At 36.2% G+C, this 288,358-nt stretch overlaps 1 protein-coding gene and 1 non-coding gene across 9 annotated transcripts; one reads left to right on the top strand and one right to left on the bottom strand.

Moving 5' to 3' along the window:
• Positions 1 to 49,889: 49,889 nt before the first annotated feature.
• LOC149298801 (CUGBP Elav-like family member 2) lies at positions 49,890 to 280,596 on the bottom strand. 8 transcript variants are annotated; one of them, XM_089487181.1, is made up of 15 exons: positions 255,946 to 256,019; positions 174,974 to 175,170; positions 129,524 to 129,606; positions 111,066 to 111,114; positions 98,606 to 98,740; positions 92,863 to 92,892; positions 89,656 to 89,735; positions 83,958 to 84,116; positions 83,524 to 83,580; positions 82,984 to 83,047; positions 71,682 to 71,816; positions 54,496 to 54,615; positions 53,217 to 53,414; positions 52,686 to 52,829; positions 49,890 to 50,017 (listed from the first exon to the last, which is right to left on the bottom strand). In XM_089487181.1, exons 1-15 carry the CDS (start codon positions 256,017 to 256,019, stop codon positions 49,890 to 49,892), a joined length of 1,653 nt encoding a protein of 550 aa, XP_089343307.1. The 8 variants fall into 8 exon arrangements, with proteins under 8 accessions (XP_089343307.1, XP_089343308.1, XP_089343309.1 ...); XM_089487182.1 differs by lacking the exons at positions 83,524 to 83,580; positions 92,863 to 92,892; positions 255,946 to 256,019 and adding an exon at positions 280,490 to 280,596 and having other exon boundaries at positions 54,484 to 54,615; XM_089487183.1 differs by lacking the exons at positions 83,524 to 83,580; positions 92,863 to 92,892; positions 255,946 to 256,019 and adding an exon at positions 280,490 to 280,596.
• On the top strand, positions 161,439 to 161,568 carry LOC149298802 (small nucleolar RNA SNORA35). The gene has a single exon (XR_016272407.1). It is a non-coding gene; the product is annotated as a small nucleolar RNA SNORA35 (small nucleolar RNA).
• Positions 280,597 to 288,358: the final 7,762 nt, after the last annotated feature.

Here is a 288,358-nt window from a genome sequence, read left to right as displayed (position 1 = left end):
ATCTTTCTTTTCATGATCCCAGACTGTATCCAGTGCCATCATCAGGAAGGTCTTGCAAAAGGTCATACAAAAATGTAAAAAAAAAAATTTAAGTAAAACAATTAAGTAACGTGGTTTATTCTGGCTTTCTCGGAAGGTAGAGTTTGGTTAGAGCACAGAGACAGAAACTGGATTAATATATAGTTTAATCTGACGAGTGTCACAGTGCTTATGTAAAAGGTTATCAAAGGTGATAACAAGTTAGACACAGAGTATACAATACAGCTTGTAAAAAAATAAACATGGAGAAACACAGAAAAACCTTATTATACAAAACCTACACAGGTCATCTGTGGGAACCTGGATGTCCTCAAACAGTCAATTTTATCCCCTGGTGAGATGTTCCGCCCCTCCAGTGTCACAGGGAGACACCCCGGGCCAAGCCCTTAGTATCACAACACACATATCAAACTACATCTTAACATACATCTATTAAGATTGAAAGATCCTATTGTGTCCTCAAGATGACCCAAACACAACATAGAAGACATCACCATAAATTCCGTATCATATGGGAGTTACTACTAATGGTCACTGATGAGAGCAGCTGGGCTCGACCCTCTCCTGCAGCCACTCTGTCCTGTTGTCCTGGGCCAATGCCCTGATCCACGCCATCAGCCCCTCCAGTATGGTGTCTCCCATCTTCGTCTAAATAAATCTCTCTCTCCTCGCTGATGATCCTCTTCCCTTTGTACTGCCCCCTTGTCCCCATCGTCGTCTGAATAAATCTCTCTCTCCTTGCTGATGATCTTCTTCCATTTATACTGCCCCCTTGTCCCCAACACACCCAGTCATGCTGCCCCTTTCTCTATTTATCATGGGGCTCTCTATCTTGCAGCAGTTAGTTTGTCCACCATGTGCCACCAATGTATTCCAAGCCTGGGTATCCAGTAATCTGTTCCTTAGCATTCAGGTGTGTGTTAACACAATGCCAAGAAGGAAAGACATCATCAATGATCTTAGAGAAGCAATTGTTGCTCTCCATCAATCTGGGGAGGGTTACAAGGCAGTTTCCAAACAATTTGGAGTCCATCATTCTACAGTGAGAAAGATTCAGAAGTGGAAACCATTCAAGACAGTTGCCAGTCTTCCCAGGAGTGGATGTCCCAGCAAATTCACCCCAAGGTCAGACTGTGCAATTCTCAGAGATTTTGCAAAAAGAGTTACATTTTTAGACTCTACAAACCTCAGTTTGCATGTTAAATGTTAAAGTGCATGACCCTACAAAAAAGTATGGTTTGTTTGGGAGGGTTACCAGGAGAAAGCCTCTTCTGCCTAAAAAGAACATGGCAACACGACTTAGTTTTACAAATTTGCATCTGAACAAACCACAAGACCTCTGGAACCTTTGGACTGATGAGACAAATGTAGAGATCTTTGCCCATAATGCACATCACCACATGTGGCAAAAAACCAAACACAGCTTTGCACAAACATCTCATAGCAACTGCCAAGCACAGTGGTGGAGGGGTGATGTTCTGGGATAGTTTTGCAGCCACAGGACCTAGTAACCTTGCGATGATTGAACTGACCATGACCTCCTCTTCATATCAGTTTGGCTGAAATTGGGTCATGCAACAGGACAATGAATTGCTGAAAAAGGAAAGACTGATAAAGTCATACAGAAAATTACTTCAATTTATTGTTGCTAAATATGGCTCTAAAAGCTATTAAATCATAAGATGTACTTAATTTTTCACATATAGCTTCTCCATTTAGGCTTTATTTTTGTTGAATAAATCATGACACAGTGTAATATGTCAAATGTTGTGGTTCATCTGAGGTTGTGTTAACCTAATTTTTATAGCTGTCAATGATCAGATGATTATTATTATGCCCTAATATGTCAAACCATAGAATTCAGAAGAGGGTATACTGTCTTTTTCACATGACTATATTTTAACTATGATTATTTTAATTCCCAAATAGCAAAGCATACTTACTGTAGCTATTTGGGTGTACCTCAAAGCACACCTCTCTTCTCTATCTCTCTTTGGGCCAGCAATCTAGTGTCCTGTAAGCCTTATCCTCCACAGTTTGTATTCTGGTGGTGTAGCCAGTCTTTACCTCCATTTGCAACCCACACTGCCTGGTGTAGTGGAAGATACTTTTAGTAGCTTTGAATAATTGAGGCTCATAAGATGTAGTTAATCCTGGTAGGACTTTGACACAGGCAGGAGGAACTGAGAAACAAATATATGTTTATATATATATATATTTACCTAGGTGGGATTATACCCTATGAATTTGGACTGTACATGCTGTGCAGATTGTGTTTACGGCAACTATACAGTATTTTAGGGGCAATAGCAGGACACTTGTGATTCTCATGTATAAAAGTGGAACAACTTCTTACTAAGGGCTAGTAACACTAGCATCCGTTTAATAATGGTCTGTCTCTCCTGCGTAGCATTCCAGATTTGTTCCCTATGTATGTATGTTCCAGTAGAGACTGATTTTTATTTTGAAATTTCAAGAATACACTTTGCTTTCAAATTAATTTTCCTCCAAGTTTTTTTTGTTTTGTTTACGTGTTCATTAAAGAGAGTACATCTTGCAATGTTACTATAACGAAAGCTTTCCAAGGTGAAATAGTACAACATAAGGGCATCCTAAGCCATCTCATTATTACCTTAAGGTAAACTTCCACTCTGTTATTTTACAAATTTCTCCTTAGAGTACTGTATGAAAATGGTAAAAATGTATTCCATTAGCTTTATACAGAACCTTTGTGGATTTCTATGTGAAAAAACTTTTGCTATTTTGACCTATTTCTTTTTAACATTTGTTCAGAACTACTTTATTTTTATACTTTATTGGTTTCGGTGTGGGTTTAGATTTAACAAAAGAAAAATAACAAAAGAAACCCGTAGTTGCTTATCCTGACATGATGCCTAATTAAAAAGTACCGTAATTAGTAATTATTTTCAAATTTGCAGTCAAATTTTGAATGTAGAGTAAAAATGGTCCGAAATTCAGCATCAAATTCCTGAGCACTAGCAAAGAGCTCAGTGTTATCAACAGGAGTATATAAATAAGGGCCAGAGCTGCCATGTTGACCATTTTTCCTAGGACACATAATTCCCAGTGCCAACATGATGCTGACCAACAGTTATTTATGGAGGGCTTCCCTGCAGCTTGTGGAATCTATAAGCACACAGAATGAAATTAATCACTCAAGAAGGGAATTGCTTTATAGATGGTGGTCATCAACATGTAAAATTTGAATGCTAAATACCTGTTAGTCAAGCATGCTGATTAGATGCCAATCATCTGTCATCACTGGTGGTCTCTTTGCTTGCCCTTCTATTTGAATCACCTTTTTTATATACTTGGCATGTAAGGCCCGACGACATCATCAGATGTACCCTGGTACTTTAAGGTCAATGGCCCATAGATTACTACCCTTTTACATTAGCCTAGATGCATAAGTGTATTGTGTTGCATCATGTATCCAACATGAGGCAGCACACAACTTTATTCCATCTGCTTCTTCGACTGCCTTGATGGCAGTTGGTAAGGGTCATTGGGTACCTGAACATGTTGTGTTTTTGATTGTTAGTTTGTAGCCTTAGACTTTTCTTAGCCCTATGACTATATTCACATTACCAATAATGTATATGTCCCCATAGGAATCAGATGGTGACTTGTAATTTTATTATACTATATCACAATTAACAAAATGTTGCTGGAACTCTGTACATTTTACCAAGGTGCTAAAAAATATTATAATATTATATTTATAAGTAATATTCATATTTTGAATTGAATAGATGTAATCATTTCCAAAGCATTTAGTCATGGCTTTTAGACATGTCGCTAAAAAAAATTCAGGCCCATAATTATCCAAACATATATCATTACTTTTTGTAAATATCTCCCTTAACACACACATTGTCATTTTATACACAGTTTGGTTGCCCCTTTTCTATATTTTTTTGTGTTTCCTTTATGACATTAACTATTTTGTACTAATGTAGGATACAATGATATCATTTTAATCATGTTGAATATAAGTACAAGTGAAATGCACTTTAAATTGCATATTGATTTCCTGCTAACACTTTGTTCCGGGGCATTGAATTTTGTGAAAAGGAAGGGTAGAATCCAGACCCTGCATGTTATAAAAATTCCAGTTCCATCCACGCATTTCTGAATACAACCTTACAATTATCAAGAACAAGCACTTAAAAAGTAATTACTGTACAAGGTTTTTATGTTGCTATGAAATAAACAATACAAATCACATTATAATTATAGTTTGAATGACCTGGCAACTCTGGAGTGTAATTATTATGTATGCTGTGCCTTCAAAAGCATGTAACACTGGAAACTAAGGGTAATTTAACCATAGTAAGTCATGTTGTAATTACACGATTCCTTGACTGTAGGGTTACAAATTAAATGGCCGTATTTTATGTTGTTCCCCACCCCAAACTTGTGGAATATGATTTTCATTTTGAAGGCTAAGACAGGAACTTACCCTACTCTAGACATACTGTTATATTCATCTCAAGGCAGGTGCTGTGTCAACATCCTTCCTAAACACAGCTGTGTTTCCATTGTTGTGCAGAAATTGTCCCTTCTACTAGTCGTATGAGAAAAGAAGCATGTGTCGCAATGATGCGTCTCAGTTCTTTGAGCAGATAAGGACTCACTCTTTTGAAGGGCTTATTAACGTTGACATAGTACAGAATGTTGACGTTTCTCTCTCTCTCTCTCAATCTGCTCCAGAGGGTGTTGTGTATCAAAGGGAGCGTTCACAGTAATTTTGAATTGTTTAATTGCTAGGCAAAACTGAAATGAAATTCTGTTCTGGGAGCTTCAGAGGGAGCTTGAAATAATATTTCGGTTTTGGAATGATCCAATTAGGTGGATTTTTTTTATCCAAATAATATTAATAATAAAATCAAATTAATATTATTAATTATTATTAATTTCTTTAAAAATTCTCAAGAATGGTGCAAGTGAGAAAGAAAGAGAAAGAAAGAGGGCCATTTCCAGAAACAAGCAAAATACTTGCTTATCACACCATTTAATATTCAGGTCCTTTCTTTTAACCCCCATAGGTAACAGATCCTTTTTGCCATATCACTGTTGAATTATGATTCTTATTGTCTATGTTTAATGTACCCATTCAAATGATATACTGTTTTTTTCCAGGAAAGACAGGAAAGTATACATCCATGCTTACACACAAGTACACATCCATGCTCACATCCATACATACATATATACAAACACATATACATATTTCCCACCTCCGGCCCCCTCTTATCTCTCACCGCTCCTGCAGCTTTATCTCTGACAGTCTTGGTTTCAACGTGGGGTCACGTGATGAAACGTGACCCTCGATACACTCCTGTCCCCCAGTGCCAGTTCAACATAGTCTAGAAAGGGCCCTTCTGACCTGGATTGTTGTGGTCCAGGTCGGATACGAAAAAATTACTCCAGTTTTTCTGAAGTAATACTGCAGTTTTTTGGACATGAAAAAACTGCAATACTGCACTTTTACTGCAGTATTACTACACATTTACTGCAGTGTTACTGCATTTGTACTTCACTGTACTGCAGTATTACTGCACATTTACTGCACTTTTTTATATTGCAAACCTACAGTTGTACTTCAATGTACTGTAGCTTTATTGCATTTGTACTTTCGTACAAAAATAACTGCAGTAAAACTGCAGTACAGTGAAGTACAAATGCAGTAAAACGTAAATGTGGAGTAATACTTCAGTATTACTTCAGAAAAACTGCAATAATTTTTTCGTAAGGGGAAGGTCCCTTTCTAAACAATTCTGAACTGGTATGAGGAGACAGGAAGGAGGGGCTGAAGGGGTCACACTGGTCCCCCTAGAGGCACAGGCGACCGCTGTGACCCCTGTAGTTACACCAGTGTACATCTGGTAATAACAGGGTCAATATTTGAATGTGTAGTTTTTGATATATAGCTGTGCATTCGGATTCGCACAAACGTTGCCTGTTTCACGCATTTGAACAAATCTCCAATAACGAGGGAAATCCCTGATGTAATGTAGCCACCATCATTACAAGCCTTTTTTTGGCACCATTACAAGCTGTTTTCGTGCTCCTTGAAGGATGAAGGAGAAATTGAAAGAACTACATCATTTTAATGCTGAATTGTCCCTTTTGTTTTGTATTATTATCAAATCTTTTGTATGTTATATGTTTTATAACATATAGCAGTGACCTGGAAGATGATCACAATTTCTTATACTATCACCACTACCATCACAACTATACAATTATAGACCTGGCAAAATTTTTGTGCCATCTATGTCCCCAAACAGCTTAACAGTGCCATTTTTGTGTCCAAACTGCTTAACAGTAGTATCTTGTGCCCAAACAGCTTATCTTTACCATATTTGTCTCAAAACAGATTATCTCTGCCATGTTTGGCCTCAAACAGCTTTCCATTGCCACCTAGTTCCCTGTACTAATACATACAAATTCATGCTACTACAGACACGCATACATACATCCTCACTTCCAAATATTTATACACTCTTATGTACATACTGTCGGAAATGGATACCTATTTTGGTTAAATAAGGGGTTTCCAGGTGCCGACACACCACGTAGCTCAAATAATATTAAGAAAATCATAATGTGATGAAGTCTAGGAAAGGCTAACATACGCAGGGTTACATTGGAAATTAAGATGTATGGTAACAAAGACATAACAGAGATGTAACTAACTGCAACAAGACTGTAAAAGATTGTAACAAGGTATTGGAGGAGACATACAATTCTTAAACGTAATGACGTTTACAGAGACAAAAGCCTCACATTAAACAAACAGTTGTTATCGCACATTATTTACAAACAGGCACTACTGTTTTCACAGACAATGCAATACACTATTTACAGCTGTACATTTGCCTTTTGATGAGGGCTTCAGGAGACTACATTTGTATTTAAATAAAAGTCTCCTCTTGTCCTTTATGTGAGCATGTGAAATAAACTGGTGAAATGTTGTTTAGTTAGGTCAGATCACTTTAACTCCTTTTACACCTATAATGACTGTAATATATATATTTTAATATAAATATTTTATCATGCTCCCTAAGTTGTCTGACACCAGGCCTGTTCTCATCAATGCTTTCTCAAATATGGAAACAAAAACTGCTACGTCTTATTGTATTAAGCGGCGAATATACTTCCCTTCACAATCGGAAGATGTCCAGCAGTGCCATCAGCTCAGCGTTTACAGAAAAGAGTGGGACCCTGGTACATCCATCTACTGTCTGGAGAAGGCTCCTCAAAAGTGGTCTTCATGGAACACTTGAGCCAAAAGTCCATACCTCCAACGTGGAAACAACTACAAGCGACTCAACTATTCACGAGAAACTGGAGATAGCAGCAAGCAGTTTGTTCACTGAAGGGTTGGAGAGCAGTACAAGGTTTGCAGTTTACCATGGTGGAGGTTTCTTGCAAGTTTGGGGCTGCATTTCTGAAAATGGAGTTGGGGTTTTGGTCAGAATTATAGCTCTCTTCAATGCTGAGAAGCACAGAGAGATACTTATCCGCCATGCAGTACAATCAGGGATGTATCTGATTGGCCCCTGATGCAGCATGACAACAACCTCAAAACAAAATTAAATCACTACACCCCTGTAAATAACATTTTATTAATGTTGAAAAAAAGGGAGCACACCCCATACCGCTACCTTGGCTCAGCTTCTCTCCACTAATTCTTTACTGCTTAATTGAAATTCTGCAATGCTGCTCTGCTCAGGCTGACTGCCTATCCTTGACTAACTTTCCGACGCAGGCAACGGTATGGTGTATCTTATATGAAGCCGATGAAGACAGATACATGAGAAAATGAGTGTTGCTATCTGGTCCGTGCGTGATTTGTCCTGCCTGAAGCCTGCCTGCTCAACTCAAAGCTGTGAATCAACAGAATCCTTCATTCTCTTTAGGAGGACCCAGTTTCTCTGTAGTTGGCAAAGTTGCTGAAGTGCCCTTTCATAGGTATTCCTCCTTCTAGTCTGCTGGAATCTCTTCTTCTTCCCATATCAAGAGGGGGAACAGCATCTAGGTGTGCCTTCGGGGCCACTGCTGGAATACCATCAGGTTGAGCCCCCTTTCTGTTCTTCATTAGGGAAATGACTTTCTTGATCTGATCTCTGGTTGGTTTGTCGCAATTGATTGGGAGGTCCTCATTGGCTGTGTGTATATTAGGTAGTGCTGATCTTAACCTGTTGTATTCCTCTTATGGTCTTCCCTTGCTTGTCTTCCCTTGCTTGTCTTTGACGGAATATTCTTGCTTGCTGAGCTTTCCAATCACTTGGTGGTGTCATACAGCGGTTTCATAGAACAATAGAAACATAGAAAGTGATAAAAGAACCAGTCGCCCCTTTTAGTCTTCCCAACCTCTAGATACTTTCCTTAGTTCCTGGCCTTATCTTATATCTAGCTCAGCTACATGCTTGCTTCAACTCCTTCATTGTCTCCATAAGTCTTCTATCACTGAATGTGTTAGAGGAACACTTGTTTTCCGGATATTTACTACAATAGATAGATTTAAAAAGCAGTGATAATGCATCATTGGGGATATTTATGTACACAATAATAATCGCCTTTATCCTCCATCCTCTCCTAGGAATATAAAATTATTATTTTTATTCACATCCTGTTTTATTAACGTGAAGCTTTACTCTTTGATCCACTAATTGGCTTTGCATTCTTTGATCTCTCTTTTTTTTTTCACCCAACCTGATCATCACCTCTGCCCCAATTTTATATGTCTCCTTTCACTTCCCTCCTCTGCTTTTATCTTTCTCTGGATACTAGCATCCACACAATCTCCAGAAAAGCCATATTTTGCATTCAGTATCTCAGGATTCAGGAACCAGTATGACCTTGCCTTTGATGGGTATTTAACCTTTGATTTTATTTCTATGAAGCCTTTTTTTAAATAGGCCGCCTGCAGATGGCTGCTCATCGTTTTTTTCGTTCTATGAGTTAAGTTTTCAGTTTGATTTTTGATTTGCCATGCTAAGGATGCTTAGGATTGCAATAGTCCTTCCACATAAACAAAGTCACTGTAGATGAAACATAAAAATACTTCTTTATAAGGCTAGTGTGTGTATGTATGTATGTGTGTATGTATGTATGTGTGTATATATATATATATCAAAAAACAGATGGAATAAGTATCTTGTGATAATACCTTTTTTATTTGGACTAACAGAATTTTGGAATGACAAGCTTTCGGGAGCTCTTCTCCCTTTCTCAAGTCTAAAACATTTCTGAGCAAAACGACACATAGAATTCAATGTTGTGTGGCAGGGGAGGGGGGCTTACTACCCAGATCTGATAAGAGAGGGTGAGATGTTGTAAAAGTATGTGTCCCTCAAGAGGGTCATAAATGTTCTGAGTGGGGAATTTTGAAGGGGGGGTTTAGCACTGCTGAAGATAAATTGACAAAAAAAAAAAAAAAAAAAATAATAATAATAATAATAAAAAAAAAAAAAATACCATAAGATGCTAGTGCTCACATACAGGGAATAGGAGTGCAGTGATGAATATAGGGATGGGAATGTATATGTCTACACATGTTGTCATATATACAGGTACATATAGATGAACATGGTGCACTAAAAGTACAGTACATATAGCAGGTGGGGGGTTATGTAAAACCTGTGTAGTGGGATAGGAAACCCAAATCGACATTGAGTCCTCTATTCTTGCTGTTGAATAGTTGAATCATTCTGACTTCAAATGTTTGTCTTTCTTTGGTATTACTGAAGTCCCCTTTCAGTACTTTGATTTTTAGGTCCTTGATAGAATGGTCATTTTGGGTGAAGTGGTGTCCCACAGGGGTGCAGTAGGAATTTTCCTTGTGATGTTTAATGGAATGTCTGTGCATGTTCATTCTGCCATTTAGTTGCTGGCTGGTTTCTCCAATGTAGCATCCTAGGTCACATTTCGTGCATTGTATCATATACACTACATTGCTCTTATCAGATCTGGGTAGTAAGCCCCCCTCCCCTGCCACACAACATTGAATTCTATGTGTCGTTTTGCTCAGAAATGTTTTAGACTTGAGAAAGGGAGAAGAGCTCCCGAAAGCTTGTCATTCCAAAATTCTGTTAGTCCAAATAAAAAAGGTATTATCACAAGATACTTATTCCATCTGTTTTTTGATATTGACACTACTGGACTAATACGGCTACAACCTCTACTCTCTCTCTCTCTCTATATATATATATATATATATATATATATATATATATTGTGACAGGCCTCCCTTTTCCTTGGGATTTTTGTCAAGGATCTTGGCTGTAACCACAGTCTTCTAGGGTAAATGAAGTCCAGGACACATCCAGCTCAGCTTCAATGTTTATTTTAAAGGAATAAACAGCAGCAGTTATAAGTAGAATAACAGTCTTTGCTTTAGCACTTGCTTAGGACAAAACAGGTCACAAGTTACCATCAATATGGCTTTGCAGAGAGAAACCACCCCTCAGTTTATCAGCTCTCCTAGCTGGCATAACAGTGGCCTGCTCCTCCTCTGAATCAGGCTCAAACCCTTTAACCTTCTGCCTGCTAATACAGGTAGTGCACTCAACCATGCAAGTCAATGTGATTAGTAAAATATTAAAAAAATAATAATAAAAAAAAAAAAATGGGAAAAAAAAATAAATGTGCTAACATTTAAAAATAATTATGCAGTGATGTCACTAGATGAACCATCCAGTACCAGCAAAATGTGTAAAAAAATATAAAAAAAAGTATTAAAAAAATAAAATAAAATAAAAAAAATAAAGTTTATTATTTTGAGCAAGTGCTAAGATTTCTCAAAAATATCAACAAAGAGTTAAAATAAAAGCACTTCAAATACCCAAGGGGTGTCTAATATAAAAAAAAAATGGCTGATGGGGTAAATTGGAGTGGCCGAGCTCAAAGATAGGGCATAGGTACAGACTGACCAAAATGGAGAAAAAAAGCGCACTTCCCAAATGTGGCATTTTAAATCTCAAACAACACGACAAACCCATGCATGTCGGGTATCACTGCACTCAGGAGATGTTCCTGAACACACATTGGGGTGTTGTTTGACAGTGACATATACCAGAACCTGTATATCTATAACTAAAGTACAATTTGTGTGAAAAAAATTAAAAAAAATTACTATTACAAAGTTTGACAAAGTGTAGTTGTATAATTGGTTCATGGAAAAGGTTAAAATAACAGCATTTGGAATACCCTGGGATGTCTAGTTTTCAAAAATATATGGTTTGAATGGGTTAAATTGAGTTAACCGGCTTCAAAGATGTTCCAAAGAGGAGATGGAGGCAGACTGACCAGATTTGTTAAAAAAGATTTGGAAATCATAAAACGCTGCTTGTACTTATTGCCCTATAACTTACAAAAAACAGCAAAAAAACATAAAAACATTGGGTATTTCTAAACTCAGGACAAGTAGTAGAATCTATTTAGCTAGTTTTTTTACTTGCTTTTTTAGGTGAGTAAAAGATTTTTCAAATAAAAGTCATAAAATGTGGGTTTTTTTCAATTTTTCACCATGTTTTGTTTTTTTTATAGTAAATAAGATGATACGATCAAAATAATGGTATCTGAAGAAAGCCCATCTTGTCCTGAAAAAAACAATATATAACTTATGTGGGTACACTAAATGGGTGAGGAGAAAATTACAGCTGAACACAAGCACCACAAAAGTATTAAAACAGCCTCGGTCCCACAGGGTACAAAAAGAAAAACCGAGCCCGGTCCTTAAGGGGTTAAAGCAGGCTACTATTGACCAAGGCTGGTCTAATATACCTGCCATCTATCACTTTACCACACCTTTTGTCACAATATATATATATATATATATATATATATATATATATATATATACATACACACACACACACTATGTTTATATATATATCTATGTTGTATAAAGTATTAAATGTTGAACAGTGGAATTTCTATAGGTGTGTCATTTTAAGGTTTAAATGGATAAAACATTTAAAAAAACTTAAATGTAAATGCCGCAAACCCCTCCAACCTATATTGTGTTCCAACTTGGAAAGTCAAGAATTCAAGGTCCAAGGAACATCAAAGGGCACTTCCTGCAACATAGTCACATTATTCAGTATTATAATGTATTCAAAATGGAGATGCTTTCTGGTAATGCATCAAACATCTATGTGTCAATATCATGTGCAGAAGAAAAGAAACAGCAGAAAAGGAGCTGTAATTAGAATGATAAGTAGGTTTCTTGTAATTGGGTATAATTATCACATTTAGAAGGAAATGTGACGGTGCCAGTAATAGATTCTATTGCTGTTACAAATGCAGAAAGGGAACTTTCAAATATTCTGCCACCTGACTATGGACAAACATAACAATTAGAGCATAGTAATGTTTTTTTTGTACATCATAGTCATTCTTTTGGCAACTTTTATCTCACTATGTCAGATAGTTATTTTACTTCTGTTCTTTAACCCCTTCGTGACAAAGGCTGATTTTACTTTTTGTACCCTTCGTGACAATGGCCTTTTTAACATTTCTGCGCTGCTCGTGTTTAGCTGTAATTTTCTTCTTTCCCGTTTACTGAACCCACACACATTAGATATTGTTTTTTTCAGGACAAGAAGGGCTTTCTTTAGATGACATTGTTTTGATTGTATCTTATTATTTACTACTAAAAAAAGTATAAAATATGGTGAAAAACTTAGAAAAGAATGACTGTTTCTAACTTTTAGTTGAAAAATCTTTTACTCATCTATAAAAGGTAATGAAAAAACCTGCTAAATAGATTCTACTATTTGTCCTGAGTTTAGAAATACCCAATGTTTTTATGTTTTTTTGCTTTTTTCTACCCATTATGGGGCAATAAGTACAGGTAGCGTTTTGCTATTTCAAAGCCATTTTTTCCAAATCTGGTAATTCTTCCCCCCATGTGCCATTTCGGGTATCTTTGAACCCGGCCAATGCAATTTACCCCATCAAGTCATATATTTTTGAAAACTAGACACCCCAGGGTATTTCAAATGCTAGTATTTTAACTCTTTCCATGCACCATATCTACCACCAGTCTTTGTCAAACTTTGTGGTAGTCATTTTTTTGCATTTGTTTTGCCACACACATTTTACTTCAGGTATGAATTAAAATGTTCTCGTTTATGTCACTATCACAAAACACCCCAATATGTGTTCAGCAACATCTCCTGAGCGCAGTGATACCCCACATGAATGATTTTGCCTGGCTGTTTGGGGGCAAAAGGGCCACATTTGGGGCATGCGCATTTTTCAATGTTGAACTTTGGCATTTGGGGATCCACTGCCCATGCCCTATTTGGTACATCTTTGAGCCGGGCCATTTCAGTGTGCCCAACAAAACCATATATTTTTGAAAACTAGACACCCCAGGGTATTTTAAATGCTGGTATTTTAACTCTTTGCATGCACACATTTTACCACCAGCATTGTTTCAAAGTTTGCAGTAGTATTTTTGTGTGTGTATTTTTCCCACACACACCTACTTTATGTATGAATTTACAGCTCCTGGTATATGCCGCTGTCACACGACACCCCAATATGTGTTCAGCAACATCTCCTGAGTACAGTGATACCCCACATGCATGAATTTGTCATTTTTTGGGGGAACTAAAAGGCCACATTTGGTACGTGTGCATTTTTCTAATTGGAAATTAGATGTGTGGCCATCCTTCCCCCGGTGTTAATTGGGACCTTGTTGAACCCGGCCAATTCAATTTACCCCATCAAATCATACCTTTTTTAAAAGTAGACACCCCACGGGCATTTAATATGCCAGTATTTTAACTCTTTCCATGCGAGAATTGTTTTAAGCTAATATGCTAATTTTAGGACTTGCTCACAAAAATATATTTTTTATATATATATTTTATATTTTGTTGCCTTTTTTAAAAAAAAATTTTAAACATTTTTTTTTCAACTTGGAGGTTCCCCTGATAGTGACATCAGTTGGAAATGATTTTTACATTTTACTGTTTTTTTACTATTTTTTTCTAATTATTAATTTTATTTTATTTTTTAATTTTTTTTTTACTAATCACAATGTGATTAGAAAGCTGGGCTCCATTGACTTGCATGGTGAATGCAGTACCTGTATTCAACCTGCAAGTGGAGCCAGAGTTCTCTAGATGGTCTGGAGACCGTCTAGCGAGCTTTTAAAACTTGCTTGTTTCTCTTGCAGGGCGGCGGCCATCTTCCTTGATGGCGAAGATCACCGGCAGCTGCGGCTGTGACCGCTCTCCGGAGCGGTCACAGCCCACCGAAAGGTAAGTGTTTGGTGTCGCTGGATGCCTCCTGATCGAGGCATTCCAGCGACACCATTTAAGTTTAGGAGGCGATCGTTGATCGCCTCCTAAACGCTTTTAAAACGGGCGTCCGCCGCCATACAAAGTATGGCGGATGTTGACGCCCCGTGGAGGGGCCAGAGATGGCCCCTTCGTGCCGATCGCGGCGTTGCTGAATGCCTCGAGGTCGAGGCATTCAGCAACGCTTTTTGGGTGCAGAAAGCGAAAGTAGATCGCTTTCTGCACCCGTTTAAAGACGTGCCGGTCCTGGCACGTCAATTGTCGTAAAGCACATGCTTTTCCGTGTCGTGCCAGGACCGGCAATTGTCGTTAAGGGGTTAAATAATTTTGATGTAACCTCAAAGTTAGACCAGGCCATTCATTTAATTGTTGTTGTTCCTACCTGTCTGTTTTGCGTTATAGCAAATAAATGATAAACTACTAAAAGGTATTTAGCCCAAAGATCACACAGCATATAGACACCTCAGGGGAAAGTTTTGAAGCTCCCTAAGAAATTAGGAAACTCCCTGTGTTTGAACCAGAGTTTCCAGGTGAGGCACTGGTTCCCCAGGTCTCCAGGTGGTGGTAGTGTTTGGACACACCCACTCCTCACTCAATCCCCACCCAACTCCCTAATCTAAGGCTAATTGGGCTAGCCCTGCCCCTTGTGTAGATAAGCCCACCCCATGCAAAGCCACTTCCTCACAGTGGAGAGCTCTACTGTTGGCCCACCCTGGAAAATTGTCAAGTATGGTCATCAGGCTTTCATGAATAAGTGGGTTACCTATTTCCAGAGGAATGTTCCACTGGTTTCCATGGTGACTACTCCACATTGAGCAATTTCTTAATTGGTATTACTTACCACAAACTGGTATGACTTACCATAAACTCTCTGTTTATCGTTAAATGCCTTGACACATTTCATTCATTATTGTAATCTGCATGTATACATAAATATATATTTAAAAACATTATACTGTAAGTCAGTGATGTGTGCATTTCAATTCATTTATTTCATGGTGGGAGTTTGTTTTTTGATACTCAACATAGGAAGAAGTTGATTCCTGGTGATTACAAAAGTATAATAATTGAATAGATCTACTTCTGTGAAGAATCTTAATTTTAGGTGGTGGAGCAAAACGTGTGTTTAATAATTTTATATAGTGCAATCATATTCTACTGCACTATACAATGAGATTTTAAGACAAAATTAAAAAATAACAAAATACAGATACAGTTAGCCATTAGGAACACAATAAGTTGCAGTCATAATGAAACAGTCAAAAGTACATCCCAATCCTGTCACATGGATTAATGAGCCATCTTGATCCCTTTTCCCTTAGTGAAAGGAGATAATCTTCGTGTTCCTTTTGTTTGCAGTGAAAGGTACAATTAGACACTGATTAGCAGGGAACAACCTAATGATAATCTTTTGATTTCTCTTATAGATTTAGCAGTTGTAGTGTTCAGAGCTGTTTGAGATTCCAGAATGTAACAGGAAGCAACTGTTAGCATAAATACATGTTAATATGTACTGTATAAAACGCTAAACACACAGTATCCTTCCCGTAGCTAAATAGAATGGAATGCTATGAAGACAACAATAATACACAGTTATATGATATATATATATATATATATATATATATATATATACGTATTTATATATATATATATATATATATATATATATATATATATATATATATATATATATAAAATAATTAACTTGTCCACAACTTACTGATTTGGCTAGTAGCATAAATGAGCAACTGTATTAATCAACTAAACTCTACTCAGGAATGGGGAAAAATGTCTGCTGCAGTCCCTGTAATACACTACAGTAATAGACTACAGCTTTGCCAATTCACCCTACAACATTAATTAATTAATATCAGCCTCTGCTAAGCTGTGACTGTATCACACTCCAACTTACATCAGTCTGTAACTGCTGCTACTGACAAGCTAAAATGGCGTCATCAGTCTTTGATATGTACCCTTCTACACATAGTACCTCCTACTTAACCTCATCAACAAGGACCAAAATGGCTTGTAAAGGTGCCAAAACAGCTTGTAATGTCAGCTACACGTTGCGACGAATGGACAAATCATGATGAATTTCCTGCACTTTTGCAGTTTAATTGGAGATCACCCTAGTTATTGTTAATTTATACGAAGACACAAAATAGGAAATTTTTGTTAAAAAATAAGGTTTCTACAAATATGAAAGTACTATTGCTTTATATATATATATATATATATATATCGGTCTATCTATAGATAGATAGATAGATAGATAGACCAATAAGCAATTGTGCCCAGTTTAGCTATTGTGCCATGAAAACTGCCATACACCATTGGTTTGAGCATCCAGTGATTTATGCCATATTCTCCTTTGTAATTCAGTTTTACATTGCTCATTGTCGTTTGCAATTATTACTGTTTAATGCCTTTTACTAGAATTGTTCATTATCATTTGTAATATAAATGCAAAACTGAATGAGGCTGAGATATTAAATTCATTTTGTTATCTGTTGTTTTTTTCTTCGTCTTTTGTTACCTTAACAATCTACACCTCCAAAAACAGTACAAAAATCTGATTTCTAATAAAGTTTCCATATCACACTCATATGTTTCCATTGTTTCATTGTTTATTATTATTACTGCAACAAAACTGGTTCTGTGTCTTCTAAAGTGATTTTCTTTAACCCCCCGTGTGCTGAATTGAAGACACTTCATAGCACAAGTTGTGGATAATGTCTTCATTTTCTACTTGTACTTAACCCCGACTGTGCAAAAAATGAGAAGTAATACATTGTCTATTTCTGTGTTGCTGACACTTACCAGATAGGGCATTTGATAAGAGATATGGCCGTCATAAACAAACCTATGAATCCTTGTGCTTGTTTTCTATTGATGTGCAGTGGTGTAGAAGCTAATTAATTATGTTATGTGTGCCATTCTCCTCCTGGCGCTTAAAGGGATTTAACCCGTTTGTGACTGGACTGTTTTTCAAATGTTGTACCCTTCGTGACAATGGTGATTCTTACATTTCTTCTGTGTTTGTGTTCAGCTGTAATTTTCTTGTTTCTCTTTTACTGTACCCACAGAATATTTTTTTTTCAAGTCAAGAAGGGCTTTCTTTAGATACCATTACATTTATCAACACCAGCGAGTTTCTCTTCAATGAAGAGCTAAGCTTCCAATGTTTAACTATGAATTTGGGCCTCTATGATACATCGGGAACCTGGTAGGTGGAAGTGTGCATACTTTTGGTTTAGTAAATATACTCCACTGTCAAATATTTTTGGAACAACATCCAAAGTGCTGAAGCCATTAACTCCATGATGATGCTGGTAATTTTCGATGGCAGAGCCCAGAGGGGTTTAATTATGAAACTGTGCATATGCAAGTAAGTTGTGTTGAGTTGAAAAACTTAATACATAACTATGGTGGCACTTCTAGTAAGAAAAGTTCACTGGAAATTTGGCCTTCATAATGCATAGTTAGGGTGGTAAGTTGAAGTGTTTTAAGTTTTCTGAAACTCCTGCTTTAAAATTAAGAGCTTCAGTGAGGAAGACTAGCTATCCTCTTAAATTAATCCCTTTAAAAGGGGTACACTGAGACTTTATCATGACCATTTTGCCAATGCAAAGAGGGGAACAAACAAAGACATGGCCATGTATATAAACCATGGAAACCAGTGGAATGCTGACTACACATTAGCATTTTGCACAAGCATTGTAACCCCCCCCAAAAAACCCATAATAATAATAATAATAATAATAATAAAAAATATATATATATGGTCATTAAAGCAGCAGAATTAGATAGGGTTCGTTGTTACATAAAAACATGTTTTTCAATTTAACAAAATAACACAGATGCTATATTTTAAGGTGATCTACACTATGTTTATTTCTCTGTTTTAATGGGGTAAAGATTTGTTTCAAAGTCTATAGACTAATGAAACAAACTCCTGTAGTTTAGCACTACACAGTGCATGTGACTGTGTTAGAGATGGATTGTTGTATTGTTGAATTAAATGGTGCAGTCAGGCAATGTGTGCTCTTGTCCTAACTGGGCATCAGCACAATTATACAGAGCTGTGCTGCCTGAAAATATTAGTGAAGGGAATGCATCCATAAACTATGGTTACAAAGCATTGATGATAGAGGACCGTGATCCAAAGACTTGTGCTCACTGAAATGAAAAAATGAATATGTGAATAGTAATAGAGTGGGCATACACATTACTGCTCTCTAGAATACTGATTTATTGGTGTTTAACATGGCAATAATAATTTAGACTGCACTCTGTGCTTTTGGTGATTTTCACTGTCAATCCCATTGTAGAACAAACATCTTTATATTGTTTATGGGCTGCACATTCTTTCCTTGTTAGAAATTTTGCTTGAAATGGCAGTTTACACGGCATTACTTTTACTTATATAGTGCCAGCAGATTCCATAGTGCTGATACAATAAGAGGTAGTAGAAATAAAAAAGGACAATTTGAAATATCACAACATATGTTTACACATACTGGTACAGAAGGAATAAAGGGCCCTGCTCTTGCAAGATTACAATCTACATCAGTGGTTGAGAGGGTGCGATAGTAGGAGAGGTCTTCTTCATGAAATTGAGTTTGTTAAAGCAAGGATGATATGTAGAGGTCTGTTGATCTTGCAGGTGGCTTGATTAAGATGCTGGATGAGAGCATTAGGACAAAAAGGTGTATGCTTCTCACAAAATTTAGAGTTTTAGAGAGCATTTGAAGTTAGCGTATGAGGGTACCCTGACAGAACAGAGAAGTGGTACAGTACATGTTAAATTCTGACTACTTAAGTGGGAAGAGGTAATAAGACTAGAAGAACTGGAAGAACAAAGAGGGCAGTAAGGGGTACATTTGGATATGAGTGTTATGCAGGACCTAGGAAAACACAGGTGGTGCACCCACTATGCAGAGACGGTAGCGTAGTCACAGAACGAAGGGCTAGGCAGTAAGTCCAAGACAAAAAGGCAGTACAGGGTCAGCGGCAGAGAAACGTAATCAGGAATATCCAAGGTCGGGGCAGGCAGCACAGGATCAAAGTCGGGAAACAAAGCCAAGGTCTGGTACACGTATGAAGTCAGTCAGAAGCAGGAATGTACAAATAAGGAGAACCCAGAGCAACATGCAAGTGACTCTTAGAATGGGCACTGAAGGACTGAGGAAGTAGGTTTTAATAGGGCAAAAGGCGGGAAAAACGGACTGCCGGCCAATAGGAAGTGAGATGACGTCATCGCGACCGACGCACACGAATCACATCGGCGCGATACACAAAAACGGCATATGCTTGTGCTACACCTGCGAGTGCCGCGGGTGTGCCACACTGGCAGATGCTGGGGTGGTCGAGTGCCGCGAACGTGTCGTCGCAACTTGCTCATGACCCTGCGAGTGCCGCTGACACGTAGCAGCGGCCCGTTCCGTAAGGTTGGTGCGTCGTGGGCGTGCCACGGCGGGTCGCATTGCGCCATACGACAGCCGTGAGCGTGTCGCGACGCTGCACGTCACTGCGCAAGAGCCGCCCAACAGTGGCTGACACGCTAGGTATCACAATGAGGGTAGAGATGTAGGGAGTACAGAGTTGTTCTCTGTAGGTCATCATTATATTATTGAGAATTTAATTCTGGAGGGTGTGAGAAGCCAATGAAGCGATTGGTACAGGGACACCAGATGAAGATTGGTGACAAAGTTAAATTAGTCTAGGCGCAGTGTTCAGGATGGATTGAAGTGGTGAAAGATGGGAGAGGAGAAGACCAGTTAGTAGGGAGTTGCAGTAATCCAGACGGGATATCGCAAGATATTGGATTGCTATTTCGGTTGTTTCTTGTTTGAGCAAAGGACAGATTCAGGAGATGTTTCTCAGGCAAAGGCAGCAGGATTTGGTGACTGGCTTTGAGGGTTTAAGGAGAAAACAGAGTCAGGAATAGATGGTAGAATAATGATAAACTCAGTAAACAGGAACAGGAATCCGTAGGAGTTAAAGGTCCGTAAGAGCGACTCTATTGGTCGCTGACAGGGAGCTCCTCTGGCATCAACCAATGAAGAGCAGCTGCCCTTCATTGGTTGATGACATATTAATGAATGGAGGAGATCCAGTTTCCCCCTTTGCAAGGGGGCACTCTGCTTTTATATGAATTAGAGTGTTAAAGATTGTTGGAGTGCTCCTTTGAATAAATGTCCACAGCTCATTTAGTAACTCTTTAGTGAGGAACTAGCAGCTGATAACTTGTTATATAAAAAAAGAAATAAAGTAATCATAAACTGATCGTGTAAATTGTTACATTAATCGAAAAGTGCCTCATTCAACAAGAGTGTGTAATTAAGGACCATTCATCATTCCTTCAGGTACACTATTGTGCATACTAAAATTTTGTCAAATCTACTTAAAGGTAGAATAAATATCTGTGTTGTCTGATGCTTATTTATTATTGAATGTTGTGCAAGTTATTAGCTTTCACTGATCCTTTGTACTCAGTACAAATATATACACTCTCAGCCCTGTTTTATAGAGGAAAATGGAGATTTTCAATGATAGACATGAAAAGGTCATAAAATAAATTGCCGAAAATGCATGAAAAAAAGAAATATAAAAATTGAGTGTGAAATTGACATCAGTCTTATTGAAAGTAAGAAGAAAGTCAGGCTGTTGACATAAAGATGATAATGTAATTTTCTTTTCATTTGGTTGCTTTATTGAAAAAAGGGTGTTGTGTGAGGATGTATTGGGAGGATTAACCCACCAAGATGACATTTTGTGCACTTAGGGTGGAAGGGTATGCAAAGCCTTGATATGAGACATTGTTAGCTACAGCATGAAACAAAAGCGAGCCATGTATGAAGGGACCCAGGCAGTGGAGAGAGAGGGGCACCGAGCGGTCGCTCATGAAAAGTTTCCAGCAACTGCTCGACACCCTCTGTCTCCTCCGCTCCAGGCGCCACCCTCCTCAGCACTGCCCTGAGTGCGGTGGTGGGAGCGCAGTGAGTCTGTCTCTGTGTCAGTGCTTCATGCTGAGCGCTGGAATTTGACATCATATTCCGGCGCTCATCAGTGTAGCTGCGCAAACTGCGGCAGAGCAGCGAGACGGAGGCATTGTGCTCCCACCACAGGACTTCAGCAAAGTAAGTGAACTACAAAGGAGCAGAAGGGAGTAGATGCGGTAGATAGTGAGGAGTGAGAAGGGGTAGATAGTGAGAAGGCGGGAGAAGGGGTAGATGGTGAGAAGGGTTAAAAGGGGGTAGATAGTGAGAAAAGGGGACTAAATAGTAAGAAAGGGGGATAGTAAGAATATTGAAATAAAGAGTGAGAATGAGAGAGAATGAATGAATTAATATGTGGATGAATTGTGTGAATGAGTACGAGAATGGATTAATTAAAGTGTGGATGAATTGTGTGAATGAGTAAGAGAATGGATGAAGGAATTAATGTGTGGATGAATTGCTTGAATGATTTGTGAGAATGTATTAATGGATGTGATTTAGGCAAAGGCAAAGATGGCACAAGCAGTGTGTTTGAGCCTTGGGGACCAAGATGGCACAGACAGGGTGTTTATTGGACAAAGATGGCACAGAGCAGGCTGTTTGGGGGACAAACATAGCTCATGCTGGGCTGTTTGGGAACAAAGTTGTCTCATTCTGGACTGTAATCTGTTTGTGTAATATGGGTGCTGGTCAGGTTCTATGAAGGGGATGTGGACGCCAGTGCTGGGCTTTGGGGTGTGCAACCTGTGATCTATGCCTGTAATTTAGGGGTTTTTATCTATAACTTTAATGCTGAGTTTACATGTGATTTCCAGTTGATTTATATATCAGCAAAGCTGGGTTTGGGTGTTATTCTGTTGATCTGTATCTGCTATGCTATGTTTCCATACATTATTTATGTATACCTGCAAATACAGGGTTCTTATTCAGTTGATTTATACTTGCAGTGCTGTTTCCATGTGTTGGTTATTTGATCTATACCCCCACTGCTGAGTTTACATGAGATACCTGCTATGTTTCCATACATTGTTATTGTACAGTATACCTGTGAATACAGGATTTGTATGTCTGATTCTGTTTATTTGATCTATACCTTCCATCCTGAGTTCACATGTGAATTTCAATTGATCTATACATGCAAAGCTGAGCTTGTGTGTTATTCTGTTGATCTATACCTGCTATGATATGTTTCCGTACATTATGTATACCTACAAATATAGAGTTTGTATGTCTGATTCAGTTGATCTATACATGCAAGTGCTGTTTACATGTGTTGTTTATTAGATCTATACCTGAACTACAGAGAGGAAGTGGCTTAGTGAATGAGGGACAAAGGGACTCTGGGGATGATTATGGGGGAGATGATCTCTAAAAGTCAGAAGGAGGGAAGACTGCACTGACACTCACAGTCAACCCTTTTTTTGGTGTGGAAGTGCTTTCCTGAGGTCACGTTTTTCAATATTTAATTTTTTTTTTTTACCAGTGTTTCAAGTTATATATTATTATATTTTGTTGGCAAAAAATAGATGGGGAGAAAGTGGGGTAGGGGATAGTGAGGAAAGAGGTATATAATTGGGAGAAAGAAAGGGGTATCTGATGGGGAAAAATGCTATCCCCCAGATTTTTAGGGGTTCCTACGCCCATGAATGCAGGTAATTCCAAAGGGTTCAATTACTTTTATGCCACTGTTAATGTTATAAATAACTATTGTAGCTGGAATTGGCTGATTTTTTATGGAATAGCTTTAACAGCAACCATCTCTCCTATGTTCCAAGTATCAAAGGTTAAATGATCACTAGTAAACCATTTTGCAATTATTTTAGCACAGCTAGAAATTACCTAGCTAAGTAACCCAAAACTTTTGAATGGTAGTGTGTATATATGCATATATACTATTGTATGTAAAAATGGCTTCATTTAATTATCTGACTGGACCAAGAATTAAGATCATGATAATTGTTATTACATCTTTCTCTGTTAATTGCCTGTATGTATGTATAATATATATATATATAAATATATATATATATATATATACATTTACACACAATTACTGGAGCTTAATAGTTAGACTCAATCTATCACAGTTTGGTTGCAGTGGAAACATCTCTTTTCGAATGAAATAGATGTTGTGACACATTGTTTAGATTTATTGCGGCCAAAGGAAAAATATTGTAGTTTGTCCTGAAAAACAATATTTTATCTTTATAATGAATGCGTCCTGTTGTGATGTCTGTGGTGGAAAAACACAGACAGTGAAGGGAAGTGTACCAGTTAAAATGGTGGAAGCATTATGAGTTTAAGAGGGTAATCTATGTTTAAATACAAATATCTGCTGTATTTGATCCCTACCTCCCTCTGTTTGGCATCAGAAATTTGCCCTTGGAGACCCGATGTCATTTTCTTTGAATAGCAGAACATTAAATTGTCACAGAGCTGATTTTTGCTAAGAATTCCACAACTGGCTTTTTTCTTTATGCTGCCACAATTAAAAATAATTGATAGCAAGATGCTGTGAAAATTCTCTAATAAAATTTTACCCATAATGATGATTCAGACTATAGTTTTCTGCCTCTTTCATTGCCACATTGAATATAATAATATTTATATTATTTATATGGTTAGTTATATAGATAAACCGGTATTCATCCCCACTAGTTATGTATGTCTCCTTTACGGGTATGCTTTTATACACCCAGAAAATATTTACATTCAATTCCAGGTACAAAATGTTATATTAGTGTGTGGGTACTCGATCAGGATGGTTAAATGCTATTCAAACTTCTAACTATTGCCGTTAGAGACTGGTTATATGACAAAGAAAAACATTTTCTTTGACATTTTCTTTGTTTGATATTCACTTACAACCTTAAACAGCCAATTCTGCGTTTCTTGAGGGAAAACTTACAGGAGTTCATTACTGATTCTGTAAAGTTTCAAGAGAGAACTTTTCATGTAAAAGAGCTAAATATTTCAAAATAAATATATATATGAAGCAATTACACTACAAAAAAGACCAAGCACAGGCCACAATCTTGTACTGCAGGGGAGTGTCAAGGGGCCTGATGGGGCCTCTTGACCTTACCTGACCCATGGGCCAAAATGTACCAGTCCTCCTTTGAGCACTCTCTATTAATAAATCACTATAGATTCCATACTATCTTTTAACTCCTGAGGTTACGTTTGTGTACAGGGGGAGGAGGGAGGTACAGCACAACAATCCCAAACTAAAGTTTTCACAAATTAAAATTTAAAAAAAAAACATCAGGGAAGATGGGGATTTTTCAGCCTCCAGTCTTTAAATAAAAAATAAGTTTACATATGTTAGTTGTGACACTATTTACTACTTTGTACTATTACTGACAAATTCACAAAAAGTGTTGTTGCTGCAACAGGAATACAGGGGAAACACATCTTATAGTACAATGTGGTATCATGGGTACACTAAATATCATGTAGTTTTCCAATCCATTTTCTTCAGTTTTTGGTATTTTTGATTTGTCAATTGTGCTATTGCTTCATAATTTTTAGGGTAATTAAGACTGTGTGTGCATAGTACAAGACAGATGCTTATCTTGGGAAGAAATGTACCTTTAACCTACGATGTTCTTTTATCATGTACTCTAGTGCAACATATTGGATATAGTAATACTGTTTATTGGATACTTAACATACTCTAGTGGTACTTGACGGAAGCAATATACTGAAGTTAGAGCTATGGATTGTACCTAATTGTTGTTATGAAAATGCAGATTGTTTGAGAGGGGAAAGACCAAGTAAATAAGAATGACACTTACAAAAGGAAACTAGTCTAAAATGTACAAGTAACGGGCAAAGGAGGTGCCTAGGTTTGCTTTACACAATAAGCTTTGATTCTTTGCTTTATATGCATATTTCAGTGATACCTAATATCTTAAATGTCTACCAAATAAAATTGATGTTAGTGTAGAGTAAACTCTACAATGCTTTAGGGATAACATATTTTGTTTGTAAACAATTCCCTGTGATCTAAATTCTATCAATAAGGATATCTGATGATCTATGTGGTTGTGACTGGTACTCGGAATATCAATATAAATAAAATATTAAGATCTTGGGAAATGATATTTAAGTTCATTCACTGGGAAGTTTTTTTCATTGTTATATTATCTGACAATATATATTATATGTCTTCTGTGTGGAAGCAAATGTCCCTTCATCTGAACAGACTCTGGTGAAGGTGACTAATTACAAATGTGCATGTACCTCATATTAATAATGTGTATTATCAGTCTACCAGTACTATATTCTTCACCACCCCAAGAAACCCCTACAATAGAGGTATAAGTAGAACCAACGTATAGCTGTCATCTTCTTTAAATCACGTTTAAATCACAGCCTCTACAGGAATATCTCTAGTCACATGGCTCAAAGTATGGCATCATCTTTCTGCATATTGTTTGGTTTATAACTGGATCATAAGTAAGTGTTTTTATATGTTATGGTTTGCAACATGCTGACCAAACACCTTTCAAATGTTTAGTCATCTTAGCATTGTGCATATCTCCATTTGATAATACCTCAACCTTTTATCTTTTTCTGGAGATTACAAACACTTCTCACACCAGGACCGGACTGGTGATGACTAGGAGGCGCTGGTACCTTAAGGACAATGGCCACCAAGTTAAGCTGGATCCACCCGTGTACAAAAACAAAGTTTCTACTAATCTCTGATAACAAAGAGGGCCCCCAATGAAGCAAAATGAAATGAAATGAAATGAACTGCAAATTCTCAAAAATGCTGTTTAGGTTTGTTTATTTGTTTGTTTTGGCATTTTTTCATGGTGTAAAATGGGAAGGGACTGTGTGTAGGAGGGTAGATAGAAATGATTGCCAAGTAGAAATAGTCAAAATAAAATTGGAGGATGCTGTCATTGATGGTTACGGCTGTGGTTGATGGCTTCAACAGCCTGCGGGTTTTTTTTCTTACTTTTTTTTCTCAACATTTGCAAGGGAAAGGGACAAGCATATTTGTGCGATGACACCATTTTCACTTGTCGTTAGCAGCTACAGACTGATGGTAGACATCCGGTGACAGTGTTAGATTTAGCTGTGATTGAAGTTCATATATATCTCTCATACTGCAATTTTCAGGAAGTGTACAGCTATAGAACATTTTATTGATTTACTGGGACTGCAGCAGTTTTTTTTTCTGTAATAATTAATGTATTTATTTCAGGGCCAATTCTTAAAATATTTCCTATTAAGTTGTGTTTTGGAAATGTACTTATGTTACAAGTAAAATGTTTTATATTTGCACAACAAAAAATAATAAATCAGTAAATATTAGTGGCAAAGTTAGGCATTGGACTGTGCACGCAGAAAGTGTGTTTTAGTTTGTGAAATAATATTCCTGAATTGTGTTTTTTGGCATCTTTACTAGACTTGTGCATTCGTCTTCAGGCGAACATGAAAACGAACACGAAGAGTGCGTTTTCGTGTTCGATCCGAAGACACGCCGAAGAGAAGACAGCGGCGGTAAAACGTAGGCGAAGACGAAGACACACACCACGAAGATCTTTGTGATCGTCTTCGTCTTCGTCTACCATTCCCCCCCCCTTCTAACTTACCTTGTCTTTGCGGCATCGCGGCAGTTCAAGGAAGTGGAAATCCACAGGTTCGCCGTCACGGGTTACAGGGCAGTGCGAATGAGCCTATTGGTCGCCTACAGGGATGATGCCAGAGGAAGACCCTGCAGGTGACCAATAGGCTCACTCACACGGCTTTTGTAAGTTGTAACCCCTGACAGCGAACCTATGGATTTCCGCTCCCGTTAACCCCTTCGATGCTGCGTTAGATAACGGTCCGTGCAAGCGACCAATAAGCTCACTCGCACGGCCCCTTAACCCTTTAAAAAAAAAAAGTTAACCCCTAATAAAAGTTAAAAAGTTAACCCCAATGCTGCAACTTACCCGGCAGATCCCACTGGTCTCCCTGTTCTATCAGTTAAATGTCCGTACAAGCGACTTTATTGGTCGCTCGTACGGACATTTAACTGATAGAACAGGGAGCCAGTGGGATCTGCAGGGTAAGTTGGAGCATTGGGGTTTTAAAAGTCTGTACGAGTGACCAACAGAGTCGCTCGTACAGACTTTTAAAACCCCAATGCTGCAACTTACCCGGCACATCCCACTGGTCTCCCTCCCTGTTCAATTAGTTAAATGTCTGTACGAGCGGCTTTATTGGTCCCTGTTCAATTAGTTAAATGTCCGTACGAGCGACTTTATTGGTCGCTCGTACGGACATTTAACTAATTGAACAGGGAGGGAGACCAGTGGGATGTGCCGGGTAAATTGCACATTGGGGTTTTAAAAGTCTGCACTTTGGTCGCTCGTACAGACTTTTAAAACCCCAATGCTGCAACTTACCCTGCAGATGCCACTGGTCTCCCTCCCTGTTCAATAAGTTAAATGTCCGTACGAGCGACCAATAAAGTCGCTCGTACGGACATTTAACTAATTGAACAGGGAGGCCAGTGGGATCTGCAGGGTAAGTTACGGCACCAGGAGTTTAACAGTCTGTACGAGCGACCCTATTGGTCGTCAGCAGGGGGCTCGTCTTCCATTGGTTGATGGCAGACGAGCCCCCTGCTGACGACCAATAGAGTTGCTCATACGTACATTTAAACTCCTGGCGCCAGAGCTGCGTTAACCCCGTATTAACCCCTTAACTGGAAAAAACGAAGAAAAACCGAACACGAAGAATGTCCACGAATATTCGCCCGAAGAGAAGACAGGAACGGACGAATATTCGCGGAATACGAAGATTTTTTCCCCCCCGAAGACGAGCACGAACACGAAAAGCCCCCTGGTGCCCAAGTCTAATTTTTACCCTATGTGGTTTTAATCAAGATTCCCTGTTTCAGTGTTTGATGTACCCACACAAATTATACCTTTTTTTGTTTTTAGGGGATAAAAGGACTTTTTGTTTAAAACCATAGAAACAAAAAAGAATGTGAGTGCTAGCATCTAAAAAACTTACAAAACCACCACAAACCTACCACAAATATTTCTTTGCAATATTTCTTAGAATTTCCTTTAGACAGTAGGTGTCCCTGATGAGTAATGACCCAATTAATATTTGGCAACATTCTCTGATGGATATTTTCTTGTGTTCTACAGGGCCAACCTGTATCTGTATAGTATCCTTCTTGCTTAAGTGGTTTGAGGTTAGTGAACTGGGGGGTATTTTTGCATGTAGGGGGGCAAAGGGGTGAGGCTGCCTCCCCTGGGCTGGTCTTTAGGGTCCGCACCAAGGCAGGTGCGAGATTGTGATCTCCCTAACCAGCCCTGATTATCGGGCAGCGACGCCACCCTGCTGGTCTGCGTAGCAGGTGCCCACTGAGCAGGGCCAGTTGGGCCTCTATCCGGCCCAACAGTGAAGGAGTCTGTCACTTGAGAACTCGGCTTCTGTGATCCCTAATTACTATGCTCCAGTAATTGATTCAGAGCGCAAGGATATGATGTCATATCCTGGTGCTCTGCATTAATAGCCACCCCTTAGAATATATCCTTCCTCTGCTTTCCCTTACATGAACACACAAATGCATACTTCTGTTTCTATTTATTGACATCATGTTTTTTTTTTCAGGGGGGGTGGAGGTGCATTGCTTTACCCAGGGCCCACAATGCTGTTAAGGAGGCCTTGCAAGCAGGCCTCCATAGCCTTGCATTGCAATAGCTTCCAGTGGGTATAAGCATTGACACCTACCAGAAAGATATGCGCAATCGGGCATTCATTATGCTCACACAGAGCACCATTACACACATCAGCAGGAAGCACAAATTATAAGCATTGGTGGCGAATTGGGCAGGGTAGGGCAGGGGAGTTTGAATGTGCGCAGTGTGTTTTAGTTTAGTGTGTTCATTTGCATACTCATACCACCAACAAAACCTCTTAATTTTGGACAAAGCAAATAACAAATCAGAAAATATTAGTGGCAAGTTAGGCTGGGCTTTTTTTCAGGCAACTACAATCAATGTGGAGTGCTTGCAGTTTCTGGAGACAACCAGTGCTGGAGACAACCAGTCACGTGCAGCAGCGGTACTAGCAAACATCTTGGCTGTAGTAGTGGTAAGATATTCTCTACCTCACCTACCAATGTAGGACACAATTTTGGTCACTACTAAGGACTCACAGAGGGTTCATGTCCTTGATGGGACCAAAGGTGAAGATTGCTTGTAATCTCTTCTATTGTGAAACACAGAATAAAACAACAAAGCAACAGAGCAGCCACTAGTGCTACCACTACCATAAGCAGTACCATCACTGGAATGTTTCTAACTCCCTTGACTAAAAATGAACAGGCATTGTCAGATGATAGCACCAGATCTATGTTTGGGACAGAAGAAAGTGAGGAAGAAGAGGGAAGGTCAATACTTGAAACAGAAGTGGGTCTTACTCTGCCTTGTGCACAAGTGGAAAATAAAGCGATTATGTTAAAGAGGACACAGAGCTAGCCGACTGCTTAAATAAATACTTCTGTTCTGTTCTGAAACATGAAGGTGAGGCACCCTTGTTAGGGTGACATGTGACACAGCTATGTTTACAGAGAAAGACGTTCTACTTGAACTCTCCAAAGTAAAATCAGACAAATCATGGGTTACACCCAAAATGATTAAAAGAGTTTGGATGTGTCCTGGCAAAACCACTAGCAGGTCTGCTTAACCAGCCACTAATGACAGGAGTAGAAGGAGTCAAAGACCAGTAAGCCTTACACTAGTAGCTGGCAAATTAATGGAAACCATGCTAATGGACAGGATTGTTAAATATCTGGAAGTAAATGGTTTGCATAAGCAGAAACAGCACAGGTTTACTACAGGAAGATCTTGTGAGACTGACAAATGTATTGCTTTGACTGGGTATCTAAGATAATAGACCGGGGAGGAGCTGTTGATATAGCCTATCTAGATTTTAGTAAGGAATTCAACACTTATAAATAAATTGCAGACTTTGGGTATGGATGCCAAAATAGTTAAATGGGGGATGCAATGGTTAAGTGATAGGAGACAGAAGTTTTTAGTTAATGGTGTATATTCAGAGGAAGGACTTGTCACTAGTGGGGTACCTTAGGGATCAGTATTGGGACCTGTACTTTTTATAGTACAGGTCTTAATGGCGAGGTATGTCTTTTTGCAGATGATACAAAGGTCTGAAACAGGGTAGACATTCTGAGTGGAACAACTTAAATGGCGGATGACTAAAGTAAATGATAAGAATATTAATAAATGTAAAATAATGCACTGAAAAAGGACCTTCTCTAACTTTTACATGAAAAACCTTTTACTCATCTAGAAAAGTTAATGAAAAAGCCTGCCAAATATAGTCTAATATTTGTCCTGAGTTTAGAAATACCCAATGTTTTTATGTTTTTTGCACCTTAAAGGACAATAAGTACAAGTTGCATATTGTTATTTCAAAACCATTTGTCTTATAAATCTGATCATACTGCCCCCATGTCCTATTTGGAACATCTTTGAAGCTAGCCACTTCAATTTACCCCCATCAAACTATATATGAGAACAGTGTTATTAGCAAAAATCAGCATGGTTTTATGAAACATAGGTCCTGTCAAACTAATTTAATTGCATTTGACGAAGAAGTAAGTAGAAGTGTAGATCAGGGTGTTGCAGTGGATGTAATCTACTTGGAGTTTGCCAAGGCGTTTGACACCATTCCGCACAATAGGTTAGTATTCAGATTGAAAGAAATTGGGTTGAACATTGGCTTAGTAATAGAGTACAGAGAGTTGTTGTAAATGGTAAACCTTCAAGCTGGACAAAAGTGGTAAGTGGTGTTCCTCAGGGTTCTGTTCTGGGACCAATTTTACTTAACGTATTTATAAATGAACTTGCAATAGGCATTGAAAGTCATGTTTCCGTGTTTGCAGATGACACTAAACTCTGTAAAGTAATACAATGTGAGCAGGATATTACTTTGCTGCAGAGGGATAGACAGGGGGGACTGGGCACACAATGGCAGATGAAATGTAATGTAGATAAATGCAAATTTATGCACTTCGGGGTAAGGAATGCACAAGCAACTTACACCCTAAATGGTAGTGAGGAGGATTTGGGAATTGTTATAGACAACAAACTAGGAAACAATTTGCAATGTCAGTCAGCAGTTGCTAAGGCCAGTAAAGTATTGTCATGTATAAAAAGTTGCATCAATTTGCGGGATATAAATATAATTTTGCCCCTTTATAAATCAATGGTAAGGCCGCACCTTGAATATGCTGTGCAATTTTGGGCACCTATTCTTAAGAAGGATATTATAGCACTGGAAAAGGTGCAGATGTGGGCTACAAAATTAATAAAAGGAATGGAACACTTAAGTTATGCAGAAAGGTTGATTCATTTAAATCTATTTAGTTTAGAAAAATATATTTGTGCCACTCATCAGGGGGGTGCCAACTTGCCGGCACCTGGCACCCCTCCAGAGACGGACAGTAATGTCCGCCGCTGGAGGAGCAGGCTCTCAAGGGAGCTGTATCGGAGGTCTTTAACAGACCTCCGATACCGCTCCCTTGCAATCCGCGCGGCAAATGCTGCTGTGTGCTGGGGTTTGTTGTCAGATCCCAGCGCACAACACTAAAGCCACGCCCACCGCCGCCCGTGAAGACAGAAGAGGAGGAGCGAAGAGCAGGAAAAGGAGCTGAATGCTGTAAGGAGAAAAGAGGAAAGGTAGGAAAGCATTCAGTGAGAGTGACAGTGAGAGTGACAGTGAGAGTGGATTGGTATGTGTGGATTGGTAAGTGTGGATTGATATGTGTGGATTGGTTTGTGTGGATTGGTAAATGTGTGAGAGTGATGGGTGTTATGCTGTACCATTTCCAATGTCTTTTTCATTATATAATTATGCTCTAAAAGTACATCATAACTCCCATCACTCTATACTGTTCCATACAGTGGCAGAGCTGGGAGACAGAGGCCTTGCACCCCCACCACAGGACTCCTGAAAGGTAAGTGAACTTCAAAGGGGGGGGTAGATAGTTAGGAGGGGGTAGATAGGGAGAAGGGGGTGAGAAGGGGTAGATAGGGCAGAAGGGGGTGAGAAGGAGGTAGAGAGGGCAGAAGGGGGTAGATAGGGCAGAAAGGAGTGAGAATGGGTAGATCGAGAGAAGGGAGGAAGGAGGGTAGCAAGAATATTGAAATAAAGATTCAGAATGAGAGAGAGGGAAAATAAATGGATTAATGTGTGGATGAATTGTGTGAATGAGTGAGAGAATGAATTTGTGAGAATGCATCAATGAATATGTGTAAATAATTTGTGTGAAAGAATAAATGATTGTGTGAATGAATTGTGTGAATGAAAGTGAATTAGTGAGTGACTGTAAAAGTGTTTGTGTTAATCATAGGTGTATAATTGATTTGTCAAAAAGGCAAATATGGTATAAGCAGGGTGTTTTTGGGACAAAAATGGCACAGGCAGGGTGTTTATGGGACAAAGATGGCGTACACTCGGCTGTTTGGGAACAATGCTGACTCATGCTGGGCTGTTTGGGAGCAAAGATGGCACGTCCTATGTGTGTGTGTAATTTGGGTGCTGGTCAGGTTCTATGTGGGCAATATGGACGCTGGCTTTGGGGTGTGCAATCTGTGATATATGCCTGTAATTTAGGGCGTTTTATCTATACCTTTATTGCTTAGTTTTTATGTGATTTCTAGTTGATCTATACCTGCAATGCTATGTTTCTGTACATTATTATTGTATACCTGCAAATACGGGATTTGTATGTCTGATTCTATGCCTCCAGTGCTGAGTTCACATGTGAACAATAATAATAACAATATTAATATATATATATATATATATATAATTGCTAACAGCAGTCACACTCCTATCATGCCCAGGTAACCAGTACATGCTAGAACCTGGGTATGCCTGGGCGTGATAGGAGTGTGATTGCTGTTAACAATCATATATATATATATATATATATATATTGCTATTTTATTTTTTTGTCCAATTTTGATGTGTTACTTTTAATAAAAGTGTGATTTTTTTTATGGTGTGGGGGGTCATTTTCGGTTTTGGCCAAGTAAATGCTGAATTTTTGGTTTCGGTCCAGAATTTTAATTTTGATGCATCCCTACTAAGCCAGACACTGGCCTCAGTATATAGTGATAGGTGTTATGCTGTACCCTCATCAATGTCTGCCTCAGTATATAATGATAGGTGTAATGCTGTACCCCGTCAATGTCTGCCTCAATATATAGTGATAGCGGTTATGCTGTACCACCTTCAATGTCTGTGCCAGTATATAACGATAGAAGCTATGGCGTTTTAAAGTGTGTGTGTGTGTGGGGGGTGCCACATACAGGATCCGATGAACTTGATGGACACATGTCTTTTTTAAGCCTATATAACTATGTAACTATGTATTTCAACCTTTTCCAGGCACTAAATCTACCACCAGCCGCAGTCAAAGTTTGTGGTAGTATTTGTTTTGCATTTTTTCCCACACACATTTTACTTCAGGTATGAATTAATCACTCCTGGTATATGCCCCTTCTGTACAGTGCATTGGTTTGTTGGGTTGTTTAGGGACTAAAAGGCCACATTTGGGAGGTGTGCCTTTTTCAAATTGGATATTTGACATAGACAATTCAATGTAACCCATCAAATCATACATTTTTGAAAAATAGACACCCTGGGGTATTTCAAATGCTGGTATTTTAACTCTTTCAGTGTGCACATTTTACCACAAACCATGTATGGGGGCTAAAAGGCCACATTTGGAAAACTGCATGTTTCAAATTGCAATTATTACATGTGGTCATCCTGTCCTCATGTGTTATTTGGAACATCTTTAAAGCTGACTAATTTACCACATCAAATCATATATTTTAACTTTTTCCATGAATACATTTTACCATCAGCTGCAATATTTTTGTGTGTTACACATATTCTACTTTAGGTATGAATTTACAGCTCCTGGTATATGTTACTGTCACCCCAATATGTATTCAGCAACATCTCCTGAGTACAGTGATACCCCCATGCATGTGTGCCAGGTTTTTTGGGAGGTAAAAGGCCACCGAAAGGCCATAACTTGTCAAAAATGAACATTTTTACTAAATGTAAATTTAGTCTGAATCGATTTTGCTTGCTATGTTAAGTCTTAAATGTACTTGTCCCAACCACTTTACTGTTTAAGAATCCTGGATGCTAATTCTGACCCAGGTTTCAAGGCCTCCCGGACATCATACGTCCATGCCAATATCGAAGTACAAAGAAAATGCTGACCATCCACTTACTTAATGCTGCAAAATCAACGATCACCTCCTAAACTTAAATGGTGTCGCTGGAATGCCTCGATCAGGAGGCATCCAGCGACACCAAACACTTACCCCAGGACGGGCTGTGACCGCTCCGGAGAGCGGTCACAGCCGCAGCTGCACGCAATCTTCACCATCCGCAAGATGGCGGCGGCCCGGGAAAAAAAATAATAAAGATGAAAAAGTTCGCTAGATGGTCTCCAGACCCTCTAGAGAACTCTGGCTCCACTTGCAGGTTGAATACAGGTACTGCATTCAACCATGCAAGTCAATGGAGCCCAGCTTTCTAATTACAGTGTGATTAGTAAAAATAAATTAAGAAATAAAATACAATTTATAATAATTAGAAAAAAATTGTTAAAAAAACAGTAACATGTAAAAATAATTTCCCACTGATGTCACTATCAGGGGAACCTTCAAGTTGAAAAAAATGTAAAAAAAATGTAAAAAATATATTTTTGTGAGCAAGTCCTAAAATTAGAACATTAGCTCGCATGGAAAGAGTTAAAACCAATTCTCGCATGGAAAGAGTTAAAATACTGGCATATTAAATGCCCATGGGGTGTCTACTTTAAAAAAATGTATGATCTGATGGGGTAAATTGAATTGGCCGTGTTCAACAATGTCCCATTTAACACCGGGGGAAAGAAGGGCCACACATCTAATTTCCAATTAGAAAAATGCACACGTTCCAAATGTGGCCTTTTAGTTCCCTTAAAAAATGACAAACCCATGCATGTGGGGTATCACTGTACTCAGGAGATGTTGCTGAACACATATTGGGGTGTTGTGTGACAGCGGAATATACCAGGAGCTGTAAATTCATACATAAAGTAGGTGTGTGTGGAAAAATACACACAAAAAAATACTACTGCAACTGAAAAAATGCTGGTTGTAAAATGTGTGCATGCAAAGAGTTAAAATACCAGCATTTAAAATACCCTGGGGTGTCTAGTTTTCAAAAATATATGGTTTTATTGGGCACACTGAAATGGCCCGGCTCAAAGATGTACCAAATAGGGCATGGGCAGTGGATCCCCAAAAGTTCAACATTGAATAATGCGCATACCCCAAATGTGACCCTTTTTCCCCCCAAACAGCCAAGCAAAATCATTCATGTGAGGTATCGCTGTACTCAGGAGATGTTGCTGAACAAATATTGGGGTGTTTTATGATAGTGACATATACCAGAACCTGTTTATTCATACCTGAAGTAAAAGGTGTGTGAAAAAACAAATGCAAAAAAAATGGCTACCACAAAGTTTGACAAAGACTGTAGGTAGATATGGTGCATGGAAAGAGTTAAAATACTAGCAATTGAAATACCCTGGAGTGTCTAGTTTTCAAAAATATATGGCTTTATTGGGCACACTGAAATGGCCCGGCTCAAAGATGTACCAAATAGGGCATGGGCAGTTGATCGCCAAACGCCAAAGTTAAACATTTAAAATGCGCATGCCCCAAACGTGGCCCTTTTGCCTCCAAACAGCCAGCCAAAATCATTCATGTGAGATATTGCTGTACTCAGGAGATATTGCTGAACAAATATTGGGGTGTTTTATGACAGTGACATATATCAGAACCTGTTTATTCATACCTGAATGCGTGTGAAAAAACAAATGCAAAAAAATGACTACCACAAAGTTTGACAAAGACTGGTGGTAGATATGGTGCATGGAAAGAGTTAAAATACTAGCATTTGAAATACCCTGGGGTGTCTAGTTTTCAAAAATATATGATTTGATGGGGTAAATTGCATCGGCCAGCTTCAAAGATACCCGAAATGGCACATGGGGGGAAGAACTACCAGATTTGGAAAAAATGGCTTTGAAATAGCAAAACGCTACCTGTACTTATTGCCCCATAACGTGTAGAAAAAAGCAAAAAAACATAAAAACATTGGGTATTTCTAAACTCAGGACAAATAGTAGAATCTAATTTAGCAGGTTTTTCCATTACCTTTTATAGATGAGTAAAAGATTTTTCAACTAAAAGTTAGAAAAAGTAATTTTTTTCTAAATTTTTCACCATATTTTATACTTTGTTAATAGTAAATAATACGATACAGTCAAAACAATGCCATCTAAAGAAAGCCCTTCTTGTCCTGAAAAAAAACTATATTTAACTTGTGTTAGTTCAGTAAACAGGAAAGAAGAAAATTACAGCTAAACACGAGCAGCGCAGAAATGTTAAAACGGCCATTGTCCCAAAGGGTACAAAAAGTAAAATCAGCCTTTGTCACGAAGGGGTTAAACTGTCTACATGGCTGCAACAAAATTTCTACCTTGCGCTGGATCTGACATGTATGTATGTGTAAAATCATAATAAACATTGAATATATATATATATATATATATATATATACTTCCCTTATCCTTAATGGGTTAAAGCAAACGTAACTTTGAGAGAGTGACCAGAAAAATGGTAACGTTTACAAGAGAAAACCAGTAATGTTGCATGGTGGATTTTTTTCTACATTTATTCTTTTCTCCTTAACTGTGTTGACTCATGGCATCCCTGAAACCATTCCTAATTCAGTTTACATAATAATTTATAGAAAATATTGCTTTAGGTCTGTTTGCAGCACAAAAACAATACAATGGACTGCACTTTAATAGTTAACTCAGCTATGACTTATCTTTAGGTATATCCCCTGTAGTATTGTGGTGAGAAGTAAAATAACATGAAATTTTGTTTTCACAAGGTAATTTATTATTCCGAGGAATATTTCAATATATTGGGGACCATTCATCAAAGCTTTATATTTTTCTCATGTGAGATAATTAAGTCACCTCCCTTGTGTCTTAATTATGTGACTATGGAGCTTACTGATCAATTTGTCTCACATTACTGTTTAATGAATATGTTACATTGTGCATCGCAGGAAATGGTTTCTGATAGAAAACCCAACATGGTACTATTTTAAAACAGTAAGTTGGATGGCTAAAATAAATGAACAGAAATAATACTGAGGTTGCCATCATGCAGTATTAATGGTGAAATTGCATTGTTAGTATCTTGTAGATGATGACGCCACCTAATAAAAGCATCCTGGCATTTTCACCACAGGCAGATTTTTTTTTTTAGTTGAGCAGTGAGATAAACTTTACACAATGAAAAAATAAGGAAAGCTAAATATCTTATCAACCTGTCTTTGGTGTCTGTCAACTATTTACAGAAATAAAATAACTAGAATCAATAACAACCAGCTGGTGGTATTTCCGTTGTGGAGTTCTTTTTTTTTTACAAGAAGGAACTCTGCTTGCACAAAAACAGCTGGGCGTATGATTCTTGCTTTATGGTGTTTACAAAGGTTAAGGTTGAGAAATATTTGTCCTTTTTTAAACCTAATTGACTATATAATCATGAAGCCCCTCAGAAGAACAGTGGTATCTAACAATGAAGTGCAGTAATGTGTTGTAGTTGAACATTCAAAATAACTAGCATTTTTATACAGGACAAAGAGATATCTGATATAAGAATTTGGGCAGTACAATTCTTGTTTGAATTGCATGTCACCAAGTACTGTCCTTATGGAATGGGGTAAGACTTTTAAATACCTTGAAATCTGATGTGCAGTTTTTAATGTCAGGTTTCTATTGAACATCCCAGGTTTGTGCTTAATATATGTTGATATTTTGAAATGTCTCACAACTTGAGCAGATATGAGAAGAGGGCGGGAAGTCAGAACAGAAAAGTTAATTAAAGTATTTTAAGTGCAAATTAAGTTTATTAGGCATGTAGACTTTTTGGATCACACTACAGAGCCTGTGATTTCTTTTTTCAAATGAACATTGTTTTTAGCTATGTTATGACCAATGAAAAGTGCCAACCTGGGAGGGAAAACATGTTATGGTTGCCAACTTACATCTTCTTTGATAGTGTTTGCCTATTGGGCACAATTTACCTTTGTAAAATGGAAACAACGCAAAAAATAAGACATTAGACCAACTGTGTTATCATCTATCTCAAGGGAGGCTGTTAGTTCTTAAATTGTTACTAACATGTGATTATAAGGTCCTTACTGGCCATTGGGCACTCCAGGCAAATTCCTGTTGGACCGGTGCCCAATGATCTCTCTTACCCAGGGCCGGCCCTACAATGGCCCCAGGCGGCACTTCAGAAGGGACGGCACTTTGTGGTTTTCGCTTACCCGCTCGGCGCCCCTCTCTCTCTCCTCTGCGGCGAGTTTCCCTGTTCGGTCTCGGTGCCGGCTTGTAATGCAGAGCGCCGGAAGTGACGTGAATTTCCGGCGCTCAGCATTACAAGCCGGCACCGTGGCAGCACAGGAAGACTCGCCGCAGGACTGTTTAAGGGTAAGTACCGGTGGGGGGGGGTAGATAATGCCGCCCCCCCCGGCGTCGGCGGGGGGCGGCATTTTAAACTTCGCCCCAGGCGGCGTTAAGTCTTCGGCCGGCCCTGCTCTTACCTGTGGTGAGATGTAATACTTGCTTATATATGGCTCCCTACTGTGTACATACTGTACAGTATATTTCATTCGAGCAGGCCTGGAGTGGCAGCTGCTGGCCTTAATGGAGCTGTTCCACCTAGTTGGTTTTCCCCCCAAAGTTCTAAGATTTCTATATTGTTATATACTGCTATGGTATCTATCTTAAGATTATTCCTTTTAAAAACAAAACCTTTAAGGTCTTCTAGTTCATCGCATTTATCGCACAAAACATCTCACATCTATCACACAAAATATATCAATGTGGCAATCACTATGTATTAGGATCTGTAAAGCTTTGCTGTTGGCAGATAGGTGTGGCCTATAGGTCAGGCTGCTGTGATGTAATACACAGAGGAGAGCTTTGGAGGAGTGACAGGACTCTGTTTCTGTTTCTAGGCAGCTGTAGTATTTCAATAAACTTTTAAACACAGTTTTTAAGGAGAAAAACAAAATGACAGCTTTCTTTTACTTTACTTTCTACATAATGTACCACTTATCTGGGGATAAGTTAAGTTAAGTTAGGTGGAACAGCACCTTTAAAGTGACAGGGCCACTTCACCAATCTGACAGAGAGACTGGTTTGTGTCTATTTAGAGATGAGTGAAGAGATGTAAGTAGTGGAACCACTATGAAGAGCTTTAAAAGTAAGAATCAGGATTTTGAAATGAATCGTGAAGCACACAGGCAGCCAGTAAACAGACAGACAGGGCAGGGTGGAAGGGTTAGTAAAGCGATGGGGGAATAAGATAATTCATAGTTCATGGTGGATTATAGAGGGGTGATAGGTATGAACAGTTAAGACAGGGTTACAATAGTGGGGAGATGATGGGGGCATACACAAGAGCTTTAGTAGCAATGTGATGTTTGTAACAGGGAGACGGCAGGTTTTTGAGACAGACTGGATATTTTGGGATAAGCTTGCCAAGTGAGGTACTGTAGAGTGAGAACTAAAGGGGTCCTAGGAGCCTTGGGGATCCCCAACTGAGCGGGGAAGCAAAAGTGTTACTGGAGAGGGAGACACTGAAGGTATTATCAGAAAGGTAGGATATGAATCAGGAGAGAGCAATGTCACAGAGACCAAGATCATGAAGCGTTTTTAGGAGAAGAGGTTGGTCCACAGTGTCAATAGCAGCAGAAAAGTCCAATAGGATTAGCATAGAGTATTGGCCTCAGGATTTTAGTTACATTAGTAACAAAAGCCTCAGTAGAATGTTGAGAGCAGAATCCAGATGACAAGGAGTCAACATGAGGGAGACTGAGTAAGATGAGAAGGGGTTGGATCAAGGAGACATGTGGTTGGACAAGAGGAAAGAAGGAGCGCATGGACCTTATCTTCAGTGACAAGAGAGAGGCGGTTTAATGTACTGTGGAAGAGTTCAGTATATGGAGGTTGTGAAGTCAGAAGGAGGGCAAGTGCAGGATGGGGACTATGCAGATACATCACATATGATTCAATTTTATTGTTGAAGTATGTGGCAAAGTCAGAGGCAATAAGATTACTGGAAGGAGTAGTTATGAAAGGGAGGAGAACAGATTTGCAAGTACTGAAGAGGCATTTATAGTTATGAAACAGGGGTAATGGAAAGAAATGTGGAAGCCAGGCCGTTCAAAGTGGTGTCAGCAGTGTTGGCCCTATGGTTTCTAAAATTGTAGGTGAATTTGGTTTGCAACATTAACATTAGAAATAATTTCATAAAGATTTCTCCTACCTGCGGAGCCCATGACAGTCATCTAGTTTAAAAATTGGAGTAGACTGAGTTTTCCATGATTCTCTTGACCAGGTTGAAGGTTTATAGTCTGAATTCCAATTTCCACAAAAACGTGTTATGTTCATTTTCCTGTAATTTTTCTCTATTAGGCTACTGAACCTTTTGTTATTATTTTTTTAAATAGTAAAGCATTGGAGTTGATGGTTATACAATACTAATTAACTTGTTTTTTTAATACCTGTGATGATTGTGATTATTGATCTGGATACCTATTACCTATTCCTTTGTTCCCTCTTGATAATTACTGACCATTGCAATCACTATTTATAGTATAACACATTCCTACACACTATAAATTTGATGATAATGTGCCTGTCAATAAGTGGCTATGTAGCAAGGTTCAAGAAAATAACAGTTTCAGTCATGTGTAAAATATCCCATCAACCAATTTAGTTCCAAATTTAACATGTGCTGTGTATAATGTAATGAATGACTACGGGCCATAGCTGGAAAATTAGTTTTTTTTCCCATGGTGAACCTATGATGTATTACTACTTGCTAATGGGATGTAATTTTATTGAGCAACATGAGTTAATAACCCAATATAAGCAAACTCATCAAATAAGATCTATACTGGACATCAATATATCCTCTCTAAGTAAATTGGATGCCAATATATCAAACCCTCTGCTGGAATCACACTTTTTCTTATTTTCTCTTATTATTTGGGGGGTGGAAGACATTGAGATATGAAGAGGCTAATGTTTGGCTCATCAAACCAAGCATTTGTGATTTTTGTTGCATTGGAAAGCACTTTAATCCATATTTTGCAGCCATCCCAGGTAGCTGCATGCAAAAGAATTAGATTGGCTGAAAAAGCTGGTGGGAGAGAGCTTGGGGTGCTGTTGAAGCCTGACTAGTCCAGCCCCACTCCTAATAATGGGACATAAATGTCAAAAATTTGATGACTTGAGCATGTACACCTCCTTCTCGTTATAAGGGAGAATTTGGCTTTTTATCTCTTGAATGTACTGAATGTTAGCATAATCTTTTCCCCACTTTCTGTTTGCATGTGTCACCCGATTGTCTTGTTCTCATCTTGGCATGGTAACTCCCATTTCTTTTTTTACATGGCATATGGTTTTCTATCTTAGTGGGTACTTTTATACTATTTTACTTGGATCTTTCAGAATCAAACACTAGTAACGATTTTCAAACCAGTCCATAAGAACCGCCAGCAATATAGGATTTGGGTTTCATGTAGTCATAATGGGATATTCACTAAACTAACCTTTTTATTACAATAGAAGAAAAAGAACAGGACTGGTTCTAGGTTTTTAGAGGTGCTAAGTAAAACAATTTTCAGTAGTCTCATATGTCATTATTAAAAGGATTAATACTACATTAACTCTGGAAAAATATTTATGATAATCTGTTTGATTCCTCATAAAGTTATATCACGACATGGTTTATTTTTTATACAAAGTTCCATAAAACCCCTGAGGGGACCTTAAGCAGCTGCTTACTCTGTTTATATGATAAGGGCACTTCTGTCATCAAGTCCTGCAGTTTAGAAGATACAATTGACTCTTACGGTAGTTATGAGGCAATAAGAAAGATGATGTTTGGTGTCTTTTTGTTTTGCCACAGTAGAGCTTTTACTTCTCACGCAACTTGCTTCGGTGAAAGATAATCTTTCTTACTTAGCAATGCATTATGTTCACATGCTACTGGATGTTAGATTTTGGTTTAGAAACGGCTTGGCCCATCTAGTTTTTACCCAAAATAAGTAATTCAAACCAATATCCTAGTGATTCTGATGCTACGTTAACCATCAAGTTAATATATCAGTGATAAGGAAACATTTTGTGTCTCATCCAATCAATCTTTCATAGGGAGCTAAAAACATACTGAGGCAGATGAACTAACATACTTCATCCTATGTATCAAGATATGTTGTGAGCATTGAATAAAATTGTGCTTATTTTAAGTTTTTAAGTAGCTAATTTGGGTCATATCACTTAACCAAAAGGAAGCCATCAAACTATTACGTTTGCAAGTCATAATTACATCATTCTCTTGTAACCACTGAAGTGGGAGATTTGTCAGCAAGATTTTCTTTTGTATATATATTATGACCCTTTAAACTTGGCAAAGCAGTGTGGTTTGAACAGAATAATACGATGTAAATAAGAGAAGATATTTGACCCATGGCTTAAATCTACTTATTTCACCGGAGAAGAGGTTTCATCTTGACCAACGATAATAAAATAAAATGGTCCAGGTAATTACTAGAATTTATGTAATGTAGGCATTCTGACAGCTTTAGCATTTCCAGCTGCATATAAATGAATCTATTTAAAATACATTTAGAATTGCATAAAGTTTTCTTTGGCTAGCGTACAGTGCACACTGTTACCTGCAAAAGCGTGGTGCTATTTGTAATCCCATTTACCAGAAATAGCTAATGCAGACCATGAAAGAACTTTGAACTACTTTATCAGACTATCATACTAGTCTTTCATATGTTCTGTTTGACACACACCTGTATATGTATGGGCAATAAAACATTATGATTAGTTTTATACTGTATCAATCATTATCCTCACTGACACGTCAAATGTTGTGTGACACTGTTTCTAAATCCTGATGAATATTTTTCACCTTTGTTGTATTGCAAGCTTGCAATATGGTGCTTGGTCTATTAAAAGCATGAGAAAGAGAGAGATAAAACAGACCACAAGAATAGCAGTGAAACTAAAACAGAGATGGAAAACAGAAGAAGTCAGCAGATTTGCAGTACAGTCGATTCCTGATAAGTGAATAATCTCAGTTTTCACAATGTCTTGTATATTCACTTATCAGGAATGAATTCAATGAAAAGGGAAAACACTACTGTGCTTCAGAGGGCTACTGTTGCACACATATGTTTTAGACTAACTATATTTGTTAAGTAAGACTACCTACAACTTGTCAACCTGATGAAAGCTTCATGGTATACACATAATGTTGGTTTTTAGAACATATACTATTTATTAGAATCTGTATAGACAATTACATGGGTTTATTCTGAATCATAGAATGAAAAATCTGGCACAATGTGAAAAAGTGGCACATCCACGTTACTTGTAATGAATGTATTATTTTATTATTGAACTGGAATTCAAAAATGTTTGTTTTCTATTTTACAAAATCCACTGTATTTTACCCCGACTGCAAGTTGTTAAATCTGCTATTCTCACTTTATACCTACAAGATGTGTGTTCGTGGACTATTCAGTGATTTAACACATGACATTGCATTCTTTAAAAAAGTACAGGAGCACAACCTCCTGCACCATATTTAGAAAAAAGTGGGGGGTACCCAACAGGAACCGCATAACACTACTTGTTGCCATTAACAACGTGAGGGTGCTGCTATGAGCCACATCAAGCAATTTATGGCTGCACATAGTTGCTATGGTTCCCCTGTTCCATGAAGTAAATGTAAGAGCACAGGAAGTAGGGTGCTTTAACTGAGAAACAAGGCTTGGCAAAAGAGGAACTATGCAGGGCCTTTGTTGAAATGGGACATTAAACAGGCACGTTTAATGAGCGTAAAAATTAATATATTGCACAGAATACAGATTTTTCAGATTTGGTTGGGAGCAATAAAGAGGGTTTATATTCTAGTGATCCTATGTAATCCAGCATTCATTGTTATTTAAGGTTCAAATATATTAATAATAATGCATAAAGTAATTGCTATTTGACTCACCATGCTACTTCATAACATTGTCATCCCAAGCGCAGAAATGTTGTCTGTGTTATTTTGCCCTGCTACACATTTTGGGCCATTGCAATGGGAAAACCATTTTTTTTTTGTTGCATATAACACAATCGGCAACAGAAATGCATTTACAGGAAGCATTGCTTGGTACATTCTTTGCATCAAAGACACGCTTTGAATGTTGTAAGGCTATGTGATAAGATCAGAAGGCATATATAATATAATATAGCTACCAATCTTGACACTGTTTAAGACCTGACACACAAAATAGGTTTTATTGATAAAAAAAGTGTGAAGAGTATGTTTGTTCCTTTGTGCTGTTCTGGCATTCACTTAAGTGGAATCGACTGTAACTTTTATACACAACAAATATAAACAAAAATGAAAGAAAAAGAACAGACGAACAGTGAAGTGTATAGATGTTTTATCACATGATGACCACTGACATACACAGCACACAAAGAGACAAGTATTAGGAAAATGGTTTAATATTGGAGACAGAAGCAAAAAACTGCATCACACAATAACATACATTACAAAAATAAGTTTGACTGTATTAACTACACAATTATGCTCACAATGAAGACAGGAGAATAGGAAAAACTTTGATCAAAACAGCAAAAAAGCAAACCCTAATGTTTTATGTTTTTTTAACTAGTACATTTATCCACTGAAAGTGACTGTGTACATCTAACTATAATTACCTTTTTGTGTAACTGCACGATACATAAAATGTGAAACTTACCGCTTTTGATTAGACAGAGTTCTAAATGCTCGATTTAAGAAAAAGAAAAAAAAAGCAAGCCAAAGTTTTAATTGTTGAATTATACCAGTCAGAAATCATACTCAAAATCAGTAATGATAGGGCCTTCAAGAGTAAGCCACAACTTTTCCTTTTGTATTTTTAATCTCCAGTATAAAATGTTGCACTGGTACAAAATTCATAAGTACAATCAGTTTTGTAGAAATAGGAAAGCCTGGTAATTTTTTTTTTGTTTTTTCTTTTTGGCTCAAATTCCATCACACAACAGAACCAAAATGCATCAATAGAACAGAAACAATACTTAAATGAGTTTACAGATTCCACTAAAATTGCATGAACTTTGGCTTTTCTCAGACAATACTCAAAAAAACTATTTGTAAATCGAAACAAAATGAGTTATTTAATCTACAAACAACAATTCTCACAGCACAAAAAAGAAACACAAATACATTTCTTTTGTATGATGTAGTTCAAAAATGTCATGAAACTACAGTTTTTTTTTCTTATTTAGCACTTGAGATAATCAAAACAAACAGTTAAAATGACTTCAGAGTTGCACAAGCCAAAAAACTAGAATCCCTTGGTGAAAAAAGTTGAACATGTAAGTCCTTTAAGCACTGCCTGTTTAGTGCGTTACCTTGTGTTTTAACCATGTGAGTGCAGGAGAAGACTTTAAATAACCTTAAGACCTTAAACGAGGAGGATGCCACATACTGAATGTGCTTAGCAGGTTAAAAAAGTGGCCAAGGATTTGTTGACTGTTTATAAAATGTTTTTCTTTTTTTCTTTCTTGCTACACAGAAATTTGATACCCTGATTCTATTAGTAAGACTGGGGCAAAATATCATGAAAAGACATATCATTGAATTAAACCCTTCTAGAAAATCGATGCCGCTATAAAATTATAGCAATATAGATTAATAAATAGACTTTTAACTGTATTTTCTTTCATTACACACTTTTACAAATTTAGAAATTTCTCTCAAATCCATATAAATTTACAGAACAAAAACATTGTGTTATCTGTTTTATATATATATGTATGTATGTATATATCGATTTTTTTTTCACCTTTTGTTCATATGTCTTAAAAAATAGCCCTCGGATAACTGTGGATGGACTCAGGTTCAAGTAGAAAATACATATATGAAGCAAAATATATAACGTAATTATATATATTCAGCAGATGACATTTTTACATACAGTATTATAATGGTTTGTCTCGTACTGGTTTAAGCACATAGCATTGGGTGGGGTCTATAGGTCAGGCACTGTATTGCTCACATTAAGTAATGACAGAACAAAGAAACGGATTCTATTTTATTTACACTTATGCTATAATTAAAGGGTGCCTGATGGTTATATTAAGCCCACAACTAATGAATACTTTTGGGTCCTTTTTATAAATATATAAGTTTCGCTGCTTTGCAGAAAATGTAGACAAATGAACACGTAATACTGATGCTTATTTTATGAGAATCTGTATCTACAGACATAGAAGATTGGAAGGTTTCTAATGTTCTACATATACTGCATGCATGTGCTTCTTGTACCATGTGTGTAATGTATGTGCTTTAGATAGATACCCTGATTCATAAGGACAGTATGCTTAAAAAATTAGCTGTTCAACACTTCCTCACCTTGAGACAGTTACAGACCATGAATTAAACACAATTGTGAGGTTTGCCTTCACAGCTTTGATGTGCAGTGGTTAAAAAAGTGAAACATGGGCACTTAACTGTATACAATGTTTTTTACCAAAAAACATCAAAGAGAAAAAAAAACAAACAAGAACAATTTCAGGCAACAAGACCACAGGATAGCAATTTAACAAACTTTGTAACCTCTTTTTTTAAATAGAAGGGATTTATACAAAACACATAATAAAATACCCATGTTATCAAATTACTTCATACACGAAATACACTGAAGCTTTAGGCAAGAAGTACCTTTGGAATTTGGCACTGTATTTTCACTGAATTTTTTTCCTTAGAAGAAAAAAAACAGGTCACATTTTGCTGAACACAAACACATCTAAGTTTTCCCACAATAGAAAAAAATAACATCAAATGCTTTACAAGCCAACACAAAATCTTTTTTTGTATTTTTTTGTGGAATATTTCTTTCACATGTAATTGTAGCAAACAGACTTTAGTTTTTTCTGAAAATTATTTCTGTTCAAGTAAACCAATTTTGTAAAACTTCTTAAACATAGAACACTGAGGACTTTTAAGACTTAATGAAGCCACGACTAAATTCACAGAAGCACCAACGTGACACAGTATACATTTACCTTCTTTTCTGTACATTTAAACAGTATAAAATATAGGTAATTTCATGTGCATTAAACCATGGATTGTCTAACTGTGAGTCAGTTCAGCAAAAGGTGACAGAACTAGGTAGCATTTGCCCCAAAACAGGGTAAATATTTTCTTATACTAATCTACAAAAAGTGGTTTCTATATATATATAATTTAATGAGAAAGTGAGCCACCTAAAATGGCCTTATCAAAAAACTTTACACTGCCTGAAAAATGTAAAAACTATTACTGAGCTCTAGAGACTTAAAATCAGACAGTTTTTCTCAAACTGTTTTGGAAGTTGTCTGCTTCATTTAGAAACCAACATTCTGCATTACTGGACACATATTGCTTTAGCTAACAGTGACCAGACAGAATGCTAATCCCCGTGTAATACTTTCAAGTCTGTTTATGTTATGAAACAAAAATAAAATAAAAATTCTAACTTTTTTGCCACAGGTTTTTTTGTCTCCTTTTTTACCTATAATTTCTCTGATAGTAAATTTCAGTCTTGCATGAATGCTGCAACACTTTCACATTTGACTATTATTTTTTCCCATAATTCATAGCTAGATGAGATCACATGCAAATTTCAGAGCTCAACCTATGTCATTTGGAGGACCAAATATGATGTGAGGTCAGAAAGACATCAGAAACAATGACGGGACGATGAAACTTTTTTTTTTTTATAGACGCCACAGGGACATGCTAGGCAAACGGTGAACTAACAGGCATGGAGATGTTCTAGGGAAAAAAAAAAGGAAGAGTATAAAGTTACACAGAATCTATGCAGCAGAAATATAATCACGTTTAAGCCTTTCAGTGCTATACTGACCAATAGGGCATTGTTAGGAAACATATTTCTGGCCTTCCCAGCACTGAAGAGGTTAATGAGTGAACATATAATGCAAATCTTATAGTTGTTTGAGATTGTGCACAATTTGTTAATTTGCATGTAAATATATACATATACATATATATATATAGATATATATAAAGCAAAATGAACTGAAACCATCCAGTTACAGTTAGTGCAGATGAATTGCTTTGGGGAGGAGGGATAAAGTAAGAGAAGGTAGGGGCGGCCATCTTGGAGAAATGCCACACAGATAAAAGTCAGACAACAAACTTTTAACTACACAATGGAATCTAGCAAACAAAATAACCACATGAATAAACATAACATACAAGGGAAAGAACGTGATTTGAGCACAATATGGTTTTACACTGAAAATAAAGGCTCATTTTTTAAACAGTTTGTTACTCTAGAGTCTATTTCAAAAGGTATTTAGCTAGCATTGAGAACTTCCTGTAAATTATCCAATAAGTTGACAATAAATAATTCCCATAATTTCTGAGGCAGTACAAATTTTTGTATAAAAATAGAAATGTTTTTGTTTTTTTTTACAAATAAAATTTACAGGCCTGTGGCTTCCTTTATTATTAAATTTATCTCTCAAGAAACATCAAGTATTTTCACTCATTTTGTAATTTTTAAACCCTGTAGTTTTAGAAACAGATCTCTGACTTTTTTACACAAAACCTTTCAATAATAATAATAATAATCATAATAATAAATTACACAATAACATAAATAAACCTACAATAATATCACATGATATTTTTGACAACACCACAAATGCAGACCAGAGTTTTCTGGCCATCATCATAACTCAAAATTCTAACCTAAATGAAAATGAAGCAGTGGAAAGACTCCAATTTTTGCCTAGACGTGAGTGTTCTATAAACCAAAAAAAACGTGCGTATATTGGCAATATTTTCATGGTAGGCCAACACATCACCCTTCTTACTTCTGGTGTTTTTCTCTCTTTTTTTTTACCCAATTTGTTCTACGGCACCAGTGGTTGCAGAGTTTAATTGCACATTGTTTTGATGCTATTGTAAATCTTAACATTTCATACAAAAAATATATAAAGATAAATGAAAAGTGGAGCAAAACATATACACAACTTGCTGGATTCTGGGTAAGAAAATATAGCCAGAGTAATGGCAAGAGCAGGGGGCCAGGGTTGGAGGGAATGGAAGCGTTTAATGTAAAAATAAATGTCTCTCTTGATGAGTGTTGGCAATGTTTTCCTCCTCAGCCCCCAGTGGAGAACAGGCTGGCTCATGGGACTTACCCTAAGAAAGCTAAAATTAGAGCAGAAAAGCTTCTGGGGTTAAGATCAGTACGGTTTGCTGTCATTTTTGGAGCGTTTCAGTTGAACTTTCAAGCGTTTCATGCCAATCTGAAAACCATTCATGGCCTGGATAGCAGCTTGTGCAGATACTGGATTGTCGTAGCTAACAAAGCCTAGAAACAAAGAAAAAAAAACGGAGAACATTACAGTAAAATCTATACAACAAGCTGTGTCTCTCACTATTATGAAATGAACATGTTTTCCTATGGTCATAACGGTATCATGTCGTGTTTTCATTTAACTTGATTATCAGGACTATCTTTAAATCCAATGATTCACAGGCAAAACCTCTGTTGTTGGGCTACATACATTTATTTTATTCAGTTGGAATATCACTCCCATGTGATCTTATAAAAATTAGCTTTTTTTTACGGGTCATCCGATGCAGAAACTTTGAAGTTACAGTTATAAATGCAGTATGTGCATATATTTTAGTACACTTATGTGCCAATATCCCAGTTCATTTTTCCCTACTCTTACATGGTGTTTCTATTTATAAATAATGACATGAATACAACTTACTGTACTCATATGCTTTCTCATGCACACAAAACAGCTTTTACTATTGTATTATAAGTGTTATTTACAAATGAATACATGCATCAGTTAGGGCGTTAAAAGATAATCACTGAAGAAATGGCAAATGTGTTTTGGCCTCTTTTGTCCTGTGGTAAAGACATTTCTGATCATTTTCCTCCAATCAGATACAGAATTGCGATCTCTGCAAATCCTTTTAGTTATATCTTTGATCATCGTGGTCAGGAATATCTCCCTGACATTTGAATTATGAGGTAATTAAAATATAATTAGCTGAATCTCAAACTGTGCCAAACTCAATAATATCAGGAGAAATGCAGGGCCTAGATTGACCATTGGGCAAACCAGGCAAATGCTAAATGACGTCTCTAACATACCTTTATTCTACTCACGTGGCAGATCCTGTCTTTTCATATGCTCGTCACTGACTACAGGTATAAGAGCGTAGAAAACTACTGCATGTATCCAGAAGGTGGCCATGCTAGTCTTAGGGTGGTATGGACAATCTTAGTCCCCCTCTGGCTTTTGAGAGGGTTCTTAAATTTGACTGGGTACTTTTCACATAATACTGTAGGCGCGCTTAGTGATCCTGTTCCTGTATTTCCCTAACTCTTTAATGTACCTGGCTTGTCTGCCTAATTGTGCCGTGAACTGACCTCTGACTATACATTTAGTGTATTGAACCTGGCTATGTCTGACCATCCATTCTGCATTAAACTCTAGCAACCTGTGTCACCCATCTGTGACGGCAACCTGTAGTTTGTCAGGCCTCAAGACACATAGCAATGCAGGTTTTAAATGATACGTTTGCCAGTACATATGTGGATCAGTCTGTTGCTATGTGAACTTTAAAATATCTATATATTAAAGGTTGAAAACCTTTATTGGGAAACAACCTTTGCATTCTTTCATGATACATTAAAAGTGGGGTGAAAATTAATCCAATGCATTTCTCGTGTGTATTTTTGGCCTTTTTTACAAAACAGTTATGCAAGCATGAAAAATATGCATTGAGTCAGGAGTTCTGAAAATTCCTCTTTATTCTTACAAAAAAGAGGCATTTTACAATGAAAGCATGTATTTGAATGAAGAAATGGGGATAAAGGTGGTGCATCTGCCTTAAGTATAAAACAGGGCGATTATCTATTCTCTAAGTGACACTAAGATAGTAGACTAACCGTCTTTGTCTGACACAAAAACTAATTAGTTTCATTTACATGCTACATCTACTTGTCAGGCTGCATTCATGAGCTATTTTGAACTATCGTATGTGCACATCTTTCATTTTAAACAGTCTAAAATTAAGTAAAAACTAACATTGAGCAAATGGAAATTTATTCTCTGGAATTACGGAAATGAAAACTCTTAAAGATGGATGTCTCTGCTGGAGCACTTCTGTACTCACATACCACAAAAAATGGAATGGCCAATGAAGTTTCAACAAATTTCTGAATTTAAATGGCTTTTATGTGATGTCTTATAATTGGCCTGTTGATAAAATCTGCACTACTCATTATTATGTATGTTCTTAGGTTTCATTTTTCTGCATGTATATATGCATTGTATACTATGTAAATACAAATTTAAAAAGTAATCTTTATTATTATTTCGTAACCTTTTTTTTATTAGAAAAAGAACAAACAACCTAATGGGTTTGTTTTTTTCCAAACAAAGATTTTGCTGTTTTATTCTACTTGCAAGGCATTATGTAAAATGTTATCTTTGAATATTCATTCAGAAATAGAATAAGGAAAGCAGTGCTTAGCGCAAGATACTAGTAAGGCAAAGTAATATTTTAATGGGTTGCGATTGATAAAAAATAGAACAATGTGAAGGGATAATGTGGTAAATTTTTTTGAAATTATAACATTGCCCCAAAAAGCCTTTGGTAATATAATATAAATGTAGGCCATAACATAAACCTGCTTATCCTTATATACCTCAATTTCCCTATTAGACAATACGAGATTTAAAGAAAGAAATCAACCTGAAGCAGATTTACATTATGGAGACTTTTTCCTCTTTTTGAGGCACAATTGTCAATCACCTCAGATCAGGGTATTTGCCTTCTGTATTAACAATGGAGATGAACTTGATGCACTTGTGCATTTGTAACATACATTGATGTTATTGTGATGTCCTGTTGTGTGCAAGAGCACAGATTCCAGCATCATGATGGTTACTCAAGAATTCATTTCAAGAATTGATATCAAAATGGCATTTGCTAGTAACTTGTTTACTTACCAAAGCACTTGCTCAGATTGGTCTGTTTGTCAATGAAGACTTTTGCAGAGATAACATTTCCAAAAGGCATGAACATCTGAAGAATGTCCTGGTCTCCAAACTCTTGGGGGAGGTGGTAAATAAATAGGTTTGCACCTTCTGGGCCTTGTGAAGAAAAAAAAGAGAAGCCTGACTTCACTATAGTTAGTCTTCTTTTATAGGTGCATGTCAAAATTTGTAAAGGAATATGATATTTGTTGCCTAATTGAAATTATGTAATAAGCAGCAGTAGAAACTAAAATATACATAGAAATCTACATTTCCCTTGTCTGCCACTGTAAAGCAAAGGTTATCTAGCTGATCCTCAAGCCAGATCAAACTTGAGATCTTTACTTTTCTTGAGCTTTGCATATATGTGATATCACCATAATTTTTCAGATGATCATATTACTGAAATACAACAAAATAGATCTTCTAATATATGAATCCTATACTAGTCTGTGCCATAGTTACCCACATGATGAACATGCTGAACTTCCTATTCACCCTTACCTTCTTTCTGACTGCCGGCAGCACTCTGCTGTTGTAGCAAACTCTGACTGTATAATGTTGGCAGTGCTGCAGCGGCATACTGCTGAATTCCTGAGTATGCTTGCGTAAGGGCATCCATTGTACCAGCAGTTCCATTCGTCAATCCTGTCGCTCCAAGTCCTCCATTCAAAGCTGCCATACCTGAGAGCATTTGAGCAACTTTACAAAAAACCCAACAATAGAAAAAAGAAATTGCACTTGTTCATTAGTGCTTTCTAAAAAATATTGATTATTTACACCAATGATGACTGCACTGCATGCAAATGGTAAGTTCAACGGTCAAAACTGAAAAGAACTAAAAAAACAAAATGAACAACTGGTCACATTTTTTGGTGCATGCATATTTTTGTGAGAAAGTATTTTGCATATAATGTACAATCCTCTTTTTTTGGAACATAAAAAGATCATGCAATGTAACAGTATTGACACTGCACGGGAAGAAACTATATACACTGAACACAAATATGTATTAATGTGCTTTCCTCTGGATTGTATGGGCTTCGTAACTCTCAACTTTAACATCTATCTATATTTCTATATAAACTGTTCAGTTAAATGTAAATACAAATCATAACTATGCAGCTACATAATGCAGATATGCATGTGTATGTATGTGAGATTGTTTTTAAGATATATTGTAAGGACTTTTTTTCTTATTTTTGTAAAAATAATGAGATATTATTAAAAAAAACTATATCAATGTTTTTGCATACCATACCAATAATCCCTAACCTAACACGTTTTGAAAGCATTGTATTCTCTTAAAGCACCAGTTCTATCATTTGTTTGTAACGACTGTCCTGGTATTAATTGGATTTGTGTCACATTTACCTGTAGCTTGTAATTATTTAGCTTCTGACATTGATTTTCTTTCTTTTTACCAATTTACCACATATGTTGGACTGACTGCGGTCACAAGCAATCAATATTGACCACATAACCAATCAATTTATCATTTAAATAATGATGTGTACCTTTCCTACAGGGTGAAACAAGGTGGCTGATGGCTTAAGATCAAATAAATGCTATAGGTGCATATAATTATGAACAGTGACTGGTTGCTTTTCTGGGCCTCTATGAATACATCTAGATGAGGCTTTGAACGCTTTGTAATTATTATGTGTCATCTCTACGAAATAGCTAACATCAGGAACGCTGCCTTTGGAGATACAGTACAGCCACACAAATCAAATGGAAAATGCCATCCACCACAGCACTAAATACTCACTGTTTACGGTACCTGCTAGTGCATTAATATTGTTCAATCCCACGGTAGCCCCAGCCAATCCCTGTAGCGTGCCCAGAGAGGTCAAAGAATTCATAGCTGCTCCAGCAGAGGAATTTGCGGTTGCTCCAGCCACTAGAAAATATATTAAACAATGGAAGGTTTAATTCCTCTGGGGACGCAAATTGCATTGGACAGGCAGACCTGTTGTGTCAATTACGCAGTTACAGTGCGAAGAATACATTCATAACAGAACAAGGCATGCAAAAATTGAATTCGTTTGTATCTGTGTTGGATACAATATAATGCAAGTTGTGCGTAATTCTGGCTTCAAGTTCTAGATTCCTTCATGACATACAGTGTTCTAAAATCAATTATAATGAAGAATAATTCCTCAATTATATTTTAAAGCTAAAATTATATGTACATTACACCCTGTATGTACATAGAACAGGCATTTTGGACTGAGCTACATCTAGGTGAATTCTGCTTGCATTTTATACTGGACAAGACCCAAAAGAACAGCAAGGTTTCACCTGGAAATCAACCAGTTAACTGGTACCTTGGCTGTGGTTTCTGTAATCCTTGCCAGGATTACTTGTACAAAGCATATTGTACAAGGGATCAAACCCACAAAACATTTGAATAAACCAAAATGAATATCTCTGAAAGACAAGAGCTTGCACTGCAGAAAAAAATATAATATAATAAAGCTTTGCTCTTTTCTCACAACACAAAGTCAGAGGTACCATTCAGAAAAAATATAAAGCTGGAACAAGGAACCTCTTTCATCTTCAACATTCTTATCAATTTTCTGCCCTCTAAGCATCATAAAAGGATCACATTGTTAATGTTATCCAGTCCAGTTGAAATATAGGAAAAAAGTTCTTTCCACATCGACACAGGGTCATTTCATTAATAGAGGGTACTTTTGTATGTGAAAAATGTATCCTTAAATATTGTATTTAACATACAGTGTGTATTTCACAGTAGGCCACGACACGTAACCTGGCTTTCATTTGATTTGTTTAATTTCTAAACACAAAACCTACTCTTTTAGCATGGCTCTGTACTGTACAAAACATCAGATTCTATTAGTTATACACAGTATCTGCTTATTATCTAAAATGCCTATATAAAAAAGTGCCAGACTGAGATATTTATGAATAATTATGTAGGAAACTGTCAGTTTAATGCCAATTAATCATAATTAAATTAAATAAGGTTGTTGTAGATTATAAAATCACCATAGAAAACATGTGGTAGTGTTCCAGGAACTTAATGAGGATGAGAACCATGCACTCTTATAGTGTCCAGTTACAGACCTGTAGGTACAAAGACACAAAAGGTATTTTGATACCTAATGAGTTTTTCAAGATGTGCAATGTTAAATGTTTGGTTACTTGGAAAACATCTCCTACAACTCTTACAGGACTGTGGTCCTCTAGGTATGAGCTGGGCATTACTGTACGTTTTAAGGCCTATATCTGTATGGGCACAGGTTTCCCAAAAATGTCACACTCATTTTAACTTGGATCCATACTGACCAATGACCCACTTCCTTTTAGAGAGCCATGCAGGAGTAAGACTTGAAGGGTGTTGACCTCAGTGAGCATGGGTCATCACTACCATTAGTGAAGAGCTGATATGAATGTGACCTGCTACCTTTCCATTTTTTTTTCATAAGGGTCACCATCAAGTGTAACATTATTTATCTTGTGTAGTCTACTTTATTGCTTACTGTCCACCAGAGAATAACATATTTTTTTCATTAATGACTAATTATTTCTATTATGGCAACTACAAGCCAAACACACACTATTTATACATGCTAGTATATCACATTCATTTTAAAGGTTTCGGATTTATGAAAAATTTGCTTCCATAATTAAATTTGCAACATGCTCCATAGTTAAACCATAAACATTTAAAAATCACACTGTACTTAAAAATTAGTAACAAATATAGAATATACATAACAAGATTTTAATCAGCAAGCAATAATTGAAAAACATTATTGTTTTTGTGCTTTGGCACAGATGTGTACTTTTTGTCTATTAAAGAGTCTACATATGTCAGCGCATTCAGGAAAGCTCTTGGGCTCCACAGTTATGAACCTTGATGGTAACATCAGTGTCTTCTCTCTGCATGCTTTTATTTGATAATTATTGTTTTTCCTGTCCCACTGACAAATGCCCATTGGATAAAAGCAGAACTTATAAATTGCATTTCTTCTGCAGCTCCCAAGACACTCATGTAAGTGTAAATAACTATATTGAAATTTGCCTTCTATGAATTGCTGAGCATCATAGCATATTTCAATAAAACCACAGTTGGCCTTGTGTTCCCCACAAAGTGTGGCCACACTGGATCTCATCATTTATTCATAGCAGCTTAACCAATGCCTCTGTTAATGCTGCTGGTGTAATAAAAGACACATAATGAAATATTTCTCTAATGTTTTATCTTCACATGGAGCTGCACCGTAATGTGACAGCTAAATCAATATTATTTATTAAATATGGAATCCTTAGCTTTTCAATAGATGATTGTAATACTTAAAAGCACAATAAATGACCAGAGAAATAGACAAGAAAATACCTAACTGATATGATTTACAGAGCATGCAAAGGTTCATTATGTCAAATGGGTCCATGAGATCCATGTAGGGCATGATGCATTAAATATGGCAACATAGCCTTTCTGTGAGCTCCAAAGAAGAATGTTATATCACTGCTATAATGTACCTAACTGCTTCCCACCCAATTAAAAAAATGGACAACACTAAGGGGCCTTGTCACTAAGACATTTACACAAGCTAAATGTGGCAACTAAACGTACTGGATATTCGTAAAAACTGGGAACATGTCAATTTTATTGCATCACAAAATTGGCCAGAGTTTTAGTTGGAGCTTTCTGTTACAGATCTTGGAGGCTTTACTGGTTTTTTTTAAAGGTAAAGTCTGTGGTCCCTTTTTGAATTCCAACTTCTTTAATACTAATAATGTTACAAGGCAAGGTTGCCCTTTGGCTCCTCTTTTGTATGGATTAAGTACTGAACCACTGGCCAAACTAATCAGAAATAAATCTATTGTTAAGGGTATAGAAATATATGTTTAAACATATAAGATTTTCCTGTACATGGATGGCGTTCTGCTCTCTTTTTTGTAAAGATTTTGTAAAGAATTCAATTTAACTTGAATTACAAATTAAATGTATCAAAATCCCAAGTAATAACGTTTCACCTATCTCAAGCCCAATGTAAGGAGTTATTGAAGTATAGCCATATCAATTGGTCAAATACAGAAATCAATTATTTAAAAATCCAAAATTTGCTCAGTAGCTTAACATTTTGGGAACCAAGTATTGGATTTTAAATATTTGTTTTCAAGTTGGAAAGGACTTGAAACATCTTTGGCTGGGCTGCATTAATATATTAAAGGCTTATGTATTTCCTAAACTTTTATATTAGTTCAGATGTATTTTAACATGTGTCCCCTCACAATATTTAAAACTATTTCCTTTGCTTTTCTCCTCATGTTTGGGAATCAAAAAACAAAAGTGAAAAACAGAATTCCTTCTAAGCTACAATGTTTAAAAGACAAGGGTCTTAGATTCTCAGACATGTATAAACTTCATGAGATTTCTCTATTTGCCATTTCTTGGCTTGACAACATAAGAAAGATTAAAAGCTGCTTGGTATTGCATTGAGAAAATAGATTGTCATCAAATGAATCCTTATTTGTTTTATTGGGCTGATCTAAAATTTGATAAGAAATTCACAATAGAAAAAAACAATAATAACCAACATTATCAAAGCTATGTTTAAGTTTAAAAAACGTTTTTCTATCTCTCACTGTATTACCTTGGTATTTACCTGGACCATAGGAGCTAGTTAAACCCAGTGTGCTTTTGTGTACTTATTGGTCATCATTAATTATGCTTTTTTGGGGCTGTGCATCCATTCTGTATATTTTTTGTTTCTACTTATAATCCACATTAAATAAGGACTCCACCTAGGACAACTCTACAAAATTTAGGACAAGTGGATTATTTACAAGACTACTTAAGTTTAGGACCCTTTGGCAATTGTTGGGCCCTGTCACAAGCCTTTGCAATTATTTCAAGTGTTATGGATACCAAGTCCCCTGATTTAAATTCATTAATGGTGCAAATAGGTGGGTCCTAATTTGGCACCTCATCTTTTTCTTAGTCCATCTTGCCATGGACTGTTAGGAACTGAATAAACAGGGAATTTGCTTTCCCCCAAAACAAACTTGAGTGGTTCTATAGCTAGCTAAATGTTTGGTTTATATTCATCTGTGTGAATGACTTGCAGATTAGCTACAACCAGTAAAGAAGGCACGTGTACCTTACACAAAAGAAACAAATATAATTATTTTCTACACTCGGTGCAGCACTAAAGTTTTGGTATCCGCTGTTTTATCATCACCAGACTGACCTGTCTAAGTGACAGGGACAAGAGTAAAAGAATGTTCTGCATGCCATGGTTGCCTTATACATCTAATATATGCTGGGATAATGGTACAAACTGCAATAATTTGGGATAAGATGCACACAAACCTTGAAGACATGAAGCATATTAGCTGTGTTTACCTGGTACTACAGCAGTAAACATCTCCAGAATCATTAGGATTAAATTGCAGCCTTTTGGTACATATATCTGACATATTAACACCAACGCAACAAAACGTTGAAAAAATGATGTGTTTGAACTGGCAGGTGAAAAAGAACAAGGGCAAAGAAAAAAAATGAAATTGAAAAGAAAGAGTCAGCAAAGGTATCATTAGAACAAAATAGGTTAATAGGAATGAGTGCTGTTAAAAGCATTGCCCAAGGGCCTCTCTTTCAGATACAAAGAGGAAAATATTATCTTATAACTCAAGTGAAAAAAGAAAAGAACAACGTGAAATGGAAATATAGGAAGAGGATATTTTAGTATACTGCTCTAGTTTTATTAACCACTGCATTCCAGACAGTAATGAGCTTGTAATAATAATTTAACAACACGAATTTGAAGCACATGAATGAAATGACATTTTGCAAGTTCTTAAACGTGTTCAACAAGGTGTAATTATTCAATTTTTTATTGTCATATTGCAAATTATTTTTCTTTAGATTTGGACTGGTAAATGCTTGAAATAAACCCAGAGTTTGCAATTCTTATTTCCTTAGCCTGTCTGAGAAAAAAGTTAACTAAATAATTGTATAAATCAGTTGCTATTATATACAAAAATTTCAGAATAATACATTTCATTTTAATTAAATGCACATTATGATTTTATGTTCTATTAAACGGGATTTATTTAGATTACCATACATGGCATTTTACAAAAGATGTTGGTTCATGACCAATATGGCAAACAGGAGACTGGTTAACTTAATAGCCGGATAAAAAGAAAAATAGTGATTTTGTGGACTATTCCAAATCCCCTGAATACCTCCAGTTTTAACCTGGTAAAGATGATTGCTAGCAAAAAATATTTATTCTTTGTTTTGCTTTTTTTTTTATAAAAGCACCCTTTCTAATTTATAATATCTTTAAACTTAAACTTAAACTAAGTCACTATATTCACAGGGATACATTCTGCATGACTAACATTTTCTTACAAATTCTACTTGATGTTATAGCTGACAAAAGATATTCTGATATCACAGAGGGGTAGAAGTGGTATTGTAGATGCCCATGGGATGTAACTAACTGTTCTTCTATTTAATATGCCTTGTAGTTAATAAAACAAGTCACACGGGGAACCCACATATAGAAGAATTTACAAAATGACAGGATATGTGACAAAGCCATAATGTTCATAATAAACTCAGCAGTTTCTTGTACGTAGATGCAGGGAGGAGACAATCAAATTGCTGTGATAGATATTGCTGTTTTATTATGGCCTAAACCATTGGAATTTTCTGAATACACAAATAATGGGAAAAAAACAATTAAGTGATGACAGAAGAATAAAGATTATTATTAGACACTAACCAATGTAATATATCGTGTTTCTTGTCCCATGAGATCCAATTATTTTGCTACAAAAAAATCTACTAGTTTTCACATCTTCCTTTAAGATTTTGTTTTATTCTTGAGCTTTTTGGATATTAGGGTTTGATAAATTATTTTACATGGAGAAAAGAGAAACATAATTTTTACAAAACCTATGAATATTTTATGAGAAAATAGATGTGACTAGCATGCTGTAAGATGTGATTATGTTGGACACCAGTGCAACACTTACTATATATATGTGACAGACAGGGAAGGGCTGGCAAGTGGGCACAGAGACAAATGATCCCTGTGCTGTTGTGAGTTAAGTATTTTCAGTCACTCCCAAAAACGTTTCTGTTCTTTAGTTATGTGTTGTATATGAAATTCTACGTATAGCCACTATGTGTCTGGCAACAAGTCTATATGCCACTTTCACAGTTGTTTCTGTGCATCTTCTAGAAGCTTTACATGTACCAGAACATGCTTGGTGACCCTGTGTTGGACATTACTGGGCAGTGCACATTAAGCATGTTGCCTACCAAATCTGTTACAGACAGCACTTTCATCACTGGGCCACATGGCTGAGCTTGCCGTTGTTGCCAGCCTTCAAATAGTGATAGTATATAACGCATTCAATTCCATGAGACAAAATGGTCTTGTTTCTATTTAGCAAAATTACTCACTCCTCTAACTTGTAGAGCAATATATGAAATATATTATGCATCTGCATACCTACCAAGTGTACCATTTTAAGAGGTCTGGATTTTCAGACATTGTGCCACTTTTGCTGGCAGTGGGGATTATGGGTGGATCAGACGATCTAACCCGACCACCCGCTCAGCCAGGAAATTTATCAAGGTCTGTGTTTTTGCAGCATATTTTAATCACAGTTCCCATCCAGTGCAAGATGGATCTATGGGTAACATAGGTAGATGGTCCTGCCCCTGGTTACACCTCTAACCTCTACCCAAATACCCCCCCCAAAAGGTCACCCACTTTGGACACTTGAAATGTTGGGCAGTTCATATATACATATTTGTAAGTATGTCCACATTGTTGCTGCCTCTTGAAATACATTATGGGGCAATGTGTCAAGGAGTGATTAAAAGATAACAATTTTTGTAATCCTACTTTTCGAGATGTCAGTGAGGTAAGAGAGAAACATGCTGTGGTGTAAATATTTAAGGCTCACGTAGTAACTTGACTCCGTAGCACCTTAGTGCTTAAACATGTACGGTTAATGTAAATCATTTGTTTGTAGTTTGTATTAAACGGACCTGGCAGAGATTTTGATTATTCTAAGCACTTTTGCAGCTCTATGGTACTGGGGGCTGTTTATCAAAGATAGCTGTCTGCATGCCTTGTGCCTCAAAAAAACAGATATATATATATCAAAGGAAAGACTCCCATGCCCAGGCTAGCACTGCTTTATTGTCTCATGCATTTAGTACAGTTTTTCCACTGTTTGGCTGCTGGGGCTTTGATAAATAACAATAAATCCCAATAGAAACATATTCTTCTCAGGGCTGTACAAATCCCTTAATGAAAGCATTCACTATTTTATATTCTGCACTTTTATGAGACTGATCAGATGTAGATTCTATGACCTAAGGGGTCATTCACTGTAAAATATAAACATAAAAAAACATAGTGTAGCCCTGCTGATCTTAATTCTTGCACAATATAAAATATTATGCATCTATAAATTAAAGGCAAACAAATTTCAAGATAACAAGAAAAAAAACTATGTATACTATTTAACCTTGCAGCGGTTATTATTACATTCCTGTTAGCAATACTTATCATTATAGAGTAGATCAGGTAATGATACTTTGTGCTGCCCAATTCCTGCTTAAAATCCCCGAACTCACAGAACAAGAACCCCTGAAAAGATGTAGAATGTGCTACATGAGAGGGCAGGGGACTGTAACAGTCTATTACTGTCCAGATCGCCTTTCTCAGCCTGGGCTCTGCATTATTATATATTTCAAAGCAAAGCACACCAACCACCAATAATTGCAGTGCCACTTTAATGATTTAACTAATTTAATATTTTATTATTTTGGTTATTTAACAGATATTGTTGGTCACTCTTAAACTGAAAAGAAAAAATGGATATTGTTGTTTTAGCCCAAGGGAAAATGGAGTCTAAGCTGAAGTTGATACCTTTTATTGGGTCGACACATAAAAAGAGGGAAAATGACATAAACTTAAACAAACAATGATAAAGAATTATTTATTCCCAGAATATGGAGTGAAACCTATTAAATCGTAACATCTTCATAAAGTTGAGAAATAATAGCTAAATGTAAAGAAAGCCCTACTTCTCATGGAAAAAATTATATATCGTTTGGTTTGACGTGAACAAAGCCTATGTCCTAAAATAATTATTGCTAGGTTTGAGCCTTCAGCAGTAGAACAAATGATGTTTTAAAGGCTACATTTAGGTATGAAAGTCAACAGAGTGGAAGAGTACCTTTAACCCCTTAACGACAATCCACGTACATGTACGGGGTTGCCGTGCAACAAGATAATGTCAATGCCCGTACATGTACGGGCTGCTGTTAAATAGCTGCATCGCTTTGCAGCATCCACAGAAGCCTCACAAGAAGAAAAATGGCCGCCGCCGCACCGCTCATCAAAGATTGATGATGATTATCACCTGGCTAAAACAGCTTAGGAAGCGATCGGAATCGCTTCCTAAGCATAAACGGTGTTGCTGACATGCCTCGATATCGAGGCATGTCAGTAACACTACCCCACTACCCCGATAGCCTTGTGATTGCTCCGAGGAGCAACCATTAATGCCATCCTGTGAATGACGTTGCGTCATTCACTGGATGGCATTAACAATAGATATGAGTTCATAGAGGGTCTATCCAGACCCTCTTGAGAACTCTCGAGCTCCTCCTGCAGGTTAAATGCAGGTACTGCATCCAACCATGCAAGGTCAATGGAGCCCAGCTCACTAATGAGTGATTAGTAAAAAAAAATAAAAAAATAAAAAAAAAATGTTCAATTTTTTTTTAAAAAAATAAAAATAATATGGTAACATGTAAAAATCCCCACTGTCACCAAAAAAAAAATCCAGCATGGAAAGAGTTAAAATATTGGCATTACAAATGCCCATAGGGTGTCTCGTTTTAAAAAATGCATGAGTGGATGGGGTAAATTGAATTGGCCGGGTTCCAAGATGTCCCAAATATGGGACAAATATTTAGACATCAGATGTCTAAATGGCATAAAAATACACACCTCACAAAGGCGGCCTTTTACCTCCCAAATAACCCTACAAACCCATGCATGGGGGGTATCACTGTGCTCAGATGTTACTGAACACATATTGGGGTGTTGTTTGACACGGACATATACCAGGAGCGATAAATCTATACTTGAAGTACAACATGTGTGGAAAAAAATAAAAAAAATGTACTACCATAAAGTTTCACAAAGGCTGGTGGTAAAATTTGTGCATGGAAAGGGTTAAAATACCAGCATTTCAAATACTTTGGGGTGTCTAGTTTTTAAAAATATATGATTTGATGGGGCAAATTGCATTGGCCGGCTTCAAAGATACCCAAATTACCAGATTTGGAAAAAAAGGTTTTCAAATAGCAAAATGCTACCTGTACTTATTGCCCTATAACGTGCAGAAAAAAGCAAAAAAAACATAAAAACATTGGTTATTTCTAAACTCAGGACAAATAGTAGAATCTATTTAGCAGGTTTTTTCATTCGTTTTTGCAGATGAGTAAAAGTTTTTTGTTTAAAAATTGAGAAAGTAATTTTTTAACAAAAAAACCCCCATATTTTATCATTTTTTTAATAGTAAATTAGATGATATGATAAAATTAATGGTATCTAAAGAAAGCCCTGTTTGTCCTGAAAAAAACAATATATAATATGTGTGGGAGCACGAAATGAGAAAGAGGAAAATCATAGCTAAACAGCAACACCGAAAAATGTTAAAATAGCCATTGTCCCACAATACACTATGAGTAATAATCCCTATTGTCCTTAAGAGGTTAATAGAGTTCATGCCCAAAGAAACACTCTCTAGCACTCCTAATGCCTCTCTTTTAAATCCCAACCGTTAAACCTACCTACATGTTTTCTGTATTGATGGCATGAATGGGGTAGAAGTGCACCACATAATTCCATAATAGACTGACCTGAAAGAGGGCAAAGCACTAGAAGTGCATGACCCAGGCAAGGTGTTGTAGGGCACCCAATTATAAGAGAACTTGCAATCTTCTGGTTTGAAATGCCACTTGGATTACTGTTGGGCAGTGAGAGTGTAAGTAAAACAAATGTATTCTGCATTATTATTCCCTGAAAAGATAGAGTTTTGCAGGTCTTAACTAGGGATTTTGGTCAGCCATACTCAAGAAAGTACTAAAATGTGCTGGTGTGGGCAGGAATGATTTTAACAAGATTATTTTCATTTGCTAATGCAGCATATCATCAAGTGTTTATAACTTTTTAAGGGGATGCATTGACCAGTTTCAAATGCATGGTTCAAATGATGAAACCATTAATGAAACATGCAGGCCACACAGAGCACAAAAAATGCTTGAAAGGTGGGAAGTAGACAAAAGAAGAACCCATCGCACAAAGCGGTAATGTTTTAATCCAAATTTACAGTTTATATTTTACACAAGGCTCCCAGCTTAATGGAAGATGCTGACCTCTCTTTAAATACTTCAGTGAAGTACTTTTAAAAGGTTTTTACAAATTGTACCTTTGGAACTGGAAAAGTTATTAGTGTACAATGGCCTTGTTTACTAGAAACACACATGCAAATAATAAAATTATGAATGGGAAGCTAAGGATTTTGCAACCTGGAAATAAGAAGTTTCTGAATCTTCAGATCTGCTTTAAAGGAAGAAAATGAGCATGATCTTGAATAGATGCTAGAAGGCACTAACCATCTTGAAAAAAAAGATTTATCTATAAACATACATGTCACTTTTAATTTAATATTTAAAGTCCTTTCACTAGAGGAAATGTAAGTCATCACTATACTACTTATTCTCCTAAAGTTCATATAAATTCTGCTACAATCTCTCCATGATGTTCCCAGTATTTAACATGTTGAGTGCTAGACTTGGTGCCATTAAAATTTTTCTTTTAAATCCTAGTTTAACTAAATTGGAAGAAGAATGCTGAAAATGAGCCAGATACTTACAATACGGATATTTAGAGCAATGATGATTTTAAGACCAATTATGCAGGGTTGCAATGATCCAAAACTGTTTGCAGATGTAGATTCTTTCATTAAACTGAATAATTTATGGACTTAATAGGGGGATAGCAGAAGGAAGGGGAAATAAGGACAGTTCAGCTAAATTATTACTTTCACTGTTGCAAATGTCTTTTGGGTAATCACCCATAGAGTTTAATGAATTAGGCGTGTGACTGTACATATATCATAATGTGGCAGTATATTGTTTTATAAATAGCCCACAAGTTACAATATAGCTTCATGCAATATAAATTAACTGACCTGGATTATTTTAGACAATAAAACTTTTATGTTGGTCAATAATATAAATATTTACAATATAAATAATAAGCCTGTTAACCTTTTTTAGATTATACTTTCAGTCATAATCCTTATGTTCATATAATAGATAATACATATAGTACATGTATTTATATATGCTAAGTTATTAGTGATGTTTCTGTTAATGGACATTTCTGCATTTTGAATAATAATAATAATAATAATAATAATAATAAATACATAGAACAATACTGCCAGACAGGTAGAGTGGCAGGGAGATAACAGACAAATAGAAGTTCCCTTTAGATTAGTTGTGCAGCCTACAATTGTGGAACATTTCAGAATAGGAAACCTATTGCTGTGCTGCTTTTGACACTTTTCTTCTTAAAGGGACAGTTTATTGACCTGGTTTGCTAGTCCAAAGAATAATACATTTTAAAGTACTCTCTGAGTACTTTATTATGCATTATTGAAAAAGTTTAAAATAAAATGTACTCACCCTAGGTAGAAGCTGCAGCTCCCAGCCTCCTCTGTTAGCTGATGGTTTTTGCTTGATGCCAATCAGGGACAGGAAAATACTCCCATCATAATCAATCTAAAATCTCATTAGAACACCCGCAATGTCCGCCGAGCTAGTGCTGGAGCTTACTGGTGGTAAGTATGTACGTATATCATGAGTCAGGATATGTGTGCAGCTGAACATACCTGCTGCATGGAAAATAGCTGAGGAGACACCGTGTAAATTTAAAAGGATCTCTCAGCTATTAAATAGATTAAAGTGCATACGATGGATGGGATGTCCCTCTAACTCAAATATCTTCGTTAACAATTACACTACTTAAAAAACAGTCCACGCTATAGTAATTTATGTTATTTCTGACAGTTCCCCTCTAACCGTTCTGGTTTTATGGACTACAGTGTACTTTATAATAATATGGTTTCTTGTACTGCATAAGGGTTAAGTAAAAGCTGTGCATGAATAAATGACAGCACTCTGTATAGCTGTACTTGTACTAACTTATTCTAGGAAAGGGGACAGGTATTATTTTTAGCCTCATTTATCGGCACAATTGTGCAGTGCTGCAACAATTCCCATACGGCCCTATTTAATTTACAATAGGAACATTTCACATCATGAAACTGCTAAAGGTTTCCATTCTATATCATTAAAATGTCTGGAACCATTTCAGATGTGAAAAAAGTTGCATGCTTTAGCAGCCATATGCTTTATACATACAATTTACTGGCAGCAACCAAGTAAATAAATTATTTCCCTTCAAAAATGGAATTGTGCTAAAGAGACGCACCCCTGCAGTTACTTGTTATGGGAAAATTGCCATTAATAGATCACCCCAGGGACAAAGTGCCAACACATCGATCTATAATAAATGTCATCAAGACTGTTGTAAACAAGTGATGTCCTTCATAGCTAAAAAATCCAGCAAGGATTCCAGAACGACCTTTGATATCAGAATTGTCGTTCTGTATGTGAAACCGTATGACATCAGTAGATGGTGTACAGATCTATGTAGCAATTAACCATAAATGAGTGAAGCAATTCCGAGTTTCTTTTGCATTCCTTGTCATCGTGGGTAGCCGTAGTGGTTACAGAAAATTCCCTCTACATAAATCGTAGATGATCTGCCATCAAATGCTGCCAACGATTCAATCATAAACTAACAAAGGGCACCTCAGTCAGCTATGAAGCTTTATGTTTCCACATGCTTGCTGTTTCTTCCAGAGCACACTTATAATGTAAGAAATACCACAATGGTTTTTCAATTGCAGAAGACAGATGATGTGTTAAATGCTTCCTGACCACAAAAGGCTTGGGAGTCAGCGGCAGGTCTGGCCTGAAGCCTAATTTAACACCTACCCAGGGCTCTCTGGCAGTGCGTAAAATATGTGTCATAATAGTTTATATATAAAAATAAAAATTATGCTTTCCATAAAACTACTTACTGTTTGAATGTTGCTTTAGTGATTTAAAAATCGATTATTCATTTAAATACCACGTTATTATAGGTTATTTGAACAGAACCATTATATTCAGTGTCTCCCTTGACCAAGCTATAAGGACAACCTAACAAACCTGGGAAGCTAAAACATTATATTAAACAAGCCACAATTCTTATTTACCTGGCTCTTGAAAGAGACAATGTGATTTTAATGCAGCCTTTTTTATGGAATTTCCCACTTCTGCCCTTACGTGTCTACGATAATTAAAGGGGACATTTGCTTTATCCAAAGGCAATTTAGAAAAATTCTACTCTAATTTTTTCAGACTATGAAACAAAGGAAACAGCTTATTGCCCTAGGTGTTCTTTTTCACAAAGGGAATCTCACCTTTTAAGTTATCAACACAAAGTTCCGAAGGATCACTTAAGGGAACGCTATTGGGAGATATTTTCGAAAATGAGCATGCAAAGAAACAAGCGAGGCAATGTTGTCACGATTTCAGTTTAAACGTTTACCAATTTTATTAGTCTCTAGTGAGCAACAAGTTGATATTCCATTTTCATGTGTAATATAACAGAAAATAGGTCAACTCTGTATAAAAGATATTCTCCCTTAAAGGAAAAGAGAATAAAGGGAATTTTTGATGTATGAGTTGCATCTGATACATAAATCAGATGACATATTATATAAAGAATAGTAGCAATAGAGAGTAAGAAATATTGCGCGTGCAATACAATATGGATATATATATAATATATAATATGTATACAGTGCAATGCAATGTATAATAAGAACAGATATAGTGTATGACAGAGTAAATAATTAAACAATACTTAAATATTTTAATGCATTTTCTGTGTATTTTTTTATTGAATAACCAAATGGTTTTACGTATAAATATATTTATTTGTAAAGTACAGATCTGTGTATGCCAGCCCTCTTGCTTTTAGATACTTGCTTCCTTCGAAGAGAGAAACACTCTCCGGTGGTGTAGCTGCAGTACACAGCTAAAGACCGGATCGACGCTGTCTTGGAGGACCACATACTTTTATTGTGCTTCATTGTGAGCTCTTGTATATGCGATCTCACATATATGTTCATAATATATATATATATATATATATATATATATGTAAGCCCCAGTTACTTTTTATAATCCTTATTGCTTCCTTTCTTTTCTTATGTTACATACTGATTGATATTATATTTTAATCCTTTTTTAAAAAATGGCATTTAATGTGTCTTTGAACAAGAATCCTACAAGAAAAATATGGTTTAATTATTTACACTGTTATGGGTACACTATATGTGATCTAATTCTACATTGTATTGAACAGTATACGTATTCTAATTCCACACTGTATACTGTATTGTTTTATAAACTAAGTACAGTTGGTTTTTTTTTACACAAGAATGAGCTGCATTTTATTAAGGGTGATCATTAGAAACTTTAGTTTTTAACATTATATATAAAGGCTAAAGAAAAATATATTAAGACAGTTGGCCTGTGGGTGGTATTAAGGGTCACTAGTGGTATATATTTTTTTGCATCAAAATATATTCACTAATAAAGTACATAGAAGCTTTGTTCTATGTAATAAAATGATACGTACCATTCAACAATGCCAATAACCAAATTCTAATAAAAACATGGTTAGGAATGATACTGCCATTAATGTGTAAGCACATTCATAATACTGTATTCCTTTGTTATTGTTAATTGCTTTTCTTAACATGTTGTATTTTCATTATCACCCCCTGCTGGCCCTTAGTGGAACATATATCCACAAATCAATTACGCTTCATTAAATGTACGCAGTGCCTAGGCTCTGATGCCACTATTGTTTTTCTTAATAAAAACCAAAAGATTGCAAGATAACCAGAGAAAAGCCTTAGAGTAGGGTGATCAAATGCTCCCTTTAACTGGGTACATTTATTAAAGAAGTGAATATTGTAGAGCTACAAGGATTTTAGTGCAATCCTGCAATATACATTTTCCATTACTGCACCACAGGTTAAAAATATCCTCGTTTAACCAGATTTAAGTAACATATACGAATAGTAAAAAATCAAACAGTACCATACAACATACATTACATTAATTAATCCAGATGCTCACTGATTATCGGATAAATACATAAAAAAAAAGTTCCTTACCACTGAAAAAAGCAAGTTCCATTCAAAAGCTATTTTTGAAAGGCCAGACCTTGGTGGTAGCCCAGGATCCTCAAATAATACAAGTGATATCAGAACAAAGATATAGTCAAAACCTGCAAGAATCAGCACACGGAATGCTTTTGATATCGACACTAAGCTTTTACTTTGACAGGGGCCCTGCTAAGCTATAACTTTTTATTTTTAATAGAAGAAAAGTTCTGGCACAATGTTTGCCATCTTTTTTCCCCACTGAAATACCATCTGAAGAGGCCAAAGTGACAGTTTCCCCAACAAAGCCGCACATCTTCAAGAACTAGCCTTATTTTAGCCACAGGAAAGCAAGTTTAAAGCTACTATTGATGAAATCCTAACTGAAGCTCAATGTGAAATTCAGGCAAAGCTACTTTATTTTTGGCACCCAGGATGTGAGCATTGAGTCTAATGGGGAGAAATGGGAGGCTGGAAACGTAAGAGTGGAAACACTTCAATAGATTTTTACTTTGAGGTTTGAAGAGGTGGGTTGCTATAGTAAATTTGGTAAAGCCCAGTATAAGGAAGACACAGTGCTTAGAAAAAACTATACACTCAATTTTACAAAGACAATGTATGTACATTATAGTTTTTGTGTAGCTGTACAATACATGTTTCATTCTCCTAAAGCTTACTGTGCACTGTAATTATCTGTAACTGTAAGACATGTAAGTTGGACAGTCTACATGTTCTATATTTGTAATTCTACAGCCTGTCATATGTAATTTCTGTATGTGGAAGAAAGCATGGTGGCAACCACTGGTATATGCTCATTGTCTAGAAACCGTTGACATCTTTTTCCAGATAGCATCAAATCATCATAACATCTCTCATGTTATGCTGTTACTCCAAAATAATCAACAAAATCTGTTAAAAAAGCCAAAACAACAAAATCTTTAAATGTAACTTAGTTAAAAAAAAAAAAGAAGACGGCAATTATATCACTGAGATGTCACACGCCATGTAGGTACATAAATTGGTCCCTCAGATGTAGACAAAATATATAAGCAGAGTTCTTCAACAGAAAAAAGGAAAAAATAGAAGATAAAAAAATGGAGATGAAGTTTAAAGACCTGGAATAGTATGGAATGGGTATCTGCGTTTTTCAAGTTGCAGGACACAGTTGCTACTTTGGAAAGCTAAAACGTATAGCCAAAACAAAGCCCCTTTTTCTAAGTTGATAGCCCGTTTTGATTTTTAGAAAAAATATTCCACTAAAAAGGAATGTACCAATTATTGCAATTGTGGTAGAAAGAATAAGAATAGTTAAGAGATGAAAAAAAAAATGTGTTGATGACATTGTTGGTAGAAATCCAGAACAGAAGGTAAGAATTATGTGCAGCCATGTCCACCAAATAAACTCCAAAGTATATAGAACAATGGGAGGAAAAAAAGACAACTACAATGGAAGTGAAGAAGTTGATGGTCATGCTCTTTGAATGCTTTTAAATTAAAATAATAAGACAGTTGGCGACACAAATGTTTTCTTTGAACATCCTCTTGGAATGTTCTGTGTGACATACAGAAAACATGTCTCACCCGGGCTTGTTAGCGCTCCCAGTGCGCTAGTCGTTGTGGAGAGAGGATTTGCATTGGTGGTGGTAGCTGAGGTTTGGGCTGCGGCTGCTGCAGCTGCTAAAGTAGCCAAATTCTGTAATTGCAAAGCATTCATGCCTGTGTAGGAGACAAAACAAATCTTCAGCAACAATGTCATGAAAGAAGGAACTTGTCTGGCAGATTTTTTTTAATCCGGTATTTCTGGGTCATGCATTCTTTTTTTTTAATGGTAGGTGGATATAGGTAAACCCTATATAAAGCGAATGGATTTAAGAAATAAAGTCTGTATTAGCCGTAGGAATTCAACTCAGATTTCCGGTTGCTCTTCAAAAAAAGATGATAAAATCATGCACCATGGGAAAACAAACAAAAAAAATGACAGCCATTTTGTATCTTAAATAATGTCTTAAAAGCAGAAGGATAGGCCAAAAAAAACATGTTTTGAATGTAAGCAGAAAAAAGTGGAATAAGCAAAAGGCAAATTCAAAACAAAATTTGAACCCCAATCAGGTATTTAGATTTATATTTAAACTCTATACCATGTATATACCATTTAAATTATTTAGGGCTATCATATAGTTTTGTTATAAGAAACAAATAAAATAACCATAACGATCACATTCTGTCCAGGACAGTTCCTGTGAAGACCTTTTTTGATGACATGACAGTGGGTAAGACATGTCTTGCTGCCACCCTTTTAAAGGTTTTCTCACTTTAACAAAACCTTCATGAAACCTATAGTTGTAATATACATTTAAAATAAATGATCATCAAATGGCTCTGAGAAAGCTGTGTGTAGAGTCTGTGTTATTTACTACACATATCCTGGCAAAACGCCTACCAAGCATTCTGATCACATTGAGCTTACTACGGTAGATCTGCAGCTTAGACTAGCAATGCAAATCAGCTCATTTACATACATTTGTAATGCAACATTTGACCGGACTTTGTTATTGCATTATTTTACGCATTCCTGTTAACATTATGTTTTTTCATTACTGATTTTAATACTCCTATGGCCAGGCCAAAGCCGTGGAGAAGATCTAACCTGCAGAGCGCAGTGTGTAAGAGTTGATCTTTGTAACTACCAATGATAGGGCTGGTCCTAAACCAAACTGCATTCCATCCAAGAACACTCTCTGGCACCTTCCAACTTCAGAGCAGGCTATGGAAAGGTGAAAATTGAGCCAAAATTCACCATGCATGTTTGTTTTTGTACTTAATGTATGTAATAATAGAAATATAATTAGAAATATAGTAGCAAAAAAAATGTAAATGAACCCTTTGGAAGTACCTGGTTTTCTGCATTTGCACCCATTAAACACTCACAGTACTGGTAGAAAAAGTAAGTGGACCGTTGGATTAAATAACAGGTCAAACCTCCTTTGGCATCAATAACCTCAAACAAGCTCTTCCTGTAGCTGCAGATCAGGCCTGCATAACGTTGAGGAGGAATTCTAGACCATTCTTCCTTACAGAACCGCTTAAGCTCAGCCATATGTCTGGTGTAAACAATTCTCTTGAGGTCCTTCTACAATATCTTTAATGGGCTCTCACTTGGTCACGCCAAAAGTCAGATTTTCTTTTTTTAAGCCACTCTGTATTCAATTTACTTTGATGTTTAGGGCCATTGTCCTGGTTCATCACCGATCTTCTGCTAAGCTTCAGCTTTGTGGACAGCCATCATGACATTATCCTGTATGATACCTTGATAAACTTGGGAATTCATTTTCTCAATGACAGAATGGTGTACAAGACCAAAGGCAGTGAAGTAGCCCCAAATCATGATGCTCCCTCCACTGTACGTCGCCACTAGGATGAGGTTTACATGTTGGTATGTGATGCCCTTTTTACACCACACATAGTGCTGTGTGTTCTTCCCAAATAATTCAACTTTAGTTGTATCGGTCTACAAAATATTTTCCCAGTAGCTTTGTGAAGTGTTAATGTGCTCTTTGGCAAATTACAGTCATACAGAAGAGTTTTCTTGGAGAGCAGCACCTTCCTCAGTGGTGTCTTGCCATGGACTCCATGCCTATTCAATGTTTTACATATAGTAGACTCATGAATAGAGATGTTAACCAGTTCATATGACTCTTTCAAGCCTTTAGCTGTTACTCTATGGTTCTTTTTTACCTCATTGAGCATTGTGCTTTGTGCCCTTGGAGTCATCTTGGCTGGGTGCCCACTTCTAGGGAGAGTAGGCGCAGTACTAAATCATCCCCATTTATAAACAATTTGTCTAACTGAGGACTGATGAATATATCTCTTTAAGATTACTTTGTAACCCATCACAGCTTTATGAAAATCAACAATTCTTGATTATATGTCTTCTGGGATTTATTTTTTGTGAGGCATGGTTCACATCAGCAGTTGCTTTTTGAGCACAAACTCAAAATGTTTGAGTGCTTTTTATGACAAATTAGCTCTATACTACACCTCCAATCCCATTTTATTGATTGGACTCCAGGTTTGCTAACTCCTGACTCCAATAAGCTTTTGTTGAAGTGTTTAGACTAGGGGCTCACATACTTTTTCCAACACACACTCTAAGTGTTTGAATGATGTATTCAATATGGACAAGAACACAGATTGTGATTCTTTATTATTGTAACTTAGATGAAGACCATATTGAAGATGAATTTATACATAAATGCTGGTATTTCTAAAGGGTTTACTTTTTCTTGCACTGTATCTAGCGCTATGGGAAACAGCAACAAGGAAGTGGTTGATGCCCTTAGCACTGAATGTATAACTCTGCACAATTGCAGAGGAGCCAGTCTAAATAAATAAATGTGATAAAATATGGAGTCAGCTATGTAAGAGGATGAGGGCAGAACCCAAACAGAAATAAAATGTTATGTTGATGTTCTCAATATGCAAACACCTATTAATTGTATAACTAAATAATAAATTCAACAGCTTATGATTTTTTTACAACTTTGTCTCAGATAATGGATGTGCCTGCACTGGACCTAAAGTTCATTCAGTTTTGTGTTCTGGAAACTATGCCTAGGTTAATTCAATATAATTGTCATCATGGTCATAAGGGGAAGATTGCTCGTTCTGACCAGTCCACACTTTAGGTAATCATTTTTTTTTCTATGACAGGTAATATATACCAGAGGAATCTTGTCCACGGGAATCTTCAAGGATGAATATAGGGACAGGTAATGTACACACACACGCACTCATCTTACGTGGCTCATACATAGGAACACTGCCTCTTACACACATTCGCAATACCGCAGGGTCATCTGATGCCACATTATGAGACTGTTATGTTAACATACTGAGAATGCGACTGGAAAACAGAGCAGTTAAGTCCAGTTTCTTTATTCTGGGACTGGAATAGCTGCAAAACCTTAGGCCCAGCATTCACTGGCCCTCACCACTGATATAAATATAGCAATACATGGATGTAGTGTGTTTAAACATTCTTTTTTTTGTTATCTCAGTAGGATTAAGGCAGTTAGTGAGTCAAATTTGATCTGGGTATCCTCCCTAAGGTTTTGTAAATTTAACTTTTTAAAATTTTGTAGAAACCATAATAAAGGAGCATAAACTTTCACCACTAAAATATTGTTTCAGTTGTTTTATTAAACAAAAAAAGTCTATTAAGGTATATATGGTATACTCTCTGCCACCATCATGTCCTTTATGTTTATAGAAATGTTTAAAGGCATTTTCTTCTTCTTTTCTTTTTATTCGGGTTTTTTTCTAGACCTAGCCATCTTTTGTATTTTGAAAAATATATACGAGATGGCTAAAACATTGGTAAATCTCTGTATATTTGGATGTTTCAATAACGTCACACTCTCCCTTCTCTGCTTCAGGCTATACATTGTTGATGGCAACTTTTATTTGTCCTTGACATGTCATGTTTGTGTAATGCATTTTCTATACAAACGTTCAGCTACTGTTCATCAAAATGAACAGAGCTGAAACATAGAACACACGATACTAACAGAAACCAACATACTGAAAAATACTGAAACAGCACTTTGCAACACTTACTAAACGAACAGTAAAGTCAAATCTCCATTTTTCTAGCAGTGGGGCTAATTTCTATAACCCATCCTCTAGGCTGTCCAGATTTCTCATATAGAGTAGAGAAAATTACTGTTCTTTGAATGTGAAAACCTATTAGTAATACAGATCACATGCAAAAAATATAATAAATAATTAAACTAAAAAAGTTAGGACGGGCACCTGTGCAGGGCTCAGTATAGAAACCCCGGTTAGTGAATTTACTAATTAAGACTAATTGTCAAATTAAACAGCTATCAGTTACCAATAATCATTTTCATTAAAAAAAAGGGAATTTTAACCTTGATGTAAAGTAACTGGATGTACAAAATGAATAATTTAAAATAGTCCTGTATGAATCATAGTTTAATTTCCGAAAGCATAATGAGTAATCAATTTATGTTACATAAGTGGTGACCGAGTTTCTGATTTTTCATGCTTTTCTGATATTATAAATTTACCTTGGTGTTTTTGGCATTGCGCATTTTCAACGTTTCATATTATATTTATATGGTTACATTGAAATTTATATGTGGCTTATGTAATGCTAAAATAAGCAAGTGTCAAGGGGATATATATATATATATATATTGTACATTATGCCTTCAGAGAACAAGGGGAGTATTAACCTCATATTATAATCTTTGTCAGGAACCTTTACAAATCAAATTTAAGCTTTATTACAGTATTTACCCTCAATATTTTGCTTCTAATGAATACTCCTTAAATTAGAGGCTCTTGAGAGGGGGCATCATTAACTTGTATTTTCTGTGTCCCTGTCTCTCTGTACGTAAGCCCCTATAATCATACAGTACTGTTTTCCTGATACCCTTATAGTAGAGACCGATACTACTGATACACAAGTATTAGGGTTGCACACTCCAAATATGTTTCCTTAATAGCTGGTAAGGAAACTACCCTGCAGGGTTATGTGACAATACCACAAAGCCTGAAAATAGAGTCGGAAACAGTCCGAAATGTCATCACTGTTCTTATAGAAACATGGTTCAATACTAGTTAAAGAAAACATAAAAAAAATCTAATACTGACCATTCTCTATTACTCAGAACAACATGACATCCTACCAACACAATACTAAGACCTTTTTCAGTGTTAATAAACTGAGATCTTTTTAAACTAGCCCATTTATATTCTATGATTGCTTCCTGTGCCAACATATTGTAGAGCACTGGAACATGACATTATATGTCAACACTGCACAAAGTAGACCAGAAAATGGTAGCTCTGCAGAACGACTGGAAGCACTGCCTTTGGTAAGGCCTTGGGCTGCAACCCCAATGGATATGTCACTGACTTATATATTACTAAGAGCCAAGACTGGTGGGCTAATCCTGCAAGAAGTTGAGCTGGACCTGTATAATGTATACTATACTCTATACTCTCTATACTCTCTCTATATATGTGTGTGTGTGTGTGTGTGTAAATAGACATACAGACTTAACTCACCTTTTTAACTTTGCAATACCAACTTCATGGCTTTGTTTTAACTTAGAAATGGTACAAAAAAGTAGTTTGGATGGCTAAATCTGTACACGCAACACTTGAAAATTAAGTGCACTACATAATATAGTTTCCTATTATTTTATTTTAAGACTAGGCGCATGAAAATTGAACATTCACCTTAGGTAATCTAGCGTCTTATTGTTCATAGCCATTATCATAAATCTGCATATCAATAAGCAGGAACAGATGTCAGTTGTTACAAGTGCTTGCCAATCAGGCCTGTTAAAAAGTGACAGATGGGTGGTTTTAAAAACATCCTCACAAGGCCTATTAGCACATTCACAGAAAATTTGGGTTGTAAAGCCTTATAGTCACAGATGCCGTCCTGTGAAAATAAGGACCTTTTTGCAAGTACGTTATGTACATTTTCCATGTCGGGTGACACAACCCATGCAGACATGTTCATGCAGATTGGAAAGTAATTATCAATTTGATTAGAATTTCGTTTTTCTCTATGAGCAATAATATCAGTGGTTCTAGTGTGACAGAAGGCTCTAGAGGAAATGTTCCGGTATTTTTTTAAATGAAGGGACAAATACGTTTAATGATTTAATTGCAGTTGGAAGATAATAATATTCCATATATAACATAAATATGGTGATATGCACTGCAAAATTAAACTACTGGTACAATTGTCTATGAAAAAAACCCAACAAATCTAGGAGCTCATAAAAATGATTTTATATTTCACTGGTGGCTTGTAAACACATGCTGTAAATATTGATATGATACTTACTCTGAGATGGAAAAGCTGACTGGAAATTATATTTTAAACAGGGAATGAAGAGTTGGCGTACTAGTGTCAGAGATGTAGTTTTGGGATCAGAAATCAGAAACCATTTTTTTTTTTTTTTTAAACCTTGCAAGCCCAATCCACTCGCATATATTTTTCAGTAATGTAACAAAATACAACTTTATTATGGACTGTTTACATTTTGCAAGTAAACTGGTCCAAGATAAATCTATATAAATGTTGCAAACTAGACTACTGTTAGAGAGAGAGGATGGTGTCATACAAGCCAGTAGAATAGACAAGTTACTTTTATATTAAAGAAAAAAAAAATGGAGTAATTAAAATTATAACTTCAACACAAATTGGTTTGATTACAGTTTCATTTTTAAAGATGATGAAAGCTGCAAAATATTAATGCTACAAGTCGACCAACAGCTGCTAAGTAGAATTAATATATCCATTTAAATCTGAACAGCTACAGTTGTGCTCAAAAGTTTGCATACCCTGGCAAAATTTTAAAATGTTGGCATTGATTTTGAAAATATGACTGATCATTCAAAAAACAGTTTTTTATTTAAGGCTAGTGATCATATGAAGCTATTTATTATCAAACAGTAGTTTCGCTCTTTTTAAAATCATAATGATAACAGATATCACCCAAATGGCCCTGATGAAAAGCTTACTTACCCTTGAATGTGTGGCCTTGTTAAAGACACGCAAAATGACACACACACACATGTTAAAATGACAATTAAACGTTTAGATACTGAGCCATTGGGAGCAGAAAAGAACTGACAAAAGACCTGGGTAACATCCAAAAAGATGGAAAAGGAAATAAAAAGATTTCCAAAGCCTTGAAAATGTCAGTCAGTGCGGTTCAGTCACTTATTAAGAAGTGGGAAATTCAGGGATATATTGATACGAAGCCAAGGTAGACCAAGAAAGATTTCAGCAACAACTGCCAGAACAATTGTTTGGGATACAAAGAAAACCGCACAGGTAACCTCAGGAGAAATACAGGCTGCTCTGGAAAAAGACGGTGTGGTTGTTTCAAGGAGCACAATACAACGATACTTGCACAAAAATGAGCTGCATGGTCGAGTTGCGAGAATTAAGCCTTTACTGCGCCAATGCTACAAAAAAGCCTGGTTACAATATGCCCAACAACACCTTGACACACCTCACAGCTTCTGACACACTCTAATTTGGAGTGAAGAGATCAAACTAGAGCTTTATGGTCACAACTATAAGCGCTATGTTTGAAAAGGGGTGAAAAGAATGCCATCCCCGCTGTGAGGCATGGTGGCTCCCTGATGTCTTTTGGGGGCGTAAGCACTAAAGGCACAGGGAATCTTGTGAAAATTGATAGCAAGATGAATGCAGCATGTTATCTGAACAAATTGGCAGACAATTTGAATTTTTCTGCACAAAATCTGCACTTGGGATGCTCTTGGACTTTCTAGCTCTACAATGACCCTAAACACAAGGTCAAGTTGACCCTCCAGTAGTTACAGCAGAAAAAGATGAAGATTCTGGAGTGGCCATTACAGTCTCCTGACCTTAATATCATTGAGCCACTCTGGGGAGATCTCAAAAGTGCGGTTCATGCAAGATGACCTGGAGGCATTTTGCCATGATGGATGGGCAGCTATACCACCTACAAGAGTGTGAGGCCACATAGACAACAATTACAAAAGACTGCACACTGTGATTGATGCTAAAGGGGGCAATATGCGGTAATAAGAACTAAGGGTATGCAGACTTTTGAACAGGGGTCATTTCATTTTTTTCTTGGTTGCTGTATTATGATTGCAAGACTCATTGGCTTACTGTATAAGCCTAAACAAGTAACTTTCACTGCACAATCTGTAAAATCTAGGTATGAAGAAGAAAAAAAAACAATAGGTGTGATCAATGAGCAGGTTGGGGAGGCCAACAATTTTTCTTGTAACAGGCCCATTTACACTACAGAGAAGAGCACATAGATGGCTCAGCCTCCATAGTATTTCTTCTCCCTAGATGGTATTCTGAGGTAGAGAGTTGTCCCAGCACTCAGCAGACAGGTGGCAAGAGGACGATAAAGGGTATATCCTGAGGGGTAGCATTGGTTTTTGCCCTTAACCAAGCCTAGGCAGTGACTCCCACATAGTGCCAATGAGCTCTCTCTGGTAATAAAAAGGTTATATTAAGTACAGCTACATCTATATATAAGTAAGATAAGTCTCCAAGCTTTTTATTACTTTTTTTTTGGAATAGTTTCTTCATTTCAATTTTATAAAGCCTATTTTTCTTGAAGATCATATTTACTGATTAATATTCCCTATCTAAGGTGGGTTCCACAGACATCTCTCACAATTTTAACCTTTAAAACACCTAACCCTCTGAATGTGGGGTTAGTGATCACTAGTTATATGAAAGTGGTTTTCTACTTCCCTGGTATTACTTCCTATCATTACTTATATATTAAAGAAAAACGAATGCCAAGAAATAACTTAGAAAAAAATATCAACAGCCCGCAGGTGTTACAGTGAGAAAATAATTCAGTGATCCTTATGTCTCCAGGCCAATTCATATTGTCAGGTAGCAGCTTTAGATTACTCAAAGATGCCAGTACAATAATGAGTTGCTGTAACAACTGATCGCAGAATATCTGTGGGGAGAAACTTGTACGAGCAAAAATATTGAAAGTCTTATTGGAACTGAAGTTAGAATCTAGAAAACAATAAAACGCACAGATGAAACCCTCAAGTGATATACTCTCGCTTTCCACAGGAAACTACCATTAAAAACAGTTCTAGACATTTTAAGTCCCAGTTTATTGTGCTGTTCAATGCATTAGCATTCCACATTCTGATGTCTTTTTTATACATTTGAAACACTATATTTTATATAAAAACAATTATAAACAAAATTTTAATGTTAATTGTGCATATTTCGTAATGTAATGTCTTTTAGAAATGTACGATTATAGTTCTAAATCTAAATATATTTGGGTCAACACAATGGAAAGCCCTCTGAATTTTTGTTGACTGTTGAGGAGTACAAAATTTGTTGAGCAGAATATTTAGACTTAAAACTTTTATTTCTTGTTTAGGGGCAGTTTTTGGACCTTGTTCTTATGACTACTTTCTTAAAGACGTATTCAAGAACATCAGTAAACATGCCATATAAAATGTCACTCGATGTCAGGGCTGAGCGTTGTTCTTTTGTCCACCCTAACATTTATATGATTTGAGCTATACAGTTGCCACAAATCCAACCCAGCCTGTGCAAAGGGAGTTGTAGCCCAACACCTTTGTGTGCAGGTTACCCACATCGACGTCTGTGATCAAGGCACATTTGCCTGGTGGGCTGGTTGCTGAGAGGCCCACATACTTACTGATACTGCTGCTCAAGCTGCAGATCAGGTCCCTTAGTGTGCGGCCACATGTATCCCAAAATGGCACAAAATGACCATAGAAAATCACCATGTTCTATGGCCAGTCTAAAAGCATGGCATGAAATTGAGTAAATAAATATTACATAGCAGAGACAGAAAAAACAGCACTGATTTAAGAAGGTCATCTCATCTTATAGTTCTAAACACTGAATGTTTAAGTCGCTAGTATTTTGCAAAACTTCTTGATTTTAGAGCAGAATGCTGCTTCTTCACATCCTAAAAACATCAATATTAAGCTAAATTTTTCACTTTTAAGGGTCATCAAGTCATCTTTTCCTACTGAATGGGTAGTCAGTGCCATCCAGCCTCTGCTCCAATTCCAAGAATGAAATGCATGGTGATTTGTGTTTAGTAAATGTGGCTTTTCCCAAAGGTGTTAGAAGGAGCGTTAATTAAGCAATGAGGAATTTCTAAATAATTAATATTCCTTTCACAGAAAAATGTAGCACCAATAAAATGCAAAAAAATGAAAGAGATGCTTAGCAAGCAAGGGCAAATGAACGTGATACATTTTGCCCAAACCTTTTAACAGCTAAATCCTACAATAATAAAGCAGGCATAACGCTGAATGCCAGTAATGTATGACACAGTCCAGAACCGAAAAGCAGGGACATTTCGTCCTTGTTGCACAGATTACATATTCATTGATGCAGTGGGGGTCATGATTAAAAATAAAATACAGCCACATTAATGCTCCAAATTGTTTTGCTTTTGCATCAAACAAAGAGAAAGCTTTCTGGTGGTTTCTCACGGCAGGCATAATGGGCATCTGAGCTCTGATTTACAGCACGTCCTGCCTTCTGTAGCATCATGTAAAGTTACAAAATCAGCATGGAAGGTCACACAGTAGGAATGACCTTTCACTAATCACTACACATCAGCTACTACAGGCAGAGCTCATTATAGAGAAATTCTTCAACTCACTGCCTTTCAAATACAGCCTCCTTTGATTTTCTTTTTTTTCTGATACTAACAGATTATTTTATTTTGGGGGGAGCATTAAAAAATACACACAAGAGACAAAAAGGCTTTTGTTGGGTAATTTTGCCATCTGGATTTTCTGTGTAACTAGTTCATTTTGCAAGGTTTCAAAGACATTTTACTCCCTTATTGACTCAATGCCTATAATCTAAGCTTGTGCCAAAGAAGGTCAGAACATTTTCCTTCCTAGTATTCGTTGCTATCTGTAAAATGCCTGAGTTGTCACTAAATTGGTTGCCAGGACGTTGCAATCTCCAGAGAAGTTAAAGCCGAGATCCTGTGGTTGTTTTGTCGTCACCTTTATTAGAATATGATGGAGCTGCGGGGACTAAAAGCTCTCCTGCCTTTTACAATTGGTTGCTTAGGACAGATGGCGGGTGACTAATGTTAGATAAACTACTTGTTCAACCTCGGAGCAGTTGGTTCAATTTTCCATTTCTAAGAGAGCAAGTGTTTCAATTGAGTATTTAACAGAGGGGTGTCGCTTTTTAACAGAACATCATTAGTGCAAAAGAATTTAAGAGCCAGAGAAAATAGGACATAATTGGCTAAAATTAAATGTTTTTTTCTCTACTTACCAGCCATTTGCTGAATGCCACTAAATGCGCCCAGGTTACTGGAGGAGGTGGCTTGCTGTAGGAGCTGTGCATAAAAGAACAAGAAATCAAGCCATGAGACAGCCACAATGAGACAAATAGTTCTTTGTGCGCATTGCCACATGTTTTTCCTCCTCGTCATATATCCTGCTGCTCAAAGGTTCCACTTAGACAAAAACATTCTCTGCATTCTTTAGTACGCTCAGTAAATACACCTTTGGAGAATGTCATTTTATGCTTTCCTCTGAAGGTTTAATCATATAAAAACAGCAAAAAAAACTTTTTCGAAACTATTCTAGGTTTTGTGGGGACAAAACATCAGTGCCTGATTTTGTGTCACATGACAATAAAGTGTTGTTGGCAAAAATGATGAATAACTACACATGATTAAACAATTATTTTCTAGGGTTTAGGTATTCAGTCGAATTGGAAATGTTGCTTGAAATTATACGTTTAGTTACAAAAGTGTTAAATTAGGCAAATGAGGTAGAACAGCACCTTTAAATAATTTTTTTTGCCAACTGACAGAACGCACATTCGCTGTAGCCTATGCTGTAAATCTATATCAATGTCTAATCTCTGCAAAGAAAGGAGAACACACTAGAGGGACTCAATAACATGACTGCTTTAAAAAACAATTAATCAATTTAGTCTTTTGAACAGCCAGGTGTTAAATACATTTAAACTGACACAGCATGACTAATTAAAGCTCTCAGTAGTATTGTAGTTACCATAACTCATCTTTTTAGGTTCCTTTTGTTTTTTCTACCATAAAGAGGTTTTTCTTACTTTCATGCAGACACTCATACTTATCCCAAAGAAGGAGTTACATGTTTATACTGCACATATGTTAGATATATTTCTCATTGGCAGTAGCCCCTTGAATATTTACTCAACTCAAATTGTTATACCAACAGAACCTAACAAGTAGCCCATTGGATAACATTATTACTTACTGCCAAATACTGAGGTGTTAGTCCTCCAAGTCCGGTGAGATTGCCCCAAGTGGCAGTGTTAAGCTGTTGCATTTGCTGTGCTAACTGTTGTTGCAGACGTCTTTGCTCTTTATCCTTCTGGGTATCAGCAAACTTCACCACTATTGGTGAAGAGCAGCCCTAGATTGGGGAGATTATAAAATAGGGACATGAAACCAAGTACACAATTGTCTTTATTCTTGCCAGTTTTATTGAGTTGATTCCGCATGAGCTTCTTTTCTTTGTAGCTACAACAATGTGGATACCATGCAGAAGAAATAATATCAAACTCAACAGACCAACGTCTTGAAGTACTATTACTTTTCCAGGGAAAAAATGTCCCAAGATATAACAAGGTAAATCACATTTGATCTCCATGATGAGTAATTTTTACTGAACCATATTGACATTATTTATGAAACCCTTTTTGGTTTGAGTCTAAGTGCCATTACCTAACATTGTAGAATTAAAAACCGTAGTATTAATACAATGATGTACAACAAATTCAAATAAAAACAGCTGCGATTAAAAAGAGGTGATTCCATGAATAAACCCCTTCACTTTGGATTTATAGGTGCAATGTTATTCAAGTATTTACTAAGAAAAAAATAGGAACACTAGCAAAAAATTGTTCACCCATATAGCAATTTAAAACTATGAATTGTGCAGATGCAATGGATGCGAGGGGGGAGGGGGATAGCGTACATTTTGATAAGAGACAGATGGGACCATTCTAGATTGAAACGAAATAAATCATCATCCATATAGTAAATTGAAAAAGAATGCCGTTTGCCATGATAACTTTACTGCTGCCTAACATTCTATTTTTTAAACTGTCTTTTTTATTGGACTGTATAAAAAAACAATTTCTGTATTCTATGGCGGTCTCATTCTTCTTACTGTGCCTTTTCCGTGTCCCGCAAGTTGGTGAATTCAAAAGCAGAAGCCATTATCAAAATAGTAATGATATGAGAAAGTGGTCTCGTATAAGATGGGGTTTTGTTGTTGAATGAAATGTGTTTAGTGGTAAGGAAAAAATAGGAACAGCATGCCTAGCACACACTGCACCTTCATGTTTAAGTATCATAAAAACAGTGGCATTGCATTTTACTTTTCCTATTTTTTAGTCACGCACCTTATTTTAACAAAGATTATAGTAAAATGATCCAGAAGATGTAAATTATGTGCACATTCAACTTGAGCTAAATTCAATAAATGTAGAATTGGGTTTAAACATATTATCATGGCTGTCTTTAATGATTATAGGGCCCAAGCATTCATCACCCAGTGTACCCTTGTGGAACAGACTATTAGGGCTAGAAACAGCGATGTTTTGAGTCCTGAGCTTCACCATTATCTTCAGCAGATAGCGGTGTCTCTTAAGCTATTAAATATTGTTTATTCTAGATGCAACTGGGAACAGAGTGGAGTTGCTGCCTCTGTCATCTGTAATCTGGAGTCACTTCTGCCCACAATCGGTCAGAATTGCGGTTATAAGGGGGTAGTGACAGGGCGAAACATGACATCATGAATAGTGGAGCAGTTTCAACCTTGTGGTTGAACTGAAATAATAGAATCTAGATGAGTAAAAGTTCAATCTCAGCTGAGCGCTCTTTCATCTGAGAAAGTGATTGAGTATTGGGATGGTGATTGGGATACAGAAAAAAGTTATGGTGTACTGAGAAAAGTCACTCCCGAGAGAAAGAGAGAAATGCCACAGTTTTACTCTGGTAAGCTTGATGAGATACACACTACTGTTCAAACATGAAGGGGGTCCAATACCTGTTTTCATGGAAAACAAGGACATTTCCCCAATGTGACCCCAATCTTTTGAACGGTAGTATACATTTTCAAAATGTTTGGATATTTTCATTTGACCTTTGGTTCAACCATAACAGGAACCTGTGATTTAAATCATGGACCTGCTGCTATATCTCTTTTTTAGTCTTTTAGTTTTTTGTTGAAAATGTGTTCAACAATTGTAGTGCCATAAGATTGTACCCCTGCCAACATTACACAAAGCAGGCAGTCTGAAAAATCACATGGCACACTTGTCTCTTGAAACCTTATTTTACTTAAGTGCCCCATATTTAGAACTATGTCCCTTAATTTATTTTTGAAACGTGACACATATCACCAAGATAAATGACGGACCACATGGTGTTCAAATGTGTCTTGGACAGAAAATATTTTTAATAGGAAATGGCTAGCCTCCAAGGGGTTAGTTGTACTGTATTATTCACTGCAATTATCAATACTAATTAGCGCTTCACATTAGAAAATGCCATAAGTAAACACATTTAATTAATTCCCTGTTAGCTAGATGTAATTTCTCATCTCCAATGGATCTTCTGCAGAAAACTGTGTAAACTAAATAAAAAAAAAAATATTGAGCATATATTATTAACCTTTTTTGAAATGATACCTATGAAACAACAATTTTGTCGGGAAATGCTACATTTTGCTTTAATTTAAAATGCTATTTAAGTTAAGAGCACCACTTTAATGGCTATGTCTCAAAATGGTGAAAATTACACTGGAATAAAATGGCATCCTTATGACATTTAATGCTGATGTAACTCTACTTTTATTTGCTTTCTTTTTGCTGGCAACTATGACTGTTGTGTGTCACTACCTGTACACTTCTACCTGTTTTTATTTCTTGTAATCAGAGCACAAATGGCTAATCTGTATGAATGCATCATGTTTTAGACCGTTTCAACATTAAAACACTTAAGCATTTAAACACCAGGACTTCTCGAAATGGTTGTATGGAGAAAAATCTACTTCCATTCCTGGACATTCTAGATAGACTATGACATTTCAGATAAACCAAGTTAAATGTTATTTAGTTAATCTTGACCCGGTTTCTCATATTTTAGTTAATTGTGATCTTGAAAACCTATTGTTTGTGTAAGAAATATTATAGATTGTAGGGACTCAGTATATATCAACATGTCCTGGATGTTGTCCTGGAAGGAAAACATTTTGATTATAAGTTCAAGAATATCAACCAAAGTTCAAAAGTGCTGCTTACAAAAAGAAGATAGATTTACGATGCCAATTTGATTACATCTGGAGAACGGAAAACAATTAAGTTATGACATTTTTCATGCACTGCGCTTTTCACCTCTCATTTAACAAAGCTACAGATTAATGGGTCACAACATGATGCCATAATGATGATTTAGTACCCAACATGCTTTGGGGAGAATAGCGTTGGAAATGACAGAAAGTATGAGAGAAAGAGAAAGTAAAAGAGCAAAAAAGAGAGAAAAAGACAGAGAGAAAGAAATATGTGCAAGACAAGTTTTGATTTCAAAACACTGCACAGAACACCACAATGTCATAACCAAGAAATGTAGTATACACAGTTACAGTATACAGAACACAGTATTACATGCATGTCGAAATCAACCAATAACATAAGCTCAGGAACTTTTTTGTGCAAAATACTGAAAGAACATGACAAAATCACAGACTAAATAAATATAATGTTGGTGTATATCTTTTGTATTGTCCCTCTTGTGACACTGTGTTGGTGTTTGTGAGTTTTCAGTAAATTAAGTAAAACCCATATTGGTCTGCGAGGATCATGTTAAAGAATGAGACAGATTACTGCAAAATAATCAATAGAAATGAATGTAATGTACTGAGGTGTACTAGAAAAAATGATGAAAATATATCCTATGCTTATCTTTGTCATATGGAATTTATGTCGAAATCTCTGAGTGCCAAACTTTTCTCTGAGAAACTGAAATGCAACTTAAAGGGATAGATGCAAAGCCCCTAGATTCTTCCTGGGGGGGGGGCAATTATCAGCTCTGGAACAGGAGAATTCCTAAGTAGAATTATGACATGGGCTCTGGGATTTCATGCTACAGGAAAACGTAAATGTACCTCAAACATGGAAACTACATGATATCACTTTCATTGTAACCGATCGAGGGGGCTGGCATTTAGCTGGTAGGCTGATGCCAAAAGGTTTTCTGATGTGTTATTTGAGTGAGTACATGCAGTAGGTGACACCAGAGGAATAGGTCACCTAGGGTGCTAGAAAGCCAAGAGCCAGTAAGATCAAAATATTTATTTTTGATATTTAGTGTGCCATTATATAGCAAACTGGAGTTGAATTTCACCTTATAAATGGGACACCTTTCAGAAGCTATGTTGGTAAAGATTGTGCTGCAATATTATTTGTTGACAGGGGATCCAAGTGTCCAGCATTTTGATACGTATATAAAAGAAAAATTAGCACTCTTGGCAGGTGACTGCTTATTTTGCTGGAAGTGTCGATTTTTTCTCCATCCTCCTAAACCTAAAGTGTTTCAAGTCTCTTTTCTGCTGAAGTAGTTAAAATGATGTCTTAGCTTAGACAGGTTAAATATCACTTTGATAAAGTGGGAACCAATTTTCTGTGTAGGATTTCAAAGATATAATTGCACAACCACAGCGGGCCAAGCTATAATTTTAGAAGTCAGTGCTCTGTATCAGAACAAGCCTTTCTTTTTAATGTTTAGGATAATTGTGCTGCAAACACATGTGGTATTGTAGCATTGTGGCTTTGGATTTGTTGACATTTTATATTATGTTCAAAATCAACAACCTGTTTTTAAAATTTTAGGTCTAGCTTTTTGGTCTTCTTCCAATCAGAAAGTTAAGCAGGGGATGGAATTAGATATCTGGGAATCCTCCGGGTCGAGGGAGCGGGGTCTTGACACCATTAGTGAGTTATAACTTTGTGATGCACTTTTAACGTATTAATACTTGAAGACACTCAAGGCCAGCTCATTTAGAAACTTCCCATCTACTTGCTTCCATTTGAGCAACCACTAAAAGCTAGTAATAACTTCCACAGAAGCAATAAAAAGTGTGAAAGAGGGTGCAAAGCTCCAGTTCTCACCCACTGACATCACACCACAAGCCAGCATACTATATAACAAACGGTCAAGTGATGTATAGATTGGTTTTCATGTTTTTTTGTACAATGGTTTTCAAAAACCCTCCATTTTAAGAGATGTATGAGTTCTTATGTCCAGTTCTAGGTCTATTAACTAAATAAGTTGAGGGTAAATTGCAGTGTCATTAAGAATCTTACCCCAACATACTAACTTTATATAATTAAAGGCCAACTCTTCCAGGTAATCATCTCAGGGGTTGGCCATTGAAAATAAACAACTAATGCAGTGTGTCATACTATATCACTATTATTTACCACTGTTTGTTGTATAGCTGCTTCAGTGAACAATAATGCATTGGCTTATCTTGTATCAGGAAAAATATGGGTCATTGTACACATCTTGGCTTTGAATTAGACATTGAAGCTGTGTAGAAGACAACTGAATAGTGGGACTCTCTATTGATTGTGGCTGAAACAAAATTTCATAGGGCACTGGCAAAGCCTCTATATCCCACTGTCTTTTGCGTGAAATTAATGTGGAAACCCTTACAGGATTTCTAGTACCTGAACTAATCTACAACATGTAGTGGTGTGTGTGCTGGGAGCTCTATCACTTGCTAAGGAACAGTAATAATGAATAGCGTGATAAGTGCCATTGAGTTATCTAAGATCTTTACATCTGTGATTGTCATGTTAACAGTCTGTACAGGAGAGAATGGATTTTGCTTTTTACCCAATCATTTGCACAAAGAAAACAAGAAAGGGCAGATGATACAGTACCTCCATGGTCTGAGACTGGTGCATGGCTTTGATTGCATTCTGTGCCATTGCCCTTGTAGAAAATGTAACAAACGCACAGCCTGTGGGGACAAGGGGACAGGGAGCAGGAAAGACAAAAAAAACAACAAGACAAAAGGGTTGGACGCTTGTTAAACCAACACAATCTACGAGAACGGCCACAAGACGACACTGTTCTCAGTAGTACATAAAAGTAACAACTCCTTGAATTTTTTTAGCGGTTTGGTACTTACAGTGCTGACTTGCTAATCCGATCATAGAAGAAAGAAAAAAAACAAAAAACAAAAACAACAAAAACAAAATGGGGAAGCGTTCTTTTCAGCCATTTGTTACAAATACTTAAAAATAGATCTACACATATTCAGTCATGAATTTAATCTTAACAATATACAATAAAAGGGTCATTTATACGGGCACCACTTCTGCCAGTCGCAAACGCTATATATTGTGTTTTATAACACAAAACATTTTTTTGTGGGCCTTATTGAAAGAAAATTATGTCAGGATAACACTACTACTACACTGAATTTGCACATCAACAAAAATATATAACAAAACTATTATATATTTCAATTATATAATCAATGTTAAAAAAGCAATATACGTTGGGCTGTATTATGTCCGTGAACTTGTATTGTTTACCCCAGAAAGGTACCTCTGATGGATTTTAATATTATGATTTGTAAGATTAACTGATGTTTATCATGTTAGATTTAAAAAAAAAAAAGTCATGGTGTGTTTTTGATATTTAAATAATCTGTTAACCTAATGTGTTTTTATGGATTCATCAAGAACGCTTTCTAAAGAAAAACAAATATGGTTACAGTAATTTTAACTGTAGTCAAGCATGTAATATCAGACCTTGAAATAGAATAAGCTTTATAAATACACACTACAAAATAGCAAGACTGTTATGCTGTTAATGGATGCCTTGTGTCCTTTATATATGACCCTGAAAGTTGTAATTGTTTTTATGTTCTGCACATCAAGCATCTTGGTAATGGTAACAATTATTCCTTATTCATTAAAATAGATTATATGTAATTCAGCTCAATAAAAAAAAACAAAGGGCAGGTTCATGGCATCCCCTTAAAACATTGTTGTTTTCTTTAATAACATCATATACAAAAATACAGTGAAGTAAGAATATTTTGATATGCATCCATACATTGTTGGCTTAGAAAACCCATGTGTCTTACATGCTTAAATTAAATGCATACCGTATAATATTAGTGCTCAGACAAGACAATATAGATTCATGTTAGCTTAAAGGAAGACGATACCATTCAGTTGCTGGAATTTCATTGACATTTAGTGCCCTTCTTTTAGTTTATGAAAAAGTTGATAGAACGTGCAATAAGATTGAGGCTTGATGATTAACTAATACATATATTAGAGATCAGGTTACAGGTCGCATTGTTAGCAATTGTGAAAATTTAAGAACACAATAAAATCCTACAGATTGCATTAGATGGATCTCTTCCAACATTAAGTAGCATTAAAGTTGTCAGGCACCTAACATTTATATTCCTAGAAAGCACTGCAAGCCTTTATTATGCCCAAAGTGTTGAGGGAAAGGCATCTCAAATAGCACAAGCAAAGACACTTAAACAAAAGCATGTATGGGGATTTAAAACCAAACTATATTAAAGTTAATGAGCTATGCCTATTTTAATATAATTATTTTCCGTTGCAATTAGCCTTAGCCAGATCCGCTTTTTATTTGTATGTGTACCTTTAAATGGAGTGGCTTTGGCATGCGGAATATGGAATGCTACCCATGCCAGGGGATGGTGCCTGTATGGGTCAAATGTGGCACTTTCAAGGCTCATTGCCTTCCTAAGTAATAAAAAACACTGCCTTTTGAAATTTCCATTTTATTCATCAAGCACCCTTGGGTATCTTGAAGAAAAAGACTGTGAAATGAATGCAGATTCTGGCTGATTTTGTAATAATACTATGGCACACTAAAAGCTTCACAAGAGTAACATAGACATGTTTGATTCGTGCTCTCTAATGACTTTAAAAGTACATTGATTTTCAGCTTCTTTAGCCGAGCACAGTTTGAACTCGGGTTTCAGAGAATAATTTAGTGTTCCACTCAATTTCCTCAAAACATTATTATTACTACTTAAAAGATTTCCAAATGAAGCAAATCTAAACACTGAGTGGTTCCAGCATATTGTCATTTCAGAGCTAATGCACAAAATCCCTTTCTTGGCATCATACGTTTAGCTGCAGCCCCAGTGGCCAGAAAACATAATGAAACAGTTAATTATTTATATACTAGATTTTCCAGCAACTAAAGGATTCGTAGATATGGCCAAATCAATCAGTACGTTTGAACACATGGCTTATCTCTCCTCCCTGTTTTCACTTGTGTACAGCTGATGTAATTATCAAATCTCCTCACCATGATAATGACAAATGAGAAAGATAAAACCCACCCAACACCAACAATACCATAACTATAAAATGAAGGCCTGTGGTCTCATGCAGATAATCTATAAGATGATTTCCTAAAGCAGAACTTCATGTTTTGGTTAGCTATCACCATTGTACTTTTGGTCAACAAAATGAACTAATCAATCCTATAAATTCTAACACATAAAAAGTTTTAAACAAGGTAGTCTATAGTGTCATGATGATGATGATGATGTTGGCTAATTCAAAGGTGAACCCTGTTTTTTCCCTTAATAGGCAAACAACTACACTACTTGAATATTTATACAGATATTAGGGGTTTGAGTTACAAAATCAGTATCTTTTAGAAGTGAAAAGCTAACAAAAAAATTCTGAAAATTATTATTAGCAACTAAAACTTAAGATTCAAAATGGTCATTTGAATGAATGTAATGAATACTGCATTTTCATTCTATCATTCATGACCCTAAAAATAGGACTAATCTTTTAGGACTAATCAATTTCCCATTGCAAGATCACATGTGCAACCTTTCATGTACACTAAACAAATGGAAATGAACTAACTACTCACATGAAGTTTTACTTGAGAAAGGCTTTGCATGTGCATATAAATAAAACCACATTCTTTTCTTCATTTTTTCATAGTAAATTTCAATTTGTTTCATAATATGAAAAAAGATAGTAAGTGTACTACTTTTGGAACAGGAAATTGTAATTTTAAGGAAAGCCAAAGAAATGTAGAAAAATAAAAATAAACCACTGTACCTCTGCTAGATTCCATATTGTTGCTGGGCACTAAAATTAAAAAGGGCTCACGTTTATAATCAAACTCAAACTGAAATAAACTTAAGATACTAACATCCTTCATCAGTTTTTTATACTAGACAAAAGTATCAGGAGCATCTCTACCTTAAGCACCAGTCCCTTTAAACACAAATCAAGATAAGGATAAGCTTAAATGAACAAATATTTAAAAGAGAAAACAAACATTACTAACCATGATGTGGGTGATATTGTGATTTACTTTTCATTTACTATTTGTTATAGGTGTCAACTAAACAAAAACTGTAATGTTCAAGGAAGTGCAGATTAGGAAATTTGTAGATTGGGTTTTTTTTTTATACATGTGCAAAAATATGAGCTGTTCTCTAAATGTTCTCTTCAGTTGTGAGTACGGAATAAACAAGTTTATTTTACCAATCTGGTTATCAAAGCAGAACCAGGAAAAAAAAACATTCTATATATACTGTTTCTTTGTATCACTTTTTATATTGCCTCAATTTTCCATGGACTTTTACCCAGAATGTCTGTAAAATGTAACAATGATAGCTTAATTACAGATATTATTATTATTTTAATTTCTATATAAAATTACCAAATAAGTTGATTCTTATCCAAGAAATGATTCTCACTGTTATAGTAAAGGCGGCTAACAGTTAAGGGACTAGCAGGCAGACTAGCCCCCCCTCACTACCCCCCCTCTCTGCCCCTTCAAACTACCCCCCCTCAAACTACACCCCCCCTCTGCCCCTTCAAACTACACCCCCCCCTACCCCTTCAAATTACAACCCCCCTCTACCCCTTCAAACTACACCCCCCCCTTACCTTGTTGCCGGAGTCCTGCGGTGAAAGCGGGAGGCATCCGTCTTCTCGCTCTGCCGCGGTGCCGGCATTTCATGTTGAGCGCCGGAATAGTCATGGAGAGTAAGGGGCGCCGAGCGGCTGCTGAGAACTTCACGAGCAACCGGGACTTTAAAGCATCAGGTTTTGTTTTTTTTCTTTTTAAACTTTATTTAACATGAATGATGTTAAATAAAGTTTAAAAAAAAAAAGCAAAAAAAAACAAACGATGTTTCAAGTTAAGTCCCGGGCAGGCGCCCCTGCTACCATGGCGCCCTGTGCGGTCGCACAGGTCGCACACCCCTAAGGCCGGCCCTGCTAGCAGGCTTGTAGATAGACTGCCATTGAATCTACTGATTTCCACCCTTCAATGTATTTTTTTTTTTCATGGCACTGAATAACTGGTAGTTTGTAACCATTGGCACCTACCCAATCCTTTAATGGAGGAGGGTCATTCAATCTATATGAAGAACAACATGGGGTTTTGTCAGCCTTCAGTACTAAGCTCCAATTGTTGGTTTAGATTCCCTTTGAAATGATCATGGTAAAAGCTTTAGGAAAATAATAGGCATGGTGGAATTAGACGCAGTTAACATAAAAGCCTTATATTGCAACTAGGGGCTATTCTATTGTTAATATGTTCTTATGGGGAATCATGCATGTAAATGTGGACAATGATTGAATGTTCACACAAATTAGATTATAGATCACAGATTAGATCACATATGGATACTGTGAGTGTGGCTACAGTATGTATGATTTATAAAAAGCACTAATGCTTACTCTAGCACATTTGTTCTTGGCTTGGTTCTCTTTGTTATACAAAACACTTGTATTGCATATAAGTTATGTTTTTTAAAAACACTAGAATATAGATCATGCTAAATCTTTAAATAAATGTTAAATAATGTTCTAACAAAGAATATGTTTCCATATCATGATAATACGAAGGATATGAAAAAATGACATGGAAGTCTTTAGAAGATTGTGGGAAACATCTGTATTTCAGTGTCTCAATTCTTCATTTTTATATGATCTGCCCTCTGAGAATGTAGACTGGTATTTATGACTATAAAGAAAAATGGTTTATGTGTAGGAAATGTCAAATATCCTAAGCTCTTCCAGGATAGAGCTAACTAGTTCATTTAAGAATTCTCAAAGCTTTTAAGTCGCCTGGTAGAACGACCGGTGGATGGAGCGGTGATGCTAGGTGCATAGTGGGACAACCAATGGAGCAACATGAATGCATAAAGCAATGCAAGCAAAAGAGAGGATGTCCTACAACATCAAGCTGGTTCAACTAGAAAATTTGTGATATCTGTTTTATAATATACAATACAAATCAGTCATTAAGGTTTACAATCCTTTCAAATTCTGAAGCATAAACAGAATTCACACCTGATGATCTAGAATTTCAATGTCAGCTATGTAAAACCTGAATTAGAATCATAACATTTGATACATTAAGTATGCACCATATATGCATTATATATGGCATACATTTGAAACATTAAGTATATGTGAAAGGCTTAATAAATTATATATTTTTCTCAGTTTAACACAAGGTGCAGGTGCTTTAATTTAACTCAGGATACAGCACTTAGAGCTTCCATTTCTTAGCTCCTGATTTGAATTTGACGAACATTATCTTATAGTGGAACATACACAAAGTACATTCTTGAATAGCATGGCACTCTGTTGCCAAGGAATCCTTTTAGTTACCTAATTTGATCTTATTATCCATAAGTGTGTTCCGTACTGGCAATTACTAAACAGAGGTTAAGAATACATAAGAGGCATGTAAAATGTCAACAAAAATCAATAAGGCACAGTTTATGCATTTACACCAATTTTCAGTATGCTAAAGAGAAGTTACAAGGAGATGTTGCAATTAGTTGGTCTTGGAGAAAAAAAAAACGTAAAAGTGCTATCTGAACAATGGAGAAGCTTTTTATGCTACGAATGTGGACATCCTTTTAACAACTCCTTCATTCTTATTTACAGATCAATCAGTATTCCATTTAGTATCTAATGCTAAGCAGAACACCTCCTAAATTCTGTCTGAAGATTTTGTAATTACTTTCAAGTAGATCTCTTGTTGAAAGGATGTCTGTTATCTTTGTTTTAAATAAACACAAAAATATAGATTTTGTTTTCTAACTTAAAAATATGGGACTGTTTATATAAAAGTTGTTCACTGTCAAAGATGCATGAGAGGTGTTATCATTATAGTAACCAATGGAATGGCTCAATCAAATTGTCTATGGCAACAAAATCACCTTTTCTACATTCTTCCATTCCAGATGGCTCATCTACTTTAAACATCTGTATTTCACTACTTTTTCAGATCACATTGCTTGCTATTCTGAAACATATTAGAATATCTTGGAGATCTATAAGTCATTTTACTTAGATTAGTAGTGTGTTGCTTAGACCTCTTCACTCAAAGGCTTATTGACCTGAATGTGTGCTTTTTCTCATTTCTTGAAATCACACTTTCACTGAATATATTACTAAGCAATTTTGCTAATGAAAAGGCACAAAAAGGGTCATATTTAATGAACATTAGAGAAGATGAACTGAGGTGGATTGGGACTTGCAATAATTAGTATTCTGCATCTCCAAAGTATTGATGAGCTCAGTTGTCACATTTGTGGGTAGTTATTCTCACCGACAATTATGCTAATACAAAAATGACATATTCATGGGTGTTACAGAAACACATGGTGATTTTCCATGTTAATTGGTCCCATTTTCTATAGAAGGCAAAAGGGTAGATTCTTATGGGCAGCTGCAGGCCTGAGCAACATAATTGTGCATCTGAGGCCAATTTTATCAGTATACATATTGTATGATCTACATATTCTATTATAATATAGATCATTTTAATTATTTTAACATACATTTGTTTATATATTGGTAACCCTGCATTTGATATTGTATGCCTAACATGATTCGCACCCTATACTAACAGCAAAGAAGTTGATTCAGAGAAACTAGTTAATTTGTAACATTGACACCGTCACCTGTATTTGTATGTTTGAATTATTTCAATAAACATTTCTAGATGGATTTTCATATTAGCCATTTGTAGATATCTGAGATATATACAACAGCCCGTACAATGTGTAAGGATAGCAAGCTTAATATGTAACAGAATGCCCACCCCATGGTGTGCAGAGGGTTAAAGCTTACATGACACTCCAAGTTTAATAATCCCAAGCAAAAATAGTTATGTAAAATATGACCCCAAATCAGTCACTTTGGCACTAACAACAATTTCCATCAAACTTCGTCTGTTATGCTGTTTACTGCAATCAAATATATTTACAGACATCTTTAGCAATAACCCGATTTACCCAAGATTACAATCAGCAACACACTTGAAGTATTGTCATTAAATGCATAAACCATGTCCTCATTGTGAAATAAAGATTGGACACCTGTGGTTGACTATCAACTGATCTCACTCTTAAAAAGCCTCTCTCCTTATTGATTTTTTGAAAGCTGGTGTAGTTTTAGATATGCTTTTGCAGTAAAACAAACATTATGTGTTTTTTATATACATGACTGTCATATTAATTTGTAAACTACAAGTGCAGTACATTCACAAAACAATAAACGATAAATGAAAAAAGCATTGTTAAATAATGGAATTATTGTATTGTTTTTAATGGAATGATCATGCAAGGAGGGAGGGACCTGATTAGATTATAATAATTATTATCATTATTTTTTTAATTAAACTATTTTAAAGGAGAAGCCCCATGGAAAAATAAATATTTTATTTAAGGATTAAATATGATGCGTGTACAGTTGTGTACATAGCTTTGCATTGAAGAAAACTGGGTTTATTTGTTCAGATAAACTTCTTTAATCTGCAGTTTTGTAGGTTGCCATTAAAGGCAGTCATGTGGCAATATAGGTGGGTTTCCCTGCTTAACCACCACACTGAGCTGATTCTTCACGACACTGCTAATGAAAACGTTTCCTTTATATTCTTTCATAAGCCAGAGGGTCCCTCTGGGTTTTTAAGACTGAGCCATTCTTTTGTTCACCACAAGACCTGTGTTAAGTCAGGGTGCTGGTCTAGTAGATTGAGCTACGGTAACAGAGTTAGAACACATACACAAGACTAATAGCAAGATATCTAAAATGATTGTTTTTTGAAGTACTACACATTTGTTTGCCATTCTACTACATTATGTTTATTGTCCACAGTACATAACCCCTGTTTAGGTAACCCAGTTCTTTGTAATAGGTGCTATCTTGAAAGGCAAAATAAAGAACTACATCTTTAAGGAAAAATGTGCCAAATATGATGCAAAAATGTTATCAGAAAATAAGTAAAAAGCAGAGTTAGGGACTGGTGCTTAAAATTTGTCTCCTTAAAAACTATACACATTTACTGTTCCCAGCTGGACCATGAATACATGAATTAATGCCAAATAGGTTGTTCTGTTAAAGCCCAAAAAAAGTTGCTTATCCCAGAATGCTTTCGAAAAGAAGTTAACAAGAAGCTGATTTGAGTGCATGGGCTCAGCTGGTAACATTGTATATGTTGCAATCTTGCACTACTAAAATGCTACATGTGAAAATAATCCTTTAAAGAGCTGCAATCGCTTTGTACACAAGTGAACATAACTGGAGACAAATTCTTTTATTGTACCCTTGGTGCATGGTAATAGATAAAAATCCAAGGCATGCTTTCCGTAGAGACCCTTTTGACTTAACGTCTTCACAATGCCGTAAAAAAAAAAGATCTGGAGAGTAACTACATCACATGAGAAGCAACAGCAAGTGACCTCTGGCCCAACACATCTGCTGCATGTGACATATTGCTCCAATTAGCTCATAAGCAAGAGGTCCTTACAGACGGCGCACTCACCTCGACTTAGACCATCAGGTCCCCGTAGGATTCTGCATTCTTCTATCTGGCCAAATGGAGAGAACATCGCCCTGATATCATTCTCGTTACACTTCTTCGAAACCATCCCTATGAACAATTTTCTGTCTTCCACGGCTAGAAGATAAAAATAATAAATGAGCAAGGGCCATTTCATCTTTTTTTTTATTCCTGTGATCAATGCTTCATTAGCACATCAAAAGCAGCTACGATCATGTGGGCTTTGGTATATGCTTTATGCAGGTCCTATGAAGGCAAATAATTACTCTTTATTTCACATTTATTTTCACCCCTTAATTTTTTTGCTGTGAGACTACCACCATTCACAGTAGGTTAAGATGCCATGCACTGAAATACATTTATTTAAGCGATTTTGATACCGCTGTAATGTTACACATACGCATGTATGGAGAAATATTTTAAGGCGCATTCAATGAAGGCAATTATGTAAATCACAGCTGTCAATCATCTATCCTGTTGATTTACAAACAAGGCAGGTTGTTTGGATAATACAAGCTTATATATATCTACAGCCAAATTAATTGATGAATTGGTTGAGTTAGTATAAGTAAATCAAAACATGACATCAGGGCAAATGTCCTGATAATCACAAATGGAGAGGGCTGCATTCTACCTATATAGATAAAAAACATTGTTCCATCTTTGTATACAAAAAATAAATTGACCATTACAAGCGTATGAATGGGATGAATAACATGCTTTATTACACGCTGTAAAATATTCTGCCTTTTATCCCTGAATGCAAAGATCCCTTGTTTAATAATATTATATTGTATTTGGCATCAATTGCCGATGTCATTGGCTTAACCTTACTTTTTAAGCCTAATTCAAAAATACTTTCATAAAATACATAGGTGATGAGCTTCAATAACAGACCCCGGGGGCCATTGTGCTATCATACATAGGACAAATGGTGGGAAAAAAACCCAAAACAGTTTAAACAGCACCTTACATGTCAAAACGAAATTTATATTAACCCATAACACTCTTTTACAAACCTGTTTTAGAGCTCACAGACAGAAATCAATATTGTGCCGTTCCCAGCAACTATTTAGCTAATTCTATTGTTTTTCCTTACATTTCGGGTTCTATGTTGTTATCTGACTTTTGTACTGTTTAGGGAGTATAATGTGGCATTGCTCTTTTAACCTCTTAAGGACCGGGCTCATTTTTCGTTTTGTACCCTGTGGGACCGAGGCTGTTTTAATACTTTTGTGGTGCTTGTGTTCAGCTGTAATTTTCTCCTCACCCATTTAGTGTACCCACATAAGTTATATATTGTTTTTTTCAGGACAAGATGGGCTTTCTTCAGATACCATTATTTTGATCGTATCATCTTATTTACTATAAAAAAAATAAAAAAAACATGGTGAAAAATTGAAAAAAAACACATTTTATGACTTTTATTTGAAAAATCTTTTACTCACCTAAAAAAGCAAGTAAAAAAACTAGCTAAATAGATTCTACTACTTGTCCTGAGTTTTTATGTTTTTTTGCTGTTTTTTGTAAGTTATAGGGCAATAAGTACAAGCAGTGTTTTATGATTTCCAAATCTTTTTTAACAAATCTGGTCATTCTGCCTCCATCTCCTCTTTGGAACATCTTTGAAGCCGGTTAACTCAATTTAACCCATTCAAACCATATATTTTTGAAAACTAGACACCCCAGGGTATTCCAAATGCTGTTATTTTAACCCTTTCCATGCACCAATTATACAACTACACTTTGTCAAACTTTGTAATAGTAATTTTTTTTCACACAAATTGTACTTTAGTTATAGATATACAGGTCCTGGTATATGCCACTGTCAAACAACACCCCAATGTGTGTTCAGGAACATCTCCTGAGTGCAGTGATACCCGACATGCATGGATTTGTCGTGTTGTTTGAGATTTAAAATGCCACATTTGGGAAGTGCGCTTTTTTTGTCCATTTTGGAAAGTCTGTACCTATGCCCTATCTTTGAGCTCAGCCACTCCAATTTACCCCATCAGCCATTTTTTTTTATATTAGACACCCCTTGGGTATTTGAAGTGTTTTTATTTTAACTCTTTGTTGAGATTTTTGAGAAATTTTAGCACTTGCTCAAAATAATAAACTTTATTTTTTTATTTTATTTTTTTATACTTTTTTTTTTTATTATTTTTTTTTACAAATTTTGCTGGATGGTTCATCTAGTGACATCACTGCATAATTATTTTTAAATGTTAGCACTTTTAATTTTTTCCATATTTTTTTTTTTTTTTTAATATTTTACTAATCACATTGTGATTAGAAAGCTGGGCTCCATTGACTTGCATGGTTGAATGCAGTACCTGTATTCAACCTGCAAGTGGAGCCAGAGTTCTCTAGACCATCTAGCGAACTTTAAAAACTTGTTTGTTTCTTTTACAGGGCGGCCGCCATCTTGTTGATGGCGAAGAACACCGGCAGCTGCGGCTGTGACCGCTCTCCGGAGCGGTCACAGCCCACCCAGAGGTAAGTGTTTGGTGTCGCTGGATGCCTCCTGATCGAGACACCATTTAAGTTTAGGAGGCGATCGTTGATCGCCTCCTAAACGCTTTTAAAACGGGCGTCCGCCGCCATACAATGTATGGCTGTTGTTGACGCCTCGGGGAGGGGCCAGACATGGCCCCCGATGCCGATCTCGGCGTTACTGAATGCCTCGACATCGAGGCATTACAGTAACGCCGTTTAAGCGAAGAAAGTGATCGTTGATCACTTTCTAAGCTTATTTTACTTTTTGACGGTTCAGGACCGTCAAAGGTCATTTAGTGACCTTCATGTCATGACGGTCCTGAACCGGCAAAGGTCGCGAAGGGGTTAAGAAAGGACTGAAACCTGACAAAGGCAGTGTATTTATTTATCAGTCGACCTTCCTGGTATTCACTCGTATTGTTATCACTGTATAAGTCCCCCTAGAAATACACATTGCTTTAGCAAATATTTACTGTTTCCTCTTATGACCAAAGGAAGAAACGTTCTGGTTTTAATTGCAGCTGATCCCATCAGTATAAGCCATCATTACGTCTTTGTTAAATTTCCAATTTAGCTTGAAGGCTGAATATCATGGATAAGTGCGAATTCCTTTACAGCCATCTCAGGAGTTACGCAGACTTTGAAACTTTAGACATACATCAAAAATGTAATTATTCCCCAGAGCCTCCTAACATAATACCATGGATATTAATAACTGCTAAAAACTGTAATGCAATGCTTAGTTCAATAAACACTTATTTATCTTAACCTAAACGCTATGATTATCAAGATAACATGACTGCATGCCAAAATGGATTTTCGCCAAACACAAGCCAGGCATGTAGCATCTTTTCACAGTTAAGTAGACAGTAGCAAATACGTTAGTGATTAGTGTGTTAGTTGAAATTATACAATTAGAAGAACAGAACCCCATCAAGTTACCTATTTTGACGCCATTTGAAATGTATAAGCAAACCCACAAAACAAACAGGGGGTTCTTTAGTCAGGAAAACAAGAAAAAATTTACCTATACAGCATTCTATTAAACAATTTGCTAATCAAAACTTTCTTTAATTCAATAAAATACACTATACAAGTCAACTGGCATTGCTGAGGTCAATTAATTGAATATAGTAAATGGTAGGTGAAATGATGCAGCACTTAAGTTAGAAAACACTAAATACTCTGCATAGGTATTCATTTATACTATTATTTCATAAACACCTGACCTCCACTGTTCTTTTCATTCTACTCCTAATTCTGTATTCTTCCTCATTTTAAACTACTCTTTTCTAAACTAAAATATTTCATGAGCAGTATGATGTCAGAATAGGAAAGCCTGGTCATACGTATGTGACTAGAAATTAAACCCAGAATTTATGTAAAAACATTCAAGGTCAAGAGACAAATTTTCCAGGATATCTTAAAGTAGATTGATTCATCATTGCATATAAATTAGATTATGGTGTGGTAACCCAATCAACATTTTCACAACGTTAGAACAAACAGTATTCTCATAGACAGGAAATTAATGTATACCCTTTGGGAATAGTTGTGCCATACAACATGTCAAAGAAAACATTTATTAAAAACAGAAAAAAATAGTGCTTTTATTATTTTACCTGCCGTATATTGTTGCTTATATCCCTTTACACCCAAGGGTTCTCACTTTCATTTCTTCACATCTCTCAATGAAATTCTTACAGACTGGTTTCTCCCCAGCTGTCTTTTCTATCTGCATCATGGGACTTAAGTCACTAAATCTTGAATTGTAGGTAAACATATTATCTCAGTGGCTTAACTATGTATTATGAAGGGCCCATCCCAGGCAGTTTTGCAAGACGAGGCAATCTGGCCCCACCAAATGTATAGTTAAATCAGTGAAAATATTTGACTACACATTCAGTGGTGCTATCTCAGTACTTTTTTTTTGCATTGGCCATTTACAATACATAGTTAAGTTTATAGAGTATTATCTGAACTTTATAACATTAGTCCATACATGAGTGAGTTCACTTACTGCTGCCATGTATAAGCACTATTAGAGGATGTAGGAAAGGGTGATCTGTGTCGCCAAAGGCAGAAACTATCACCACCAGAAAATGGCCTGACTCTCAACCTCTTCATGAAAAAAGTATATATGTATGGGGGTTGGGATGCGGGTTATAAGGGACAAGTTGGCATTTTATATATCATACTTTGCACATCCAGCCACCTACCTTTTACTACATAGCTTGTACAAGGTCCAACCCCACAATGCCATGCATGCACACGTACACTGCATTTTACAACCATTCCATCCAAGGACATTGTTCTGCCTGCTAGCTCTCACCAAGGAGCACTTTAATTGAACAAAATAAATATATGTAATTTAACCTAATTTTATTTTTAATAAATAATAATGACTGCTAAAGCCTGAAGGAGCATTCAGCTTTGTCCAGTGCTACCAAATGTGGCCATCTATTCCTTTTCCAAACAGTTTCTGTACCTGGGAGAAGCCTCCCTCATTGGATTATTTGGAAACATAAGAGAGCTCTATTTTCACAGCAGTGTATGCGTGAATGAGGAGTTACAGCAGAAAGAGGTTTGTTTTGGTTTTATTTTTTGTCTGTGACCAGCCATAGAAAAGTATTACCCATTAAATGGAGTGCAAGTAACAAGGGAAGTATGATATCATACCGGTGTCTCTGTTGCTTATTTATACAAGAGGGTCATTTTTCCTAAGGTGGTTAAACACCCATCTGAAATAAATGCTCCATCTGGGGACTATACATTGCTCTCCAAGAGCTAATCCTTTGATTGGTAATGATCCTGAATTGGTTGGAAATAAAGCAGATGCTCTTGTGTTATCAGTGGGTTATTTTATCCTGTACCTCTTATAGTCAGCAAAATGTAGGCCATCACAGCTGACTGTTGTCGAAATGACCCAAGTCAGAATCACACACTGTGTATTTACTGAAGCAGTCACTGCAAGTGGATGTGGGATTTACATTAAAGCTGCTTTTGTAGAGTATAGAGGAATGGGTGTCTGCTGACTGATCCACAGTTAATTCAAACTGAAATCTCTTTTTTTAAATGCACAAGGTACTCAGTATTCTCCTTTTTCATGATTTCATTCCTCCCCTTCTCTAAATGGCATGCAAATTCAATTCATTGTTAATGAGCAGGCTGTCAGAGTACCTTCTGAAGTACAGCGATGAAATCAGAATTTTCTTCCGCAAGACTCTACAGCACACATATTTATTTTTATTATTGTGCAAATCATTTTGGTAGAATCGGTGTATTTACATTTTATGTATATGCCGTATTTTTATTTCCTATTTGTTGGGATATGTTGGAATAATAAAAAAGACTAATTCCGTTAGATGCTAAAAATGAATTTGTTTTAACAATGTCAGAAATTTTGAACAATGTGTACTTTTTAAGACATTTGTGCAATATTTAGCATTTCTATTGCATGCCTCATAACATTTTTATATGTTTATTTGATATTAAACCCAAATGAGAAAAGAGGATAAGAAATAATAAGCTCCATCTAAGCAAATTGCTTGTGTTTTTTATAATATGCAAGTGAACGATGAGAAACCATCAGTTAAGTGGTCTGGGGCATTTTTTTATTTTTTTTTTGTTAATGTACTTTGACTACTGCAAAAACAATGTGGATAGTTACCAAGGAAGGTATCTGCTATAAGCAGTAGATTAATTCTAGAGAAAGGAACAAGAAATCCTCTAAACAAGACTTAAGAATTAAGCTTGACTGCAAGCTCCCAGACACATTTCTACATAGATAAAAGAATGAGATAGTTTAGAGTCAATACAACTTGCTAGAACTGTCCAGGGTGCTGAAGAGTAGCTCTACAGCTAATGCAAAGTCACTGCCGGTGATCCATCACAGAAATAAAAAAATATCCAGCTTCTGCAACCAGCGTGTCAAGCAAACAATACCTTATTATTTCCAATATACATAAAACTACTTAAAAGTCGATATAGATTTTAATGGTACTGAGTAGCTTGAGAAACATTCTTTTATATTGGGGATGCATTTACTAAGAGATAAAATGTTGATGAGTACATAATCCATGGTTGATCTCTGGAACCTGAAGAACAGGGTTTAAGGTGGACATTTCACTAAGTGGCCCATTGGCATTAATGGCTTCGACAAGCTTTGTTATGGAGAATGGTGGACTTGCCTTGGAGCGTGCTTTGTATTTGAGTTTTCATTTCTCAGTGGGGATATTTATAAATATGGATTCTTGTGCAAAAGTTCTTTTACCATCACAGCTGAACAATCAAAGATCCTGCATTTTAATTGTTGCTAATAAAGGACTAACCATGTAACTGCTAAAGCAGAGAATGGTATTAATGTTTTGTTATTGTAGTAGTAAGAGAAGTAATGGGCCATTGCACCTGGCAAGAATCTGTACGCTGTGCTCACTTGCTGTCCTCTGATCTGCTTACAGATTCCAATTGCTGGTATAAATAGCTATTGTGGTCTTTAATCAAGGCAAACAACCACAGTGTACGGTTTTGCATTGTTTTTTGCACAGATCTCAATCCCTAACACTCACGGTTATAGCATATGCCTAGTGGGTCGTATATTGCCCAGGTCTGCTATAGAAAGATTGATCCTACTATTAATGTATATATACTTATTGTTTCTATTTAATTTTGGAACATCTTTGTTTAATATTTGATATTGTTTGTCTCATTCTAAATAAAGAGTATTCTGAATACTGAATGCACATCGGAAGCACCTGCACATTTTGGTGAATGCGTATGGTATTTGATTACGTCTGGACATTTTTTTGTCTGAGAAACGAGAAAATCATTTACAACAGTACATCTTTTAACACCCTTGTCTGTGATTTCAGAACTCACCCCTGGATAAAACATTTCCTGCATTAATTAACAACTTTCCTATGTGTTGGTGTGAGCATATGGCATTTAATTACCAGCTGACAAATCTGCAATTCTTTCTGCTTAGCATAGCAGAATATGTTGTCCACAGTTCAGTAAGATAGCAACTGTCTATCTAAATATTTCATTTAACAAACAAAGATCTGCCCAAAACATTTTAAGCTGTGCCTAATGATCTTAAGACAAGATTCGCAGGATAAAGGACACAATTTGAACTCTGACTGGTATACCACACAGCCTACAGCCAATGGTTTTGGCAGAACATCATAGGGGAAAAAACCTGTTTGTTCAGGCACACACATATACAGTCATTTAGCAGCATTTAGGTTTCTGTGTGATTTTGCATTTTCTAGGTGTATTTACTAACAAAAGAGTTGGCATGAGAGGGGGAGTTGCAGTTTTCATCTTACTTCACTAAACATTATGAAGGGAGGTAAAATAAAAACATGGATGGCATCTCTGATAACTCCCAAGGATGCGATGAGCGATGACATGTAGGCAGGGAATGGCAGGTTCCATACACAGGCTGCATGCCACACTAACTAAAGCACTGCATGCATTTTGATGCCATGAGCGGTCAAGTGATGTATAAGTCATGATGTACAAGTTGAAAAAAGCTCTTACACGGGAACAAGATTTTTCCTGCCAGTGTATCCCTGTGGTGGAAAGTGCTGGAAGAATATTCTCGCTGAACTCTAGTTTGAATTGTTAGATGATAGTTGTAAAGAGTTCTTTACAATACATTCGGATTCCAGGAGTTCCAGTGTATATTATAAAACAATCAATGTGACAAGAACAGCACAGGTCAAAGTATTACTATGACAAATACAAAAACAATATGGGTAGGTGCCAAGTTACATGGAGGACATGATGCTTTATCTCTGCTCAAGCTAGATTTGAGAACTTCTGTGCTGAAATTATTATTGTGAGAATCCAGAGATAATGTATATTCTCAAATATATAATAAAGTAACATTTCTCAAAGGAGAATGCAAACATTATCCTTCTGAGTGACTGTATACCTTTAACAGAACAGTGACGAACCTTAAGTCACTGGTGTTATGATCTAGTTGACTGGTTATTTTCCATGTCTAGTTTTGTTAGAACAGTGATGTTAACAAAATGGCAAGGGATATTTCATTACTAGGCCATTCATATATATTATTAAGGCATGATGTAGTACATGTCCTCTTTCAATACACTATTATGTACTGATTATTATTTGACCAGATGTACATCTTCAACATATCCTTCTTGACTGAAATCAATACTCCGCATTAAATTGCCATTTTGACCTATGGTCCCCAAATCTTACCGACTGTGGTTCTTAGAGTTTGACATCCTTGCTTCACTAAGCATTTCTCTGTGAAAACTACTCCAATTAACGTCTTTCTGATTTCCTACTTGAATTGAAATATTTTCTACAATAAAAATATTTACAGCATACTTTTTATATTCTCTAATATAACAAACTGATTATATAAAATTTTATTTAATATAAATAACAATTTTATGGAAGTTTATTTTTAGAATGTATCTGCAGCCAAGCATTTCAGAAAATTAAAGCCTATGACAAACTTCCATATTGCTGCTTGATGCATTACATTAAATAACAAAATCTCAAATGAGAAATTCCTGATTTAGTCTCTAGTACAGCTGCAGATTTTGCAGAGCAACAGCCAAAATCACCTTATGTTTTAAGACACCAGCCCTGTGTATAGCAATTATGAAAAAAAACTGTAAGAATTCAAATTGCTATGTGTGACTCACCTATGTGATAAAATCCAGAAGTATTCTAAGGGCTCATTATACAAGCTTGCTACATACTATTTACAAGAGGGCTTTCAAACTGTTCAATGCACAACTTTTGTTATAATAAGTCCATTCAAATTTCATAATTAAAGAGACATATTTGTGTCCCCTGGCAGCAAAACAGGTGGCTGCTGTCATTTTAATAAGAAGATTCAAATGAACTTAGCTGTGAAGCACATTGTAAATACAAAAGGTTATAATTTATTTATACAATCCACACCATGTGCATAATACTTTAGGATACGAGCCCACAGGCAGAACCCAGGAAATAACATCCTCTGTGCTGTACATGACAGAGATTGAGTGGGAGAGGACGCAAATGCTCAATTAAACCTCCAATCTGTGGTGTTACTGGAGTGGCATGCGATTCCGAGGAAATAATGTGAGGGGGAGGCCAGAAAAACAGCCAAAAAAATAACAGGCTTAAATGTGCTCATACTTTCCACAAGATTTGTCCCGCTTTCTTACAGTATACCCTGTGTTCTGTCTTTCTGGACTTTATGGGCACATAAAATTATTTTTCTATTGAAAAAATCTGAATCTACCTGGTGTCCAGTATTGGAGTTCAAATTGGTATGACATCACATTCCAGCCCTCCACATTATTCACACCTGCAGAGGTCATGTCCATGATGTAGACAGAGTCCCACTTGCCCCTTCTTAAGGACAATGGGAGCCCATGCGTTTTTTTCTGCCCAAGGCTCTGCAAATTCCAATTTAGGGCTGGCTCTAGAGGATTTTCACATTGCATTGCACCTGGCCCTGCAGCACTGAAGTGGCTCATAAAGTGAGCCTGGTCATGTACAGATCCCTTAAATGTCCTGGACAGTCCCCTTGCTCATGACCACACGTTTTATGATCAGGAAAATAGGGAGAACCTTGCGTCCTTATCATTGTATGATCTGAAGGCAGGGATATTAGAGTTACAAAGGAGATGAAGTAAATAAATAACTTAAATTAAAAAAAATGCTTAAGGGGAACTAAAGGTGATGTCACCAGAGTCACCAGGGTTTCCCTTAAGCATTAAGCGAGAACACTGGGGTTTAGGGATCTCCAAATAAAAAGTCAAAAAATGAAAACAAATTTTAAAAATATATAAAAAAAATACTTACTCAGCCCAGCAGAGTCATATTTTGATCAATATCTGAGTTTACATTTGGTGCTTTTTTCACTGGTATATGAAATCTTGCTTGAATACTGATAACAAATCAGTATATCTTCACCTCCTCACATTTTATGGTTTCCATAGGCTCTCTTATTGGAACTATTTGGCTGCAACCATTAGAATTATTGTGATGGCCTATTAAAAGTTTTTTTTTTACTTGAGTATACAGTAAGATGATTGTCAAAGGTAATGAGTATGCTGAAATTAAGTTAATTACTGAATTGTTGCTACTAACATCACTTCATTGTTTTAGTACATACTAGCGATTTCAAAAGAAACCAATATCATATTCCTGTGAGGGATCTAATTCTAAAGAAATAGATCACATGATTGCAATCATTTGGTAACAGTTTATAAGGTGTACTTAACTACATTAGGTAATTTTCCTAATGTTCAACATGGTACATGCTCCAGGTAATACTTAAGAATCCCTGACTGAGCAATAGTTAGGAGGTTTATTCACTGCACAGGGAGTTGTGGTGATGTTAGAAATCTCACCTCCCAACATAACAATACAACAGCCCAAGACAGCCTATTATGCAAATGAATAAGCACCTGCATGTGACTAGTGGTGTATTTATACCAGGTGTTGCTTTAAGCCTGCCCCAGGGCAGCACCCACAGCAATTATGCAGCTGCAATCAATTTTAATTAGTGCTGAAATATGACATCATATACTGACTCTCCCTCTTTTTTAGGAAGCGTGACACTGACAGTGTGTTACGGAGGCAGACCTCCCTAGTGTTAATGGGTTAGCGGGGGGAGATCAGAGAACTCCCTTGTAACTGTGCCATTGAGTGGTCTGATGGCTCAATAGGTTGATCTACATGTCGTTTTGTGACAGAGGAGCTGCCACCCTCCTGGACCTGCCACCCTAGGTCTAGTAAGCCTAGGCTAGAATACACCACTGCATGTTACTAATTCAAGTGCTGTAAGCTTTTAAGGTCTCTCCTTAGTTGGAAATTTTCTTCAGTCTCTTTAGAAACTGGAAATTTACACGCAGTAGAGTATTTCCCTTAGATACATAGCAAATATCTAACCTCATGTGAATTGAACGGGTTTAAAGTTTAATTCTAATTAAAATGACAATTTGGCTGTATGATTTCATTTACACTTCTCATAACTGAAAAAATGTTCTTGGTTTTCCTTGACCTTTGTGACTACCTTTATTCTTCCTCTAATGCTTTTATTACAGAATTAACCAATTTTACTATGACAATGTGTTCAATAAAAAAAATTTCTATGAAGCTAGAAATTCTAAAATTAGCACAAAAAACCCCACTGAGAGATATAATCCATTCATGATTTGCATTTGGAGATATACAGATCTTTAAAAGCGCTAGTTACTAATTAATGATGCTGAGAGATATCTTATAGTAGGCAACGGGTCAGACCATTGGAACTTTGAAAAAAAATATTCTTGCATGGCTAATTTGATTGAAAATGAAGGTACCTTTCACTACAAATTGTACATTCATATTATTATAACTGCCAGAGGAATCTTTTAAATACAGTACTACTGGAAATAGATTCAACCTAAGGACCATCTGGACACCTTTCAAATAAAAAGCATCACTTAATGGAAAAGAAATATTTCTTGTGTAAAAAATACAATAGTACCCATGTTTAGGCACCATAAATCCATTTCCCACAGACATTCGAATCTATATTTTGGTTCTTATTGTTCATGGGGATAACAAATGATAAATGATTGTTTATTAATAATTATTATTCTATATTTTATTTTTTAATTAGATCATAGTAATCTATCTTGTTATTATTTTACATACAACTTCATTATCATACTGCTTTTCTAGGAGCTCAGAATGTTTATTGTGTATAAGTGTTTCACCACCCTAAAAGTCCCAATAAGTATATAGAAACAGCATAAAATGTTTATAAAGAAATTATGTAAAAAATACAATCTGAACAAATATGGGCTAACACACTTCAACAATATTTTTCACCATAAAATATGATTTATATCTCATATGTTGTTACGGGCCACATATGTTTTTACAAAACAAAGGAAAAATATGAAATCAGATTTACCGTTGGACTTTTCACTGTCTGCAGGTTTCATCTGAATAGGATGATGCATCTGAAATAGAATGGGAGAACATCATTTTGTTAATATTCCATTGGACTTTACTACTCATGATTAATTGAGGTTACTAAGAAAAATTGCAGTTTGGGAAAAAACATTTTGGGTCAGTATGTGTAAGCACATGTATTTTTGTTTTTTAAAACATATTTTAACGGAAGATTGAAAATCCTAAACTTTAAATATTATATTTATACCATTTAGCTACAAAATGGTCCTCCATAAAATATACATTTTAAGAAGTTTCTTTAACTAGAACAGATATCTCAACCAGATATAGATCAAATTCCAGCTGTTTGTAAATAGGAAACAGAGTCAGGTTTTTGTTTTGTACATGACCTGCAGGGACAATTTAAGATTAGCTAAAAAGGATCAATTTAACATTTTTAGAAACTATACTTAATACTAGCAAGGAAGTCAAACAAAAAAAGCCAAATTTAGCATTTACAAGGTTTATCATCCAGATCGAAACACACGCTATCTCTCAATCTGTACAAACTCCTGATTCTTGGAATAATTTAACTTCTGAAGGGGGAATGATATATGCACATGTACTATTATATCTATTAAAGTACAAGACAGCCATGGTATTTTTATCAGCGTTTCAATGACATAGACAAGGATTCGCTAGTTTCATTGATGAACCTTACTGCAATCGGGAAAGGTCTTCTTTTTGCAAAAAAAAAAAATGTAGCGTATGTAACTTACAACTATTTAACCCTTACTAAAGGATTCAGCAGATTTAACAGAATCTTCTGTTAAAAGTTTCAGCACACTGTATTTCAAAACATAATGTGTGTTACCTATACAGCTAAGACAGTATTTCTTGAAACGTAATGGAAATATATATTATATATATAATATTCAGTAATAAAGCAAGCAGGATCTAGAAAGACGAGGATAACCCATATAACAATACCTCCTTTTCCATTTTTATATTTCACCATATAAAGGTAGATGGCACTTTTGATTAAACGACTTTTTATGTCACATCATCACTTTGTGTATTCCAGATATAAACAGCTACTTCAACATTTCTTACCTAAATGTTACACTTGCAAACTCTCCAGAAGAACAGATTAGATGAGCTATTTCTCACTTGTATGTGAAGGGGAAGCATTTATCTTTTATTTCAATGCCCTTTTCATTTTCTTTCTCAGTGCACATCTCTATTATGGATTCATTTCTTTTTTTTCCTCCCTAATCTTTACATTTTTATGGGCTCTGATCTGATAATATGTCATATGATTCTTCATTCCCATGGGTGAGTATCTATCTACAGAATTGTTTGGCATTCTCTGACATAGTAAAGTAGGTTTTAATTAAATCTATCTGCAAATAAGTGGTGGTTGTTTGACCTGAACAACCAGATAAAGACGAATCTGTTGGGTAAACTAGTAGAGGATAAAATTATACGGTATTTCTATTGCTCTAAAATAAGTAGAAATTGGTAATATGAGAGTATACTATTAACATCCCAAGACGCTACACAGTTTATAAAGAAGACACTTTCTTTTTGTGTGTTGTCTTTACAGGACAAAATAAGTCACATTTTAGTTAGAAGCTTGGTACATCAAAGACAGAGGCACTTTGAAGTATGTAGCAACTGCTGTAACAGGTGTTGGCCCATTTAAAACTTGGTAGATGGGTTATGCCATGTTAACTAAATACAGGACTCTATCCTAGTGGCTGTATTGCCTTCAAAGTTTTTAATGCAGTGAAATAACAGTAAAACAAAGCCGGATTTATAGAATAGTCTTCTGGAATCTGGGTTTATTGTGGCTTACAAATAATTATTTGTCACAGATAATTTGGTATGACAGGACCTGTAAAACACTGCCTAGTTATGTGTATTCACTGCTTACTATGCTGTGAGCCCTTGTGATGGCTATAGCACCATCTCATACAATAATTTATCATTTGTTTACTTTGAAAGGCTAAAGAAAAGAAGATGGCCTATGCCAAAAACAACATACAGTACCTATATGATGGGAGTACATTCCCAAAGCCATGCACGGTGTAAATAACTTAGTTTTAGAAAAATATGTAATGTACTAATATGTGTGCTGAGAATATTTGCTAGTCATTTAAGAGCTGTTTGACTATTGCCGCTTGGGAGACTGGATGTTAGCTTGGACACTTTCAAAATAATATCTCAATTTAAAAAAAATAAAATGGATTGTATATAAAAATAATACTGATGCAATGTTTTAAATGTGATCTTTTGAGTACAGCAGCCGATCAGCGGGAACATTTTGTTTCAAGAACTGCCTTCCATAGGGAGCTGTCATTTCAACACCACTACATAATGCTACATAATACCAAATAACTGATTTAATATAACTCACAGCCATGTTCAAAATTGTATAGAAATGTATCATAATTACATGTGTCAGACTCAGCATCCCTAACATTCTCTGATGCCAGCTGACATACATCTTTGTCCTGATCCTATTTGTGTACAAACAGCATGCTGGCAACCATACATTTTCCCATAATCCATTGTTGTTCATTTCAGTTTTCTTACATAGTAAATGAGGTTGACCAAAGGCGTATGTCCTTCAACTTCAACCTTTCTAAGACATCCCTCTATATGTTGATCCTGGTGATGGCAAAAAAAATCCCTTCCTTCAGCTAATGTTATTTTTTCCATTTAAGTCAACTATTCCACTAGCAATAAAGTTCAGTTTTACAAAAACACAACCCTATAATTTCTATAATGACTGTTACCTGTGCCATTTGTATTAGTTAACCAAGTTTTAATTTGCACTCTATATCATATTGCTCATTCATTCATTTTCAGTTCTACAATCTGCCCGCTAAAGAGATGGAAGAGTTCAACAATTTCTCTCTAGAAAAGTAAAACTGCACAAAAAAAAGTTTCATTTCCTAATAAAATGAGAATTGGAGTTGCATCAGAACTGTGTAAATGACAATAAACACATTGTCTTTGGCCGTATATCATGCTATCCAGACAAATAACGTGATAACTAAAGCATAACAGCTACACAATGTTAACTGATCATTAACCAAAAAGCCTTTGCAGCACGTCTGCACTTCATAACTCAAAGGTATTCCCTTTGTTAAGATATTCCAGATGCAGAACTCTGATAAATCAGCTTAATAAACAGCTGACGATTTGTAAAGCGTTTCTCAATGCTAGATTAGTCTATGTTGATTAAAAGGGCAATTAAACTAAGGACAATTCTGTTTGTCTCTTTTTGACCAGGAATCCAGTAACATATACATAAGAAATAATGGACCATTACTACTCATTGACAGTCTTCTGAAGTTATGGGTTCATAGAGTGAATATAGTCAGAAATGGATCTGTGTACATGTGTAAACTGTTTGTGTATGAGTGTGTGCTCATGTTCTTACTACCCTGTTCATGCAGCTGTTACAGATGCCAAGGTAAAGAGATTTGGGTGCAGATATCAACAATGCACAGATGATACATACAATTGGAAGATGAAAACTCAATTTAAGGTACACACAGATCCTACAATTTGTGAAATAAAAAGTAAGAAATTGTTTTGGATTAGGATAAATGCTGATCTGGTGAATATATTGTATTATTTTTGTGTCTCCGGTAATGAACACTGAGCACTGGCACCAAGACCAGGTTGGGGTGTTATGGTACTGAACAATTATCTCCTCTAATGTGAATTATGAAAACGGTTACTTGTAGGGTGAGGGCAACAAAAAATCTACTAAAATGATATCTCAGCAATGCTCTCCAGAAATGCTCACTTAGTAATGTACATGTCCAGATGAGGAATTAGTTGGCACTAACCTGCAGTGTTGTACAGGGACACTTTACAGATCTGTGATGGCACCTAACATACAATGTTATATACAGTACTGAAGAAAGTCTCCAGAACCTGTCTACAGAAACATATATTCTTGAGAGAGTTCAGAGACCAGCTACTAAACTGATGAATGGTTTGAACAAAAGCAAAAATGAAGGTTCTCAAAATGTATAGCTTGGATGAGAAGCAAGAGAGATTGGATATGATAGAAACAGATTACAGGAGGAAGTATAAAAAGGAGTATGAAAAGGAGGATAAATGGTAGGATAGAAATCCAGACTAAAACTAGAGGGTGAGAGTCTTAGATGTAATGTAAGGTAGGTAAACTTCACAGAGAGGGTAGTAGATAATGACCTAGAGGTTAATACAGCGAGGCAATTTAAACATGCAAGGGATAGGCGTAAGGTTATCTTGAATATAACACAAGACCAAGAATCAAATAAGGTTAGTTAGAGCAAGAAAGAAGAGACAAACTAGAAGCAACAAATAGTTCTTATCTGCCCTCAACTTCTATATTTCTATAACTTTATATGGAGCACTGTGTCAGACAAAGACAAACTGATGCTTGTAACTAGCATAATCTAATTTTTAAATTCTACAGAGATAACAAATAATGCTACTGCATACCTTTGCTAAAAATAGAGTAGAGAAACTGGTTCAACCTAAGTGGAATTCTGTCTGGGAATTCTGTGTCTGTCTGTGGTAATAAATTCATCATTTCTGTCAGATTCCTCTAATTGGCTGTCAAATGACATTGCACAGTCCCATCTGTGACTTCATCTTATCTGTGCTGGTACATCTGATGTAGTAATGAACATAGACTGGGAGTGAAATTCTCCACTTATGTCCTAACATGAGGCATTTGCAAATGGGAACATAAAATGGTGTATACACTATACACTGAGTGAGAATAGCCCGGCATGCGTTTCGTTCTTTAATTACTGTTGTAAGCCATAATTTGTTGCTACTCCAAAACTGAGGTTTGGAATTTCAGACCAAAACATTGAAATAGAAATAGTCAAAAATTACTGTTGTTTAAGTAAGAGTTGGATACATTTGTAGATTTGGTCCTAAGAACCTCTTTCAAGTTAAAATTATTGGTAAAAACACAGAATATATTAAAGGGGTTGTCCCTTTGCTTTACAGCAAATTGTTATAAGTCATCAGTGTAACAAACGGCATAGCTTGGGTTACATTTTTTCTAATACCTTGCATAAAAACTGGATTGGTCAAAAATGCAAATAACATCCAATTAGACCTATTTTCTAGTAACAGAAAGACACTAAAGAAACTTTCCTTTTGTCATTCAAAAAAATGATTTCTTTAGATTTACTTTTCAAGTAGTGTAAATAATGACTACATTTTGAAACTGTATTGAGAGCATCAGAAGTTGCTAAACTTCCCCTGAGATGAAAAAAAAAAGCTCTTGGTATAAAAGAGTCCTTGCATGTCAGGCCCACCGGTGAGCTTCTCCTCAAAGAAAGGCCACATTGGCCTACATACTGTATGTTTAAAGTTGAAGAAAGATATTTTTCTCAATCTAGGCCTTTTGTAAATAGAAACTTAATTAATTGACATGGTGCATTTCATAAGATTTGACATTTAATAGATATAGCGCTCATGAGCATTTTAAGTGAGAAGAAGCCAATTAAGGTTAGTATGTCGATGTGTTAATTTTAGGCTTTCTAAGACAAAATAGCAAATTATTCAGTCACTTTGATAACAACATGAAGATGCTTGCGAGGTGAGGTGCTGTTGTGAGATAACACCATAAAAGAAAATCTTGCAAATGAAGCAGAGTGCCCCAGGTGTCATCTTATCTTCCACCTCCTAATTTATGCCTAATGAAGTCATTTATAACAGGCTGTTCTTTAAATAGGTATCTTCCTCTGTTCTTTAGCAGTACTACTTTTCTGGTTAAAATATATACTTTTTATTCATTTTGTTACACAAGACGCAATGTCCCGGAAAAAAAGGAAGCATAACTGACAAAAGTCTAATTTATCACCATTTACATTTTTTTTATTGCCATATCTACCTTTTTGCCCACACAGTGAGATCCTTTTTCATAATCTGAGTGGTACATTATATTGATGCTTACTAAACATTCCCATTATTAAAACTGTATGCAATTCTGCTACAGCCTAGATAAGAAAATTTCTCTTGTTTGCAGTGTGATTACTAGTTTACAACATATTCATACTCTTTTGATATGTATGTGTGTATAAGTATGTGTGCATGTGTCTATATGATAAAGCTGGAGTTCTATGTCTGTTATCAGCTAGTGATATCCCACTGGGTGCCCAATCCCTCTTATCAAACTTTCAAGCTTTGCTCAATTTTGGAATTTGAGCCTCTTTCCTGTAGCTAAATGTTTCTTATATTAAAGCTATTATACCTGAAACAGAAGGAGAAGATCAGAGGAGGGCTGGCAGCCTTCAGCCCAGAAGGAAAGTCCATCCACATGTTCCACTGGTAAAAAGCCAAAAACACATTTGGAAGACAACACACTCAATATGTGTCCAAAAAAAAATTACTGAAAGGGAATGCATGAAAAACAAAAGGGACAGGCTATCATGTAAATGCTGCCTCGTGCGCTGGCTACTTTAGATACCCTGGTGGTTGTATGTGAAATTGTAAGTAGAACACAAGAAAATGCTTCAAACCCTAAACCTAGATCTTTACATTTAGAGCAGCCTAGGCAGCAATGCTCCTCTTATGCACCATACCAGACAGACCAGCACCCCCAGCTGCTCACTGTGGTTGCCATTTTCACTACAGGGCGACGGTATATGTGTCTTAGGTATGCAGCATCTGGCTTGGCACAGCCTCCATAGTGTACATGACACAGTAGGGGAGCTCATGGGGGAGCAGCACATGGGGGCCTGATCACCCTGTACCAGCCTGGGACATGATTCCTCACTGACGTCACCCCTCCCCAGGAGAACGTGCAAAAATGATTTTGAAAGGTCCACAGCTGCCTACTCTACAATAAGGTACCAATATAAAAATGAACAGAACAATTACATGGGGGTTTTGCATGAGCTGTACAAAATGCCAAACACACTGTCGTAATACTTTTGTATTGTTATTAAGTGATGATGAGATCCAAAAGGAGAAAATTAGTATTCATTAATATGGTAGCTTTCAAATACGTTTTATTACTATGAATGACTCCAATTGCTTAGTGTGTGATTATGTTCTTGTATTAATCTAGATGTGCACCTCTACATATAATGTCAAACTACTTTAGCAGAATGCAATCTCTGTTAGCCCTGCTGATGCTTCTCAATTGCTCTTGAGAGAACATACTTATTATACAAAGTCCAGCTGTTTCCTCATCATTTACCACCACTCTAGACTTCTGTACACTTGAACTCTAACAATGGAAGCCCATTCCTATCTTTTTTCCTGTAATTAGATACATCATGTTTTCAATGTCCAAGCAATTATTTTTCCTCATAACTTCTGTTGTAACAGGCATTGTTCTATTAAAGTATGAATGAAAAGGAGACAGAAGTTATTCTTGACTGATTAAGTCTAGGGCCACTTGACCTATTGCAGAATATCTAAGTCACATTAAATAATCTTAGCGTACATCTATGATTTAATTGAAAGTGGAAGTTACAATGTATTACAGCTTAACATAGACCATGGAGCCAGTCAGATGTGGATAAAAACATGGTTATGTGAGGAGCATATAAGGTTTATATAGCACTGGCATTTAACGTCTGATATATTTTTTAACTTTTATAAATAACACTTACTGCTTTGTGAAAATGTTTTAAAAAAAAAAGTCTTATTTTAGCAAGCATCTATTCTAAAAATCACTCGTAAATGTACATGCTGTCCCTATAAGATAATATTTCAGACTATGGCAACAAAAATGTTTTAATTATATTATGTGACCGCTTTATAGGAGGTTTGCTTAACATTCTGAAATTATTCAGCCTTAATTGGCGCCTTTCTTTGATATGCAACTAAAGCATTTGGATGAAACAGCAGCCACAAAGGCAGTGGCACTGGGTGTAATGCTCCAGTTCAGTCATCAGTCAGTATTAAAACACATACTGGTTTTACAATGCAAATACTATCTGCAGTTGAATTAAACATATTTGTGAGACACTGATATATAGCTGAGGAAGAAGCAATATATATATATCTCAAAGAAATGTTTTTTTTTGCTGTTAATATTTTAACAGAGCTGTAAATAAAAAACATGGTGACTGCAGGAAGGTCAGAGGTCATATCCCAAGCAGATGTCACATCCTTAACAAGGAGGCACAGGGGCGCTGCCGTCAAGTGTGCCTCTCACCTTACAGCATCTGCCCCTCTTGCCCCATGGAAGCCACAGACCTGTAAACACTTGCACTTTCACCTCCTGTGTAATATACCCCTATCTTCTACATTATTTTCCATTGTAAGCTGATTTGCACAGGTCCCCTTGTTTAGCCTAATGTCTATCAGTCCAAATTGATATATATGTAAGTATATATATTATATATTTATATATAATATATATATATATATATATATATATATATACCATATTTGCTCGATTATAAGACGACCCTGACTATAAGACGACCCCCCAAAATCTAAATATTAATTTAGGAAAAAAACAAAAAGCCTGAATATAAGACTACCCTATAGAAAAAAAAGTTTTACTAGTAAATATTAATGCATGTAAACAATTTTTTCATATCTAATAAAAGCTATGATTGAGAAAAATATATATTTTTTTTATTTCCTTTTATTTACCAACCTGCCCCCCCAGTTATGCACATCTGCCCCCAGGGTTGCCACTGTGCCCCCAGAAATGCCTTATACCCCCTATTGGCCACTCTGCCCCATGATGTGCCTTTTAACCCTCTATATGCCAGAGTGGCATATAGGGGGTTAAAAGGCATTTCTGGAGGTATATATATATATATATATATATATATATATAACTGCTAACAGCAATCACACTCCTATTAAGCCAAGGCAGCCAGTACATGCTGGAACCTGGGGATGATAGGAGTGTGAGTACAGCCTCCCTATGCCATGCTACCACCACCACCCCCCTTACACATCCATGCTATCATACACACACTCATTCACAAACATTTAAATACTCATTCATTCCATTAATCACACATACTTCACACATTAATCACAAAAACCCTCCCCCACCCCCTTACCTGAACTGCAGATCTCTCACTCGAAGACTTCTGCAGGGGCCCGGCTGTGCAAGCAACTTCTCTGGCCCCGCCCCCAGAGGAAGGAGGGGGGAGGCAGAGTTATGTGACACCCTACTAGCTTCCTGTTCTCCTGCTGCTAGAAGAAGAGACGCTGCTCGCGACCAAAGCACCGGTAATCAGCCTGGCAACCTAATCGAGGTCTGATTAGAAGATGACCTCGATTATAAGACAAGGGGTATTTTTCAGTGCATTTGCTCTGAAAAAAACCTCGTCTTATAATCGAGCAAATACGGTATATATATATATCATACATTATCATGTCTTGTTTACCCATTATATATTCAGTAGCGCTGCGGATTATGATGGTGCTACAAAAATAATATTAATGTTCAAACCTATATAAGGGGAAGACTCAGCGTGTTTATCTGTAGCCGTAAATTCATTCCACTGTTTCAGTTCTGTCATAAAAAAAAGAAATATGAACTGCGGTCAAAATAACTGACCTTTGCAGCAGCAAAGATTTGGTCACACATTTCTTAACAAGGACAAACACCACTGAACCTATGGCTTTACAAATGAATGCATGTTAAGAGAAATCCTACTATAGGTCACTGTTCACTGACCTGACCAGGATGAGCTGGTAGAATATGTTTTACATTAGACACTATCTTCCACTGCCTGCCAGCAGATATTTTAACAAGGGTTTTTTTTTTTTATCTTCTTTGCTAGATGTATTTTATGAGGATTTAGCACTGTTATATAAATCCTGTGAACAGACCAAAAAAATGGCATGACTGCATAAACCTTAATCCAAAATAGTAGAAATGTAAAAAAGGAAAAAGTGGCTTTTTATCCTTGTGTGCGTGTAATCAACCAATACTGTTTTTATTGTATTTTTATGTAGATTGTTACCAGTTCAGCATGTCTGTTTATTGTTGGTAAAACATCAAATATATATCACTATGGATAAGGTGTGTACTCTGGATAATTATATTAAAAAACTGTCATATGTAATTTACTAGGTAATATTTGGGTCATCAAGAACCTACACCTGAGAGCCCGACATGTACCAAAATGTTACATTAAATGTGTCATAAAAAATGTCTCCTGTCTCACATTAACCAGATTATGAATTGTTACTATTGTCATAATCTCATCAATGCTACCTATATTGGTACCTCACATTCCAGAAACCTTCCAACAGTAATGCCCACCTTATAGGTCTTTTATAGTAGTACATATAGAAAATGAAAAGACTGTGAACAATGAAATTAATATAAGAAAACATAAAGGGACTTCAAGGATACCGCCTCTGCAATATTACAAATGTGTACTCTGATATTGTAGATGCAGTGCTATTTTGGACCAATTCCTTGCTGTAACAAAGCTCCACTCTGTAATAAAGCTCAAGGTAATGCAATCAATAGTGGTCGGCAGTATTTGGCAGCCAGCAAAAAAAGTCTACAGTTACACAGACATAAAAGAATATTATTATGCTGGATTGATCTTAATACTGTAGCAACCTGGGGTATAAATAGTGACCATTTACCGATGTCTAAGTCACGGTGTAGAGTTGAGCAAATCCTCTACAGCAATATAGAAACTCTGCACAGTTTCCTAAACAAAGGGCACCATGTAGTCTATGAACAGCTTCTACACAAAGGTTCCCAAATGTCCTTTAATATAGATTATATCTAAATTTTTGTTTTTGGATTTATCTTTAATAAAGAGGGACATTTTTGGCAGTCTTAATATAAACTACTGTTCAAAGATTTGGGTTATTGGGCTGTTTTCATGGAAAACAGGGACATTTGTAGCTGTGCTACCATAACTGCAAAATAGTTTTAAAATAGCCTTTTAAATTTAAACTTGGATTAGCTAACACATTAACAATGGCTACTCTTTATTTCTTTCCAAAACAAGGATATTTCTAATTGACCTTAAACATTTGAATGATAGTATATATATAGTATATATATATATATATATATATATATATATATATATATATATATATATCCTTTATTCTTGGTGCTGTAATGTACAGAAGAATGGATAGATTGAATAGGCTGGAATCCACACTTAATACAGCATCAGATGTCACCTAAAAATCACTTAAAATAGCTATATAATCTATTAGCTATATTGACAGGAAAAACTGTCAAGCCTCACATTTCTTTTCCATGATTGTTCTTTACAATAGGCCTAAATTAACATATAGCATATAGCAATATACATACACTTTCCCAAGGCAGCATACCAAGACATTTTACAAAAACCAAGGGATCATTTATAGCAATTTTACATCAAAATGCAATCAAGCATAATTTATAAACACACATTTCTAGATTTTCAGTTGGCCAACATATTCAAGGTGAAGTGTTATATGACCTGTAAAGATCTCAGAGGGTATTCTTAAAGCAAAACCATTGTTGGTTCTGTAATTCTACTATAGCTTGTTCTATAAAGATTTTGGACTACTTTTAGTAGTTGGGCTACTTTTAGTTTTACTTACAGAACATATTAATAATTAATATTAATATTAATAATTCATCTCAGATGTTAGACAAGAAAAATACAAACATCACGGTAGGCATATTGTTCAAGTGGTATGGGCCAAGTTACTTGTGAATACAAGGTCCTGCTCTAATGGAAATTAATGATGACACCTTGGAATTGCATTTGTCCATTATCTGTAGATGCTTTAAATCTCATGGACCTAGTGGGAAGAAAGCAATTCCCCTCCAATAGTTGTCTTTTTAGCACACTGAAGTCAATAGTGGGAAATAGAAACCATGTTACGGTAAAAAGTAGAGAAGACAAACAATGGGGTAAAAAAAGTGGGAACACTGACTTTAGCAGAAAGGAAGCATGACTCAGAAAATGGGGAAAAAATTGTCAGAGATATAAAGGCAAACTTAGTGAAAAAGAAAATGACACCCTTGAAAGCCAGTCAGGCACAGATGAATTCGTTTGTTCAGCTGATAATGTGTATCAGACTTGGCTAAGATCCAGAGACACTTTGCTTTGTCCCTGGTGACAATAGACGCCAAGTTGTAAATGGCACAGAAAACCAGAAATTCAAAACAGCCAGGAAGATAAAAGTCCCCTGATAGACCTTGCAGTACACCGGACTAAGAAAACAGATCGAGAGTGGGAGCATGCAGGTTCAACTCCCAAAAAATTCCAGAAAAACATTGCTCTCACCAATGAATGATGCATTTTCTTCATTAAAAACAACCCTATAAAATAAAATGTATAGTAGCTTCTGTGTGATACCATACATTTTACACATTTCAATAAATATTTTATAATGTGTGCAATTACAATGAAGGATTGGCTTATTCATTCACTTGACATAAAAAACCCAGAAGAAAGGACACAGGAAATTGTATTTATTTAACCTTCGAGCTTGACAGCAGTATTATTGTAGCGCTCCCTTTACTCTCAGGAGATCTGCAATGTGAGTGTCTTTAATAGCTCACTAGGGCCTGAGTTCAAGTTCTTCTGGCTCATTGACTTCCTAGATTTGAAATGGGTAAAGTGTTTAAATATTTACATCACATAAATAATAAAATTGAAGTCACAGCCTTTACACGTGGAAAGTATTTTTTGCAAAAAATATTCACTGCTTTGAAACATGTATAAATCCGAGGCATAATTCTAACGCATGTTTCCAAGCCCCAATACCTTTCTAACAAAGAAGTGATTTAAACATAATGACTTTCCGCATTGGCCTGTACGGTGACTCAGGCTTTGATGAGTAAAATGACTTAATATGCTGACTTTTTCAGTACCATTTAGAATGAATATTGGTTGAAAACCATTGGTTGAAAATAGCATCCATGGCTTGTGTAAGACTACCAAGCAGGTCACAAGCTTATTAAGGTTTTAGTATGGACTAGTAAGAAAATGAAAAAATAGGCAAATGCAATGTCAACCCTGTTTATTCAGCATTGTGCCAATCTCTGACTTCCACGTCAAGTACCTCATAGAAATACTGAATCATATGTTTCAGTTTCATGTCCTAAATATAAGGGAAGATTGTTTTTAAAGAGTTTTTTCTGACTTAACCTTGCCTTATTTCTATAAATCATTTTCTATGTTTTTCCTTTGATTCAGACACAGCAGAAAACCCCCCAAAATCACTAACTCTGTTGGCTTATATAAAAACAAAGCAAAGAAAATGTTAACTCTATGAGATTCGTGCAAAAGCTGTCATTTGTTTCTTTCTATTTTGATATTCTAAATTGAAGCTTTCTTCTAAAAAGGCCTTATTAATGTCTTTTTAATTTTATAATTTTATAATAATAGAAACGCAAGTCTTTTAAAACAGTAGTGCTGTAACTTTAAATTACCAAACTAGCGTGGTATTTAATGAGAGATTTAGCACAGCAAGGCACCTGTTAAATTAAGTTGTGCCTTCATATCACAGTAGGGAAACAGGTGTATATTGGTTTAGAATTATGGAAATGTTGACTAATTTTGAAGCTTGTAATCAAACGGACGGCACCCTGCAATATTTTCTTCCAAGAATCTGCATTAATCATTTACCCCCTTCCCTTTTTAGTTTGTGTCCATCACAAAACATAATCTAAATCAAAGGTTTATCTAATGGGTTTTGATGTTGGCCTTGACAATGGTGAATTCTGGAATGAGAGCTGCACGTGACAAAGATGTGGCAAATGGAGGAATGATGGTAGCTCATTAGGAGGAAGTATCTGCGACTCAGCTGCTTTTCCCTTATAATGGAAGGGTACTAGACCTGAACAACATGGATTATACTGGAAATGGGTGGAAGTTTAAAAGGACATGCATTATTTCATGCTCTTGAACTATCCCAAAACTAGGTCTGCATGAAATATTAATAGGATTTTCACCAAAATGTCATACTTAATGCATTTCCTCTATAGTATAGTGAAGTAAACACAATGTAAGACACATGCTATTTGGCACTTTGCTATCAGACCATCAAGTATATGTGAATATTTATGCCTTATTGCTGATGGTTATTTAGGAATATTTATGCATAAACTAGGACATTATATTCATATTCTAAATGTGAAAAAAAGTAAGCAAGTGGGTCATGGAAATGGTAGAAATTGATTGGAGATAAATGCCTAGACCTTAAAATACAGCTGGTTGTGCTTATTTTAGTGCACCTACAAATTCTATGGTGAATATGTCACAAAGTCTCTAGGAAGTATGATTGCAATTCAACAAGCAACAGCAAGGCTGAACTGACTAAGTGGCACACAGACACAGAACATGTGAATGTACCCTGAAAATGTTACTCCCTGTAAAACATGATCATCACAGAAGCTGCACCAGACACCAGAAGCCATTTATTTTTCCTCAAATGTTTTTACATCAGCGGATCCTCATTAATGGATGAAAGAGTGTGCTCTGTATAAGCAGAGTGGGTCATCTAACACACAAAAGGAAGGAAATGCTCTGAAATCTGTTTGGGCAAGCAACCACCTTCAGTGTAACCAGTGCTTGCACTGAGCAACATTAAACTGAATCTGTTCACTGAAATCCATCAATGATGGCTCTTGCTGGCAGCTCTCTCTCAGTGACCCTGGATGCGATTGACACTGCTGTGATGCCTTTAATCAGTAAAGTACCAGGTTTGTCTAGAGTCGTATAAGACCAAATGTATGTGAGAGTTTAAAAGAGAATAAAGAATGGTGGCCCAGATCTAATGGTAAAAGGTAATCCTTTATCAAGAGGATGGGGTGGTTTGCCAGAAGAAATAGTGACGATTAATAAGGGGAATTCAAGCATGAATGGTATAGGCATAATTCTACTTTGACCAGAAAAAAAGACAGGATATGGCATTATAGCAGGTCGAAAAATGGCTAAATAATGTGCCAAATGTCTTTTAGCTTATTTATCAAGATTTCCTTTTTCTTGGTTTCAACAAATGGTTATACCACCTGTGAGTGACAATTTTGTGGCCTTATACCTGCTCCAATATGCGTAGCCTTTCAATAGTCTTCTTTGGTTCATTGTGTTACTGGCCCTCAGTATGCGGCAGTTTAAGTTGCAAGGTCATTAATCAATCTAAGAAATGTAGGTTATATATAAAGATGCACTGTACACCTGTACACCTGACATTATATTAGTAATCTTAACCAAGTGTGCAGGGGATGAGGACTGTTTGCTGATAATTCTGATTGCTCACATATAGCATTTCTATTCTAATGAGCACAGAGAACATTCTGCTCTACAGATTAAATATTTCTATTATATCTTAATTTTACCCACTTTGCCATAACTGATTAAAGAAGTGCACTTATTGCGGAAGTGATGTGGATTATTAATTGTGGATTATATATTCAATAAAATCCACAAACCTTTGTTTCCAATCACAAATCTTTGTTATATATTAGTATTAACCAGCAGTTTTCTTTCTTTTTTACCTTTTTGTAGCACATGCATTTTTTGGAATGAATGCAAAAGAAATCAACGAAGAGAAATGTGACTCAATAGCAATGTAAGGATGGAACTAATAAAAATTTAAGACGCCTCAATGTTTTTTGGAAATACAAAACATAAAACAAATATTGTGAAAAGGAAATATGATCATCTAATACAGCAAATTAAACTTTGATTAACAAGAAAGGTAAAACCAACCTTGAACAACTTTATAATATATATAAAACACAAGTGTAAACACTGGACCATTTAAGGAGCAGATTGGACAGGCAATCAGTGAAGAGAAAGCTCACAAAATGAGTAATCTATTGTCCTGTTTATGTAAATGAAATGATGTTGCTTCATCATTTGTGGAAGAACCTACATCATTTTTAATCTCATCAAGAGGTGCTCAAAGGGTGATGAGACAAATGGGAAATTAATAAGATACCAAGCCCTAATGGTATTGACCCAAGGGTTCTTCAAGAGCTTAGTAAGGTAATGCCAAAAAAAGAGATCACAAACACAAGGGTATTATGGACAGGTAAATTATTGTCCAATTACTTGAAAGAGTAATTCAGGATGCAAACAGAATTGTCTGTCTATCTATCTATCTATCTATCTATCTGTCTGTCTGTCTGTCTGTCTATCTATCTAACTGTTATCCATAAAAACAGATCTGCCTTAAAGAGAGAAAATGAGAACCTCACATACAGGACTCTTTGTAATTATTTCACTTAGCACTAGGCTGGAGTGCTTTATGTGCTTAAAGTATATAAAAGTGTTTTATGACAAAGTAAACACATTAGAACCGTATGAAAACTGTATGAAAAGCAATAACACAGCCACATATGCTTAAAATAAAGTCCTTAATTAGAAAACATGGGAATTTGTGTGTATGAAAATGTGAAACATACATTATTTCATTGATTGTGCACAATCAAACCAATGTTTTTTTACATGTGACATTTAATTGTTTAAACAATGTTATCTGAAGGGAATAATACAATGAAGTTGGCAGTAGTAACATATTCTCATTTAGGCATAGGGTTGCAGATTTGAGGTTGGCGACATCCCCTGAGCCCTTTTACTAGACGAGACTCACTCTATTGCGTTATTAGCCTCCTAATGTGCAACAGCTCTTAGTGGGCCACTTAGAGAGAAAGATCCTCTTTTAAAACCAGCCCGAATATGCTGCAGATGTCTTAGCATGACCTAATGTGAAGCACTGAGATATGATGCCATGCCCTGGCATTCTGCAGAATAAGACACAAGATATAGGTAGAGGCCAGTGGTCATTGATAAATACATCACTTGCAGTATGTAGTGAGACATGTACATACCTGTAAACTGACGCATCACTATGTTGGCAGTTTGGTTTGCATCATGGGGGATAAAGGAAGTAGACCATGTTTATTTCGAAACACATCCATCATATTGTTTTTATGGCACGATGTAGGAACTGGTGTGGATATGACTCAATTTTTTTCTATTCTATCCATTAATAAGAGAAGATAATAAATTCAACTAATACTTTCACTATAAGGTCAGTGTTCAGTGGAAATATTTATCGGTGTATTAAAATTACTTTTTTTTATATATAGATCCCAGTGCTGATTTTGACTTCATCACTCACAATACTCACATACTAAATATTAAGAACTACTATTATTAAACTAAACTACTATTTGTCTGTAGAAGCCATTGCAATAATGAGAATTCCATCTTATTACAAATTCTAAATAAAAACTGACTATAAAAAAACATGATACAGTAGATTTAAGTCCACAAAGTAAGCTTGTACTGCACAGAAGACCAAATTCCAGTGCTGCAGGCTTATAAAAACCCCTGTCTGTGCATTTTGGTTGTCTAGATAATAATTATTCTCAGAGGAAAATCATCAGGTTTTAATATCTCAAAGGCTTACTAACCCAATTAATGCTGCTCATGCTAAATTATCTAATTAAATGACATTCTGCACGGCATCCATTCTAAAAAACTGCCACAATTATTTATAAAATAAGCTACTGGTCATAATAGAAATTAACAGGGAATCTGCCCATAAAGTGCTTGCTGCAGGGATTGCTCATTTTTTAAATATATTTAAATGTGAGTATGCTTGTTATATAGCACTTTATCCCAGTTTTGAGGCAATCTATGTCTTACCGTTTATGATATTTTTGCTATATACATGAATATGGAGATAAAGGTCAAGTAAGGTCAAGTAATAGACTTGAATCAAACAAACATGTGGCAGTGTCACAGCTACTGTAATAACCAAGTGACACTTATTTTTATTATACTCATAAAATTTATATTGCACAAGCAGTAGTAGATCAATTATATTCACTAACTCCAGAAGTTGGTGGCCAGTCTCCCATGTGTAGAACATGTGTTTTGTTGAACTGCTTCAAGATGTCAATCAGTGCCACAGTATGTCATACAATGGAGGGGGACGAGGAGAGTATTATTTTTATTTTTCTTGTAGGTTAAATCAATGCATATGAAAGTACTTAAATGTTACTCGTGTGCTCGGGGGGCTCTGTGGACCACTGGAGTGTCCCCTTAAATTAACAGTTTATGTTAAAAATATGCTGCTTAGGTATATAATACCCCTAAAAACCCTAGAGCTGACCCTGACACTACTAAGTATAAAATGCTGTGTAGGCATTTTCTCCCAGTTTCCGTGGGATTTTCAAGTGGGCAAGCCATGAAAAATATATCAAATTGGTACATAGTCTTTTACCTTTAAAGTACTAAAGTCAGAGAGATTTGCAGGTGAAGCCTAAGGGAACATTCAGTTCATTGTTGTCAAAACCATCTTGTTATTAAGGGATTAGCTCCACACCATGCATCCATTTCTGTGACTTCGATCTCTATCCCCTCATACCCATTGTCTTTCATAAAAGATAGCTATACCCTAGCAATAAACAGAACAAATAAGTGACATTTCATTGCAACATAGTGTCAAGGATAAAAATAATGCACTCACCCCAGGTAAAGTTTTGATATTGTGCAATGCGTTCTGTGCTTCCAGTGCAGCTTTTCTTGTATAAAATGTTACGAAACAGCAACCTGCAAAGGGACGGAGAGAAGGTTTAGGTACAAGCGATAAAACATGTTCCAGAAATAGGCTCTGTAATGAAGACAAATGGTGCACTGGACATAGTGGTTATGAACATAACATTTGAAATAGCATTAAAGACCTTCTATTAACCCTTTACGTTTGAAAACAATTGAACTGAAATATGAAATCGGATAGAATGTGAAATTGGTCACTCGATTGGGTACAGATGCATTTGCTGCCCCTTTTGCCCTTTGTTATGAAAAATAGAGTAAATAGGGCACAGTTATATTACATCTGTTTATATTTGCCAACAGATCCTGTAGCGCTTTACAATCATAGTCGGTAGGAAGGATTTAAAATCACAAACAATAACAAACTGGCACAATTTAGTTGGTTGAGGGGAAGTGAAAAAGGAAGAGAGGACTGCTTGGATGAGTTGGTCAAAATATGAGAAAATAATGTGTTAACCTTTACCAACAACATAACAAGCTTGTGGCATACTTTAATCGTAGGTCCATTATCGGACGTAAATCCTGAATAAACGCGTCAAGTGTGCTCGATGATGACACAAGACATATCGTATGCCATGATAAGTCTTATTTTTTTTACCTAAGTTGAGAATACAAGAAGAAATTTATTGATCATTTGGGTTCAGCAGTGGAGTGTTTTGTTCAGTTTTGGATCTCAGGGTACATTAGCTAAATAGCTATGTATATATAAAAAGTTACCACTTGAAAAGTGGCAACCATTGAGCTGATCTGAATGGCTGGGGCATTTCAGAGGCTGCTGTAATAAGATTGCTCTTCCGATGTTGCACCAGAATCCTGCTATATTAATATTATACAGGTGAGTGTAGCAATAATATAATGAATATTTTCGAGGATGAGCAATGTACATCTCTACTGTGTATACACTTAAAATACTATTGTTTTCCTTTCTTAGGCTGTACGAAACATACAAAATTAGCTGTTTCACTTCCTGAAGGTGGCTCATGTGAGCTAAATCTCCAGTCAGTGCTCAGTCTAAATGCAATGCTTATTGTTTCACATAAAATCAAACTAAATATAGCAAATGTACATGTGTTTTGCATACAGCATAATGTGTTTTATTTTCCTCTTTACTCGATTAGTAATGCCATGTGGGCTTGTGCTTGGTGATTCTGGTACTAAATGGATTAAGTATATACATTTATTTTTGTTAAAATTACATTTGGGAATAACACCCCATCTTCTCAGTGGTAATTTATTTAATTTGACGGGGTGTTTAAATGTGACATGCCTATATTGTTAACATCATCTTCTCCTTTCTATTTGCCTAAAACAACAAATGATGTCACCCCCCTGATGTAATGCAAAAAATAAAGTTGTTTCAGAAGTTATGTGGCATCACAGAAGTAAAATATATATAACTTTATTTTGCAAACAATGCCCTTTTAGGGAATGACGAAGGTGGGTGTACAACAGATACTCAAATATGATTTAGTGTCACACACACAAAAGTGACTATTCCTGCGACTTCCCTTTACATCAGCAGCACTCTAATCATGTGGTTTCCCTTCCACATACAGTGTCAATGGCACATTAAATAAAATAAAACAAAAGTGATAAGTGCGCTCAGAGTAAATCTATCAATTGTACAATAATGTTACAGAACCTGTATTTGCATCTTGTACATAAATGACTTCTTAGGACATAATATCTTAAAAAAGAGAAGAAAAGCCCATAGTGTGATACAGTTAGGGTATATTTAACCCTATGAATTTGTTATTGCATTATATGGTTTTTATGCCTATAGTTTAGTAAAAATATTGCAAAATATATAAACTGTACCATAAAGATTTTTATAAATACACATACACTGTAAATTATATATATATATATATATGTTATGCTTAACATGTTATAAACAATAGGATATATTACTAGTTTTATTACTACAAGACACAAGTATACATGCACCATACATTGGCAAATTCTAAATATATATAAAGAATGATAATGATTTCAAAAAAACCTTCTAGGCTTATAAAGACATTTATGATGTTTAAGGTAGTTGTCAAGTGTACGGTCCATTTCAAGAAACTGGATGACTTGTCTGTGACTGTCAAACTGATCATTCAGACCCTTTAAGATAAGGGATTATATAGATGTCCTGGAATTTATATACATATTATAGATGTATATACAAATGGTGTCTTTTGCCACTTTTAGTGGTTTCTGCATATTATAGATGTCCTAAAAATAGTTAATGTTTCTTACACCCACTACAAAAACGTGTCAGCTATCCTACCACTTTAAAGACATTTAACCTATTACGATTGTTGGTCATTTTCCTGTAATTGAAATGTATTCATTGTATTTTGTGTCTGCAGGAATGTTTATTGGATAAAGAAAGAACATTAAACTATTGCCATTATGTAGTAATTTGCTTCTAATATTACAATTTCCCTCCACGTCAAAAAAGTTAAACAGGTCAGAGACCCCCTTCTACAATGAAGATTTCCCCACTTCTGCATAATTACGAGTAATTGCAGTAGAGATATTGAAGGTCCCGTTTGTATTAACACAGATCAACTCAATTTTATAGTTTAATATACTAAAAATGGAGTATATGAAAAAAATTAAAATCAAATTTATTTCACTCATTTAGGTATCATGGGGTCAGTTACAGATCACCGGATAAGCTGATTAAAATCTTTCTATGTGATGATAAATGCAGTATGTTAATTTCAATCCGCAAAAAAAGCAGTTTATTGCATTAGGATTGGTTTCTATACGGAGACTGAATGGTTTAAAATAAAAAAAAATACATCAGGGGGTCCTTCTCAAGGCAGCGATTAGCGTATGTGAGGGATAAGCCAAATAATTAAAAGAACAGACACATTATGGAACACATATGGGAAATGCCATGAAATGAAACCAATCAACCATGTAACAGGCTATAATAACTCATTCACATTTAGTATCTATTTAAAAAAAGAAATATATGCATATAGAACTATGTGCAATTTATCATGGTAAGTCTTCTTGAAGGAAATCGTACAGGTCTCTTTTTACAGAAATGCTTTAATTTATTTTATTTGCTCATTAGGGATTCTGTTTAGTTTATATTTCTCATTAGTGAGTAGTTACAATGTACTTGACGTGGTGTGTATGATTGACAGCTAATCTGCAGGTAGAAAGGTTAATCCCAGCACTCATATATCTATGTCACTCAGTAAAAAAAACAAACCAGCTTTCTGAATTCATAGACTCACATTTCATGCCTCCGCTCACTTAGTCATCTACTCATTCACACTTTTAGCATCTTTAGCCACCATGTTAACGCTGCTTATTGCTATATCGCGCTACATATGGCATTCACCTTTCCACAGAGCCTTGCCTGGACTAGCCATCTGGGACACCAGGAAAGATGCCTGGTGGTCCCCTGGTCGACAGCACCCTATACTTACCCCATCTGCTGCTCCAGCGGGAGATCAGGTGCTGGAGTGAGCTGCCTGCTAGAGATGGCTGACTCCACGCTACATGAGCATAAAAACATAACCTGTGGTCTGTCATATCTAGCTGTCGGCCACACTTAGATCATTACGTCTTAAAATGCCAGGGCTGCCTCGTCATCCCCAGTCTGGCCCTGCATAGAGCTGGACGAAAAGGTGAAAAATGCTCTTCTAGTAGTTACTTTGGACACAAAACAAGTCGGCTTTCTGCAAGCTTTGACAAATGTTAAAATGTGCAGGAACCATAAACACCTCATGTCTGTGACATATACACCAGCAGAATCAAAGTTTTTTCTACAGGAGCTTCTACAAAAGTGCTGCTTTTCACCCATTTTTGAGATGGGTATATTTTTGCCCTAGCTATTCCTTTGTACATAGACAACCACTGCCTTATTAAAATGGCCCCTTTTCCTACACATTCATAAACTGCCTTATGTACTTCTGCCATCATCCACACATCTATTTGTATTGGCCAAACCACCATGTTCTTTTTCATTTAGCTCTGCACACAATATAGATTAATCCTTTCACTTCCAAACATCAATGTATACCATTTGCATGTTTATAAAATACCCTTCCACTTGCATTTTCACCCACAATGTGACCCCATTTCAATTCTCTGCCCCCTCACCACTCCATTCTCTGTTTACTGCCATAAAAATGAGTGTAAAAAAAGTATTAATGTAAACATTGCATTTCTAAACTAATTTAAGGTTTATCAAGCCCAATAGACTCAGCTGAGTAGAACAGTGTTAAATTAACCAGACCAAACCTTACCAATGTCCACCTTGGTTGGCAAGAGCAAGAATGTATACTAGAGATTTCTCAAAGCTGGTCATAATGATGGATTTGACGGTATGTGGCTAGAATTACAAATTCACTAAAATATTTTATAAATATCCCTTTTATGTCATATTTAAAATAGGGTAGACTAGACTAGAGCTTAAGCAAAGGTTTGTCAGTGTGAGGTTTATTAAAAGAGCATTGAACATATATGTGTGTGTTTTGTACAAATGACTTAAATTCTAAATTAGCCTATGCACAATGAAACAAACTATTTAGACTGTTAAATCTATATTCTTATTTTCACTCTAGTTTAACACATTAGGAATTCAATCATTCTAATAAACTTGAGAAACCTGGAAATAGTGACCCTCCATATGCTATGCATTGCATATCACTTTACAGCTGCAAGAATTCAGCGAGTGTTAAGGGGGGGAAGTGAGAACTGAATAATTATATTTGTGAACAAATCCTCCTGCATACCAAAACGGATCTAGTTTAGGCAAATGAAATGACACAATATAAATGCAAATTATTATTATTACAATCATTTCTTCAACCTGCCCAATCAATTTAGGAACTGTATAATCTGAACTCACTTCCCATAAACAGTATTATTATATGATGTTGATTAAACCTAACAGAAACAATACTCAAGGCTTCATTCTATCTGGGGGGGGGGGGCATCATGTGCCAGTATTATAATCGAACAATGTGAAGTCACCTCAAACAAATCCCTTTTATTAAATGAATTTTTATTATTATGCTTAGAGTAGCCAGGTGGATTAAACTAAAAGCAAATATGAAAGGCCACTGTGTTTTCAAATCCAAAACTGCAATTACAAACAGCTACGCCACTGGCACACAATAAAATTGATTAATAAATTGCCTTAAAAAAATACAATTTTACATTAATGTATCTTAATTTACTTGTAAGCTTTCATTTCTCTCTTGTGTTCAAATCTAACAAAAGAAAATTGAACCGGCCACAAATACAGAAAACACATACTGGTGGTTGCCATACATAATTACAATGCGGTATTGCAGAAGAACTATAGCATCAGGTGGTGTGTTAATAAAAATATATTAAAGTCATTATTTTTCCCTTGTTCCCATTCACATTTCTGATTTTTTTTATGAATTTGGTCTATATTGTAGCTGTCCAAATTCCAGTCTTTGATCGCCATAGACATGTAGAGTTTATAAAATAAAAATCACTCTATTTTCTATACTCTATTTGCTTTTTGGAGGAAAAAAAGGTACCCAAGGAATTATCAATAAAAATATAAAGAAACAGCTGGTAGATTATATCCTTCCCCTAGTTTTTTTGCTCGTCAAAGCATAATATGTGTTATAAACAGGTGTATCTAATTCTAATACACCAACAACCTTTTTTTCAGAATGTCTTTGTAAAGATAAGTATTCATTGACTTTATTGGACAAATAAAGTATCCTTCACTTCTATACCAAGAAAAGAGTATGTTAGATACAAAAAGTCCCTTAACAGTCATGCACCAAATTAAGAATTACGACTCTAGTGCAAGCTCACTGTTAACCTAAACATAAAATATTTTATGCATCCATTCAGAGAGATTTACTTGGCACTTTTTATGGAGAAACAAATAAGGGGTGCCTTTAAACAGATAAAGAGTTGCACAGGCCTGTTGAGTCAAATGTTATAAATTAATAATGTCCAACTGTAGGAGTTGAGTGCTGCAAACACAACAGGTCATCAGGATCATATACATACAGCGCATTTCCTGGAAATGCCAAATATTAATTATCTGATGACATTTTAACAAGATAAAATCCCCAAACCCTGGCAGGATTGTGTCCCCTTGAGAACAGAGGTGGATTGATAGCTATTTTCATTCATTCATCAAAGTATCTATCTCAACCAGAGACAAGATGTCTTTACTAGCATATTATAGACTATATGACATATATGTGAGGTCAGCTCTTTGATTGAGGCTGAGAAATGTGCTTAGGATAAAGAGGTAACAGAAATTGACAAAGGGACAAAATTTAAGGTGGAGATCAGAAGTTGACAAGGGTTGAACAGATCCCTATAAAATATTGTTGTGGAGAATATATCGATTTCTGCTACTAAGGTTAGCTGGAACAATATGTGGCTTTACGAGGTAATAAAGTCATTTCAGGAATTTAAAAAAAACAAGACACAATTTTGGTAGAAGGGCAGAAGATGCATTGCTAATTCATCAATGATCAGTAGCCTGGACATTGTCTTACCGCTCAGCGTGAATGGTAAGCAGGAAAGACCGATAAACTTAATGTATAACCATTAAAAAACTCAGCAAACAGATGTTCAGCAGTGACATGGCTAATAATTTTGAATACTCTGTGCAGTGGACTTTTCATAAGACAATTGTATTATCCGATTAACATAACATTGTAAGTTAATAGGAGAAACTAATATGATCTACACAGTTCTAATAATATAATACGATCACTTCATCCACTCAGATACACAATCCGTTTTTATGTACTTATTTAATTATTTTCCAGATGATATGACATGTGATTAAGTGCATATCTTACGGGTATTAAAATAACTGCTCTGAATTTTATTCTGTAAATGTGGCGTGTACTATGTGTTGTACACGTCTAATCAACATGAGATATTGTTTATTATTTATGATATAAAAAATACTAATAATTCTGTATATATATATATATATATATATATATTCTACATTTAAAAGTCTGTTGAATCTTATAATCACATACTTTTTATATTCCAGGAAAACCTTTGCTTCTTCCATGTTTTACAAAAGGCTTCTGCTTAGTATCTAGGTATGTAATGAATCTGCTTTTGGCTTTCTATGTACATATGTTGTTTTGTTGGGTAGGTCCCTTGGACAGTGTTTTAATACTATGATTGAGGCATGTTATGGTTCACAGTTATCTTAAAATAACACCTAGAATATATACAAGAGAGAGAGAATAAAATTAAAATACTATGGGAAGTGGCATAGAGTCACAACTACAAATATTTTCATTTAAATTGTAGAATGCATTCATAGCAAAGAAACCCATCTGGATCAGAGCAAATCTTTTCAAATCACATCTGCTGCACTTCTCAGGGAAATCTTTACCAAACACCTCTGGAGAACATTGTGAATTGCTGCAGATTATCGGTTTCTCAGAGATAACCTGCTTACAGATGAAGCCTCAACAGACGATGCAGGGAATGTTTTCCTAATACAAAATTATTTAAATACTCTGTCTCTCACAAAACTAATTTTGTGTACAAGCGTTCTGCTCATAGATGGATACACCAGAGATGATTCATTAGCTTGGAATTACAAAAGAGTTGTATAAGGTAAATCTTCTGCTTCCTAGTGATTTAATATTCAGTGTTTTTAACATGTTTCCCTTATACACCTCTAATAAAATAGAAACGCAGAAACAAAATTTGACAGCGGATAAGAACTATGAGGCCTATCTAGTCTGCCCATTTTTCCTGATGTAAGAAAGCCCTTGATTTTCTTCTTTTGAAATTATTCCTCAAAAAATAATAACTGCTGTCACTGTAGTGGAATGTTGGTATGATATGTCTTCCTCTACCTAGTTCTTACATGTGAAAGTCATAAAATATTTTGCACTTTTTCACAGAAGCTTTGATGTCATGGTCCACTGAACATCATTTGTTTGAACTCTATACCGGAACTATTTTTTTGGTGAAGAAGTTGATAGATTTTAGTTATGTTTAATTTGAACTCAAGTAAAAGTGAAACACTTTACAATATAAATACAAATGTGTAATAAATAAATAAAAATATTACATCATCTTCAATGCAATTCTGCATTTGTGTAAAATATTAATATGTACCAGTGACATCATTCATATGTTTTTTAAGTTTTTGTCATTACTTCAAAGGGCTGGTACTTTCATTCTTCAATTTAAACAGGAAACATCAATTTAAAAATGTCCTATAGTTGAAAGCATTATCATCTTGTGCCAAGGTCTGAACCCTGTCACAGGATGTAAGAAAACACTAGCGTATACATCAGTATGCCTTTCAAACCCTTCCGTGGCTTAAAAGTCTGGAATCTGCTTCACTTTCCGAGCTAATAAAATAAGCACTTCAAAACAGACGTTATGATTATCTGATGACAGGGTTCTGTATTCTCTTAGCAAGTAATAGAATCCTAGATGACAGATTCAGTGTTAAGATATGTTTGTGTTGCAAACTGAAAACTCAATTAACCCCTCTGCAAAAAGTAGGGGCTTCCAAATTAAAAAACAAAACAATGTCTCATGGCTCCCTGGATATCAACGGGTTACATTGGAATAGGATTTAAGAGCTGACATAGATCAAGAAACTGCAGTCCCAGAAGGCTAAATGAGAAAAGTCCTATGGAGTTGTTTCTTCTTTCTGTGAATGAAACACTCCTTTGTAAATGCATTTGCAGTCAGATCAGGTGTCTACTTCACACGGGCCTGAAATCTCAATTGGGATATTGTCATCTTGTCAATCCACTGCAGTTCAAGAGAGGCTAGCAAGAGGCCAGTTATACCAGGTGCTTCCTCCCATTTAGAAGATCAAAAAGAAACCTTTAGTAGCATTAACCATATTCAGCTTGAAAAAAATGACCTAAATGTGAATGGCACAGTGTATGAGCTGTTTGGTATGCTCAGATATATATGATACGGGTTCCCAATATGCTCATTATTTATAAATCAGAATAAAACTCAACATAATTAATGTATTTTTATTTTCTCCCACAAGACAACGGGAGCATGGAATGTCTGGTTAGTTACATTCTACTAAACTTGTTAAAAAATTCATACAAATGATTGGTTGTTTGATGATATAGTGGAATCATTTATAAATGAAATATATGAAATTACCCTCTGCTTTAGTTATAATCAATCACAGTGTGTGCGTTTACGATGCCATCCCAGAATTTGGTGATGACCCTCCTAGATGAGCTTACTAAAATCCTCTATATGTGGCACCTCCAATTTCAGCTTGATGTCCTTAGGTGGCTGACGAATGTCCCTTCTTGCTGTATATTTTCCTATTAAACTATTAGATGACCATCAACACATGACACGGTGTCATGTATTCCATAAAAAAATAAGCCAAAATGGAGAAGCCATGTGTGAAAAGCTTAGTGCGCCCTTACTGCTTTCATAGGAATTAACATGCTAAGTATGTTGATTAATGGCCTTGATTAATTGATCATCAGCAACTATGACCACCTCTATAAAAGCTGAAGTTTTAGCAGTTTGCTGGTCTGGAACATTCAGGGATGTTAACATAATGCAAAGGAGGAAAGACATCAATGGCCTTAGAGAGCAATTGTTGCTGTCCATCAATCTGGGAGGGCTATAAGGGTATTTCCAAACACCTGAAAATCCATTATTTTACAGTGAGAAAGACTATTCAAAAGTGGAAAACATTCAAGACAGATGCCCGTCTCCACAGACTGGCAATGCTCAGAGAAATTGCAAAAAAAAACCCAAGACTTACATCTGACTCTACAGGCCTCAGTTAGCATGTTAGCTCATGACAGTACAATTAGAAAAAGACTGAACAAGTATGGTTTGTTTGGAAGGGTTAGCAGGAGAAAGCATCTTCTCTCAAAAAAACAGCGTAGGTTTGCAAAGTTGCATCTGAACAAACCACAAGACTTCCGGAACAAGACCAAAGTGAACATGTTTGGCCATAATGCACAGTGCCACATTTGGCAAAAAAACAAACACAGCATATCAGCACAAAAACCTTATACCATAAGTCAAGCACAGTGGTGGAGGGTTGATGATTTGGGCTTGTTTTGTAGCCACAGAGCCTGAGAACCTTGCATTTTTGAGTCAGCAATAAACTCCTCGGTATATCAAAGTAGTCAAATGTAAGACCCTCTGTCTGAAGCTAAATTTTCAAAGACGAGTGGGCCAAAATTCCACAAGGATGCAAGAGACTGATACAGTCATACAGAAAATGATGACTTTAAGTAATTGCTGCTAAAGGTACATAAGCTATTGAATTATAAGGTTTGCATAGTTTTTACACATGGCTTCTCCATTTTGGCTTTATTTATGTTGATCATGACATGAGTAATATGTCATGTGTTATAGTTCATTTGAGGTTGTATTTACATAATTTGTAGAGCTGCTAAGGAACTGACGATTGTTATTATATCCTGATATGTAAAACTATAGAATTCAAAGAGAGTATATTTTCGTTTTCACCCGAATGAGAGGAATCATATTTTCATATTTATATTTTATAAGGCATTGAGCCTTTAATATATATTGCTTAATTACGATATTACTAATGAATCCACTAATATGCTTATGTCTACCTATCTATCTAGGACTCTTGCTGCCCATGTTAAGATACACTGTCTTGCTAGATTTCTAGATACGCTTGATGTAGGATAATTGGCAACAAGACAATATGTCACAAGAGTTGCTGTGCAGTTTAAATTAGTTGCTTTTAAAATCTAGAAATTCCAAAACAAAAATATAACATAAAACTAAATTTAAATGTGATGTGACAACTGAACACATTATATTGACAATTCATTGCAATAAGATAACTTGTAATTCAGTAATTATAACTCAACATTAAATTTACATCTAGTGATCTTGGTCCAGATGACAATGTGATACTTTCCACTAAGCTCCAATTAACGCAGCACTTCCAGAAAAAATGCAGATTTAATTTTAATGTTCTGCAATCAGCAGTATGTTGTCTCTTCAATAATAACTTTGCATAGTTTGTTAATGAAAGCTGCATCCTGATTCCCATCTCAGAGGCATTATCATTACACACTCAATTTAAGATTTTATATATATATATACCCTTTAGTACATTAAACATTATATGTATAACATACACACAGATTTGCATAAACATTCATTTTATATACCATATTTCCCCAAGTATAAGACGCTCCCTTGTATAAGACGCACCCCTATTTTTGGGGGCCGAAATTAAAAAAAAAAATATTACATAAAGTTATTGTACTGGCTGACTGGGCCTGATATGAGTGTGATTGATGTTAGCTGCTAGCAATTGTTAGCAATCGCACTCCTACCATGCTCAGGCAGCCAGTACATGCACATCACTTTCAACCTGCCTATGCCATCTCCCTGTGCCCCCTCCCTGTGCCCCCTACACACGGATCCATGCTAACACACACACATATATATACATACATACATACATTTACTCCCCCACCTTACCTAAACTGCAGATCTTTTGCTGCCGCTTGCAGACTTCTGTGGGGGCCGCTGTTTCCCCTCTGCCTTGCTCGAGCAATTTTTATATACATGGGGAAATACGGTATATATATATATATATATATATACACACAAATATAGTATCTCACAAAAGTAAATATTGACACTCTGCTACAATGTAAAGTAGTGAGTATACAACCTGTATAAATTTGCTGTTCCCTCAACACACAGCCATTAATGTCTAAACATTAGCCATTTCCCCTCCCCAGTGTCATGTGACTCGGTAGTGTTACAAGGTCTCAGGTATGAATGGCGAGCAGGTGTTAAATTTGGTGTTATTGCTCTCACACTCTCTCATACTGGTCACTGGAAGTTCAACATGCCACCTCATGGCAAAGAACTATCTGAAAATCTAAAAAAAAGAATTGTTACTCTACATAAAGATGGCCTAGGCTTTAAGAAGATTGCCAAGACCCTGAAACTGAGCAGCAGAACGGTGGGCAAGACCATACAGCGGTTTCACAGGACAGGTTCCACTCAGAACAGGCCTCGCCATGGTCGATCCAGAGGTTGTCTTTGGGAAATAGACATATGAGTGCTGTCAGAATTGCTGCAGAGGTTAAAGGGGTGGGGGGTCAGCCTGTCAGTGCTCAGACCATACGCTGCACGCTACATCAAATTGGTCTGCATAGCTGTCATCCCAGAAGGAAGTATCTTCTAAAGATGATGCACAAGAAAGCCCGCAAGCAGACTAAGGACATGGATTACTGGAACCATGTCCTGTGGTCTGATGAGACCAAGATAAACGTATTTGGTTCAGATCGTGTCAAGCGTGTGTGGCGGCAACCAGGTGAGCAGTACAAAGACAAGTGTGTCTTGCCTACAGTCAAGCATGGTGGTGGGAGTGTCATGGTCTGGGCCTGGATGAGTACTGCCGGCACCGGGGAGCTACAGTTCATTGAGGGAACCATGAATGCCAACATGTACTGTGACATACTGAAGCAGAGCATGATCCCCTCCCTTCGGAGACTTGGCCGCAGGGCAGTATTCCAACATGATAACAACTCAAAACACACCTCCAAGATGACCACTGCCTTGCTAAAGAAGCTGAGGGTAAAGGTGATGGACCGGCTAAGCATGTCTCCAGACCTAAAGCCTATTGACCATCTGTGGGGCATCCTCAACCGGAAGGTGGGGGAGAGCAAGGTCTCTAACATCCACCAGCTCTGTGATGTCATCATGGAGGAGATCTTTTGCTGCCGCTTGCAGACTTCTGTGGGGGCCGCTGTTTCCCCTCTGCCTTGCTCGAGCAATTTTTATATACATGGGGAAATACGGTATATATATATATATATATATATACACACAAATATAGTATCTCACAAAAGTAAATATTGACACTCTGCTACAATGTAAAGTAGTGAGTATACAACCTGTATAAATTTGCTGTTCCCTCAACACACAGCCATTAATGTCTAAACATTAGCCATTTCCCCTCCCCAGTGTCATGTGACTCGGTAGTGTTACAAGGTCTCAGGTATGAATGGCGAGCAGGTGTTAAATTTGGTGTTATTGCTCTCACACTCTCTCATACTGGTCACTGGAAGTTCAACATGCCACCTCATGGCAAAGAACTATCTGAAAATCTAAAAAAAAGAATTGTTACTCTACATAAAGATGGCCTAGGCTTTAAGAAGATTGCCAAGACCCTGAAACTGAGCAGCAGAACGGTGGGCAAGACCATACAGCGGTTTCACAGGACAGGTTCCACTCAGAACAGGCCTCGCCATGGTCGATCCAGAGGTTGTCTTTGGGAAATAGACATATGAGTGCTGTCAGAATTGCTGCAGAGGTTAAAGGGGTGGGGGGTCAGCCTGTCAGTGCTCAGACCATACGCTGCACGCTACATCAAATTGGTCTGCATAGCTGTCATCCCAGAAGGAAGTATCTTCTAAAGATGATGCACAAGAAAGCCCGCAAGCAGACTAAGGACATGGATTACTGGAACCATGTCCTGTGGTCTGATGAGACCAAGATAAACGTATTTGGTTCAGATCGTGTCAAGCGTGTGTGGCGGCAACCAGGTGAGCAGTACAAAGACAAGTGTGTCTTGCCTACAGTCAAGCATGGTGGTGGGAGTGTCATGGTCTGGGCCTGGATGAGTACTGCCGGCACCGGGGAGCTACAGTTCATTGAGGGAACCATGAATGCCAACATGTACTGTGACATACTGAAGCAGAGCATGATCCCCTCCCTTCGGAGACTTGGCCGCAGGGCAGTATTCCAACATGATAACAACTCAAAACACACCTCCAAGATGACCACTGCCTTGCTAAAGAAGCTGAGGGTAAAGGTGATGGACCGGCTAAGCATGTCTCCAGACCTAAAGCCTATTGACCATCTGTGGGGCATCCTCAACCGGAAGGTGGGGGAGAGCAAGGTCTCTAACATCCACCAGCTCTGTGATGTCATCATGGAGGAGTGGAAGAGGACTCCAGTGGCAACCTGTGAAGCTCTGGTGAACTCCAGTGCTGGAATATAATGGTGGCCACACAAAATATTGACACTTTTGGCCCAATTTGGGCATTTCCACTTAGGGGTGTACTCACTTTTGTTGCCAAGGTTTAGACATTAATGGCCGTGTGTTGAGTTATTTTGAGGGGACAGCAAATTGACACTGTTATACAGGCTGTACACTCACTACTTTACATTGTACCATGTTGTCACATGAAAAGATATAATAAAATATTTACAAAAGTGTCACTTTTGTGAGATACTGTACATATCACACACACACATGTGTATATCAATATTTCATAGTTTTTTTTCCCCATCTTAGAATGTACTTATTATATTATACATGTTGGGAATCCCAAAAGCACACACCTCATTAGTGCCTTCTGCTTCTAATCTCTTTCTCACAGAATGATAAGACCTGCCTTCCAGACATATTGCAAAGTGAGTTATTTCAGCAATAAAGAGGGTGAAATATATTGTATTAGTCATGCTTTTAATTTTGTAAAGTTCAAATACATGGACTGTGTAAATTAACAATTTTATTACAATTATTATAAAAGTTGATGAGCCCACAAAAACATTGTATAACACTTAATATTTTAGAAGACATATCCCAAAGTAGGTTATGAACACTCATGAATCATATTGCTTATAGTGGCATTGATTGAAAAAAAAATAGTGACAATAATACTCCAGTAGTACATTTCTCTACATGGTGTCATATCTTGTCATTTGATTGTTTTGAAGTGTACCATATAGTAAATAGATTTGAGGGCTAAGCTTGTGAGAGAAAATGTTTAACAAGACCCCTATAAGTAACCTTTATAGGCAAGTCATGAACATGTTAAATTATAAGAAACACATTGTATTGAATCATACCATTCTCTGTGAGCTATGGACAAGTGAGTAGCTATCCATTTACCTGGTGCTGATTGTTACAGCAGGGTGGTGCCTTCAGATTCACAAGAAACTAGTCTTAAGCTATAAATCTTCACTGGTTGAATTGATGGTGTGACAGTTTTCATTACTGCCTTATAGGCCAAAAACTGATCTTTTTTTTCCTGATGCCTTTAATATCTTCTTACAAATCCTGATCCTTTGATCCTGTGCTGATGCAATTTGAAACACATTTTTCTGATATTTGGGAATATGAAAAAATGGTATGATCAGAAAGGGGTGTTTTTATATGTAATGCAGATGCATGAGTTAACCTCTTCATCTTATAGTGTGGGTTAAAAAAGCATCTTGCATATCCAGCCGGATATCTAAACATCTCAGAACAGAATACTAAGGAAACCTGTCCAGAACCCTTTTGTATTATTAAGAGTATGCTACAGGCAACCTTCTTGGTTATGTTGAATGACCCATGTATAACTTGGTGGTGGCAGCAAATACTTACACCTTATTTACCAGTATACTTGTTTACGTCAATGTCACATTTGTATTTTGCCCTTCTTGTAATAATGTGATGGACTGGGCATGTGTTTTATAAATAAATAATACATATTAGCCTTGGCTGATCAAGTTATTTTCTCTATACAACATTGTTCAGACATATTATATCAAAACCAATGCAGTTTGTTTTGCAATCTGATAAAATATAATATGTGAGCAACCAAGAACTTTTTTGTCCATTGGTTGCTGTGAAGGAAAGGCAGAACAACTGCTTCTATTTCCCTGACTTAAATACATACACTTACTCAGATGAATGAAACAGTAGCTCCTTTATTAGTGACTTACAACCTTAATGTACAAAGAAAAATATTTTTATCTGGCCACCAGCCAGGCCATTACTGAAAATGATGGCTGTTCTGGTGATAGAACCATGCGCATAAGAAATGGTCTATCTGATGCCTGTGTTTATCGTGCGACTGCATTGTGCTTGTAACACTAAAATAATAGGCTTTCGTGCTATTAGTGTCATCGCGTCATCCTATAAATTTTGCATCAAGAGAATAGTAAATCTCAGGTCTAGGTCTGTTGAGTAGCTAAAACGGAGGAATCATCCCACAGTGCACAATTTTTGCCTATGAATCCTGAGTGTTATGACTGCATTCCTGTTAATTGGCCGCAAGTCCAAGTTTGCTGTCAGCCGACAACTCGATTGGGGAGTTCTGGCTGAAGAGCCTCGCTCTGTCATCCCCTCTCTCTAGTGAATACAAATGCTCAGTATAAATGCCCGCTGCCGTAAAAATGAGCTCTTTTTTTGACTGGGATTGCTTAAGTCTGCTGCATTTCCTCGCCTTTTGGGAAAGTAACTAACGCTGGTACGTGTGCTGCAACACTTTCCATCATTATTATGTAAATTCCAGCTAAAGTGCGGCACAGATAGAAAAGATATCAAGGACAAAATTGCCAGAGTCTGCTTCTCTTTCTCTCAGAAGTAAGCCACTTGCATTAAGCAATTTGAAACATCTAATGGCTGTAAATGTATCTGAAGAATTTTAATGTAATTTTGTCATATACTGTAAGACAATCGTAGCTTTTAGCTGCTTCTTGAACTCCAGTGCTGCATGCATAATAAATGGAAAGTTTACTGCTAATGTGTTGCCACTGGAAAACACTGGCTTATCTGCATAAACAATGACATTGTTAAAATTAACCTCATTCTGTGTTTTTTTAAATTCTGGACATATACGACAGTATTCCTCAGCGGGGGGAAACTAAAACTCAAGGCTTCGAACGCTGACAAAATTAATAATAAATCACCAAATATTTCTCAAAGAAGCATATCAACTAGCTGGTTGGGTTCTTTCCATACAGCTGCCTATCTGTGCCTCACCTAGCTCAAGTTGTTCTCCCAATTAAACCCTACTCTAGCTCTTAAAATGGGTGATACATTCTAAGCAACATTTGCGCCTCAGGCAAGAATAGAAAAATGTGCCCCCACACTTTATGGAGATTATTTTAAGGAAAATAAAAAAAATAACAAGGAGGTTAATGATATTAGACCATCTTACTTGAGTTACATAAGATTCCTAAGCATATGTAACTTAACATGAGTAACTTACTTGCGACAAACAATCATCACAACCTGCATACAAAACAAACTTAGGTAAATAAGGTATCAAAAATTACAAATGTACACAAAAATGAACATGCTCTCAGTAATATTCTGTGTTCGCTTTAGATTGTATATAAACTTTAAATTGAAAAATTAAAGTGTTTTTCATGGTAATCCATCCCTCGGAGATGTAACCATGTTTGAATACTAAGAGAAAATACTAAGCTTAAGAAGGAGACAGGGATCTGTCTATCTACCTTTCCCCATCTTTTACCTTGCAATCTTTGTTCATACAGACCTCAGTGCACCATTGCGGCATCGTGACATCATATCCCAGTGCTCAGCATCAATGGCTGGCTCACATTGCGAGGGAGCTGTAAAAAAAAGCTCTCAACAGGCCTCACACTTTCTTTATTTTGGGCCAGCCCTAAATGCGGCTCTTGACTGCTTCAGCTTCACGCGCTTCTGTCACCCCTCACAGCTGCGCCTCACTCACCTCACCCGTCCTACAGCACTGATCATACTGCTCATTCGCAAACCATTCATCCCATCACACTTCAGAAATCTTTATAATCTGCAGATTCAAGCTTCATCATTTAAGTGTCATGATCTACTTTTAGCTAGTCCATGACACATGGCTATTCATACCCATTATAATATAGGTAGATAACTGTTGACTAAGCTGTAGACCCAAGCTTCATCATTTAAGTGATATGATCTACCTTCAACTAGTCCATGACATATGGCTATTCATACCCATTATAATATAATAATATATAATAAATATATTATAAAATAAATATATATAATATATATTTATACCGATGGTAATTATTTGCATGCTTTGGCCTCTCTTCATTTTGATTGTATTCCTTTTTTAAGTGCCACAATCATAATGTGATCTAGTTTTATAGCAAGGAAAAACATTATCTCTTGTTCTTGTTCTTGCACATGATTTGCTATTCAAGTACTATTAATACGTGTGTCACTTGTTCTCATACTTCCTGTAGAGATAGCTGTCACAAGACAAGCCTTTAGTCACGATAAGCAAAGCGAGCCAATTTGGTTCACAGTGTAATTTCACTAAAATTGGTTATTTTACATGTGAGGATGGTTCCAAAATTAGGTATATGAAATGTGTAAGGATTGAGTTGGCACTAAATTCTGATATAGAGTAGAATTTCATATCATGTTTAATGAAATGTTTATAGAGGATAACTGATTAGTAAATGTGCTATGTTCATTGTTTATGATAAGGAAGCTTTACTTTCTTGGGTGGTAAACTTATAAACTTGATAGACGGTAATACAAAAATAAACATGCAAGGCATATGACTGTAATGTAAGGCCAAGGACCAAATAGCGTCCAACAGCAATACATTGCTGATTGGTTTATATCTGGAGTCAAAATCTGTTTCTGTGTGAACTATTTCTAAATTATGAATGCATTATAGTTACATGAGAACATGATACAAAATTCCATTTGGTACAACAGAGGGAAAAAAGGTTAAATTCTTCCTCAATGCAGATGTCAACAAGTGCAAAAATTACATTGCAAAAACTGGATTTAAAATTAATGGGTTTGTTGCTGAAGGGTCTCTGATATAGAGAGCTAAATATACTGGCTTATTCCATACCTGGGCAGCTAAAGAGACGCTGAACATTCCAACTCCTTGACGTCGTGTTTCATTATACAACGCATCAGAGCAACATTCTGTAAGGCCAGGTTTCTAGACAAGCACACTGGGGTTAACTAATAATAATGGATAGTGATATGGAAGATTTCATATGGTCGTGTTCCTTATTGTCGCTACTAATGCCATGGATATACCAAATCTGCACAGTCCAAAGGGAAATCATCTTTTTCTCAACAAGTACAAGACCTAGTGACTATATAATTGTGAAATGACGCTAAATATATATTCGGTTTTGTATAGTTCATAGAAGAAAAATGGGTTATCAAATATTTTACATTGACCATAGATTACCAAGGGGCAAGTTTAGTTTAATGGACAAGTAGCCCAAGACTTACATCTTAAACAATTTCAATATGATATGCCCCATCCTGTCTCAATTTATGAAAGGTAATGCATAGAAATCTCATAACAAGAGCATAGAAAGGATCCAGTCAATATGTGAACTCAGTCTAATGTACTGGTTACTCTAGGCACCTGATGAATACATGTGAAACACGAAAAAAGCTTTCAGATAGTGGCCCAAGATGTTGAAATCAGTGCTGATCAGATAGCAAATACTTTGACCCAATTGCTAGTTCTTCGCTGCTACTAATTACTCATTCCCAAACATATCGTTCTATTGACATAAAAAGTGAGTAGTACCACAAACGAAAATTACAAAGTATCCCTGAAAACTGGCATAGGCCTAGGCAACTTTCACCATTTCATTCCACAGCAAAGAGACAAAGGTTTCAATTTAATCAGAGAGGAATGAATTGTTGGAAATGTCGCTATAAGAAATAGATGAGCCAGGTTCTAGCTCCAGGGACTTAGACTGATCACAAATGGAGGTATACATTAATAGTTGAAAAGGTTTATGTGGTAATTGATTGAATTTATAATATTCAGTGCCATGTTCCCTTTTCTTTAACACAGGTGTTAAATAAAAGTTGTAATACAGTGAGGGAATTTAAACATGCATGGGATAGTAATAAAGCTATCCTGAATCTAGGACAATACTAAGGACTGATTAAGATCTGAGTCTCTATTGCCGAAAAAGACAGGCAGACTAAATGGGCTGAATGGATTTTATCTGCCATCAAATTCTGTGTTTCTATAGATCAGATCCATTCGTTGTATTATAAAGCAATGGATGGAATTAATCTTGTGCTAGATGCAACAGAGCTTCCAATGTTAAATGCATCAGTTGTGTTTTCTAGTTATATGTCTTGCATTAAAGCTGCAAAACCGATAGAAGAAAAGCTCTACTTTTCCTGTTTACATTCTGGTTTTTATACTCAACTTTTTATACTCAACATTTAATGAAAGAGATCTTCAAGTTTCATACATTAAACCTTGGCATAGAAAGCTCAATTTGCATTTCTTAACAAAGAAAATGGCACAGTCTCTGTATTTCTTTTTCCATACTTGTGCCTCAAGCATCAAAATCAGATTGATTTGGCAGAGATGTTCCCCAAAAAAACCCAGTATGTGTGTAATGGTAATAATCAACAGTTTTTTGTTGTTGTTGTTGTTTTTTTAAATCAAAATGTATAATTAGTAACTCTAATTGCTATTAAGTCTAATACAGGTCCAGGAGTTTTCAAAGTGTTGGGATCTTTTATGTGTGTACTGAAAAAAGGAATGGCATGCCTACTTTCTGCATTGACAAACCGTTAATAGTCTCTTAATTTTCATTTGTTGTTTCCAACAGGCCACCTGGAAAATCAACCCGCAGCTGAGAAGGCTTTCATAGCCTTTGAAATACATCAATAAATATGAAGTATTTTCTTCTTCAGGGCATTTTCTGTATTCCACTTTCACAGAAAATATCTGATGGAGCATTTTAACTTAAAATACCCTTATTTATCATTATCAAAGTGCTTGTTGTTTTGGAAAGCAGCCACGGCACTGTCGTGTTTGTATAAACCTCCTTGATGTATGGATTAATTTCATGCTGTGGCCACAATATGCACTCTTTTTCATACAATGCGGTTTTATTCTGCAATGCTTGTCTGTTGTTGCTATGCAATACAACAGAAGCTTTGCAAAGATCTGGAAGCAGAACTTAAAGGAGAACCATACCCATTAAGTAGGCATTTCAAGCACGTTCACATTTGTGAGGGCACAAATACCATAAATATGATTCTTGTGCTTTTGTAAGATTGTAAGCTTGCGAGCAGGGCTCTCTCCATCGAATGTATCGGTTTGTCTTAGTCTGTCAATTCTCGTTTTGTAATATAGCCCTGGAATATAGGAATATATGTATTGTATTAAGCGCTGCATACATTTTTGGCGCTATATAAATAAAAGATAATAATAAGAACCCTGTTGATGCCATTGACCCGGAGCCCTGTAAGACACCCTGTGGCAATCCCATGAGGGAGGTTCTTAGCAATTATGATGTTTTTTTCTTTTCTTAGAAACACTCTGCAGGGTTGGAAGGATTATTTATTTTTACTTTTTGAGCATAGAAAAAGGCTTGACTGTCATAACTTGCAAATATATTGTGTACATGTATTCACGACTGGGTTTTGAAACGGATCTTCCCTGCAGATAGACTTCAGCAATGAGCATACATAGCTATAGTCTCAGTGTATAATAACATTTCTGCTGAAAGCAAAGGGGGAAAAAATAAGGCTTTTAACCCCTTAAGGACCGGGCTCATTTTTCGTTTTGTACCCTGTGGGACCGAGGCTGTTTTGACACTTTTGTGGTGCTTGTGTTCAGCTGTAATTTTCTCCTCACCCATTTAGTGTACCCACATAAGTTATATATTGTTTTTTTCAGGACAAGATGGGCTTTCTTCAGATACCATTATTTTGATCGTATCATCTTATTTACTATAAAAAAAATTAAAAAAACATGGTGAAAAATTGAAAAAAAACACATTTTATGACTTTTATTTGAAAAATCTTTTACTCACCTAAAAAAGCAAGTAAAAAAACTAGCTAAATAGATTCTACTACTTGTCCTGAGTTTAGAAATACCCAATGTTTTTATGTTTTTTTGCTGTTTTTTGTAAGTTATAGGGCAATAAGTACAAGCAGCGTTTTATGATTTCCAAATCTTTTTTAACAAATCTGCTCAGTCTGCCTCCATCTCCTCTTTGGAACATCTTTGAAGCCGGTTAACTCAATTTAACCCCCTCAAACCATATATTTTTGAAAACTAGACACCCCAGGGTATTCCAAATGCTGTTATTTTAACCCTTTCCATGCACCAATTATACAACTACACTTTGTCAAACTTTGTAATAGTAAATTTTTTTATTTTTTTTTCCACACAAATTGTATTTTAGTTATAGATATACAGGTTCTGGTATATGTCACTGTCAAACAACACCCCAATGTGTGTTCAGGAACATCTCCTGAGTACAGCGATACCCCACATGCATGGGTTTGTCAGATTGTTTGGCTGGTAAAAGGCTACTTTTGGGGCATGCGTAATTCAGGTGGTCATTTGGTCATTGTGCCTCCCTCTCCTCTTTGGAATATCTTTGAAGCCGGTTAACTCAATTTAACCCATTCAAACCATATATTTTTGAAAACTAGACACCCCAGGGTATTCCAAATGCTGTTATTTTAACCCTTTCCATGCACCAATTATAGAACTACACTTTGTCAAACTTTGTAATAGTAATTTTTTTATTTTTTTTTTCACACAAATTGTACTTTAGGTATAGATATACAGGTTCTGGTATATGCCACTGTCAAACACCCCCCCAATGTGTGTTCAGGAACATCTCCTGAGTGCAGTGATACCCGACATGCATGAGTTTGTCGGGTTGTTTCAGATTTAAAATGCCACATTTGGGAAGTGCGCTTTTTTTCTCCATTTTGGTCAGTCTGTACCTATGCCCTATCTTTGAGCTAGGCCACTCCAATTTACCCCATCAGCCATTTTTTTATATATTAGACACCCCTTGGGTATTTGAAGTGCTTTTATTTTAACTCTTTGTTGAGATTTTTGAGAAATTTTAGCACTTGCTCAAAATAATAAACTTTATTTTTTAATTTTATTTTATTTTTTTAATACTTTTTTTATATTTTTTTTTTACACATTTTGCTGGTACTGGATGGTTCATCTAGTGACATCACTGCATAATTATTTTTAAATGTTAGCACATTTTTTTTTATTTTTTTTTTCCATATTTTTTTTTTTTTTGAATATTTTACTAATCACATAGTGATTAGAAAGCTGGGCTCCATTGACTTGCATGGTTGAATGCAGTACCTGTATTCAACCAGCAAGTGGAGCCAGTTCTCTAGAGGGTCTGGAGACCCTCTAGCGAACTTTTTCGTCTCTATTGTTTTATTTCCCGGGCCGCCGCCATCTTGCTTGATGGCGAAGATCACCGGCAGCGGCGGCTGTGACCGCTCTCCGGAGCGGTCACAGCCCACCTAGAGGTAAGTGTTTGGTGTCGCTGGATGCCTCCTGATCGAGGCATTCCAGCGACACCATTTAAGTTTAGGAGGCGATCGTTGATCGCCTCCTAAACGCTTTTAAAACGGGCGTCCGCCGCCATACAATGTATGGCGGCTGTTGACGCCCCGGGGAGGGGCCAGACATGGCCCCCGATGCCGATCTCGGCCTTGCTGAATGCCTCGACATCGAGGCATTGCAGCAAGGCCGTTTAAGCGAAGAAAGTGATCCTTGATCACTTTCTAAGCTTATTTAATTTTTTGACGGTTCAGGACCGTCAAAGGTCATTTAGTGACCTTCTTGTTATGACGGTCCTGAACCGGCAAAGGTCGCGAAGGGGTTAAAGCAACTTAAAGGCAGACTCCGTCCATCATATGCACTTTTGTGCATATTAAAGCTGTTTCCTCATTAAATTTTCATTTGGTCCCCCTTGCAAGTACATGAAGGATTTCTTCAAAACCCTATACATTTGCTCTTTTCTCACCTGCCAGCTCCTAGCCTTGTAGAAGATGTGTTTGACTGAACACATTTCTTGCAAACCAAAGTGTACATGTGGTATACCCATCACTGGCCACATCCAGTGTTGGCCTGAGCATGAGTTCCAGGGGGCTTAACTAGATGCCCACTGTCGCATGTGCAGAACTCTCTCTAGCCGCTTAGTGGGAGCAGTGCACAGAAGCTTCTCCTTAAGGTAAGTACTTTATTTTTCCATACACATTGAAAGATGCATATTAAAGTACTTAGATAGTACATTCTTCATTGGTGGGTAAATGAAGTAAATTGTCCCTTTAACGAACTTGGATTTATTTTGGTATGACATAGACGTATAATAGTAGGAGTAATAGAATAGTAACTGTACAGCAACTGTTCATTTAAGATATAGCTGTGTGAGTGACTGGTTTTTTTATTGTCACAAAAAGAATTAAAGAGACATAAGCCTACGATCAATTGGTAAATGAGACCTTCAAACTTCAATAGCTACAAATTCAACAATTTTAGTCTGCCATAGATACAGATCCAGTCTAATTTTCCTAGCCAAACCACTCACTTTAGGTGTCACTTAATTGAAAATAAAATAGCTAAAAAGTTATTTCCCCATCTTTGTCTTAACCTTTATTGTACACTACTTTCAGAAGTAAATGTGTTTTTAGATAGCAGAGGAAATGAAAAACAAGCAATTATCAGATATAATGTTATGCCAGCCAGAGGCTAAAAAACTATTGATTATCTTTTGTTAAAGAACATCTAGGTGAGACACTGAGTTAAAACAAAAAACAACAAAAAGTAATTACATTGTAAGCTAAACTAGCAAAATGACATTATACCAAAAATATGCCAGTGGTGTGAAAGCACCACCTTCAACCTAAGTAGACCATACCACATACTACAGGAGAAATTGGGCAGACTTGATGGGCCAGCGGTTCTTAGTTGCCATTAAACTTGGTTGTTTCAATGTAAATAAGGTTATTAAACAATACTTTGTAAATAATGAAATATGACATAAATAGATGTATTCTCTTAAAACCTTGATTAAAATTGTTCTAATGGATAAGGGTTGCAAGTGACCTCTTGCCAAAATCTATTTTGATTCATATATTTGGTAAAACTGCCATATGAAACAAAATAGTTGCAGGAATTGATTAATATTAGTTTGTTGATGATTTGTATGGCAGATATACATTCTATACCACAAGACATAATCTTTGTGCCGTGTTATTTAAGGATTTAGTATTCTTAACAAACCTATGATCAACCAACCTGTCAGGACTCGGGTGATCAGGTCAGGTAGGAGCCCATGCGCAGGGGATATTTGGGGTTCAGTATGTAACCCACGGTGCATGATTATGCAAACAAAGACACCACAAACAGAAATCCAGGTAATGCAGTGTATTTCATGTATATAACAGGACCAGCAAATAAGGGTAATATAGTCTAAGCAAGTAACCGGACGTATGGCAAAATAAAATACAGGTAATAAGTCTTTTGGCAGGGAGCCCGCTTGGAAGGGCGCGACAGACAGAGAGCCCGCTTGGAAGGGCACGACAGACAGAGAGCCCGCTTGGAAGGGCACGACAGACAGAGAGCCCGCTTGGAAGGGCACGACAGACAGAGAGCCCGCTTGGAAGGGCACGAAAGGCACACAGCCCGCTTGGAAGGGCACGAAAGGCACACAGCCCGCTTGGAAGGGCACGAAAGGCACACAGCCCGCTTGGAAGGGTACAAAAGGCACACAGCCCGCTTGGAAGGGTACAAAAGGCACACAGCCCGCTTGGAAGGGTACAAAAGGCACACAGCCCGCTTGGAAGGACACAAAGCAGGGAGTCCACTTGGAAGGACACAAAGCAGGGAGTCCACTTGGAAGGACACAAAGCAGGGAGTCCACTTGGAAGGACACAAAGCAGGGAGTCCACTTGGAAGGACACAAAGCAGGGAGTCCACTTGGAAGGACACAAAGCAGGGAGTCCACTTGGAAGGACACAAAGCAGGGAGTCCACTTGGAAGGACACAAAGCAGGGAACCAGGAACAGTACAGGTGCAGAGCCACAGCAGGAAAGTCCATAGACTTCAATACAAAGGCCCTGATTGAAGGGCAGGGCAGGTTCATAAAGGCAGGGCAATCCAGGTAACAAGGCCCAGCTGGATGTAGACTAGGGCTCAACCCAGGTAACAAGGCACACCTGAGTTCTGAGTGCTCCAGAGGGCAGAGGGTGGCCACTAGTGGTCGCAGATGTAAACGCCACAGGTATAAAAAAGCCATGGTTCAGGTAGCGAAAAATTGGTTCCTGACAGTACCCCCTCCCCAAGGAGCGGTCACAGAACGCAAACAGTCTGAACAAAATCTGTACACCTTTAAAAAACTGAGCAGGAGGGTGTACTTAAAGTGATTTCTTCTTCTTCCTTTTTTTCGGTAAAGCTTGTTCGGAGATCTCCAGGTCTTCCTTTCTGATTATATTGCCATTAGAGGTAATAACACAATCAAAGGAAAGGTTATCTGTGGTGCAATCGTAGGTCAAATTAGGACTGGATGCTGAAGAAGTTGATGAGAAGGTATGATTCAGTGCTTTCTCTTTCCATGTACCAGGGGTCACATAGCTGCCCTGTACCCAGGGCACTACTGGGGGCAGGGGGGTAGTACCAGAACTGCACTGGTTCAAAACAGGAGAAGCAGACTTGGTATGGGAAGCACTGATGGAAGGCCCCTTCTTCCTCAGAGATGGAATAGGGTCATGCATCTTTGTTACCAGTCCAGAGGAGATATTAGGGGCTATGGTAGTCTCTTGTGTATCACACTTTGCTGAGGTAGCAGTGATAGGAGTTGCAATCACAGCTGAACAGAAAGCAATAGGAAGTTCATCCATATAGCGAAAAATTGGTTCCTGACACAACCTTAAATTCTTAGATATTATTCCATACAAACAGTGGTTACAATTTTATTTTCCTACCTCATTTCTTAATTGCAGTATTTTAGGAGAATCTGCTTGTGTGAAATATTTAAATTGTTAAGGCAGACAGTACTAAGAATGTCAGTTTACTCAGGGACAGGAAAAAAAGAAGATCTGGATATATTAAAAGAAAAACAACACAGCTCCACAAAGGCTTGTCCTGTCAGAGACAGCCCCAGTAAGTCAGATCTTGTGCAAGAACTGAATCCCAAAGATTTGCTGAATGCTGCTTTGCATCCAAAGTGTAGCATTAGTAATAAATGATTACTATGATGCTGCAGAGGAGTCTCAGTGGGGAACTGCAGGGCTTCTGTAAAGTACTAAAGTGCCTTATAATAAGCAGTCACAGAACTACAACTTAATGATAAAATGAGCAATGACAATGCTTTTAGTCGATAAGAGTTTTCACTTTCACTGAAGGCATAGCTGGTAAAAAAAAATGTTAAATTTTCTTATGCTGGGTTTTCCATTCTTTCTTCTGTTTGGACATGGACAAGTAGTAAACACGTTTGCACTACAAGCTTTCTAAGTCCTAGTTAAGACATAATTATTATTTGCATAATCTGTTTTCTGACGTCAAACATAATAACCATGCATGGGGAGCAAGCATCCTCTATTAATCACAGTAGAGCTATGGTCAGAGCATAAATTCATACACTTAATCTTCAATATTTACTTTATGCAAGTAAATGCTGTTTGCTGTCCTTATTAGTATTAGTATGTATATATATATATATATATATATATATATATATACACATATATACATACACAGCGGCAAGAAACGTTAGTGAACCTCTAGGCTAATCACTTCAGCAAAAGATAATTGGAGTAAGGAGTTGGCAAACCTGGAGTCCAATCAATGAAACAGAATTGGACGTGTGTTTTAGAGCTACTCTGACATAAAAAAAAATACTCAAACATATTAAGTTTGCTATTTTCAAGAAGAATCTTCTGATGTGAACCATACCTCACAAAAACTAAATTCCAGAAGACCTACAATCAAGAATTGATGATTTGCATAAACTGGAAAGGGTTACAAAATAATCTCAAAAAGTTTACATACTCATCAGTCTACAGTTAGACAACTTGTTCATAAATGGAAACAATTTAGTACTGCGGCTACTCTCTCTAGGACCTAGCCAAGATGGTTCCAAGGGCACACTGCTCAATGAGGTAAAAATAAAAACCCTAGCGTAACAGCTAAAGAATCTGGTTTACATCTCTGTTCATCAGTCTACCATATGAAAAATACATATGGAGTCCATGACATGGAGGAAGCTGCTGCTCTCCAATTTACTCCACTGTTCACCTGATGTTCGCCAAAAAGCACCTTGACACACCACAATGCTACTGGAACAAGGTTTTGTGGACTGATAAAAATAAAGCTGGATTTTTTGGGAAGAACAAGCAGCACTTTGTATGGAGTAAAAGGGCACTGCATACACACATGAAAACATCATCCAAATGGTGAACTATGGAGGAGGGAGCATCATGAATATAGGGCTGCTTTGCTGCTTTAGGGCCTAGGTAACTTGCCACCATCAATGGGGCATTGAATTCCCAATATTATCAAGGTAAAATATAGGATAATACCTGGCTGTCCTCCGGCTGAACCTTAGTAGAAGTTGTGCAGTGCAGCAGGACAATGACCCTAACCATCAAAGCACATCTGCTACAGAATTGTTTCAAAAACATAAGGGTGTCCTTTGGAGTGGCCAAGTCAGAGCCCAGACCATAACCCATTAGAGATGATGTGGATGACCTCAAGAGTGCTGTTCGCACCAGACATCCTAGGAATATGGCTGAGCTTAAGCAGTTCTGTAAGGCAGAATGGTCCAAAATGACTCCTTAACATTGTGCAGAACTGATCTGCAGCTAGGGAAGCAATTGTTTGAGGTTGGACCAGTTATAAAATCCAAGGATTAACTTTTTTTCCACCAGCACTGTGAATGTTTAATGAGTGTGTTCAATAAAGACATGAAAGGTTGTCATTGTTTATGTGTTATTAGCTTAAGTACATTGTGGTTTTCTATATTTGTGCACTTTTTATCCAAAATGTATTTAACAAGACAAAATGTGCATTGTGAAGCATTCTGATAAAAAAATATTTTAGTAAATATAGGGGTTAACTCTATGTGCCCTTTGATTCTTGCTCTATAATTTGCTACTTCTTTTCTCTACAGAAAACACTGTACTGTAAAATAATTGTTTCTGAAACACAATAATGCCAGCTTCCAACATTACAGACATCATAATCTCCGATACAAAGAGATAAGTAAATGATTACATGAATACCTATTTCATTCTGTTGCTCTTAAAGGAATGGATAAAGAGGCTTTCTGTGTGCAACAGCAGGCCTCAGATTAGCCCAGCAGAGTTCACAAAAATGGAGAAGCAAATATCTGCTGATTGTAATTGAACCAAGGAATTGCTGCTCAATATTGTTAGTGTTTCTCAGTGGAATACATTTACAAAAGCTTATGCTAAACGCTATTCTGCACTGGAAGCAGAGGGAATACAGAAGGATTCAGATTAAGAAAACCCCAAAATACAGAGTGGGTTTAACCCCTTCGTGACAATTGCCGGTCCGGGCACGTCACTGAAAATCGTGACGATTATGACAATTGACGTGCCAGGACCGGCACGTCTTTAAACGGGTGAAAAAATCGATCCGTGATCGATTTTTTCACTCAAACGGTGTTGCTCTAATGCCTCGACATCGAGGCATTGAGCAACACCAAAAAAAACATTCCCGCCCCCCCCCGATCGCTCCTAGGAGCAAAAAAAAAACATGTTTGAAAGACTGCACGTCTTTCAAACATGGCGGCGCCCGCCGCCGAAAAACGGGTTTAGGAAGCGATCGCGAGTCGCTTCCTTTGCTTAGCTGGTGTTGCTAAGATGCCTCAGTATCGAGGCATCTTTGCAACACCTGTTTAGCAAAGGAAGCGACTCGCGATCGCTTCCTAAATGCTCAACTTACCTTCCCGGTGCCGGTGTCTTCGAAACACACGCGGTGTTTCAAGATGGCGGCGCCCATCAAGCCGGGGGGCGGAGCCTGCTGACATCATCGGGGGGGTGTTGCTGGATGTCATGGACATCCAGTGAATAACACCCCTAGTGGTCAGATCACTCATAAGAGTGATCATGATTTGATAAATCAAAGGCAATGTTTTCTAAACATTGCCTTTGATCAGTATTGGATCTGCCCCCCTCCTTCACTTGCTTCTAGTGAGGGAGAGAGACAGATCGGTGTGTTCTGGTATTTCAGGTATTCCCTAATAAAAATATATATATATTGATCCAAAGGCTCTTATAAGAGCCACCCATATAATATTAACCCCTTCATTGCCATTGATCACTGCATAAACAGTGATCTTGCATAGTGGCAATTGTTTTTGGGGGTTTTATTTTTTTTACATGTTTTTTTAGTTTTTTTTAGTTTTTTTTTTTTTTTTATTATAGCCATTAACCCTTTCCTTCCCCACTATTTTTGCTGCAATTCTTACCATGCAGCGGTATACGGCTGAGGAGGCGTATGCCTTTTTGGCCACAGATTCTGAGGCCACTGATACAGCGTCAGATTTTGACGTTGGTCAGTTCACAGATACATCTAGTGATGTATCTGTGGCTGTTAGGACGCCTACCACACGTAGTCGTGGCAGTGCACCAGAGGCATGGGTAGCGCCTAATAGGTACAAGCCAGCTATCCCTCCTTTTTCTGGAATTCCTGGCATCAATATTGATGTTACAGGATTCACTCCACTGCAATTTGTGCAGGTTTTTTTGGGAGACGATGTCTTGGGAGACATTGTCACACAAACAAACATTTATGCCCAGCAGCACCGTGCTGCTAGCCCTAATTCTTTTTGGGCAAAACAGCCATGGACTCCCATTGACGTGCCAGAATTTCTTAAATTCTGGGCACTCACAATGTTAATGGGCATTATAAAAAAGCCCTCCATCTGCTCCTACTGGAGCACCAGCCCCATCTTTAGTACCCCCATTTTTGCCCAAACTATAACTAGGCAAAGGTATGAAATGATTCTTCGTTTCATGCATTTTAGCGACAACAGCCTGTGCCCCCCTAAGGAGGACCCCCAGTTTGATAGGCTGTACAAAATCCGCCCCCTGATTACCCATCTCGCTGCCAGGTTTCCAGAGGTTTATACACCTGGAAAGAATATCTGCGTGGATGAATCCCTAATGAAATATAAAGGAAGGTTGGGATTCAAGCAGTATATTCCTTCCAAGCGCTCCAGGTATGGAGTGAAGGTGTATAAGCTCTGTGAGAGCGAGACAGGATATACTCATGCCTTCCGGGTATACGAGGGTAAGGATAGCTACCTTGACCCTCCAGGTTGCCCAGATCATCTGGGCACCAGTGCCAAGATTGTTTGGGACCTAATATTCCCCCTTATGAACAAAGGCTACCACTTGTATGTAGATAACTTCTATACAAGCGTCCCTTTGTTCAAGCTGCTGTATTGTTTCGATACGGTAGCTTGCGGTTCTATAAAAAAGAACCGCTTGGGTTTCCCACAACGCCTGGTACGAACCCGGCTAGGAAAGGGGGAGACCTCAGCTCTACGCCAAGAGGAGCTTTTGGCATTGAAGTTCAGGGACAGAAAAGAGGTGTGCATGCTGAGCACCATCCACGATGAGAGAACCGTGGAGGTTTCTGTCCGTGGCAGAGCTGGGGTCACTACAAAGCCAGTGTGCATCAGGGCCTATAACAAGCACATGGGTGGAGTTGATCTGTCAGATCAACTCCTACAGCCCTACCTCATTATGAGGAAGACAAAGGCCTGGTACAAGAAGGTTGCAATTTATCTAATGCAAATTGCAACCTATAATGCTTTTTTGCTGCACAAAAAAGCAGACACTGGGCTGAAGCTGTCTTTTTTGCAGTTTCAGCTCGAAGTAATTTCAGGTATCTTGTACCGTGATGCACCTGGTCCCCAAGTAGTGATGGGAACCAACAGAATTGGGGCTACCCATTTTATTTTTAAAATCCCCCCTACAGCAAAGAAGCAGAATCCCCAAAAGAGATGCAGGGTATGCTACAGCAGGGGGCAAAGAAAGGACACCACATTTTACTGTCCAGATTGCCCTGGAAAACCTGCACTCTGTGTCGGTGACTGCTTCAAGCTGTATCACACAGTTTCCCATTTTTAATTTTTTTTTTGTTCCTGCTCCATTTTTGTATTTTTTTTTAATTTTTTGTTACATTTACTGTTTTTTAGCTTTTATTTGCTCCACCATTTTTAAGCGTTTTTATTTGCACTGTCAAGTGAACCCTGTGTCCATTCCGTGGCATGAGGGACCACTTAAGGTGCTAGATCAAATCCCTTCTAGGAGATAGGCCAGGCTTTCTTGTAACCTGTCCCTACTGATAGTTGGGTACAAGCATTTTTCTTTACCCAGATGTAAAATTCCTACTGAATTTGAATTGCTCATGTTCCAAATGTGGCCCTTTTGCCCCCAAACAATCTGACAAACCCATGCATGTGGGGTATCAATGTACTCAGGAGATGTTGCTGGACACATATCTGGGTGTTGTGTGACAGCAACATATACCAGGAGCTGTAATTTCACACCTGAAGTACAAAGTATGTGAAAAAAACACCAAAAACAATTACTATCCCAAACTTTGACAAGGGTTGGTGGTAGGATTAGTGCATGGAAAGGGTTAAACTATCAGCATCTAAAATACCCTGGGGTGTCTAGTTTTCAAAAATATATGGTTTGGTGGGGTAAATTTAATTTGCTGGCTTCAAAGATGCCCCAAATACCACATAGAGACAGAATTACCAGATTCAGAGAAAAATGGTTTTGAATTAGCAAAACGCTACTTGTACTTATTGCCCCATAACGTGTAGAAGAAAGCAAAAAACCATAAAAACATTGGGTATTTCTAAACTCAGGACAAATAGTAGAATCTATTTAGCAGGTTTTTTCAGTAGTTTTTTATGATGAATAAAAGATTTTTCAAATAAAAGTGAGAAAATGTGTTTTTTTTTCAATTTTTCGTCATATTTTATTATTTTTATTATAGGAAATTACATCATATGAAAAAAAGCCCTTCTTGTCCTGAAAAAAACAATATATAACTTGTGTGGGTTTAGTAAATGGGTTAAGAGAAAATTACAGCTAAACACAAACACCGCAGAAACGATAAAACAGCCATTGTCACGAAGGGTACAAAAAGTAAAATCAGCCTTTGTCACGAAGGGGTTAAAGGCAAAGGACAATGTTCTGCTGTTAAACGTAAAAGTTCTGCAGTGAAGGGAAAGCATAACCTCTCCCATAAATAGTGTATTTCTTCTAATGAGTTACATTTTATTCATATGCAGATACTATTAACTCATGAATTATTTGGCCACGTTTCTTTCTTTCTAACTTGTGCACTCTTTGTAAAATATATTTACTTTACATTTTGTATCCCTAGTACTTTAAAAACACTGACTACATCTCTTAGAAGTAATAATGAATGGGAAAGTAGGTGGAAGAACTTTGTTGGCCAAAAGTGCATTTTCACACATAGGAGAATCCCCCCTACATTCTGACATATTCATTTTCTAAAAGGTACTAGGTTCCTTAATTTTGGCATTGACTCACACATTAATCTCTAACTTGGTTGCCGAGTTGGGGGTGTATCCACTAAAGATGGAGTTGGCAAGAGAGTTCCGGTATTATTTCACTTCACTTTATGAATGACCAACCCCAGTCAGCTTTAAGAATAGCTTGTGTGAGATGTCTTTGAAATTCATCTCACTGATTAAAATATGCATTATGCATAATATGTTAAAGCATCGACAGATAAATGTACATTTACCACCATTTGGTGCCCATTTTCATTGTATATCATGATGTCTGATTGTAGGTACATTGCAAGATTTTCAATAAAAATAAGTTAACAAAGTGTCAATTATGCACGGCCAGTTCAATCCTTCTTGGTGAAAACAATTGCTATGGTTGGCCCTTTATAATACATAGTGATCTTATGGAATAAAAAACAAAGCGCTGCAGGGGACCTGGATCCTCCTTTCCGGCTGGTGGGCGTCTGTGCAATGCAGAGAACCCCCACTGCTGCCGGCACTTCCGCCAGGGCTTCTATGACAGAGCGCCGGCATGCCATGACCTCCCGGTGCTCCGTCAAAGAAGCCCCGGTGGCACTAACGGCCAGCAGCGATATGCGCAGATAACCTTCGCTGATGCTGACACTTCCGCCGTTGCTTCTTTGACTGAGCGTCAGCATAGAAGCCCCGGCTGAAGTGCATTGGTAAGTCTGGGGGAGGGGGGCAGAGCGGCATATCAGGGTGGCATAAAGTATATCAGAGGGCAGAGTGGCAAAGTGGCATATCAGGGGTTATAAAGCATATTAGGGGGCAGAGTGGCATATCTGGGGGGGCAGAGTGGCATATCTGGGGGGGCAGAGTGGTGTATCTATAAGTAAGGTGCATTATAAATTAAGGGGAAGGACCATAAAATGGCTATTGGCTTTTCAAATTTCTGTTTATATATAACATATGCTGTCTAACTGCATAATAGACACCAAAATGATAAAATACACATATTCCTGTTCATTAGATAAAATACTGCTTTACCATTCCACTCATGTGTATTTTTTCTCTAAAAATGTTTTTCTTTAAAACAGCACCAAATGGCCTGTAATCGGGTGCAGCCTATAATCGAGCCAATACGTTATATAGGTATTTTTTATTTCAGAAACACATCATATATCATGATTTTGGGCTTGGCAGAGTTAAAACTGGATCATGTACATCTACTTTTTATATTTTGTTATTTTTTTAGTTTATTTATCTATTCATTAGATACATTTCTCTCTAACCCTCCTAACCCAAAATGTAAAAAAAAACTATTTAAGCTTGAAAAAACAGTAGATATACAAAGACTGCTGATAACATTATAATAGAGTGATCAAGCAGCTAAAAGTAGATATTTATTGTAAATAAATATATATATTTCCCCTATCACAGTGTTCTATGCCTCACGATCAATGCAGCTAAAAGTAGATATTTATTGTAAAAAAATATATATATTTCCCCTATCACAGTGTTCTATGCCTCACGATCAATGCAGCTAAAAGCAGATATTTATCGTAAAAATATATATATATATTTCCTGTATCACAGTGTTCTATGCCTCACGATCAATGCCAAGGGCAGTGCTTACTGTCGTTCCCCTTAGCAACATGCATGTGATTGGCTCCCTGAGCAGTCACATGCACGGAAATACCCCCTATTGGTTGTTGCTGGTCTGCCTGTTTCTCTAATTATAATATAAGCTTGTGAGTCCCCCAACATTTTGTGTTGCACCTATGTTATTCACAACAGTATCTACAAGTTCTATAACAGAGAAGAATCATTACTACATTACATCATCTGTAATGATGAGAGGAGACAAAGGAATGCTTAGTAATCACATTCATATACATTGCAAGCCTGTATTCTTTTTAAACTCATACCTATGCTCCAAATACGAAATTGTGGTAAGAAGAAATATACAACATTATTGATTCACTAATATGCATTTGGTATAATGGTGTTAGAGGCAGCTGTCTAGTGAAGCGTTATTATGGCAGGAAAGCTTGCAACACAGATATAAATTGCAATAAAACTGTACAACATTAAGGGACCTCATAGATACATTAAACTGCGCAGAAGGAAGTAATTTAGAGTGATAGTCCCCTTAGTAATATGTATACTAGTCTCGGCAATAATGAACTATTAAATGAAAGCCTTATTTTGTATTGCTTAAAACAGGCCATTAATACTTAGTATGAATGTATCTCTGAATGAGACATTCAAAAAGCCATTATGTTTTCAACATAGGTTAATAATAGGACCATTTTTCCTCCCACTCTTTGGCACAGCTGCTGCGTTTTGGGGCTGAAGTGGGAGGCAGCGTGGAACAGAGATTAGAAAGACAACTTATAACTAACATGCTATGCCAGTTCTGATAAAATAATACCAGATTGGAAATGACTGTTTACTCTCTAAGTGATTATATGACTTTTTATTTTTTTGGTAAAAGATGTGTTGTTCTGTAATAATTCCTGCCAATGCAGCTTAGTATATATTAGTTTGGTTAAATATCTGCAGCATTGTACAAAGATGCTTTCATATTTATCTAATTTTGCCAGGGACATCTAACCCTTTGGATCAGTCAAATGCATCAACAAATTTGATATAAAATACATTATTTTTAATTACTGCTTATCTCATTTCCTTAATACAAAGCAAGGTATACTATGATGGAACATAAGGAGCAGAAACTTTTTTGTTTGCCCTGGGCACGGGGCACTTACAATTTTTTTTCAAACAACAAACTTCCTTTGCATTCAGATAGAATACGTCTATGGTTCAGGGGTGAAACAAAAACATATATATATATATATATATAACAGGTTCAGATCATTTTGACAGTTGGCAAATGGGAACATTAACACAGTTATTTTTCAGAATGAGCAGTTCCATCCAGACGTACCAATTATTTTGCTATTTCTGGGTTATGGAGTATTTAAAAGTAATATTGGGTACCAACTATTTGATCTTGACATGCACCTGAGTTGCTGATATAATAATAATTGTACAAATATTAGATAACAGACTGAGGACGTAAATGGTGCATAACGCAACCCCTTAAAAACAGGAGAGGTATGCAATGTATGAGAAAGTTATGTATTAGTCATTCCGATGGCCCTGGAATGTTGGCCAAGTTTGTAAATGAATTCAAGCTCTTCATTTAAAGGGATACTTATGTAAATTAGCTAATATCCAAAATCTGTGTTTCTAAGGCACATTAAAAAGCAGTGCACATTCTTTGGAATTCCTATAAAGGTTGCCTGTTGCAAATAAACAAAGGCCTTATTAAAACATCCCACTTTGTTTGCATTGTTATCCCGATGAGTACAGTCATCCTATTTACAAAGCAGTACAAGATGTCTTTGACAGTAATCTGCTTTAGTGGTAATTACAAATGTCAAGCCACTAAGCACCAACTAGAAGAAAAGAAAGTGAGTGACTCTTGAGTGAATCAAGGTTCATGGACTTACAGCAGAAACTAGCACTTCAGAATGTTGAAGTCTGCTCTATAAACCTTTCCTTTCACTTAACTAATTTTATTAATGTATCAATGGCCAAGTCTGATGAGTTTCCTGGCCTTATATAATGCACAGTTAATGGTTAATGGATTTAACTATGCATTATGCAGGACCAACTAAGCAATTCTTGTAGGACAACATCAGCTCTGTTGACACTTCATAGTGATAGCTGGGAATTCTCCAGGTTTGACCCTGAGTGTCCAGTGGGACCTGCATTTAGTCATGCATACCCACTTCCCCTCCTACTTAAGACTATCTTGGGCCAACCTCATCCAATGTATGACTAGCTCTGCCTAGATGGTCATCCTGCCATGCCCCTCACAAAGCCATTCCCCCAGAAGAGGGAGAGCTTCAGGCCGCCTACCCTGGGAAGTTCCCAGGTATGTTTGTGGTGAACATAGTGAGATGAATAGTGAAATGAGTTTTGGATAGCCTAAATTTTACTACAGTTCACTGTTTTACTGCATAGACCTCAGTTTGTTCAATTTAAAACTAGTCCAAACTTTACTTGTCCTAAAGCCAATTCCTTAGGTTGTTGAGCAGGTGGTGGGTGCCAATACCAGATTCTGACCTGGTATTGCAGTTTAGGGCTATAACAAAACACATATCTATGATAGTAGGTTATATTATGGCTTACCAATTCATAATACACTTGATGCTTGCAACCCTTGCTTTTTCAGAGTTACAGCATGTTAGACAAATATTTCAGACTGCCAAAACAATAATATTATATAAAAAAATGTATATGATGAGTTTCTGGTTTGATTTCTTTATTTACTCAGTTTTAAGATAAATTAGTAACTTTCTATGGACCTATGCAGTGAGCATTTTGGACAAGCATCTAATCTATCTCCTCTTGCCCTTTTAGGACCATTTATTAATCAAATTTTAAAGATTTAGGTAAATAAAAAATTATCAAGCAATGAGGAGGAGATGGCCAGGTGCTTGATAGTAATTATGTTGTAAGCACAAGAGACAGGAAATAAAAATGCAAATGTGCTATTAAATCATCTTCATTTAAAAACTGCTGAACTATTTTAGAAAATGTTAATATAACATAGTTTTTGTGTTCTAGCAATTAATTTAAAGATGTTTTTGGTTTGTTGGTTTTCTTTCAGGTGATTGCTTTGCCTTGAGTTAGTAGGAAGTCTATAAAGTAAATCTGGCCTTAAAGTTGCTAAAATATTTCCCTTGAGCTATTGTCTCTTTGTAATTTCATATTATGGGTTCGGAGTCAGACAGACATGACTGCAATTATTCCCCGGTAGGCTCAGGTGAAGCGGAGCTCTGTCAGTAGCTCTGTGTCAGGGGGTAATAATGTTTCATGAATCCTGACAGAACACAGAGAAATAAAACAGAACATACCCTAAAACAGTATAAAAGGAACAGAAACAAACATTTTTATAGCAATTTACATGGTAGCAAATATACCATATAAATGGTCAACAATACATAATGTTTTAGGTTATCTGTTTAAGCGAGCCTTCAATGTCTTTATGATTGTGGGTTTTTTCTGTTTTTTTCCAGAGATATAATATTTGTTTCCTAAGAAATTCCAATCTCATAGAGTCTTGTGTTACTTGTATTGTTAAGATGCATGAGCCCAATATACCCTTTGCTTTATTTGTAGTATTGAGGGACATGGGTTCAGTGTACCCTTTGCTTTACTTGTAGTTTTAAGAGACATTGGTAAAGTGCACCCCTTGCTTTAACTGTAATTTTAAGGTCCACTTTAAAAAAAACAAAAAACCTCCAGCCTTGTATCATGTCTTTGTTAAATACTTGTGTTGCATGTTTGACTAGCTAACTGTAGCCAGTACAGAGGGAATATAGCACCAGCAGTACACATATCAATTTTATGTATCGAACAACCAATAAACATGTATCTATTAAACTGCTGTATAAACTACTACTGTATACACCATTATTCAGAGAACTAAAAGGGTACACTGCCACTGGTACCATGTCTAAAGCAGACATAGCAGTATAAAAAATGTCTCCTTCTCCTTAGTGTTAAAAGGAAGATGTCACCTGTCAAATACCTACATGTGTTAACATTTAGGAACTTAGATTACATCATATGAATTTATGCTTTCCAACCCTGGAAATTGTCTCTAATAAAAAATGTATATATATAATTTGTTAAGCCTTTTTTAAATATTACAAAGTGTGTCCTGCACCATTCCTCAAAATAAAGACATTTTTGATTCCAGGGTATATAGTATTTTATGATAAGGGGTCTTCACATTGCTGAGGAATATTTCCATGACTGCAAATGGCAAAGTAAGCAAAATACCATATTGTAAAAAAACCAAATAATTCTGAAATGAGTACAAAATGAGTCTATAATTCTGTTGAGTTCAAACAGTATAGTTATGTAGATAAAGAACATAATCTGACATTAACACAAATATCAAATGCTACTAAAAAATGAATTGCTGGAGCTCAAAATCTAAATTGGACTTCTGTTGTGAATAAATGCTATCACACTGAATCTTCTACAGAGGTGAAATGCATTAAAACAACTGACACGGAATTAAATGAATCAATCAGATTACACAAAATGCAGTTCGCTAAGCACAATTTTTCTGCAGCTTGGGAGTGGAGACTATATTCTGAAAGATGGATTTCCCTTACTTTCAGATAAAATCACTTTAACCATTGTTGTGATTCCAAACTCCAAATGGAAATATAATACACACAATAAAACAGGTCATTTATGCAAAATACACAAGGCATCAAATATAAGAAAGATTGATTGACCCAGGTGGAATGGAAGGGGATGCAATCATATCTGTCCCAGTCCCACATGTGTATCATGATGGGCACAGCTGGCAAATTGACTTTAACCCTTTGTCTGTTGTGGTTTATGGTACATTCACCTTGCAGGAAAACTTTCCATTTGTGCTTTTGGAAAAAAAAGAAATGTATCCAGTCCTTATCAGCTTACATATATTGTAAACAATGTAATTACCTTAGGCTATCCCTAAGAAGTACCATGAAGTAAGCAAATACAGTGTATAAACACCATGATGGGATGCACAGCTGCAGTGCAGTTTTCCATATGCATCCTACTCCTGGGATTCTAACCTGGATGGTCTACCACATAGTGCCTTTAACTGGGGTGCCGCATTAAAAAAGCACCATGTGCAACTGCTCTGATTTTAACAGGGTCCTGCTGTGTAAATATTCAGTTAGGGATACAAGAAAAAGGGAAATCATGGGACTGCTCTGATAGAATAATATTTCTGCAGATCTAATTGACAGTTCTGAAATGGAACTTGTGTTCCATTTTAGACATGTACATTTTATCAATGTTATAGAATCCAGTGTTAATAATTAATTGTCTATTACATACAAAATCATCACACATATTGAAAGATGTATAATAGTTAAATAAATTAATTCATGTCCCATGGATGATAGCATTTTCAACATCATGATGTTTATAACATGAATGGTTCCTTTTAGTTATTGCATAGTCCCTTGGTATAATAATACTAACTAAATATTTATTAAAGAGAGATTAGTAGATACAGAGAGGCATAAATTACTAGTTTGATAGAATTATCTACAACCTAAAAAATATTTTTAAAAATGTATGTGTGTGTGTGTATAAATATATGGTGTTCATATAAGGTGTATACTTATAAGGCGTTCAATAATGACCATAAACCCAAGGCTTTTGAAAAGAAAACCAAAAATGATTAGACAGTTTTAGTATTCATCTTGGAGATCCTACTTTTGCCATAAAACACAGCTCATTTTAGGTACGGTACTTCATTTTGTAAGTTCATATCTTATAGAATCAGGTATGTATACTAAACACAACAACAACATTACATGTCACATTGCAGGGTTTTTTGTCTTTCATAATAAAGGTTGGATTCCATTACCTGAGACAAATATATCCTATCTTCCTGTATGCCAAAATACAAAATTTGGAAGAATGAGAAACATCAGTGATATATTTATCACAAGTCTGGGAACTGCCATTAAATAGCTGGGGCTCTATTCTATTACCTGTGATAAATGTATCACTAGTTATATCTTCAAGCTCCCTACAGGCTATAATGGAAAATTTGGAAGAATAAAAAAATTATATATTTATCACAGTAAATAGAAGCCTTAATATAGCCTTAGCTCTGCAAAGGGGTCGGTCTCAGGGGAAACGTCAAAACTTAATAGCCAAGACAGGGTAACACAATTCAGTCAGAGAACATGATAAATATGTTTCAAGTATTGGACTTAAGGGCATTTGAGTATAGAAAAACTGCCCAACCTACCTGAAAAAAACTTAAAACACACACATACATGAAGTCTGGGGTCACCATGGGCTTGTTGTCTGCTCTTATCAACCTGTTCTTATTCTTATTCCGGGAAAAGGAGAGAAACCAACTGAGCTGAAATGAATCAGATTCTATTTTGTATGTTTAACCAAGAAATGTGAATAAATAAATATGGTTTCCACACATAATCTTAACCACATTAAAACATGTAATACAAAATAACCACCATGTGAAGCTATTGGATTATTCTCACGTTAACATAGTAAGTGAAAATTATAATATCATTTTTTTGGCAAAATGTTCCCCTTTTGTCATTTACTTGTACTCTGATTTGCTCTCTGCATTGAATGAGAGTTGAATTTTAATGCTGACTTCTAATGAGGAAAATCTGGAGATAGAGGAAGTGGATGGGGTCAAGCCATCTTCCATTTTATCTCAGACACTTGAAATTATAGGGCACATTTATTTCTACCCTTCCTGCTCTGTGGGTTAAAATGGAAATGAGAAATAACAAGGTTAAGCTTGATGTAAGAAAGATAACAGACCTTGTAAGTCTCATGAAAGTGAAATGGGAGATGTCAATATCTAAAGCATGCCGCTCTCTTAATCTCCTGGATAAACTAACAGGATGAAGAAGGGCTATCATCCATGAGAAAGAGCACACAGATGCTGTAGTGAGGAGACAGGATATATATCATCCGGCCCTTATCAGCTATGTCCAATTCAAATGGACTACAGCTATAAGTCTTTAAAAACGAATTGTGCATGCTCTTGGCACCAAAGGGGTTAATGTATTTTGTCAGCATTCACAATGGTTTACAAGTTAAAAGAAAGCAATTATAATGGCGATACATACAAAACAAGAAAAAGAAGGAGAGACACGGATAGATAGATAGATAGATAGATAGATAGATAGATAGATAGATAGATAGATAGATAGATAGGGAGATAGTATGATAAGTAAAGTAGATTCTATCTAATATATATATATATGTGTTACATTTTTCTGCTTTTTGGCTTGGAATTTGATTGCAATCGAATGACAAATGAGTTGTATTGCAACTGTCCGTCTGATATAAAACTACTGGCTCATGGCACTACTGAAAATGTCTGTGGCTATTCAGACAGCTATTCACTATCTTACCCTTTAGTGAACAAAGACATTATCACAAAAAATGGAAACAAAAACAAGAAGGCATATAAAGGGGAATACTTTTTTAATATACAGGTTAAATAGAAATCCTATTTATTAGCTGAAAATTATAACAGAACTTATCTGAGCCTTTACTATTGCATGTTATTGCATGAGGGCCACTACATCCTTTTTCCCTGGGCATTTAGAATTTTGTTGCGTGTGGGCATCTTATAGAAAAACACAATTTTGCATACATTTCATCAAATTAAAAATGCAGATAAATTTGTTTGATAAATAGAATCCTTTATTTTTTTGCTTTCTTCTCCCTCTAGCTGGTATCCCACTTTCCTCTAGCTCTAGCTGGTATCCCACCCTTCATTCTGACAGCTGTTTTTTCACAGGCACAGAGTACCCATCTGGGCAGAGATACGCTTTGCATCCTGCAGACAGAAAGTAGTTTATTTCAAGCATGTATTGTAGCTAGGGTTGGATAAGACTCTTGCTGTTGAGACTACATTTCCTATGACTCTAAGTCTGGTATGTTAGGTATCATGGGAAGGTGAGTACTCAACAACTTGATTGCCAAAGATTAACTTTTATATCACTATAGATCGGTACTGCAGCTGCTGTGGAATTCCCATCTCAGTATTTTGAACTCTTTTGAATCTAAATGGTTGGCTGAACATTTTGAGAAATGTAATAACAGCACTTTCCAAATATTAGCCAAAACTGCTGCAAAACTACCACGTGTCCTATTTTGCTTCCAAGCCTTTATGTCCCTTTTTACTACCCTCTAACTAACCTCAGAATGTTTGCTGTGCATCACAGAGCTACACTACACTGCACAACATTAACACTTCTTGACTGCAACTCCCATGATGTTGAGCAAGCATCTTTGCTGGTTGAATTTTATGGGACTAGCAGCTATTAACAGTAGGTTGGGCTTTGGGGGGCTACATTAGGTCTACAGTTGTCACGGTCTGCCCAGGCTGCGGAGCTGCATATCTGTCCTGCTTTAGTTTCTCTGCTTTGTTTTGATCCATTCCTGGATTTCCTTTTGCTTTGTTCTATTTTCCATTCCTTGCTTCTGCTCCGACTCTTTGCTTCAGCTCTGCTTCCTTTATTAGGTGTGCCCCACCTGTGTTCTGTTTGTCTCAGTCTGCAGTCTGCAGTCTAAGGTATGTCTCTGTGCTGTGTTTGGTTTACATGTGTGGTTTGTTTTGTATCTTGTCAGCAGGGATTAGCGTTAGGACCCACCGTCATTGGAGTACTTTGGCGTAGTGGTGGGCTAAGCATACTATGGCCATATCATGTGACGAAATCTCCAATAGTTATCTTGTAGTCCTAGGCTAGTTTCTGTAGTCATGTTTGTGTGTCTTTATGTACCTTTGCCCTTCTTCCTTGAATCATCTGAGGATTCCGGTTCCTCTCTCCTCTCCCCATGTCCCTGTTAATATGTCCTATCCTTGCTTATAGGAGAAGCGTCTGAGGGTTCCGGCTCCTCACTCCTTCCCCTGTGTTCCTTGCCTTCTTCCCTGTCCTTTGTTGTGCCCTGTACTATGTATGTCTTGTCTAGTTATGTTTATTCCTCGTCTAGTGCCTGTTTATATTTTGCTCTATTCATATCTTGTTTCTAGCCACTTCTCATGTATATTCTATATCATGTTTCTTGCCTGGTCTCCCTTTCCTTTGCTGTGTTATGTGTCTGCTACATTAACCCTTTGCTTAGCCTTCATTCTCCCAGCCTGCAGCATCCTGTTCGTGATCCGTGTGATATGCTTCATGCCTGCTCCTGGGTGCCTGCAGGATTCATTTTATTCTGGACTACATCTGCTGCCATATCAGGGCGCTGGTGTTTGGCTGCACTTCCTAGGTGCTCAACGCCTGGGTGAGTGTGGTCACCCTGCACCAGGCCCTGCCCCAGACTCCACTGCTGCATCGAGACTCTTGCAAACAACCATCGGGCGCGCTGGGTCCTTCTGCCATCAGCTTGGACCCAGTCCGTGACAACAGTACAAACACTAAGCCAGTCGTATTGCTAGCTGAACTTCATGAGAATTGTAGTTAAAGGCTTGAGTTGTGATGCCCTTTAACACACACTAATTTTTTTTTGTTGACTGCATCTCCTATGATATACAATCAACTATTGCAGGGTGAACACCATAGGAATTGTAGCTTGAGGTAGTTGTGGATAATTTTTATCACCCAAAATAGTGTAAATTAAATTTCTCATGTTGCGTAGGTACATGCTGGTCTGTTGGCTACAACCATTGCCATATAATTTTTCCTATTAATGGATAACTAATATTTGCCTCCCATCAGGAAACAACACTCTCATGCCAACAAAGGTAGGCAATGAGGAGGAGGTACTGGGGTGAGGAGGATCTTTTTCCTCCTGGAAAAAATCCTCTGGATACCCATGTATGAAAACTGTAGAAATATAATGCTATAATATAATTTTATAGAAAGACTCAGAAACCTTTAGTGTAAACTGCAGATGTGTAAGATCGCAGCATGTGTATAGGCATATGTTTCTGGTTGGTTTTACTCCCCAACATGTTCCTAAAGATACCTCAGAAGAAAGGCAAGGCCTACTTAAGACCTAATGAAATGCATTGGGGCCCCTCTTCCATGTTTTTATACATGATGGTGGCCTTCTGCATGTAATAGCACTTTGACCACTAAACTGGCTAATAGCACATTTGGTCCCACTAGCTGGACATTTGCTCCTTTGCAGCAGTGTTGTGTATTTTTAGGATATGTAGAAAACTGAATTTTATTTGCTTTGTGAGTACATTTTTTTGTTTAGTGAAGTCATTTTGTTGCTGTACGACTGGCAACTTTTGCCTTTTATTCAGCAGTATGGATATGTACATTTATTAAAGAGCCTTAACGAGTGAACTTGTGAGTGTATGGCACAGGTATTCCTTGTGTTTGTGCAAGATCAAACTGTACTATGTATTTTCAAATATTTTTCGCCTACTGACAAGTAACAGTTTTTGTATTAGGACCATTAGTAGAATTCTGTATCACCATCAGCAGCAAATTGCTGCATAAAATCTTGGTGACAAATTACTAAAGGGTTAATATTTAGTCGAAGGATCAGCTTGTTTATGATGTATGCTATAATTCTGGAGTGGTCTTTACATTTTCCATAAACAAGTACATATATACAAAAAAGAAAAAATTGCTGAATGCTTTGAAGACGTTTAAATAATAAGGTACCTAAAAACATAATGTTATGTATATATCAAAATTCTTACCTTTACTTTGGGGTGGATTTTGACTCCTGTCTCGCAGGACGTTGATCTGGTAGACAGCTCCGTAAGGCTCAAAAAGATCTTTAAGTTCCTTTTCTGACCATGACCGTGGGATCTGACCTACAAACATCTTAATGGAATCTGGGTCTGGCTGGTCTGAGTGATCCAAAGCTCCATTCATTTTGTTGGTTGTACCGTTACTGTTGAAAAAAAAAAGTACAAAACATCAGGATCACCAAACAACAGAGCAAACTGCAGCACAAGGGCTTGTAAAAAAGTCTTAATAAAAAAAAACCCAAGATTACATTTTTATAGGTTCTGCCTTATAAATAAGTTTGCAAACCAGGATACCAAGTGCCTAGAATTCAATAATAACAAATATAGGGGCAAACAGTGCAAAAAAAGTTCAGCTTCTGATAATAATAACGCCATGCATTATTCTTGTTTTTCCTGTTCGGCAGCGCTGATTTGGGCAATAAAGTCATGAAAAGAATATGAAACACTAGGCAATCTGTCAGATGACTAATGCCGGATACCAGTGATAAAGCTGTAGATTGTGTTAAGCTTCCATGCATGCCTCAGATTAGTATAGCATTGCTCTACTAAATGTGGCAGCTTGCAGTAGATCAGATCCCACTCCCAAGGAATGAGGAAGACTGAAAACTCAAGCCTACTGTTACTATTCTGAACAAAGGCTTTGATTCACAAGAGCAAGTATTCAACGCAATGATAGCTTCATATGGCATGCCAGAAAACACTCATGCCTGCACTGGATTAATTACTATTACATTTGTCCTTTCCTAATCTTTAGTCCATTTATTATATTTAATATCTAATCCTGTATGTATATATGTAATAAATGATGGAAGCATTGATAAACACTAACTTACATCCATCAGGCAAGTCTGATTTTTTTCTCCAGAGAAATCCTGTATTGCAGGGGTAGGTATATGCAAATCAGGTTTGGATCCTGCCCTGGGTGTGGCTCAGGGTAGGGACCCCATTTTACCAGCATGCTCTCTGCTGCATTCTTGGATATAACATTATTATATGTTTTTTATTACGCCACCTAATTTCCTTGTCATTATCACAAAAAGTACATGATGGGGGTGGACTGGATTATTGACATAGTCATAAATTAGAACATATTAGCTATTTAGGCAGAGCTGGAGACATATAAAGACATTTGATGTGCCTTCTACTGATTACTTGTTTAAAACACTTAACAACAGAGGGATGTATTTCTGCATGTATTGTTCACTATGCTGTTTTTTGAATGAGTACAACTACTGATCCCTGCAATGATCGGATCGTATCGGGCTCTGAACCATTTTATTAGCTTAACCGTGTACTTCCTGTGCAGTATTCTCTTTTGCTAGCATAGTCTCTTTTTTTTGGAACATACATAATAATGGTTAAACAATAGAAGAAGATAATAAATGCTGGGACTCTTAACGTTTCTAGAGTACATAGTGTTTATTTGTATCTGCATATCCTTAGATATGTATATGCATTTGCATCTAAGGATATGCACGGTATCTTTTCTCCTTAGGCTACATAAGTAGGAAGCCCTGGCCCTTGCACAGAAGACACCATATCTCATTTTCATAATGTATTTTTATTATCAAAATGACAACTGCCATGCATAGATTTACATTGAACATGGGTAGTCATGGGTAGTCAAACCTTCAGATGTAAATATAATTCCAGTTATATTGTATATAAGTACTATAAGCATTTGCAAGCCATAAACACGGAAGTGGCTACTGTTTGACAGTTAACAGTCAATACCAAATAAAGGATCCACAGAAACTATCCTCACATAGTGGCCAGATTAAAGAAATGGGATAACAAATTGACCCAAACAATGTGAATTTTGTATTTAAAATGTATGGCAAATTTGAAAGTCAGTTCTGGGTATTAAGAGTATGTGAAATGCATACTTACAACCACAACACAGAACAATAAGAAGAGAAAATGGGAATGAACTATTTAACATGTTTTCCCTAGCCCATTATGCATAAACTGTTGAGTACCACGAAGTGTGAAAAAGACAGAGAGCAGTATTTCACGCAGCTTTCTGATATACAAATAGTAAGAGGTTCCGATTTTTCTTTTTTTCCAAATGGTAAAACATTTCATACATTATTGACCATAATATTTACTCCATATTATTCTCAATGGTGCTCGCTATAAGATGATTAGTTCAGTACTGGAGCCACACTTGGATAAGTTCCCTGTGGGCTGATCAGACACAGCCTTGCTAACTCAATCCTAACACAACCCATACTGTTTGGCACACGTGTGTGCACAGCCCACATGTGCTGTGAAGTGTATATGTGTGTGTGTGTTACTTGCTTGCTTTTTAGCATTTTAGTGACTTCTCTGGCACAAACCTACTCAATAGCATGTAAAATAATTGTAACAAAAAAGAAACATGTTTCAGGTTGCATAGAAACAACTGGTACTCATTGATACTCTGTGCCATGAATTTTAAATCCATTTTAACTGGTTCAATGATGCACAATTAATTGTAGACCACGATTATCTTATTCGGCTTTCTTCTAGAAATCCTTTTCATTTTTCTCCATTTTAAGTAAACATATGTTTTAAATAAATAATGAGATAGCTATGATTCCCTTGCTGTATTAAATATATTGAAACCTTAAGTACACAAGAAATTCCAAATACTTTATATTGCAAAATAGAAAATGAAAATCAATAGAACAAGTAGCCCCTGTTTTTTATAAGATCTGTTCTTTATTAGACAAGATCTAGGCAATTTACACAATCTATATACTCCAGCTTTGTTTATCAGAAAGATTTCCATTGGGGTTAGCGTTATTGAGACCATCGATCGACTACAGGAGTGAAAGAGAGTTCCGCAACCTTATTTAGATGAATACTGGTTATTAGACACATAGCGAAAAGAGAGAACAAATAATAATCTGTTTGTCCAGCCTAGTTTGTCATTTTCTACTTGCTATTATTGAAAGAAAGGCCAAGAACACGGGTCACTGCTCTGAGTTCCAATAGTGATCTCTAAACAAAGAGGAAACAACTTTGCTAGCTAAGACTGCATTAAAGAGATGTGCTGCATACAAGAGCTGGAATTCAAAGGGTTACAAAAAGGGCAACAAATACAGCGTCGCCAGCCTTAAAAAATAGTGCCTGTTGTAATCTGTGTGGTTCTATGCACAAATAATAATAATAATAATAGTTTTTTTTTAAAAAGATGGGTTGTATGCTAGGATTACAAACAGATTGGCAGAAAACAAACACATGAAATAAGGTGAATATTGCCCTGATTGTGAAAACTTCCAGTCTTGCCAGCCTTTATTAGTGTATAACAACTGCAATTCTAACAATCCTAAAGCAAATAATGTCCATATAACTAGTGGTTTAGGATCATGGGAATTATAGATTATCAAAAAATTATTTTCAACCCATGATCTAGGCTAAATGAATGAGGAGCCAAGAATTTAAAAGTGGAAAACAGACAAATGTGTGGTAACCCGAATAGCTTTCTGTGATTGTTCAGAATCTATGTGATGCTTTTCAGATATATTCTCTGTAAAGTAACGTGCAAAGAATCAGAAACACTCATAAACTAGAGATGTGTAGAAAGACTTGTTCAGATTCTGCTATCAACATCTTTAAATGCGGCCAAGTCACTTCATCTTCTTGCGCCTAAGGCAGAGAAACACAGATTGTATGCATCGTAGGGTTGATTGTAAAATTTATTCCCTTTACCCAGCACAGTGTGCCACTAACTATATTGTAATTGTAAAGCGCATTGAGTCCCATAGGAGGCTATTTAAAATAATTTATACTGTTAGTTAATGTTGTAACGGATCCAAACTTAAAAGGACAGTGACTTCAAGTGGTATGTTTAAATATTATGTATCCCATCAAAAAAGAATATATTCTGTGCCTTCATATCTACAACTCATTTTCTATGGGGCTGAATATCCCTAATCAGCACATTTACTAGAAGTAAATGTGTAGTGAATGTGGTGGCTCAGGGCACTGCCCTTGGTAAGGCCTAGGGCAGCATTCAAGGTATCGCTGCATGTTTTTCCAATTTAAGTGTCATGTGTCTCTAAAAAGTGATATGAGTGGAAGTTCTAATCTATCAACATATGTTTCGGGTTCCATTGCTTTTGTGAAAAGCTACAATAAATATGGTCAGGTATGTTGAGAAGATGAATAACTCCATTTAATGAGGGACAGATTAAGCATACTACCATGATAATAGCTTCATAATATTTCCTCGACCTGTTAATCACAGCATTAAATATTAAGAAGAAGACAACAATGTCTATTAGCTACATTTTACTAAATAAGGGAAATTCACAGTTGAATGTCTTTTTATTCTGTACTCCTTATAATTAAAGGTTATACAATTACATGTATAGTGTCTCTTACTTTCTCTTTGGCTCATTGAACAGCTTTCTCTAGCACATGATTTTATGCTCATGCCATCCATATACACTTGTGTAATCCCTTATCCCATGGCAATTAATGTCAAGGCACAGATGATTATTTATGAGAGAAAAAGTGAACTGTGAATCTTAGTGCCTCTGTGTGAATGGCAGGCTTGAGTCAGTGGCCAATTTAGCTTGGTGGACCGCAAGTGACCCAGCACTTCATCTTAATAACTGACAAGCTATCATCTTTATACTGAAGAGGAACTTGAGGTCACATCTTAAGATAGTCAAAGCTTGGCTCCCTTAGGTCAGATTCAAATATTTTCTGTTATTTCTAAACATTTGAGACAAATTGCACAATAAAATATAACCATGTTTTCTTTGCAGAATATTACCAATGTCTGTTTCCTGAATAGCTTCAATGACTCACTTCACTATAAGGCCAACAATCAAAATTCAAAACATCAAACACAGATAATATGAAAATGCCCAAAATCTTGTTTCAGGAATATAAGGCTGTTAAACAATTTCTTTATATTATTGAGTTTCCTTAAATTTACACAGGATACAAAGAAGTATAAGTCTAAGATGAATGAATTGGAATGTCTCATTTATTGAATGTTTTCAGAACATTGTTGAAACCTCACATTTACCTTTGGACACGTTACTGTGTATTCAATCGAGTCAAGGTTAAAGTACCAAAGACCGACTAAAATTGATTTGTCCTACTTAGCCACATGTATAGATGGACAACTTGGACTTAGCATGTAATAACCATCCAGAGTTAAAACATGAACTCTTTCTTTCAAAGAACCATAAGCTGATCTTACGAAAGAAATATACATATGGTTTTATACCTCCATATAAGAAAATTGTAAACAATGCTAAATACCTTATAATTATATACATGATATAAAATTATATATTAAAGTATATTCCATGTATAAGCAATGGTACTAACCTATATAGTTTACAGCCATTTTCTGCCTTGCCCCATGAACAGCAGAAGGATCCATTGTTACTGTATCACTATAATCCAATGAATCACTAAGTGTACAATATATCAAGGTATTAGGGAAACATGGGACATAATTCTGTTGCTAAGCTTAGCACTTAACTTTGTCACTAACAAAAAAACTCTATCAATATCTAAGGGCCTTCAGATTAATGTCAAACACATCTAACACTGGATGATTTATTAAAATACACATATTATCTTGAACACACATTAAACAATAATTTCTAGACCTATTACTGAGAATTTGGCATCACTGTTATTTTCTCTAATGGTATGAGGAATGATACATAGAAGATACTCATTTGGACCTCGCTAGAAGGGTGTTGTTCAGCATGGTGCTGACATACACTGTTATCTGGCGAAATCAATCATTTGAATTTAAATGGGGAAATTATACACTGTATAAACACGCAGTTTTTGTTCCCGCCTGGACATCAGTTATTATTTGGGCCAATAAGGGCAATGTTGGGGTCCATAAAAACAACCCAAAAGCTGATCCGTTCAGTCAATTGTAATTGGGAGTACAAAAGACATGGATTTTTATGTCTGTAAAAGCTTTATTTGAATAAAAAAATGACAGGCTGGGCTCTGCCAAAGGAGAGTCCTGAGCTTTTTCCAAATTAAGGGGTGAGAATTTGGATACAGCTAACATTGCTCAAAGCTTTATTCCCATTTTAGTATCTGAATCATTGCCCGGTGGCAGCTGGATTTTAAGCTACAATTCAGAAATCATCTTTTGCATTCAGGCCCTGGCATTATGGAACAATAACCTGCCATGTTCTAATGATATATAGAGTGTGGATTCCGCTGTAACAATGCAGTTAATAAGAGCACGAGAGATGCAGCTAACTAGGACGATAGTATTCTGCACATCACTACATAATTATTCTTCAGGTAGTGGATGCAAGTAAAGGTCAAAAAGCTAGAAAAAAAATAAAACACTACATTTACAATAAAACCCTGTAGACTGTGTTCATTAGGTTTTACCATTTCACTTTACAAATCATTAAAAATATACTTATCCACACAAACCAAATATTTTTAATCCGTTTAGTCGAAATGGATATATTATGAAAAGTAATAATGCTTTAGGCCATGTGAGAAATACCAGCTGTAGCTGAGGAAAATAGGCACCTGTCAATTACTTGAATTACAAAAAGAAGTGATGAGGCAATGATAAACATATAAAAAAAACGCCAACATATCTCCAAAATTAAGGTTGTTAATTTACAAATCCCAGAGTTTAAATATCTCATTATGGGGGTTATTAAATGTCTTGAGAAGTTTTCAGACGATTTAGATTAGAAGTCACTTATTTTTTATCTAAATCACGCAGGTAGATTCTGCAGTACAATAAAAAAAGGGATTTTCACATAATAAGCAGAGACAGAATGTGTTAAGGGTATGAAACTGCTTTTACTAAAGAATATTAATAAAATAACTGCGTAAAAGCATATATTTTTTTATAATTTTGAGTGAATGTTCCCTAGAATAACCTGCAGTGATTTAGATACAATAGAAATTGTCTCAGGTTGGCAAAATGAAGACGTTAACCTTTAAACAGACTAGCAAAGCCAACTAACCTTATTTTGCCACAATATAATGAGCCTTTACAATATATATATATATATATATATATATATATATATATATATATATATATATATATATATACACATACATACTGTATATATTTATTTGTAGAATTTTCATTTTTCCAACTACATCACCTCTTTATGTCACTGCACAAAATATTCAATATAAAGCTTTTAATTGCCTGTCACTATAAATACAGCCCATGCAAGTATTCTGCCTGATGCACAGCAGCACTTCAACACAGACTAAAGTCAAATATGACCTTTTCTGCCTAGCAATTATATGCATAGAACATTTTTATGGAGAAATAAAAAAGGTGCATGAATATATTTAAGATTACTTAGCTTTCCTGCATTTTGTACAAAACATTTGTTTTCTATAGAAACCAATGCTTTGATATTTATATATTTATCACACACATGCATCTCATTAAAAAGCAGTGTCGCTCTTAAAGGATTTCTTAATGAGCTCTGTGCATATGATAGATTTATAAACACATTGCTTTATTGGATTCTACAAATTCACCATAGTTTGACATTTGCCTTTTTTTTTCTAGAATGAAGCTTACACATTTTAATAAACATAGCACTAACAGGTACTTCTATTATTCCAGGGCTGAGATAATGAGATTTATGTGATAAAGTGGTAAAAATGGTGCAATCAAAGATTGCAGAAACATTACATTAGTTGTTAGGAAGATGACTTTGCACCAAGCTTGTACAAAATGACAGTCCATCCACATTCATCTTGCGCTGAACTATTCCTAGAACTTGTGTTGGGGTGAGACCTGAGAAATAACTGATCACCTCCATAATGAAATGGAAATTATGTTAAATTTCCATTTTTACCCTTCATTTCAACCTCTTATCTCTAGGTTGACTGCAATATTTTTAGAAATGCAATGGCTACAGGAATGCCATCCTTCATACCCCCCTGTTAATCTGTGTTGTATACGCTGAGTAAACAGAGATCAGATGTCCCCTGATGGCATTTGGTAAATCTTTGAAAATGATGGCCTTCCTTAACTCTACCCCAAAGCATTTTCTATAGTATTTTCTTATTATTATGATTCTGCATCTGGTATACCGAATAAGTACCATCGTTTGTTTATATATCTGTCTTAGTGCCTTTCCCAAATATAGCCAGATGGAGGCTTTCAAAATCAAATTAATTTCAGATTAATTCATGTTTGGACACACTCCAGTTTTCTGTGTCTCTGCTTTCAGGCACTGTGTTAATTGGGTTGGAGGCATCAACCTTAAGTCACAGGACATTAGTGGGGGGTGGTGGCGTACATCATCACATATGATCACAATGTATGTGCATGATAAGAGCACAGTCAAATTAACTAATTGCCAGCACAGAGACGTATAGACCTGTGAGCTTGTTTAATAATGTAGATAATTACAATTCTCCAATTACGATAGCACTGCAGAATCTGCTGGCACTCTATAAAAGCGTAATCTAGTATGTTATCTACTATAGGTACATATATAGCTGAATGATAGAATTTCTAGTCAAAACATTGAATAGTATTAGCCGTAGCTTTTTTGTAGACATGTTCTATAACCCTAGGAGGTAGGTGCTGTGTATGAGCCAGTGAGCCATTGTGCTTTTGTCTTTTTAATATTTTTCCTCAAAAACATTATGTTTTAATTTGTTGATATCCCATGAAATGGCTGGTGTGTTGGGTTTTGTGTTGTGTTAACCTAGTGTAACCTAGGTTCACAATTTGTTACTAAGTATTCTTTACCATATAAGGTCCTGGATCAAACATCTGTACATCTGTAAGGGCCCTAGGGAAATGATTTAGGGAAGCCTATCCGAAGGTCAGCTGAAAAAAGGAAATCATAATTAAATTATGATAAATTATTAAAAAATATATATTAGTGATTTAAAAGTAAGAAGAATATGTGCATTACTCTTACATCTTCTTTTTTATATAGTAACTCCATGTCTGCATAATCCCACAGAAAATAACGGAAGGAATATATCTACTGTAGCGCTTTATCAAATTCATGAGGTCACTATATGGTCATTTGGTATGTTTAGCACTAGCAAATCGTATTTTTTTTTAAAGATTTTGGCAAATTTGCCCATCCTAAACTGGTTACAGTTTCCCTTAATGGTAACCTCAACATTTTGGCTAATTGGACTGATGGAGATCTTTCTTTGCCAAGCTGTAGCATATTTTGTTTTTTCATGTTAAGTACCAGCCTCATGTGTAATGGATTTGTCACTGTGGCAGTCCTATATTACAAAGGTTTTCATAGATGCTATGGCTATGGAAAAAAAAACTAATTCATACACAGTTACACATATTTGTAGGTAATATAATCTTATGTAATAAGAATTTTCTGGAATTATGGCAACAGGTATGGTAATTGCTGGCTAAATTCAATACATTTCTAATTGAGCTCAATAAAGCAGATGTCCTTTCAGTTTACTTTAAGAACCAGACCTATTGTACACATTTCATTCCATAACAAGTAGACACTTAGCGTCACATTGACACATTCACGTACAAAATTCTTTAGAAGCTTCCATTAAGTAGAATTTGAAAGCAGTTACTTTATTGTACAGCTTCACACTCTGTTCATTGTGCAACTTATTCACATAGACTTATTTCAAAAGAGAAGTAGAATACATCCAGACATTGCAATTCATGACGATCGTCACCTTTGCCTAATGTCTCGGAGAAAAATCCGACAGCAATGTTTTCTTGTTAAAAAGCTTTCTGACTATACTTGGTTCAATAAAACCTGGACTTTTCTGTATTGTCACTTTCAACGTCATGTGCCAGAGAATTGTTGATAAACTATTGTTAAGTAAAATTGTTAAAATGAATAAACTTTCGAGAGATTGCATCACGTCTGGGCCAATTATGCCAGGGAGCATGAGAGCAATGCTTTTATTTTATATACGTTACCCGGTACATTACATTTATTTGTATAGTGCCAGGTGATTCCGTAGTACTGTTGCAATAGAGGACGAAAGTAAATACCTTTAACAACAAATTTAAAATTGCCAATAACACCAAGGGAAAGTGGTCGGTGGGTAGCCTTAGTGATTTTCTGGACTCAGTTTGGATGTTTATTATTACATTTTGAGAACTCTGTTAAGCTGATTGCAGTAAAATTCCAAAGGGAACAACCACATAACATTAAGAACCACCCTCTCCTGTTAACTTCCAAATCCACATATGTTTTCCCATTACTATTTTTAGATTTTTCATTGCTATTTGCATTTTATACCCAGGGTAAAACAATAGCAGCTCCGTTAATGATCCAGAAAATCATATAAAGATATTATAATTATACATACATACAGTTACATACATACTCATTCATTGAATGATAAATATATACATACTCTTCCATTAAATGATAGGATATGGTTTATTAACGTTAAAGTATGGGTGGGGGGGTATTTTAAATACTTAGGGCACTAACTCATCTTGTGATGCAAATGTCAGGCTTAAGAACTGTCAATCTCATAGGATGCCTTTATTATCATACTTGTTTCCTTGCAATTTGGGTTGCCATGGAGATGTGACAGCCAGTTCCAGAAAATTATAAGATAAATGTCAGGCAGTGATAACAGTGTTAATGAAGCTTCATTGACAAGCAGCTTCATGCTTCATATAATAAGCTTACTTCCATTAGCATAAGCCTAGCTATCAAAAAATGAATAAATAAAATGAAATAATATATATATAAATATATATATATATAATGCATATGTCCACAAACATAAAAAACAAATATACATATTCATGAATACAAAATACATTAGAATTCAAGATTAATATTATTAAATATTTGAATACCAAGGATAGGATTTAAGGTACTTGGAATTTTTATGTTTTTAAATAATGCGGAAAAAAGCACTGCTCTTTGATTAGACAATGGTGTATAGATAGACAGTTGATAGACAGAAGGTCTGTTGGAGTAAATCAAACTATTCAGCAGTTTGTTGGCCAGCTAACTGGTAAAGTCATGCTTCTTCGTGGACGCTGCGACTTGGGCACTTGCCCAAAATTTCAAAATGATAACATAACTAATATCATGTAACTTTCTTCATTGCTTCAATATCCAATAATTATCCATATGTAATATACCAGAGCCCCCTTGCAATTAATAGATAAACATAGTATAGATGTGGGAGGCAAAGCTCATTTAATACCAGATCAGACTCTGCATTATGCAATTTCTTGTTTTTCATAAATTGCGTTGGTTTTACAGCCAAGTCAGATGGAAAATGATTTTTTTTTCTAGCACGCAAACTGACATATACAAGTATGAAACTTTTCTTTATTGACAGACTGCATCTGATAGAAAATTGTCCTATTCATTCCACTGTAGCAATTAACTTGCTTCTTTGAAAGGATAGTGCTTTAATCAAACATACAGAATTACTGTCCTACCCATCGCTCAAGATAAAGATAATACAGGATGTGTCTCCTCTATATACAGCATCTACAGAAAAAGGCTGTAATTCCAGATTACGGATATATCTAACATCAGTTCTGACCACTGGTCCTGGCTAATGTTAGAAACTCAACTAGCTTTATCAGATCCATTAACGCAGCAGGATACTGACTTAAACTGGCAAGTCTGCATGGGCTTAAAGACCTATCATATATGTATTCATTTTTAAAAGTGAAGTACTGGGGTTGTTATAAGCTTTAGACATAGAAAACAAAGAGAAAGCTGTCAGGCTTGATTTTGCTCCCGTACTCAGTATGGCCTCAAGATTTAATTAGCTCCTAGAAACATATCCAAAGGACACACTCATTACAGGGAAATAATGGGATATAGCACAGTAGCTATGGAATAGCCTTAATTGCCATAATATTACAATTTGCATTATAGTAAGAATGCAAGAAATTTGACAGATCATGTTGTAATGTTGTGTGTTGCTGGATGGATAGTGGTGTTGTGGTGATAGAAATGTTCATTGATGCCATTAGATTTCTGACACTGGGGAAAGGTTACACAGTACATAACATTTCGTTACTACTGCTGAAAAGCAGATAATCTAAAAAGAACGGTGTGCTATAAGGGTGGTGTAGATTACACTAAGCGATATAAAAATTTGAAGCCAATGGTATCCTGTAGCAAGTCAATGGTTTAATTGAACACTGAATGAAAAGTTGAAGAGATGGACTGTACAACATCTATGAGAAATAAAATGTGATTGACAGTTTTAGCATTTTCTCAGATTACAACTAAGAATCAATCATTACAATGCCAAAGGTTTAAGCAAAGTATTATTCAGCGCTAAATTGATTAAGAGACTGAAATAGTTAAGAAACGTAAGAATAAAACATATTTATTATAAGCATATATAAGAATTGACATGGAAGTGAGGAGATATATTTGATTAATGTTCATATATATATATATATTATACTATAAAATACATAAAACACAATTTTTTTTCTATATGTAAGACATGGTAAAACTAATAAGAGTGTATATTGGGATGTTGAACATATTGTTCTTCTGAAACCCACCTCATTCCCTACTCATATTACATTTTCCACTAGGCACATACTGGCAAGCTGGTCAGAACTGTAACTGGTCCTTAGGTTCTTTGGATTTTAATAATTCTTGTGACCTGGAACAAGTTTCAGCCTGGTGCCAACATCTGTAGCTCAGCTGGACTCTTTCTTTCTGTGGACTACAGATATTGGAACTACAATTTGCAGGTTGAGTCTGCTGTGTACAAGATGTGATTCTTCATATCCCTGTTCCTCTTTCCCAAGCAATCAAGAGTTATTAATTTGATATTCATGCATAGCTGTGTTTAAATATAGCTGTATTGGTAAATCTATTATGCCATTATAAGGTGAAAATGTGAGCTGCGAGTTATCTGTATTTGTCCTTGAATTTCGCAAGTAATAATGATGAATAGCTTCCACCTGGTAAAACTGTTCACTTGTGTAGCTAGAGAGCTGGGCTCTTCTGCTGACTTACTGGTAATTAACACAGGTGTTGGGATGAGCTAACATCCCATTATAGTAATGGTCATCATGATTGAGATTGATCCGCTTTTGCTGTGTGTGGCTGATGTTTGCCTTAACTTGTTGCTCTGACATCCATTCACCTTCTTTTAATAGCACGGCCCTGTACATAGCTATACTAGTGTGTTGCTAACAGAGCATGGATTTATTTGGCATGTCATTAATCATGGTGTGCAAATCAGCTTTAATCCTCAAAGGAAGTTGTCAAAATGTGGTTCAAATTCTACACGGTTTTAGACAGTGATTCCCATTTCATTCTGTCTCGCAGGCCTGGGAAGCATATGGATTATTGGACTGTGTATATATCCATATATTTATAGAGCCACGTAAAGCTATTTTTAACATGTTCTGAAATCCTTTGCCAGTTCAGAATGAAGACATATAATGTTACTTCACAGATTTTAGATCACAGTACGGAGTGTTGTTAAAGTTAAAGGGGAATTAGTGCTTGGTGAACCATACAAAGTAGAAATACATATTAAATATGGTATATATTACTATATGGTTCAAATTTTAATAAATATTTTACAACTCATCGAGGGCTCTTCTACTACCTGGGGTAACGTAAATTTACAACATATATTTACAAAAAAAGTATAGTTTGTTAATTTCTTGGTTCGGCGTAAAGACAAATTGATAACGATGAAACCAAAGCTAGGGGGTTAGATAATGTAAATGCTATATAGTAATAGGCTTGTAAATCAGCAATAATCACACCAATGAATATTGCTGGACCTCACTTAATGTTAACTTTGAAAAGCAGACCCCGGAGAGATTGTTAACGTTAAAACAGCTGCTCCTGACTGTTAATTCTGCTCTGCGCTCTAGTCAATAAGCCTCAGCAGTAAATTGTTATAAATGAGATTTCAGATACACACAGATGAATGGTGGCACGGTCTGTATGCTGTGCTGTAATATTGATAAACATTTCTCAAAAGTTTTCTAATGGACTTATTTACAAGAGGACAGTTAATGCCTGCTATTTATTTCTTGGGAGACAGAAGAAAGGTTATGCAGCCAAACAGTCACATTATAATCTCAGCTCTCTGAGTGTGTGTTGACAAATGGGCATTTTTAATTTTGTAGCCATCATGCTGAAACAACACCAATTACTGTTTGCAGCGTGTAGCAAAGCTATCAGAACATTATCTTTTCTTTTTTGTTTTCATAAATGATCCGTTTCCACCTACAGAAACTAATGATCCAGGCTCATCTTCTGTTGCCTTTTTATACTATGGATCAAACATGACCCACTTTCCTCTAATCTTTTCCCTGTCAATGCTTCCTATTAGTCATGAGCAAATGGAGGAGGGGTAGAAAAAAAAACTACCAGAAGAGAAAAGAGATTGCAGGAGAGAATAAAAGGCAACAGTAGCAGATATCTATTGTACACATTCAGAGATCTAGAGAGAGACAAAAAAGAAAGGAAGAAAAACAAAGGTAGGTATAAGGAGAAAAGGAGATTCCAGGGAAGATAGGAGAGAGGAAAAAATGAAAGAGACAAGAGAATGAGGCAGATAATGCAAGTGTGCGAAAGACAGAGGGCTTGAAAAGAAAAAAATAGGTGCCACAATATAGACCAGAAGAATGGTCTTTCAACTTATCAACCTTCTCATCCTTATGGCACTCATAGGGTTGATTGTGGACTGTTTATATCTATTAAGTAACTCCAGGGAAAAAATCTGAGACATAAATTAAACCAATAACATAATAAGTTAATATGTATTGTCTTTTGGCTAGCGCTATTTGGAAGACTCTACTTTATTGACAATGTAAAGTACAAACAATAAATAAATGTTTTTGGAAATGTGTTTTTATTTCTCAGACACTGTTTGACTGGTGCCAAGGGCTACGAAGCCTAACTAATATTTATAAGCTTTCATTCTTCTTCCTTTTGCAAATGTTTGTATATAGTAATGATTTCCATTTATATTTCCTGCTTTTTTTAAACCCTGGGGATCTAAAATAGTCCTTTTTTCAAGCTCTATTCTCTTGCCAGAGAACAAGATGATTAAATGTTTTTGGGTTAGAGATCCATTTTTATTTAACAATTTGCTAGTTTTTCTATTTACGCTATATTGTGTGACTAGAGAATCCCGTACTTTATACAGCTAAGCAATAACAATGACTCACAAAATAATACATTCAAAGGAAACCATGTGATGGTACATGCTTAAAGATACGGAAATACATTTTGCAACCTACAACAAATCTGCCTAATAAGCAAATGGGCAGATAATGTTTGAAATCTGCTGACAAGCAGATGTGCAGGTATTATGCAGCACAGGCTTTGAATTGTGTAGTCTACAAGGCAAACATACGCAGGTACAGCCCTGGGCAGACAATGGGTTAAGCAGTCACTACAATACACAGTAACAGGCCAAAACTAGCTTTTGCTTTATAGATGTATGATTTTGTATGTTTTAGTATGAAAACTACACATTGGCCAGTTAGCTCTTAATGATCGTTATATATATATATCCAAATTATTAAATAAAACAGTATTCACTGACTTATCTTTGGTATTATTACATTAAACATATTGGCAATGTCTCAACACAACACTAAGAGGACATATTTTCTGCTAATGTTATTGCCCTTTGATCGCATACTCCAGTGTTGCAACCAATGTCAGATATCAGCTCTGTGATAATATTGTTTGGTTACTATGTGCCAAAATATATCACTGGTGATCCACCAAGGGACGGACTGGAAAGTTATCTAGGGTATTTAGGTGATCCTGTATCATTTCTTATTGAATGGGATTATTCTATTTAGATTAAGAAATGTTACAATGAGAATTGTTTACCTCCTAAAACCGTTAGGACAGACAAGACATATTTTTTTGCCTAGAAGTGACCTAGAACAAAGTATTGTGAAACATCTTTTCGCCAAATACAATATTATAATTTGAGGAAATGTTCACTCCAGTGGTATGTGCCTCTGTCTGTCTGTAGAATGGTGATTTGAAGATATGACTTGATATCCATATTTCATCATTATGATTATAACGGTAAACTTGTTAAAAATTAGGACAATTCATTTTACCATATTGAATATTCAGCTTTTACAAAAGTGTCATGTCTTGTACTGCAGCTGCAGAATAAATATACATAGTACAGTAATTCCCAAACTGAATTTCCAAGTCCATCGTCAGTGACATCTATTCCCTTTACAATACTTTATCTGGCCCTCTGCTATCCATTTTTCTTGAACACTGATCGAGGTGACAGGTTTTTTTCTCTCCCTTTATGCATTTTTAAACAGTTCTCAGTAAATAATTCTTCCCTGAACTAAAAATGTCTCATAGCATTCATGCAGTTTGCTACATAAAATATTGTCTTTTGTGACAAGCAGGGGCAATAAAAAAAGGATATTATGACTGAATATATAAATTCAGGACTAGCCCATTCTTCAGGTCTAGTGCAGAAGGTATATTTGGAGCTCACCATGGCAAAAAGAGCTTTCATTTGAGGGGAACCTAATCCACAGTTTGCCTAGGGCATCAAAAAGGTTTGTGCCGAATAACCATACGTCAGATCCTCTTGTATCCTGGACACACCCATCAACGTCATTTTTGTGTTGTATAGAATCACATTGTTATTTCCCGTAATTAACAAATAAAAGGCAACATAAATTAGGTACAAGTCAACTTAATATCATGAAAGTGAAAAAAGTGAAATATTGATTATCATTAAACCATTAATATTCATTCTAGTTCTATTTATGCGAGTGTATAAGAAATAAATATTGCATGCTATTCTCAAAAGGTTTATATTTAGTAAATGTAGTAAATAAAATTTTGCCAAATGGTTTATACATTCACTGCCGATTACTTAAAATAAACTAAAGGTAAAGAATAGTAAAACATGAATATTGCTACTGTGTTATATAGGTTTCCAGATAGTCACATCATTCATAGCATTACTTACAACACTTGGACACCATAGCAAATTCCCTGTATTGAGCCAAATAGTACAAGATCTTGTAATTTATCCACACTGCAGCTTGATAGTATTGATTGTAGTGTATTGATAAATTATTCAGTGCCATTGTCCAGCTTAGCGAAAATCCAACTAATTGGCTACATTCATAGTACTTTGAAACATGCAATTTGTCACAGGAAATTTATAGAACTCCTTACATCGAAAACATGGCTTATCTGAGATCCTCTAACAATAATGGTTTTCTTCATATTTATAGCACAGCTTTGAGACTGATACTTAATATCTTAGTGTCAAAAACTGCAGCACTTGCTATGATTCATCAATTATAATACAGTGTTAAATCACAAAAAAACATATATAATCAAAATGTTAAAACATTTTTTACCAAAAAAATAATAACTAGAGAAGAAATTTAAATGTTTAGTCTTTTTCAGAGGCGTCTCCAGCTTTCATATCTAGGGGGGGCACATGGGGGTACAGGAACCAAAGTAGGGGGGGCAATTCTAAAATGCTATATATATATATATATATATATATATACATATATATATATATATATATATATATATATATATATATGCATTACACATGCATTTAACTACATCATATGTACTTATTTCTTTGAAGTAAAGACCGTGATTGAAATATGATTTCAAAATTACAGCTGAACTGGCAGTTAGTTTTCATTCTTTAATATTAGACTCTGCTGCTGATATATATAAATATTAGACCCTGCTGCCAATATATATAAATATTAGACCCTGCTGCCAATATATTTTATATTGAAAAAATTGGACCCCAGGAAAGCATTTCATTGGGCCCCGCTTCCTGCTCCCTGGAATGCAATCACTCCCGCCGCTACCACACCAAAAAAAAATACTTGCCACACTGACTGCAGATTAGGGGAAGACTGTGAAAGTAAGTGCAGTTTTCCCTTTTTCTGACCATGACATTGAGAGGTCCTCTCCCCCGTAATCATTCCCAGAGTCCTTTTGTCTCCTCATTCACTAAACCATACCTCTCTCCCTGTAGTTCAAGTATAGATCAGATAAACAACACATGTAAACACCACATGCATGTATAGAGCAACTGAATAAGACATAAAAACCCTGTATTTGCAGGTATACATAAATAATGTATGGAAACATAGCATAGCAGATATGGATCAACAGAACCCCCCAAACCCCAGCTTTGCATGTATAGATCAATTGGAATTCACATACAAACTCAGCATTAAAGGTATAGATAAAAAAAACCCTAAATTATAGGTATAGATCACAGGTTGCACACCCCAAAGGCCAGCCTTGGCGTCCACATTGCCCACATAGAACCTGACCATCACCCAGATTACACACATAGGATTACCCATCTTTGTCCCAGCCCAGCATGAGTCAACTTTGTCCCCAAACAGCCCAGCATACGACATCTTTGTCCCCAAACAACCTGCTCTGTGCCATGTTTGTCCTATAAATACCCTACCTGTGCCATCTTTGTCCCATAAACACCCTGCCTGTGCCATCTTGGTCCCCAAGTCCACAAATCAATTCTAACTCTATCATACACACAAACACTTTTATAGTCACTCACTAATCCACACTTTCATTAACACAATCATTTATTCTCTCACTCATTCATGAATCTCTCACTTCACACATGAATTCCTACTCTCACTCATTTAGACAATTCATCCACACATTAATGCATCTTCTCACTCATTCACACAATTCATCCATACATTAATTATTTCATCCTAGCACTCATTCACACTCTTTATTTATTTCAAGTCTTATTACCCTCCCTTTTTCACTATCTACCCTTTCTCCCTTTTCTCCCAATGTACCCACCCTCCTTTTTCTCATTATCTACCCTGTCCCCCCTTTTTTCACTATCTACCCCCTTTCCTCCCTTTTCTCACTATCTACCCCCACTCCTCCTTTTCTCACTATCTATCCCGCCCCTTCTCTCACTATCTACCCCCTCTCTCCCTTCTTACATCTACCCCATCTCCCACATTCTTACTATCTACCCCCCTTCTCACTATGTACTCCCACTCCCCCTTCTCAGAATTTACCCCCCCATCTCACTACTCCCCCATACTGACACCACTGGTATTTTTCTGTTTGGCAACTTGATGTTCTGTTTCATTTAAAGCAATTTATCCTGTTATTATTACCTAGGACTGGGCTGACTAAATTAAACACAGGTGCCACTTGACTCTACGATGTATTTTATACATTTCATTAATTATTTCCTTCTTACTCATTTTTGTGAATTGAATAAATTGAAAGTCCAGCCATTTTACACTGGCCGAATACCTATTCATCCACCTGACTTATGTGTAACGAGAAGTTGTTTGCGTTTCCAAAATGAAGTACTAAAGCATAATGGTTATTTAATGTATATATATTTGGAAGGTTGAACTGCATAGCTGATAGTTTGTTAATCTTCATTTACAACACACGGTGCAGGATGGATCTGTGTTTCACAATTATACCGTTGTCATTCAAAGGTTTTAGAAGTAAAATGTAACATGTAACTATGGAGCATATTTACGAAGTTCTGTTTAGACCCTGATTTGATATGTTAAATTTAGTAGTTGTTGCTTCAGTTAATAACATAATTTCTCCTGCAGAGTGATTTCCTTACATAGAGAGAGCTGATATTTTGTTATAAATTACTGATTTTGAGGGCAGTGGGGATTATTGGTCAGTTGGGCAGGTCTTTTGATCTTTCCTTACTGGCACAGGAAGCTGTAGAATCGATGGAAGTATGTGCTGAAACACATTATAGCTCTCATGTGGCCACCTTGTAGCATTCTGAAGCTGGGCACCACAAGGTGGCTCTTCTGTCCCACCATGACCACAGCCATTCACACTTCTAGCCTTACTTCTTAACATAGGTGTCCAAGTTTGCACACCTAAAATGTTGGAGAGGTTTACATTCTATAAAGGAACATGCCAGGTACACCTATATCTCTTGGGTTCAAACAGGTTACTTGACAATTCCCATTCAATATGCAATGAGGTGATACCGTTCATAACAGCTTTTTACTCTAGAACATTATTCTGAAAGTTAGGTTTTCTATAGATTAGATGAAGGAATTCACAAAATTGCACAGTTATGTGACAGGTAATTCGACTTCTGGAGCAGGTCTATACAATACTCGTGACAGTGAGGCATTGACTATTTCAGCATTATATTTTCCTTTTAATTGCCAAGTTTCATTTTCAAAAGAAATTTAGTACTTTAATTCTTTAGAAAACTTGTAGACAACAGTTTTTAAAATAAATGCTAATTTGATGTTAATGAACATGCTGGCAGGGCTGAAGGAAACTTAAAATAAAATGCCCGCATGAATGAGATAGAAGGTTGGCTCGAGGAGTGACTGACTGTGTCTCATGATGATGTGACAGCATGCCTGTCACAGTGAGACAGGGAAATGCTTTCTGGATACAGTGATATAAAGCCCTATTTTGAAGCCATTGTGAACAAATGAAAAATGTTCTCCTTGTATTCAGCTGTCAATTATTTGCTATGACCAAGCTATGTAGAATTACATGGACCAGGTTTATCAAGGTGCTAGACCCCTCAATTGCATATTTCAAGAGCCTGCAATAGCCTTGCATGGGAGTGACATCTATAATAATTTCCATGCTTGCCTTTTTTTTTAAAACCATTTCACTGTAGAAAGCCATCTTGCTGCACAAGATGTATGTGCTAATGCAGATTTGTTGATTGCTTGGAGATGTCACTTGAAAATTAACAACTAATTTGTGTTCTTTTTACATGTCGCTTTCAAGGCAGGGGTGCAGCTGGATAGAATCAGCAGAAAGAGAATGTAATTTATTTGGTATTAATTCTTACTTTGTTTAACAGGCAATTTCAGAGCATCATAAAAGCCTCTTTAATTTGTCTCTCTGTAATATAAAGCAGATGTACTCTGCTAATAAACTGATTCGTTAAGCAGTATACATTATTTGAGCACTTTTCTTCATTAGAAAAGACATGTCAGGAAAGATTGTGTTCCACACTGATTTAAATGAAAAACTGTCATTCTGGCAAAGAAGCAGGAAATTTTTTGCGGAGCATCCAACGATGCCCTTCCAATTAGAGAGAGATACCAAAGGCTTCTTTTAGACAGGCAGAACTGAATATTCTCTGGATGCTCTCATATTCAGAGAGTGAAAGGTTATACATTGTGCAAAGGACTGTTGTAAAGAATACTGATGTTTTTTTGTGTTTGGTGGAGCCTGGCTGGCAGAACTGGGGAACAAAAGGCCGCCCTGGCACTTTTAGGCTAACTCCTGGGTATACACAGCAACATTTTCTGCTCAAGTATTGTGTGGCCGGTCATATCCAGCCATTTCAGCATATACATAGTAAGCCTGATTGGGACATCAGGTATATAGCATCTTCTTACTGGTTGCATTCTTATTATAATTCCAGTTACCCACAAGCATCCAACCAACAAGTACACCATGCTATCTTGTGAAGTGCAAAAATATATTTTTTAAATGGTGTATGGTGTAAATATTAGTATATTAAACATGATTGGAAAGGCATATGGCTATTCAGAATCTAAGATGAAAGGATTGATTAAGATTTACAGGATTTGGCGGTTAAACTAGTGATTTTTCCAGAAAGTGGAAAGGAAATGATGTGATAGAATGGACAATGCTATTGAATCAAATCCACCACCAATGTACTATGGAAAAGGTTTTTTCACAGTAAGACAGCAACTAAAGTCATTTTATAAAATCTGGGGCCATGGTTGAGAACACCCTGCACACACTAAATGCATAATTATAAGTTTGGGATAAATAAGAGTAAGAATGATGTAATCAGAATATTAACCATTATGATACTGACTCTCTGATAGCAATCTCTTCTTAAATCACTCAGCCCACATGTTTGTTTTTTTATTGTCTTCTTTTTTCTGTATTCCTTGGTAGTTTTTTTTATTATGTCTTTGTATAAATAAATGTAATGTAGTGTAATAAGAAAAGAAAAAAAAGATTTACAGGTCTTTACATCAGGAAAAAACAGCAGACCTGATGGGCTGAAGGTTTTTTTATCTACCATTCTATGTTTCTAGGAAGGAGAATAGTGTGAGGTCTACAGTAAAAATACAGTAAAAGATCCATTTGAATTTCCATGACCTTCTTTTTTTATTCAACTATTCTATGCTCTGGAAGGCGCTATGGAAGTATTGCACATCACCTGAGTGTCAGAAACTCCCCCCCCCCACTCTGCAGGACAGTGCTTTTGTTGAAGAGATGTGTACTGAGAATTCTAGATCATGCTAATTGATTTCCAGTGCCACAATGGAAATGTCCTTCCTTTAATGTTGGCTAGATGAGAATACTGCCAAAAGCTTCCCAATCATTAAATACTTATGGGATTTAAAAGTAATAGATATATGTCATGTTTATCAGATACCAACTGTTTTCTTTTTTAGATTTTACTTTAAAAAAATGCACTGCAATCCGAGATATTTATTTGTGACTGCTTATTATTTCAGTTTCTTTATTGCCATATTTTTGTAATTATCCTGATAAGCAAATCTTATAAATCATGACTGCAGTAAGTGTATTTATGAGTTACTAATCTTTGCCTAGGAAATTATTCAGTCTAAAAGAAAAGGGACAGCATCATTTTTCACTTATTAAAATCGCAGGGGGTGAGATCCGACAATGATATAATGATGATGACATTATTTCTCTCTGGCTGTTTTTACCATGAAGCTATTTATAGCAAGTCATTGGTATGCCCAGGGACAAGAAAATCACTGTAAGATGCACACACAAACACACATACACCAGAAGGAATCCAGAAAAATGCTTGATTGATCTAGACTATAAAGAATGTGCTCAAAGAAACTGTAGGCACTGCAGAAACCTGAAGTAGTTTAGTAGGGTAATCTCTCTCCACAAAAATGGCTGAAGAAAGAAAGTGCTGCTACATTACATAGTCACCCAAAAAGCTTAACAATTCTAATAATGTTTTTTATTATTATTTCTTAAAAAAAATTATTAAATTGCACCCAATCCATCGTACTATCAAAACCAATGCTACCCAACAAAAATGATGTGCCAAACGTCTGTCATATTGAAAAGGAATTGAATTTCTATATTATATTTATAATATAACGAAGCAGCTCATAATGGTGTGAGAACGTTCTGTGAAAAGTTGAATTCTGATTACCATTAATAAGTTATGCTTTATATTATTTTTTACTAAGGAGGGGGCAGTGGAATTTTTTAGACTATAGGGGTTGTTGGTATGTGTTTATATTTGTGTGATTACACAAGTTAGCATAATCTGCAAAACTATATTTTTTTTGCTTCTCATCGTATGAACCACTCATTTTATGATAAATATGTTGAAGTTTGTTTGGATTATTTTTTTTTCTGACATGGGACATTCTTATTTTGCTTCTTTTTTATAGTTAGTACAACTTTGAGGAAATGTGGTGTTTCCATGCCACAGAGAAAAAAGTCACCATCTGCTTAGGAGCCTCAAACTCGACTACTGTCCATCCACAGCAGTGAAGTCTCTGCACCTCAGCATGTGGCCACAGCTCCACCATCCCACTGCCAGGTGGTTAGAAGAACGGTGGGTCGGTGGAGAGCCCTACAGAATCTCTTTGACTAAGGAACTAAGTCATATTTTTAAATGCTAATAGTTATCTAACAGGAATAAGTTTCAATAATAGCTTGTCTTGCTGACAGTAATTCATTAAAATTATTAAAAAGTTTTAGCTGTAGTTGTTGGTTATTTCTTATAGTGTGACCATAAGACAAGATGAAGAACAATATACTAAATAGTGAATTATAGAACAAAATGTTATTATTTATTTATTAAGCACTAACATATATTCTGTGGAATACAAATAGAAAACAAAGAAACACATACAGATACAACAGAATTAATGAATTATGAGTTATGGTAAGAGATGTGATAGTGACAGTTCCTCCATTTTCTGGGGGGAAAAGTCTTCAAAAATGAATAATATTCTATTTGTGAAAGAAAGGTGTTCAATCAATCCATTACGTTACATCGTCATATACTGCAGACTAATTGCTGGAACTTGTTCCCTTTGGCCTAAATTAAATTACAGGCCTGCTCACTCTGGGCAATGTTATGTATATATGCATATAAAATCATATTTTATAGGTAATAAATATGTTATTATTACTAGCTTTACACCTCTACTTCCAATATGCCCTACCACAATTCTTGCATTCAGAGAGTTGATGATAACCTGAGTGCAATCTGCCAGGAGGAAGAGTTGAAAGGGTTAAAATCTATATCTACTATTGCCCAGTATATATGTACAATACATTTGTTGTGTAGAAATTTCCACTTGTCAACAAATTTGACCTGATTGTGGTAACCTTTTAATACAGACGCTCCTGGGTATTGCTCATACTCTAAACAATCTTTTTAGCCTTCTATCTGTGAATATACTCTCAAGAGGAATTATTAGAGAGATGAAGGAAATTTTTAAGTTCTTTAGCACAACTACTTTGCTAGTATTATACCTACTGTATGTCCCAATTATTAACTATAGCCATGATTATTTTACTGATATAATATTTATTTTACGGCAATATTTGCTTAAAGGAACAGTTAAGTCTGTCCACCCTCTCTATTCTGCAGAGTGTTTCTACGTGTAATTAAAGAGATCAGTCAAGCAAACACTGCTTGCATCGCCAATGCATTACTGCCCCTTTTAAGAGGTTAAGCACAACCTATAATTGGGAAAATATTGCACATACATATATTAGCCCTCCAGGGAAATGTATGTGTTAAACATTTAGGGGAATATTTGCCTGAGCTCTCTCTTTATCAGGTAAACAAGTCTGTAGGCTGCTGAAGAGATGGAGTAGGTAGCAGTGAGTCACATTCGCCCACATCCTGTTTTTGCATCCTGTTGAACAGCCTAACAACACTTTGCAGAATTTACAAGGCCAACAATTGTTGTCTGCAACATTCAGTGTGAGAGTTGAGACAAAGTGCTGCTGAACAGCAAAAGAAAGAGCTTTGTGTTCCCTCTCTATTGCCATCCTGAAGGCCAACAAAGCATTGAATGGATAGGGAATGTTTTTTGATTAGCAAGTTGAAAAGTCATTAATTGAATAAGAGGTTTGAGTTGAAAAATCTGCCTTTTCCTTCTCTATCTTAAAGAGAAACTAACACATACGATATGTTTATTTCAATCATTAAATGATAAAAAAAAATGTACTTGTAATATTTAATGGTTCAGAATTTGGGAGGTTGGCTATGTGACATTTCTTTATACTCAAGTTCACAGGAGTTCAACAATTTTATTAATAGTACCTGTAGTGAAAATTATTAAATAACTGTTAACACAGTATGTTGCCATTTTGTATGTTTAAAGATTAATATTAGGTCTCTTAGGTGACTTATTCAACTTAGCAAGTTTACTCAAATGTCTTCAAATGACTTAACAGACATTATATCAAGACCGATTCTCATTGCACAACAATATTTTCCCCATTGTAATGAAATTACAGAAAAAAAATTGTAACACAAAAAGGTGTAAAACAGAATTACCAATTAAGAATAAAAAAAATGATCAGGTTTAGAAACTGGTTTTCATTTTCTGAATGGGAATTCTTTTGAAATAATATTGTGTCAGTGCATCTATGCGTGATTTGATGAATGACTTCAGTAATCAATCATAATCTATTGTCTTTACGACATGATCATTTGTTACTATAATGCTGTAGTTTGATTGATTTCCTAAGGAGAAATAAGCAATGTATCAGTCAATGGTTATTTTTCATTCTTCTAGATAAATTACTGATCACATATAATCCTATGTTTTTCTTTGTTTCTTCTTGAATATGCAGCATAGGCTTAAAGTGTGTTTGAGTAATGGGATGGGCTAATGATCTGTGCATGGAGAAATTACTCTTTTCTCTAAAAATAGCAGTGACTGACGCCACAGCCTAACACGAGAGATGAATAGTTAAAGAGGCATACATGTTTTTGAAACTAATTATATATAAAATTATTACCTACTGGTCCAAAATTTCATGGCTGCTCATTCATGGTAGCGCCGATCAGGGCCAGACTGGAGATAATGAGTCAGCCACCAAAGAAGTAAGTGTGACAGACGGCTGGATATAAGAGCCTGCACATTGAGTTTTTATGTTCATGCAGTGTGCGAACAAGACATATCCAGCCAGAAACCCATCAGACATTTGCCCAGTGTGCCAGTTGACCAGTCCAGGCTTGGTGCCCTGTCTGTAGGCCTTGCTGGCTCATTGTTTTGCTAGGTATTTTAGATATCTACTTGTGTATATATATTTCAATAGACTATACAAGAGCAACTGATTTTTACAAATTTCAGCGGCACAAAACTAGTTGCCAAATGGGCAAGGGCCTTACTGGGCAAGTATATTTTCTACACACAAGAAATAATGTAAAAATGACCTACAAATGAGATCTTATTCTTATTACAAAGATTATTTTTCTAAGATGACAGATCTGCTTTATGGTATAACAGAGAGTAATTATTATGATTATTACTTATGGATTTTCTATAGCACCATCATTGGTGCTATCACCAGTTGTACAATGGCTAAACAGCACATAACATGTAGTTCATCACATAACTTGCTACCCCTCCCTACATCTTATTTCAAGCTATATTTATTTGTTTATTTTTTTACCAATGCTAGGACCATGAAGGGGGCTGTAATCCATCATGAAGTAAAATAAATGAGTTTAAAGCGATTTTTGGATTTATCATCAGATTTCTTAGAAACCAAATTAAAGCCACCTGTTTACATTGACAGTTTTCTGTTCACAAATATTGACTGCCTTGACACTGGGAGGGAATGAAAAGCATTTTATAGCGCATTGATTCTGTAACATTCTCTGGTACAAGATGAATGTTCTAAATTGTGTGCTTATAACATTCATTCATGGTCAAGGCTGAGAATTAATTTTTACATTTTCTAGCTTTCATTTAAATAGAAAAGTAGTACTGGAACATGAGCCAGCTGTCTTAAGCCATCCTGTAAGTGCATTTTACTAACATGCAGGTCTAAATGGAATTTGATATTCAGAATTGCCTTGTGTTAACTGTTAATACAAGGTGACCATACGATGTATATATATATATATATATATATATATATATATATATATATATATATATATATATATACATATATGTATAGTACTGTGCAAAAGTAGGCAAAAATGAAAAATGCTGTAAAGTGAAAATGCTTGCATTTTGTTAATAGTTAATTGTACAGAAGAACAATCTAAATCAAATCAATATTTGTTGTGACCACCCTTCAAAACAGCATCAATTCTTCTAGGTAAATGTGTACAGTTTTTTAAGGAACAGAGCAGGTAGGTTCTTCGAAACATCTTTAAGAACTAACCACAGTTCTTCTGTACATTTAGGCAGCCCCGGTTGCTTCTCTCCCTTCATGTAATCCCAGACAGACTTCATGATGTTGAGATCAGGGCTCTGTGGGGACCTTACCATTAATTGCAAGACTCCTTGTTCTTCTTTATGTTGAAGATAGTTCTTAACCCCTTAATGACAAAGCCCGTACAAAATGCATTGTTTTCAATGGGTTTTGGGACCGCCCATTGTCCTTAAGGGGTTAATGACTTTGGCTGTATGTTTGGTGGTTGTCATTCTGCAGAACACATTTGGGGCCAATCAGGTGCCTCTGATTATACTGCATGATGGATGATTATCTGCCTGTTCATCTCGGCATTGAGGAGACCATTAATCTGTGAAGATTACTTCTGACCAGACTTCTCTGGACAGTGGATGGGAGTACCTGGACCCTACTCCGTTCTGCCAATCCTGAGTTGATCATAGTGCTGTACATTTTCTGATATTGAAGGGAAGTAAGGTTTCCTTGGCTAACCACTGCATCTATGGTCCTCAACATTGCCTGTTTCTGTCTACAAAATCCCTGACTCTGTGCAAGTGCACCCAGAAGAATTGATGCTGTTTTCAAAGCAAAGGGTGGTCACACCAAATATTGATTTGAGTTACATTTTTCTTGTGTTCACTTTGCATTCTGTTAAATGTTAAAATAAACTATTACCATGTCTATGTTTGAAAGCACTCTTTACAGCATTTTTTCACACCTGCCCAAAAATGTTCCATAAAACTATATACACTTATAAATAGATAGACAGATAGATATGCACACTGTACATATTTAAACAATTGCACATTTTCCTAAAATAAGTAGAGAAATTTGTTCTTGACATTATTTTAATATAACTTAATGTCGAGATAAATTATACTGCAGGCTGCTAATCTGTGCCAATGCTTACAGCCTTCATATAGAGCTAGGTAGTCATTGGGTGTCCAGTGGCAGCACTGCACCACAGCCGGTGTAGGCTTGGGGAATAGTAGACCTCCCTGCTAATGAGTCTATGGTTAAAAATTGCAGGCATGATGTTTAGGGTAACATGGCAGCTTGCCATGTGCCCCATTATCATTTAAGATGGTCCTGTACATATATGGGGAAAGCAGAAAGCTATTTATTTATTTATTTATTTCTATTCATTCTGTTAATATTTGGAAAACACAAACAAAGATCATATATTTTTATAGCAGAGTTTGCAGTCCCTTGTAAATGGTGAAAAGATAAAACCAACCGTGGCAGTATAAAGTTTTAAAAGATTACATTTTAAAAGTCTTAAAAGATTTATAGAGTATGAGGAATTAGTGCAGACAACGTCAAGTAATCACAAGATAATAGGACTGTATTTGATAAACAAATGCTATACTTAAACACAAAACAAACAATGTTTCAAAATAAATTCAATATAAAACAATGCAATACAATGCATATTAACCCCTTAAGGACAATGGGCGGTGCCTAAACCCATTGAAAACAATGCATTTTGAGCCCGTACATGTACAAGATATTTCCTCTTCAAGTATATAAATAGAAGGCAAAATTACTGTTTTACCAATAAGTTGTAATCAATTTCACATATAGTCTTAGAAATTCGGCTACTGAGCTACCCTTCTCTACAACAAAGCATTTGTTGTTTTCCTTATGCCCTGCAGGAGAGGGAATCAAAGGAATTAATACATTTATGCAAACTCAGAATATCTAGCGGGACCACTGAGATCTGCCTATTTGGGTTCAAGGCCAATGGCTGGTTTGGCCCAGATTTTAAGCATAGGGTGAGTGAGTCCGATTATCTCATGTTCCTGCTCTGGTGTGTTACACTTGCAAAAAAAAGCCATTTATCCAATAAAGCAACTAAATATAATTTCTCCTATCAATATCTACTCTTTTCTGTCCCTTGGTTATGAAGTTAAAATATTTCTTAATGCAATTATGTGCCAAACACAATTACAAGGTTTGAACCGCCATGTGTTTACCCTCCTTGAAAAAGGTGCGCTGTGCCATGACTTTATATCCCCGTGCTCTGTGTCTTAAAGGCATGCAGCCACTTCTAATGCAGACAATAGGGCTGTGCTGAGTCGGCAAAGCCTCTTTAGTGTAATGGCCTAGGCCAGAATGTGTCACTAGGTTTTGGACATTCAGCAACAATGCAGATATCCTTGAGTTACCTGGTTAAGACAAGCACCTACCCAAGACTACATATCCAAGCAATATAAGAGATGCAAAAGGGTAACAAAATGGGCAGAATTCACTGTCTGCATGTTTCTTCTCTACCATCAAAATACATATTGCTAACAAATATGCATATACTTGTTGGATAGTGTTCTCCATAACTGATAAGTTATGACAAACGGATACCATGCTAAGAGTTAAATTGCCGACTGGTACTCTCCTGTTTATGGACAGCTGCTAAACACGCAGTTCTAGCTAGAGGCAAAATGTTGAAGAATATGATGGATTAGTTTCTGATTGACAGTGCAGGATTATAATGGCTTTCAGCAATGCGCCAAACGCAATAAAGGAAATGTAAAAGACAAGAGATTTAACCCTTTGTGCTGCCACATAGCCATCGATCCACTTATTGCATATCAAATGAATCTTTATCTAAATACAGATGTAGCTTCAATTCACTTTGTTGGCAATGACAGTTAAGATCAATATTAGAGACCAAATGCCAACCGTTAAAGGGCAACGTCCGTCAGTATTTCTCTGACTAACTGCGCTTATCTGAGGTTCTCATGCTCTGCTGACTGAAAATACTGCCATTGATCTTACTGTCACCGTGCGCATTCCTTTTACATCAAACAACATTTTTTTCACCATTGAGTTTCAAAGAATCTATTTTTTTTATTTTCAAATAACTACCATCTTGTAAATCTCACATGAATGAATTTACAAAAGCCCTAGTTTACTGCGTTTGTGTCTAAAAAAATAATAATGTGTGCCTCAAAACCTACACAATAAAAGGCATTTAACTGAAGCATATGTAAAACTGTGGTACATTACTAGTGGGTACAATCAATAGACATGATTGAGGTTTTTTACATTTGTGGTTGGATCTTACAGTGTCCACATTAAAATGGGAAAGGAAACTATTGTTTAATTTTGAAAATGCTATTTACTTTGAATATGGTAAAAGGTCAAATAAATGGTCTATAGGACTTATTTTGCAACTCACCTTCACAGAAATACAGCAATACCTACAGTATAACGATAGAAAGGGTTTGTTGGACAAACATATATTGCTTATAAACACACACATTATATATATATATATATATATATATATATATATATATATATATATATATATATATATATATATATATACAGTACTGTGAAAAAGGCAGGAGAGAAAAAAATATGTAACCCAAGAATGCTTTTAAAAATAAACATGTTAATATTCAAGGAGTTCTGCAAGTGATGGTACGGCCCCCACGGAGCCCTGATCTCATCATCATTGAGTCTGTCTGGGATTACATGACGAGAGGGAAGCCACAAAGGAGCTGTGTTAGTTCTCCAAGATACCTGCCGAGTTTCTTAAAAAACTATGTGCAAGTGTAACTAGAAGACTTGATGCTGTTTAAACGCAAAGGGTGGTTACAAAAAAAATATTAACATGTCTATTTTTGAAAGCATTCCTACTTTACAGCATTTTTTCACACCTGCCTAAAACCTTTGCACAGTAATATATATATATATATATATATATATATATATATATGTTATGTATATATAATATTATACAATTTATATATATGTTATAAACACAAATAAAAAAATGCACCCAAATAGATTGGGATCCACTTGAGTAAGTCTGTGACACAACTTGTTTCCATTGACCCCTGGCACAGATGTGCAAGTGCACTGACTGAGGGATGTGGGAAATTATGTTATTCATTGGCATTATCCATCACTGTAACTCAGGACTAGTCAATAAAGTAGTTAGATGTGTAAAATGCAGGTGCGAATCACATGTCTCCATTCTAGTGACTAGACCATCAGTATACCCGATTCAGCGGTATAGATCTGCTGGTTGCTTATCACTGATTCTAGTCACTTGTGAGCCTTATGAACACTTTAACTCCTGTGGGAATCTGTATCTTATTCACTACATATTGGGTACTGAAAATCTTTAAATAATCAAAATTAACAACCAATAGTATCTCATGCTGTGTTCATGCAATGGATCATCACTGCCATGATTTGCTCCTTGAGTTTGGCCAGTTTGCATGCTGATGTATGAGTAACCATATTACATGGTATAAGCCTAGTATAGGTATCCATGTGATGGGTACTTATTGTAATCTGCTTTAGGCTACTGTAATAGCATTATAAGGAACAATGGCTCTTTACTGCATTTACAAACTGTAACATACAGGATTGTGTGCATTGGCAATACAATGTCGGGCTGCTTGGCAGAAATAAATATGCTAATTTCATATTCCAAAATGTAATTTGCTGACATGGAAAACTTATCTGCAAAAATAGTGCTAATGACATTAATGCAAGGCGTTAAACCCATTACTTTATTTATATATATTTGTACAATGGAGAAATGATCAAATCAAACTATATGGGACCTGCCTCTTCCATAAACCTATTCAGTTGAGATTGGGGATGGACTGTATTGTCTGTGTATACCTGACACTGCAGTTGTGTTGTTACATGCCTTTTCTGTCCGCTACACAATTCTTCACGCTTCACTCACCTTCTTATCAAACAGAGGGCAATGCACACAGACACTGTGTTTGCAATCTTGACATCTGTGAACACAACTGGTCAACGCTCTTAACATGTGAGTAATGGGTGCAACAAGATCTATCTGGGTGTCAAACAGACATCCCATACTAAAGGTTGTGAGGAATGTGCCCTCAAGCCTGAAACCGAGAAGGTGTGCAAGTAGCTGGAACTGTTTTAGGAATCATAAACCCAGAATATCTTACCAAACTATGGCGTGTTACCAAACTAAGGCGAATACTGAATGTCATGAAATATGTTGTTATATTGAAAATGTACAACAAAAGTATCCTTTTTATATTTGAGAAATAAGTATATTTAATGGATGTAAATTATATTTATGCTCCATTCCTATCAATATTAAGAATCTGGACTGGATAATTATTACATTGTTGACCTGTACACAGGGAGTATATTAACAGAGCAGACTGGGTAGGTGGCCCTCCACCATTTGCTAGCCCACAAAGTTTGTGAAGTATGAAAGTCTTATCTCCCCTAACACAAAGAAGAAAGAATGTGATTAACAGTGAAATGCATTGTTTTAGTTATTAGTCCTTTCTGCCAGTGAATTTAATCAGTCACACAAAAGATCCTTTTATCAGTAATTCCTTTATGGAAGATTTTGACAACGGATTTCTTCCTTTGTTTATTAAGAGCACGTTAAATTGAAGTCAGAAGAGCTAGATTTCTCCCACTGGAAACTATTCTTTTCAAGGAAGCCTCAGCAATGATGAGATTTTTTTTCTTTAACAATTATCCAAATTGTCAACGATAGTGAGTATCATTATATCTGTATGGGAAGTAGTAAAAGTTTAATAGTAAACTAGATTGGATCCCTAAAGGATTTTACTCAGCAAAATTATTCAAGGCAAGGGAAAACTTAGGCTGCACTGGTATGTAAAGCAGAATAGATTCTATTTCCTCTTTGTGGCTCTAAATAGAGAGAGGGAGATGAACATTAGCAAATTCTGCTCCGTGCACATAGCTCCCCTGATATCCCATTGATTTGTTACGACTTGGATATATTTTCCCCGGTTATTTAAAGGCCCTTTCATTTCCAGTTCTGGTAAAGAAAAGGCTACTGTGCATTGGATGGCATGTGTTTAGGTGCCTGTTTTAAAAGGACAGCAGCATAAAATATCACTGATTTTGTATGTGATTGTAAATATTAAACAATATTGGATGGGGCCAGTTCTTCTTGATTGCATCACCATGTCACACATTGTGTAGTCTTATTTTATCCTGGGATAGCCAAAACATATCTACCCACCTGTCATAAAAATAAACTCCATTACATGTAAGGTGTTTGCTAAACACGTATGTTATAGACAGCTCTCGTGATATATATACTAAGGGCCTTCCCATAAAACAGTCTGGTTTTATGAGAATAACAACCAGATGTAATTGGCTTTAAGGTTTTTCTATTGCTTGATTGGGTATTACAATAGCCACTGTTCAATAATTAATCTTATCATCTGATAAGCTTGATTTAAAATACTGGGTAAAAAAAAGGGGAAAATGTGTATGCCGATTACATATGTTGTTGAAATAAAGCATCGATTGATGCCAACAAAATATCATGAGGAAGAAATTCTAGCCAAACTAAACATTACAATTTAATGAAGTATCATTTAGGGAGCTTAGGTGAAATCGGTTTTGTTGATATCTTTAGATGGGCTTCACAAGACATGTTCTTAAGTAGACTGAGTAAACTTGAGGAGACTGTGGAGTTTCAGCTGATATTCATGGGAACTACTATAGCCCGTAAGAATCACAACTGCAAGTGCTGTATAAAAAGGCAGTATATACCGTATTGGCTCGGATATAGGCCGCCCCCGTATATAGGCCGCACCCTAAAAGTTTGGTGCTTTTTTAAAGAAAAAGTTTTTTTCTTTAAAAAAGCACCAAAAAAACATGCTGCCACTCTGCCCCCCCCCGAGATATGCTACCACTGTCCTCCCCCCCGAGATATGCTGTCACTGTCCTCCCTCCCCGAGATATGCTACCACTGTCCGTCCCCCCCCCCGAGATATGCTGCCACTGTCCCCCCCCCGAGATATGCTGCCACTGTCCTCCTCCCTCCCCGAGATATGCTGCCACTGTCCTCCTCTGCCCCCCGACTTACCGGAGCTGACTCCCGGGTGTCTTGCGAGGCCGGCAGGGGACATCTACGCAATACGCGTATACAACTTCCGGTGCCGGGAGTCTGCTCCGGTAAGTCAGGCGGGGGGCCAGAGGTAAAACGCATCGTGCGGTTAGACAACCGCACGATGCGCTTAGACAACCTCCCGTGCCGGCACCCCCCCCGTGGGAAGTGCTGGCAGGGGAGGCTGTCTGAGCGTATCGGGGAGTAGGATGCAGGTCCCCTGCACCGCTGTGGGGGATCTGTATCCTAACCCCGCTGCCTGCCCGGCGCCCGGGACTGCATGTCCCGGGCGTCGGGCGCTAGACCCCGAATATAGGCCGCACCCCCACTTTAAAGACTTAAAGTGGGGGAAAAAAGTGCGGCCTATATCCGAGCCAATACGGTATATATATATATATATATATATATATATATTGTATGTATATATATATATTTATATATAAATATACAATTATTAAAAGGGCTACATGCAAGTACTAAATAGACCCATTTCAATAGGAGTTCCCACAACTACAATGACCACAGCGGTCGCAACTGTCGACGGGGCCTGTGCCTCTGGGAGGCCCGGGGCGACCCATGCGACCCTTTGTTCCTGTCTCCTCGAACAGGTTCAAAATTGTTTAGAAGGGCCTTTCTAAACTATTTTGAATTGGCACAGGGAGACAGGAACTTAGTGAAATCAAGACTGCTTGCACAGGGGCAGGCGAGCCAGAGGGGGGTTGTTTGTATACATGTAGGTAGGTGAGCATGGATGTCTTTGTATAAGTGTGTGAGCATGGATGTCAGTGTTTAAGTGTGTGTAAGCATGGATGTGTAATTGTGTGAGAGTGCATATATAATTGTGTATGTGTGTGTGAGCATGGATGTGTAATTGTGTCTATTGTTGTATGTATGTGTGTATGCATGTTGGAAGGGGGGCAAAGGGCAAAGAAGACACAGACATGTTGTTTGTGGGCAATGATGGCACAAACAAGCTAATTGAGGGCAATGATGGCACAGACTAGCTGTTTGGGGGTATTGAAAAGCTGGGACAAAGATGACACAAACATGCTGTTTGGAGGCTAGGATGGCACTGATAAGCTGCTTGGAGCAAAGGCACTCACAAAATGTTTGGGGCAAATCTGGCACTGTGGGGAATGTTGCTTGGTAGCATGTCGCACCAGGGCCCTGCGGTTTCTAGTTATGCCCCTCCTTACAACCCTTATTAAATCAACATAAACAGGGTTATTTCTAACATTAAAAGGTCAGCCAGCTACACCAATGTGGTATTTAGTTCTGTATACATGTATGTTGTCATTCTTCACTTCACACATCAATGAGGTGGTAGGGCAAGTGTTTCCACCTTTGTGGTTGAATAAGTGTTAAAGGAGTAATGAGATAACCCATTGCAAAAGTCAAAACTCCTACCTGAAAATTACAAATCTATCTGTTAAATAAATCATTTTTCCTGACTTAAGCTGGTTATGCCTGCTTTTTTTTCCTGTGACAGTGCCTGTCAAAGTTGTTAGATTGGTGCTGGCGTGCAGTGGCCTGTAACTGGGCTGAGATAAGCAGGAGCCTTAAACCCCTCAGGCAAGTGGGAGATAGAAAAAACTTATAAGAACTGCTGAAGAGGAAGAGAAATGTGGTTTGTACTTCTTTACTTCTGCTTTTTTTTCTTTTAAAAGATTACAAACTTTTTTTGGCAGTTTGATCCAACCTACTTCTGCTTTCACAAAGAGACAACTTTTATTTATTAACTCACTTATTTTTTAATACCAGTACACTAACATTGCTTAGATATTCCTCGGAATAACATTGTGGAACATCCTTTTAGCAATATTTTACTTTCCAGTCACGTTGTAGAAGAATGCTGACACAAGAGTGCCAGGGCTTTGAAAGGCAAATTGCTAAAAAGCCAAGCCACACTCAAATAGTTTAAGGGCTTTAATGTCACAATTTTATTTTTTATATTAAATTTTGAAGTATGTATTGGCACACAGTGAGAAACAAATCCTATCACTGTCAGCTGGCTAAAAGATGATGTCAAAGATACAGTTCAACATGTAGGTTTTTTGAAGTACATCACATATAGATCAAGCTAACCATATGTAAAGATCAAGGCTGTGAATGTTATTAGAGTAGCAAGATGTTATTTATATGCCTGTCACTATATGTTTATGTATATGTATATAATGTATATGTCTTAAAGTCTCTATTAATACAAAATCATCCACATGCCCGGGTACTGTTCAGCGAAAGTAATTTAACTCACTCACAGGACTGCCAAGTCAGGAAAAAATACCATTGTACAGTGCTATACAATATAATGGCGCTATATAATCCGATAAATAATAATAATAATAATGTTTCAGCTCTGAGACTCTTTATCAATGTATCTCAGCGCATTTCTGTCTACGCGTCAAGACAAAAGACCATATTCTCAATCAAGAGAGTCAGAGGCTTAGGTGTAATTTAGGGACGTTTTACTTCATCAAGATGGTGATAGATAAGTGGAATAGCCTTCCAGCAGAAGTATTAGTGGCTAACACATTGAGGGAATTTAAACATGCATGGGATATATGTATTGGTACCTTGAACATAAGACAAGAGCAAGGACTAAATAATGTTTTAGGTTTCTTACAGCAGGAAAAAAGGCTGACTAGATGAGTTGAATTGTTCGCATTTGCCATTTTATGTCTTTATGTTTCTGGTGCAATATAGATCTTGATGTGCACAGTATGTAACATTAGGTGACTTCCCCTAAAGCGAAAAGGATTGACTTTACAGGAAATGTTTTATAAAAAACGGTGAATATATTTTTAATGGCTAGATAAGTTTCCTAATGTTCCTATTGTTGATAATACTCTCAAACCAACATGCTCTTTCTTTTCTGCAGACAAAAACCGTGCCTTCAAGAAAAAAAATAATACAATAAAATATAACGTACCTCTCCATGAGCCTCCGGCGTTGGAGTGAAAAACAGGTTCTGTCCTATAACGAGCAGCTTCCTTCTCTACAAGTTTCTTTTTTAGATATTGAAACACTTTCAAGCTTTTCGAATACGATTTGTCAGTTTCGGCCCAATTAGTTGGATTTCCAACCACAGTCACAGTGTCTACTAATTAAAAAAATGACATTGCTCTCTGTAAAGAGCAGAGCTACAAGAATATCATAAATAGCACAGCAGTGAGAAATGATGAAATGAGCAGATCCGGTTGAGTGAAATGTGGTTTGAAATTGCCTTGCACAACGGATATCCTTTGTTAAACTTTTTTTGTCTGTGTTACTGTTATCTTTCTGTAGCCTGTAGCTCATCGCATCAGATTATAACATTAACCCATGTTGTGTACAAAGTTAATTCACCGAATGTTTAGAGAGTTAATAATTCGTTTTTCTCTTTTTGGTGGGGGGGATGTACTAAATGCGTTTTCCAAATTATCCAAATTCTTAAGACCACAAATATTTAAATGTTTTGGCTGAAAAAAAATATTATAAAAACAAGTCCCATTCAGTATTTATATAACCTCTTTTAGCTTCAGTATTATATGACATGAAAGCCAATATTTACATATTGGACCATAAACAAAGTTCATGGGTTTTAAATTCATAGATTGTAGCGGAGCCTTTTCCAAAACATGGTTGTTAACCACTATATCGACATATAAAACCAGGATTGCTAACATTCCTCCCAGGAGACGTAAGAAGCATAAATTATATAAGTGACTTTAGCACAAGAGCCTAGTTGAAACGCACAATATAGGTAATGTTGGTATTTTGTATGAATGAGTTTGTGTGTGATAGCATGGATGTGTAAGTGAGGGGCAAATATGGCACAGGCAGGCTGTTTGGGTCAAAGATGACACAATCAGGCTGTTTGGGTCAAAAGATGGTACAGGCAAGCCGTTTGGGTCAAAAGATGGTACAGGCAAGCTATTTGGGGTGAAGATGGCAAAGACAGGCTGTTTGGGGGAAAAATGGCACACGCAGGCTGTTTGGGGGCAAAAATAGCACAGGCAGGCTGATTGGGGCAAAGATGGCACAAGCAGGCTGATTGGGGAAAAGAAGGCACAAAGAGACTGTTTGGGGAAAAGATGGCACAGAGAGGCTATTTGCGGCAAAGATGGCGCAGAGAGGTTTTTTGGGGGATCAAATGCGGAGTCCTTTGCGTTCAGTCTGGGTGTTAGGTAGGTCCTGTGGATGCAATCTGGGTGCTGGCACAAGTCCTATGTGTGCAGTTTGGATGCCAGAGCAGGGCTTGTGATCTATGTCTGCAACTTAGGGTTTAAATGTATTCTTTATTTGATCTATACCTTTAATGCAAGGTTTTCTTGTCATTTTTTAGTTGATCTATAGCTGCAAGTCTGGGTTTGTATGTTATTTAGTAGCTCCGTATCTGCAATGCTATTTTCATGTGTTATTTAATAACCCCTTAAGGACAATGGGCGGTCCCTAAATCCATTGAAAACAATGCATTTTGGGGTTAATACCTCCAAATACAGGTATGACTTATTCAGTTGATCTATACCCGCAATGCTATATTTCCATGTGTTGAGTTTTTTTATCTATACCTTAACTACATTAGCAAAAAAAAAAAGAGGTATGGTACAGTGAAGGAGAGGACAAAGGGACTCTGGGGGCTCCATAGGGGGGGCCTGCACAAGGTGCCTAAACACCTTATGCCGGCCCTGATTACGACTTGCACTCCATTCAGGGCACTAACAGCATAGTCATGTAGAGTATTTGTACCTACCACAGTGGAAACAGTGGAGAAGCGAGGAGTATAAAAATGTTGTTAAAATGTGACTGTGACAATTAGTGCATTTCTTGGTCCAATATAGTTTTTCAGATGAAGCCTTTAACTTTAGTAACACCACACAAAAAATAAAAATATAACTGGTGTAATAAATTATAAGAAGTAAATTAATACTGCGTTGCTGCATGCAGTTTTTGAAAACAAGTAAATGATAGAAAGCCTTTACATTTCACTTCTTGAGTTACTGAATACAGACTAGCATGTTTGGAATGTGCATCAGGAAAGCCGGACATATGCCAGTGGGCTGGAGCCAAATGGTGCCGCTTATTTAGGTTTACTGCCAGTCATGAAGAAAATCCAGCCTTTCAGTGAGCAGCTACCTACTAAATACATGCAAGCACAAGTACGTCTTTTGTGGGCAATTGGCCTTAAAAGCACCAAGGCCCATTTTCATTCCAGTCTGCCCCTGTGCCCTACAGCAAACATGGGAACTGAATTGTTAACATACGATCACCTTGTACCAAAATACAAACAAAAATTCCTATAAAATGTCACCTATCACGTGGCCACTACATTTTCCGTGTGGATGCACAAAGGTGGCAAAGTATTTGTAGATATTTTTTACAACCCTTACAATTAACAGTTTTATACAAAACAATAGCTAATTCATTTTGTCCGATTTACTATTGGGTACATGCAAGATATATCTCAGTAAGCACAGGCCATCCTAGACAAAAAAGAGGAACAGAAATATATGTAGCACAATAACTATGTTTTTGCTGCCATTGGTGAATAGCTTGGTTCAGTGACTGAGCCCAACAGCCTGCAGAGAAGGTTCATCTGTTTGTCAGAATAATATTATTGAAGCACGTTCACATAAACAGGAGCTTGCTTCTCCTGCTGTATCCCTCCTCCCATGAAGAAAATGACTCTTAATCAGCTTGTCATTCTTTACAACAACAGTTTTTATAATCTGTGGATGGTACTGTACAGCTCTTTTATTGCTTCATGTGATTTTAAAGACAACTGGATTTAATTTACTCTGTGCAAAGATGCAGACAGCTGCTGCCTCAGATTCCCAGTCTTCAATCTGTGTCCTATTGAAGTACTGGAATTGGCTTCAGGTAAGAGATAAATACAGCGGTTCACAGACTGTTATAAAGAAAGGGGGGAAAGTGAAGTGCATTAAAGGTTCAGTCGCTGTTCCTTAAAACCCAACTAGATTTTTCTTAAATAATTGAATTAAATGTCTGTAAATAAATCCTCTGCAAATTAAGTAAAAAGTGGCTGTGGTTAATTGAATGGGCTGAACTACAGGCCTGGAAGGCAAATTCTACAATTTGGTAGTTAAATAATAGAAACTGGTGTATTACTAAATCTAGAAGGACCTTCTGTGTTTGTTTCCCAACATTGTTCTGTCATCTTTGTGATTGGTTTAAAAATGTACTGGCATTTGTAAAAAGGACTTGAGAGAGAGCATGAGCGAGAATGTGAGAGAGTATAAAAAAGTGAATGAGGATGATTGAAAATGGATTCAGCTTAGAAATGGAAGAAGTCCTCCCCAAATTTGTTGTCAGAAAACAAATGGACTATTTTTGGTCCATTTGCACAACTCCTCTACATACATCGATTAAAATGTATATTTAAAGCGGTGCACATACCACTACAATGTTATTATTAAAAATAAAAAATTAATTTGTGAGAAGTCTACCATCTCTCCATCAGTAGGAAAAAAACTGTTTAAATGATAATAGTTTGGCGTAAAACACATATCCATTAAAGGTCCACTGCTTTCCATGGGAATTGGTGTTGATCTCAGTAGGAAATGCCATAAAGTAAGTAAACCCTTGAGTCTTTTAACTCCTTTTGCTGCTTTACCTTATGTATATATCAGCACTTGTGTGGATCTAAAAATACACACTGCTCAGTCTAACATTAAGCACATACTTTACATTAAGAAACCCATTACAGACAATAATAAATACTGTGAGAGGATTGCCCTAGGGGGCTTACTAAGCATAACTACATAGACGGGAGAAGATTAATATATACAGTGACACCTTTAAGCCCCAGGGAGATGTTGTGCATGGATGAGGTGCAAATTAAGTGTGTGGGTCCCTGGGGTGATGCATTTGGACGGCACTTCAGTTTTTGCAAGAGACTGGATAAATGCATGATCTAGTCCAGGATTCTTAAAACGCCTGCATCAGGTACAGGTGATGTACATTTAAACTCCCTCAAGGAACAGATGCAGACGGACTGTTGAGGGAAGAGAAAATTCCCCCCCGTGCTCCCAGGGTAAGGAGAGGCCCTGAAGAAGAATCCGTGATCCACATGTGGCATTACCTGCCTAGACCTGTGTGTGCTGTCTGGGGAGTGTAATATTGTCATAGACTGCAGACACTCAGAGATGACTTTTAACAGCAACTTTCTTTATTTTGTTTCTTAACATCACCATATTCCTCCTTCCATGTCCCAGCTCCCAGCAAGCCAATCCCCCACTTCCTGTTTCCTGTCCAGAGTCCTTAAAGGGAGAGAGATGCTTGCTGTATGTTACAGGGAGGTTTCCCTGAGGCTGGCTTAGCTGGGACTAGCAGGGAGGCTGAAATAGGTGAGCGTTAAAACTAATTAATCTGGGCTAGCAGACTATACATCAGAGTGTACTCTAATCGGGAGCTAGGCTTCGTATCAAAGATTTTGTTGTTGGGTTTTTTCATGTGTAAATAAAGGTCACGGTACATAGTGATAGAGGAGACGGTAGGAAATGCAACCCTCAACTAATTTATCAGATAATATAACTGCACTGTCTTTCAACTTCACCTCTTGTTGCCTTTACCTTTGCAAAGCCTCCACACTCTAAAGTGCAGATGTGGTATGGTTTCTAATGTCCAAAGTTTGAATGATACGTTTTTATGAAAGCAGCTCCCAAATACCTCTCATCCCTCAAATACAAATCCTTCCCACAAGAGAAGTCTCACATCTTTGCCTTTAAATGTCTTTATAGAACTGCCACTGTCTTAAGGCCTTTACTAACTTTCAGAGCAGACAACACAAAGCACCAAACTCAAGTACTTTAAGTTCAGCAAATGGTCCTGCTTTCTCGTACTGGTACTTTTTAAAGAAGAAATAAATAAAAAATAAGCGTACAATCATGGGTACATCACCACCAAATACCAAATTTTGTTCTCCACGATGACTATTTTATTATTATTTTACATAACGTGCCTCCCAATTACACAACCATCAGTTCATCTATATATTGTAATATAATATAGTAGTTGTGGTGCATGTTTCTGTATATTAACATCTATATATGCAAATCACATAGTTTATGTTCTGTATGTGATATCTGTTTTTTATTTGCCTGTGTATCAGCTTGTTGGATGTATTCATTACAAACATTTACACATTTGTTTTATCTTTTTCTTAAAAAAATGATTTCCTAGAAAAGTGGTAGAGTGTAGCAATGAGGGCCATTACTGAATTATTATCATTTAAAATGCAATAATTGCAAAATATATTGCCATGAAAGAAAGCAATGATCCTCACTGTAGCCATCATTAACTTGAGAAATGGTGTTTATTTTTTGACACAAAACAGAAACACATAGGCCTAGATTAGCCTATCCCATTGTATCCAGTTGGACCAAAGCCTCACTTATTATTTTTGAACATGAAGCATAAAAAATAAATTCCATATACCTCTGTGTCCCACTATTAAATACAAGCCACCATACCTGCTTACGTCTATTCAAAATGTCTTACTTCGAAGAAAACTTTAATATAACTATATAACAAATAGAGCCTCCTTTTCACCATAGTAATACCACATATATAAGATTATAAGAAAAATGCTTAAATTACCTTGTTATGCCCCTACTCTTTGGCGTTTAATATTTTATCAATTTGAGTATTTTTATCTCTCCCACTTGAAAGAAAACGAGCCCTACATTAAGATCAGTGTACTTCTCTAAGTCTTAACCAAGGTGTACTACTAAGGATTATACAACATACGCTTGCTGTCTGGCAGTGAAAGTAGTAATATTTCTGTGAAGGGGGTCCAGTATAGTGTATCTATAATTATCATAGGTAAGGCAATATATAAGTTTGATCTTTTAAAAATAATTGCACAACAGGTTTGCATATGCAAGTTCTTCACACCTTCTTCCCAAAACAGAATTATATACTTTTAGCACCTGTGGCCAACAGCGTGTGATATGCTACCTGTCATTCAAACCTTCGAGCTAGTAATTTTACTCCAGGGTCCTACAACTTTGATGTTGCTGACTTGGGATATCTGATACTAAAACTGCACAGATACGAGCAGTGGGAAGTGTATATATATATATATATATATATAATGAACTACTTCTAAAAGAATGTGAGCTTCATCAGTTCCCCACTTATGCTTTTTTATGTAAAAAATAAATTTAACTAATCTATGTCTGTTGCACGATACTAAAATATAACAACCCAATAAAATTACAAGCAACAGATTTGGTTTCATGCCCTCTTGTGGATTTTGTCTCAAATAAAGCAAATATACAGTGACACTTATCTCAGTGCTTTGTCTTATCAATAGATCACTTTGCTACGTAACGCTTGTACTATTTAGATTTTAATTGGGACCTTCTTTTTGCTTATTATGGTTCTGGGTTGTTTGTGATTTCATTTTCCTGGGACTGTATAGATCATGTACCTATTATTTTTATGCTAACTTTTAGGTATTACTACACACAATGGGGCTGATATAATAACTTTTTGTAAATATATGTTTGGTGCAGAAATTGCAATATGAAAATAAAGGGGAAAAAAGGTACTTTAACCCCAAAGGTAACTACTGTTTGAAAAATACCAGGCAAATTTCTTAATAATAGTTATTGTCCTTTCATTTAACTCCACGTTCATTTAGATATTACTCAAGGACTGTCTTATTTTATTTGTTAGCACACACTGTATAAGAATCAATTTGCCTTGTAGGTAGCTGTATGCCATGCATTCTCATGAACTATTTAAAATATATACTATTGTTGAAAAGAAAGCACTTCACAAGGAAGTTTTTATATATGACAACAAAGAGTGTCATCTTTGTGACAACTGCAGAATTCAAGGACACATGGGGACTACTGCTTGGAGAAGGAAAGCAGAGGAATCACAATCCACTACTTGTATTCACAATACAAAAACAAAATCAAAGTGACTCAGAGAAAAGGTATTGCTTTGTAAATAAAAACAATTATTGAATTTCACATAAAATGTGCAGACATTTAAATGTTCTACAAAAATTTAGAAAATCAGTAAATTATTTTTTAATTTGTAAACGTGTTAATAGACTTATAGAAACTTTCAAAGAAATTAGTGACGTTCATTAATTTTCTAGTGGGGGAGGACATCTTAACAGTGTGACCATTGAACTAAGTTGTTGTTCCTGACCCTATATAATTATTCTGCTGCTTTATCCAGTGTCTCAGATGGACTAAGGAACTAAGGTGTCTTAATACCCTTTGGGAAACTACTACTAAGATGTCTAAGATTTTGACCTCAACTTTGCTTTCTGTTTGCTTTATGACTACCAAAGGCTACATTATAATCCCAGTGATTCTTAACCATAACATATTGGTATTGAGTGTTTCTATTAGGTAAACATATCACTAGTGGTACTTGATTGGGAAAAAAAGGTAGAAAAACTTGACTACTACACAGTACTTGAATTTAATAGACACAGATAATATCTCATGGGCTTTCACTTAATGAAGGAAAATTTGGCATACAGTATACTGTAGATTGCATATCAAAGTTTTATTTATGGCCAAAACATAGCCATAAAGCATGGTGCTGTAATGTTTTGTACAGGTTCGCATGGCTCATGATAACCTCACACTGCAGTCATTGAAAGAAATTACATTGCAGAGTACATAAAAAGTGTATGGTAGACCGCTGAAAAATACTCCTTCACGGAGAGGTGCTTAATACTTAATTATGGTACAGGGAAAAAAATCTCTTATGTTAAAAGCTAAACAATATGTTTGATGTACTGGCATTTGAGCAAATGCATTTAATAATATATAATGTGCCATGGCCATCAGCATGGTCGCTAGCGTAGAGGAAAGACATAAAAGCTATATAAGCAGTATATACACTTTTAGATATATGAAATTTAAACATAGCAAAGCAAAAAAATACACCTCATTTTCCTTTTCAACCACATAAAGGTGTGAATATTCCTTTGGGATTTGCACATTATCTCAGCTGGAAAGAGCAGAGTAGCTGTGATATATTTTAATCAACACTTTGTGAAAGTATAAAATAGCATCAGGGAGGCAGATTTCATCTGAAAGACTGACAGTGACCATAACTTCCTAGGCTTTCAAAGTCAGTTTTCCATTCCCAATGCTGCATTTCCCCGCACACAATTGATGCATAGCAACTGAAGGACAATTACAAGTGACTGCATATCACTTTGCATCTATTGGCAATGGCACGTTAATTCCCTGACAGATTAAGAAATTACTGCTAATGCCACTCACTGCCTCTGAGTTTAACGGAACAGTCTGGCACTGAGAAGTCTCATACTGCTCCTTACTTACAGGGAATGGCGCTTCTTTATAATCAACCATACAACCCTGTCATCTGTATTGATTATGGGTAAAATGAGATCATATGGGGTATGCATGTGATTGTCGTGCTTTTACTTTCATTTTCCCCTCGTCTCACATTCTTAAAAAAATCTAAATTTGTAAAGCTCTTTAGCTTGCCAGTGTCAGTAATCTGTTTCACTGACTAAATGGAGGAATTGAATGGATTACAAAAATGTCTCATTGAGAAAATGATTTCCAATATAATCTCCTTTCATTTAGTGAGTACTTCCAAATCAACCAGTTATACACATACCCGAAAATTTAAATGGCTTGTCCTAGAGTCTCTAGGTAAAATGCTGCCTCCCCGGGACTCTGGGTTAGTTGCTTCAAACCTAGCATTATCAGAATCAAGAATACACCAAAATAGTCCTCTCATATACAGAAAATGTATGTTAACTTTGACGTAAAATTCTACAAAATTATGTATAATAACAAATAAATTATAAATAACATATATAATAACAAAATAAAGTTGTGTTAACTTGTTAAAACCCTGAATTGTACAAAATGTTTCATTTTAAATATAGTTATTGTTCAGCTCTATGTTTCCGTCACATAAGAAAAGCAAGAAAAGTAGGAACTTCCTACCACTGATTATACAAATGATTTATTTAAATCTGCGAAGAAGAACTGCATAGTCCTAGATCAGGGGTTCTCAAACTGCGGCCCTCCAGCTGCTGCAGGACTACATCTCCCATAATGCTCCTTCAGCTAAGGGGCTGGCTGAGGAGTATGGGAGATGTAGTCCTGCAGCAGCTGGAGGGCCGCAGTTTGAGAACCCCTGTCCTAGATTGTTTAAATATAATTCCGAACACACATCAGTATATTTTGCAGGATTCTCCCTAAACACCATACATCAATTCTTCTAAATATTTGTCGTGTGCTGTGTCAGATTTATTTTTCTGAAATGCGTTTCTCTTACTCTCCCACAACAGGTTATTAGATATCTTTTATCTGTATGTGCATAGATAGGAAGAAGAAAGTGATTTGTGGAGTTATCTATTATGTGAAATAATCAAGATTAATGAGTCCTTGGGCACTTACTGAACACCCTGAAAATTGTATTGTTCAGGTTTACCACACTGCCTGTCTGAAGAGGCTTGTTAGTAGCACAACATTGTATATTAAAATAGAGATATGGGAAACAGAAGTACTTCAAAAACTAAGCTCTTTATTATTTTTATCTAACACTTTGAAGAGACTGCTAGTAACATTTGTATCCAATGAACCCAGAAGGCGGATGAAGCATGGACAAACTGTTCTGTACCTTATGAAATCACCGTAAAAAAACCAAAATCCTTAGATTATGTGTATTATACACTTGTATAAAAAGTCATTATGGATTTTTGAGTAACCCCCAGAGCATTTTAATAAGTTGCATATACTGTTAAAAATGTCTTATGGCAAAAATCATCTAGAGGATGATTAAAGCTTCATTAAGGATACTTACAAAGTCATATGATCTTTACTATAATAATATAGCAATATATTCTAAACATTCTACGTGGTCCCTATTTGTTTAGGAAAGTCCCAACTAATGTCCTGACATTATTCTTTCGTAACCAACCAGGTAAAATGTTGGTAAGTGTGGAAGAATGAGCAATTAGTTTATTAACCATGTGTTCACCTCAAAGGACTAAATATTGAAATCCATTTTCTAAGGAAAACTATGCTACTTGAAAAGACATCTTGTGAAATCTAATGAAGTATTTTAGTCTTTTTAAGCTTACATGAAACATTTTTGTGTTGCTGGACTGATGCAGCATTTTTGTACTAAATGTCTACCTCAGGGTACTTTTAATGGGGCCTGGAGGTGCTTGGTTTGAACACCCTTTTACAAGGGGTAATTGGTTGGAGAAAGGATGGCAACAACTGATCTAAGGAAAGTATTTGCCAATAAACAACAATAAAAATCAATAACGGCATCCTCAACTGAATAATTATTTTCTGGTATATAAAGACATCTTAAAAAGAGGAAATAAAATCAACAGGACAGTACAACAAACAATGAAGTTACAATTGAGCAAAATAAATAGCAGAGACATAATAAATATTATCCAATAACCTGCTAGTAGACTCATCAAGTAAGATTCAGGAACGTTCCTCTGGGAATTTTGGAATGATGAACAAAGATACATTTTTTTGCCATCAGCTCATTTTAACTCTTGGGTTCTTAAGTGGTTAATGAGCCATCTTGAAGCTTCAGCGAGCTCTATCTGTCTGTATTCAAGATGACACCAATATACTAACTACTCATTCTTTTACCCTTCTAAAAGGGTCAATGACAAGCTCAATCATATGTTCATCCAGCGTTTAGTATTCCACGCCTGTTATTACTTGTTGACTTTTTGTCTTGGTGGTAACCTATAATTTAATTTTCACTTTGCTCTGCAACTAAAAAATATAAACAGCTTTTCAAATATGTCATGTCCTTTGCTGTGAAGAAACTGAACATTAGCTTCTTTTGTTTTAGACATGAGAATAAAAGTTTAATCGAAAGTTACTCTTATTTTCTGATATATCTCTTCTAGAAAATAAGACTTCTGTATAGTAAGTGTTTTGGTGCAATATGAAATAAATCCCTTTATATTATGTCTAAAGGATAGACACAAGGGTATATTAAATGAATGTGCTTTATAAGGTATTCTATTCTAAGGGATCTCCGGGACCTTCAACGCTATTCTTAGTAAGGCACTGAAACCTATGTATATTCACATCTTGCAAAACTATCGCGAGCAGCACCTCCAAGTAAACTTGGAAAACAAATTGGATCACTTTATAATGACTTATAATGATTTCGTATTTCTACCCACACATTCAAGCAGCTGAGAAGGGACTTCATTTCTTTGTTAACTCGATTGTAAATGAAACAATAAATCACATGCTAAGATAAAAGTATTAATGTAATACAAAAAGTATGCAGAGTGCTTAGTGTACAACATCTAGAATTATTAGACATATTTAGCCTTTGGCAGGGTACATTCTGTGACATGCATTCACAGTCCAATGGCTAAGATATGACTCAAGCGCCAATACTGAATGCAGAACTACCTTCCTGTCACCTTATCTAAACTTGATTGTCCTTAGGAACATGACCATTCAAGGGAATCCATCAGTATCAAATTCTGCTTGGTTTTCCATGTGAGCTTCCTATTTACATAATATCCTGTTTTTGTCCCAACATTTTTGTGTGTGAGTCCCCTATGCATTAGTTGCTTTCCTTGGGGAACCACAGGATGGTTTTTAAAGGTACACTCTAAACATATGTATTTTAATGCAAATAATAGCAGGAGATGTGTTAGCAAGGTGATCACATGTCCCAGATTGCCTGGGACAGTCCTGCAATGGCTTGTATATTCCCGTGGCACTTTACACTGAAAGTTATTGAGCGCATGGGTGTAATTCATTTTCAGATAGACGTAAAGTGGTTGGGAAGCTGTTAGGGGACAAGGTCGGCAATGGCAAGTGAGATACATTTTTAATTTACTATATTGTTAGTATTTTTTTTTCAAGGATATATTTACAACAAAATATCTTTTATTTATACATTAAGAAATGTGTAAATCTTTTTGCAGTTTATTATATATGGTTAGTAATTTATACAAGTTCTTGCTCATTGAGAAACAATAAAAAAAGAGATGTCTAACATGTATAGAAGTATACCATTTTTATGTTGCCAGTGAATGTTTGAATAAATACTGAAAAATGCGCTGACAAATAAGTTTTCGCCAGTCCCAAGCATAACTCTGATGCAATACCTCTGGATGGCAGTTAGGAAATGTGGTTACAATATGGGGTCACCATATCAATACATCCCCAGGCATGTGACATACTATACTTACTGCCAGTCAGCTACACTGCTGGCTTGGTAAACATTGTGGGAAGGGGGTTTGTTCAAACCTCCATTTGCATGCACAGAAAGCACTCTGATTTCAATGGGACCACTTTCATGCTACTGATTGTTTGCTTCAAGCACCTGCAAGTCCTTCATTTTTTTTTCTTCTTACTTTAATATGCACTGCTCTTTAATGTTGCTGTCAGTAAACTGTCCCTTTAATAAACAGTGATTCCAGGTCTGTAAGATCTCTAAAAAGACTACACACTTGCTAAAACCCCAGAAAAATACTATCAAGGACTATTTCCAATAAAAATATATTTCTGCTATAGATTTTCTTTAATCAATTTTCACTTGCATTCCTCTAGCACTTTCCTAAAGTGGTTTGATTGGAGGGTAAATGTCTTATGCACAATCTTATCTGTAGTCATACTATTGATTTATTTAATGACGTGTTTTCTGAAAAATCTCATCTGAATCTGGCATTTGGGAATGAAAATAAAAAGACAGTGTTGCCTTATGCAAAACCTTGTCTATCCTCCGCCAGGGACACTGGTTTCCACCACCACAATTTGTGGCATCCGTCCACTCTGCCTGCTTTTTCTAGAGGCGGACTGGACTGCCCACCGCTGGAGGCGCAGGGCCTGTTGGGGAGATCAAGGATCTTCCTCTAACCAGCCCAAAATAAAGGAAGTACAAGGTCTGTTTCTATAGACCTCCATTTCACTGGTCCCTCTCGAATGCATGCCGGCAATTGATGCTGAGTGCCAGTATCCTATCTCATCGCTCAACACTGAAGCTGCATGCACCACAAAGGAGCACTGAAGCAGAGGTCTGTAGGAACATTATAAACTCTTGAATCCATATATGTTCACTTTGAGACAGGAAAGAAATACAAATACATTTTAGTATTGATATTTTTGTTGCAATGTCAAATATCTCTTTTGTAAAGTTATGCTGCCCTTGGTTTTAACAACATTATACGCATGGTGAATAGTCAAATCCTAGACACTGAAAATAGTTTTCTCAAAACATCTTAAGTTCAGATAGGAAGAGTCACCATAATATCTATCTGTCAGAGCGATAATGGTTCTTTCATCATCTCCACTTCTTGTTTAAGTACAGAGATGTCAGCTGTCAACAGCCTGGAAGGGATGAACAAGACGGTCATTGTGACCTACAACCTTTATGTGTTACACAGATTAAAAGAAAATGAAAGGGTTGGAGAATAATGTGCATCTCATTTTACCCTGCAAGGTTAGTCCTTCAATACCCTTTTTTAATTTCTAATACCTTTTTTCCAAGTTAGATGGTTTAACATCAATGTGAAAATAAGGTTAAATATATCATAATGGTTAGAGAATGAGATGATTCAGTCATTGTGTGATATTTACTTTGCTTCCTTTTTTTCTGTGTAGTAGGCATAAGAGAAGAAAAATGTTTTGGAGATGCAACTGAGTCTGCCTAAATAAACAATTATATGAATAGAAAATAAATAAAGAGAAAAAATAAAGAGGGAAAAAATAAAGTAGTGGGGTCTTGTAGGGCATCAATACAAGTGAAAAAATGTTCTTTCAACACATATTCTTGTGTGCAGTATATATATATATATATATATATATATACACACATTTATATATCACACATTTGATATTACTTAGTTATCTGTATGTTTTAATGGCTCTTTAAAGTGCAGAGTTTTTAAGCCAGAACAGTGTTTCCTTAAGTCTGAAAAGTGAGCACCCATTTCCACCGTTTACAGAAACTGCCAGCAAGCATTAATCTTTCTCATCTCTGACATCTTTCTTTCAGTTGCATGTCCATTGTATACTATTATTTATATGTCCTACAACAGTGTATGATTTTCCATGGGGTTTCAGTTCATTTTGAAGCAGTAGCCGGCAATGTGAGCCATCCTAGTTGTTACCAAACTGTAGCTACTATGACTTAAGCCATCCATTGAATACATACTGCAAGAGTGAAGCCAATTGCTGAACCTAGGACGCTCACTACGTATTCCATGTATAATGAAGTTAGTGAGTTGAAGCTACAAACTCTTCCCGAGTATGCTGTAACTAAAACTAATGGCTCTTTGTATATGGAAACTGAAGTTGATCTGTATGTGGGTCTCTCTTTGAAAGCATGAAATAATAAAGCAAGTATCTTGCATAGTATAGAACATGACAAAATGTATTGTGTAAATGTTTTAGTAACTTGCAGGTCTGTTCAGTGGCCGTTTAGCTGATTTAGACGGCCCCTCATTACACAACAAATGTTGTATTATTTCTAATACCGAAACTACTACTTCTCTGTTACAGTGCCAATCCTAGCTGCATTTAAAATCAGTTCTCGCAAGATTTTTTATGCACAAAGCTGGTTATTTTGTAATTTCAGTTCAGCCAGGAACCACAAGAGAATGGTGTGAGATGTTTTCAAAAGTAAATCCCCATGTAATTTCATTTCAGGTCAAGGAGGATAGAAGGGCATATTGGTGTTTTACTTCTTCATTTGTAAAAATGAATTAAAACGAATTGAGCTGCTACAAAATGACTTCCAGGACCATTAAGGTACTAAAGAAAAAAATCCTTCTGCCAGTTTCTTCAGGAGAGACTTTTTAAAAAAAAAATTCAAACGTGCAGGCGGAGACTGAAGTGACATGCATGTTTGCATGTAGTAAAAATGATGTACACGTTACGTAACCTCAACATTGTTTGAGCAGACAAAATACACTCTATATTACTGAGTCTGTTAGAGAAGTTGTGCCTGAAAACCATGGGTCTCTTATGCAAAGAGTTACATGCATAGTAAAAGATGCTCTTTATTATGGTCTTTTTGATGTAGATGTTTTCAGAATAGCAATTAAAAAGCAACTGAATGAAAATGGAATGTGGACGGTAGTTGGAACTGTCCTGGAGACAACTCACTCCACTCTTACAGGCGAAACATAATGGCATTGGGGATTTGAAAAAGTCAGACAGAAGTTGCTACATTTTATAGGCCTAACATAGAGAGAAAATATAGGTTTCCGGGACTTAAGAGGACTCTTCAGTTGGAGGATTATAAGAACTGAAGAAAAGATCTTTGAAGTCCCCAAAATATATTTTACTTATCCTTTTCTAAGATGAAAACATCACAAACACACAATTAATGGAGCCAGGAATTTTATTCTAAATTACAGAAGGGGGTGGAGACCATCAAGTATAGAATTATAGAGGTGGAAATGGTCACATTTACAAAAAACAGCAATGATTGGAGGTAATATAGCCCTTTTGTATATAGTGAAATAAATGTCCATAGATATGTCTGTAGTCATTTATAAAAGTTGAAAGGTGTAGGTAATACAAACAAATTGAATGTTAGCTTACACACACTGATTTTGTGCATGACAGACGTTTTTTTAGAAACTATAAAATGCTGACTTATTTCAAGGCATGATTTTTATAATCAGATGTATGAAAATAATTCTGCTATCATACTAATCAACTCTCTAATGAGCTTGTCTGAATATGTATGAGCTTATTATAAATTCTAGGGCAGTTTTTGTTTTCCCCACCATTTTATACTAGTTTATTATGTTAAAATAGGTTTGTATATTGATGATCGATTCATATGTATGGAATTTCATGCGCAGAAAGAAAAATAGAACAACAGATTTATCTTAACTAGGCCAAGATGTGAATACTAACTATATAATACAAGTTGCTTTTCTTTGATTTGCAACATGAATAATAATCATAGTTGGGCTAGATGGCAGGACATCATTGTGTTTTCATCTCTCTCTGTTTTACTTATGCAGAAGACCTCCATATTGTTTAAGCACTAAAGATGCATCTGGAACAGTTATCCCATCTGCTTGAGTAGACCCTCAAAAAGAACAAAAGATGCAATAAAAAATATATCGTTACTCATACCAAATTCTCTTGAATAGATACTCAACCCTGCAGTATAACAGTGTGTTTGTGGGTGTGTATATATATATATATATATATATATATATATATATATATATATATATATATATATATATATATATATATATATACACTTTGTATAAACTTTGTATTTGCTATGATATCAAGACTGTCAGTAATTGTTTTGGTACCCTGGCCAAAATGCTGTTCTTGGGCCCTATACATATACCCAGTGCACTGGGGTGCACAATACATGATAAATGAAAGCTTGTTTTTTATGGTAACTCACACCAACTTGTTTTATTGTTGAGAAATAAAATTGTATTTAGGCCCATTTTAGTTATTTATAACTTAATGCAATTAAATATTTCCATTTGCTGTGACCATCTCAAACAGGTTATATATTAACTTGTGAATTTACAAAGCACAATAATAATAAGGCAAATATACTGCCCTCACTCATCTGAATTTGAACACACAAAATGAGCATTCCCTGGTCACATGAAGTGTCTTTGGAACAAGCCAATTAATCTCAGCATAAGGGGTTAGTCAGGCTATTAAATGATCATCAGTGGGGAATAGGTTGCTGTGGACGGGCCCATGAGGATACTTGGGCAGTGGATAGCTGCCCACTTTGCCCTGTGGTAAGGACGGCTCAGTGTGATGGGCTGTCAATTTTGAGCCATCAGTATATGCTGAAAACATTTATAAATAAATTTAGTGGTCAGACAACCTGCCTCAATTTAGATTGATTGGCTCAGTACATACTTATTTATATACCCACCCACCAAAAGTATATCTGTGCTGAGGGGAAGGGCACAGGTGCAAGCTATGTACATGGCTGCAGTTTACCTCCTTCTCCTATGATGTCCCTAGACATGTGCATTCGTTGTCTGAAAACAAATGGACCAAAAACAATAAGAATTTGTTTAGGTTCGTTTTTGGCCCATTTGTCTTCAGATAATGAATTCCGTTTCCTGCCCTTGTGTCACTGCTCAGCTTCATGTCTAGCACCCTCTTCATGTCTTGTTCTTCATCATCTTGTTTTTCTCTCTTCTGTTTTCCATCTTCTTTCTTCATCCGCATCTCAGCCACTCCCGCCTCCCACTCCAATGGGAGCAAAGTAATTTTGCGGAAGTTCACTGGAGATTATCTTCGGCGAAAATGGTGGAGCTTTCGGGCACACTCTCAATCCCGATCCTCCAATCGAAGCTCCACCAAGTTCACCGGTAGATCATGTTCGTTTAGAAGCAGACGAAGAAAGAAGAAGGAAAAAAGCAGAAGGGAGAACAAGAAAATGCTGGAGAAGTAGCAGAGCTGCGAGATATGGAAGCAAAATTAGTTGACGGAGAAGTTAAGGAGACATTGAGAGAGAGCATAGGAGAGAGTGAATGAGAGTGTGAGAGAACGTAAATGAGAGTGTGGTAGTGAATGAGCCCACAAAATTCGAATCTGAATTCAGAGGCTTTTCAAACCTTTAGCCAATGAGTCCTAAATAAATGCTCATAAGAGATCACAAAAATCCAGTGGCTGAATACAATACAATACATAATACAATAAATTGCATTGTGTTAAAATGCACAAGTAAAGCTTGTTTCATAAACAATTTCCAGTAGGACATACGAGCTAATTTTAGACATAGTGGCCTATGGATTCTGCAATGCACACAGGCAGTCCTGCTCAATCAACTGACTTTTATCTCTATGACTGCAGGTCACATTATCTCATGAATGAACTGCTATGTAGGTCAGTCTGAATCTTCTTCTAATTGAATGCACATTTTAGCCATGGCATTCATGCTCTAAATATCAGGATCCCAGATAATTGGTAGAGAGAATGTTTAACACAAGAAGGACAAGACAATTTTAAGTATTGATTTAAAAACACCACACCTGTTACTTTTACTTAATTTTGTAAATTATACTTGTAAAAATGTATACGGATTCTTATTAAGATGTATGTGAGCTATCATTCCCTAAATATTTTGTTAATTAATACACCAATATCTGACCTATTATTATGGGTCTAAGGAAGGGTTAATTTGAGTTTCTAACAGTTCTGTGATGATCAATTTAATTTGACAAAATAAGCAATATATTCATATAAGTCTAGACATTCAAACATAGACATCCACATAAAAAACCCTAATAAACACTATTAAAAACCACTGCTATGAAAACAACGTAACCACACTTAATATCTATATTGTGGTTTAGCTATTGTCATTTTTTTGTCTTATTTTGGTTTAGATATTTTTCAAATATATCTATACATTTTTTACAAATATTGATGTTAATTCACATAAGAAATAAATTAAACTAATTTGTTGTAGGTGACATTAAGGTATATATACCTCTGATAATCAGAACTAGCCACTCGCATATGGTCCTTGGAGACCAATTAAATAATCAGTGCTAGTGTTTATTATGATAGTCTCTGGAAATTGTTTAGTACTGCAGATTATCTAGATACTTATAGCTAAATAGTGATACATAAAAGGAAAGAAGAACAAACTGGTAGCTCTAAGTCCACAATAACTTCCTTTTAGCCCCGGGAGATCTGTCATGACCTGTACTTCCACAGTGTTGTCATTAGAGGAACCCTGAAGCTAGCCAGAAGGCCCATATGTATATCGAACTAGTCCTTCTCCAGCTTGTCCAAGCGATTGATATGAAGATGATATAAACAGGCAAAAGGCTGCAGACTCTAGCCAGTGCAAGAAGCACCAGATGTTTCCAGGCAGTTCTAAGCTTAATTTGAGCCAAGCAGTAACAAAATATGACACAAAGCAGAAAAAACTATTAACTCTGAACGATTGATATATATATATATATATATATATATATATATATATATGTAGTTGGTGATGATTTAGAATGTTTTTTTATTCAATGTATTTTTGGCAGTATACTATATTATAACTTATGTATTTGGCCTGAATACAAATCAATTTATATTAACGATTACATAAAATCTAAAAAACACATAACCACACTATATTGCAGATCCTGCACATTCAGCTAACAAATATAAATTATCATTTGCTTTCCCATCTTCCAAAATCTAGGCCACAGAACAGGATGTCGCTGTTAAGATGCTACAGAAATACCGTATTTGCTCGATTATAAGACGAGGTTTTTTTCAGAGCAAATGCTCTGAAAAATACCCCTCGTCTTATAATCGGGGTCGTCTTATAATCAGACCTCAAAGTCTGACTATGAGATGACTAAGATCCAGATCCCCCGCAGCTGCAGGGGATCTGGATCCTCCTGTCTCAACCCCCCCGCCCCACTTACCGGTACTTCAGAGTCCCCGGTGTGCAGCTGTCATGTAGCTGGGGCAGCGTGTAGACTCACGCTGCAGCCGGAAGAAGGCGTGGCTAGCAGCAGGGGTTGTCTGCGTGCATCGCGCAGACATTCCCCGGCTGTCAAAGATCAGATTTCGCTGCACCGGCGCCGGCGCGGGGAACTCTGATCTCTGACAGCCGGGGAATGTCTGCGCGATGCACGCAGACAACCCCCGGTGCTAGCCACGCCTCCTTCCGGCTGCAGCGTGAGTCTACACGCTGCCCCAGCTACATGACAGGAGACTCAGAAGTACCGGTAAGTGGGGCGGGGCAGGGGAGTGTTAAATCGGGGCATAAGGCATTTCTGGAGGCAGGGTGCTCTGTGAAATGCCTTTTAACCCCCTTAATGCCACTCTGCCTCCAGAAATGCCTTTTTAACCCTCTATACGCCACTCTGCCTCCTGAAATGCCTTAAACCTCCCTATATGCCACTCTTCCCCATAATATGCCTTTTAACCCTCTAAGTGCCAGAGTGGCATATAGGGTTAAAAGGCATATTATGGGGCACAGTGGCATATAGGGTTAAAAGGCATATCATGGGGCACAGTGGCATTTAGAGGGTTAAAAGGCATATCATGGGGCACAGTGGCATATAGGGGGTATAAGGCATTTCTGGGGCAGATGTGCATAACTGGGGGGCAGGTTGGAAAATAGAAGGAAATAAAACCAAAATATTTTTCTCAATCATAGCTTTTATTAAAAAAATTGTTTAAATGAATTAACATTTACTGGTAAAACTTTTTTCCTATAGGGTGGTCTTATATTCAGGCTTTTTCTTTTTTTCCTAAATTAATATTAAGATTTGGGGGGTCGTCTTATAATCAGGGTCGTCTTATAACGCCATAACATTCCTCATACTTAACACTGAGATTATTGTTTGGATGAAAACAAATAGATGATGTAGTTTTACAGAGAAAAAAAATTCAAGGGAGTTTGTTAATCTGGAGATACCTGTAACGTGGCAAGCCTTTATCAAGAGAGTTATGTTAAGAGATATTATTTACTTACAAAAAGGATGATAAGAGGCCTCACCCATTGCCAATACAATGCATTATTTAAGGAATGTTTTCAATGTATCTCACTTTGTTGGCTATTTTCATTGGGAGATTAATACAGTAAAATGGTTTGTGTGACTGGGAGGAACAAAATTCGGCGCCTAATTAATGTTATCATGTAACATTTTAGCATACATAGGTTTCATTTCATTCTCATAATAAATAAAGAATGCAATCCATTAATGGTACACCGTTCTGTTTCACAAGCAAAGCTGCACTGGTGCAATGCATATCTCATAAAACCACCAACACAAGAGAGGTTTAAACTTAAATAAGCAGTCTAGTGCCCAGAATTATATTTCAAATGCATATTGGAGTCCATTTTTGTGCAGCTTCCAAGGTATTTAACCTCATGCAGAATGGTTCATGTATTGTTTAGTTATTGGAGTTAGAAAATCATACTTCTTCCCTGGCTGTCTGTAGTGCAACTAGGAAACATAAATGTATAAACTTATTGCACATGCTCACAAGCAGTAGCAAAGGGAATATATATTACCAAAACACCCATGTTCAAATACCATATGTATTACTGGCTGCTGCTTTTTCCATAGATTTCAATGGGAGCTTAGCTTACTGAGCGTGTGCAAGGAGCATATTAAAGTATTCTCTCTGTTTTCAGTAACGTTAGCTGGGGGAGGAGTTAAGTGAGTCTATATTTCTAATTTAATAACTAAGTTAATAACATGCTAATAATACATTATTCTGGACTATATTTATGCAAGTTTGTAAGCCATACCAAAGTCTTGAGCTTTCAAAAACATTTCATGAAACAGATGGTTTACTTTGGAGTTCATACATTCATTTTGAATATTTGGATATTCAACATAATCGCAGAAAAGCGATTATGTTGCAAAAATGTTCCTTCTGATTTCAGGCATATGACATGTTCAAAAAATGTTCCTATAAACATGTATTAACTGTGATAGAAACTAGCAAACCAAATTTCATCCTGAGGTTTTTTAATCATTGAGGTGATAAAACAATAAAATACAGCCTGTGTTGTGTTTCAAATCTAGTATAGTAATAGTTGAAAAAAAGGAGTCCAGATACAGTTAGCTTGCTAAGTGTTTTGTGAACTAAGCTAATCTTAGTATGTTATTATGGAACACCCTACTTGTCAGCCACAAGGCTTGTAACTTGAGTTCTGGGGAATTTGAGGTCAATGAACAGCCTCAGGCAATCAACCTTCTCTAGCTATGACTTGCTTAACGCGTTACCTATGATTGAAAGTTCACCTTGTATATTAAAATATAACCTTTTTTGAATACTTCACAGCCAGAAATGTAACCAATGGTTCATTTGAAAATGATTTCAAAGAAATCAAGGAAGGCCAGCATGTTTTACTAATATGTAAAAATAATTGTCTCGCATATTGAGTATTCATTCATTTATCTTTATCCGGCACGCTTGCTCAATCTGGTAATGGTAACATGTAATATAATGCAATTATATTTCTATTAGACCAGTATAAAATGGTAAACTGATTAAATTAAGCATTTATTTGCAACATCATCTTAGTCCCTTCTGCAGATTTATTATCATTACAGTTCTTTGTCCTACATATACTGTAAATATATACTGTAAATATATATATATATATATGTGTGTGTGTGTCTAATCAGATTATATCAGCTTTCTGCCCTTTCCATAAACAAGCTGTAACATGCCTCACATACCACAACAAAGCAATCACACCTCCAATGTATACGTAATATAGGGGGAAAGCTAATAAATTTCAGTGTAATATTAGACATGCCAGCTTTTACTGCTTTAATCTTTGAATTTCCTAGTGTTTTCCTCTTCTCTGTCCTGACAGCTGTTGTGTCTTCAATTTCTTCCTTCTTTTAGCTATTCAAAATTTGCTTCATTCTTAAGCCTCTTTCTAAAGCTTATCAAAGAAGAATAGAGAACCAGCCCAGGAAACTGGTTCTGTATTCCCTCTTTCTGTTCTTTTCATTTGAGCTGTACTTTGTCCAACAACCAACTAAGAGGGGCAGGACAAAGTACAGAAATAGAGAAACATGATTGTCACAATGGCATTGCATCTTCATTCTGCCCCATGAGAATGCATATAGTGACACAATGAGTTATACAAAGAACTCTCAAATCCTTGAAATGGATACACTGCAAGCCAGAGGGACATAATAAATACCTGGAATTTCTGTCCTTATGGAGGTGATCTAGCAGTATGGAGATGTCCAGGTCACATAAGAGACATCCATTGAAAAAAGAAGAGATTGCTACATTTCAAACACAGGAGTTATCCAGTGCGAAACTCTGGCGTGTCATCTTTCATTTTGGTATTAGAATGCATACCAGATGTGGGATATGAGGAAAATCTCTATAACAGGATATGGCATATAAACTATTAGCCAACAAATCACAACCCTATGCTGCCTAACAGCCACATAACCTCTGTATAGGCCTTCCTCTCTTCAAAGGATTTCATGGAAGAAAATGCTGTTCCGTAAATACTCATGTTAGAGGGAGCGAATATACTGTATTTCCTGCCATATATACAGTCAAATATAACCATAGATTTCTGATTGTCAAGACTAATCTCCTTTTGTTTGGTTATTGCACAGTTTATTAAAAAGCGATGCACAAGTGACCTATAAAGCACTAAAGCTTATACGGAATTATTATTTCATTTACAAATTTTATGTTGTACTTCCATAAAGGATAGATATTCCTTTTGGATTTGTTCCTAATCAAACTGAATACTTCCAAGGCTTGTCTGCCCAGTATTCTCTCCAAGAGCTCCAAAGCCAGAGATTAGTATTATATCAGGCTACCAACCCATAGCTCTTCAGCTGTTGTTAAACTTCATCTCCCTGATTTATGGCCAACATGTTACAGGCTGCAGTCCCCAGCTTTACATCATTTTATTGGGCCATCTCTTTTACATTCCAAAAGACATTGGATGCTAACAATGTGTATATAGGACAGTCTGTCTTTGTTTTTATGAGGCTCAGGAATCAAAATATATAAGCATATACCATTCCCCTTTAGTTTACCTTACAGGTAAACTAGACAAGGCCCAGTCAAATAAAAATAATGTATACTACATTATAACGTGTTATATGCTGTTCTGCTCCTTCTCTCTCGTCTCTGTCTCCTATTTTTATTCTCTCACCTTAGCAGACAAGACTTAATATGAGAGAAAACTCAACAATGCATTAAATGAGGTTTCACACACTGATACAACAGTCCATTTAAGTAGACTAGTTATAATTTTACAAATAAGAAGACATAGTAACTTGCTATGAAATTCCTGGCTTCTCTGCAACAGGCAGGATAAACCTGGATGGCTTACTCACAGTCTTTAGGACATTCACATCTGATGCTATCTAACAAGTGGGAGGATCAGTGTCATCTAAAGTTGTTTTTAGAAAATAGCAACAAAAACATCATATAGTAAGTATGGAAAACAATAGGTTAGATGATGAATCCTATTTATCTAGCTACATAATTTGCCGTTCCCTATATTTCATATTTTTTCAAAGTCTGACAAGCATCCAGCTGCATGGAAAAATGTGTCTTGGCTTAAGGGGATGAGAACTCACTATATTTTTTGTATAATGATCACAGTTATTCTGACAACTCTTTGGAAGTTAAGAATATACTTCCCTGCTTTTTTTTCTGTTGCATTAGTTTCCAAGAAGCATTTTTCCTTACTGACATAACAAACTGAATTCTCAATTGTCCTTGCTGAATTAAAAACACATTTGCTGGAATGTTAATCATTATGCTAGGGGCTAACTGCATTTTTATATTTTGCCAGGGAGATAGCTTATAAACAAGGGCCGGGACGCTAGCTAAATTGAAAGCCTAATTCAGAAATACTTGCAGGCTGTGGCCAGGTGGTTATCCTTTACCTGACATGTCTATATAGTGACCATACCTGGGAAGATCTCCTGCCCCTGCTCCTTATAGGGCATGACTGGGGAGGGCTCCCTGAGCATAGGGACAGGGATAGCCCCAGTTATACTTTGAAGGTGGTGGAAAGTTGGTGAAAAGTAGACAGAAGTGTACAGAACCTGGGTTGGCTGACCGATTGTAGACGTTTACACAAGCCTAGTGGAATCAGTACTAACCCTTGTGACTGAGATCTGGTTGTGACTCAATGATTGAGGAGGTTGCTCATTTTCTATATATTTTGGGGAGATTATTCACTTTCTGTGTCTCTGCAAAAGTAAGCTACACTCAGGCTATATCACATGCCAAACTATGTTTGTTTTCAAATAATTCCTTTCCATCCCTTGATCCAAGTTTAGCTTAAGTAAATATTAGCTAATTTAAGGTGATAAGTATTACCTAATAATTATTAACTACACCCACCCTAATACCCTAATATTATAATTGCCACACAAATAATATCACATTATATAGGGACTTTGGGAGTTTTGCATAAAGAAAACCCTCAGGCTTAGAAAAATGTTTTATCACTACAGCAACCTCATAGCTAACAAGACATCTTCAGGACCACATATGGTGATATAAGTATAAAGGTGCAATCATGGACGACCATAATTTGGTACATTATTACTATACTATCAGTACTATATGTTACCATTCTATATATACAGTTTCTAAGTTACAATACAATTCATTTAAGTGTAGTCATTTTATTGACTACCTGGTAGCTAATATCCTCTTATATTGTGGTAACATTTTCACTCAAAAAGCATTTATCTTATGATGTTATTCTGCATTAATCGGTTTTTAATGGGTTGCAGCATTATAGTTTGCATAAATGAAAGTGCATTTTACTTATTTGAGCCATTAAGGCCATTAAAAGGCATTATAAAGTAGTCTGCACACAAAGTTTAATAGCAAGGAAGCCATATGCAGACAAAACAGTAAATGGCCGATTCCTGTAACTAAAGAAGTGTTTTATTATTGTGCATGACTAGTGCCAGACCATGGAAACAATTGCTTAAATAATATAAGAAAAAAAAATTCCACACTCTAGATCCTTAATGTAGGTTGAGGGCACCAACTATCATTATTTATTTACTTCTATTGAAGACCAAAGTGGTTCTTTTCCGCTATGTGGAAGGGACTACAATAAATAAATAAATAAAATGTATTTTATTTTTTTTTAATTAGGAGACTTTATCAATAGTGTGTCATCTTGTGTGGAAATCTATTGCACACAGTTATCTGTCACTTCGACTTGAAGCATAGAGATTTTCTAGATATTACAATGTAGCAGGGTAAACTGATGAAAGGAATGTCGAATTTTATTGGTAAAAAGGAATGTGTACATATTTTGAGTTTGTAAAGTTAAAAACCAAAAATTAATTCACTTAGGACATTGACATAATCAGGATTGTTTAATTTAAAAAAGTACACTTGGGAGGTATGTCATAAACTCATACTTCTAATTTAAAGATTCTTTTCAGACACCTTCCTAGCCATAGAATAGGGCATTAAACAACAAACCACTTTTTTTTTTTTTTTACCCCAAAACACTTTGTATCAAAGTTTAGTATTGTTCAGCTGCTCAGAAAAGTAAATCTGCAGATAGTTTTTTTCTAAGGAAAGAAGCAGGCAATATAATAACTTTAAGTAGTATGAAATGTAAACTATACTAAGATGTATAAGTACAGTATATCATAAATTCAAGGTTACCAAGTTATGCTATAACGTAAAACATCCTGCTTCTATGGTTTCAGTCTCTAACAGTACAATTTTGAATAAAAAAGAAATATATTCCATTAGTGTACACAGAGCATTAATTCAGTGTCCTGGTTGGATAACTATTTATAGAGTTCAATGGCTGAGTTTGTTTGAGTTTTCATTGTGCAAAGAAAGCTTTCTAATCATTATTTGACTTTTCTCACTGTCTAAGGTGAAACAGATTTTGTATCCTCTATTGATGACATAGTAAACTTAAGTAAACAGACAAATGTAGAAGCGCAAAACCTTCAACATATAGTTACAGTAAATGTGACAATGCATAATATTAGAATAATTAGTTTAATGCCAGTCCTAGTAATTTTGTCTTCAACGTATACAAATGTATTTAGAAATTAAAATGTAAAACTAAATTTATTACCAAGGAAGACTGGGCTGCTGAACCAGGTAAATTGAGTGGTATATACTGTTTTTTTGAAATTCACAAATGACTGACTAATCTGAGAATGAAACCTCCATATGTTCAGCATTCCAGGATGCTGAGGACACAAGTTATAAGAACTTAAACTAGTGTGTGGAAAATAATTATAATATTTTTAAATACCACATTTTGGAACAGTAGCCAAGCCATTATCACATGCTGGTTGCAGGGCTGGCTTTAGGGTTCCTATGCGATCTAGGTGTAGCACCTACTCTATGACCTCAGTACCCTAGATGGTCTCATAAGTTGCCTTGATGGTAGATAGGGTAGGGTGTTTCTATAAAATACTTTTTCAAAGTCTCTGTAAAGGCAGATGATACAAGCACAATTCATGATATTTGTAGCGCTATTTGAGATAATATATCAGCTAGCACACCAATTTTATGTATCTTACTGTAAGACTCTGTGCCATTTATAGTGCATTTAAAGTACCAATGAGTCCAATGATTCAGAGTCCAATGTTTCACCATAAAATTGTGTAACTTAATGGTAAAGTAAAACATAGATCTGGCTTATCTGAGATGACCAGATATAGGCTATTTGTTGTATGTAATACTCGATTACTGAGGACAATAGAAGATAAAATTTAACAGCAGCTGAATCTCTAAATGTTGCCTGACCATGATAGAAAAAAGACAGAATAAGCATTAAGAATTTTAGCATTAGTATGCAAGAATGTGTCTTTAATGAAGTTACCAAGATAAAAGATTTCAAATCTAGCCATTATTAAAACAACAAAAGTGGTGATCACTGGCTGTAAAATTCCTCATTCCTTAATTAAACAGCTCATTAATGCATTTGGAAAAGACAGCGGTCATGACCAGTCTGTAAACTGTTGACTTGTAATGGTCTGTGCACAGATTTAACGGCGTTCATTTCAAACACGAACTTCCCTAAAGTAATTCATGGTTAATTGCATCAAGCTATATATATAGTCCTGATCTCTCTATGAAATCAACAGGGGCACACACTATAGCCAAAAACTGAACAACCTTGGATGAAGAGTACCAAGAACCGCATGCCTATGAGTAAGAGATAACGCTCGAGATATGTTGGACTATGCAGTTTACCTAGACTTAGCATGTTTGGACTGTACAATAAATGGTATTCAAGAAGAAGGACTCCTAGAATTGTTTTGGACCCTGAATGACTTGGTTCTGACTGAGGTTTTTTTCAGTTTTTGTCTATGTTTTCCGGTTGGGGACACCATGACAACTAAGCCATTGACACTAACCAGCTGGTTTATTTAATTTATTACATTCGGGTCTGCTCCATTGTTTTCACACACAGTAGTATAGAAGCAAACTTCAAAGGGCCCTGCTTGAACATCACAGACTCTTTTTTTCCCCACCATAACACAGCAAACTAAAATATTGAAGGCAAAGGATTGGGTAAAAATAATGTAGAAATAATGCCTGAAAAACAGCTGAATTAGTATAAATGAATATTTTCATGGCAACACCCCCTTGTAAATATTGCTTATTTATTCAAAACAAAAAATAATTACTAAATGGCAGTTTTTTATTATACTTTTTTTTTACTTTCTCTGTGATCGCTGAAGCAACTGAGTTTGGCTTGTAAACTAATCTAATGTGTTAAGGGTCTGATTTAACTAAGGATAAACAAGCCTGGTCTCCTATATACACATTGGAAAGCCCAAGCTGAAACAAATAAGTTTTGTTTTATTTTAGTATTTGAACCTTTGGACGCCAGCAGGTGTTTACTCAGAACTGGACGATTCCAAACCTTGTGTTTATTATTTTGTATTTGTTTTGCTGAAGATCTATACAACTACTAAGCACTGCATCTTTATCCCATGATAAACCACAATCAGGAAGCATCATTATTAGTGATTTTGAGGCTGTCACTGCATGTTCTTAACATAAGCGTTTAGGAACAAGAAGGCCCTTAGTTGGCTTGGCAATATATTACATGGTCTATTAAGAGTCACATGCGTGTTGCTGAAACTACATAAAAAAAACAACTGAAGTCTATTTCAGGTTTCCACCTTTGTGATAATGTGAACAAGCCACTTGCGATGAAAAATGTACAGGCACACGCATTTAGATCATAAAGCAGTCACCTTAACATTTTGTTTATGAGTTAATGACAGAATCCTATTGCATCGCGCAACGATGTAGCTATAACACTGGAATTCATCACAATTATGCCAGTGGCTGTGGAAATGAGATAGCAATTCCAAACACATCTGCTTCCTCTGCTTTTTGTTTTCTCTTTTGAAAATGTGACTATTAAACTCTAAAATGTATGGAAATAAAGATTTAGACCATAGATAAACAGTAGTTGGTCAGTATTGAATGTCTGCTATTTACTCCATAAAAACAAAGCCATTTTGAATGCCCCTATGACCTTTATTGAAAGTCTTCTAAATGTACCTATTACTTCTTATACCGGTATCTGTTGTTCTTTAGTCAAAATTGCTACATTTTATTAGGTAAACAAAGAAAAAGATGTAACATTACGTAAGCTTTCATGACCTCATAGGTCAATTTTTGAAATTTTATATAACTTTACTTTTTCAATGTTGGCCCAACTTCAACTAAAGACTTCATTTTTTCATTTGCTAATGTGAATTTATCCATTTTTTATCATTCTGACAAAACGCCATATCTAATTGCTAAGTGTAACCCTTAAATTATTGTATGTCCGGCTCTCTTCAGAAGAAGCATTATCATAATAACTTACAACTTCAGAGGTCTATAGATATGTATGAAAAGGCTTCGCTGCCATTTAGACCAAATATTAAGTAATATGAGAAAACATGCAAATGTAGAAGATATGATTAGAGAGTAGAAAGTGACAATTTATGAATTTACTCTTTTTTTAACACATAAAAGGCTACTCAAGACTAAAAGCTCAAACAAACAAATACCCCTATCATACTTACCCTTTAGAATACTGCCTGCTATGCTTAATATTTTGGAGTCTGAAAATACCCATAGTTTTGTGTATCTTAAAATCTGCTTGACCCCCATTATGTTTTTTATAAAAATACAAACAAACTAAAAAAATTTATTAGTCATCCATATTAGAATGGGTTGAGGGTTTGAACAAACACGCCATAACAACTTTATTAATTGTTAAAAAAGCATTGCATTTTGCTATTGGTTGTAAGCACTTGTAAAGTTATAGCAAGATATGCATTTCATAATATGTCGTGTTATTATTTTACAGGCATGTTGCTGAGTTTCTGGCACAGAAAAATATACATTTATTGCAAGCAACTGAATTCCATTGTGTATGATTTTTTTTCAACAAAACGACTATTTGTACTCACTTAAAAATGTAATTATAGATAGTACTTGTATGGCCGACAAGAAAACAATCTGCTCATGGGGCAGAACAATATTCAAACCAACTGTACAATTTTTGTCCTGGTATAAAAAAGGCATCAAAGCAACAAGATAACATTCAATATGCAATACCAGAGGAGTTCAGCTAAACTGCCAATGAATGGTCAGAATGATTAACTGTGTAAAAGGGGATAAAAAAAGCTGTGATAGTATGCTATATAATACCAATGTATTATCATAACTGAACTTCCTATCTTTCTAACAACAATGTTAATAATTATATGTCAATATAGGTAGCAATACGTTTTCTGTACAAAAAGATGCAATTGTAATAATGGTTTTAATTGCAGTGCTATAAAATAAGGTAATCCATTGTCTTTTTTTTAACACGTTATTATTTTAAAATAAAAAGCAAAAATATGAAAGCTATATGTGTTTCCATAGCAGCAGTGACAACGTCAGCCCCTACCCTTCTTCATGCCCGCTAGAGATTATTTCACAAGCTGTGCATAGTGAATACATGCAACCATTGTGTAAAGGTTGAACTGTAATGGAGAGAGTGACGTGTGGGTGATGCTACAGTAGGAAGCATTTAATCTTTGATGTGGCATATAGTATATATATATACACACACACACAATGTTTACACAAAACAAATGTTTATATTTCACATATTTTTATATATATATATATGTGTGTGTGTGTGTGTGTAATATAAACATTGGTTTTGTGTAAACATTGTGTTATTGTACATCTGGGAATGATTAATTTTACATGAGACATATCCTTATTTTGTCCTTGGATTCCCTAAATTCTGAGTATTATTAAGTATAGTGTATATATATATATATATATATATATATATATATATATATAATATCCTGGTATAGATTGGTGGTAGCAAAGATTTGATTGTACCAAGTCTTCCCAGGACACCCCAGGCACTCATCTAATGTATATTAAGAAGTGGCAGACGACCCATCACTTTAGATGGCCAATGTGACAGTACCATAAAAATAATTTTAGGTAAACCAATATCCTTTTTTATAGGTATATTTGTAACAAAGTCATGTACCACAAGAATAAAATGTATTATTTCCCCAAACCTCTCTGTAGTGATATAATGATGCATAAAATGTATGCATAATACAAAAAAAAACCTGCCTAATAAAACTACATATGAACATCTTGCTTTAAAGACATATGTCCATAGCCATAACCATTGCAATGAAATTACATACCAGTCTAGCTCCCATCAACTACTATAAATACCTGGAAATGCGCTTGACCCATACCTGACATTTGGTTTCTGGACTGATTCACTGACATCTGAATTATACACCAGGCTGCAAACACTTTATAGAAGCAGACCTTCTATAAAGTGCAGAGGGTTAACTGTGGAGAAATAGTGGTTATATTTAAAGAAGAAAGTAGCAAAACATATACAATCAGCAGAAGCATTCTGTAGGTTGCTATGGTGATTGCATACATTTTACCAACTCTGTGCTAGAACCGTTCTTTATAAATAACCCCATAATGTTAGAATATGGACTCCAAACTCACCTTTGCCGATGAACCTTTGTTCTACATATTCAATATGGTAGCAGATCATTCGCAAACAATTCTACATCATATCACACTGAATTATCTTGAGTAATGAAATATCTAGATGAAGAATGTTTATATATGGTTTATATATTGAGAAACATTATTAACCTTTGAGTGGCAACAATCACATCAAGCTTTTGTTGTCAGATGCATATATTATGTTAATCTAGCACTCAATAACACTGTAAATCTGTTTTATGACAGATACATTACAGGGGGATGTATGACTTTTACTAGAATGGTTATGTGTGGGCCAACTTGGAATGCTGGTACAGGTAGTTTCAATGCTATGAGTATTTAGATATAACAGAAGGTAACATTTGCTATTGTAAAGAGAGTCTTGGATTGTTCAGCTCCTCTGAAGGTGTGCTGTGGTATTTGGCACCAAGACATTAGCAGCAGGTCCTTTAAATCCTGTAAGTTGTGAGGTGGGGCCTCCATGGATGCATCCTGGTCCCATGTGTTCTCCAGGTAAGCTACGCACTTAGCCATCCACACGATGTAAAAGAAAACATGATTTATCAAACCAGGCCACCTTCTTCCATTGCTCCGTGGTCCAGTTCTTGCTCACGTCCCCACTGTAGGCACTTTCGGCAGGGGTCAACATGGGCACCCTGACTCGTCTGTGGCTGGGCAGCCCCATGCGCAAACTACGATGCGCAACAAACTACGATGCACTTTTCAGCAATTTGAGCTACAGTAGATTGTCTGTTGGATTTGACAACACAAGCCAGGCATCAATGAGCCTTGGCCACCCATGACCCTGTTCAACGCTCTTCCTTCCTTGGACCACTTTTGATAGGTACTGACCACTGCAGACCGGCAACACCCCACGAGCTGCAGTTTTGGAAATGCTATGACCCAGTCGTCTACCCAACACAATTTTACCCTTGTCAATGTCACTTAGATCCTTACGTGCCCATTTTTCCTGCTTCTAACACATCAACTTTGAGGACAAATTGTTCACTTGCTGCCTAATATATCCCACCCACTGACAGGTGCCATAATAACAAAATGATCAGTATTATTCACTTCACCTGTCAGTGGAAGTTTTTTTTTCCCAAAGAGATATTCTTTTTTAGATTATCATATTAGTGGTGCATTAACTCTGTTTATGATACATATGGCATTATTAAGTAATGTTTACTCCCCCCTCCCAGTACTGTACTTTCACTATATGGTTTCAATCTCTGCAGCAGAGGTTAAATCAGGATTATGGGAAACATATGTCTGTGTGAGAGCCAATACATGTGGGAGTCATATGCTCCTGCTTTAAATTGTGCAGCCAAATAAATCAGTTTGTACCACACATTATCTTTGGTATTCTCTTTAACACAAATAATATAAGTCATGGTGGGGGGAAAAGTGTGATAGAAAATCTCTCTACTAAAAATTAAGAAAACACTCATTTACATCCATCCACTAAAAGCCAGGCGACTTGCTTTTCCACGGAATTCTTGTAGTGTTAATACCAATGCAAGTGTAGGCGCATGCAAACAAGGTTAACACTGATCACCTTTTTGCCTCTATATCCACTTTATACATGGATCCCTTTAGGGCAAATGTCTGCTGTACCAAAGTATGAAGACTGATGAACTAATAAGACTCCTGAGGCAGAGGCAAGCTTTTTTAATCTAAAGGAGCCAGATATGTATTTCAGCCAATGGAGATACTATAGCAATATTCTAACGTATATAAAAGCAGGTGGTAATACATGTGTACAAAAGTGTAACACTGAAAATTGCACCATGTTGGAATGTTTTAGGAACTTTTGTTTGCACTTGCATCATCCTTCTAACCTTTATTTCTTACTTTTCAATTCTGGGTCGCTTACAGGCCTAACAGGAGGGAACACTCAGTCCTATCTTTCTAGTTAAATCGGTCTCTGGCCTGGTATAGATTGGTGGTAGCAAAGATTTGATTGTATCAAGTCTTCCCAGGACACCCCAGGCAATCATCTAATGTATATTAAGAAGTAGCAGACCACCCATCACTTTAGATGGCCAATGTGACAGCACCTTTTTTATAGGTATATTTGTAACAAAGTCATGTACCACAAGAATAAAATGTATTATTTCCCCAAACCTTTCCTGCCTATAGTACTATTGTGGGGCACTGTTATACACTCATATAAATGAAGCAGGACAAAGGTATTTGTGTCTCAAAAACGACCACTCAATATAATATATTGAATATATAACCATTGACGTACAGTATGAAGCTGCATATGCCCCACAATGATTTTACCTAGGAAACCTGTTTTTGTATTTAAAATAACTTCACTTCATTCATAAAAACAGGTTTTAATTCTGTGTGATAATGTTCTAATGGCTATACAGAGGCAGGTCCGTATTCTACATTATGTATTCTAGCCTGTCCTTGGCTGAATTTTTTTTCTACTTACTTCTAGGACCATAACCTGTCATTAAATTTTTCCCTAACCCTCAACTATAAAATAATGAATGACTTTGAAGAATAAGTCCTATGTATGAATTTCAATACATCTTTGCAAATATCTACTCCTGTACCAAGGAGAAACTCTTTCATTATATGCCTGTAGATAAATTAGAGCCTGGACGAGGATATTCCTCTCATCTTAAACCACCTTTAGAAATTGTCTTTCATTTTAATGTCAAAGAGAAATCTCTCTCTTTCATAACTGCAAGAGCCAGCAAATTTGAATGTAAAGGAATTCTTGCAGAAACCTTCAAACTTACATTAATAAGACATGCAAGTTCTTTTTAAAGGGGTCTCACCACGCTTAGAGACATTTACGGAAGATGACTGTGTCTCCTGTTCTGGCACATATGCTTACTGCCCTGTTCTAGTGTTTTGTTGAATAAAACCTTGGCTGTACTATAGATATGGTTGGTTGTGTATCTGATTCATTCATAAGCCAAGGATCATTGGTTCTGTCCATCTTGTCTACAGTCTCTAAACAATGGTTTATTGGAAAATGTTAAACTTTTAGTTATTACAACTGTAAATCCCCAAAGATAAAATCCTTAAAATGGAAGCTGGTACCACTTTTCTTTGTGACAAAGCAGAAGCACCTTCTCATTCTTTGGTATTAATGTAAAATAAACCAAGACACTAATGATCATGCAACTGACAAACTGAAATATTACATTTATACAGGGGTATGTGAAACAGTAAATGCTGGGATCCACAGACTGAAAATGCATACTAGAAAAATTATGTTTCTGTTAAAAAATAAATTTTTTTTACTTAATTTCCATCATTGTGGCCTTGAACTTACATCTTGAATGTTTGTTAAACAATAAGTTAAACTGGCTAAATTCATGCAAAAATATATACTTTATCTAAAAAAGAGCATATATATTAACCAGATATCTAACCCAATCTCAACTCTATTATAAACAGAACTATTAATGTTGAAGACTCCACCATTCTGTAAAAGGCATAAAATGACATTGTGCCATGAGTAAGTACATACTGTACGGGATTCCTTGTGATGTTCCCATACATTACCAGTAAACTTCTAAAAGGCTTACATCATTAAACTATAGCCCAAAGAAAAGTCTAAAGATTTTTTTATTAGCAGCAAATTATATATATTTATAAGAATGTTGTGGAGGACATTGAAAAAGAGAGTGTGGAAATGTGATTGATCTAATTTGCTGAATTGCTTAAGTTCCTAAGAGCCAATGACCCAAAAAAAAAGAAATGAATTGAAGGATCAGGAAATGATGGGCTGTTGAGATTTCTAGAGGAAATCATCCAATGTAAAGAGACTGCTGTTTAACACTACATTTAGTTAATCACTGCATTCTATATGTATAAAAAGCATTGCAGGTTGAGTTGTACTGTGGGTTTTGTAATGTTACTCATCAGTAAAAGTCTATGTAATAAAATGTTGTTTTGTCACAGTTTATTTAATAAACCACGAAAACAGTTGGGTTATGGTAAATATGTCTTCAGATGTATTGACTGCCAACTGATTAAAAAGGCCAATCTACCTCAGAAGGAACTCACCAGGATTGGCCATCTACATTGGGCCCGCACTGTTAAGTAAAACGGAATGGCTTAATCTCACCTCAAGTGACCTGCAAGCTCACTTTTTAATTAAAACCCCAGGGTGAAACTTTACTACAACCTCAGTAACAATTTCAGAGTAAGGGTTTTTTGAAAAAAAATAATTTACAAGTCACTATACCACGTATTACTTTACTGCCTTCAAGCAGGATTTCTATTTAAAGAAAGCTGCTACACCAGGTATCTCTGTACTTATCTGTATGACTATATTGTCAATCAAACCAATTGTAGTAAAAAAAAAGTAAGCATCAAGTCCCCTGCCTCTGAAAACCCTTTATACACCAACCTTTTGTATATAGGAAAAGTCACTCATATTCTTTGTATAAGGTTACATGCAGTGACATAACTATAATTTCAAAATTGCATGCATTATTCTTTGGCAAACTGAAAAAGCAAATTTTAATTGAAAAAAGTTCCTGTTGTGTTGTAAACATGATTTGGCATGAGAAATCTTTGAGAGAGTGGGTGCATAAAAAGAATGCATAAAACTATAAAAAAGAAACAATAAAAGCTATTTTAAAATATTACAAATAAATATATAGCCTATATATATTTGTTGTTATACATTATATATAATGTATAAAGTCATATAAACTACTTTCATGAAAATGGCTGAGATTAATAGTTAGATATAAAGAGCCCACACATTCTGAAGTCCTATACCATTTATTGGGGTTCACAAACAAGTGAATCTACATGAAACTTTACAATAAATAAAAGTCCTGTTTACATTTTTCATTATAAGGTTCCTAAGTTAAATAAAAATATATATTTTTTAAGTCTTCAGTTTATTACTTTTTTACTTTTTGTTTTAAAGAAAGGTTCTTTCGGCAGCTTTCTGATAAAAGTAGCTTTCAGGTAAAATCTCTGAAATAGTATAATCTGCTTCTATTTCGGTATATCGTTTAAGCAGACACTTTATTTTAAAATCCCAAACACGCAAATCTATGTTTTTCCTTTGCATTTAATGATATATCAAATAGGACCTTGAAAAGAACCAACAGCATATTGCAATGTACTTCAGTTCTGACATTCAAGATATGGCAGTTCACCTATGTCAATGTGAATCTCAAACCTTTGGCAGCTTGTGTGAGTGCTGGCGGTGAACAAATAGAATGTCAACTTGGAGGCTTTGCCAAGATTTAGAAGGAATAGCAAAGCTATGTATAACACTGCATAATCTATTGCGGGAAGTAGAATCCAAAGAAAATCTCAGCATAGCAACATGTTTGCATGTACGCAACAATGTAGTTTTTGTCTTTAGGTTTCTTTGATTTTTCTGCAGAAAAGAATATGGTAGCCAAGCTAATGCGGACGACAGCCTGGCTTGGCATATGGAACTGGGTGCAGCTGCAGAAATGGACACAATGAGTTTTGTCAGCCTGAAGGGTGTTCATGCTTACTGCTGATTTCAGCATATTTCCCAATGGCTGACCAAAAGCATAGCATGCCTATGAACACATGAATTTAAATGATACTCTATTTGGGACAATTATTTCATAGAATATGGGACATATTTATCAAGCAATCAATAGTAATTTTGGTGCTGTGTTAAAGATTGGATATTAAAACTAGTATTTACTCAGTTTTATGAATTAAAAATAATATGTAATTGAATATAGCTACATAGTGGCACATAGCAAACACCTGAAATGTGCAGAAGCTCATAGTCATAGACAATCTATAGCGTGCATGTTAGCTAAGTTTAGGTCATGGCTTTCCAAATATAGCTAAATAACACCGTGAAAGATAAAACCAAAAATACGTGCTCTTATAGTGAACAGTAAAATAAAAGTGATACTTCCCTGATTTGGACCGCAGCACCCAAATAACACTCTCCTCCAAGTGTTGAAATATGAAACCAACGAAATTTAGATGGGGCGCAGGTACATATAAAGGGAAAAAATAATAAAACAATATAGTGTAGATGATTTGTTCAATGTGGAACTTAAGTGATATAATGCACTCACAAATCGAAAAAGTGATTTCAACCCATCAATAGGACTGTATATAATCTTTAATGTTCTTCTTGAGAAAATCTAAAAAACAAACTTCAATGGTGCAGTATTCCAAAGTCAAATGTAGAAAAATGGAAAAAAATGGAAAAAAATGGAAAAAAATATAGTAATTCAATTTTGATGTTTTATCTTTTAAAGCTAGTATAGGGTATGGAATGTGTAGATTAGACACCTTGTTCTTCTTTTATTATGAATGTATTAAGACAACTATTGAAATAACTGGACATTTATATTCTAAAAATTATAAATAAATATTAACCATTTTGGTATGTTAAATGATCATAATGATGCTTTTGAAAAAGCAAGAAAGTTTAATATTATTATTAGTTTATAGTCAAAGTGTACCTTCCAATCCAAACACGATTTTAAAGGACAAGACTGAGCCATGCATTGCACTGCACAGCATGATGGCAAAGTATTTTCATTATCTTTTGTGTCTTTTATTGTGCTACAGAATTTATTAACAAATATATATATATATATATGATGGCAGTGTAAAAAAAATCTCTACCTCTTAAAGCTGTTGTTACAAAAATGTAAATATCACAGCAAGGTGAACTGGTCACAGCGGACATGGACATACTATACACTGTGGGTGCACAACTAGCCACAATAAATTATTCAGAATAAAAAAAAAAATCTCGATAGTGTCAACAGTATAGTAGCAAACTAGGAAAGGTAAAGATTGATTATCTTCATGGGTGCTTCAAATATACTGATTTCTCTAAAATGTTCTCAAATTAAAGGCTGCTTAACTAAATTTGGGTCCATTCTTACATCATAACCTGATTTTTGGTAAACATGGCAAAGTTTCAATTAAAATATATTAGGGAAAATATAAGGTAGCTCGAAGCTTTTTGGTGTCTATGTTTCATAACAAAAAAAAATATTTATTTATATACATACATATTCCTTTACATATGGTTCCTAATTTACGGTGATCCTATTATCAACTATGCAGTCACATTTATGATCGGATTAATCATAGCCCTTAGCCAGTGTGCTATACAGTACCAACTTCTAGAACATTATAAGTAGAGCTTGTCTAAAACAAGCTATAGAACAAATACAAGGTACTTAAAGTATGAAAAATTAAATAGAGAGAACATTAACAGAAATAATAAATTAAATTAGCAGGAAGCTATTATTCTTACAGAGCGTTGAAGTTAATAACCCACGCCTTAATAGGTATTACATTTTATACATATTTGTATTAAATAACTTATAATGTTTAATTTAGCCAAACTAATTATTGGATTTTATAGCCTTCTAATTATGCAATAATACCTATAAGGGAATTAAAGTAAATACGCTAAACTTATGTGTAGATTTAATGTACCAAAAAGTTATTCTGAAATAACGTAAATTTATTCGTAAATTTATATGTAGTTCATTTTTTTTTCCTCATCTTCACTTTGTACAAGAACATTCTATGCTTTAGGACAAACTTCTTTTGCTGTCCACAGCTCCTAGCTTGATGTTAGAAGAAGCGCTGACATGTGGATTTTAAAAACACTCAAAAGGTATGCACATTTTTAGACACTTTGAACCTGTGCATATCTGTGTTTATTTCATATTACACAGAGGCCTACATGAGTAATGCCTCAACACCTGGTCATAGGACATTAACAGTAGTTATCCGCAGTTAAGCATCAGAGAGTCTTTAACTCAAAACGCATACCCATAAATCTCATTGGATTATTGTACATGAGTTAGCATGATAATGTATGGTAGAAACACATACATTTGTGCTCAATTCTATTGTGTTTCTGTTATTTGAATGCAGATACACATATAACATGTATTTCAAGAAAGAGATGACATTCAATAACAGGAAAATCCCTAAAGATACACGCAGATCACAAGTGGATTATGTATGCAATTCTGATGCAAAGAGGATAAAAGTGATCCATTGACCATAGCAACCAATAGGATGTCCCTGCTGATTGCTTTACTTTTACCTCTGTAGAGCTGAACTGCTGTTTAGACACATATGGGTCACACAAATGTGTGATCTATAAATGTTAATGTCTCAACGTGGCCTAAATAATAATTATAATAACTATGAAATGGCATAGGTCGCGGTGCCAAACGGTGGACACGGTAGAGAAACGGGCCTCATAGCTTTCTTTGATGTTATTTAACAAAGGCTCTTACATTTATATAGTTTATATATTTGCAATGTGCCTGCTTTTCTAACAGAACAACATACAACATACATCTCTTGTGACTATGTACAATGGGTTAATTAATTCCCCTTTATGTTCTTTCTACTATAGTAAAAATATTCTGGTTCCAGAGAACAACACGAGTACCGAGAACAGCTGGCCATTTAAAAGATCAGATGTTTCCGCAATTTGCTAGGCTGTTGTGAAGTAAATCAAAGCCCAGTCGATGAAATTTATTCGTGAACCTGTTCATCATAAATATAGGTTTCAGGGCAGCAGAGGAAAAAAAATGTGATTTGTGGCGTTTAGAGATAGAAACAGCTGCATGAAATCTCAAAGAACTTACTTTCTAGAGTGCTGGGAATGTAAAATAAATAATGACCCACTCTAATGCCAGAGAGGTTTTATCTGGAAGCAAAGGGCTCCCCAAAAAAACTAAATAATCTTTCCCTCCTCTTTTATCGGATCTGACATGGTGTTATCACTAAGAAACAAGACAGCACCTCCAGAAATTTGATGCAAGGTTGCCTATCAAGTTTGAAAAATGAGGCTTTTAATATATATTAAAATGGCTGCATTTTCAGGATTTGTATGGTACATTTCAGCATGAATTTAAAAAAAAATCATGCTCCACATTTTTTACATTTTTCCTTTATTTGAAAAAAAGGAAGGAAAATCATTATTATGCTATGCATTTTCATGCATTCGTCAAATGGAACTTCTGAAATTTGTGAATATGTGTTACAGACACTGGTACCAACCTTGAAGAGAAAACAAGGGGAGGAAAAAGGGCTGCTTTAGATCATTTTGTTTTAGGGTCATCAATTGTTATTCATAGTGGTTATTCCTTTCATACTCAATGTTCAGCAGAAGAACTAAAAATGTCCCCCTGTCGAGATTTGAATATATGCACCATTATGGAAGATCTTCAACAGAAATCATAGAATGGTTTTCTTTTAATATCTACTTTTTTTTTTGCCTCAATACAATACAGGGGAAAAAATGATGGTGGTAGTTGGAAACGTAGAAACGAGCAAAGACGAAGATTATCATAACGGTGCATTCTAGCTACTGCAAATTACATTTTTTTCTGGATGACAACTGCTGTCAACAGCATATGACCCAGTTAATCTCTAAAAGCATTCGCTTATAACCACCACTAGTGTGCATGTACAAACATAATCAGAAAAGATACTGCGTGCCATCATGTATACACATATAGGTGTACGGCCATCAGTAAGGAAATATTCTGAACACTCTGCTGATACATATTTACAGAGATATTGCAGAAAAACTGCACTAGTTTCAAATTTAGTCGGCATAGTTGTGTGTCTAGATGACAAATGAAGCATTCTCTGTAGCTACATATCTTCAAAACTATTTGGATCATCAGCAAAGAGCAATGTTCACATTAGCCCTAAGATAACTTCTTTAGGGAGATTTATTTTAGGTGTCCATTGCAATTTCCAGAGGTATTGGTATGAAGCAATACAACCATTAACTTCACGAACAAGTGAACCAAGTAACTAAACACCATTCTACAAATGCTTTCTGTCTACAACACTTATTGGAGAGGACCCACAGTTAAAATAAAACCGGAACCACCAGCATTTACGTATAAATGCTGTAATAGGGATTTGTATAATTACTAAATAAGCATTGATGACATGGTGTATATGCAGAGTTCATGGAGTTAAACGCACTTAAGAAAGTTATCTCCAGAGTTAAACACTAAGCTATGTAGAAGTGACCTTATGACCAAAGAAGCTCATCTTTTGAGATGCTTCATGAGCAATAAAAGCCACCAATATGACCAGTATATTGAAAACAATTACGCAATGCCGTTTCATCAAATAAATCTTATCTTTTTTAATATGATGTATATATAACATTTCCAAACTGGGAGAACAAATAAAATAGTAATGTCAATTATTCATATAACAGTTTTTAGTAATTATTTACCATACAGGGTCATCTTAATATTCAACATGAAAAAGTAGCGCAATCTAACCCTACTGTACTTTGTGATAAAAATAAAAAAGGATATAACATAAACATTATTATCACTGTTAGTCTTACTTATTCTTCAACATTTTAATCAAGTACATCACTGGGCCACATGCGTGCATCAAGTAAATTCAGTTCACTAGAACCTCTAGTTACAAACCATTCTTAAAATTAATATTAAGTATTCCTGGTTGAGGATGGAAATATAAGAAGCAATTTTTTATTATTTCTCGCCATACCCAAACAGATAATAAAAAGTAGCAGATGAACTCTGAAGGAGATGTAACATTCAATAAAGCAATAAGGGAAAAGGGAATACCAAGGCAACACAACAGACACGTCCTTGAACCAACTTGCAGATGTAAAATACTTAAACTATAGAATGCATGATCACGACCATTATTAAAAACAATTATTTTTTAAACCATTGTTGACTGTCACACCATAATGGAAGGGCACAGCTCTCTTGGGAATAAAAGCAGGGGTGACATGCTTGGCTCTCTCTGTGCTCATCATTTAAAACAAACAGTTTAGTATACTCTACATTATCGACACCAAGGATTGTATGAATCGAGTTGGCCAGCATATGAAAGAATTTAGCTCCCCACCCCCTATGGCTCAACAGCTTAAACAATAGACTTGTATTGAATTGCTCCACTCAAAGGCTCCTTTTTCTAATATGCTTAGGAAAGCAGTAAGCCCCATTGGGGAAACTTTGCTGCCGGTAAAATTGATCATAAAACTCAGAATGGTTCTTCTTAGGCTTTGTGCAAAGACATAAAGATGAATCACGACTGGCGGTTATTAGAACATATATCTCTTTTTATTTATAGAAACACTTTAACCCTACAAAATGATTTTCTGTTTTGGATTCTCTTGGTAAGAAGCTATGGAAACAAATGATACAAACATGCCTGTAAAAGGCAAAATAAAACTTAACAGATGTGGTTGTGCATCAAGTCTTATTTAATAACTTTGTTTTTCTTGCCTTTGTGCAATAACTTTTCCGAAAAAAAACTCATGTGTGGATGTATGTAGCGGACACTGATTAAACAAGGATGTGCAAGTATCTATTTTTAAACTTGGAAATTGTAAAATTGTAATAAAATGAAAAAGATGGCTAAAATTCTGTTGTGTTGTCTGGGTAGAGGACTGGGTGGCGGGTTGTAATTCCCCTTAAGCACCCAAAGAGTTAAACCTACATTCCGCTTATCAAATCCCATAACATAACAAATAGTTGTTCTTTAGTACCTTTAAATATCCTATGCATGCATTATAGAGTGAAACTATAGGGCATATAAGCTGTACAGATCGCAAATCCCTATTGCAAATGGAACATGAAGGTTAATAGGTATTATCATTTTATCACTGTTAATAGACAAGCAGAATCATGTTTTTTTTTATTCAGTTGCATAACTGAAAGGCACAAGCATCACCTCTCTACCTGGACACAAGAAAGAAAAAATGTCTCGTAATTCAAGGCACTAGTGAAAGGACAATGATTTATGCCATTTTTCCAGCATGGAAAGAGAAAGTAAAAAAAAAAAAAAGAAAAAAGGTATTTAAAAAAAAAATCTTTTTGAGATCATCATATTCCTTATGCCAATTAGCAGCCGGATCATTTAAACGTTCAAAAGTGATTTCAAATGCTGGGAAAAACTCCAGGTACCAGAAAGCACAAATCACTCCCTAAAACTCTGTAGCCTCGGGAACTACTGCACAGTGAGCTAACGTGTCGTTGCTGCATACACACGATCAATGTAACATTAATGTAGCCTAGCACAGTTCAGCAGCTGTCGGATAACTGTATCCGTACTTACATTCTGTCAGAAACTAGCAAACGGCTATCGACCATCATATCAGGAAGAAAATCCAGCTTGAATGAAGAAGTCATGTTCTTGCTTCTGCACGCTGTTCTGCTCTGGCAAATAAGAATGTTTCTCTGCTTGTCTGATTCAACAACAGTGCTGGCCAAGAGACAGGCAGGGACAGGTGCGGGAGGCCTCCCCAAGGCAGAAGCCAGACCCGGCAGTTGTCACATTCTCTCCCCCACTTGTTTTCCTCCAATCCCTTCTGAAATCGACTGCTGAGGCAACTGTCTATAGAGTACCAGGTGCTGAAAGGGTAGGCGGGGCTTCGTTCATACTGCAGCTCAATTTAACCCCTGCATCTCTTTTGTTCCCATCACTACATTTTTTTCACCTTATACTAAACTAAAACCATCGGAAAAATAAACGTAAAATCATTTTAAACCTGAATTCTGAATATATATATATATATATATATATTACAGCGGCATCCATTTTTTGCAGTACTTATATATAAAAAACTATACCTTATATAAAAAAAATAACTATTACAATTTAAAAATGCTATAAAAATGCTATACGTAAAAAAGGGATTATCCATAATAACCTTTTCACTGAAACGTGCAACAGAAATGAAAGGATTAATTGTAATAAGGCTTACACTGTTAATGTGACATTCCGACATCATGCTAATGCATGTTTTATTTAAACGTTTATGTATTTCTCTTTTTCGTTAAGACTACATGCTGTACATTTATATTTGTAATTTTAAACGCGATAAATTAAGAACAGGCTGGGCAAATTTAACCCTCCCCCAGGTTAGATTTATTTTGGTATACACATTATAGCAATCAATATATGCTATTTGATAATATATGTCTACATGGCTTGGATACACAAAAAATAGATATATGACACAGTAAGTGCAATATTCCAGTGATCCTCAAAAATCTTAATTTAGCATAAAAATGGCATTTGTGTTACAAAAAAATATTTTTTTACAATCTAGGAATGACCAAATGTGCACAATTTATGTAAAAGTGCCGGGAATGATATATATAGAAAATAACAGTAGATTTCGCCCCTTATTTTTACGTGGTGTTACACTTAAGATGGACGTTACATGAACTCTCTCTTTTTTTTAACCTCCCATTTGAGATGCTTTGAAGTTGTTTCAATGCACCAGAGAAGATAATCCTATCCACTTGAAAGAAGCTAGGACTTTCTCCAGTACCCAAGCCTACATATTCATGTAAATATGTTCCGGCAGAACCGAACATCAGACCTGGCCCTCAGTGTTGGTAAAAATTCTCTAAATTTGTCTTTGTAACATATGTCAAGAATATCAAGCTTCTTGTTCAGTAAAAATGATGAAGGAGCTTGAGCTTCACAGGAGTCCTAAATTGTAAGAGGAATCAATAGCAGGATGAAAAACCTACTAATGTTGCCTTATAGGTCACTAGTAAGACTGTATTTAGAATACTATGTCCGGTTCTGGAGACTATGGCTTCAGGAACACATAAATAATTTAGAAAGAATTCAAATAAGGACCACTAAAATATTATCTGGTCTTACAAACAAAACAAGAAAAACTTTGAAACATAAATATGTACAACCAAGAAAGGCAAATAAATATTCAAATATGTCTTCGGATTGATAGAAGATCAAGAGGGATGCATTAAATAAATAGAGGAGTTCCAGAACCAGAGGGCATGATTTATACTTAGAGGGTAGGAAACTGAGTGGCAACGTGAAAACATTTTACTTTGCAGAAAGTAGTAGATACATGGACTAGACTTCCAGTTAAAGTAGTTGAGGCAAAGGAATTCAAGAGTGTGAAATGTGCATAAATGGTCCTAGTGAAGTAATTCAAAAAGGGTTGACTAGATGTGCCAATTGGTTCTTTTCTGACATTACTATCTATTTCTATTTTCGTCTTTCAACAATTTAAAGCATTGTGGGTTTATAAATGGTGCATTGTGCATACATGGATATGCATAATGCATAGCTGTGGTTCAGCTAAGCTTACTAACAAACAACTGAAATAGCTGAAGACGGACAATTTTTCTTTACGGGATGTGGCCTGAGAGGCATGGCTGGGGGGGTAGGGCTTTAAGAAGATGTTTTATATGATCAATTTATGATAATTTACAAACACAAGTTCTGCTGTTTATAAACACTTTTAGGGTAAATAGCTATTACATACTCATATACACTAAACTTCTTGAAAAGGTGGACTCATAAAGAGAGAAGGACATGGAGTGTTATCAGAGGGACACTTTTGATAAACCTAAATGTTTACATAAAAACATATACAGCTTTAGATAAAAACCAACCTTGCCCAGACATTCTGTAGGAATTCACCTGGAACAAGGCATTGATGAACTTTCTGTGCCTTTATACATACATGTACATTCTTTTATGGCAGACAAGTACTTAGTATAACCTGTGGTGCTGTTTGCCAGGAATAGGCCAGCACCCACTTGAGAAGTACTCACTCTGAAACACTGCTTCTTAGCAAAAAAAAGGCCTCAGTGAAGCAATCACACTTTGCTTCACTCATTCCTGAAGGAAAAAGAGGTATTACTCTTGGCAATGATAGGAAGCAGAAAATACATACTTGGCATTGTCTTTTTGTTTAATGAAACTATGTTTCAAAACTGTATATACCAAAGAAAAATATACGAAGTGCCTACTAATCATACCTCTTATTTATTTGGTATATCATATAATTAAACACAGTGATTATTTTCTTAGGCAAAAACCAGGGACACCAAGACAACATTTCATTTTCTGTTGTATTCTGTTATTTTGCCATACGATGGTTTAGTGGGTTTTTTTTCCTGATAATAAATATAAGTAATACTGAAATGGTAAGGGTTCCCAGGACAGACAACAGGATTATTAAATGAAAAACCACCGATTCTTCTAAGTACCATTTATTCTTTATAGCGTCTACTACGGTCAATTATTATTAGAATGAGTTTGTGTGAATAAAAATGTTCCATGTTAAGTTCTTCAGTTCTCTACCGATTTTTCCTATAGTGGAAGAAGGACATGTGACTTGATGGTGCATGAACTAGATCCTCCTTAGATCCTTTTGGATCTGTATATCAGCTTATGTCAGCTTCATATTTTCGCATTTTAAGTATATAGTTCTCAACATTTCAGCAAACATAAAACTGTTTGGATCCAGTGTCATTTTAATGGTACAAAGGTTTCTGTATATTATCTGATTCCAGAAAGAGCTGTTTAAGGTTATACGGATAATAAAACCCGAACTAAAGCTTTTTTGATTAAAAATAAACTTTTATTCTGCAAGTAACAAGAACAATGGTGAGATAAATGTTGAATACTTTTATTTCACACATTTTCTTCTCACTCCGAGATGTTATTGCTGTAGAAAAGATAAATAAGCATTTGATGTTGTTTCTCTATTAAATTATTAGTCAAACATAAAACCTTCCCTCTCCTAACCCCCTTAATTTACAGTAAGGCACATATCTCCAAAGCTGTAGTCATCCTCATTACAGAAAAATTGCAAGTTGATATCAACGGGCATGGAAACATCATGAAGTCTATATTTTTTTTATCATTATCCAATCCAGCACAAAACAAAATGATGGTAATAGCAACTGTGTGGGTATGAATATTATTGAAATTTGGTTCTACCAAAATCTTTTTTCTAAACCTGGACTTGTTACAATATCCTAACTTTTAACAGATAATTACCAACCCTAGTACAAAGCAGATCAGATATGAAAGATATATGTTGCTAGTAAAGGGCTTTGTACAGAGCATTAATATGTGCTATAAAGAACAGCCCTTTAGAAAGCATGTACACAATATACCATAGCATTGTGCATTTTCATAATTCAAAACCAGTGCATGATGGAGCAGTGATAGAAGGGACTAATATTAGATCCTTAAGAAAGTATATATATATATTGCATGGACGCCATCAATAGCACAATAGCACACATGCAACATGCATACTGTAGAGCTACCAGCATGGTTTGTAATATAAAGGTCCTTTAGCTTTTATCATGTAGCTCTTAAATCACTGAATGCTCATTGCTGGTACCTTGGAATGCTATCGGGATTATTTCATGAATATGTGTCAGTTAAATCTGCAATATTTCTGAAAGCTTGGAGTAAAGGTTTCCTATGACAGAGAAAAGAAAGCTCGCCCGCATGTGAACAACAAATCACAGCATAGTGAATCCTCCCCATAATGCATTTTACATTGGAAGCACACACACACATCACAAAATCATTGTATTTTAATAGTGACCCCCAGTGACTTTTCCTATTCAGCTTATATATATACTGTCTATACCAAAGGTGAAAGGAGCATGAGGTCTGTACCCATAGACCTCTGATGTCCTATTCCAATGCTCAGCACTGAAGCCGTGCGCACTGCTAGGAAGCACAGAAACAGAGGTCTGTAGAAACAGACCTCATGCTCCCATCACCAGGACCAGCAGGGTGAGGACAAAAAGAGAGAAAGGGAAAGAAAGAGTGTGAGATAGGCAGAAAGGGGAGATATGTTAGGGTAAGTGTGTCTGTGTAGGGCAAGTAATCATGTCTAAGTGCAAGTGTATGCTAAGTTGTTTGTGTGTAAGGATAAGCATGAATATTTGTGTGTATATGGACAGGCATGTGTATGGCCACTGCCTGGAAGATTTTTAATTTCAGGGGTCACACGTTGTGCTGTTGTTGTTCAAATAATTTCTGTGTATGAGGAGGGTGCTACAAAATGATCAGCCCCGGTTGTCAAATAGGTTATGTCTACCACTGCTGCAAGAACTTTAGTTTCCAAGGCCACCCAGAAATCTTTAAATTTCTCTCCATCTCAAGATGTTTTGACATCATCCTGATACTGCAACATACAGCCCCTGCACAGGAGGATGATAAGAAGAATATGCTAGTACCTTCCAATAGAAAGCTCTATAGGTAGGAATATGGCTTTGTGGGTGTGACTTGGAGGCTATGGAGGAATGACGGTGGCTGTGGAGGGGTGACTAGGGGGCTGTGGAGGAGTGACTTGGAGGCTATGGAGTTTGTAATTATCATTATAATCTTTATTAAAATGTAATCACAAATTTAGTAAACTATAGCCCTATGTATACACCAAGAGATTTTGTGTTTTTTTTAAAGAAGAGTACTGGGACCTTCTTTTTTTTTTTAAAAAACACACCATGATTTAGGTAGATAGCAGGCTGCACGAGAAATGTGTTTTGCTGAATTTATGCTGAATACACCACTCTCTGGAAAATACAATACTATTTGTGCTCAAACAAGCTTACAATTAAAAAAAGACCATTTTTGACTGGTAAATTACTGACTGAGTAGGCTTATTCTGTATGTGCCATGGCACTACCGTCCATTATGAATGGAACTGGTCCTTTCTGTTACTCACATGTAATGTACGATATTGCTGGGAATTCATGTAATCTGTCTACAAATAAGAGCATGTGGCAACTAAAAAGATGAAAGGAAAAACTCTCAAGCTCAGGGAAAACTGACGTGACATTCCAAATCTGCTTTTTTGGGGAGTTTAAAACTACAACTTGCAATCAGGATATACACTTGCTTTCTATAGCTGTGCATGTAAGATGAGATGTGGTGTTTTATAGTTTGTTAGCACTGCTATATTTATAAGTCATATGTCTACTGCCACTATTACTATCTGAGTAAGAATCAGAGTTTTAGTGTAAAACCCTACATACCAATAAATATTTGAAACCCGAGAGAAGCTTGACTAAGCAGCCCTTAAAAAGATATACTTATCTTTATATAATATATATATATATATAATACAAATAATAAAATTGTAAAGTGCATTAACAGGGAAAGAAAATCAGCACAGAAAAGTACATTTATGTGTATAATTCTTTTAGCACTGGTTGAAACAATAGTGAAAAGGCATCTAAATAAATGGGCAGTGCCTGTTTATAGGACATGATGTCAATATCAACCTCTGAAATGATTTATATTTAGAAATAGATATGGGCATTTAAAATGCTATATTGAAACATGGGTTCTTTTGAAAAATGTATTTTCTTTTTAATTACATGTGAATTGGCTGGAAGAAGCTGCAGGGAAGCCCAGGCTCTTACTGACTTAAGCCTTCTCAGCAGTTTGTTAAATTCTAGCCTCAAATCCCTGGAGGGAATGGTGGATTCAAAGCAGCTTTTAATCATACCACAGGGAGGGTGAAGTAGTATGTAAGTAGGTCATATAGAAAGCATTGAGAGTGCATAGGTTACGGTTTTATTTAACAACTAGTGTGTAACAGTTTGAATGCACCTTTACCATAGACATTTATAGAAGATGGTATGACTGGGGTCATACACAACGGGATATGTTTTATGAAAAGAAAAATCCCACTTTAAAATTGAACATTTGATTCTCTCGATACACAAAGGAATTTATCTGGAATAGAGTCCCAGTATCTACTGACCAATTTGGTGGTAAAGTATATATATATATATATATATATATATGTATATATATATATACATATTATTAAGTTAACAATGTTTAACTTTTTACAATTAATTCCAGCTCACAAAGGGTTATCAGCATATGTTAGGTATAGAAGAAAAAAAAACTTGCTGTGCTTTCATCTATTCAATGCAAGCCTAAAACGTTAAAACTGTAATGTCAGAGGATAAAAAAAAAAACTCCTTGACTTCCCAATACGGTAAAAATATATTCTTTAGAAATATTATTCTATGGAGCAGATCTAGACATGAATAGACCCTTTTAAAGCTAACAATGTATTAGAAATCAGAAATTCTGCAAAGCTCCACTTCTCTATTGCAGTCAGCATTTGTTTCAGTCAGCATGGTAATTCAGAAGCGCTTCTTAATGCTCAGAGATGAATTTTAATGTTCTAAGATGATAGCCCAGCCCAGTAAAGTAAACATGCTCTTACAAATGCCAACATCCTTCCTTTTTCTAGAATCACTTGGACAATAAATTCCACTCATTGTCCCACTCATCTCTATAAAGAATTATGAGTTATTATTACCGTACTATTGATTTATAAAGTGCCATCATATTCCGCAGAGCTGTACAATGAGTTATGCAAAAGAATTCCTGGAGTTGCCTCTCTCTTTTCCTTGACAGTTACCATTTTTTTGGAATCAATGGCCTATTAATTATTGAGTTGAAATGCAAGTGGAGACACTTCACAGAAATGTGTCAAAATGGGCTTATTTCCTGAGAAGCCTCTAAGGCAGAGCACAGAGAGTTCACTTTATTCTTCTGAATTTCTTATCCCTCAAGCTCCAGTCAGTGCTATTTCAGCTAGACATTGCCCGTGGCACTCCAAAAAAGATGCCTAAGCTCCATAGTATGTAAAAACGTCTAAGCTCTGTAATACGAAAACCAGAGCTGTGAGCCTATTCAAAGTAACACCAGCCTTTTCTGACCTAAGAGACAGGGTAGTTACAGAGTCAGCATTCTTTCATTTTGTGAAATGATTTGATGCCTAATGCCAGATGTACTGGGAACGATGGCTTAGTTTTACTGAAAGCTATCTTGGAAAGGAAAACACAATCACACCCAGAGAGTAGAAATTCCATTTGTGTTTATCTTTTGCTTTTGACTTTTTCAGTCCAGATATCACCATCTTGGCATGTTCCAATTATATGAACTTCTCAGTATTTTGCAAAGCCTTACATATTTGTATGCATTCATATCTACCGGATCTTGAAGAATGCTCTGCCAACTGTATGTTTAGTGGGCATTTGGAATGCTAAATACAGAATCAAAACTTACTGGTTGAGATGAATGCATAAACAATAAAGTGCACTGTACCTTCAAAAATCCAGTCAGCTGGGAGATTGTATAGAGGCAAGTCTATATTTTCAAATACACTGTGGTTATGTGGCACAGTGATAAACCGAACACTAGTTACAACACCTCATTTCATTTCCTGCGTGACTTGCTTACATACCTAAGACGTTAACAAAAAAATTGGAGAAATCTTTTAAGGACAGAAAGAGAAAAATGTTTCTTTTGTTTTATATAAGATTATGATGATTATTACTAGTATAATATCTGGAAAGGGAAAAAGGAGGGGAGAGAGAAAGTAGGATTGAACTGAGAAAAGAGAAGGTGGGAGGCCGGTAAGTAGGTTACTGCAGTAGTCTAGATGGGATATTACAAGGGAATGGATTAGTTGTTTTGCGGTGCTGGCAGTCAGGAATGGACGAATTTTGGAAATGTTGCGTAGTTTGTTATGGCAGGATTTAGAGAGTGATTTGATGTGAGGGATAAAAGATAGGTTTGAGTCTAGGGTCACTTCGAGGCAGCGGACTTGTGGTGAAGGAGAGATTGTGGTACCGTAAACAGTGATAGAAAGGTCAGAAAGGGGAATAGAGTTAGAGGGAGGGATTAGAAGGAGCTCAGTCTTATACATGTTTATCTTGAGGTGGTGAGAGGCCATCCAGGAAGAGATACCAGATAGGCAGCTGATCTGACAGATGCAGAGAGATTGGGGGTGGAGAGATAGATTTGTGTGTCGTCTGCATTGAGGTTGAAGACAAAGCTGTCGATACGTTTACCAGGTGAAGAATGAAGACGTGTAGATGAAAAATAGTAGAGGACCCAGGACAGAACCTTGAGGTACTCCATCAGACAGAGGCATTGAGGAGGAGGAGTCCCCAGAAAAAAACAGAGAAGGATCTGTTGGAAAGATATGAGAGAGCAGTGTCATGGAGACCAAGAGAGCTCAGAGTCTGTAGGAGGAGGGAGTGGTCGACTGTGTCAAAGCAGCAGAGAGGTCAAGTACGATTAGGATAGAGTAGTGGCCATTGTTTCTAGCAAATAGAAGATCGTTTGTGACTTTGGTGAGAGCAGTTTCAGTTGAGTGCTGTGGGTGGAAACCAGATTGCAGGGGGTCAAGCAGGGAGTTTGAGGACAGAAAGTGGGTTAGATGGTCTTAGAGTAGTTTTTCAAAGAGTTTAGATGTTATTGGAAGCAGTGATATGGGGCGGTAGTTAGCAGGGGAATTTGGATCAAGGCAGGGCTTCTTGTGAGTGACCTGTGCATCTTTGAATGAGGATGGGAATATACCAGTAGAGAGTGAGGAGTTGAAGATGTGATTGAGGGCAGGAGTGAGGAACATGGAGACCATGCACTGGAATGTTGTTGCGGATGGATTGTGGGTTTTTTTGGAAATAGTCTGCAAGATCTTGGGCACTAAAGGCAGAGGAGGGAGGTGGTGTGAGTGAGGTGAGGAGAGAGTAGAAGGTGGAGACAAGTTGTTTGGAGGAAAGAGTTGGGTTATGAGGGAAGAAAAGTATCTTTGTTTAGCTAGCTGAAGGGCAGACGTGTAAGCGATGGGGATATTGAAGTCACCGAGGTTGAAAGGGTTTGTGACAAATAGGTCGTGCACGGCTGTGAGTTTGTTACAGACTGAGCGAGCATTCCAGAGGGCACAGGAAAACACATAATCTGTTTACTGAGACATTTAAGAAATCTTCCTACAGTACCTAAATGTTACGGAAGGCCAGGTCACCCCTCAATAATGCAATGTAGAGTCATCATAGGAAAATGCAACTCTTCTACAAGCTCCTGTTTAAGTAAATTTTGTGAAAATATAGACACACTTTAAAGGTGTACCAGTACAGGTTGGGTACAATGATATTACTCCCTAGTAATTATACAGTTGATCAAGTTTGATGAAGATAGGCTATTGTGATGCTAAGAGGGAACTGGATACAATTGAGAGTGCTAAAATAAAAAATGTATTGTAATATGCCGATAATTAAAATTAATATTCAATCTATTGTATGAATATATTGGCTGAAGATAAAGCTTATGAACTCTCTCAATAAGCTAACTTTCATGTCATGAAAGCTACATAAATGTCCCATCATTCTTACTACTGGGGTTAAGGGGGTTGCCTTTACCTAAATGTGGGCATTTGACACTAGGGCTTTAAACCCCTTAATGACAAAGCCCATACATGTACGGGCTCAAAATGCATTGTTTTAGGGACTGCCCATTGTCCTTAAGGGGTTAATGTTACATAATGGCTTAATGAGAACTGCAGCTTTGCAGAATTTTAAAGCCTATAATATGGCCAGTTGTCTGGCATAGAAGCACTTACTGGCAAGGCCCTCATGTAAATAAGATATAGCAGCTATAGATGGGTTTAAGCCAGGGGCATAAGTGAGCATATTGACTAGGATTCAGATGTTGGTGACTAATTAAAATCATTGTAGCTGTTTAAGTAGACATTCATATAGTTTAATTCAGCTAGTAAGGATTGTAGTAAAGGACAACACTACATTGTGTTTCCCTAGAATCACGTGTCCTGCTCAGTATGCGTTAGACCACAGTGTGCATGAAACATCAATTAGCTAGTGGAGACCTGTCACGTTTTGTTTAGATAACCACTCCTTGTCATATAGCACCGTTGCAGCTGTTAGTAAACTCTAATGTCCATGATCCAAGTGACAGTATAATTAAACAAGACATTATAGTGTATACCATGAAATCTTAAGAAAACCCCTTATTTTACCAACTATTCTTTTTTTGGGTCTCCTGATTTAAAATCAATAAAAAGAAGCTATGCAGCTATTAAGTCAGAATAATCATTATGGGTCTTAACATTGTTTTAAGGCAGATAGTTATTGTGAATGGAACTGGCTGTTAATTATAGGATGTTTATTGCATGGAACTGGCTGTTAATTACAGGATGACTGTCAATTTCATCCTTTCCTCATTTACCAACAATGGGTTTTATAGTTAAAATAAATGTTGCTGTTTCAAAGTGTTTTTAGTTATATGCAAAAATAAGTATACTACTATAGGTGTCAATGAATTACCTAAAAAACAAACCAGAAAATGTTAACCTTGGCCTAAGTCTGAATGAAACTTGAAATGCAATCAAAAACTAGACAAATGTGACTACTTCTATGATTCTAGACGTGATTCCCTCACTTTGTCTCAATCGATGCAAAAGATACAGAGTGGCTTTTATTCCTAGGTTTATTCTGTAATCTTAATAATTCTTGGAAGCTATGTTTGTTCCCCTCTCCCATTCTTTTTTATGGTTTCTTCCCTAAGGGTTTGGCCCATAATATTTGGTAATATATAGTTACCATTCGAATGATGGCAACATCATCATCAGAACATCTATCTGTCTTGTAAGGCTCATGGGTATACACAAGCTGGGGTCAAAGTGTTGATGAAATACAAGAAAAGTAAACTACTGCTATAATTAAAAATTACAACTGCTTATTTTCTGTTAATAAATGGACAAAAACTAACTATTCTATGTTAACTTCAGTTAGTATGATGGCATGAGAGCCATACTCATAATAGTATGAAACGTTAACTTATCAATTTTTTTTGTATTTGGACCAAATGCTGCACCTATGCAAAGATAATTATTGTGTCGCATTTTTGACCTGTCAGTCACAAGGAAACATTCATTAAAAACCTGTTCTTGTTCACAATTGTGTATGGAAAATATGGTAACATTTCCTCTACCTCAAAGCCTGCTAAATATCTAAAATGACTGCTGGACTTACATCTAAAGAAGGGTTAAACTGCCTTTGTTCGTCCTTCTGCAAACAGGCAGAACCATATGATCAATCCTTCTTTGAATGCTCCCTTGAGATCTTTTAATACCCACACAAATGCAACATAAAGTCATTTTACATAATGGTATGTGATTTATACTGTGGCTTGAGAAATGTACTGTATTTCATGGCATAAAATGAATTTCATCACTGAAGCGTTCTTCAGGTGGAACAAATTTTGTCTCACGGATCATGTGAGTGATGATCCTGAAAATGAGTTGAAAAGTAAAACACAGATTTCTATCTATCTAATATTCCTGATAATAAAACAACACCTTGGTGAATTTCAGGTGGCAGTAAATCCTTTTTATTCTTCAGGGTACAAAGGAGTACTGTTCTGCAAATGATGATGATATTATCTTTATAGTATTAGCTATTAACTGATGACTATGTTAAGTTTGCACAAGGCAGTGTTGGCATGAGCCCAATGCCTGGAATAAGAGTAGGGTACAATCATGGTTGAAGAGATTTCATTTTGCAGTGTCTTCTCAGCAAATAAAGCAGCATGCCAAATGGGCCTTAAACTATGCTTGCACAATGGCTCATTCCCTTTTAGAGCTGATCATCCCTCCTCTATTTATAGCTCAATAACGTTAAATTTAGAAATCACAATATTGCTCTTTAGTTAGAGCTCCTTTTACCTTTTTTTGTGTGCAGAACCTAATCTGTCTTCCTAGCATTGGACTTTTCCACTCAATACTGATTCAGAACTATCCATGCTTGTTATGCACACACACAGTATCTCTTCTGGCTTCTGCAATCCACCTACTTTATAAGGTTATTATGTCAGATAAACTAGTTTTCTTCAAAAGAATGTTACGTTTAACATCCAAAAATAATACATCTGCCCAGTTCTACCATTTCCAATATGTTTACTGGAGTCTCTGTTGCATCCACAAATGGAAATCCTAAAGCTTCGTCTTTCATGGGTCACTGGTTATAACACAAATATTTTAGATCATATGCCATATTATAAGTATATTTTATTGTAATATTATCTCAACACACCAAATATGTATTAGCTGTAGGTACTACTGATTGGTGCAATCTAGATATTAACATGTGTGCTACACTTGATAACATTATCCAAAATATCTTTTCAAAAATCAATTTAAATTATCTATTATTAAGTGGATGTAAAATCATTGTATTTAAAAGTTCTGATTTATGTCAGGTTTTGCTGTCTGATAGAATAGCTTTGTGTTCTTTATTACTTATTTCAAACTAATTATTAAATGGCACTTAGAGGTTTTCCATTGTATGCAAGTCAAAGGAAAGTATGGATGAAACTATCCTGAAATGAACAGAGAACAATATGTCTTATTTGCTTAATAATTTCATTACAAATGTTTGCTTTTTTAACAGGATAATCTTAATAAAACAAAAATCATTCCCAGTCCTGACAGTGATTTTCTTTGCATTTGCTTAAACAAGAATAATATTACAATTAGGTTCCCTAATACTCAGACTTAATAAAAACCATGTGCTATAGTCAATATAGTGTAGATACCGGCAAAATGATAACATAGAGCCCAACAAATGAATAGTCCAAATGATTTAAGTTATTAGAGCAGAGACCCATATCTTTTAACATTAACAGTGTACTTAAAAGTTAATGATTACCAATTTGCTTGCATCCATTCAATTTATTAACTTCCCTGGTCACCTACAAGTGACACAATGTGTTTTAAAAGAAAATATTGGATACTTTCCAACAATCTACTAAAAAAAACAATTAACTAGTGTATCACATCTCGATAGGTGATGGTAAGTCAATTCACTTGTACACAAAGTAATGAATGTTGTGAACCAGCTAAGCCTCTGATTACATGCTGTTAGGAGCAGGTGATGTTGTTTGGATTTTCTAACCCAATGGATTGCAATCTTTTTTTGTCTTGATAACGTTTATGGATTTCTTTTTTCCAATTTAAATCCATTTTAGTAGACACTATCTGCAAGGTAATAAGAAGTGGTGATAAAGGTAAAAAAGTTGGTTGCTGAAATTGTCAGAGAACGTAAGTGTGTATTCAGTTGTTACATATGAAGGTATTACACAATAATATTAGATCTATATCCTAAATGCTGTTCTGTGCTTTGGCAGTAGGGTGGTGTTGATATGTACAGTCTCAATGGTCCTTGATATAACAATCTCGCTTTACCTTAAAAAAACACATCTTAAAAGTGTAATGGTTAAAATAAAACCATAGTTTGTTCCAGAATGGAAATCACCTATTGTTTGTGTTCTTATTTTTATTTAAAGTTACCAAAGCTATAGTAAGGAACCTATCGTAATAATCCTTCATTGAAGATTGTATTGGAAACTCACTGTCAGGCTATGTAGGAAGTTTTATCACACTTGCTAGTCTATACCTGAATATCTTCAGGAGGCATATAAGCCTCTGGGATGGGGTAGGGAGAAGAGAGCTAACTTATGTTCAGGAAGTTGACTACATATGATATTTTTGCCACAGATCTCAGCTTCCATCAGATTAAATAGCTTCCAGCAAATACACAAATTAAAAAAAAGATAAAAGTAGTTTGCAAAAATACAGTTTTTTTATGATAAATGCTATAATAGCAACAGTCCTCTCATCTCCATTAACTATAATAAATATATCTAAATATAGATGTGTTGACTTTTTATAGCAGCACGTGTAAAAACCAGGTTGGGAAGCATAATATAGTGAAACTCTTCTAGTACTGACTATTGTCACATTGGCTAAACCGAAAAAACCTTGACATGCAAAAATAGTGATTTATTTTGTGATAGGTCTGGAACAAAAATGCAAACATTTTCGTGTATCCTGCATGGCAGCTTTTCTGATCCAAGGAATGTAAATGGATTACACCTGCCTGGCAGTCCTAAAATAGGAGTGCGGAATGGACAGGTATTGATTTTTCATCCGATGCTCAGTGAGTTGTGAATTTGTGGGGCTCTTCTGACTTAGCAGAAGTTGGGAGAACAAATTTGGCCACTGAATAGACTACCTAAAATTTAGAGAAACAGCATCCTTGAAACTGTTATCGAAAGAAAATACCGTATTTGCTCAAATATAAGGGGACCCTGATTATAAGACAACCCCCCAAATCTGAATATTAATTTAGGAAAAAAGAAAAAGCCTGAATATAAGACGACCCTATAGGAAAAAAGTTTTACTAGTAAATGTTAATTCATATAAACTATTTTTTTAATAAAAGCTATGATTGAGAAAAATATTTTGGTTTTATTTCCTTCTATTTTCTAACCTGCCCCCCCCCCAGTTATGCACATCTTCCCCAGAAATGCCTTATACCCCCTCTATGCCACTGTGCCCCATGATATGCCTTTTAACCCTCTAAATGCCACTGTGCCCCATGATATGCCTTTTAACCCTATATGCCACTGTGCCCCATGATATGCCTTTTGACCCCCTATGTGCCACTCTGCCTCCAGAAATGCCTTATGCCCCCCATTTAACACTCCCTTTCCCCGCCCCCCCCAAACTTACCGGAGCTTCTGAGTCCCCTGTCATGTAGCCGGGGCAGCGTGTAGAGCTCTACGCGATTCGCGTAGACAACTTCCGCTGCAGCTGGGAGGAGGTGCGGCTAGCAGCGGGGGTTGTCTGCGTTCATCGCGCAGACCTTCCCCGACTGTCAGAGAGAATTCACCGCACCGGTGCCAGGGAACTCTGATCTCTGACAGCCGGGGAAGTCCGGGCAGCCTATAGAGCTCTACGCGAATCGCGTAGACATCTACACGCTACCCCGGCTACACACCGGGGACTCAGAAGCACCGGTAAGTGGGGGGGGGACGGAACAGGAGGATCCAGGTCCCCTGCAGCTCTGCGGGGGATCTTCTGCGGGTGATCTGGATCTTAGTCGTCTCATAGTCAGACCTATTTGATGTCTGATTATAAGACGACACCGATTATAAGACGATTATAACCTCGTCTTATAATGGAGCAAATACGGTATATAGAAGCATACATAATATATATATATATATATATTTGTTGCGTTAGCATGGAAATGAATGGGCACCATGTGTAATTGCGCAAGATGGAATATAGTAACTGTATTTGGCAGATATCACGCTCAGTATAGGTATACCTGTATGGACATTTATGCATGCTGGGGGCTGCGCAAATATTGACACTGCCCCCAGACAATTGTGAAAGAGCCCTTCACTTGTTCTGGCAGTGCCCATTTGTACAGGCTTTGTTGAGAGCTCTGTACCTGGAAATTGAGGACTCCTTTGAGAGAAAGTACTTGTCCTACCATTCCTACTTTATGGACTTTTTCCAGGCACACGGATGACCATGTGCCCACAGTCTACACACCAACCCCAGTCACACCACCATCCAATTCCCCCAGATCGTTTTCAATGTGTCACGTTCCATGTTTCTAGGTCTGGAATTGTAATTGTACACTGCTATTCTGAGCATTCTGTAAATATGTTGTATTGCACATGTATTGCCCTGCGGTGTGACGCAGTACATGTAAATTATGATATAGTCTAATATATTTCTTGAAAATAAATATTTCAATAAAAGCATGGAAAACTTTTTTGTGTGCAATTTAAAGTAAAACAAGCATAAACCTCTTCTGGCCCAAAATCTTCATGCAACAGCAGTCCAGAGGAACACTGCTCCCTTGAGAGCTTTCTGCTGTCCAGTATGTCAGCTATACCCAAAAAACTATGTGCCACCTAATTAACCCTGTCTAACAGCCAATAGAGGCAGTTCATTCTAACAGGTGTTCTCTGTTGCAAGTAGTAATTTGAGATTTAACCCATTCACTCCCTGGGCAGCAGATTTACAAAAGCAAACATTAGAGTTAGCCCTGTTAAAACGACATGCATGCATACACATAATTCGTCATTTTTGAACCTCAACATTACCACATACACAAAGAAAATGCATCCTCAAATGAAATAATGAAATGTAAAATGTACAAATATACGTCTGCCTTATCTTCAGCATTCAGAAACATTTGAAGCATACTGCAGAGATAGATTCCAGGTTCTAGCTTCTTTGTAGAGACGCCAGCACGCAGATACACAAACTATAATGATTTCTACAAATCCCACATAGCCCATCACTGCACGGGTCAAGCAGAAATGGGCTTTAATGCCAGCAGCCCAAGCTGCCCTTCTAATATATGTCATTCCAGACATAGTGACATGCATTCTCCCAATATGCCATTTTCACTTATCCATTATAGGACTGACACACAAGTAAATCTGTGCAAACAGTGTGCCGAAAATCTAACACCTGCAGCTGATAATCTGTCATGACAGCGTGAGGAGGGGTGATATCAATTTCAAAGGGAGTTTATCTCACACGTAAACCTAATGAAAACCTATTTTACGACTTTCCTTAGCACCATGTATCCCTGGATTTACTGGGATTGCAGCAGGCAATTGTTTTTCTTGGCTGTCATGTACAGTACACCAGACATGAAAGCTCATGGAGGATCATTTAATTATATCCTAATCTGAACAAATCAAAACACTTCTTCACTGTCTAATTCTCCAAAAATATAAGACTGGTTGAGCTAAATAATGGAGGGTTAATGGTTTTGTGGTATAAACACTGACCTCTGAATTTTTTTTTATAATTTCTGATGAATCATTTACCCCTGTATTTCAGAAAGGAAGTTCTGATCCAGACATAACAAACCTAGAATATTCTATTTTCCTTCTTTATTAACTGGTCAGTCTACATCCACTCAAGAGGCAACATTACTAATGATGAACAGAAGTCCCTCAAATGAATGTAACTTACGATCATTTAAAAAATTATGGCATATCCTGCTGGACAAAACAGATTTTCAGCAGGTCGGTCAGGCCACGTTCCCATCACTGTTCAGGGACAAACTTGTAAAGGGCATTATCCTTTCTCCCTTGGAACCTATGGACTTCTCTTGAGTACCAGACTTTTTTTCCACTTGGGACTAAACAAGTAACTTGAGCCTAAATAATACTGGTGGACAGCCCAGGATTAGGTGACCTGGTGCGTTTTGGTTCATAAAAAACAGGACTGGTAGAGTTGTAGGGAGCAGGCCTGTGGAGAGATAACTCAAGAGGTGTAGAGCTTCATACTACATAAATTCATCAGTTACCAGTAAGACATAATGACAGACCCTTGATTCAGCTGAGAATGTATAGCTTACAATTAAAGAAATAATGAAAGCAGTTGTAATGAATAATATAAAATTTTATATAAAATACAATATCTAAGAGTTGATGCATAAATTGTTAACTCTATATCCATACAATATAGTAATATTTGTGTAAGTTCAAATAGAATTAAATTATACATAATATAGCATGATTTTAGGCAGCTCAACATTAGACATTTATATGTGTTCTAGCTGTGTTACCTGACTCCTTATCATATTGCCTGTGGTAGAGAATGGCTCAGTTTTAATGTCCAAACCAGGCACTTTGGAGAAACACTACTTTATAAGCATTGCCATAAAGAATCAGCTCAGTGTGGTTTTTGAGCATGTATTTCCACCCAAAATATCATGACTGACAACAATGGCACTCTCCAGGTCGGAAGATAAATTATGTTTACTAGAATTTTTTTTTTTTTTTAAAACACGGTTTTTTTGTTAATGCTCAAGGAGATTTTCCCCCCATGTGACTTCCCATTTAACAGTCTAACTAGTGACAAGACACTTATTGATTTCAAAATGTGTCTCATTTGTTTTTTTAAAAGTTGAAATAAGGTTCACTATATGATGCTTATAGGAGAAAAGAATAGCCTTTGAAAACATCAAAGGTGATTATTGCCTCAAGATTAACAAGTCTACATGTAACGGACTGTATATGGTTGTAAGAACTCCTGCCAAGTGCTGTAATAAAGAAGAGATAATCTATTAAAACAAAAATTGCTTATTTGGCAGTTTTATTATCATAAAAGCATTATCATCCCATATTTTCCTAGATAATTCCAGACAGATTGAAAAAATACTTTATTAAACTTTTTATCTCATCGAATTAAAACACCGTTTTAACGTATCATGAAAACAAACAATGCAGTTCAAGTGTTTGTCTGAATTATCGGTATGTTGCATTCATTTTTTTGCTTGTTTTTTTTTACCAATTGCACTAATAACAAGAGCGGACAAATAATTTGCCTTGTCTTGTAAAATTGAAGCATCTTTTTTATTTCAGCAACGTTACAATACCAATATATTTCTCGCATATAAAAAAAAAAAAGATTCGGCAGCCAATTATAGCAGAAGATAGCTGGATTTCACTTATAGAATAACCAAAGCTATATGCATGCTACTTCAATTAATCAATGCATGTCATCAACTACAAAATACCATATTATTCATTAGATTACAAGTCCAGCGTTTCTGCGATTACTACACTACCATGTCTGACTGTAATAATATCCTCTTTGGATTTGAAAAATGATTGTAAATGTCTTATATCTATTTGCAAGGCTCAATGTACTTTGATTCTGCATTTAAATAAAATAAATGTCATTTTTAAATGGGGAAAAAAATATTGCTAACCTCCTCTTTATAGATCCATCAAATTGTAATAAAGGTGCAAGTATCTGCCCTTTTCAGCACTAGAGTATAAATAGATCCTCATGAGGAACGCTGGGAAAATTTAGCTTTATACGGTTTTGTAATGGCCACAGAGATCTCACAGTAAAGCTTTCTTACAGTACAACAAAAACTGAATTATTTGAAGCATTTCTTCCGGAACAGGCCCTCAATGACACTTTGTAGTCTAGAGACATAACAAAATATTATACATAACTCAGCCCAAGTTTAGCTGTATTCCCCATAGGGATCATGGGTATACATATTTATAATATTGCCTGTATAAATAGGTTTACTGGGTCACATACATATGTTTAATACAAACAAAATCCACAATCGTCACGGTGAGTCTTTATTACTCTTTAAAGGAACAGTATTCCTCCTGGATTTGAAGATGTATATTTTCATAAACATTGGATAGCTGTATAATGGGATCTTTGAATTGTTTTTACTGTTTTACGCTAGAAATTTAAATGAAGACAGTCAGCATGATAACATGATTTCATTGTTTATGTTTCATTGATATAGTAACTCCCTTGAGGCTACATTTTATAAAGATATGTATTTCTGTTACAAGGCAAGAAGGAAACAGTTAATATGTTAGAAGATGGAGAGAATTGGATAAATTGCTTTCCTTACAGTTAAAGTGTTCAATACAGACTTTTTTTAAGAAGAGGCAATATCATTTGTTTAGTGAAACAGAATTTATGATTAGCATGCACAATGCATGTTTGCCCTAGTTGTTTTCCTGGCATATGTGTGTGTGTGTGGGGGGGGTTGTTACAATTTTATTTAATAAAAAGAAAAAAGTATTAAGCTGTCACTTTTACTCAACGAAATATTTTGCAGAAATGACATTTCCACTAAGAATTACAAGCAGCAATCTTAATTAGAACAAGCTTCTAGGCAGAGTGACCATTCTGTGTGCACAGAGCATGGGATTTAGGGAAATGTAACCTCTGGGTGCTATTGGATAGCAACTGTCATTAGCCTCAGCTTGAGTAGTCCTATCAAGGTGATGATTATTGCAGTTTAAAATCAGTTACTGGTACAATATAAAAAAATAGATAAAGTATCGCAAATTTGATATGGCCCATACTAAAATAATCTGTTTTATAGGATCCCAAGCTGCCATTTAAAAAGATGATTTTTTTCCATTTAATGATAGTGCATGCCATTCTTACTTTCATCAAGTTAGGTGTTTTCTAGGCTACAAGCAATGAACTTTCCATCAGTAGCATCTTCAGCTAATTAACCCCGCTGATTACAATAATTAGTATTGATTCACTCCTGAACGACTTCCTAAGCATCCAAGCCCAATCTACACTGGCTGAAAAGTCCTGGGTATGAATGTTAATTTGATGTTCCTCTTTGTTTTGGAGCCCCAAAGGTATAGTTTGCAATCTTATACACTTCAATTTGATAACAGATGTACTTGAGTTTTATTGTAATTTAACAATGAGTGTGTGAATACATTAAGGCACAGTAATGATATTGCATAATGTTGGACTGGAGATGATCTAACACTGAGATGACATGCGATTTGGTTTATTTACTTCCATGGCAATCACATGAAACTCACGTATGTTCATATATCTCAATTTTGGAAGAGTTATGTTTATTAGGGATACAATTTTTCGTACTTGCTCACTGAAAGACTGACTTACAACAATGTACAGAAGAGCATTATAGATTACCCCTTGCTGCAACAGTTAAAAATCATGTTTTGTACTAGCCTGATCCCAACCCAGCATATTATAATCAGACATTAAACAAATTAACACTTTCTGCACTGTTTATATTAGTAAGTCCCAGGTAGGGGTGAAGAGAATCAAGCTTAACCAAAAAGGTGAACTTTAACCCTTCTCCCATGAAAAATGGCAGATCCCTATGGCAGTGACATGGTTAATCGGCTTGATCATGCTTGCCATATTCTTTTCTTCTTGGTAGATGCTGGAGGCAAAATGTAAAACAGCTCAATCACATTTTGTTCACACCAAGCCACAAGAGACCAGGAGCATGAAAGGCCAAAATTAAAAAAAGCAGATAGACAACTGCTAATGTTCCAGATGCTTGGGACTACTAGTCTCATCACCCATCATTCTCTACCATAAGCATGGAAGATCTTTAGCTGGCTTTCTACCCAAAGCACACACTATATTGTGGTTCCACTCATTTAACTTATACCATAGCAAATACACATTGTCACTCTTCCCATTCTGTAGCTGCCAGTAAGCAGCATTCCACATCTCAGTTTAACAATGTTTTTTCCTCCTATGCAGGCGCAGGTTGCTTTGTTATTTTTCGCTTTCCTTTGCTTCTAATCATTGAAGGATCAACTACTTCACTTCCTGCAATTTCTGAACTGGATAACTCATTGCCTTCATAACAACAGATATTGACAAGTTTGCAAGCGTCAAACTAGCACCTTAGTCTTCAATTTCTGCTATTCACGCCTTTTGGCTTCAAAGGTCATTGTGTTATTGTAGAAAGGTGCACATCTCTGCTTAGCAATAAAAAAACCTGTACTTTCCATGAAACGCTGTCCTTTTTTTTTCAGGATCATGGAACGATTTACCATTGTAAGTAATAGGTGAATAGGAACTATATATACACAGAAAGCAAAGCACATCCCTCCATAGAAATATTTGCAAAACCATGAAATAATGCTTACAAAGGTTTTCCTTACTATTCACTTTATGTTAAAAAAAAAATTGCAAATGCCTGTTTCCACAAATTTGCTGCAAACCTCCATCAAATCTAATGTATATATATATATATTTTTTTTTTTTGGGGTGACTTTTTGTACAAGTATGTTTGCACGTGACCTTAACAATCTAGAGGTCTATTTAATGTATTAGCAAAACAGCTACATTTGGGAAGAGTTCCAGGTAATTCCAAGTGAGGACTGGTGAATAAGGCATGAGATACAGGTGACACTTTGGTCTTTAGCAAAGAGCTGCAGCTGTCTCACTTCCTCAGCACTATCTTTTGACTGATTCATGAAGTGGCATTTGCATTGGCTTCACAATGAGGCACCTTGCACACCCTCTCAGTAGGTGGCAATGAAATAGTGTAGTGATGATAGCAGCTGCTAGCTAGCAATAAATTAACTGCCCTGTGCTTCAGAAAACTGTGGCACACACAACAATTCTAGGTTTTCGTACTGCTTTATGGAAGAACGGCAGCCAAATGCATAGAGACTGAAACACAAGTGCTACTTGTATTACATGAGAATTAAAACCAGCAAAATTAAATATAAATAATAAGAAAAAGACACCACAGTATTGCATGTGCCATGCAGCATATAGCAAAGCAAAGATGTAGCTAAACATTGCAAAAAGAAACATACATGCACATACATACATTCTTTAGCTGTCAGATGAACCCATTATGGCTGTAGAATTGCATGCATAGCTATTCTTATTGTTAAGCCTTGGAGACAGAAAATATGGGATGTGTGCATAACCCTGTGAGTGCTGGAATAATACTTACTATAAGAAGGTATACATTACATGTAATATATATATAATTTCATATGTAATGTATTATATATACAAATATATATATATATATATGATATAAAACCTACATTTCAATAGAAAATACATGTATGTGTGTTTGTTTATATATTATTATTATTATTAATATTATGTATGCGTGCATATCATAAACGCATACTTGAGTGCTGTACCAACATATTTCTCTTTCAGTGGAAACTGTGTTTTAGGGTCATGCAGGGACAGTTTTGTTTTTAAAGCTCCCATGCTTTTCTCTGTCAAACCTTTTAAAATTGCAGGCAATGTCATGCTTCAACAAGCTGTTTAGAAAGGCTACCATAATTTTCAAAATAAAATATTACACTTTAAACAGAATATAATGTATACACATATGCACACAACTACAAATATAGTTGTCTTAAACAATGTTTCCCTTAACCATTTAAATACAAGAAGACACTTCTATAATTTGCTAAATATATGTGGATGGAAAGTATATTTAATTCATGAACTGCATCTAGGTAACATAAGTTATCTTAAAAGACGAGTATGATAATTTTAAGTCATACTTATAGTGCAATTTAGGTTTAAGCAGGGAACAATGAGCGGAGAATAAATCTTTATATTTTTATACATATAGTTTATAGATTTTATACAAATATTTATGGAGAGGCTCTGTTTGTCATTTTATCGATGACTAGGGTGAGACTTTACATTTAATATTTTTATTGAGATTTTTATATAGAGACTATAAAATATTTAAAGACAAGACTAATAACAATGATGTATGTATATATATATATATATATATATAAAAGCTGAATGTTCTTGGATATAATTTCTACTTATTATTACGATTATGAAGCCTGATTACAAAAAACTTTTTGTTAGCTCATTATAAAAAACATAACCTGTGACCAATTGATTGTCACCTACCATAAAAACAGTGCTTTATAATGATTAAAATAATATTATGATCTTATAACTTGATATCTAACATCAAAATTAGAAATGTAAGATGATGGCCATAAATTAAATCCAGAGGATTCCTTTACCCTTAAAACAAATGTTTGCCTGGTTAATATCGGTATTAAAACATCAATAAATTGTTCTACATGGTTAATGAAAAGCTAAGCAGTAAATCCTCAACAATAGGAAGACTTAAATATGTAAAATAAAAAGTACGGTTTAGCAGAGAATGGCAAATAATAAGAAAAAAAAATATATAGCTGTGCTGACATTTCGTCTGCACAAACAAGATTATAGAACTGAGAAGATAATGAAGACGGTTGAAGGGGAAAAAAAACTACCCCAGACATGCATTAAACCACTTTGACAGTTCTATTGTTTGGCTGTCCCATTGTCAGCCCAAAAGATGCATTCAGTGATACAATATCTACTAACAAATAAACAAAAGGCTGTTTTTTTTTTACCAAAAGCTAACACGGATTGGCAAATGTTTTCCTTGCAGTTTTAGGTCAAAATGTATCCTTTTCAACAACTATGGTAGAAGCCACGTAAAAATATTTTTTTAAGTGATCCAAACAAGGCAGAGACCTAATGACTGTGTTTAGGTAGGCTAAGTCCAGCTTAGAGAGAGGTATTTAGAGCACCGTGATATCACGTCATAGCTTTTTTTTTTTTTAAGGATTATTTGTGCATAACAAGTAACAGCTATATATTAATGGATTGATGGAGGGAAAGAATGCTTGTCTTTTTAATGTCCTTCCTGCCCCTGAGATCAGCTCTTGCTGTGGAGCTAAAGCAGTGCTAATGTAGCCTCATCCACAGCAAAGAGAGATACTTATTTACACAGTGTGCTGATTGTCAAGACCCTCCAGGACAACTACAAGGGGGGGGGGAAAGGCATCTGTTAAAACAAAAGAGTGCACAACGTACCTTAAAAGCAGCTCCTCATTTCTCATAGTAACTGCAGATTTAGGACAGCGCATGCTTTCTACAAAGATATTCTCAACAAAAGCCGGTTTAGAAGCGCGCTCAAACATCAATGCCACAGTAGCTACTAATGTCTGTGGCTAGTCCCTCTTCTTCTTCTCTCTCTCTCTCTCGCTCGCTCTCTCTCTCTCGTCAATGCTGAGTGGTGAAGCAAAGGGGCCCCTGCAGATTCACTAAGCAGAAATAATCCTCTCTGACAAGTTATGTTGTCTGGCCATAATTTACATTAGTGCAGTGTGCTGCCTATGGGGGCCTTGTTTGATTTTGCTCTTTGTTGTCCTTAATGTGTCCTCAATTTCCACTATTAGTATGTGTATATATATATATATATATATATATATATATATATAACGCTGTGGAATTTAACGATTAACAAATCTCTCTTAATTTGTTGTCTTGTTTTTTTAGGTCATATAGTGGTCTTGTAATTAAACTGTATTATTTAATTTTTCCACATTTTATTTCTACTATATTTAATAGACGTATACAAAGTTAACACATATATTAAGGGGCCAAATTAAAGTTTTATTGTTGAGACTATACTTCTGGTATTTTTGGATGTTTTCATCTGTGACATGAACCTGTAGGAATGTGGTGCTGACATATACCACGGTAAGGTATGAAAGCCAAATGTAGTTCTAGAATGTTTTAACCTGATGTAAAAAGAAAATGCACTTTTTTTCTATTTGTTTTTTTATTCTGAATATTTCAGCAAAACTGTTGTTTTAAATGGGTTTATATAATGTTTTTATAAATCTGGAACTTATTCCCTACCCAGTTGCTGCTGCTCCAGTTTGAATCTTTGAATTTCCAGGGGGAAATCCCTCCTTAGCATGTTTAGTATGTTGACCATGGTACTACAGCCAGCCATGCAGGTCAGTGGAGCTCAGCTCACTAATCACTATGTGATCAGTAAAATAAAATAAAAAAATGTATACAATGTGTGTGGGGGAAAAGCGCAAAAAAAATATATGGTTTGATTGAGGTAAACTGAATTGGCCTCCTTCAAAGATGTCCCAAATAGGACAAAGAGTCAGAATTACCTATAACTTGCAAAAAATCAATAAAACATAAAACATTGGGTACTTCTAAACTCAGGACAAATAATAGAATGTATTTCGCAGGTTTTTCATTAGCGTTTGTAGATGAGTAAAAGATTTTTCAAATAAAAATAAGAAAAAGTCCTTCTTGAAAGAAATTTCTCCATATTTTATATTTTTTATAGTAAAATAGCATTATTTTGATTATATCATCTATCTAAAGAAAGTAATTCTTGTCTTGAAAAAAAACAGTATATAATTTGTGTGAGTACAGTAAATGAGAGAGAAGAAAATTACAGCTAAACATGAGCACCGCAAAAATGCTAAAGCATTTGTCACAAAGGGTACAATTTTTTTTTAAACTAGCTCTGTCCTTAAGGGGTTACAGCATTACAGAAATATTTAGTTGGTTATTCAATACCAACCAATACACATGGTGCATAGTAGCCCTTATGTTACCTAATATTCACTGTCACCTGCATCTCTGACAGCTCTGAGCCTTCCCCAATAATGTCTGGTGAGGTTGGAGAATACATATCATGGGATCTGAGACCATTCCTTCATACAGAATCTCTCAGGATCCATCAAATTTCGATAATGACACTGGTGAACTCTCCTCTACAGTTCACCCCATAGGCTTTCTTTGGAGTTCAAGTCAGGGGACTGAGATGGACATGGTAGTATCCTCTTCACACTGCATTGGGACAATATAGACACATGTCCTCTTACAAGTTGATTCATAACATCTTAAGTTTACTGGAACTACTTAATTGTTGCCCTGATGGTCGAAATGGATAACTAAGGGATTTTGGCCTATATGTTTCCCAATATTTATACCCCTGTGAAACAGGAAGTCATGATTAGACAATTTCCTGTTCCTTGTCACCCAGGTGTGCTAAATAATGTACCACACATGTTTTATTTTTTGAATAAACCTGTCTTGTGTTCGCAATTGTTTTATATCCATTAGAGCAGAGAATTCTTGTGTATTTTGTGAAGAAAATATGAAAGGGTTACACAATAAAGACAGCCTTCTTTGCTCATATTTACTAAGGGTGCCAATATCAGTGGATGGCACTGTATTAATGTCTCTGTATTTAGAATGTGATGTAATAAAAGTCCCTGTTGATGTAATTATTATTATTATCTTTTCTTTTTATAGCGCCAACAATCTATGCAGTGCTTAATATAATACATATATGCAAGGGGTATGACAAGATGTGAATTGACAGACTAAGACAAACCGATACATGAGGTGGAGAGAGCCCTGCTCGCAAGCTTACAATCTTGAGGGAATGGCCAGCTGTCCCAATACTTTTGGCCATATAGTATATTTCTAAGCATAAAATAAAAACAATATATTTCAAGTTACATTGTCAATGTGGACAGTAAACCATGCCATATACAATCCACATGGATAAAGTGTTGTGCCTTAAAATATTCTCAAATACATTTTGTGAAGACATATAACCAGCTTAAGTGACATTTTCATTCCCTTTGTAAAATGGAATAGAGGGTTGACTTGCTATAGCACCATACATATAACAAATGTCCAACTGTTATATAAGAAAAAAATATGAGGAAGTAAAAGTAGTAACTATTTACTAACTACAGAAATATAAAAAGAATATATAATATATATATACCCAAAAAATCAAGGCTATGTGGTACCATGCCATATTTGGTTTAATATTTCTTGCAGACAGACAGATCATATAATATATACACCTTACAACATCCGTTTGGAAAATTGAAAGTAGAGTAGGTTACAAGGTGGGGAAAGAAAAAGAAGCAGGGGGCCGAGATATATTTGCAATAGATATGCAGAAAGGGAATGTAATTCAGGAACATATTAGAGGGATTAAACATATTGTTGCTTCCAGTCTGTCCCCCACTCCATGACCTTATCAGCACCCTGAACAGCATGTTCACACCATGAAGTAAGTACACCAGGCAGATGTCAGCAGAGATGTATTAAAAGGGCCAAGCCCTGCTCAAATCATGGCTTCTCCTATTATGTGAATATGGTCTGCTGGGCAAGGATCAACTCAATAAATTAACACAATAAATGTCACAGTACAATGTAACCTTAAATTACACTATATTGAGAATAGATATAAATTTACAGCTTTTAGGTGAGCTTTGTGTAATGTATATACCCAAAGGTAAATTTCAAGTCGTCACATTTATTTCAGACACATGAAAAAGATAACAAAATAAAGAAATTAAAAAGATAGTAAGAAAAATGCTGAATATGAGAATTCATATTAACTAATGGTTAGACGTAACCAATCCAGCTGATTTCGAACAGAAAACTAGATTGTTACGGGACATGTATAACATGGTTATACTGAGAATCTGACATTTATTGGAATTGAGAAAATAAGAGTTGGACCTAGGAGAGGCAACATGAACCATAAAATGATTCAGAGGAAATCATGGTGGATTTATCATATGAACACTCTTTTTTCTGAATGGTCTCAATGAGGGCTATAATTATATTCCCTTTCTTAAAGATTAAATAAGTGGGAATGCCTTTGATAAGATCTACACAGAGATACGATGGAATGGTCAGAAATTACTACTCTTTTATTAACTTTGTTGCGATTTGTGCATGTTCTGAATACATACGACATTATTTCATACAGGGATCCCCTTGGTGAACCATTATATAATATCTAAATCATCAGTATGAAAACATCATACACGAAAATACATTTTCATTAAGAATTTATTTAATTAAAAGTACCAATAAATTATTAATCAATTTACATGGATTATATGATTAACAAATGTATTGATTAAGAAAATATTGGTAAATTTTAATTTTTTAATTTTCAGAATTTGATATTAGGGAGAGGCTCTACACTAGTTGATGGTTTTCACTATTGGAAAAACAGTGACACATCTCTTGACAGTATACATATCTCCCCTGTTTAATTAATTTAATTATTCAGCAATTAGCTGTTGATGCATTTTCATTCATCTGGTCAGAGGAAGTACTCGATACGTAGACCTTGAGGGGCATGCCTCCATTGTAACCAATCAATGTAATGTGGGCCCGTCCTGACCAAAGTGTCTGCTCCCTGGCAATCAGCAATTTCACTAATGTAAAAGGGAAGAGAAGAAGCCTTAATTTCACGCTCCCTTTTAAAATCTCACTCAGGGAACACACACTCTTTGTTTGCCCCCAAAGAAGCTATCCTGATTGCCAGCAAAAAGCATGTTGGGCATATTTAGCTTGGAGCCTATCCCACACCGTGAATACTTTTTAGTGACAGGGAATTCATTTATTTTTATTAAATACAAGGGAAGACCTTGGACAGGACTATCAGGGTTCCACCATGCCAGCCCGGACTATGTGCTAATTATTTATTGTCATGTCTACCTGCAGCCACTAGTGGCCACCCTTCCCTCTCAGGAGCACCCCTTTCTAATTACTTGGGAAAGCTGAGCCACGTTACCTGAGTTTAACCCTGCCCATTTATACCTGCTCTACCTTCAGTCTGGGCCTTTGCATTACAGTTAATCTGCCTGTTGCCTGGCCCAGTTCTCCTGCTACAGTATTCTGATTAACCTGTTGTGACCCGGCTTGCTTTTGATTTGGTGATGATGCCGTGCTTCTGGTTCTGACGAGCCTGCCTATCTGAGGGCTTCCTAGCCGTGTGCCCTGCTTGAGGGCTTCCTAGCCGTGTGCCCTGCTTGAGGGCTTCCAAGCCGTATGCCCTGCCTGAGGGCTTCCAAGCTGTGTGCCATGCCACTCTGGTTTTCCCTGTCCTCGCTACAGGTTCCCTGTCCTCGCTACAGTTCCCCTGTCCTCAATACAGTTCCCCTTTATTCTTTTACTCCAGTTGTGTGCCTGTCTGTAGCTACCTACCAGTCATGATGCATCAAGGGGTACAGACAGAGCCCCTGGCATCCCCTGCAACTGGGCTCCTACCTGACCTGCTGGCCCAGGTCCTGACAAGGACTTTGTTTCGGGGACTTTTGTAGGAAAAGTAGGCACTAGCTTTTAGCTATTTTGTGGCTATTTTAGGGATCTATATAATGTACATAGTATTTTTATGTAATGTAGGATCACTTAAGGTTATGCTACTGTATGAATTAAACTATGTAGACGTTTTTAATCTTAATAAAAGTAAAGTTTTAACCATTTCAGGTTCATATTCAATTAGATTTAATATTTTATATAAGATAAAGACATTAATGGAGAATAGCAGATTGTATACTGTGTGTGCATCTTATCTTGCTGTACAAAAGCATTTCAAACGTGAATTTATTTTGACTTTATCAATAGGCTGTGGATTTGCAGGTGAATTGGTGTTCAACCAGCCAATCAAAGCAGGGCCAACCCCGACTGAAAATGTTTAAATAAATACATTATGATTTTACACAGTTGTTTGTTTATACAATTTTGTTTATAAACATTTTTCTTTGTTTAAAAAATATTGTGATATTTCCGGTTGTATCAAATCCACCAAGAAATCAGTTTGAGTCCTCCGCAAGAAGATTAAGAAAAAGGGGATTTATCTGCCCCTAGTAAAGCAGACCAGGAACTGCCACCACTTCACACTTGTCTACCAAGAATAACCAATGCCCAGTGCCCCCTGATTCAGGCACCCCAGGCCAATGCCCATAAACCCCTAGATTTAAGCACCCCTACATGGGACACCTGCTCCCAAGTCTAGCCCTAAATTAAAGCATGCATCTCTGCCCTTTCTACAGGAAGAACACACCAGGTCACAATGCATAGAACCGTCACAGTGCTAAAAAAAATGTTTTAACGCACCTGCAAATTCACAGTTAAATGTATAAACCCAACTATGTAAATTTTGTAATATATTCATTTCCATGAACGTTGTAGATTATCCTACAGATTAAAATTGATATATCATTAAATATAACAATATAAACCTGTTTACAACATCACTATATATCAACAGGAAAAATATGATCTATGTGGTGCTTGGTAATATTTGTTTTGCTGGGCTGCAGCTATGTGATGTAACCAATAGTACACTGACCTTCAGCTTATATTTTAATATAGTATCTGAGATTTCAGAACAGTATCGGGCCCTCCTTTCTGAAAATGTTATGTCACGTTCTATTACATTACATCTAATGGTGCTGTCATGTGAATTATAGTCTTGTATTTGGGCCTTGCCATGACTTTACCTCTTCAATGCTAGGGAAGCATTGGCTCCTATCTTACTGATGCTGTGTTGTTGTGCAAGTATGTAGCCATAGTCCCCAGTAATGAATGAATTACAGAGTGTCATGTAGCAGTAGCTATTTTCTGTGAACTCAGTGAGCTTCAGATAACTCCTTTTTTTAAAAATCCACTTCTTTGATCTACAATACTGTACTGAAGGAGTTAAGATTTCTGTTAAAAATACATGCTTGCTTGCAGCATTTTTGCAAAGAAGGAATTTAAATCATATGTGCTTATTTTATTAATGTTCTTTTCTCGAATATTCGCCCGTTCCTGTGTTCGTTTTGGGTGAATATTCGTGTACATTATTCGTGTTTGTTTCTTTTTTCTTCCTTTTTTGCCATTATATGTAGAAGGGGTTAATACGGCTTTAACTACGCAGCAGCTTTGGCGCCAGGATTTTAAATGTCCGTAACTCTTTTGGTTACCTGCAGGGACCTCCTCTGCCATCAACCAATGAAGTACACGTGTACTTCAATGAAGTACACCTGTACACCTGCAATTTTTTTGTATTTGTATGTTTGTAAGGTGGTGTGTGTATATGTGTGTAAAGGCAGTCGTGTGTAAGGGGCAGTGTATGTGTATATGCGTATTAATGGACAGGTGTGTGTAAGGGCAGTCATGTGTAAGGGCAGTGTATGTGTATATGTGTATTTATGGGCAAGTGTGTGTAAAAGCAGTGTAAATAAAACAGCTGGGGGGCACAATTTTCCATTCTTGCTTCGGGTGCAAAAGGAGTTGCTACGGCTCTGCAAATCTGTCTTTGCATGTGCCGTTCAACTCCCTTCCGTGGCCCTGTAAAAAATACCTTACGAGGTTCAGAAGTCTATCCTTTCATAACTGCACCTATTACAATGGTCTTGATTCTAAATCTTAACAGGTGTTAAGGGTGGTTACAAATTCATAATTTTGCATGAAACCCAATCTCATTGTGCAAGAATAGTATTGTGAATACTGCAGTTTTCCTAATATGTAAGTTTGCATACCATTTGGAAAACATTTGAGATGAAGAAAGCATAAAGATTAAATAACCAAATAAAGGGTTATACAACAACTTTACTGAAAAAATACTTGATATTTACTGTTATTTTAATGTACATACATAAACTAAAAATTTCTGTGCACATTCATATACTTTGGATACTTTTCCTAATATAATCCTCAATGACTGTTTAGGCCCATACTTAATATCCAAAACCCCAAATAATGACATATGACTATTTGGAATATGGGGATTAGATAAATGAAATAAAAACTGAAGGTGCTAATTCCCTGGGGTGGGATCAGCCACCACCAGGAACCACCTCCACTAGCTAGTTTGGACATGTAATCAGCCGCTGTAAATGAGCCAAGCTACCCATAGAGGTAACTTCACACAGAGGCCAGCCTTCATGACTCCCTTGTATCTTTGCCGTGGTCAGACTAGAAAGATTTAAAAGTATGGCTGCTGTTAATAGGTATACCCTATAATCTCCTTTGCTGATAATCAGTCAGGTACACTAATAGTTACCTATTTCTATCCTAAGGCTTACATAGAGTAGGTGAAATGCAACAGACAGA

Source organism: Sceloporus occidentalis, unplaced genomic scaffold (assembly GCF_023333645.1).
Source record: "Sceloporus occidentalis isolate IW3139 unplaced genomic scaffold, rSceOcc1.0.p SCAF_31, whole genome shotgun sequence".
Taxonomy (NCBI): Eukaryota; Metazoa; Chordata; class Lepidosauria; order Squamata; family Phrynosomatidae; genus Sceloporus; species Sceloporus occidentalis.
Note: the sequence above shows the minus strand (reverse complement) of the source record. Positions and strands in the feature narration are given on the sequence as shown.

What these genes read in the sequence shown, in the direction of transcription:
- LOC149298801 (XM_089487181.1), bottom strand. Translation starts at nt 256,019, where the DNA reads ATGACTTCTTCATTCAAGCTGGATTTTCTTCCTGATATGATGGTCGAT. An exon ending in CAATATTAATGCACTAGCAG is followed by an intron (nt 53,415 to 54,495) that starts GTACCGTAAACA and finishes TTTTTTGTAAAG; the next exon opens with TTGCTCAAATGCTCTCAGGT. An exon ending in CAATCTGAGCAAGTGCTTTG is followed by an intron (nt 50,018 to 52,685) that starts GTAAGTAAACAA and finishes CTTTGTTTCTAG; the next exon opens with GCTTTGTTAGCTACGACAAT.